Genomic DNA, 284,934 nt, shown 5'->3' with positions numbered 1-284,934 from the left:
TTTTTACCTAACTCTATTTCATGACAGGTCATCAATTCAGCTCTCAGGAACTCATTAAATGTATAACTTATTGTTAAAGAGGGATAATTTACATAGGTCAAGAAAACTTATTTAATGCAAATACAAAATCCTCACCCTGTCCACCCCACCCCAATCCGTGATACCCTATCTTAGATGTATTGCAATCAGTAGGCATCAGCATCAGGGAACAGCTCATCATTTGCATATTTTTGCAAATACTCGAAATTTAGACAATTTCTGAAAACAATTCAGCATGTTAAAGGTTAATATCCCTATGGTCAGATACCATTTTTTTCTGTTTTTTGTACAATTTTGAAGTTTTTTTATTTTGGTGTTTTCAAGGGTTATCAAGGCCTTGGGATACGCTGGTCTGCTCATAAACGCAAAAGCAATGTTGATGCTTAACATAGTGCCTGGAGGGTATATTTTTTCTCCAGTTTGTGGATCTGTATGTCTCATATGAGATTAAAAGTTTTGGTTGTAAGGTAGTCTAACACAAAGTTTTTGTCCAATCAACTAAAAAAAACAAAAACACATGTTTATTTCGATGTCAACTTGTAAAAACGTATTTTAAATAAGACCTAGATTTAACAGTAATTTGACCAAAAGTTTTTGTTTAAGATATGTTGAAGTTTAGGTTTGAGTCCGACAGGGCTATACATATTCGTGTTGTATTTTTTCACATATATTTAAAACAAGAATGATTGGACTTCAAAAACTACCTCGACCAAAAACTTTAACCTGAAGTTGGACAGACGAACGAACTAACGGATGGACGGACGAACGAACAGACAGACGGACGAACAGACGGGCAGACGTATGGACGGATGGACAGACGGACGGACGTATGGACAGACGGACGAACGGACGGACGAACGGACGCACAGACCAGAAAACATAATGCCCCTCTACTATCGTAGGTGGGGCATATAAATTATTGAAATTTAAATGATAATTTATGCATGATAACCATTTCATCTAACCCTTAAGTCACCACCAGCTTTGTCTCTGAATCTTAATTTGAAAACTGTAACTGTAATTACTGAGCTATAATGAAATAATTTATAAGGTATAGTGGATAGAGTGTAATCTTCACCATTTGCCTTTAGACAGGTCTCTAAAACTTCACCGGAATATACTATTATAACAAAATGTTTGATCACTTCAGCTAAGGTTACAGAATTATGTTTTAACCTATTGTTATATTTAAATGACCTTAGCTCACATGTTGATGCTTTCTGAAAAAAATCGCTTTGTCCATGCATCCTTTCCTATGACTGTGTCAAGAAAAGAGATTTCCTGATTATAACTTGAGTATTCCTTCATTGATTTTAATAAAACTTATACAGATGGAAGTTATTTGGATACGGAAATTTTTTGAGAAAATGAAGGTCAAAGGTTAATTTCATTGTTACTATCTTTTTAATTTTTTGTATTCTATTGTTTGTTGAGTTATAGTAAGATCACAATAATAATATTGTTTTTGGTAAGAATCGTCATCACATGTTATTGGATAGCTGATTAAAACACTGATTTCCTAACTGACAGTAAATGTAAGGCATAAATTGACAATTTGAAACTTTAATCAGTTCAATAATACTTCATAAACAGTGTTCCCCGTAGGTCCATTTAGCATGATGGACGTGTGATGGTATCCTATAAATTCATATTTATTATTTTTTGATATAAATGTGAAAATTTTAATTTAGTGAGTATCAAAATAAAAAGAACCCACAATATGATAAAATGATACATATATCTTTTTGCAGATTTCCCTAAATCGCAATAATCAATTTTACATTTTCATTATCTCAATAATAGATACACGAAATAAATTCTGAATTTACAGTATTAACCTCTTGAATGTGATGCTATCTAAAAATGATTTTCCAAAAGACTGTGTTAAGAATGTGATGCTGGTCTAGAAACAAGATGGTATTTCAAAATTCCCCGTGTACCAGGATGCTATAGGAATAATGTATAATGTAGAACCCACAATATGATAAATGATACATATATCTTTTTGCAGATTTCCCTAAATCGCAATAATCAATTTTACATTTTCATTATCTCAATAATAGATACACGAAATAAATTCTGAATTTACAGTATTAACCTCTTGAATGTGATGCTATCTAAAAATGATTTTTCCAAAAGACTGTGTTAAGAATGTGATGCTGGTCTAGAAACAAGATGGTATTTCAAAATTCCCCGTGTACCAGGTTGCTATAGGAATAATGTATAACACTGCAAGTAACCAATAAAATTAATTGTATCGTAGGTTTCTGTCTTGTGTTTCATTGTCTGTATTTAGTCCAGTCATTGTTTTCTCTTTTGCTATAATTTTCATTCCTCTTTATTTCACTAGAAAAAAGAAAGATACAAATGCAGCATTAAGACACAAAAGTCAAAGAAACAAATACTACAATGGCCAAAATGATAATAGTCAAAAAACACTATACAGAAAACTAAAGATTCAGGAATGTAAACAAACCAAAACAAAAGTTAATAATATCAATGGATATTGTATTACCGCCTTTTACTCATCCTTATGTATGATTGTAAATAAGGAAATGTGTGTAGACTAAAGTGTTTAATCACAATTTATATTTAATTTAATTAGGTCATAGATGTAATGGATTTTTTTTCTTCAGCAAATGAAATATCAGAGGAAGCACAAGCTAATTCATCAAAGAAAATAACACTTGCTGAAGCAGACCGTGAAGTTAGCTTGACCTCTGCCTATGTAGAATCCGAGTCCGTTCGCGCCCATTCACGTTCGCACCCTCTCATGTTCGCTCCCTTTCACTTTCGCACCCCACATGTTCGCACCCAAAGTCCGTTCGCACCCTACATGTTCGCGCCCAATTTTAATTGGTTTTGTGTTTAATAACTTTGATATCAAGGTTTGGCAAGTAGGTATTCTTAAAAGTATAATTGATTCCATTGTCTCAAAATAAAGCGAAACAGCATTTTTTATGTGTTGAATAAATCTTAATCATGTTTTTGAGAGTGTATTGTTAAAAAATTAATATTCCTTTCTAATTAAAGTGGGATTCTGTCAACGTTTTATTTTGTATTAAATAAAACTTAATCATGTTTTGTTTAGTGTATTGCCTATAACTTTGTTTCATTGACTTGTTTCAAAATGAAGTGAGATTCTGACTACTTTTGTTTTTGTGCGTTGAATAAATTTTATCATGTTTTGGTTTATATATTAAGTGTATTGCATATTTTATTATGTCATTGTTTCAGATCAAAGGGACCAAGCTGTTAAAAACAATTTTCTTTTGTGTTTTTCATTTAAAATATTCAATCATTTACTCATACCAAGCTATAAATACATTCAGTATTTACATCAAAGCATTTAAAAACAACAATCACGATTTTCCAATTATTCAACTGGAATTTGTATTAAAATTGGGCGCGAACGTGTAGAGTGCGAACGGACCTTGGGTGCGAACATGCGAGGTGCGAACGTGTAGGGTGCGAAAGTATATTGGGCGCGAACGGACCTGATACCGCCTATGTCCATGGCTTGAAGAATTTGTACCTGACACTAGGAGTGAATAGTGAAGAACATCAACTTTCTTTGATTATGATAAGGGCGCTAGAAGATTCGCCTTTTAATTGGACTTGTTACAGCAAACCTGCCATAGGGAATTACACCAACTTTCTTATAGATCATGCCGTATAAAGAGTTTTTGAAAGACTGGTACATAAAGATTTTGAAAACCAGAAATTAATCTATCAGCCAAAAACATTATTCTTGAATGCATGAAAATTGGTACCCGTGAAAATTAATGGTCCCGTAGGGATTTCACTTTCTGTATTATATATATTATATTATATATGTGATATTGTGTTTGTTGAAGACCATTATGCCAAAGTATTTATAGAATGTTCAAATGAAACTGATTTCTTTATTGTTTCAGATTGGAATGTTTTGTTTAAGTTTTGATATAAACTTTCAGGTTTGAATGTAATCTCAAGATAGGTAACAACAATTTTGAAATGTATCACAATCAATTTCCATTATTCTACAACAGCATTTTATATTTATTTATTTATTCATTCTATTTTTATACCTCTATGTTCTTATTCATAGTTGTCCTGAATTTTTTCATGTTCAATACCCACACATGCATTTGTTTATATTACTGAAATTTTATATCAAAAACTTATTATCAAAGATTATCTACTTGTCCAGTTGTAATATTTGTATATATGTCATTCAGGAACTCAATTTTCGGCTCTCCCTTGACACCATTTGCGAGTATGGTCTTGAGGAAACGATGATAGTCCGTCGGACGGGGACGATAAATGGCTGGCCCGTGTTAAGAGAGAGCCACATCTCTTGCACGTTAAAGACACCCTTGTAGATTTCGAAAAAGAGTAGGCTAATGCCACTACAAGGCAGCACTCGCGCCCGCAAAGTGGAAAGGGATTAATATAAGTTGCAAAACTTGTTTCCCAATCCACTATAAATAAATATGTTTAAACTAATTTAATTTGTATTAAAATTTGCATCTTTCAATTGTATCTATGAAACTAGAGGCTCTAAAGAGCCTGTGTCGCTCACCTTGGTCTATGTGCATATTAAACAAAGGACACAAATGGATTCATGACAAAATTGTATTTTGGTGATGGTGATGTGTTTGAAGTTCTTACTTTACTGAACGATTTTGCTTCTTACAATTATATCTATCATGAACTTTGCCCATTAGTAACAGAGAACTATATTTGGTAAAAATTTACATAAATTTACCAAATTAATGAAAATTGTTAAAAATTGACTATAAAGGGCAATAACTCCTTAAGGGGTCAATTGACCATTTAGGTCATGTTGACTTATTTGTAGATCTTACTTTGCTGAACATTATTGCTGTTTACAGTTTATCGCTATCTATAATAGTATTCAAGATAACCAAAAACGGCAAAATTTCTTTAAAAATTACCAATTGGAGGGCAGCAACCCAACAACCAGTTGTCCAATTCATCTGAAAAATTCAGGGCAGATAGATATTGACTTGATTAACAATTTAACTTCTTGTCAGATTTGCTCTAGATGCTTTGGTTTCATAGTTATAAGCAAAAAACTGCATTTTACCCCTATGTTCTATTTTTAGCCGTGGCGGCCATCTTGGTTGAATGGCCAGGTCATCGGACACATTTTTCAAACTAGATACCCCAAAGATGATTGTGGCCTAGTAGTTTCAGTGGAGATTTTGTAAAAGATTACTTAGATTTATGAAAAATGGTTAAAGATTGACTATAAAGGGCAATAACTCCTAAAGGGGTCAACTGACCATTTTGGTCATGTTGACTTATTTGTAGATCTTACTTTGCTGAACATTATTGCTGTTTACAATTTATCTCTATCTGTAATAATATTCAAGATAATAACCAAAAACAGCAAAATTTCCTCAAAATTACCAATTCAGGGGCAGCAACCCAACAACCGATTGACCGATTCATCTCAAAATTTCAGGGCAGATAGTTCTTGACCTGATAAACATTTTTATCCCATGTCAGATTTCCTCAAAATGCTTTGGTTTTTGAGTTATAAGCCAAAAACTGCATTTTACCCCTATGTTCTATTTTTAGCGGTGGCGGCCATCTTGGTTGGTTGACCAGGTCACGCCACACATTTTTTAAACTAGATACCCCAAAGATGATTGTGGCCAAGTAGTTTCAGAGGAGAAGATTTTTGTAAAAGATTACTTTAATTTACGAAAAATGGTTAAAAATTGACTATAAAGGGCAATAACTCCTAAACGGGTCAACTGACCATTTTGGTCATGTTGACTTATTTGTAGATCTTACATTGCTGAACATTATTGCTGTTTACAGTTTATCTCTATCTATAATAATATTCAAGATAATAACCAAAAACAGCAAAATTTCCTCAAAATTACCAATTCAGGGGCAGCAACCCAACAACCGATTGACCGATTCATCTGAAAATTTAATGGCAGATAGATCTTGACCTGATAAACATTTTTATCCCATGTCAGATTTCCTCAAAATGCTTTGGTTTTTGAGTTATAAGCCAAAAACTGCATTTTACCCCTTTGTTCAATTTTTAGCCGTGGCGGCCATCTTGGTTGGTTGACCAGGTCACGCCACACATTTTTTAAACTAGATACCCCAAAGATGATTGTGGCCAAGTTTGGATTAATTTGGCCAAGTAGTTTCAGAGGAGAAGATTTTTGTAAAAGATTACTTTAATTAACGAAAAATGGTTAAAAATTGACTATAAAGGGCAATAACTCCTAAACGGGTCAACTGACCATTTTGGTCATGTTGACTTATTTGTAGATCTTACTTTGCTGAACATTATTGCTGTTTACAGTTTATCTCTAACTATAATAATATTCAAGATAATAACCAAAAACAGCAAAATTTCTTCAAAATTACCAATTCAGGGGCAGCAACCCAACAACCGATTGACCGATTCATCTGAAAATTTCAGGGCAGATAGATCTTGACCTGATAAACATTTTTACCCCCATGTCAGATTTGCTCTAAATGCTTTGGTTTTTGAGTTTTAAGCCAAAAACTGCATTTTACCCCTATGTTCTATTTTTAGCCGTGGCGGCCATCTTGGTTGGTTGACCTGGTCACGCCACACATTTTTTAAACTAGATACCCCAATGATGATTGTGGCCAAGTTTGGTTTGATTTGGCCCAGTAGTTTCAGAGGAGAAGATTTTTGTAAAAGTTAACGACGACGGACGACGACGACGACGGACGACGGACGACGACGGACGACGACGGACGACGGACGACGGACGCCAAGTGATGAGAAAAGCTCACTTGGCCCTTCGGGCCAGGTGAGCTAAAAACAGCTTTATTGTCTGAATCCATGTTGGGATTGTTTTTGTCTTTTTAAACTTCTGAATTTTGAAGGATGGGAATGTGTAAGTTAACCAACCAGCATTAAGAAAACTACTGTTGTTTTTTTTAAATATAACCATGTGTGTGATAATCATTTTGAACTTACCTGAAATATTTTTTGTTAGAATTAAATCCTAGCATTCATAGCATGTTTCATAGAATAAATATACAAATCACATGCTGTTTTATCGAATCAGTTTCCCAAAACAAAACTAAATCATGGCAGATTGTTAGTAAATTACTTAGGCCACACCAATTTAATTTCTTGTTCTACGGATTTTTGGACCCCAAAAATTGGGGCGAGCGAGCGATTTGAAAGTTTTAATAAAAAAATATTTAATTTGCAAATTTTTGAGGCGAAGCTTAAAAAGTAAAGGCGAGCGATTATAATTTTTTTTTGTAAACATAAAATAGTAGGTTTTGACTATATTAAAACTTGATTTATAACTTGTACCTTGACATTCAGTCTTTAATTTATGAAGTATTTTTTCCCTGTTCAACAAGAAATAATTGAATAATTAAATCTGGTATATGTATGTGTGACTGACAATGAGACAATTTTCCATCCAAGTCATAATCAGGTTCAGAACAACCCCTTAATGTTATGAATATCCCTTTTATGAGGGGTCAAAATATTAAAGTTTTAATATTTTTTTTTGTAAAAAAACTTTTACAAAAGGGCTTATATTTTCCCAAAGAACTATAATATTTGGTATTAAATGGTCAAAACATGTCCAAGAATTTCCTAATATTCCTGGACTTTTAACAGTTTAATATTATTCAAAATAAGTGGACCCATCCCTCTTTTAGAAAAGTTGTTTAAAATATAATGTATTTCTCCTCTTTTTGAGTAAAAAATTCTAAGTTGTCAAAGGTTTTGTATAGTAGCACTGTACAAATCCTTTTCTATTTTCTTTTCTACAACAGACTGAACAGTAAACATGGTAAAATGACCCTTCAAGGCCCTTGTCTGAGGAAGGGTTGGTCCAAACCTGATATTAAATAACAAACATAGTTCAAAGTACGGCCTTTTACACAGTGCTTTGATCAAGACCAACCAGCAAGCTATAGGGGACCACAACTTAGTATTGTACACAATTCGAACAGGAAAACCAACGATCTAAATTATATTTTCAAACGGGAAAATACCAATGAACCACATCAACAAACGATAACTGCCGAATGACGGGTCTCTGAATCAACCAGGACAGGTGCACAAACCTGCAGCGGGTATGACCGTCACCATACATTATAATTGCAGTTGAAGGCAAATCCTTCAGAAGTTCTTTGTACTTTATTTTAACAACGAACATTTTTTTATAGGGAATATAAGTTAGGGGGAAAGAAACCAACGTTTTGTTCTGTACTGGTATTTCTATTTATATCGGAGCACTCCCGCTTGGAATAAATCGGTTTCATGCTGAAACAAATACTCTCGCAGATATTTACAGTGTTGTGGGGTGCTGATAGGTTTAAAATCGTTATATAAAGGCTAGACTGATTTTAAAAAACAAATGTTGAGATCTTTATATAATATTTACAAAAAAAAACGGTGCGGGAAATGGACATGATTTCATTTCCGGATGCGGGAAGCGGGAATATAATAAAAATAAAAAAATCTGTTTTGAAAAAAATAGGTGCGGGCGGGTCCGTCGAACAAGGAATCAAATTGGTGTGGCCTTATCATTTTGTTTTATGAATTGTTGAATATAAAAAGTCAAATATTACAATAAATGTTATGTGAAATGATATCGAAAATTTGAGTAGTAATATTGATTCAATATTGTCATGGGATCACAAAAATCTGACAGAAATATAAATATATTTTATTGCATGTATCTTTATTGTGTTATATCCAGGTAGAAATCAATACACTTAAGCTAAAAATAAATCATATATATAACAAACACAAAGAACTAGACATTTATTAATTTATTTATAGTAGAAGGGAGGCAATTCTTTATATTTTTTCACACCTTTTTTTTATTAAGAAATATACAAAACTCATATTATTGAAGAGTTTTAACTTCCTAACTATCATGAAAATTGAAAAATAAAACTCTATTTTGGTGAGTTCATATGTAACAATCATAAACTTCAGAAAAATAATTCACTTGAATAAATTCTACAATTATCAGTACTTAATTGGATAATTGGACTATTTGACTATTTATTCAGGGTACTTATATATCGTGAGATGGCCAAGTTTACATTCTAATGGAACTGCAAGTTCAGACAAGAAAAGTGAATATATAATCCAATCTTAATCTCGGAGTAATCTAGATAGAGTTTCTGTAGTGCATATATTATAATTCATATTGCATATGAACACATGTTTGTTAGCTTTTGACACAACTTCCAACAAAAAATAAGTAGCATCAGATACATGTCTCAATCCTGTAGCACATAACCCAAAATATATTGCATTTAAATTTTGTCAAAATTATGATCAGGCCGATTGTGTAATCAGTCAGAAACTGTTTCAATAGTATAGGAAATTCTTAACTAGGACAACAGCCAATGTGTACATGTTTTATAAGAATGGATAAATTAAGTTTAAGAACATTTTGTCTTTATTTACAAGCCTGGTGTCAGGATTTTAGAGATACTCAATATAATTAACCCTTGGAATTTTATATTATCTTTTTAAGGACATTCTGTTTTCCATATTTTAGTAAGTTTTGTGATATTGTCAACCTAATTATAAGGATAAACAATGGTATAACTGTAATTTTTTCCACAATTTAAAGAATTTCAATATTGACAATATTACCACCTTAACAACAAGGATCAAATAAGACACAAAATAAGTGGATCTTTTCAAAATATCTGTGAGTTTTTTGTCACTATTTTACTTTTCACTGTTTTCAATGTGCTTACATTTGTTACTACTGTATAAAGCCATCAATCGTGTAACTTTTATATTTATGTTATTTATAGTATTGTATCTCACTTTTATGATAGTTTTGTATTGTACCGTTTTTTTACTTTATTATAAATCCATTTTCCTAAAAAAAAATATTTATTTTTTAATTTGTTTGATTGATGCTAATAAAATTTACGGTACCAATTTTCTTGCACTAGATGTGCATTTCGACAATACATATCTCTTCAGTGATGCTCGTGGCCAAAATATTTGAAATCCAAAGCTTATATAAAAGATGAAGAGCTACAATCCAAAAGGTCCAAAAGGTATAGCCAAATCCATGAAAGGAATCAGAGATTTGCATGAGGGAGATACATTCCTAAATTTATAATAATTTCTAATATTTTGTAACAGCAAATTTTAATAACACAAAAAATCCGTATTTTCATGCCCGTACCGAAGTACTGGCTACTGGGCTGGTGATACCTAATGTACTCATTGTTGGATACGGTTATTGAATTACCTAATTAACCCTAACAATGTCTATAGTTTAGCCTTGGGGTTAAATTTGAACATCATACACAAGTTTTAACTTCACTTCAATAATAATGCTTTAAACAAACTTCCAAAACAAGTGACATATTCACTTTATGTGATTGAAAAATAGGCATCCAATAAAACAGTCTCATATTTCCATGTTTACAGTAATGAAACATGTAAACAAAATGAATCAAAATTGAAATATTTTTTCATCTAAACACATAAGAACTTAATTAATTAAATGACCATAGGTAAAACTACTGGTTATAAAAGGTTACAAACCAAATCTTTAAAAAAAACCATTCTGAGAATATTGCATTGCAATATATGTTTCCCTACTGGTAAAAAAATCATTGTTCTGGAACAAAATCCTATATATTACAAATATTAAAACAATGTCTTCAAGTATAAAGAAAAGAAAATTTGGAAATTGGTTATTTGCCTGAATTTTCTGTCTGAAGACCATAACTCTGCATGAAATCAGACTAGAATATAATTCAAACTTGATCTGTAACTTGTCATGGTCAAACAATATACTAAATATCAAATCAATATCTTCAAGCACAAAGAATAACCAGATGCTCCTCAGGGCGTAGCTTTATACGACCGCAGAGGTTGAACCCTGAACAGTTGGGGCAAGTATGGACACAACATTCAAGCTGGAGTCCGCTCTAAATTTGGATTGTGATTAAATAGTTGACACAGCATAGGTTTCTGACACAGAATGAATGTATTCAAATGAACTTAAAATTTTTGTTTTCTCTTAGAGCAATTCACTATGCTGTTGAATATTAATCCTCTCAAAAAAATGTTTGAAGAAATTTTCTTTTTATTTATGAAATTTCAAATGAGAAAAATTGAACCCAATTTTTTAATCACATCCCCCTTTCCCTTATTCCAAAACTAATTTCAATTAAGATATTCTAATGGAGTTTGCAACAATTACTACTCATTTAAATACATCATAAAATATTAAGATGTAAAAAAACTGCTTGTTATCACTGAATGGTAAAGATTATTTAAATTTATCAGTTGGTAGTAAAAAGTGAATATACATTGTATATTGTATATAATGAAGATTTAAGTTGATTCTGGACAAAGAAAGATAACTCCAATTAAAAAAAATTCTTGCAGATATTTCTTGCTTACTTTACTGGACAAAGAAAGATCACTCTTAATTAAAAAAAAATTTGCTATTTCACAATATTGTGAAATAAGATATTTCTTGCCATTGCACAATACTGTGCAATTGAAAAGACTTGCTATTGCACAATACTTAATATAATAATTTTAGATCCTGATTTGGACCAACTTGAAAACTGGGCCCATAATCAAAAATCTAAGTACATGTTTAGATTCAGCATATCAAAGAGGCCCAAGAATTTGATTTTTGTTAAAATCAAACTTAGTTTAATTTTGGACCCTTTGCACTTTAATTTAGACCAATTTTAAAACTGGACCAAAAATTAAGAATCTACATACACAGTTAGATTTGGCATATCAAAGAACCCCAATTATTCAATTTTTGATGAAATCAAACAATGTTTAATTTTGGACCTCGATTTGGGCCAACTTGAAAACTGGGCCAATAATCAAAAATCTAAGTACATTTTTAGATTCAGCATATCAAAGAACCCCAAGGTTTCAATTTTTGTTAAAATCAAACTAAGTTTAATTTTGGACCCTTTGGACCTTAATGTAGACCAATTTGAAAACGGGACCAAAAATTAAGAATCTACATACACAGTTAGATTCGGCATATTAAAGAACCACAATTATTCAATTTTGATGAAATCAAATAAAGTTTAATTTTGGACCCTTTTCCTTAACTGTTGGGACCAAAACTCCCAAAATCAATACCAACCTTCCTTTTATAGTCATAAACCTTGTGTTTAAATTTCATAGATTTCTATTTACTTATACTAACGCTATGGTGCGAAAACCAAGAAAAATGCTTATTTGGGTCCCTTTTTGGCCCCTAATTCCTAAACTGTTGGGACCGAAACTCCCAAAATCAATACCAACCTTCCTTTTGTGGTCATAAACATTGTGTTTAAATTTCAATGATTTCTATTTACTTTAACTAAAGTTATTGTGCGAAAACCAAGAATAATGCTTATTTGGGCCCCTTTTTGGCCCCTAATTCCTAAACTGTTGAAACCAAAACTCCCAAAATCAATCCCATCCTTTCTTTTGAGGTCATAAACCTTGTGTCAAAATTTCATAGATTTCTATTGACTTAAACTAAAGTTATAGTGCGAAAACCAAGAAAATGCTTATTTGGGCCCTTTTTGGCCCCTAATTCCTAAAATATTGGGACCAAAACTCCCAAAATCAATACCAGCCTTCCTTTTATGGTCATAAACCTTGTGTTAAAATTTCATAGATTTCTATTCACTTTTACTAAAGTTAGAGTGCGAAAACTAAAAGTATTCGGACGACGACGCCAACGTGATAGCAATATACGACGAAAATTTTTTCAAAATTTGCGGTCGTATAAAAATGTGTAAAACTGATTTGCTAAAATAACAACAGACAGACAGCAAAAGTCAAATGACAGAAAATGGAAGCCCAAAGTTTCTGTCTAAAAGTTCTTGTAATCACTATAATTCTCTATGTTGATATTGATATGTTATTTTGTGTTTTCTCTGACTGAACAAATTCCCAGTTTCTAAAAGTAAGGAAATTCATATGTACATATGAAACAAGAATCCTGACAGTAATGCAATAGCAATACATAAAATTCCTTGTACTGGAACAACCGTGTAACCTATATAACAAATATCACTTCAATATTTTCAAGCATGACTAATTAAGAATGTGTCCCTAGTACACGGATGCCCCATCCAAATTTTTTTTTTATGTTCAGTGGACTGTGAAAATGGGGTAAAAACTCTTATTTGCCATCAAAATTAGAAAGATCATATCATAAGGAACATGTTAACTAAGTTTCAAGTTGATTGGACTTCAACTTCATCAAAAACTACCTCAACCAAAAGCTTTAACCTGAAGTGGGACTGATGGACGGACAATAGAACGGACAGACGAAACGACGCACAGACTAGAAAACATAATGCCCATAAACGGGGCATAAAAAAGTTTCAAAACTTATGAAGTGAATTTTCAAAGCCCCAGAACCATAACTCTGCACAAAATCATCAGACTAAAACAAAAATCGAAACTTGACCTCTAACGTGCCATGATAAAACTATAATTACCAGTTATCAAATCAATATTTTCAATAATAACCAAAAAAAGAGTGGAAAACTGATTAATTGAGTGAATTTTCTGAGTCCAAGGCCCATGCACAAAATCATTAGACCAGAACAAAATTCGAATTTGATCTGTAACTTGCCATAATAGAACTATAAACCAATTATCAAATCTATATACTGGTATTTAAGCATGACAGAATACAAATGAGGAAAACTTGTCATGAAGTAACAAAACACAAAATACAAAATGTATAAAATCAATATCTTTGTGTTAAAAAAAAGGGTGGAGAACTGATTTGCTGGACCCACTAATGGACGGAGTGCAAACTTAAAAGTCCCCTTCGAAGAATGCTAAAATATTTGACAGCTTTTTACTCACACAAGTATTTTAATTGTACTTTCAACTTTAGGTGTTTGTCACTTGTTAATTTTCAGACTATTGAATACAGCCTTATGTATGTCTATCCCATACTACATGTATAAGCAAGTTTTGGTCTCCTACAACCTGATAAATTACTGAAAGATGTTCTTTTTTAACTTATTTTTGTTCGCATTAAAACAATGAAAAAATGCAAAATCATGTTTGAACTGTTTATTTTCACATTTAACATGTTTAATGTTCAAGTTAATTCAAAATAAAACATATATAAATAATAATCATATTTCAAATCTTTAATATTGAGTTTCTGCAATAAGAATCATGCTTCTAATGCATGTTATTAATAAATTTGCAAAAATACTACAGTATTCTACAACTATTAAAATGTTAAAACATTATGTAATGCATTCAGATTCCTTTTTTAAAAATTAAACCAAAAAGGTAACTCATGACTTTTTTTTTTACATGCACCGTTTTGATTTGGTAGTTCTGAACATGTCTTGTCTTACTTTCATAATCATAAAGTACCTTAAATCTCACATTAAAACAGGGATCCAAAATTCTTTTATCTTAACATACATTGACATAGTGAGTTGTTTTGACATGAATAATGGTAGATTTAAAGCTGACGAGTGGACATTTGTTAAAATGTTAACATTTTGCAAAATATTATAACTTACAATGTAAATCCTTCATTAAAGATTTTTTTTAAAATATTATTCTATTTTATATTGCAAGTACAACAAATCTTGATGCCATAAAGAAATTCCATTAAAATTTGTTACCCAACTATACTTAACTATATTAAATGATCCATATCTTTCTCTTTTAGAGTTTTAAAGTGATTTTACCAATAATGGGCTAAACATATGTAAACTGAGATTTATGATATTAATGTAAATAAACATGAGATCAAGAAACTAACACATGATAACAATGTTATATAAACAAATATATATGTGAAGCTGTCTTTAAATAATGTTTTAAATAATGTTTATGCATCGCAAATGCAATCAACAATAAAGAATAAAACAAAAACAAACAAATATCAAACTAAGCGTGAAATATTCTGTCAAAAACTGATGACTAATGTGGAAAAAATGTACCATTAAGTCTGAAATTTAACAAAATTCCTCAAGATAACTGAACATAAAAACATTTAAGTTATAAAAAACAGGTGCACTAGTCAACAATGACAAAACTAGGTCAGATCCTAGTCAACAATGACAAAAACTAGGTCAGATCCTAGTCAACAATGACAAAACTAGGTCAGATCCTAGTCAACAATGACAAAACTAGGTCAGATCCTAGTCAACAATGACAAACACTAGGTCAGATCCTAGTCAACAATGACAAACACTAGGTCAGATCCTAAATAAAACTGGACTACACTAAACCATGACACTTAAACATGTGATCATATGGTGATAGTTGCGTCAAAAAATTTATAAGCAAAATCTCATGGCACATTTCAATTAATCAATGACCCATCAAGCAAATGATAGACAGATCATAGTAGGGCAAAAGTTATAAAATCATTTTCTTTTAAAAATGTTTTTTTTTTAATGTATAAAAAGTTCATTCAAATAAAATTGCTTTAGCATGGAATAATGTGGCTGTAAAACATGTATTTTAACTGTTATGTCTGAAATTGTATAATTTAAAGCAAAGTTTGTTTCACAAATGTGTATTTATCTCCATTTCATAAAAATTCAGATTTACTTCCCTTGGTTAATCAGACAATACAAAAGAATAAAACAAGTAATGTAGGAAGATTATTGTAAACCAAATAATTTCCGTGAGCGAAATATTTTCGCGACTTTCGTGAGTAGAAAAATAACCCAAATATAAATTGTTGCGAATATGTTAAAACTAGATATTTCCTTATTTATATATTCATCAAGAAAATTTAAGAATCGCGAAATTAAATGGCCTGCCAAATGGTTCAGAAAAGGCTATCAGCGAAAATATGTTTGTTTACGGTAGTTTTCATCCTTTTATTTCAGAAACTATCCATTTTATCTAGTTTAACTGTTCTTATATCTGAAGACATGTTTGCTTTTAAATATATTGAAGTAGATTTCCTTATAAATGTTTATTTTAAAATCAATCTTGAAGAAAACAATTGATGCATTGTCGTAAAGCTATATGCAAGATAAGCTTATTATACCTATTAGAAGAGTCTATGTATCTATATATATGTAGATTATAGCTAAGTGACGTCTACACTGTTATTTAACAGCTGTTCTAAAATTCTAATAAATTGCAAGGTAAATATTTACAGATGTGAAAATATACAAAATTCGTAATCTCTTTGTACAAAAAATTATTTTTTCTGATTGCACTTAAAATATATCATGAAAATGAGGTGACATTATAAATGAACAATGTTTGTTCTGAACAATGGCGTCAGAAAACACATGTGTATACACTAAAATCCAATCCAATGCTATGCAGTCAGAATGTTACATTCATCAAAATTTAGAATGTTTTGATATATAATTACATCTTCTTCACAACAGGAATTTTTTGTTCGTCCATTTTCACAACAATGACAAAAATATCGATACATCATTTGAATTTACCATAATAGCAAACTTCTGATGAACTAGTTTTTCAGGAAGAAATGGACTTTTAGCACTTTCATCCGAGTAGATCGTCCCATTTAGATGGTCCCATTCATAGCACTTTAAATAAGTTATTCAATGATACAATACGACTGATGTGGTTTAATCCTTTCAGACATTTCTCATTCAAATTTCAAGTATCCAACGAAGAACATTTAATGAAAATTTTCTCTCACACCTCATCTGGTAAAATTGTCACTATTAATCTTCTCTCTGGCCAGGAATATGTTTTAGGAAATTCAACCTGTAAACAGAAATATTAACATTATTTTTTGCATTTAATATAAAAAATTTAGAGATGAAAAACTAAAATTAAATTGCATTTTGTATTACAGGAAGAAGTGTATGAATGGAAACTGTCTGCAATTTTTTTGGATCTAGCAATATGAATCTACTACAACCATTTTGTTCTACTTCTTCCTAAACTCAGTTTTAATGAACTGACATGACTTTGTGACATTACTCATTATGCAAAACAAAATATATGCAGTTGTGTTTTTTGCTACCATACCTATCCTTAATTTTCATGCCTAAATGGACATTTTTGGTTATGCATTGTTGAAGTACAGACATTTAAGGTAAAGTCCAGTATGATTCAAGTCTAGAACATAACCCTAAATAGTTTTGGTAAAAAAATTTAAATAGCATAATGATTTAAAAAAACTTCCTAACCTTATTCCCCCCTTTTCAGAACATGTATATTTTTTGTGACATACAGTATCTAGGACTTGTGCTTCTCATATTTCAATGTTCACATGAAGGACTAGGTAATTGAAAACAAATATATGTCTCTTCACATTAGCTATTGAAAGTTCAACCGGTAGATAGCAAAAGTCAGCAAGAAGAATGGCCATATTTACAAAGAATGCTGGTAATTCTGGCAAGTAACTATATGTGATTGCCAAAGAGACAACTATCAATAAAAGTCCAAAGTGTAAAGATGAGTATTTCTGGTAATTGTAAGGCTTACAACAAGGAGCAGAATTTATTCCTGGATTTCAATACCTCCAATCTCCAGTAATAACATTGCATTCTGATTGTTTCATTTAATAGTTACTTTTATTATCAAAATAACTTGTTTGTATCCAGAAAGAATTTTGTTTAAGAAATAATTGATGCAAGCTATACTTTATTGTTGCTTTTAACATGGGTAGGCATTATTTTCATTTTATTTTCTACATAACCAAAAATAATCACGAATATAATGCCTACTCATGTTAAATAAAATTAAGAATGGAAATGGGGAATGTGTCAAAGAGACAACAACCCGACCAAATAAAAAAACAACAGCAGAAGGTCACCAAAACTATAATAAAGTATAGCTTGCATCAATTATATTTATTCTGGTTAGGACAATAAAAGTAATTTCTATTTCCAATGTGTATAAGTGTACAGCGTTTGTGTAGGCTCTTCCATGAACCTCCCTTTTTTGTGTGTAAACAAGTACAAATTTACACCTACATACCTCTTCAGGATTTAACAACTCCTCAATGTCCATGTTCATTTCTTCTATAAAGTCATCTGTTAATAATACCTGAAATACCAAATTGTAAATATGCATTATTTTTTTTTCTTTAATCAAATCATATACTTAAAACATTTTTAACTTTGACCTTTAATGGTTTACTTTTATAAATTATCACTTGGATGGAGAGATGTCTCATTGGCATGTGCACTCATACCACATCTTCTTTTATCTATTATAACATGCACTCTACATTTTCTGTATAATTAAAATAGATGTCAAATATTCAAGAATATAATACTATATTGAACTTTTAATCAGTTTTAATATAACTTCAGTGGTTTTGATTCTCAAATTGCCTATAATTTGATTAGAATGTTTAGTGATTTTGATCAGATTATTATTCATACTTAGAATACAAATCTTGTTGCAGTTTCCTTAAAAGCCTGCATTAATTTGTTCCAGAATAAATAATGAACTATTGTCTAGACTACCATTTGTTTTGGGATTTTTTTATTTTTTTCATGATAAATAACTTATAACTTTTTTTACCAATTGTAGTTTTAGGTCAGCATTTCTGATATTAAACCTAAATTTTTACTGTACAATTTTTCTACATAACCTTGTTTATCTGTTAATAAACATGGTTTCTTCCCCATCTAATTTTCTCAATTCATAAATGAGCCTCTTAGTTTTTGTGTTTGAATTGTTTTACATTTGTTATTTCAGGGCCTTTCATAGGTTGCTGTGTGGTATGGGTTCGCTCATTGTCAAGGGCCTAAAGATGATTTAGTTGCTAACCTTCTACATCATTTAACCTCTTGAGGAGATTTATTTCCTTAGCAATTATACCATGTGTCCTTATTTGGTTAATAAACTCATATATCAGGATTGAAATTTTATATTTGCGTCAGAAGCATGTTTCATCTACTAAAGACTCATCCGTAAACTATATTTGTCCATTCCTTACCTGTAACCATGGTCCATGAGCAGCAAACGGATGGTTTTCATCGGCAATTGAACCGTTAACACTCAATGATACTAATGTAATAGCAGTGTCATTTAAAGCACTCATAAAAGTAAAATGTCTTCCATGCTTTAACCTGCCCCGTAATGCCAAGGGAAGTAATTGGCCTGCTTCAAGGTTAAATTTTAAATGTACTGCATCTAATGATCGAGTGCGTAGTAATTCTGTTGGTCCATCTGAACATGTACTATCAAATGACTGTTTTCTTGACTGACGGCTGAAAATCAGTGTTAAAACTCATATAAACTGAATTTATGTAAGAATTTCAAAACAACAATTTGTTTACACACTTATCTCACAAATGCGCTTGGTGAATACATGTCTCATTGGCAATCCTACTATATCTCCTTATTTTTTTGTAGTTTAAAAGGAAGAAAAAGGCTTTATATCTTGTCACATAATCACATGATCAGAGATATGTTTAAAAAGATACTTGTTCTAAAATCTTTGATCATATATCATGTATACACATAAATACTTTTCTATTATTCATCATCTCAAAACTTCATTAATATGTAATTATGTAATATTGAATTCCCAAAACTAGGTAAAGGCTATGCTTCTAATTTTCTATCAATCTTATTTCAATTTCTAAATAAATATGCTGAGTTGTGTTCTTTTCTGAAAGACATGTATTTAGAAATATTGTTTTAAGGCTTGATTTTTTTCTTAGCAAACTACTTACTCATATTCAAAATTCTCTCTAGAGTCTCTTCTACCAAAGTTACTTGGTCTGGTTAAGCCTTTCTTTAATGTTGCTTTTATTTGTTCTGAATCTATAACATAAATGTTCAGTTTATATATACTGATGAAAATAAAATTTGCAGTTGTAAAATTAATTAAACAATAAACAAAAAATGTTCAACTTAATAGACATTCATTGATTAAAGTCTCTTTTTTTCCATTTTCTGGTACATAGTATTTTACAGAGAGATTTTCAGGTAATTGAAAAAAACATTTGTAAGATTTCTTGTTATAGTTAGTTTAAAATCAATGAGACAACTAACAAACAAAACAGTTTAACTTATAAGATATTTAATGATATATTAAGTGGAGCTTCTTTTTCATTTTCTTGTACATTATATTTCAAATTAATGAAATATTTGTAAGATTTCTTGTTATAGTTTATAACTTATTGATGCTTGTCTGCAAGTAATTTTTTGCCTTATCTTAATTTTATGTAGAAGTTCACTCAAGTAAGTTCTATTGCATTCAAATGCGACATTTTTCAGTGTTGTAGGCTTAACAGTGACTTTAAGTTGAAAAACAGCAATTAAAGATTCAAATGTATTTAACAATAATACAGACAACATTAGTATACTGCTGTTCAAAAGTCATAAATTAATTGAGAGAAAACTAATCCAGGTTACAAACTTAAACCTAGTGCAGAAATTTAAATAAATACACAACATCCTTTCTTTTCCATAACAATCTAAAGACATACCAAAATCTGATATTCTTGTTCTGTCCAGTTCATTACTGTTCCTTCTCTCCTCATGCATGTGGTTATCATCTTCATTGAAGTAATCCTCGGAGCCTTCCCCAGGTTCCTCCCAGGAACATCGACTGTTTACTCCTGACAGGTTGGATCCTTCGGTCTCTATACCCTGGTCCACTCGGTCCTGAAGATGTGGGTCAATCTCAAATATGGTCTCTCCTCTTCTCATATCAGTTATTAACCATGGTCCACCAGCACTGAAATCATTACAAATCAAATTATAGGTCTAAAATTTTAAAACATTAAAACAGTGTGTCTTACAATACTTATATTCTGGTAATTCAACCCAAATCATCTCAATAATAACATTAAATTTGATAAATCTGAAAATCTCAATCCAAATATTCATGTAAAACTGCTTGATAATGATTAAAATCCCAGGCAATATCAACAATTTATAAAAGCCTCATTCATAAAAAGTGATAAACAATGATGTCAAAAACTTGTTTTTAATATTGTTTGGAGGGGGACCTTTAATATATATGTGGGGCCGTTTTTCAATATTTTTAGGTTTATCTTATTTATAAGTTGAGTTTAACAGTAAGGATAAGAATATTGATTTTACCTATATTTATCAAATAGGAAGCTGTCTGAGAATATCATGTGTCCCATAAAACAGCATAACAATTTTTTTTCTTTCATAAAGTGTTAATTTTCATACGTGTGAAAGGAAATAAATAAATATGAATCACTTTAAACATGATATAAAACATGCGACGAAAGACTATATTAACTTCTGTGTAGACCCATCCCAATACTAGTAAGCTAGCATAAAAAGGAGTAGAACCATGACAGATTAAAATAAGCCCTTAAATTTTTAAATATTTCTTAAATTAGGAACTAAATAACAAACTTTTCAAACATTTTGGATTGCAGTTTGCTGCCAAATTTTCCCGGAGCTATTTGGTAAATAAATGTGCATAATCATTGTGCTTACTTTGGAGACTATAATATACTTTAACTAAAAGACTAGTTTTAATTATCATTTTATTTACAGCTTTTGAAATAGATACATTTAAGAACCAAATTTAAAGTTTTTATGGCAAAAGTGTAGATTGTTCTTTCTTCCACACAAATAATCTACAGTTTAAGTATTTCATATCAAATTTACTTAAAGGGAAAATTCAAGATGTTTTACTTATTGTTTAAATATGTTCATTATGACATAATATATATATTCACAAAGTTTTATCACTATATGTGCAGTAATAAAGGAGAAATTCAATAATTAATGAAAAAATATCAACTACTTCCTGTAGGTCGTGACGTTTTCTCCTGATTTTTGCATGACGGGATTTAAAATACAATCATTAAAAGTCTTGGTTTTTAATCATATTTTAACGTAATCGTAAGCGCGCCGATGACTTGTGCTTTATCTAATAACCATCCGATAATAGGAAGATAAAATGCACAGACGTTCAATTGTACACATTCATGAGATAATTTTTCTATGTTAAACGTATATATTCGAATTATATTTGTAGACAACACGAAAAGTTATAAATTTATTTTTAATAAATGCATTTTCGGACTGATTAGGTGAACAAATTAAAGTACAATAATCTGTTAAGACAATATATTGGTGTACTCTTATTGACCTTTTACTATCTCTGCTATGACTAGATTTATACAATGTGTGTATTCACGGTTCTGTGGCAATACTCGTAGATGGCTTGTTGAAAGGTAAATTGTTATTTGCACTTCGGTATTTAACCACGCCTCTATGGCACACCTTGCAAGGTGTGACTGTCTATTCGGATCAATGGATTATAAAACAAGGGAGCCTTCAATACACACATTTAAAATACATATTCAAGTTGGTGACAAATAAAAATTGATCGACGTGCTATTATTTATTTAAATTCAAATAAGTTAATTTACTAAGAAATACACAATTTTCGGTTAAAAACGGGAAACTTAATTCATATGTCAGAATGAAATTATATACACCTTTTGTCTTTGATTTATGTCTCATAAAAAGGGGGAACTTAGAAATTAGAAAAAGCTTTACCAAAGCATTTTTATATGTCTTTATCAGGCGAAAAAATGTACGAGAACACTTACATTTAGGTTTTTGAAAGCCATGTATTAATCAATATCTGAAACTATCTGGAAATAACTCTACCGAAGCGGAATATAATATGTACGAATAAAGAAAAATACTTTTGTACTTAAGAGGTTTAAAAAATTGACAGGAAATTTAAGGATCTTCTTGGAATGGATTCGAAAAATTAGGAATAGATATTCTTTTCAAGTGTGAAAAACGTCAAACAAATTTATTCACAATCGGGATTCTCCTTATTAAAATAATCTTCGTCTCCCAACATATACTACTTAAATAACTATTTGACCAACGATGTTGAAAATTAAAAGACAACGAATTTAATGTATCTTTCCCTATTTTTGAATGTAAAAGCGGACATATATCCGACAAGCAGTTTATTCTTTAAATTGCTGTCATTGAATATCAAGGAAGAAAATAAATCCCGAAATTGATTTGAAACTTTAATACTCAATAGTTCTCCTAGAAAATATTCACATTCCTTGTGGATTATAGTGTACGTCCAGTTGCATATATATCACATGAAAGTCGGAACAATTGTGATGATGACAAATTTTGTCCTTTATTCGAGAACAATCTAATTGATATTTAAATCTGTGATTTTACTATGTTCATAACTTCGATGAACCAAAGCAAGTTATATATCGACCTGTATTTAAATCAAATGTTTCTTTTTTTTTCTTTCTTCTTCTTTTGGTACAAATAGTCTATCGAATTCATTGATTATATACTGTTGGCATACTAGTACTATACGTGGACTAGTCTATTTACAAAACTTTGACCCAAATTTACACAAAATGTATGCTTCTTTCTTATGTTCAATGTATTATACATGTATATTTTGAATTGCGCTATTAGTTCCGTAACTTTCTATCCAGGTGTATAAACGAATCGTCGACAAGTGCGCACAATTTTTTTAAATCAATATGTCTGGTATGTTCCAATCTGTCCTAAACTATTGACAACGAGTACTTTTTACATTTTCCCAAATTAACCCTTGAAATATGTAAATAGATAAATTTTGTATTTCTTCAAATCTTTTTTTTTTACATTATTTATTATTTCTATAAACAATATTCTTTACACCAGAAATGTTATTTAAAAACAAGCGTATTAGTTAAGTAATGACTAATAAATTATATCACTTTCGGACACGCAAGACAGAGATGTATATTATACATGCACCTAATAGTTCAAGAGGGAAGTTATAAGTTATCGGTCAGGTACACTGATCAATACCTACAGAGGTGAAACGATGCATGAACTTGCAAGCCCACCGGACAGGAAATCGATTGAATACCTGGACGTGTCACCTTACACCCCTCACAATACATTTGGGAGTAATACCTTTAGCCGTGCTGTTGATCAGATGAGGGAAGATCCGAATTTATTTGAATAAAGTTTATTACTTTAAAGAATTATGAACGAATTAGGTTTTCAAAAACAATTTCCACGGAACACTTATTTATGATTTGAACTTTAACTTTTTAACTAATTCCAATATTAACTGTTTAAAAATAACAGACTACTAGATATGGTTATTAAAAAAAAAAAATAAGAACATTTTACGTATCAAGTTAGTTATTCAGATAAAACAACCGTACGATTGACAAGATATCGACACGTAATTACGACTACATCGGTTACTGTAGTTTTGTTCCTTTGTGGTTTATAGACATATCGTGACTTTTCATCGTAGAAGATGACAAAATGGCGGACCACAGAGAATTGATACTCAAAATTTAAAATCGATGGGGATCTCTTATTTAGCAGAATAAAACTTTAATATCTATAAATTTGAGCATTTTTATTCAGAATGGACATAATATCAATTTTTGATTTTTTTGCGAAGTTTCCCTTTAAATCTCAACTTAAATAACAACAAATTACACAGCATATTTATTCCATGCTCTATATCATATTCTAACATGACTTACCATGGTATTGATCTAACCAGCTCTATAACACCAGGCCCATTCCAATGCTGAGCTGCCCTTAATTCTTCTTCACATAATCCAATAATCTGAAACAATAACACATGTTTACAGCTTGCTTTATATAAACAAAGTAATGATATGTTTTTCTTTAATGGCTGACTGAATTAAAACATGAATATGTATCTAGGAGCCTGTTATTCAATGGTTGCCATTTGTTGGTTTGGTTCAAATGTGTTTCATGTTATTTTTTATATATTAAGTTGGTTTTTTTGTTTGAATTGTAGAACACTAGCAAGTTTGGACCCTTTATAGCTTTCTGATCATTGTGAGCTAAGTACATGTTGAAGCTCATTCTTTGGCCTATTATGGTTTACTTTTGACAAATTGTGACTTGAATGGAGAGTTTTCTCATTGGCAATCATACCACATTTTCCAATATTTGTTATCATTATGCATTCCTGGTAAATCAAATGCAATATTTCTACAGAAACTAAAAAGTACCAAAACACTTTAAATTCAGTGCAGATTTTACATGTCATGACCAGAAATATGACCGTTTAAGACTTATAAACTTTTACAAACTTATATTTTTTTTATCATAGAATACATGGAATATATTTTGCAATTTGAACCATTTCTATCTTCAACGTTTCTTTCTTATTTTATTCCAGAAAACTCATAATACAATCTACTTACTTGTACAAAATTGACACTACCAAATGGTGTACTAATGGGTAATAACTGTGCATCTTCTGCCATAAGCATGTGTTGTATTCTCGACTCACTTCCGTCCAATGGCATATTCCATGGAACATGGTCACCACTATATAATACATTTTCTGAAAAGCAAATATTCTTTATACAAAATGCATTTATAAATGTGTTATAATTGATAACAATACTTCTACTGATATGATGTTGGTGTGCAAGTGTACATAACATCTTTATCAATTTGTTTTCTGGCAAGTAGTTATTTTTGTTGTTGTGGTGATTTAATTTTTGTCAAAATGGCAGTAAATATAATTACTAGTATTTCTATCTTGACACTCATAATATTTTTTTTTTGAATGTTTCAGTTATTTTACATCATGTATTATAGTAGTATATTTGATAAATGAACAAACAACAATTTTTGTAATTCTTAAAAAGAAATATCCACATTTCTTTTTAATTGTCATATATTTGTTTCATACACTTGTATTTTATAAAGTTATACTTTCAGTATTTTTAAAAGTTTCAATGAAATGTTTCAGAATACAAAGGAACAATGGATATTTTTATCATTCACTAATACATTCTAAAATAGCATTAAATCACAGGTCATAAGTGTTTTCGACGTGGCTCATGAAAAACAACATTTTATGTCTACCATACTCCTGAACATATACATGTATATTCAGTACGTTTGGGATTCTGAAATGAAAAATATCAAACTACCTGTTTGGAACACATATCTAGACAAGGCCTGCATTAAAGTGGCAGGCCATGTTGGTGGGTTTGTTTCACCCTGTTCACGTTTGAGTCGAAAAGTTAATTCAAAACCAAATCCACTTGGTCCTTCGTTACCATTCATTCTAAACTGATGACTGAAAAAGAACAAACAGATACTTTATAATTGATGCTTTTTCTTATATACATTTTTACTTTTATAGTTATTAAAAAATAAAATTTCAGAGAGAAAAAAACTGATCTGTTTCGATCTTCATCTAAGAACTGATACATGTATAAACAATATTGGCACATGTATAAACTATTATCTGAAGTTTTTAAGATTTCATCTGCCATTACTGCTAACAATTGTTTCCAGCAGTTAATTAATTTCAATCTTCAGCATGTCAAGAGAAATGCTTTATAACTTTTATTGTTACAAAAGTACTTGTTTTCCAACCTCATTATATATAAAATGCTTTTTACTGTATTGTACTGTCACATTTTTTTTTATATATTAATTGTTTGACTTAAAAAAAAATTAATGATCATTTCATTTTATAAATTTCACATCAATTTTTATCGTCTGATAAATGTACGAAAGTATCATTAAAATTCATGTGAAAATATCCTAAAAAAAACCAGCAACAATTCCTAACTATTCTGAAAATTTTGTAAATTGATCAAGAAATTCTAAAATTCATAAAATCATAAAGGCTTCTGCCTTCACGTTGTTAATAATATAGATTCATTATAAAATTCATGAAACATGGAGTCAAAATATCCAATACTGTTGCATCAAGATATAAATGATTCTAGAAGGTTCTTCTATATTTACACAGAAAGATTACAGAAAGATTAGAGCATGTTCATCAGTTTATGTCAAAAGAAAATTTCCATGTGTACACAACTCGATCTTTTTATTTCCTTGATGTATTTTCCCCACTGACCAAGAACGTTATTATTCAATCTTAAAGTTTCATGAATGTTCGAGTTTGATTCAGTCTGAAACTTACTCATGTACTCGACCATCTCCATGTAAGTCAGACAGTCCATAACTTATATAATGCCAGTGGGGAGGTATTCCTCGGTTTTCATCACCTGGATTAGAGTACATACTAATATAGTCCAAAGGATCTGGACCTCCAAGCCTGAAATGAGAAAAATGGCATTCATAAATTCACATGTGAAATGTACAAATACTATTATCTGATTATCAAAATTAACACAAATTTATCAGCGATTACATTGTTTTAGATGTTTCAACAATTTCAAATGATCTGAATGTTCGTCAACGGTCGTTCCTAAGAGGGCGCTGGATTGTTATGAGTAATAAATTATATAAGTGTACAAAACAACATGAATAATGTATTCTATTTTTGTTATTCATGTTTGTTTTTAAAACTTTTTAGGTGTTTATATATACACATTTGTAAAACTAAATTTTAAAATTGTATTATACAATCACCCTGTTTATCCATGTTCTTATTATATACATAGACAAATCAAACTTCAAAGTTTGTTACTAATTTCAAAATTAAAAATATAACTGAACCAACTACTTGTGTGGTGATTATGCAGTAGGGTAAAAACGAGTGGATACTGCTAGGTATTTACAGTCATCTTGGACCCAATAAACAGATACTATGTGGTAAAAACATGAGTGTTGTTGTCTTTATTGTCAACATAATTTCAAAATTGTATAAATTTAAAGAAATAATAATACATGTAACAAAAATTTTAAACTATCTTGATGTATTCAGAAAAAGTAAAATAAACAATAGTGACACACAGATATATTTCAAGACAAAGTAGCATTAATTGAATCAAAGTTAACTGAACGCTCAACAGTATAGGCAAATATTCCAAATTAATATAAAATCATTTCCAAATTTAGAAGTGATAAAAAATCCTAGGAATCAGTGGTTGAGTCTGGCTTCTACTATTAATAACAAATATCAGCCGTGTAATTTTTGTAGCACAAAAGTGCTTAAAGTGGTGTTAAACACCTATCATTCACATAAAATAATATTACATGAAAAAAAATCTTAACCGTTTTCCTTATAATACAGCTTATTTCTAAATATATATCTGAACTAGTAAAAGAAACTTACTGGCATCGACAAACTTCTCTCATTTTTGCAATGTGCAGAAATGTCGTCCTCTAACAGACAATATCCAAACAACACTGAATAGTATTGTTTTTCGTCACAATTCAAAAGTATTAATTCCAAATATTTTCACGAATCTATAATCCAGAAATTTATATTCCATGCAACATGTAACCTTACACAACACTGAATCTATTTAATCATTGAACTATCTACCTCGACAGGTGTTTAAATTCTTGCCGATACCTGTGTTTTAAAAAATATTTGTCTCATCTTCCATTTGGAACGTTAATGTTTAAATTAGGTATTTAATATCGTGTAATTCCCCCCACACAATGCCACCACTGTTCACCTCGGCTAGAAATTATTATTGATTTAAAGACTCATGCTGTAATATTTATTTATCCACCTTAAAAGAGCTTAGATAGTTGTCATAGAAACAGTGTACCACCCAAGGTTTCAGTTGATGAGGATCACCCCCTAGTGTTTATTGGTGTCAATAAAATAACTCTCCTAGCGGCAACGCCTGAGACCCCCTGCTATCATGTAAACAAAAGTCTTACGATAGTTTACACTATTTTCAATAGCATGAGTGTTTTTAATGCAATCAAGCGCGACCCTTTAGAAAAACAAACTTTGTGGGATTTAAATCTCTCTGATTCACCTAGTCAATTATATCTCATTCAAATGTATCTTTAATTGGTAAAATTAGAATATAAATTAATAAACACACCAGATATAGAAACCGCATGTGAAGGGAAACTATTTTCATAACAAGACATTGTATTGCTTTATTGAATGACAGAACAATACCTTCAGACAATTTTTCAATTTTATTTCCTACCACATAGTGTCTACAAGTTAATGGTCTACCCTCCTCAATGATATTATGGTTTACATTCCAACTATAAAATTAAACATCTATAGAAACCTACAATTCCATCTCTTTTTAATGTCTTCACATTCTGTCAACAGTCAATTCTTTATCAATTACTTTATTAAAATATTTCAAACATGAAAATGACAGCAGTTTAATATTGAAAAAAAAAAAGTTTGTTTCCTAACATGTAAAGACTTTTAGAAGCTTCAGTTACTTCAAAGTTCTATTAAAGAGAAAAAAGTGTTCACACTAAACTTGAACTCTTCTATTAAGTTACCTGCATATTTTTTTAATTCATTCAATTTTTTATTGATTCTATTAAAATTAATTACCATCTCTAGTGTCCCAAGTAGATAAACACAATTATATCTGAAGAGAGCTTTTTTAGTAAATAATAGTTCATAATTTAATTTTTTCTGAAGTGGTTTTAGGGGGGGGGGAGAGATGCTGTCATTCAAAATCAAAATACTCCCTTTAAAAATTGCAGCAACATCGACCCCCCCTCCTTAAAAGATCTAATCATCCTTTTTTTTAATAAGATAGGTAGGTTAGCTCATCCTTCCTTTTATAAGTTCTCATTCAATTTTTATTTAAGTATAAATTTGCTTTAAACTTGAACTTTGAAACACAGAAGTAATAATTACAACCCTATTTTTTAATGATGGATTCTTAACCTCAAGATTCTTGGGTGTGTGTATTGAAAACCATAACAAATATCGGCATGTGGTATATACCCCATTCTAAATGTCACTGGAGTGATCAGCTGCTGAGATACATGTATTTATACAAACACCAAGCGTGAGATAAAAATCACTATTAAATCAATAGGGTTATACATGAAGGGTTTACAAAACCTGACACAGATAAATAATCTTAAATATCTATGTATTTGTTTAGTTCTCACACAGAAGGTCTCCCAACCTTGATGACAAAATTAAATTTATTTACATCAAAACTATCATTTAACTTAATTGATCCAATTAAAAAGCTTCTATTGAAAAATTGCGACTACGCGGAGGCCACATTGGAGTGATCTTTTATCATCGCAGGGGACATTGGAGTGATAATCTTCTAAACAGAACTGACTGGGAGGTGTCATAAATATTTAATTCTCAGTTTATTTAATATTTAACTTCGGCCTACTATTCAGATACTTCAGCTAATCTTTAAAATGATTTAATAGCAAACTACAATAGAAAAGATTAAACAAAGCTGTCTGATGTAGGACAGTTAGCAAGTACAACTGATATCATTTGTCAAACAATACTTCGAATTCATACCCCAAAATGGGAAGAATGTGAAATTATCAGAATTCAATCAAACATAACATTTGTTTTTAAATAACAAGATAAATGTATTAATAAACAATGTGTCTTTATCCCCAGTGCGCTGATGACACTGTCCAGCATCAATAAGTTTTAATTGGATTTAAAAAATATAATTCTAATTTATAATTCTAAATGTATATGTACTTTTCATTTTAACAATCATGACAGTGAAATTATTAATGGTCATGATGACAAGTTATTTATGTAAGTGTTATATTATTTATATAAACAGATAGGGGTCAGTGGTGGATCCAGGGGTTCCCGGTTGCAAACCCCTTCTTTTGGGAAGATCAATGCATTTGAATGGGGACATATAGTTGGAACCACCTCCCCCTTTGTCCTGGGTTGGGAACCCCCTTTTTTAAAATGGCTGGATCAGCAACTGAGGGTAAAAGTGATTTAAAAACTTAAAGAACTTAATTTGAACTGAATAAAATTCATTGGTTCTACTATTGTCTTTTTTTAAATTAATTAATGGTCATGATGGTTCAGGAAATGAATTGATCCATATCTCTTAATTTAATCAATTTTTTTATTCTCAAATTAATTGCAACAGTTAACGTTCTAATCAACAGCATTCAGCCCTAAAATATAAATATACACAGAAAAAAAGTCCCATAAAATTTAACTGGAGGAAAACTCAATATCAGCATTTTTAAATTCCTATGGAAATCAAAACTGGAATGGGGAGATAACTTCGCAAAACTGAGTCTTTTTGGTCAGTTTTTGGTTGATTTTCTTATATTCATGTGAGGTATTATACTTAGATGGGGTTAAAAGTTAGTATTTGGCTACATCATATAATCTGCTCATCAAATGTAAAAAACATTTTGCACATTTTTCATTAAAAAAATTGCAAATTTGTGACTTTGTGACCATTTTGAATAATAATGTGAAAATTTTGGTATTTTTTTTATCTGTAAATTATATTTGTTCAGCATCTTCCTTGTATTAAGAAACTTTAAACCACAAAAAGAAGAAACTATGCTTCATTATATTTTATCAAATTTGAGATTCTATACCTTGACATGTTGTTAATTTAATAAATGGTCAACTAATGAATTACAAAGTCTAGGATGTACATGTGTAACGGTTTATTTCTTCCTCTGTGATATTTTATCCTGAGGATAATTTGTCACAGTAATTTTTATCCAGACATGGTATTTCACAGGTAATTTTTTTCCAGGGGAGTGAAAATCTATCTGTGTTTTGCCGGATGGTATGTACCGGTATATATTGCCGTAACATATTTCACAGAACCTTGTGAAATAAAGTCCCATTAACTACTATGTAGGTTACTCCCAATCAATATATACCTGACTATAATTATAAAATGTTTCACAAAGGTAGAACACATTTGCATAATTTATCAAAGGGAGGTAATTATGAGCAATTTATAATTTTGAAGATACTAAAATAATATATTTCTGAATCTATTTTATAGTGAAATTTTTCAATGAATCTTATTTTTCATATATTCAGTTATATAAAAAGATGACTTACAACATGATACAATAAGACAGATAACATTTCATAGGTAAATACTATCCAGCTGTTAAAATTGCTTCTGTTCCAATATATTGTTATGCTATGAATTATCTGATTTCCATATAATCAACAACTTCATATTTGTCCTCAGACAAATTAGTTATATCATCATAATCAAATTCTTCCATTACTGTTAACAGTAGTAATGTAACTATATTTCTACCTTTACTTTTTAATTTATATTTGTACTGAGATCTGAAAACAACTCACTTTTACATGTATTTCACTTCCCTTTTTTAATCATAATATTATTTTACAATTACAATCTTTGAAATCACTTTTGTTTTTCTTTCTTATGTTTCATGATAATTTTCTTTTTAAAAAGAATGATATTTACTTGAATATTTCAGGAATTTTTTTCAATGATTATTTGTGAAATTATTTCCCATTATAATACTTTTTTTTTTTAACACTTTAGCTTTAATTCAAATACACTATTATAATTTCGTAGTATTTGTAAAGGATAAGTTTTTTCTAATAACTATTCAATAAGTTAACTACCCAGATAGAATTTCACGGCAAAGGAAAAAATATCCCAGGGCAATACTTTCCTCCGGATAAAAAAATAACAACAACTACTGTGACATTTTTTCCTCCGGATCAAATTTCACCCGGATATAATTTTGCTTTACACATGTAGCTTGATAAAACTTTTAAAGGTATGAAAAACACCTGTAGAGTTATGTGTTATACAAATGTACTCTAAAGTCGGCTAAAATTTAAAGAATCAATTCATTCTGCTGAATATAAGTGGTAAAGTTGTAATTTTGTAACTTTTTTTATTGATATTTCTTTCTTAGTTTTTTTTGCTGAGTTATCTCCCTGTACCAATGTTAATTTCCATATAATAGGAATTTTAAAATCATGATTTTTCAGTCTTTCCCACGTTGTTTTGTTAGACTTTTTTCTGTGTATATTTGGGGTACATTGCTAAAGATTATAACTTAAAACTCTTCTTTTACAATTACTTTAAGGTGTAATAGGTTCAAATTTATGCTAGATTGGCTGGACTATTACAAAAATGTAAAAAAAATCCTTTTTTTATGAATTTAATGGACTCTGCATGTAGGATAGTATGTTAAGAAAAATAAAATATCAGTAGGCCAAATTTGCATAAAATTAATCAAACCTCAATAGGAAAGTGTCAATATATTTTCAATGAATGGGTCTCCCATACTGTACAGGCCCGTAGCCAGGAATTTCCAAAGGGGGGTTCGTTTGACTCACAAACTCGACTTTAACAGTCACAATTCGAACAGAACATCGACTTTAACAGTGCTTATTAGTTTTCAAGGGGGGGTTCGTCCGAACTCCCCGACCCCCCCTGGCTACGGGTATGCTGTACATGTATGCCTGTGCAGCCGGTACAGATACTAAATGAATGGCATTGGTCCCATTTTACAAGTACATATCAAATGAATGGGTCTCCCATATAATGGAAACATTTACATGGATCTTTCATTTTTGGGCCTATGAACCTGCTCAGCCAAAATGTCCAAATTGTTTTACCATGATAACCAAACTCTCTTAATTAAATGTTATATTAATATATTACCATGACATATATTACTGTCAATAACAGGGACTTTTTAATTACATTGTATCCTGTTGTTGGAAAAGGACTGGCAACAGAAATGTTCCTAGGGTCTAGATCTCCATATATTCAAAATGTTATAAATTCTGTACCTATTCGATTGCATTTTCAAGTTGAAGAACTTTCCGGAAAATCTATTGTATGAAAGCATGTACATGTACATGAATAAGCAGTTTTAAAAATTGCTCATAATATGTTATTATTTTTAAAACGTACACATAAAAATAAAAGTGGGTATATATATGGGAAATGAAAATTGAAGACAAAAGATTACTAACAATATCTGCCTTCATTTCTTTTTAATCTGTTAATCATACACAAATTACGTACATTCAGCTTAATGTATCCACTCGGAAAATTGTTAGAAAGAATAAAATGATTTTAAACAATGATATCTGAAACTCTAGTCATACATTTTACACTTCTTTGAAAGAATGCCAAACACTTTCTTTTGAGACCATTGATCAATTCATTTCTGATACAAATGTAGGTAATGGCTATTGAATAAAATCTTGACCCGTAGAAATTCTATACGTTTACTCTATTTTTTAAAATGTATGAACATATGTTCTTATTTTTTCTACTGAAACAAGTACAACTTATATATTTGAAGTATATTAAATGTTACTTCTGTACTGAAATATATGTTGAATACAATTACCTTCATGTACAATGTACATGCAATATTACATTGGTATAGGATGAACCAACCCAGAGCAATTCAGGCAAAAAAAGTGTTAAATGCCCTGCCTCCCTAACCTACTGCTACATGTATAAATGTAATTGTGCATTACACTTTTCATAAAATGCTCATTGTTGAAGGCGGTACAATGACCTACATGTATACATGTAGTTGTTATTTCTATCATTTGATTTGGTCTCTTGTAGAGAGTTGTCTCATTGGCAATCATACCACATCTTTTTTTTTAAATGACTTACAATTTACAATGCATTATTAACTGTATTGTCCAGTTTTTAAGGCTTTCTAGCTCAACTGTGAAGGTTACTTACTTATAAACTTGCTTTCATATTGTATAAATTATGGGTGGGGTGGGGTAAGACAGCTTTAATCCAGTACATATGTACTTCAATTGACCAAATAACACTGTTAATATCTGAATTACACTTGTAATGACTGAATAACACTTGGAATTTCAATATTAGCACATATTGGTGACTTGTGAATATTGATTATTCAATAATAGTATATTATCGATGTATTTTATAACTTATAAATGATTTACAGAAAGCAAATAAGTTCATAAAAAAAAATCAAATTTAGTGAGTACATGGAAATATGGCGACCACAGAAGTCACAACGGCCGCCATGCTCTATGTACACACTTGCTTCAAAATTATCTTTGAGAAATTAGCTGCTTTTTGTATAACACTTCAAGTTATAAATACATCGATAATACATACATGTAATTATTTAATAATCAATGTTCAAAAGTCACCAATTGTTAGATTTGAAATGTAATTTAAATTCCAAATTGTTGGGTTACTTCATTTATTTTTACTGAATTTATTCATTTTATCTATAATACTTGTAGATACTATTTTGGGGGTATTTGCACATACATGTATGAAACTTTGAGCTCATGAACATTGTAATATTTCCCGTTTTTAAGTTTTATGACGTTTTGCTTTTGACGTATGTTACATAGTTTATTTTTTCATTCATTGCAAGTTATTTGATATTCAGAGACACATCATTATTTTATAGAGAGATCATAATCAGTAAGAGATAATTTATGTACATTTTTAAGAACAATATTTATTAAAAGACATGAAAGAAGAAATATTAAGAATTGTAATTTTTTTTATAAATCAACATTCATTCTAATTAACTTTTAAATTGAACAAGTTACTTAGGCCAAAAAAAAATATATGTCTGTTTAAGGTTACTTCATCAAAAATAGGGTAGGTAGGTCGGTATTTCAATTTTAATATTTTTTCCATGATTTTGAGTTGTGCGGTCTGTCTTGCCGTGGTCTGAGTTGTCCATGGGCCGAGTTTACCAGTATTTTTTATCATGTTATTAATTGAAAAAAATGGTGGCAAAATGTTTATTTCATCACATGAGTCGCAAATTTCCTTAAAACAGCTATCATATTCATGATTATGAACATAGGGATGTATCAGGCAACACTATCTTCACTTTTAACATGTATGAGCTCAGTTTATTTTTCTCTTTCTGACAGAAATAAAATGACTTAAGGGTTTGCAAAATAGGGACGGTCGGGAAACCATAAACAGACATATATTTTTGGTGTGAAAGAAAGTGAATCGTATTCATTGTTTGATCACTATAATATTATGCCTTTAGTTTTTTAAGTTATATTTTTATTTACATTGTACAATGTATGTTTACTTGTATTTGTATTTATTGTAGAGAATCGGTTGCAATGATAAAGTAGGCAGTTTATTCAGATTTTTTAAATCAATGAATTTATTTTTGCCTTGATAAACATGTACATTGTCAGACGAGTCTTCATCTTATGTAAAATTATTTCTTTATTTTACAATGTGAACAATGAAATTACCAAACTTGTATATTCCAACATTGTACAAGATATATGTGAAGGGGGATAGGAGGGGTCCTGATCCCAAAATTCAGAGCTTAAAAACAAGAAATCCTGACAACCCGAATTTCGAAAAAAAATGAATTCCCGGATCCCGACAGGATCAATTCCAAAATCATGAGCTTAAAAAATTATACCTGATCCCGGAGTCCCAATAAATGTCCTATCCTCCCTCATATGTGACAGTCATTTGACAGTGCCAGAGCAGTTAACAATAAGATGACGATGATCCTGGGCAACATGATACAACAAAAATAATGTACCTCAAGAAGTGCACGTACATACATGTACATGTCAAATTTAATCTATTATAAAACCTAAATATTCTGGTCTGGTTAACATTCTTGTTTTAAATAACATATGCAAATGACACGTACATTTTTGTACATCTACATATAACATTAAACAGGCCATGATAACTGACATGAATACACCTTATCGCTATTTATCCGCCATTGCTGGATTTCACACAGGTTCCCGTAAAATGTTGACGTCATAAAACAAAATATCTGACGCCACAATGGAAAAGTGATTGTTGTTGACGTCAAAAGTTTAAGCGGCAGGGTCAGCCGGGAATAGCGATAAGGTGTATACACTCTCAGTATGCTAACTTTATTAACATCAAGAATTGGAGATGTATGGCTTGGTTTCAAAAATGACCTTATCACATTAATAGTTACCCTATCGAATGTATGGGTGAAATAACACCAATGTAACTGCATGTACAATGTCATTGTGAATGAAAAGACTAGGTGTGTCGTGTTCTTACCAATATTTGACTAATGCTGTGACTTGGAGAGGATTTGGTTGGTCTTGATACTGTCTTCTACATGCATTATATATTGCTTCTAATCCCGGAGGTGTTATTGGAATAGAGGACTGAGAATAATTTGATGAGTATATGCTTTCTCGGTCTTCCATGTTTTGAAATATTCAATGGCTTTTCTATTCACCTCCCACTCGCCGGAATTTAAGAAAACCTGTCTCTTACGAATAGAACACACAATAAATAAAACAAAAAGATTCCTGAGTTAGAATGTATGCGTATAGTTCATGTTTAACCCATTGCCGATGATAGAAGTCCTTGAAAAATCATGTAATGTGACAAAATTTGTCATTGTTGAACGTCTTGACACAACAACATTCCTGTTTCCGTTTTGAGACCACCCAGAAAACCTCGTGAACTCTCGTATATCTGTTATTTTACAAAGTCAATAAATTGGAGATTAACATACATTTTAATTTTAATTTTTAGCAGCTTCACAATCAACAGTATTTCTAATATAATTTCGCTATTAAATGACACAAAAAAAATTTTTTTTATGGTTTATCTGAGTTACAACAAAAAAATGTTAAGTGATAAAGCACAAGCAAGAACTATTTCAATCCAACCGTGCAAGTTAGGAGAAAATCTATCTCCAAACAATACCTATCAATCTATGAAAATCAAAATGCAGGTCATGGCCTACATTGAAATAAAATCCCCAATCGAAAATTTCATGGTGACGGACGTGTTTTTATATGGTGGTGGAAAATTCTACTTTTACTAGTCAACTTTTATCTACAGACAACAGTTGCAGAATATATTATATGTCATGAGTGACCCTGCATACACCTAAATATTCTTTTCTGAACAACGGTGAAAACGAATTTTACTTTTTATTGAGAACTCTTTACCCAAGAAGAGAAACACATGTGGCAGCCATTTTGAAAATTCAACAAGCTTTTTAAGAAATTTTATGATACATCACTAGCAACCAATACTTATGAACTAATTTCGAAGGAAAGATTAAATATATATTATTTGATTATAACCCTCCTGTATTTTTAACTTTTTATACATTGTGTGAATATTTCCGAGCTGTGAAGGACCGTGTGTAAATAAATATCCTAGCACAGTGATCAACTACAACACGATTTTACTCATTTTAGTATATTATCTGGAATAAACTTGAGTCATAAAATATTTTTAACGCTGTAATAGTGCATCAACAGCAGAAGGCATGGGATATCCAAGCCACGCTGCTTGCTGATGGTACTATTTACATACGAACTCTGAACTTTTTTTATCTTGAAAGTGCGAAACAACTTGGACAAATCATTTATTATTTTTATATAAAAGCTTATAGTAGTGGCACAGCTTACATAGACTATATATACTGCATAGATAATTGCTTAGCTTGTATAAACCAACTACTTATCCACTAACGCACACTAGCAATATACTATAGTATATCAATCATTCATGACCGAGGCAAAATTGATAAAATACCTACAAACTCCACGCAAACCTCTAACTGGTACACAACATTTAACGCCAATCATTATATCTGACAGCAAAGGCTCATACTTAAGAGATCAGGTTGTACATTCACTTGACAAAAATATACACTGGCAGTGTAAATCAGGCACGACTATCCAAGATCAACTGAAGTGGCTTAAAACAAATATAAACAACAAAGTCAAACGAGTCGGCGATATCAGTGTATACATATGGTCAGGTACCTGTAACCTCACTACAAGGGACAAGAATGGTTACATCTCTATAACAACTACAAGTGATGATACAGTTCAACTCATCTTAGACAAATTTCATGAGTGCATTGATATTGTAAAGAAATATCCACATTCAAAGATCACAATACTTGAAATACCACCATATTCCATCATTAAATATAATCAGAAAATAGCCTCAAAGATCAACAATAAAAAACAAAACAACCACAAAGACAGCAATAACAATCATACTGACTTGGTGACACAATCAGATATTATAGATAAATATACAGAGCAAGAAACACAACTTCAACAACAAATAGTCAAAGTCAACGACGGCATTAAATATTTGAATAGTACTCTTGGAACAAAATCTCCCTGCTTCTCAATACATCTACAAAGTAGGCGACAAAGGTCAAGAGGGAAAAGTAAACCGACTGAAAAATACATAAACTACAACTTATATTCTGATGGTATACATCCAAAAAGACTACTCGCTAAAGCCTGGCTTGGTCAAATTTCAGACTTAATACAGAAAGACTGTTGGTATTAATATCATAATTGAAAAGTAGACTATAAAAACAGAAGGCATGGGATATCCAAACCACGCTGTTAAAATATAGTTCTGATTTCAACCAATAGTGAATAAATAATAACCGACACAATATTCTTTAAGCAACTACTCAACTTAAGGTAAATAATATCCTTGATACATCATGACAAGCATTAGCAAACAGGGAATACATACAAGTACCAACATTCGAACTGAAAATTTAAGATACAATGACTTTGAGCTAAATTTAGATAGGGCGATAGCTCGGAAACTTCAAGCTGCAAAGCGCCAAGCAAATATCGTCTATAAATTTACAGGGGGTGGTATTACAGGAGAAGCTGATGCTGTTTCCTTCGAACTATTAAAGAATGCCTTGATATACTACTATCAACAACTCAATAGTGAGAATAACAACATTACTGTAAAAACAGTACAAGACCAGGATAAAAAAGGTCTTGTTATCAGCATGATATTTCGTATGTACATAGACCAAACCCACATCTATACATTGTCAGTATACTACACAACCTGCCGCTTACTAGTCAATGGGAAAGATACAGAGAGGTTCATGAAAACCGACCTACCTAATATACATAATACCATCAAAAATGTAGTCCTAAATGGTAACCGAGTAAATCTTCAAACACTCAATAACCAATTAGAAGAACAATTACAACAACTGTCGAATATGAGGAGCTCACCAACAAACTCCAGTCAGGACTCGAGCATTAATACCGTCCATACTGCTGTCACAATTAAAGATCCTGTAATATCTAAACAAAATAGTGAGACAATTTCTATTATTTGTGTAAAATGCGGACGTAACGTTCAGACAAGAGGGGTTCTTTGTACTACTGGTAAACACTGGATTCACTACAGATGTGACTATTTAAACAAAGATGACATTTACAAAATAGAAAATAGTACTAGTGACAACACCTACACATGTAAAAAATGTACAGAACTATGTGTTAGTAAAAATAGAACACCAAATCTGATGTTAAAGCCACCTCCAGAAATTGAATGTTTACACTCTGCAAGGGACATTCTAAACGAAGAGCTACAATTGGATTGCTGCATATGTAATCTACAGATAGATGGTATTATTATCAACTGTGAAGTATGTACCTTACCCTGTCACCAAATGTGTATTACACGTAACAAAGAGAGCGATGATACAAGCATATGTACCAACTGTATAGGCAATATGGACCAAAGAACTGATTCGCCAAACACCAATGAACAAGATGATGATGATATTAGTACTCCAGCTACTCCGCTAAATACTGATCCTATAAGGAATGATGAAGAAAATACAACTGTGAAAAGTACACACAATATCAGCAACACAGCTGTAACACAGAAAGAGAACATCGTAGATCAAAAGGAAATTAAACAAGCTGAATTGAGGCAAAGAGAGACAAAGTTACGTAAGCGTGAGGAGGAGGTAAAACTTAGAGAAAGAATGCTAGAAGAGACGAAGAATGAAAGAACATGGTTTCAATCTCACATACTAGTACATAAATTAGAAACTAGAATCAAAGAGCTCGAGAGATCAAACGAGATACTACGAAAAGATGTACAATTAATGCATAGAACGGAGAGCAGCAACCCGTCAATAGTACACACTAACCAAGATGATCAACATGCTAGAAGTACACCAATGGATAATAATTACCTATTAAACAACTTGCAAGACAGAGTCTCCAACTTTATCTTACGTCAAATTGATACACAGCTATCCAAAATGGAAGAAAATTTTAACTTTGAAAATGAAAAGCTTGATAAATCACCACCTAAGGCTACACAGGCACCATTATCCGGTCAAAACTATAATGTACATATACCACAGCAAAATATGGCTAAACCATCTGTTCAAATAGATACAGATATGAACTTTGAGGAGCACAACACTCCCATTCTACCTAGAAATGGCCATCTACCACAATATACCCGCCCGTTTGATATTCAAAGACCAGAAACACTTCATATCATAGGACAACCAATATATTTCCAACCACCTCCGAACATCAACCATCCGCCTCCGAACATTAACCATCCTCTAAAGAAACAAAATATACAGCCTCAACCTCCTCAAACCATGACCAACTCTCATGCAAGTCAGGATTACCTTACAACCACTACCAATTCTTTTTTAGAGATGAGTCGCATGGTAAACAGACTGACTTAACCCCTAGTCACCGAGAAAGAAACATAGAGTGCAACAACAACAATCAAGATACTCTAAATATTCTATCGTTCAACTGTAAAAACATTAAAACTACAGGTCAATTCTTTCAAGAAATAGAGAAATCCATAGATATTATATTAATTCAAGAACACTGGCTATTTCATTTCGAACTAGAACAATTAAAAGAACTACACCCAAAATTAGTAGGTGTCGGAAAAGCAGTAGATTCAGATAACCCAATTGCAGCCTCTCATGTGCCTCGTGGATATGGTGGCGTAGCAGTGCTTTGGCAAAAATCAATAGACCGTTATATAAAACCACTGCCTGACGGATCAAGTAGATTACAATGTATCGAATTAGCCATAGATAAACCACAGATAATTATATCAGCATACCTTCCTACAAAATCCTCAAATGATAGCTACGACATATTTTTAGACTGTTTAGACCAGATTTACGAAATTGTACAAAAGTATGGTGGGACCCATGAAATTATAATCGGAGGAGACCTCAATGAAGATCTATACAATCCATCCAACAACAGCAGGCGCAAACATAAACTCAACGATTTAATGATGGAATGTAATCTGAAAACTAACTCTAAAGGCCTCACATTTATAAATGTAAATGGTATTGATACATCTGAAATTGACTATTTTCTATATACTGATCCGAAGTGTGAACCATCGAAAAGACTGATTGATTTACCATCTAATGTATTAGACCATCATCCTATATCAATGAGAATCAAATGTAACATAACTCGAGAACAACAATCAAGGAATTCTGGAAAACAAAAACACAAAATTAGTTGGAATAAGGTAGACAAATCTAGATATGAAGAGACTATCAGTAGAAATATTGGAGATTTTATAGAAAGGTTAAATTCCGATAAGGTTAATTTAGAAGAGATTACCCTTCAAGCAATGGACCTCTTGTCTGATACTGCAAAACAGCTAGCTTGACCAGAAGAAAACGTATGGGAAAAATAAATTAAAACTCAATGTGTGGAACAAAGAAATTTCGGAATCTTTAGAAGCAAATAAATTAGCATATAAAAACTGGAAATCAGCAGGTAGACCCCCAAATATTGATAACTTACTTTTAACGGAAAAGAAAATAGTTATCAAAGGTACCAGGATTATAATTTAGTACGCCAGACGCGCGTTTCGTCTACATAAGACTCATCAGTGACGCTCATATCGAAATAGTTATAAACCAAATAAATACAAAGTTGAAGAGCATTGATAATCCAAAATTCCAAAAAGTTGTGCCAAATACGGCTAAGGTAATCTATGCCTGGGATAAGAAAATCCTTAGTTTTTCGAAAAATTCAAAGTTTTGTAAACAGGAAATTTATAAAAATGACCACATAATTGATATTCATGTCAACACCGAAGTGCTGACTACTGGGCTGGTGATACCCTCGGGGACGAAACGTCCACCAGCAGAGGCATCGACCCAGTGGTGTAAATAGTTATCAAAGGTACCAGGATTATAATTTAGTACGCCAGACGCGCGTTTCGTCTACATAAGACTCATCAGTGACGCTCATATCGAAATAGTTATAAACCAAATAAATAGAAAGTTGAAGAGCATTGATAATCCAAAATTCCAAAAAGTTGTGCCAAATACGGCTAAGGTAATCTATGCCTGGGATTTTGAAGATTTTTGTAAAAGATTATTAAGATTTACGAAAAATGGTTAAAAATTGACTATAAAGGGCAATAACTCCTAAAGAGGTCAACTGACCATTTTGTTCATGTTGACTTATTTATAAATCTTACTTTGTTGAACATTATTGCTGTTTACAGTTTATCTCTATCTATAATAATATTCAAGATAATAACCAATAAGAATGTGTCCAAAGTACACGGATGCCCCACTCACACTATCATTTTCCATTTTCAATGGACCATGAAAATGGGTAAAAAATATAATTAGGCATTACAATTAGAAAGATCTTACATAGAGAACATGTGTACTAAGTTTCAAGTTGATTGGACTTCAACTTCAACAAAAATACCTTGACCAAAAACTTTAACCTGAAACTCGCACTTTTATTTTCTATGTTCAGTGGACCGTGAAATTGGGGTCAAAAGATTAGTTTGGCTTTATGATTAGAAAGATCATATCAAAAGAAACATGTGTACTAAGTTTCAAGTTGATTAAACTTCAGCTTCATCAAAAACTTCCTTGACCAAAAAATTTAACCTGAAGCGGGACAGACGGACGGACGGACGGACGAACGAACGGAAGGACGTACCGACGCACGGACCAAAAAACACAATGCCCCTCTAATATTGTAGGTGGGGCATAAAAAAACAGCAAAATTTCCTTAAAACTACCAATTTAGGGTCAGCAACCCAACAAGGAAATGTCAGATTCGTCTTAAAATTTCAAAGCAGATAGATCTTTACCTGATAAACAATTTTACCGCTGTCAGATTTGTTCAAATGTTTTTTTTGGTTTTGTGAGTTATACTCCTATGTTCTATTTTTGGCCGTTGCGGCCATCTTGTTTGGATGGCCTGGTCACCGGTCACATCTTTCAAACTACATACCCCAAAGATGATTGTGGCCAAGTTTGGATTAATTTGGCCCAGTAGTTTCAGATAAGAAGATTTTTGTAAAAGATTACTAAGATTTACGAAAAGTGGTTAAAAATTGACTCTTAAGGCCAATAACTCCTAAAGGGGTCAACTGACCATTTCGGTCATGTTGACTTATTTGTAAATCTTACTTTGCTGACCATTATAGCTGATAACAGTTTATCTCTTTCTATAATAATATTCAAGATAATAACCAAAAACAGCAAAATTTCCTTAAAATTACTAATTCAGGGGCAGCAGCCCAACAAAGGGATGTCCGATTCATCTGACAATTTCAGAGCAGATAGATGTTGACCAGTTTTGCCCCTTGTCAGATTTGCTCTAAATGCTTTGGTTTTTGAGTTATTAGCCAAAAACTGCATTTTACCCCTATGTTCTATTTTTAGCCATGGCCGCCATCTTGGTTGGTTGGCCGGGTCACTGGACACATTTTTTAAACTAGATACCCCAATGATGATTGAGGCCAAGTTTGGTTTTATTTGGCCCAGTAGTTTCAGAGGAGAAGATTTTTGTAAAAGTTAACGACGACGGACGACAGACGCCGGACGCACAGTGATAGGAAAAGCTAACTCTGCCCTTCGGGCCAGGTGAGCTAAAAAGAAGTATGATTGGCAATGAGACAACTCTCCACAAGAAACCAAATGACACAGAAGTTACTGACAACTATAAGTCATCGTTCGGCCTTCAACAATGAACAAAGCCAGTACCGCATAGTCCGCATTACAAGGCCCGAAATGACAATGTAATACAATTCAAACAAGAAGACTAACAGCCTAATGTATGTACAAAAAATGAACGAAAAGCAAATATGTAACACATAAACAACCGACAACCACTGAATTACAGGTTCCGGACTTGGTACAGGCACATACATACAGAAGACGTAGAAGCGGGACCCCTAACCTTAATTGCACAGTGGTGTAACAGTACAACATAAGAACGAATTATAGAAATCAGTTGAAAAAGGATCAACTCATCATCAAATGGAGACGAATACAAATACTACACAGAGTGGTTGTAACCGGGTACTTGTATACCCCAACAACAAAAGACACTAAGTTCAGATCTGAGAGTACTCGCAGTCACTATATTGCTCTGGCAAAACCAATCACGAATATCATCCCTACCCAAGTTAAAACCACAATAAATTAGAGCTTGCATCAATTATTTCTTAAATAAAACAAGTCATGCATTTGAAGATAACAGCTGCTCCCTGTGCACGTTGGACCGTTTCACGGTAATAATTTTTAAGGTTGAAAGCGCGCGTATATATTAACTTTAATACAATACAATATATACGCGGGGGAAAAAAGTACTCAACTTATATTGAATAATGTTATATAAATGATAGAAATAAAAAAATATTACAAGTATACTACCAATGCTAGTCAACCATAGCAAAGTTAACAAAATTAACAAATGTTTGATCAAATATATAGTTGCAACTTAGACGCGCAGGCAATGCATCTATAAAGATATGTTTCTGATTAAATAAATTGCTTGCTTCTAAAATTTAATGAAAAATTGACTCAGAAGGTAAGTGAAAAAAATATTTGTTGCCATTGAAAATAAGGGAATAATGTAATGACATGTTGAATAAATCAATGTTATGGTTCTAGCTGTCACGGAATGGAAGTTCCTTCATAATATAAGTTCCAAAAGGGAATATTATTTCCACAGGAATAAGTATTAAATAAAATTGAGAATGGAAATGTATCAAACTCGACCATAGAACAGACAACAACCGAAGGTCACGAATATATACAGGTCTTCAATGCAGCGAGAAACGTATTCGTAAATACAGTATATGTTCCCAACGGAATAAATGGTATAGAATATTTGTTCAAACTGGAATAGATAGTATTACCAGAGACATATATACATGTGTATATATGTCTCTGGTATTACCATGTTTATAACACATGTTTCCATTTGAACTTCTATTAGGTAGAACAAATATACGGTTGAAATAGCGGAATATTGTTAAAGGGGAGACGCTAGGTTTTTAATAAATTCGAAGGGCATCGGTGGTTGATCTCCCCTTACATCCACCTCCCCCACACTGAAAAACATTTTCTTATTTTAGAAATGTCTTGTGATTTCTGTTGGATAATAGAAAGACAATAGGGCGAAACCGGGGACCAGAAAAAATAACAACAAATCGGTAATAAGTTTAACCCGGCAAAAGCAAGTTTGAAAGTTTTAACATTTTCAGACAGAATTTTCTTCGATTTTATTGAACAAATCTTATACATGCTCATCGCAATTTCAGTGAAGAATGCTGTCACTATATAAATGATAATACATGCACACAATCGCCACAAGCATAAATTGACTCAAAACAAAACTTGAAGTAATATTTTTCTCGATGTTGCTGAGAAAACAATGCAAAACACGAAAAAGGTGCTTGATTTTATATGTGTATTGCAAAGAGATATTTCACGTTGAGGACATTGGTAGTATGGATGCTTCCAACTGATCTAAGCGACATATATTGCTAAACAAATATTTATCACTAGAACCAAGGATTTGTTACAATACACATCCTTGCTAGAACCAAATTATGCGGTAGAAAAAAAAAACAGATTTTGAGCTCTTAAGTAGCTCATGAAGGCATATTTTTTTTTTATTACATTGTTGTTTTGATAAGTTGAAAAATTGCTTGTATGCTGGTAAACTTAAAAATCATCACTGATGGGCATTGTATCTTAATGTGGTTGATTAACTTGAATATAAAGCTAACCTATAATGGTTTACTTTTTAAATTGTTATTTGGATGGAGAGTTGTCTCATTAGCACTCACACCACATCTTCCTATATCTACTAAATAAATAATGTGTTTTATAAATTCAATTTATTGTTTTCTTATTTTTTTCTTTTGTATTATGTTGAATTACTACCTTTTTAATCTCCTTATATCAACATATCAACGAAATGTACAACGTTTTAAAATATTAGACAATCCGCATTTCAATCATATCCGTCTGGAAATCGGACTCGACCCTGTAATTATTTGTCGCCAACTTCTTCCGAAATTTAGAAATTTATGAATGCACTAATATTATGGACCCTTATTCCGATGTTATTGCAAATCAGCCCGTTGTAATAGACAACGTAAGTCTGTCAGAAACACAACCTTCTATTAGCAAAGACTGCTGTCTACAAATCAAGACTGCATCACCCATTTTACGATGTCATCAACATAAATATGGCCCACATTGATTGACTGTCATGAGTCATAAGATTTTTTTTTCTGCTAAAAACACCTTGAAATATGACAGAATCATTAAATTTATTTCATACGACTTCTAAATACATATGTTGTAGATTATCTGATAGGGAAAGAGGCCCCTATCGCACCCTGAAGAATAAACTGCTTTCATGAATTGCAACAGCAGGCACAGGCCCATATTTAGCCCAGGCTTGTTAAGGTTCATCATAAGGAATTGAAAAATATGGCCGTGTTTACACCTCAAAAATTACTATGAGTACAGACAAACTGGTACATCCAGGAAAGTTTTAAGGCATGGCAGGAACTAGATATATAAAAGTTATATGAAGTCTATGTTTCAGAAAATTAAAAACTTACCTGCATTTTGATGTGCATTTTTTTCCAGTCTGCAGAAGATAGCAAAATAAACAAACACCCGAGTTTCATTTGATACGGTCCACTCAGTTACACAGTTTAAACCTGTTAAATCACCTATTGTTTACAGGTGTCTTATTGTCCATCTATTGTCCATTTAAATCAATACTACTCACAACATTGATTATACGAGGGGAGCTTCTCAATCGTTTTCACTACTTAGTTAATTTTTGCACCTTCTGCAGGAACGAAAAAAAATGGATAGCAAAATCTAGAAAAGTTTATAATTTTCTGAAACATAAAATGCATTTAAAATTTATATATCTAGTTCCTGCCATCCTTTAAAACGGCTGCAGGTGTATTGGTTAGGCTGTACTCAGAGTAAAATTTGGGGTGTAAATACGGCCATTTTAGCCAAAAGGTTATGATGAACATTAATCTTCTAGTTGGCCTACAATAATTCCTTCTAAGAGCTTATAGAATTTATACTTGGCCCATCGCCGTTGTAGAATTGTCGTCAGCTGAAATTCGTAGCGGTTATCGGTAAAAATAATATAAACTATCAACCACGTTCACTCGAGATATAGTTTTTCACATTCCATTCAAAAATCGCAAAAAGAAAAACCATTACTGACCTACCTTTTAAGTGATTGCACTGTAATAATCCTGACCTTACTTCTAGCCCTACACTTATTTCTATTCTAAAAGGTCAAATACAGGCTATTTTTGTAAATGCAACAGATCAAGCGCTTTCAATGCATGTATTTACTGTTCCTTAAACTGAACAAACTACAAATATTGATGAAAAAGCAGAACAGAATTAGTAATGTAACATTAACAGCCTTCAGGCCTGTGATTTCCTACTGATTTGTTATCTTCCTCTCTACCCTAAAGTTCTAGGATATTGGTCAAACTATATTGATATAAGACAAATGTTAGAAGATGTGGTATGAGTGCTAATGAGACAACTCTCCATCCAAGTCATAATTTATAAAAGTAATCCTTTATTAGTGTAAAATCATTCAAATAGGAATACCAACGTTCTAATCTATAACAAAAATAGAAATGAGAAACACTAATGAACCACATGAAAAAATACTGATTACCAAATTCCTGACTTAGGACAGGTTCAAATAATTGCAGTGGGTTTAAACGTTTTAATGGTATCAAACTGTCACTCTTGTATGAAATAATAGTGTAGCATCAGTCACAACATAGAAACACACACTATAAGATATCAATTAAAATGGCTTAACTCAATCAAAAGAGATATTACCACAAGTGAGCATACACTGAATGAATAAATTTGATCTAATGATACAATCTAAATACAAATCCATATTAAGTAAGAAGGGAGGCAGGGCTTATTTCATACACAAGAAAAAAATTTAAAGGTTCAACAAACGAAGAAATTGATGATTACGATGGAAATAAATTCATAAAACACATTTAAACCTAACAAGTTGTTCTTGTTGGCATCTGTTTTTGGAGGATCAATGGAAGTAGTTTCTTAATGCTAATTACAGTATCGAAGACTTGCTTATTTTGATAGGTCACTAGTCTAAACTCCACACATTAAGATAGTCGGTAAGATAAATTCGTTACATAGTGTGCTACTTCACTCTCACCCCATATGGAATTTATTGACCCTATACATGTATATACTGTATTAAGTCACTAGCACACTAAGTAACTAATAATATTTGCCCATGACATTCAGCAGGAATTAAGAACATCGTTTGTTAGACCTGTTGGTCAAATTTATGCATTCTGTTAAAATATTCTTTTTCACTTTTTTGGACTTTTTTAAAGTGTTGTTTGTGCTATAATTAGACCCTCTACCTGTAACCATCATGATGAAGAAATTTGATTAGCATGCACACATATAATTATTGCAGTTTTTATCCAACATGATCATAGGTTTGAACTTTGTTTTCAATTAAGACTTATTTATATTTTTTCCTTTGGGCTTGTATTATATTTGCCATCATGATCAGGTTTATACGATCCATTCATCTTAAAAAAATCAAGAGCCTATCCTTAATTGAGGTAAATTATAATATGGCCTTCCAAATCCGTTTTGATTTTTAAAATCACTGAAGAGACATTAATTGTTGTAATCTGGATATGGTGTACAAATTTTTGCACCTCATGTTGGCGGTATACCATTTTTTCCACAAGTTTATTGTTATCAGCTGTTTGGTATTGAATGAATAAGAATAATCCATTTCGTTATACCTTGTGATCTGTTTATTTGGCAAATTATGCTTTCAACAAATTTGTATCATATATTCTGTTTAAGAAATAGTTCATCCAAATCATGGAAGCCAAAGTGAAAGATTTGTTGGAAATTTACACATGGCCTAGGCAGTGATATTTTAATTTTATCCTGATCATTAGCAAGGAAATAAAATAAACAAATATCACGGCCCAGACCATGTGTAAACTTACAACAAATCTTTGGCTTCCATGAATTATTTCAAAACTACCAGGACAAATACGATCATTAGGAAACTGAAGCTAGGGTGAGTATGCTGGGTATGGCTCTTTGTTTTGACTAGCTGTTAGATAACCTAAAACATTCCAATAAATCTGTAAGTTGCATGAATTATTCTAATGTAATTGCTAGAAAATTCAAAAAATGTGTTGAATTCTTTGAATTCTCAAACCCAACTTTTGTAATTATTAATCTACATTTGTTTCTCGGAAAAAAGAACTGCATTAAATATTGTTTTTAAATTATCATTTTCAGGGGTCTGGTCTTATCAAAGCAGGATTCGCTGGAGATCAAATACCAAAACACCATTTCCCAAATTTGTAAGTATGTCAAAAATGGCTTTAAAATGTGTGTTTTTGATTCTTATCTTTAGTTTTTGTCCAGCCTGTGACTTTAGTTGCAGAAAGCTCGACATAGGGATAGTGATCCAGCGGCAGTGGCTACGGCGGCGGTGTTAGCTCACTTCTTGAAATCTTTATATTTTAGTAGGTCATGTAGGTGGAAGACCTGAAGGCTTCATACTTTGTATATAGATGCCTCATGTTACAAAGTTTCCGTCAGTCACATGGCCAATGTCCTTGACCTCATTTTCATGGATCTACTTGAAAAAAAAGTTAAGATTTTTTGTAATGTTTAATTCGCTCTTATTAGTAGTAACTAGAACACACCCGCGAAATCGCGGGCGTTCAGAGCGTAGTTTAAAGTATGTAAAGTGTTGTTGGAAGAATTTTGTAAAATATTGAATGACTGAAAAATTCAGCAAAAGTATTATAAGTCATAGGTTATTGGGGACAGGAAAATGCTTTTTTTTTTTATCCCTCCTCCTTCATTTCCAATATTCCCATTTTTAGCTCACCTGACCTGAAAGGTCAAGTGAGCTTTTCTCATCACTTGGCGTCCGTCGTCCTGCGTCCGTCGTCCTTCGTCCGTAAACTTTTACAAAAATCTTCTCCTCTGAAACTGCTGGGCCAAATTTAACCAAACTTGGCCACAATCATCCTTGGGGTATCTAGTTTTAAAAATGTGTCCGGTGACCTGGCCATCCAACCAAGATGGCCGCCATGGCTAAAAATAGAACACAGGGGTAAAATGTATATTTTGGCTTATATCTTTGAAACCAAAACATTTAGAGCAAATCTGACATGGGGTAAAATTGTTGATCAGGTCAAGATCTATCTGCCCTGAAATTTTCAGACGAATGGGACAACTTGTTGTTGGGTTGCTGCCTCTGAATTGGTTATTTTAAGGAAATTTTGCATTTTTTGGCTATTATCTTGAATACTATTATAGATAATATTATAGAGATGAACTGTAAACAGCAATAATGTTCAGCAAAGTAAGACCTACAAATAAGTCAACATGACCAAAATTGTCAGTCAACCCCTTAAGGAGTTATTGCCCTTTATAATCAATTTTTAACAACTTTTCGTCATTTTTTGTAACTTGTACAAAAATCTTCTTCTCTGAAACTACATGGCCAAATTTAACCAAACTTGGCCACAATTATCATTGTGGTATACAGTTTAAAAAATGTGTCCGATGACCCTGCCTACCCAACAAAATGGCCGACATGGCTAAAATTAGAACATAGTGGTAAAATGCAGTTTTTGAATTATATCTTTGAAACTAAGACATTTAGGGCAAATCTTTCAAAATTCAAATGTCCATCAGAATAAGATCTTTCCCCTCACAAATTTTCAGATGAATCCAACACTTGTTGTTGGATTGCTGCCCTAAAATTGTTAATTTTAAGGAAATTTTGCAGTTTTTGGTTATTATCTTGAATACTATTATAGATAGAGATAAACTGTAAACAGCAATACTGTTCAGCAAAGTAAGATCTACAAATAAGTCAGCATGATCAAAATTGTTAGAGGACCCCTTTAGGAGTTATTGCCCTTTATAGTCAATATTGAACAACTTTTCGTCATTTTTGTAACTTGTACAAAAATCTTCTTTTCTGAAACTATGGGCCAAATTTAAACAAACTTGGCCACAATCATTACTAGGGTATCTATTTAAAAAAAGTGTCTAATGACCTCACCTACCAACCAAGATGACCGACATCAGTAAATACAGTAACAGGTGAGCGACACAGGCTCTTGAGAGCCTCTAGTTTAGTTTTCTATCAATTTCAATATGAACATACATTCAGTATGTTATGAATATTCAAGTAAGGAGCCTGTAATTCAGTGGTTGTTGTTTGTTTATGTGTTACATATTTGTTTTTCATTCAGTTTTTTTGTACATAAATAAGGCCGCTAGTTTTCTGGTTTGAATATTGTTTTACATTGTCAGTTCAGGGCCTTTTAAAGCTGAGTTTGCGGTATGGGCTTTGCTCGTTGTTGAAGGTCGTACTGTAACCTATAGTTGTTAATATCGGAGTCATATTGGTCTCTTGTGGAGAGTTGTCTCAACATGGTAATCATACCAAATCTTCTTTTTAGCTCACCTGGCCCGAAGGGCCAAGTGAGCTTTTCTCATCACTTTGCGTCCGGCGTCTGTCGTCGTCGTCCGTCGTCGTCCTGCGTCCGGCGTTAACTTTTACAAAAATCTTCTCCTCTGAAACTACTAGGCCAAATTAAACCAAACTTGGCCACAATCATCATTGGGGTATCTAGTTTAAAAATTGTGTCCTGTGACCCGGTCAACCAACCAAGATGGCCGCCATGGCTAAAAATAGAACATAGGGGTAAAATGCAGTTTTTGGCTTATAACTTAAAAACCAAAGCATTTAGAGCAATTCTGACATTGGGTAAAATTGTTTATCAGGTCAAGATCTATCTGCCCTGAAAATTTCAGATGAATCGAACAACCTGTTGTTGGGTTGCTACCCCTAAATTGGTAATTTTAAGGAAATTTTGCTGTTTTTGGTTATTATCTTGAAAAATATTATAGATAGAGATAAACTGTAAACAGCAATAATGTTCAGCAAAATAAGATTTACAAATAAGTCAACATTACTGAAATGGTCAAATGACCCCTTTAGGAGTTATTGCCCTTTATAGTCAATTTTTAACCATTTTTCGTAAATCTTAGTTATCTTTTACAAAAATCTTCTCCTCTGAAACTACTGCGCCATATTAAACCAAACTTGGCCACAATCATCATTGGGGTATCTAGTTTTAAAATTGTGTCCGTTGACCCGGTCAACCTACCAAGATGGCCGCCATGGCTAAAAATAGAACATAGGGGTAAAATGCAGTTTTTGGCTTATAACTCAAAAACCAAAGCATTTAGAGCAATTCTGACATGGGGGTAAAAGTGTTTATCAGGTCAAGATCTATCTGCCCTGAAAATTTCAGATGAATCGAACAACCTGTTGTTGGGTTGCTACCCCTAAATTGGTAATTTTAAGGAAATTTTGCTGTTTTTGGTTATTATCTTGAAAAATATTATAGATAGAGATAAACTGTAAACAGCAATAATGTTCAGCAAAATAAGATTTACAAATAAGTCAACATTACCGAAATGGTCAAATGACCCCTTTAGGAGTTATTGCCCTTTATAGTCAATTTTTAACCATTTTTCGTAAATCTTAGTTATCTTTTACAAAAATCTTCTCCTCTGAAACTACTGCGCCATATTAAACCAAACTTGGCCACAATCATCATTGGGGTATCTAGTTTAAAAATTGTGTCCGTTGACCTGGTCAACCTACCAAGATGGCTGCCATGGCTAAAAATAGAACATGGGATAAAATGCAGTTTTTGGCTTATAACTCAAAAACAAAAGCATTAAGAGCAAAACTGACATGGGTTAAATTGTTTATCAGGTCAAGATCTATCTGCCCTGAAAATTTCAGACGAATCGATAGTCAATTTTTAACAATTTTCATAAAATTTGTAAATTTTTACTAACACTTTTAACTGAAACTACTGGGCCAATCATTATAGATGGGGATATATGTACGCAGCAAGAATGTTCAGTAAAGTTAGATCTACAAACATATCACCATCACCAAAACACAATTTTGTCACGAATCCATCTGTGTCCTTTGTTGAATATTCACATATACAAATGTACCAAGGTGAGCGACACAGGCTCTTTAGAGCCTCTAGTTTTTTGTAATCAATGAATTTTGTAAAAGATTTAATGACTGGAGAATTTCAGAAAAGGTATCAAAAGTTCACATGAATATTTTTAGCGCTTATCTGTTTATTATGAACATTCATTACTATATAAATATAGTGTGTTTACTTTCAATTCTAAGTTTACTAATCGATCCATAGTGGTCATTGATACAGACCCTCTCTATTTGATAAACTGTGTGACTGCCGTGGATAGCACTCACTGCAGATAGAATTCTGAAAATACACTTTTTTCTTTGTATATGTATGTTCAAAGTATACAGAAAAGCGCAAACCGGAAGTCTAATCTGACTTAAAATTTCGTCTGACGGGACAATATCCTGATGTCTTTTTTCTCGTTTTTCTCCAAAAATAACTCAATCTGAATAATCATATGAATGGATGACAAATGGCACTATGCACTGTAGAGGGGGGGCAAGGGGTTTAACTGTTATGCTGTTATGGGGCATTTTAATTCTTTGTTATCTGTTATTCTGAAAATATATTTACTGTTAGCTGTTATTGTCGAATTCTTTGTTAGCTGTTATAGGACTATTTTCTATTTTGTTATCTGTTATTGTGAGAATTTATTTGCTGTTAACTGTTATTGAAAATTTAAATGTTAGCATTTTGACAGCCAATCTTCCGTAGAAATTGAAGATAATTGAAATTTGTAATTTGAATGGATAATAGTCTCATTGGCACGCTTACCACATCTTCTTACAATGTATATCTATTGGGGTCTTTCCACTGGTGATATCGGGTGTCTGTGAACATGTAGCATTTTGTACAAATTATAATTCACTTATTACTTGTGCAATAACTTATAGTATGGATTTTGTTATAAAAAAAGCATTGGTACGTACACCCTATAGATTTTTTTATTCAATGACCACATAATAATCTTTATGTTGTACAGTTTTACACCACTGTCCCTGAGTTAGGGGAGGATTGGACACCAACTAGCATGCTAAAGTTGACACAGTCACATTCTGTATGTGCCTATTTCCAAGTCAGGAGCCTGGATTCAGTGGTTGTAGTTTGTTACTGTTACTGTGTTACTAAGTTTCTCGTTCACAATTTTGTGGAATTAGACAGTTAGTTTTCTCCTTTGAATTGTTTTACATTACTTTAAGTGGTCTGGGCTTGAATTATGGCTTGAGAATTATACAACATCTTTTTCATTTAGCATTTATATTATAAGTGCAACTCCCTCTCTTTTCATTTACATGAAAGAGAACCCTGACTCAATCTTTTTAAAAGCTTTTTAACTGCTTCACATGGCTCAGAAACCATTGATGCAAATACAGATGTGTCTTCAGTTTAATTTTTCGACAAATAACCTTTTTGAAATCCTACAGCTTCTCCAATGCTGTACCCAAATTTTCAATATTCTATAATTTCACATAAGATGCATGATTGGTGTTTCACTTGGTGTCATCCAAATTTTCACTAGGTCCAATTTCTATTATGCTATCATAATTGTCACTTGAGTCAATTTCTATTATCAGAATAACCAATATAGCTGGCATGTATGTTTCAGTTACATGTCCTGTCTCCACTGATCTGGGTATTTTTGTATTTTATAAGTAAGTTTTATCATGAGGTCATTAAATTAAAAAAAAATGTGCATAAATGGTTTTTTTAATACTTGTAAAGTATATATATTACTTTTCAGAAAAAAAATCTAAAAATCAAATTGATAATGAAGTGTCACTGGCTGCACTATTTTCAAAAATTAAATAAAAATACCTAAATCATTAAAAAATGATCCCTTAAATGCCCTAGATTAAAAATATCCCTATATCAAAAACAGAAACTAGTAATTTCATTCAGAAAAATTCAACATGCATACTTTAACTTATTGTACAAGTTACGGGAAAAAATCAAACAAGGCAGAACTGCCTCAACGGCCGAAACGTTTTGTTTACACAAATTACAATTTTCTAGGTCCATACCACAAGTTATATACTAAGATCTTCAAGTCATCTACTGAATTGGTCCTGGACAGATTTATTTTCATATTTCATTTACTGTTATCTGTTATTATCCCTTTTCAATTCCTTGTTATCTGTTTTTCACCAAATCAATTCACTGTTTTGCTGTTATGGGGACCCCCCTTGCCCCCCCTCACTGTACATATAGGAAACAGAGGCGTGTTGATTAATTTATTGTGAAAAGAAGAGAAGCGACACCCAAAATGAGGTCTTCTCGTTTAATAGTATAGATAGGATAACTATATTTGGTATGTGCGTACCTTGCAAGGTCCTCGTGCCTGTCAGACAGTTTTCACTTGACCTCTACCTCATTTCATGGATCAGTGAACAAGGTTAAGTTTTGGTGGTCAAGTCAATAACTCAGATACTATAAGCAATAGGTCTTGTATATTTGGTGTATGGAAGGACTGTAAGGTGTACATGTCCAACTGGCAGGTGTCATCTGACCTTGACATCATTTTCATGGTTCAATGGTTATAGTTAAGTTTTGGTGTTTTGGTCTGTTTTTCTTATACTGTATGCAATAGGTCTACTATATTTGGAGTATGGAATGATTGTAAGGTGTACATGTCCAACTGGCAGGTGTCATCTGACCTTGACCTCATTTTTATGGTTCAGTGGTTATACCGTAGTTAAGATTTTGTGTTTTGGTATATTTTTTTTATACTGTATGCAATAGGTCTACTATATTAGGTGTATGGAATGATTGTAAGGTGTAAATGTCTAGCTGGCAGGTGTCATCTGACATGTCTGACCTTGACCTCATTTTCATGGTTCAATAGTCAAAGTTAATTTTTTGAGTTTTTGTCTTTTTTTCTTGTTCTATATGCAATAGGTCAACTATATTTGGTCTATGGAAATATTTTATGATCTAATTGTCAGTTGCGCACGTTTTATTTGACCATGACCTCCTTTTCATGGTTCATTGCTCATGTTGCTCAGTGTTAAGTTTTTGTGTTTTGGTCTGTTTTTCTTAATCTATAAGCAATAGGTCAACTACATTTGTTGTATGGAAGAATTGTAGGCTGTACATGTCTACCTGGCATTGTCCATCTAACCTTGACCTTATTTGTATATGGTTCATTGGTCAATGTTTAGTTTTCTTGGATAATGTGAAGTTTATGTGACAGTTGTAATAAAGCTTTATATTTAGGACTATCTACAAAATATCAATGATTAGTAAAGAAGGCGAGACATTTCAGCGTGTGCACTCTTGTGTAAAACTGGCCTGGAAAGAAGAATTATCAACTGATTATGTTACTTTAGTATGTTTAGTATTGCATAAGGTAAAAAAATGACAGCTGGTTGATGTATGCTTCTAATTGACAAGGAAAATATATAGACTTTGTTTTGCAGGAAATTTTTGCAAGCGTTTAGTTTTTGTCTTGCTTGTGATGGCAAGACCAATTGATTACTATCTGACAGTGACACTGCATGTATCTGCATGAAGCTTTAAAATATCTTTAACAGTACAAGGCATATTCTCTTGTTTATTTTCTAGTTTGTAATTTGAGTTCATTGGTGATTTGATAAGAAAATGTTTATTATTACAATGTATAAAAAAAGGCCTATTGGCAAATCAGAGGTGACCCAAAACAATAACATGGTATTAGTTTTAAGGTTAGCAGCTGTAGCTAAATATCAAAATGACATCCATTGCTTCATTTCAATTTCTGCTTAGTAATATGACTTATTGAAAGATTTGCTTAACATCAAATACATAGAAATATTAAGCATGTATATTAAAATGTCAATATTTTATGCAGAATTATGACCAGGCCATTCAAAAGTGTAACAACTGTGAAAACACATTTGGTGTACCGTGTAGACACATGCTTGATTAACTATTGTTACATTCCTCAACTGATCAATAAATTGTTTTCAGTTTAATTGTTTTTTTAAATCAATATACTATATCAAAGTGCAGGTGACCACAGCTGTTACTGTAAGATAAGATTGTAGAGCAGAAAAAATGATTTATATTTTAATGTTTTTGTCATATATATGACTATGTCTTCAGAAATCAATATTTAGACTAATATTTGTATTTGTCATCCTAAATGTTAAATTGATTGATTAAATTTCAGTATAGTAACTAGAGGTTTATTTAACACAAACAAATAGTTGCTTGATTTCATGTATTAGTTCCATTGTTTGCAATTTTTTGTTGTAAATTTGACCACATTAGTTATTACTTATATTTTGAAAACTTTGATAGCTTAGATATTCAGAAATAGGCTTGACAACAGGACTGGTTTGCTTTTGATCTGGCTTTCTTATAAAACATGACATCTGGCTTAAAGTTACACAATATAGTCTTGGTTAAAGAATTAACTAGGGAGAATATTTCATTGAGGAACCCCATGCAAGACTCATGAGGGCTACCACTTATGATACATCTGATTTCAGATAAAACTTTGTTAACAGGTACCTATATAGAAAACTATTTTTAGAAGAGAAAACTAAGAGACTTGTAATCTTTTAATAAGTAGATTTTGTTTCATATTTACAGCATAGGTAGACCTAAACATGTTCGTGTTATGGCAGGTGCTCTTGAGGGGGATGTTTTCCTTGGACCTGACGCAGAGGTATGGTTACTGAAAATTCTCAATTTCTTGAGCTTGGGTGCATTTATTAGTTCACCTGTGGGGATAAAAATTTGAGATTAGTTATTGCAATTTCAGGAAATCCAGTATACAAATAATGCAATCAATATTTAGATTCACAGAAATGTGAGAATGAAACACAATACCAACTGATGGATTAAATAAGCAATCACTTGTGTTTGACTAATAAACTGTGTGCTCTTACTTGACTCTTACTTGACTTCCTTTTGCATGCACAGTAAGTGCAATAGAAGGGAGTGGGTCGGAGGGATCCTGATCCTGAAATCCCAGGCTTAAAAACAAGTCCCAAGTTCCAGAATTAAAATAAATCTAAATCCTGTCATACGAAAATTCAAAAAAAGATTTCCCGGATCACGAAATCCTGAGCTTAAAAACACCCAATCCCAGAGTCCCGATAAAGGTCCTATCCCCCCTCATAGAAGTAGTCTCTACTTACTTTCATCTTGAGTCATCTTGACTCTTGGTCTTGAATAAATAAATCCTTGATTTTTGTTTAACAGGAACACAGAGGTCTATTAACAATAAAATATCCTATGGAACATGGTATTGTACAAGATTGGAATGATATGGAAAGAATCTGGCAGTATATATATTCCAAAGACCAACTACAAACATTCTCAGAAGAGGTATGCTGTAATGAAATATATAACATGCAAAAGCACTATTGATACATGTATATCAGGAAGTATCTCAACTGGTTACCATAATCCGCTATACTGGATTTTGAAATGTTATTTAGGAAACAATAGATGGATAGGAATCCCTATTTTTTGGCCTTATTATATGGTGTTAATCTAAAATTTGTATTAATTAAAATTTTGCAGTTGCACTGGCCATAGTTAAATCTTACTTGTACAAAATTTTATACCAATTTGTTAATAGAATGCACGATTTTAAAATAGAATCAGAAACAGAAAGTTTATACAAAATCATTTGAGATTTGTAGATTTAAATTATCGCTTTTCCACTCAGGACACAAAAACAAACATTGTATGAAATCATCTCCGTATTTACTATGTCTCTATTGTTCATGTGAGGAGTAGTTAATGGTATATAATGAATTTCCATAATTTCAGGACATGCACATTTCACATAGCAGTATATATTATTCTTAATCTTAAATTAAAATGTATATAATTTAATTCGCTGGTAGATATGGAAAAATAGACATACATGTAAATGATTTTTTTCAATATTTTTTGCAGCATCCAGTTCTACTGACAGAAGCCCCATTAAATCCTAGAAGAAACAGAGAAAAGGCTGCAGAAATATTCTTTGAAACTTTTAATGTCCCAGCTTTATTTATATCCATGCAAGCAGTTTTAAGTTTGTAAGTGAAAATTTGAAAAAAAGGGTTTCTGAAAAGTGAATATTTCAACATCTTTGAAATATAGATATTTAATGTGGTAATACATATGTAACATTTAAGTTGGGGGGACCAGTTTTAGACTTTTGATATATAATTGGTCATGTTTAAAAATAAAATGATAGGAAGTGTTTGCTAGGACTGTTTCAGAAAATGTTATGTACCCTCCATGGAAGGCATTTTTTAAAAAATTTTATGTGGGTGGTTGTATTTGAAATACCAAAATGCAAAGGGAGTGTTAAATGTTGTTTTCGTTCTATTGAAGCCAAAGGACAAGTGTTTTTCAGTAAAACAACTATTGAACAGTACAGTCTCCAACATTGAGCTAAATATAAAGTGTTTTGTAAGCTGTTAAAGCCTCAGAAAAAAATGTGAAAAATTTAAAATAGAAAATTAAATGCTGTAAAGAAAAAACAATGAACCATGCATGCCAATTTTGAGAGACGTGTTTGTTTTGTGTAATTTATTTTCTAACTGGCATAACAGATATGTAAAAGCTTATTCATATTAGATACCGGTATGTATCTTGAAATGGTATTGATTGAAGATGAATCTAATTTTATTCTGAATTGCAAGGTAAACCAGAATATCAGACAAAATATATTTAGTGATTAGATGATGAACTTTGTAAGCATTTCCTTGATGAACAAACATTATTATGCCCCATTTATGGGCATTATGTTTTCTGGTCTGTACGTCTGTTCATCCTTCCCGCTTCAGGTTAAAGTTTTTGGATCGAGGTATTTTTTTTATGAAGTTGAAATCCAATAAACTTGAGATAATTTTTCTAATTTTAATGCCAAATTAAGAGATTTTCACCCATTTCACGGTCCACTGAACATAGAAAAAGATAGTGGGGATGGGGCATCCGTGTACTGGGGGCACATTCTTGTTTTACATATGTTAACCTAAGTTTGTAATTCTGGCAAGATAGTCCAATCTCTGGCAATTAGCACTCAGTTCTATTCATGGAACAGTTCTGGATTGTTTTGCTGGAAAAATGCTGCAAATGAATTTTAAGCATAACAAGTTCCAAGTCATTATAACAACATCTTTAGAATGTTATCAGATTTGTCTAATGCAGTCATTAATAATTAATCTGATTGGATTAATGAAAATGTTTCAGGTATGCTACAGGAAGAACAACCGGTGCAGTACTAGACTCTGGTGATGGTGTAACACATGCTGTCCCTATATATGAAGGATTTGCTATGCCACATAGTATTATACGGTCAGATATAGCTGGTAGAGATGTCACTAGATATCTCAGATTGTTACTGAGAAAAGAAGGACATAATTTCCACACATCTGCAGAACTAGAAATTGTTAGAACTATTAAACAGGTAAAAATTAAAATAGCTGAAAACACAGCAAGAATAAAGTTGAAACAGTTTTTTGGTATTAGAATATATCTTTGATATATTGTTTTTTTTTAAAATTTATATATACCTTAATACCAGTAGTTGTTCAGTTAATTTCCATCATAGTCATTGACACCCTTATTTTAATATGTGGACTATATGTGACTGTAATTCTTTATACTTTCAGAGAGCCTGTTATTTATCTTTAAATCCATTAAAAGAAGAATCAATGGAAGGAGAAAAATCCCAGTATACATTACCTGATGGCAGTTCTATAGAGGTAACATAATAATAAACATCAGACATTGGATGGGGTTGAGAAAGTTATTGAACAAGACAAATTTTTTCTTGTAGAAAGGTGTAATTGACACAAAATATTTATGTGCTCTCAGCAACACTGAAAGAAAAGGCATTTCAAGGGTGATTTTGGTATTGAAATATGGTAACTTTTGGTCTTTTCAGACAAGCAGTAAATCCCTTGTGAATGTGAAATGTTCGTTTGGCTATGTGGGATGTTTAGATATGCAGTGACTTAAGTCACAGTTAAGTGCAATGCCTCCTGATTAAAGAGTTCCATGCTCTTGCAACAAACTTGTAATGATAAAAAAATGAATGAGTAGATAAGTGGCTTGTTGATAGGCTTTATTTCTGTCCCTTTCTAACATATCCTTATTTTCCAGTGGTAGTACCCATTTCCTGCTAAAAATCCTGGTTGACTCTTTTTATTGTAGGATTTTGAATAATTTGTTCTCATCCTGAACTTGCATTAAATATTTGCCACTGGACATAAAACAAACCATACCAAATTGTAACATTTCTCCCTTGAAAATATCTTTTTGTAAACTTGAATTCCATTCTGAAGTGTACAAAAAGCCAACAGATACACAGCACTTGGATGCTTTTTTCGTCTGATTTTTATCATTCAAACTGATTTTATTTGAAAACGAGTTCATGGACCCCTATTTTTCAAAACAGCAATTTGTTTCATTTTGCAGGGAGATTATGTTACCCAAATTTTATCAAACTGTAAATATAGGACTTTTTTAAATTTTGATAAACATGCAGCTAAAAATTACGTATTTTCCTCAATTCATGAACATTTGATAAATATGAGTTATTTCTGAATAAAAAATGCATAATTTTTAAGGGTACTTATAAATAACAGAAATTACCGATTATTTAACAAAAAACAATTTGTGTTTATCTTTTATAACAAAAAAGTTCTTTCGAAAAACAAATTATGGCCACAAATCTGAATCTTCAGCAAAAATACAAAATTTCGATCTCATTTTACTCAAAAAGTAGCACATGAAGGTAAATTTTTTATAACATATTTGATTTAATCAGGTAAAAAATAGACTATATGCAAATTTTCACGAACTTGTAAATACAGGATCAAAACTGTATCATATGCCCTTAAATACAATACAGTTATCCACTAAATAGTGCAAGAATAGTGGTTACCTGTTCTAAATGGTAAATGACCCCATAAATGTGTCTGTATTTGAAAGTGTTTAGTCATAAAACAACTCTAATAGTTGTGTACTATAAAGTTCAGATATGAAAATGAACATACACTGTAAATTCAGAAATTATTGAGATGTTTTTAGTATTGTGGAAAATGAGACAGTGTTATTTATAATCACAATAATTGAAACTAGCTTTTTGAAATTTATGCCCCATTTATTTATGCCCATTTATGGGCATTATGTTTTATGGTCTGTTTGCCCATCTGTTCGTGCGTTCGTTCATCTGTCTGTGAGTTCGTTCGTCGGTCTGTGCGTTTGTTGGTCTGTCCCGCTTCAGGTTAAAGTTTTTAGTCCAGGTAGTTTTGGAAAAAGTTGAGGTCCAATCAACTTGAAAATTAGTAATCGTGTTCCTTATGATATGATCTTTCTAATTTTAATGCAAATTAGAGATTTTATCCCATTTTCACGGTCCACTGAACATAAAAAATGATAGTCGGTTAAAGAGCTTGTTTTGTCTGTAATTATGTATATATATGTCGTCTCTAAATAAAATTTACTTACTTACTTACTTACTTATAGTGTGGAGGCGGCATCTGTTTCCTTGGGACACATTCTTGTTTTATATAAATCTAACAGGATTTTTCTGAATATCACAAAAATTACAATTTTATTTTAGTATAAATTGTCAAAATCACAATTATAAATGCACGCAATAATTTCTGAATTTACCGTTACATGTATTAATGTAACATGTTGAAATATGACCCATGTATAGTATTAAACAGAGTGATAACAACAGTATAATATAGCATGTATAGGGATCCATAAAAAAGTCATACATTAAAAAAAAAGTATGATCTTATCTTGCACATGAAGCTAGAAAATGTTTTTTTTTTATATTTCAGTTAGGGCCATCTAGATTTAGAGCACCAGAATTACTATTTAGACCTGATTTAATTGGAGAAGAATTTGAAGGAATCCATGAAGTTCTGACATACGCAATACAGAGATCTGACATGGACTTACGGCGAATATTGTACTCAAATATAGTATTATCTGGAGGCTCAACTTTATTTAAAGGTAAGTTTGAATTAGGTGCATTTATGTAAAACATTTCTTCCTGTAATGGACTCATATAACTGTGCCTTTGTAGTGATTACTTTTTTGAAGGCAAAGAAAATACTTTTGTTTAGTTTGTTATAGCTCACCTTTAGTTTAGCACCTTCCTTTAACCATAAAACGAAAGAGCCATATAAAAAGACTTAATGTCCAGTGGTCATTGGAGCATGAAAATTATATGAATGGTTTTTTATTAAAATTCATTTATAATGTTTGGCACCAAGTTGGCATAATATCATTGTCTACTTTGACAATTTGAAACAACATATTGTTATGCTCCATTTATGGGCATTATGTTTTCCGGTGTGTGTGTCTGTTTGTCTGTCTGTCAGTCTGTATCACCTCAGGTCAAAGTTTTTGGTCCATGTAGTTTTTATTGAAGTTAAAGTCTAATCAGCATGAAACTTAGTAAACACGTTCCCTATGAATTTAATGCCAAATTAGAGATTTTATCCCATTGTCATGGTCCACTGAACATAAAAATGATAGTGCTGATGGGGGATCTGTGTACTTTGGACTTGTAGTTTATGGAAGTTCCTGTAAAATAATCCTATTTTGATTCTCATTAACATTCATCCTTATATTAGCTGACTGGAATCTGACTCTCAATCAGTTCATAAATGTTTTTTTTTGTTTTCAAGACATTTCGTTTAAAGTGTTCCTGACAAAATAATTTCAGAAGCATGTGTAAAGGTAATGCACATATTAATCAATATAAGAGTATGTGTGTATTAAATAATATCTGAACTTGGGATAGTTAAAAGTAATGTTTTACTATTATTTTAGGTTTTGGAGATCGTTTGTTGAGTGAAGTAAAGAAAATAACACCAAAAGATATAAAGATTAGGGTGAGTAGATGATTTAGCAGTGTATAGTTCAATTCATTAAAAATTTAAAGGAACTGATTCACTGTAAAAAAAAAATGTATTAAAATCCTTAGACAGTCTGGTCTGAACAAACAAAATTAAATCTTTCACATGACACTCTAGATACGGCTGGATATCAGATGGTTTAGTTTAGTTTAGTTTCTTCAAGTATTCTTCAAAGATCAATAACCAATCATTAACATAAGTTTATTCATTTTCAAACTTCTTGAAGCTATGTTAAACTGAATTCTGTTTTCCTTTTATCCAAGTTTCACTGAAAAATTAAGTACATATGTCTATATTTAAATTATTCTAAGACAACACTAAAACTAATAATGTTTAATATTTTAGATTTCTGCACCACAAGAAAGACTTTATTCAACATGGATAGGGTAAGATAGTTTGATGTTTATGCTTTAATGTTCAGATGGTTTATAGAGGTGGATTAATTGCCTTCAAATGAAGAATTTAAAGAAAAAGGATAGGAAGATTATGCAAATGAAACTGTTATTTAATTTGAATAAATAATTTGATCCTGGTACTGAAGAAAAAATGATATTGGCCTTAATGACATTCTGAATTTACCTCGTTTATGTTGCCTATTTGAAAATAAATGCTTTATTTTTGCAATTCTGGAAAAAAAAGGTTGTTTATGCCCCTGCCATAATCTTTTTCTGTTGTCTGTCTGTTTGTCCATATGTGCTTACTTCTGTTCATATGTATGAAAATTTGTTTCCATTCTCTAACTTTATTTTGCCTCATCAAAATGTTATGAAACTTAAACACAATGTTTATTACCAAAAAACACAGATCAATAGACCACTTTCGAGTTCATCCGTCACCTGAAAAAACTCGTCAATTATACGCGCCTTAATCACCGTCATTTGTGCGTTTAGGGGCGTCGTCACTTCCTTCCAATGTTGAGCGAGTGGTTGGAAAACTATAATTCTATATTGTACGAATTATTCGGCAAATTGAATTCTCAAAATTGACAATCAACACTGCTGTCATTAGGGAATTGTCAGTAAGAACCTACAGAGCAACCATTATTTCTAGTTTATCCTGCACAAAGACGATCACTAAGACGCTTGATGAACGTAAATAGTGCAGGGATACAGGCGAGCCCCTCTATCTGGTAAATGACGTCATAAAGGCGTGCATAATTGACGAGTTTTTGCCGGTGACGGATGAACTCGAAAGTGGTCTATTTGGTGAAATCACTTATATTGCTTTAGATTTATGCCCCTTTACAAATTGAAAAATTGATGAATTTTGCATTTCTGTTCTCTAAGTTTGCTTCGACCAAACATTATAAATCTTATAAACACAAAACTCAGATTATACGGTTCTTGAATTCTGACCTTTACAATGGTGTATGCAAACACAGCATCATCTGTGTATGTTGTTTAGCTTCACTGCGTAAAGTTACTTGTTTTGATTTTGTACATTTTGTATTTCAGGGGATCTATTTTAGCTTCACTGGACACATTTAAGAAGATGTGGGTATCAAAAAGAGAATATAATGAAGATGGATTTAAGGCCATACACAGAAAAACTTTTTAGCTGACTTAGTGATTTAGAATTTTAATTTATCAGTCATGTAAATATTTTACCTTGGTCTCATTTTGGGGCAGAAGAGGAAGTGTATTGCTTCATTGTTACTATTTTTGTAAAATTTAAAGTTTTTTTTCTAGTGGTACACTGTTAAACAATTTAAAAAAAATATTATGCAAGATTGAAAAAGACTAAAACATGAGTTCAATAAATAAGGGAGTTCATAGATTAATTTAACAAAGTGATAAAAACAAATGCAAAATCATGTCTGCCAGTTCATTTTATTTAAAAAAATCCATAATGAAAATCGTCAAAGGAATACGAACTTTAATTGATCATATAATCATTAAAGAGACCAGGTTGTCAATACAAAATTAATTAGAAGCTTAGCTTGAGATTTGTCTTTTTTGGGGAACAAAACTTTGCTGAATGGGGAATGTGTTGTTGTGCATATGAAATGTAAAGTATAGTCATTTCTTATATTTATGATTCTCTGTACTGTAAGCTTCAATATGATAAATATACACACACAAAAAAAAAGTTGTGCCCAAAAATTAGAAAATACTTTGATTTTTAGGCATGTTTAAATAAAAGTTACATAAATTAAAAAAAATGCTTCTAAAACAACTACAGAATATTGCATGATAGGATTATTTAAATATTTTGCTATAAGTCAAACATGTTATGCATGATTTGATTGACATATATGTCCCATATGCACAACATATTTTATATAGTGTATTTTTTCAAAAGTGCTTATATCATAATCTGTGAAAAAAATTTGGATTGCATATATTTTATTGGAGAATAGAATTGTATAAAAGAAAAATGTTTTTGAACAGTTAACAAGTTCAGACATGATCAGCTCTATCTGAAATTCAGAAAATTTCATAAAAATTGTAAGATGTTCTGCTTACTATTCACTAATTGCCTAAAGTTTACAGTAAGAAATTCAAAATGGCTGCTGTCAGAGCAATTCTTAATGAGACCAATGGTTTATTTATGTTTGTCATGGATGAACGCTACATTTATCATGTTATATATGTGCTATTTATGGCAAGGTGTTTTATCATAGTTTTTTTGTAACTTAGCTACCTGATGAAATTAGATGATAACTTTTTAATACTTTATAGCTTATATTCTGTTGATTTATATACTTATACTGCCTTTTCCCCTCACCTTCATGATGTTTAAAGATTTTAACCATATTACTGATTCACAAATGTTAGGATATTCTAGTCTTTTTGTTGGTATGTGTTGCTGATTGTATTTCTGTTTAATGCGCATTTCAATCGTTTATCGAAAGATGTAACAGTATTTTTTGTAAACAATTTTTTTTTGGCTTATCAACCATAAGTTTACAATTTGTCTCTCTTAATGTCAAATGACTTTTGAATTAAAAAAAAAACTTGATACCAAAATTTCAAAGTCAACTCCTAGAGTATTCCAATGTAAATGGTTATTCCTTTAAAATGACAACAAATAATAGATATTTTACAGAAATCAATGTCAGTACTACACAAGGAAAGGAATAATCAATACATTCTCTCTGCAAGAAAATATCTAAGTCAACCAAGAACCTACTCAAATTCATGTTACATGTTGGTATATGCAAATACCTTTTGTTACAGTGCCAGTTATATAATATTTTTGCAAAGGATCAATTAAAATAAGGGATTTTATATGCTATATACACTTTAAGCCTTAAAGCATATTAGTCAAGATTTAAAGAGTGCAAACATGACAAAAGGTTGTAATGTGTGTAAACTATATCTGTATAGCTTTAATGTGCCTTTGATATGACTTCTGTTAGGCTCTGGTTTGCTTACATTCAGTTTTGTAGCATACAATTTAGTTTCGTAAGAAACAACACCCAATTTATTGGGTGAGGTTAAAATACAGGGGGTAAAATGAATACCTAAGTATTCATAGAAGACAAAACCACAAATTTAAATGTTAATTTTATTTTAAAATTTCAATCTTTCAATGAATGTATGCGATGCTTTGGAATATGTGCAGATTTCGTCCTAATTAACAGCAGTTTTCAGGGCCAATCAATTGTACTAATTTTAAAGGGGCCTTCCCATAACAAAAATGTAAACATGCAAGTATAGGATTCTGTCTAATGATTAGGTTAAATAAACCAGTTATGCAGTCATATAAACAGGAAAAGAAAAGGATTTATATAGAAAGATTTTCTTTTCATCAATAATTCTGTGAAGTATTGTAATGAAAAAGGAGTAATATTTAAGAACTACTTGATAAATACTTTATGAGAGTAAACAAAGGTCTTTGGCATACTAAATTTTATTTATCCGCTTTCTTATGATAAGTTAATATACTCCAGCTAGATTTTAAATTTGTTTAGACTTTAAGAGAGACTATAATATATTGTTGGTGGCTGGTTTTGAGATTTTTAAAATTAATGGTGTGTCCTTCTATCTCCTGACAAAAGAGTGTAAAATCTGGGATTAAAGATGAGATGTTTTATCTTAACCCTTTATAGAAATTTATCAAACCTTAACTATCTCTGTAGAGTATAGATATAAAGGAAAAATGGTAACCAATGACGGTTGTGTATATCCTTCATCAAAACCATTATCAAAAAGAGATTATTTATACAATGATTGAATGCTTTTGTTTTATAAATTTGAATATTTCTGTGATAACATAAAGGAAATAGATGACAAAAATAACATATAAATAGACTCAGTTCTGTTTTAAGTCTGTTATCATTATTTCAGTTCTTCTATAGTCAGGATATTTTTAATACAAAAAACGAACAAAGAAAAATAATACATGTAAACGAGAAAAAAAATAGAAAAATTGGTGTGTATAATTGGAACACTCTGTCTTCTCCTCTTAAGCCTATATATTGTAAGAATGATAAGTTATTGAAATAGTGTAGATTGATTAGGGATGCAAAAGAATTATTGAAAGTTTCACGCTTGCCAGTGAACAAATTTAATATTTTGTATATATATGGTGTAGAATCTCCATATAAACTAAATTGTATGTGCAATATTGCATCCATGGGTGAACTGTCATGTCAAATACATCATAATAAAACAAAACCTATAAATATTAAGTGTTTGTTTTTTATTTTAGTATCATAATTGTATTTATACTGCATATATTTCATTTGAATTTGGTTCATACTTCCTTCCTATAACTTTCAAAAGCACAGCAAAGATTGTTGTAAAAAGATGTACAAAAATGTTTGAAGTTATGATGCTGGATTTTTTTTATGTCAGAATGTTAGTATTCTTGTCTTTTTTAAAGTGTTTTTACATGGAAATGGACATTCATTTTCAGCTTACCTGGCACACATATAAGTAAGTAAGTATTTATTAAAGTAACATGTGTGTCATAACATACATGTGTTCATGTACACACATTACAACTTGATATTTACACCTGAACCATAAGACTTATATGTCACTATATGTAAACATGAGCTTCTGTCGTAATTTTTATAATGTAGAAAGACACCAAGAGCATAGGCTTATTCAGGGTGTCCCTCCTTTTTGTGGGATAATTTTGTTGATTTTAAAGGGAATCACTGAAGCATGACTGGAACAGGCCCCCTCTCAGGGAAGTCACTTCTAATAATTTCTGGATCTGCCACTGAAGAGGTAAATAAAGTTCTATGTTAAAGAAATAGCAACACCATATCAAAAGAAAATAAACTATAGACCACACTATAAAGAAACTAAAGATTGATGAAAATGAATCCTTTCCAAATAATGGATGTGAACTTTGGTTCTCCAACAGGAAAAGCAGTTTGTGCTAAACTAGTTGTGCCATTGTTACATGTTAAACCAAGGTAATAACTTCATATTTGTAAGTAGTCATTTCAATCATGCTGTTATTTTATCTTCTGGTTTGAATTATTTTATATTTTGTCATGTCTGATCCTTTATATCTTACTAAAGGATATACATTATATAATGATTTGCTCATTATTGAAGGCTTACAGTGATTTATAATTGATTACTAGGGATATCCACATTTTGTGGATATTTGTCTCATTGGTTATTCATTACATTTCCATACTTTTTTATGACACAAGGAATGAAGGATTATTGTCTATATTCCATATATAGATACTGCGCTGGTTTCCCTCCTTTAAAATGTAAATTAACAAAGTGGCAATGGAAATCAAAGTTTCTTCTTTTTTAGGTGTAAGTTTATTGTATGAGTTGGGCAGATATAGGGTATACTCAGAGGCGGATTTAGGGGGGGGCAGGGGCCCCAGGCCCCCCCCCCCCTTTTTGGAAAAAAAATTGGTTGCTTATAATAGGGAATCACTGAAGCGGGCCCCCACTTATGAAAATTCCTAGATCTGCCACTGATACTTTATTACCATAGTCACCAAACTTTTATTATTGAGTGGAAGGTCACTTATATACATTTGACCAACTATTTTAGTCTATCCATCTGTCAGTAACAAATAGTTTTTGCTCTCGATTCTCGAGAATCGTTATAATTTTAAAGTATACTAGAATTTACCCTCGAAATTGCAGGCATTTAGATCTTGATTGAAAACATGTTAACTTGTGACTGATGCATGCAGGATGAATTTTTGATAAAGATTTTATGCCTGGAGAATTTCAGAAAATGTATCAAAAATCATAGGTACTTTGAAACAGGACAATTTTCTTAAGCCCTCTCATTTTTTTAAACTTTGAAGCTTGCTATGTTTTTATACGACCGCAAAATTTGAAAAAAAATTCGTAGTATATTGCTATCACCTTGGTGTATTCCTCTGCGTCGTCGTCATCGTCGTCGTCGTCCGAATACTTTTAGTATTCGCACTCTAACTTTAGTAAAAGTGAATAGAAATCTAAGAAATTTTGACACAAGGTTTATGACCACAAAAGGAAGGTTGGGATTTGTATTGGGAGTTATGGTTCAAACAATTTAGGAATTAGGGGCCAAAAAAGGGCCCAAATAAGCATTATTCTTGGTTTTTGCACAATAACTTTAGTTTAAGTAAATAGAAATCAATGAAATTTAAACACAAGGCTTATGACCACTAAAGGAAGGTTGGTATTGATTTTGGGAGTTGAGGTCCCAACAGTTTAGGAATAAGGGGCCAAAAAGGGGCCCAATTAAGCATTTTTCTTGGTTTTGGCACCATAACTTTAGTATAAGTAAATACAAATCTATGAAATTTAAACACAAGGTTTATGACCATAAAAGGAAGTTTGGTATTGATTTGGAGAGTTTTGGTCCCAACAGTTTAGGAATAAGGGGTCCAAAGGGTAAACAAATATACTTTTTAGCTCACCTGGCCCGTCGTCCGTCGTCGTCCGTCGTCGTTAACTTTTACAAAAATCTTCTCCTCTGAAACTGCTGGGCCAAATTAATCCAAACTTAGCCATAATCATCATTGGGGTATCTAGTTTAAAAATTGTGTCCGGTGACCCCGCCAACCAACCAAGATGGCCGCCACGGCTAAATATAGAACATAGGGGTAAAATGCAGTTTTTGGCTTATAACTCAAAAACCAAAGCATTAGGAGCAAATCTGATGTGGGGTAAAAATGTTCATCAGGTCAAGATCTAACTGCCCTGAAATTTTCAGATGGATTGGACAAACTGCTGTTAGGTTGCTGCCCCTGAATTAGTCATTTTAAGGAAATTTTGCCGTTTTTTGTTATTATCTTGAATATTATTATAGATAGAGATAAACTGTAAACAGCAATAATGTTCAGCAAAGTAAAATCTACAAATAAGTCAACATAACCAAAATGGTCAGTTGACCACTTTAGGAGTTATTGTCCTTTATAGTCAATTTTTAACCATTTTTCGTAAATCTTGGTAATCTTTTACAAAAATCTTCTCCTCTGAAACTGCTGGGCCAAATTAATCCAAACTTGGCAATAATCATCATTGGGGTATCTAGTTTAAAAATTGTGTCCGATGACCCCGCCAACCAACAAAGATGGCCGCCATGGCTAAAAATAGAACATAGGGGTAAAATGCAGTTTTTTGCTTATAACTCAAAAACCAAAGCATTTAGAGCAAATCTAACAGGGAGTAAAATTGTTTATCAGGTCAAGATCTATTTGCCATGAAATTTTCAGATGGATTGGACAAACTGCTGTTAGGTTGCTGCCCCTGAATTAGTCATTTTAAGGAAATTTTGCCGTTTTTTGTTATTATCTTGAATATTATTATAGATAGAGATAAACTGTAAACAGCAATAATGTTCAGCAAAGTAAAATCTACAAATAAGTCAACATAACCAAAATGGTCAGTTGACCACTTTAGGAGTTATTGTCCTTTATAGTCAATTTTTAACCATTTTTCTTAAATCTTGGTAATCTTTTACAAAAATCTTCTCCTCTGAAACTGCTGGGCCAAATTAATCCAAACTTGGCAATAATCATCATTGGGGTATCTAGTTTAAAAATTGTGTCCGATGACCCCGCCAACCAACAAAGATGGCCGCCATGGCTAAAAATAGAACATAGGGGTAAAATGCAGTTTTTTGCTTATAACTCAAAAACCAAAGCATTTAGAGCAAATCTAACAGGGAGTAAAATTGTTAATCAGGTCAAGATCTATTTGCCATGAAATTTTCAGATGGATTGGACAAACTGCTGTTAGGTTGCTGCCCCTGAATTAGTCATTTTAAGGAAATTTTGCCGTTTTTTGTTATTATCTTGAATATTATTATAGATAGAGATAAACTGTAAAGGGAAACAATGTACAGCAAAGTAACACCTAAAAATAAGTCAACATGACCTAAATGGTCAATTGACCCCATAAGGAGTTATTGCCCTTTATAGTCAATTTTTAACAATTTTCATAAAATTTGTAAATTTTAACTAACATTTTCCACTGAAGCTCTTAGGCCAAGTTCAATATAGATAGAATGATTGTAAGCAGCAATAATGTTCAGAAAAGTAAGATATACAAACACATCACCATCACCAAAACACAATTTTGTCATGAATTCAAATGCGTCCTTTGTTTAATATTCACATAGACCAAGGTGAGCGACACAGGCTCTTTGAAGCCTCTAGTTTGTTTGATTTCATCAAAAAATGAATAATTGGGGTTCTTTGATATGCCGAATCTAACTGTGTATTTAGATTCTTAATTTTTGGTCCTGTTTTCAAATTGGTGTACATTAAGGTCCAAAGGGTCCAAAATTAAACTTAGTTTGATTTTGACAAAAATTGAATCCTTGGTGTTCTTTGATATGCTGAATCCAAACCTGTACTTAGATTTTTGATTATGGGCCCAGTTTTCAAGTTGGTCCAAATCAGGATCCAAAATTATTATATTAAGTATTGTGCAATAGCAAGAAATTTTCAATTGCACAGTACTCAGCAATAACAAGAAATCTTCAATTGCACAGTGCAATAGCAAGAAATTTTCAATTGCACAGTATTGCGCAATAGCAAGAAATCTTCAATTGCACAGTATGCCGCAATAGCAAGACATATCTAATTGCACAATATTGTGCTTTAGCAAGAAATTTCAATTGGAGTTTTCTTTCTTTGTCCAGAATAGTAGTTGAATCGACTTAAATCATTGTTTTATACAATATACAATGTATATTCACTTTTACTACCAACTGATAAATTAAAACAATCGTTACCATTCAGTGATAACAAGCACTTTTTTTATTTTTTTACATTTTAATATTTTATGATGTATTTAAATGAGTAATTATTGTTGCAAACTCCATTAGAAATTTAAATTGAGATTGGTTTTGGAATAAAGGAAAGGGGGATGTGAAAAAAAATGGGGGGGAGGTTCAATAATTCTAATTTGAAATTTCATAAATAATAAGAAAATTTCTTCAAACATTTTTTTTTAGAGGATTAATATTCAACAGCATAGTGAAATGCTCAAAGGCAAAACAAAAATTTTAAGTTCATTAGACCACATTCATTCTGTGTCAGAAACCTATGCTGTGTCAACTATTTAATCACAACCTAAATTTAGAGCTGAATCCAGCTTGAATGTTGTGTCCATACTTGCCCCAACCGTTCAGGGTTCAACCTCTTCTCTTGTATAAAGCTGCGCCCTGCGGAGCATCTTGTTGTTTTCTGTTGAATTCCATGATTTTTGTGTTTCTGTATACTATGGACATACGTATATTTTAAAGTGTCTTTGCTAGCCTATTTTAAAGTGTCTTTGCTAGCCTATTAACTATCAATTCCAAGTTTCTTCTCCACGGCGATCACTACTATATTATATAGAGGAGGGGAGGACAGGGGGGTACCCTTCTCCCTTCTCCCACCCCTCTTCTCCTTTCTCCTACCCACGTTCTCCTTCCTCCCATTAGAATAAAACATCTCCTTTTGAGATATTTTTTCTTGAAATATTAGATAGTTTTTTAAAAGGAGTGATATTTTATTTTTTCTCCTTTCTCCAACTTTTTCTCCTTTCTCCCAGCCTTCCTCTCCTTTCCCTTACCCCCTTTCTCCTTTCTCCCACCCCCTTTCTCCCTGTCTCCCTTACCCCTGTCCTCCCTCTCATAGAGAGTTACTCTCTGTATATTATAGGAGTATAATCATAGTATACATGCAGTAAACGCGAAAATAATTGTCCTGCCCCGAGTATAAATTATGAAACTAATTACCTATGTTTGAAAGTTTAAAACCAGAAGGCTGGTCTATGACTTAAAAGTCAGTTTAATGCTGGAAACAATATCTTGACGCCATTTTTTTTTCGTTTTCTCCCAAAATAACCCAAACTGAATAATCTTATCAATGGATGACTAATGCAACTATGCATGGTACCTAAAGGACACAGAGGCATGATGATTTCTTCATTGTGAAAGGAAGAAAAGCAAAACACAAAATGAGGTCTTTTCATTTAATAGTATAGATTTAATAGTATAATAGATACTTCGACATAGATATTGACCAGCATCAGAGATAATTTATGTACAACTTCCTGGATTGAAGTTCAAGGTCAAAAACTTTGGTTTCAGTTTACAATCCAAATTGCAATGTCCCATAAAAAAGATCGCAGCATTTCAGCTTTATATCTTGAGAACAGTTATTGTATATCAAAGTTTATACTTGACATGTTAAATTTATTAACGAACACCAGAGGGTTTGCCATAATGTATGAACAACTTTCTAGGTTAAAGTTCAAGGTAAAAAAACCTTTGGTTTCAGTTGACTACCCCTTGTCTGATAGTTAAGATCCTGTCAGCTTTATATCTTGAGAACCGTTATGATTTCAAAGTTTATACTTGACATATATATTTACCAACACCAGAGGGCATGTCATAATGCCGGGTAAATACAACTTCCCAGGTCAAAGTTCAAGGTCAAAAACTTTGCCACAGTTTCAGTTTACAACCCCATGTCCTATGGTAAAGAACGTGCCCGCTCTTTATCTTGATAATCATTATGATTGGAAAGTTTATACTTGACATGTATATTAACCAACACAATAGTCCATGTATCATGAGTGTGTATCATAATGTAGGTAAAACTTCTTAGGTCAAAGGTCAAGGTGAAAAACTTTGGTTTCAGTTGACAACCCAATGTCCTATGGTAGAGAACCAGAATTTTTAACACACGCTATCTACAGCGGGGCCCACAGAGAGGACCCTCGTATCAATAATGTCTAGCCTAGGTATCCATATCTAGATGGTCACGTTCACTTGGTACTATATTTTAGTGTTAATATAAATCTCAACTTGTTCAATTCGCTAATATTTATTGTACGTTTGTAACAAAGTATTTGAATTTAACGAAAGTATTATCTTATGCAATCATGTACTTCACATCCTTTTAATGGTAATAAATCTATACCACATTTATATTTTGTAACCGGACCCATACCACCCCCTGGATCCAGCACGGTATGATATGATATTTTTATTCCAATTAAAGGGCCCTGGATGATCAAGAGCATTTAGTAATCTATTGCAATGATTTTTATAATACACGAATTGACCGCATCCTGATTCTTTGGCGATTAATGATACCAATTTGTTGAAGTATGGGTAGATTATTTTTGGCATATTTCCCACCAGAGAAATAATTTGGGTGAAAATACTGGATATTTTTTACAATCTTTCATCCGTCTCTGATCACATGAATTGAATTTCTGGTTTATTATAAACTATAAATTAACAGGTTTGTTTTTCAATTTCGGAACTGACCCTTCAGTTGGGCATACATGCAGATTAAAATGAAATTTTGATTCATGTGTAAATAGCCGATATAAGAAGATGTGGTATGAGTGCCAATGAGTCAACTCTCAATCGAAGTCGCAATTTATAAAAGTAAACCATTATAGGTCAAAGTACGGTATTCAACACGGAGTTTTGGTTTACACCGAACAGCAAGCTATTTAGGGCCCCAAAAAATACTAGAGTAAAACCATGCAAATGGGCAAACCAACGGTCTAATCCATATAAAATACACGAACCGCGAAACACTTGTGAACCACATCAACAAACGACAACTATGGAACATCAGATTCCTGAATTAGGACAGGTGCAAAAAATGCAGTGGGTTTAAACGTTCAAGTTAATGATACCAAACCTTTACCCTTAGTTATCGGAAACAATAGTGGAAAACCCGAACTTAAAAAAAAGGTAAAATCACAAAAAATACTGAACTTAGAGGGAAATCAATTCGAAAAGTTCATAATCACATGGCAAAATCAAATAACAAAACACATCAAAAACGAATGAACAAGAACTGTCATATTCCTGACTAGGTACAGGCATTTTCAAATGTAGAAAATGATGGATTAAACCTGGTCTTATGGTGCTAACCCTCTCACTTTGATGACATTCTCATCAAATTTCGGTATAGAAAGACACACTATAAAATATTAATTGAAATGGCTTACTCACTCAAAAGACATAAGTTACACAGGTGAAAGGGAGAAGGTTTGTATCGATTAAAACGTTTAACGGCCTGCTGCAAATGTTTGCACCTGTCCTAAGTCAGGAATCTGATGTACAGTAGTTGTCGTTTGTTTATGTAATATATACGTATTTCTCGTTTCTCGTTTTTGTCGCAGAAAGCTCGACATAGGGATAGTGATCCGGCGGCGGCTACGGCGGTGTTAACTCACTTCTTAAAAGCTTTATATTTTAGAAGGTGGGAGACCTGAATGCTTCATACTTTGTATATGGATGCCTCATGTTACGAAGTTTCCGTCAGTCACATGTCCAATGTCCTTGACCTCATTTTCATGGTTCAGTGACTACTTGAAAAAAAGTTAAGATTTTTTGTAATGTTAAATTCTCTCTTATTATAAGTAATAGGATAACTATATCTGGTATGTGCATATCTTGCAAGGTCCTCTTGCCTGTCAGACAGTTTTCACTTGACCTCTACCTCATTTTATGGATCAGTGAACAAGGTTAAGTTTTGGTGGTCAAGTCCATATCTGAGGTACTATAAGCAATAGGTCTAGTATATTCGGTGTATGGAAGCACTGTAAGGTGTACATGTCCAACTGGCAGGTGTCATCTGACCTTGACCTCATTTTCGTGGTTCAGTGGTTATAGTTTAGTTTTTGTGTTTTGGTCTGTTTTTCTTATACTGTATGCAATAGGTCTTCTATATTTTGTGTATGGAATGGTTGTAAGGTGTACAGGTCTACCTGGCAGGTGTCATATGACCTTTACCTCATTTTCATGGTTCAGTGGTCAAAGTTAAGTTTTTGAGTTTTGGCCTTTTTTTCTAATACAATATGCAATAGGTCAACCCTATTTCAAGTGTGGTGTATGGAAATATTTCATGATCTACATGTCAGTCGCGCAAATTTTATTTGACCTTGACCTCATTTTTTACGGTTCATTGCTCAGTCTTAAGCTCTTGTGTTTTGGTCTGTTTTTCTTAAACTATAAGAAATGGGTCAATTTTATTTGTTGTATGGAAGAATTGTTAGCTGTACATGCCTACCTGGCATGGTTCATCTGACCTTGACCTCATTCTCATGGTTCAAAGGTCAATGTTTAGTTTTCTTGGTTTATGTTAAGTTTATGTGACAGTTGTAATAAAGCTTTATTATTAGGACTATCAACATAATATCAAAGATTAGGAAAGAAGGCGAGACATTTCAGTGTGTGCACTCTTGTTTTTATATAGATTAGACCGTTGGTTTTCCCGTTTGAATGGTTTTACACTAGTAATGTTGGGGCCCTTTATAGCTTGTTGTTCGGTGTGAGCCAAGGCTCCGTGTTGAAGGCCGTACATTGACCTATAATGGTTTACTTTTTTTTAAATTGATATTTGGATGGAGAGTTGTCTCATTGGCACTCACACCACATCTTCCTATATCTATACACTGAACGAGTGAATTTGATCTATGATGCAATGTTAATACTCAATAAATAATTTAAGGGATAGATACTAGTAGTTAACGTAACCGTATTGTTGTACCGTTGTTAAACAATTTCAGAAATCACTGAAAACAGTAACCTTGATTTTTTTTTTTAAATCCTCCATTTCAATTTTGCAATACTTTTATACACAGGTGAAGCCTATTTTACTATATCAGTGAAGTTAAGGCTAGCCTACTGTAAGTTAAGTCAGACGAAATACTACCATAAATAAGATTCAAAAGACAAATTTGTTAAGAAATGTTTGTGTGAATAAAGGTGCTGTTAATAACGCCATGCTTTCTGAATTAGGCCTGTTAATTTCTACTTTTTGTTGGCCCTTAAAATGCAATGAATTTCTGGTTTCATATTATTAATATGAATAGTGACAGATGCATGTTATAGGGGGAAAATCATGCAGTGAAAACTTAAACCTACCTTCAATATGTTTTTTTTGTAGTAAAATTAAAGTGTCATTAGGTAAACTTGGTTTTAAGCATATTTGGGAAAATCAAAATACCATGAATTAAAGACAAAATTTCCTTTTTCATTACAAAAGAAATACAGAATAGAAGAGGATCTCGTAAAATCCTGGAAACAAATTATATTTAGTGACACTATATATCTGTTTACAAAGTCCCTGCGCTAATGATGATTGTCAGTAAAGACTAGGAACGAAGTTAAAAATAATTTCCGAAATTATACAAAAATCCTTTACTGTCAGTGGCGGAGCCACTGAGGATCCAGAACTAAAAATTTTTTTTTTATCATGGATTGGCTTGGAAAGGGGGAGGGTATTTAATGTTTTAAAGTTTTTAGTTTTTCGACAAACTCCACATGTTTTTATCTTTTTTTATTTTTTATTCCAAATGGCCGCGTTTAAGAATGTTTATAATATGATTTTTTAAGCATTTTTGATGAAGGGAATGTTCTTCTTTTAAACTGCCAGAGCAGTGGAATATAACTCCAAGGTATCAATAACGTTAATAATTTTCTAGGACTTCTTATAATTAATTATTATAAAGGATGATTTTTTTAATCACGATATACAGCTTAATTTCCTCAAGGTTTCAACTATACAAATCCTTGATTTCCTCTAATTTATCATGTAAAATTTTTACATTTTGTCTTTTTCATATTATTTTATTTACGTCTAGGTTCCATATTTTACAGATCTTACTAGTTTTTTTTATCTATTTTATGGTTCCGAGTCAGTTTTGTTTGATCATTTATAGTTTGTTTTCATAAATAACAATAAAACGGAGAATTTACATGTTACTTCCTCAAACACTGTAATTCTATGTTTTTATTGATTTTAATGCATAAAAACGCTTGATAGTACGAATAATATTAAGTAGAATTGAAGCGTCAAAACAACGCTGATTGTAAACACCGGCATGATTCCCTGGCCCCACGTCACCTAGCCGAAAAATAACCTACAATCATGTCAAAACACAGCGAAATGAGAAGAAGAAACAATCCTGACAGAACGCAGGATCCAAAAATTAAAATCAACGATTTTAAGCATAAATCAAAGTCTAAACAGTCTTTTACCAAGCCGTCAAATGTCGCCACAATTTTCCTGATGGTGATCGTTCTTTCTGGTATAGGCTACTGGAGATATCAGACAATGCTTAAAGAAGTGGTCAAAATGCCTCTTGACGTTCGCAAAATAAACAACGACAATTCTACCAGCGCAGCAGTAAATCCCGAGCGTTTCTGGGGCTCGTACAGGCCGAATTTGTATTTTGGAATGAAAACTCGTTCACCACAGTCCCCATTGTTTGGATTTATGTGGTTAACACAGTTTGCCCGTGAAATGCCTCCTCCAGTAAGGCATTGGTGTGACCAAGGAGACAGTCTCCAGAAATATGGATGGTTGAAACATGATGGGGTTAATTTTGGTATACAGGAGTTAGAAGAGAGAACATACAAAATAAGAACTGAGTTTGTAAAAAGACTTGGTGGTCAACATGGTGGTGATTGGACAGCAAGAATATCAGTTACACCAAAGGTATATTGCCCATATTCTATTTCTTGTTTCTTCTTTTTTCAAAGAGGGTATTTAAAAGATAAGATCATGCATTTGATGGTTGTGGATGGCTATGTACATGTCCAGTGTCAAAGAATCCGGGTCCGTACGCCCTAATTCACGTTCGCCCTAGTACCTGTTCGCCCTGATACCTGTTCGCCCAGGGTCCATTCGCCCTGATTTTTATTTTTTACTAATTGTTGTCTAGTGGCATAATTTTAAGTACATGTATTTGAATAATATATGTTGAAGTTTGTTGAAAAAATAATCAAATATTGATATTGCCGCAATCAATTTCATCATTTTCCCTTTGATTGCAGTAGATTACTGGAATATAATGTATTTATCTTTGTTGATATTTGTTAACAAAATAATTGTATTCAGTCATTCACTAATGTATGCAGTATAACTTAGACTAGTCTCAGAGTATTTTAATGAATGAACTTGTAAATCCTTTTTACAGTTCGTACATTTTTTTTAAATTAATTTCAAGCTGAATATATTATCAAAACAAATTTGTTTTTTATATATTATAAATCCATCAAAAGACAGGTATCACAATAAGCAGTGATCCGAATTATTTTGTCATAAAACAATAAATTAATGATCCTTAACAAGCCATAAAGTTACTTTTAGATATTTCCATGTTTCCATAAATTTCAAGAATATATACCATAGAAATATATCTGATTAAGTTTATTCAACTTCAATGCCCTGAATATTAATTATTTTTGGTAGGGCGAACGGACTCTAAGGGCGAACAAACTCAGGGCAAACGGACCCAGGGCGAACATGTTACTAGGGCGAACGGTCCCGATACCAGTGTCAAAGTACAATGTAAAAGTTAAATAGATATAAGGAGATGCGGTACAAAGGTATGAGTGCCAATGAGACAACTCTCCATTCAAGTCACAATTTATAACAGTAAACCATTATCTTGGCTCACACCAAACAGCAGGCTATACAGACACAAAAAAATAATAGTGTAAAACCATTCAAATGCATACATGTATTTACAAATGTAGGAGGCAAATATAAGTTGTACAAATGTAAACTCCCAAGATGTACATGTAGGTTATTTGTGTGCTTTGATGATATCTCAATAAAATGGAGTTTAGGTATGATGTATGTGTTGTTTCATTTTTGGTTCTATAATTTGGACTAATCCCACATTTATTGATATCAGCACTTAACTATAGGTATGACAGCTCAGTGACTGAGCCCATGCCATAGTTTCATGTATAGCATGTCAATTGTAGATTAATGGGATGTGTACAACAATAAACACCAATACATGTACATGTTAAAAATGTATGTTAAATGTAAGTAACTCTTTATAATTTCATGCTTCCGATGCCCTTTTCTGGATCTACATATACCTTTTTCTTGTTTTTCAGGAACACTCAAACCCTAGTATAATTTTATTGTTTTCTTCATATTTTCAAAAATATCACATTTCAGTTGTTTCAGTTTATTTGTTATTATTTAGAAAGTTCCATTAATTGATTCATCTGACAGTTATCATAAAATTGAGAATGGAAATGGGGAATGTGCCAAAGACACAACAACCCTACCATAGAGCAGACAACAGCAGAAGTTCAACAACAGGTCTTCAATGCAAAATTCCCCCTACCAGAGGCGTCCTTCAGCTGGCCCCTAAACAAATATATAAATATACTAGTTCAGTGATATTAAATGCCATACTAAACTCCACATTGTACACAAAAAACTAAAAGTTAAAATAATACAAGACTAACAAAGGCCAGAGCTCGTGATATGGGACAGGTGCAAAACATGTTTGTGAGATCTCAACCCTCCCCCTATAGTACAAAATGTATACCTCTAGCCAATGCAGAAAAGTAAACAAATATCAATCATGTCAATACGTACATTAAAATTCAGTTCAAGAGAAGTCCAAGTCTGACTAGTCTGACATGGTTATATATAAAAAAATTATTGAGACATGTCAAATTTTGAAAATTGTTTTGCATCTGTATATTTTTATTTAATTTGACAAAATTTTTGTTTACATGTTAATTAAATAGGTGAAACAATTGTATACATGTGGTTGGTAAGACCTACATCATGTACATTAAATATAAGGCTTGAAGCACTTGTATTGTATAGTTCCTTGTATTATTTATGTTACATGAGGTTTAAAGGATGTCAAATGGAGATACAGGAAGTTGTTTTTCATGCATGATTATATAGAATAAAACATTGCCTACCCATGCCTTGTAAGATTGGGTAGATACATTTTTTGTACATGTACATTTGTAGGTCAGATTTGATTTCAGTCAACAAGTTTCATACATGCATGTGCTAGATAAGAAAACAATGTTAATAGACATGATAGAGCAGGAAAATATCTTTATTAAAATTTGAAATGATTTATGTAATAATTTTTTTGGGGTACATGTAGGCTGCTTATTATATGGGTAGGTAGACAAAATCAAACAACTTTAATTTTATTTTTGGCCTAAGTGTCATGTATCATCCAGTACTAGTATTCTCACTGACTAGGAAATTTGGAGGACATTTTGATGACTGTTACGATACCAGACTTAAAGTAAAGTGCATGAACTCAAATAATATTACTTATAATTATAATATAAATATGAAGCTTCTTATTTGACTAGCTCAACTTTCTCCAATGGAAGGATCTTTCAAAACACTGGAATAGTCAGGTTAATATAAAATGTACATTGTACATGTACATGATGTAGTACATTTTGTATATGGACATATATATTAACATGCAAACAACTCCTCCTATTCAAATTTCCAAACACAATGAGTATAAGTGTTCTCATGATATGAAAGCCATATATATAGGCTACTGTGTATAAATTTGGTTTGTTCTTTATCTCAGGTCGTATCTAGTTATATTTGTATATTGTGATTGTATGTGTTAAATGATCTCAATCTGCATAGAGGCAGGTTTAAGGGGGACCTTTAAGTTTTGTGGAAAAATTTATGATTGGTTATATAGAGAGGCCCTAAAGCATGAAGAGAGTGGCCCCTCTTAGGTTGCTAGTGGGAAAATTTCTAGATAGACCACTGCTGCCAACATACATTTCAAGTCATGTTGTTAATATTGATTTGTTCCCATTTTTAAATTGTGGCTGGTTTATACATGTAAAAACTTATTTTCCCCTTCACATGCCTAAACTGGAAAACATGAATAAGGAATTCTATATGCATGCAATATATATACATAAAAGATGCATGGAAATTTTGAGATGTTGGTAGGTATGGTTTATCTCTATCTGCTATGCTACTACATTAAATTTGTACTTGTTTTAACATTAAAAAAAGCTCTCAAAAGAACAATTACTCACAGGCCACGGTTTCATACATACATGAATGCATCGTCCTGAATATGCATAAAATATTTGCCACTGGACTTTAAGCAATCAACAAGCAATCAAGCATTAAATGAGTGCACAAGAACTTGACTATTAAATGAATTCAAAATTGACTTATGGTTTGCTTCACCGGTGAGTTCAAAGATACATTAAAATTTCGTGGATTGAAGAAAAATTTTTGTTTTTTTCTTGGATATTGGATTTCGTGGTTTTGGCAATCACTCCAGACAAATAACTTTATATACGTTTAACATTTGAATTCGTTGAACACCTGTACCCATAAAACCTACGAAAATTTGTATTCAACGAATCGATACAATCCTTTAATGAATCCACAGTAGTAGCTGTCAGATTTTCTCTATTTACAGTCTTACTCTTAGGGACAAAATTAACGTTTTCAAACATTGTCACAAATACATACAAACTACAGTTTGTGTTTGATGATTTTTTACTGTTACACTCTTATACGTATATTTAGTTAAAAAAAACTGTTATAGGGTAATTGTTTTTTTTTTTATGATTAATGCTTTTGAATTGGGAAAAAATGGTTGGAACCACCCTTCAAGTTATCCTGGTTTTGATCCCTTTTAAAATTGACCGTATCAGCCCCTGCTAAGAGTTAAGTTATCCTTGGTTTGATCCCTTTTAAAATTAACCGTATCCGCCCTTGCTAAGGGTTCCATATTTGTCTGTTAGTCTGCATATCTTAGTTGATGTAGTATAAATCATATATTTTTCTGATCACGAAAATTTCAATTACTATGTATCATCTTTTTTTTCAGGGATCCGCTAAAGATACAGTCGTTTCCCTTATGTTCTATGTAGCCTTGGATGGACAGGGAACATTACAACAAGATTTAGTTAAAAACCGACTGTCGGCAGTTACTGGATCCTCTGAGGAATTAGGAGACTTCAGTCTTTCGTTTTCAAAACAGAAAGGTCCGAATTCTGCGAAGTATAATCATCTAATTTCTTACGTCTCACGATTAGACAAAATTACCGATTTAGTGAAAAACGCTTTTCAAGTTAAAGCTTGGGACAAAGAGCATACACTACCATTCTTTGCTCTGGGTGGACGACTGGTACCACGAGAGAGTCCAGGCGGTCCGAATATGATGGTCTACCAAGTTACCGTACAGGTCCCGTCTGAAATAGAAATTGTTTTTGAATCTGGTAGCTTTGTAAACCGACCGAATACTTTGTCAGGGGACATCTTTCAGCAGGAATTGACGAAATATTCAACTGCATTCGATAAGAGATTTACTAAAACCTTTGATTTGGAAGAAAAGGGTTACAATTTTGCCGATATTGACTTTGCGAAAGCTGCTATGAGTAATATGATTGGAGGCATAGGGTATTTTTACGGTTCTTCTGTGGTTCAGTCTAGATACAATGACAAGCCAATCGAGTATTGGCCTGCCGCCTTGTATACCGCCGTTCCATCGCGTTCATTCTTCCCTCGGGGATTTTTATGGGATGAAGGATTCCACAATTTATTGATAAGTCGATGGGATAGTACAATATCGAAAGACATCTTGTCACACTGGTTTGATCTCATAAATATAGAAGGGTGGATACCGCGAGAACAGATTTTAGGAGACGAGGCGCGAGCGAGAGTTCCTGTTGAGTTTGTGGTACAACATAACGAAAATGCTAATCCACCGACTCTGTTCCTTCCGCTTCAAAGACTAGTCAGTGAAATGAAAGGAAGTACCGATCCAAAAGACAAGCATTTCTTAGAAAGCATTTTTCCACGTCTAAAAACTTGGTTCGATTGGTACAATTCCACTCAAAGAGGCTCTCAGCCATTGACGTATCGCTGGAGAGGAAGAGACTTCAATCCAAAACATGAACTTAATCCGAAAACGTTAACATCTGGTCTTGATGATTTCCCTCGAGCCTCTCACCCAACAGTCGATGAGAGGCATGTGGATCTTAGGTGTTGGATCGCATTAGCATCCGGGATACTTGCAGACATTGCTGATGCAGTTGGGAAAGACAGTTCCGAATACAAGGCAACTTATGCTGTTCTTTCCGATAGTAAACTTTTACAAACTCTTCATTGGTGGCCACAAAAGCAGCGATTTGCTGATTATGGTTTGCATACTGATAAAATATCACTAGTTAAACCAAAGCCGCCAGCAAATGTTCATCCAAATAATATGCCACCAATGCAGAAAGAGAGAATGGTCAAAGCAGAACCAACATACCAATTTGTTAATGCCTTTGGTTATGTTAGTTTATTTCCATTCCTACTTAAATTTGTAGATCCAAATTCTGTACAATTATTCAAAATTCTAGGAGACTTGAAAAATCCAGATTTATTATGGACCAATTTTGGATTACGATCCCTTGCAAGGACTGCTCCTTTGTACAATAAACATAACACAGAACATGATCCGCCATATTGGAGAGGTGCAATATGGATAAATATGAATTATCTCACATTAGGGGCACTTAACCATTACGCTAAAACGGATGGACAATACCAAAAGCTAGCAAAGGGCATTTATACTGAACTGAGAAATAATGTAGTCAGCAATATTATCAAAGAATACAGAAGGACCGGTTATATTTGGGAACAGTATGATGACAAAAGTGGAAATGGAAAAGGCAGTCATCCTTTCACGGGATGGTCTGCACTTGTAGTGCTAATAATGGCAGAGGAATATTAGCTGTTATTTTAATGATATATTCTAGTCAATTTACAATCTTAAAAACTTGCAACATTTTCTTGTTACAATGGAAATTTGAATGTTATCAATATGCAATAGTTTTGGGACACCAGCAAGCATGGTACTAAGTATTTTAATATGAAAAATTACATTTTTTATAATGTTTTAAATACAGTGTGTTTCTGAGGATTTTCAGCTAAAAATCCATATGCACATACTAGTAGATCTTGAAGTTTGAAATGATTGCTTTATTCGATCTCTGTAGAAGAATTGTGAAAAGCAAAAAACTCAAGTTTGCTCAAAATTGATAAGTGTTACGGGATCTTCACTTAACTCAGGGACCAAGTTGGATGCAAGACATCGTTATATCATCTTCATATTATCATGCCATTGACAGATTCTGTTTCTGTTTTAGCCGTCAAAAGAGACTTTTGTGGACTTCCGAATTAGAAAAACACTTCCAAAACAGAATCCAAAATAGATACTTCATGGTCATAAGGCATCATTTTGAATTCATTTACATTAATTTCATGAGATATGAGCGCCATACATGTGTGAATGTATATTGTATGCTTATGTTTTTTTTAACATGATCTGTTTAGCATATGTGTCGATAAATTCTGAAAGCAAACGAGAAAAGATAAATAGATCAGATATTCTGCAATACTAGTACTAGTACTACTTCTGTTTTTATTTTTTTTTTATTACTGATGAATTTGAATTTAGATTTACCAGCACTGGCTTTTTGACTTTTTAACTTTCACAGGGGTGATGGAGTGTTTCTTAGGTAAAGTCCCAATTATATAAAGTGCTCAGTTAATGATACAGACAAACCTGGCACAATAACAATATGTGTGCGTATAGAGAGACAATTGTGAAGACAGCTTGCTGCTGTGCGGTAAACATGGTATACAGTTTGATATACATTTTGTACTTTAAAAAATATATTGCTTGTTTATGCATGAAATGCATGACAATAAATTTTATTACTCTATATCTTTGTCTCCTTATTGCCGCTTGAATAAACGGTAAGATAAAAAGAATTATGTGACTGATTTCCATATTTTGTGTTCGCCTATGAAAGAAGCAAAATGCGAGACGGGGCCGTTTGAGAAAGCGGAGGTGTACCCTACTGGTATTTGTATAAAGCTTTATGTTACAGAAGCTAGAAAACCTTCATGATTCATACAATGTCACGATGTGAAATTATGCTTTTCTTTTGTAAGATGTACATGTCTTTCTGGCATGATTCATCTGACTGTGATAATATATTCATAGAACATAAATATTAAATGTATCGTTTATGTTTTACTCTAGTAACAGTACAAACTTTATATTACAGACTTTTAGGTGATAAGTAAAACAGGCGGGATATTTCAGCGTGTAGAAACTTTTTTTCGCGTTTTGTCTAATATCTTAAGAACAGTTGATAGGTAGAAACTTAAGAAACAAAAACGATCAGTACGACTATAATTCTACAAATAAGAAATCGCGAAAACCGTCAATCGTCTCTTTATTAGCCGTTTATACCTTGTATCTGGGACATACTATTTTAGTATACTATGCTAGTCCCGATGATGCAGCTTGTACACTATGGGATAGATGCACACACTTTATTAAACAACACAACTTGTCGCAAGACACTATCTGACGAATAAATCGACAAGGCCGAAATCGGCAATATCTCGGAAGACTATGAAAGATGGGACGATTTTTGGGGAGGGGATGGAGGGCTTAAAAATATGGACAGAAACGTTAAACAGAAAATATGATCAACAATACCATATCAACTAAAACAAGAATTTCTTCTTGAATTCTAAGCCTGACAACAATGATAATACATTTATTATGATTTTTTTGTGTACAAAAAATTATTGTTTCGCCTGAAAGGAGTATAAAAAAGCGAGACTAAGGTATACTGTTTTCGGCGGCGGTGGCATCAACAATGTATTCGGTTGTGATTAGGTCTAGTTTATGATGAACCACTTGTTGTAAGTAAATGATATTTGAAATCTGGCATATTTCATTACCATGGAGATTATTTGGTCCTTACCCCTCAGTCATGGTCTATTGACTTTGCCTAGTTAACTTATATTAGTTTGTGGTTATGTCAGTTTGTGGGGAACCACTAATGTTGCAGTTAATGGTATTTTATATGAATAAAATTGAGAATGGAAATTGAAATGTGTCGAAGAGACAAAAAAGAGCAGAAAAAGCCAATATAGAGAGAAAATCCCGCACCCGGAGAAGGCGTGTTTTAAAGAAATATATGTACTAGTTCAGTGATAAAAGACGTCATACTAAACTCCGAAATATATGAAAGAAACTACAAAATTTACACACAGTAAAACTCAGTTTAAAAGAAGGGAGGCGAGGCTTTTTCATACCCGATTAGTAGTGGTGTTACGTCCCTTTATAAAAACAAAACGACACTGAAAAAATTCTTAAAGGTTCCTAAAGACGAAGAAATTGATGAGTAAGATTGAAATAAATTCATAAAACACATTTAAACCTAACACGTTGTTATTGTTTGCATCTGTTTTTGTAGGATCAATGGAAGCAGTTTCTTAGTGCTACCAGTATTGAAGACTTAGCTGCTCATTTTGATAGGTCACTAGTCTAAATTTCACACGTTAAGATAGTCGGAAAGATAAATAAAGGCAACAGTAGTATACCGCTGTTCAAAACTCCTAAATCCATGGACAAAAAAACCAAATCGGGGCACCAAACCAAAACCGAGGGAACGCACCAAATACAAGAGGAGAACAACGACATAACACTAAAATGTAACACACAGAGAAACGGACCGAGCATCAGACAAAATCCCACGAGAATAACGAATATAACATCAAAACTAAATACATGAATTTGGGATAGACAAGTACCGTGACACGTCTTATCGCATTTGTAAATGTATTACATAGACGTTACGCACGGTATTGGTGCCACTTTGCGTTACACGACGTTCCTAATAAAACGACGATTTTGACGTTGTTCCACGGAAAGTTTCAAACGTTGACCTTATATTCTACTCATGTGAAATGCCGCTTAAAGTACAGAGATTTTCGAAGTTGCTTCTTTATATGTTTTTTTTTAAGGCTGTGCAAATAGAAAATTTCATTGACTTTGAACAAATGTTTAAATACATGAACAATTTTAATTTTTGCGAAGAATTATAGATGCAACAATAACCAAAAAATAACAATTTGATGTCTTGTTAAATGATTGAAATATATGAAAAGAGGATGTGGTATGATTTCCAATGGGACAACTCTCTACAAGAGACCGAAATGACACAGAAATTAACAACTATAGGTCACTGTACGGCCTCCAAAAGCAAAGCCCATACCGCATAGTCTGCTATAAAAGGCCCCGAAATGACAACGAAAAACAATTAAGACGAGAAAACTAAATGCCTAATTTTTGTAAAAGAAATGCCGTTGCCAACTTTAAATGATTTAAAGATGGTCGGGGTCTAAACTATTTTTTTAAAAAGAAAATATTTAATAAAATTGAGAATGGAAATAGGGAATGTGTCAAAGAGACAACAACCCGACCATAGAAAAAGAACAGCAGAAGGTCACCAACAGGTCTTCAATGTAGCGAGAAATTCCCGCACCCGGAGGCGTTATGCTTATCATTCGAAAGGAAATAAACCATAGAAATCAATAACATAGATGAATTTGTGCTGGCCCCTAAACAAATATATATTTTGTACTAGTTCAGGGATAATGAAAATTGTATTCATTGATTACAATTTTTAGATCAGGATTGTTTTACCAAATAATTAAGAAAATTCATGTTATGTAGGAATTTACACATTTTGTACATAAATCAGGCCGTTAGTTTTCTCGTTTGAATTGATTTACATTTGTCATTTAAGGGTCTTAATAGCTAACTATTCGGTGCGGGTTTTGCTCATTGTTGATTGCAATAGAGTAACCTATAGACATTATTAATTGGCCTTAATGGAAGTTTGTCTCGTCATACGGCCGCATCTTCTTACTTTATTATGAGGACGGTGATTCTGTATTATTGTGTTTTTGCTTTTGCAAACATATTTTACGAGCTATCCTTTCATCTTATATTTTTTTCACAAATTCAAGCTTCAAAAAAGGGTTGGCGATCAATAATTTTTTTTATAATATTTGAAATTATAGAATTTGGCAAGGTATAGAAAATTCTTACACAGACCAATACCTACCTCACAGATTACCAGCTGGTCGAAATCCAATCTAATTAAAAACCGATCTCTCATGCTCCCGTTTTCTGATATGTCGCGTGGGAGCAATCTAATTAAAAACCGATCTCTCATGCTCCCGTTTTCTGATCTCCCACGCGACATATCAGAAAACGGGAGCATGAGAGATCGGTTTTTAATTAGATTGGTCGAAATCCGATTTTGAATGATACAATTATTTTCATTTTACTAGATGTGTATTTTTTAGTAATTGCTATATGTGCATGTTCAACTACTCTCTATCTCTCTCTCTCTCTTTCGTTCTTTCTCAAATAATTTTAATATACTAGTACATGCCTATTTACCAGGCAATTCTGTTGGAGATTCGAGAAAATAAACTTCATTTTGTCACACTACTTCTAAATATAATAACCCCATTTTTCATACACATTGCTAGGTAGATGTACTCACAGTAGATTAATAAAATTGATCGTTAGCTATACTGAAATTTTATGGCATACGAGTATTTCTCTGATAAAACTTTTTATTAAATGAGTCGATGCAACAAAAGAAAAAATGATTGCACGTTTTACTGAAATGTTCACGACTATGGAGTACTTTTTCTCATGAGATTTATTGTGAGAATTTTCATTCATGTGTATAGCTTCGAATTTTTAAATAGCATTGCTAGGAATTACAGATACTGTCTGGCTGAAGAGGATTATTAAGAAGATCTCACTTTTGTTTGCATTTCCCTTTTCAATGTATCTTGCATGCTTTTATAAAGTGGGGGTGTGGTCATTAGTAAGTTTTCTCTTTGTTATAGCTCCGGGCCTTGTCTTTATGGAGTATCCCATTTAAATATTTTGACATCTTATATCCTTGAAACAATGCAGATTTCAATTTTAATGCATATTAAACGAGAACTTTATTTTATATAGATCAGACCATTTCATTTAAATATGTTATGCCAAATAGGCAAGAAAAGTCGTATACCAGTTTAAATTACGGTTACGGGGACATTTCATTGGACATCTTAGATCGTTTCGGATTTTCTACCTGCAATTCAAACAAAAGTACATATCAGATCATTTTAAAGGAAATGAAATGTATTTTCCATTCATATCAGTCAACAGGTCATAAAAATTAGAGATATAGTAGAATTTCGTTTGATAAAAAGCCTCTGAATTATTCTTTGTGTTATTCTGTCCATCGGGACATTTTATTGGACACGGGAAAAATGACGATGTTTTTAAAATAAGACCACAGTTACATAATGATGACTTCAGATAGCTTCTTCGGAACATGTATAATTTTTCTGATATTATTAAAATCCATTTTCGTATGTTATTTATTATAAAATTGAAGACGGAAAGTTTTCTTACGGGTTGAGCAGCAAATTGGGACATTTTTTCTCTTTTTTGTTTAAACTTTTCTGACGATCTTTCTACTCTTATAGTTAAAAACGTCTATTACGTCATTTAACGTTAAATGTATACAATATAGTTGTAAAATTTTAAACCATTCTACATACTAATGAATCCGCACTGGGCTTTCAAAGACACACATAAAACAAAATTGTAACAGCGGGACACCTTTAAAATGACGTTGTAGACATCGAAATGAGCAATTTTTTACATTAAAAAATAGACAAAGCATAAATTCATCTATGTTATTGATTTCTATGGTTTATTTCCTTTCGAATGATATGCATAACATGGCTATTTATTGTAAAGGATAAGAGCTTGAATTTGAATATCGTGCGCAACGTCATAGTGTGCTAGTGACGTAATACGGTATATAAGGGGATTCGAGCTTCGCTCTCACTCCATATGGAATCTACTGACCCCCTATATACTGTGTTAGGTCACTAGCACACTATGCATCCAATAGTATCAGCATTCGCACACCTCATTTCGTTGGTTTTTTTTGCATCATCAGTTCATAGACAGGATATTTGCAAGACTTACATATTGCTATTTGAAATTCAACATTTGCATTATCGAAATAACAAATAGGCAAGTCGTATGTCTGTGTCAACAGATAAAAAAAAATTGTTATAACTCAAATATATGATATTATTTCACAGGCGTCTAGAGGTTCTCATAACATCAATGAATTAATCCGTGAAGGATCCTTTTATAAAATAATAATTATAGTATATTGTATGGAACGCCATAGCTGTCTTATGATTCTTTTTTATTTTAATAAGGTGGGGTTTTATTATACGAAGGTGCTTTCCATTATACGAAGGTGTTTTTCTATTATACGAAGGTGATTTTTTATTATACGAAGGTGGTTTTCTATTATACGATGGTGGTTTTCTATTATACGAAGGAGGTTTTCTATTATACGTTTGTGGTTTTCTATTATACGAAGGAGGTTTTTTATTATACGAAGGTGGTTTTCTATTATACGTTGGTGGTTTTCTATTATACGAAGGAGGTTTTTAATTACCCGGTATACGAAGGTGGTTTTCTATTATACGTTGGTGGTTTTCTATTATACGAAGGAGGTTTTCTATTATACGATCACAGGCACTTGTCTCAGAATTTTTTTTCCTATATAGGAAAAAAATATTCTGAGACAAGTGCCTGTGGTAATATGACCTAAATTTTAAATGTAAAATAAACAGAAAATACGTTTCTCTTTCCAATTTCACTCGCCCATGCACCCCACCTTTGTTTTCATCTACTCACAACTGTATTAATTCTTAAGATACGTCCATCTAAATGAAGTCTGATTGATCCCTAGACTTGCTTCAATTCCCTTTCTATTATTTTTCTCTCACTAATTTATATGTTTACTGATAAGTGCTAGCCTACTGATTGCCCCTTCCTCCTGCAGATGTCAGTATAATTGTAATCTCCTAGTTATAGCAGTAAAACTATTAAAGGGGCAAAATTGAAAAAAAGAAATAAAAACATAATTAGGAAGGGACATGTAGCAAGTCTAATTGATCCCCAGCTAATCCATGTTTTAAAACAAACGCAAATAGGATCCATATTAAATTTTATCAAAATAAAATCACTTTATAGGAATAGATATTCAAAAAGTAGTTATAAACTCCACTAAATAATTCAAATCATATTCATGTTATTCGGATATTCTTAGATACATTTCTTTTTTTTTTAGCAGAAATTACCAAAAATTGTTTTAACTTTCTTTCTGACTTTAAATAACTGATTAAAGATTTACGTTGTACACAAAATATGATGATTTTTTTTATGTCCCAGCTTAGATAAAAATTAAAAAAGGAATATGAAATCTTTCTTTTTTTTCCCTATTTTGAAACTACGATGTTTGTACAAATTTGTCGTAATTTAAAGGCAAATTCACCCTTGAATTGGACAAAGTATTGTGTTTTTAGTCTCGCTACACACGGTGAGATTTTTTTTTTATTTAATAGAATAACGCCCCTTTCAAAATCACAGGCACTTGTCTCCGAATACATTAAGGTATATATATAGAATTTTTTTTTCTGAGATAAGTGTCTGTGTTCAAAATCTATGCCGGAACCGCCCCTATAGGTATCCAAAATTGATTTGAACTAGTGTAGTATATATCTGAGGTAGTTAATGCACACCTCAGTCGCATTAGACCAAAAAAAATAAATGAAAACATCAGCATGAAAACGTTAAATTTATAGTGAATATATAATGCGAAGGCATATATTATAGGACCAAAACAGTCGCCTGAAAAAGGAAATTAAAAATTCGGAAATTTGGTCCGAATGCAACCTTTATTTAGAAAACACGGAAGTTTGGTGGCTACTTTCACTTTCGTTTTGTTGCTTATCACAGTTGTACTTTTTCTTGTTTTTTACTGAGACTGAGTACTGAGAAGGTAACTGACATTAAAAAAAAGTATTGTTAACGCAAGAGTAAACAGACTGTTATTCTTATATTTGCTTGTCAGTCTGTTATAAAAACACATTCGTTTTTCTTTAAATAAAACGTTTGAACGTTCTAACAGTCTAATCCAGGCTTTCAAACAGAGACATTTAAATACAGTATAGAGGGGGAGGACAGGGGGGTACCCTTCTCCCTTCTCCCACCCCTCTTCTCCTTTCTTCTGCCCCTCTTCTCCTTATTTTTTTTTTTTTAATTTACCGGAAAAAAGAGAGATATTTTATTTTTTTATATTTGATTTTTTTCTCCAATTTCTCCTTTCTCCCAGCCTTCCTCTCCTTTCTCCTACCCCCTTTCTCCCTGTCTCCCTTACCCATGTCCCCCCCTCAGTATACATGTTTCTGATTCAAATTATAGTTACACTTACTTTACAAATCCTTGGTTTAACAAAAAGTATACATATATGCTGTCAAAAATAGTATTATAATTAATACTATTGATCTATGTTTTTGTTTTTCTTTCAATGCTACATGTTTGTAGTGTAACTGTTTATTGACTATCGTTTTGTAATTTTAATATGCCTGTGTGTTTGTTTTTTTGTTGTGTATTTTAGTAACAATCCTATTGTTTGGATTTCAAACTAATAAAATTCTTATTCTTATTCTTATTCTTATTCTTATAGTTTATTGGCCAAAATTTTGTATTTCTTCATTTTAATTCTTCTTAAGGGCATACGATACAGTTTTGATTCTGTATTTACAAGTTCATGAAAATTTGCATATAGGCTATTGTTTACCTGATTAAATCAAATATGTAATAAAAAATATACCTTTATGTGCTACTTTTTGAGTAAAATGAGGTCGAAATTTTGTATATTTGCTCAAAATTCAGATTTATGGCCTTAATTTCTTTGTCGAAAGAATGACATAACTTTTTTGTTATAAAAGATAAACACAAATTGTTTTTTGTTAAATAATTGTTAATTTCTGTTTTTTTTATAAGTATCCTAAAAAATATGCATTTGTTTATTCAGAAATAACTCATATTTATCAAATGTTCATGAATTGAGGAAAAAACGTAATTTTTTACTGCATGTTTATCAAAATTAAAAAAAAAAACTCTATTTACAGTTTTATAAAATTTGGGTCACATAATCTCCCTGCAAAATGAAACAAATTGCCGTTTTGAAAAATAGGGGTCCATGTACTCGTTTTCAAATTAAATCAGTTTGAATGATAAAAATCAGTCGAAAAATGCATCTTTTCCCGATATGTCACAGTTTGACGTCGCTAAAATAACATTTTACCTTAGCAACGTCATTACCTCCCCTGTAACTGTATCGTATGCCCTTAAGGTAAGGTTTACATTGTAATCGGTCCAAGAAATTGGTACAAACACAATTAAATATTACAGACAATCTTCTGTCTTCTGTAAGTTCTGAAATTTAAGGTATTTGGAATGAGGGATTGGATATTTATAGTCATCTTCATGTACATGTTCTCAATCATGTGATTCAAATAAAGCATTTAATACTGATATGTAGTTTTCTGTTAAGATATATTATTGTACAAAATGACTTCATGTTTAATATTAAAAATGTGGCAAACTGTATCATGTACATGTATGACAGGTTTAATTTGTATGTGTGTTTTTATTGTTTCCATTTTCGACATAAGAAAAGCCTGTTCCAAGTGAAGAATATAACAATTTTTATCCATTGCATTGGTTAGATGTGTAAAAGATGAGCTTTTGACTTTGACATTTCATATTAAGAGTGCTTTCCGATTTCAATTTCCCTTTCAGTTTAATAATTTAGTTATTTTACTTTTTTCTACCTGTCTGCCAGATTTTCTTTTGCTATGCAGCAGTTTTCAAGCCATGTCATGAATAAAATTGATTTTTTAACAATAATTTTGCTGTGAGAAAATGTGTTAAAATAGCAGCTGATTTAAATTAAGTGGGTAAAGTTGGTACAATGTATTTCTATTCTTAAGGCAATTCTTAATATTTACCAGAGAGAACAGTATAAGGTCATTTGTCTTGCAGTAATGGTGTAATAGACATAATAATTACAAACTTATAAGGGGTCATTTTCATTGTCACATCTCACCTTTATAGTGTTTTTTAAATGTATTTTGTGGGGTCACAACTAAATACTATTAATGTTTGAGTTGTCTACAAGTTTAGGAAGGTTTTCTTTTAAAACATCAAATTCTTTTTCTTTTTTCTTTTCAAGCCAACATCATGATTATATTTATTATTATATTGTAATCTAACACTATATCCGTACATTCAGTCACATTTTAATTTCATAACATTTGTACCAAGAAATAAGACACAAAATATGGTAAATTGAGATAAAGTTTAACAGATTGTTTTATCTTAGACTAAATATCAAGACTGAGTCTATCTGAGTGTATTTTTTTTTTATTTTAATCTACTTGATTCAATATGGATCTAACAGTTTTATAAATTACTATAGGGTCAATGCATATATACTAGCACTATTTCACACTTTTTATTTAATGTCACAGATCCTTGATACAAAAGTTTATCAGAATGAGATGGGTATAGGGTAAATAGTATGAAGCATATTTTAATATATGGTAACTAGTGATTATTTATGCTACCCACTCATGATGATGCATGCATAGATAATATTTTAATATATACATGTATGACTGCACATATATGATTGATTATTAAAGTAGATATAGACAGCATAAAAGTTTTACATTTTATAAGTTTGATGGTTGGTATGTTAGGCATGAATAAGAAAAAAAAAAGGAATCTTGGTTGAAATGTAAATTCTTGGTTTTCCTATACCACAAAATCCATTGAAACTTGTATATTTATACCCAATGAGTATTCAGTACATGTGGACTAAAGGTTGCTTTTTTATTTTCTGTTTTTTCTTCTTATCTCAGTTGAAAAGAAATGTCTGATGAAGAAAAGAAGAAAACAGTACTTGTAACAGGTAAGTTTGTACTTTTTAAATGCTTTTCAACTTCAGTTATAAATTAAGCTTGAAAAATTCCACCACATCTGTTAATCCTATAGTGTCAGACTATCAGCAAAATATGTAAAAAATAAACAGATTATTGAATGCTAATAAACTATTATTGTGTTACATTTGATGGGAATTTCCCTTAAAAGTCAATACTGTGCTCTCCATAAATGATTACCTCATTAGTTCCATATGGAAAATCACCCAGTTATTTCCCCTTTTGAAAGTGTTATTTGTTAAATTTGTTAGAGTTATCTCCCATCTTTGCTTCTGTAGTGATATAATTTGATAATTTTATTTCCTAATATATCTTCCATTTTAGTTTTAGGTTCTTGTATAAAAAAAACAGTCTGATAGAACTGTACAGTTAGTCAAATAAAAAGTTTTTTTTAATTTTAGATTCAAAAACTGATCATTGTCATATTAATATAATTATATCAAGGAAAGGTACAGTTTAATGCTGTAACATTGGCACTGTTAATGTTATCATATCAAATGGAAGTGTTTCTCATCTGGAATAGGATGCTTTTCCCCATTTAAATTTCTGTTGTAGTTCTTGCTTGTGACAGGTAAATTTCTACTCTTTGTAGTATTTCTATTTGTATCCATCTGGTAATTAAGCCTTTTTCAACTGATTTTTTTAGTTGGTTCATATGTTATACTGTTACACCACTGTCCTAGGTTAGAGGAGGGTATGGATCCCGCTATTAACATGGTTAACCGTGCCACATTCTGTATGTATGTCTGTCCAAAGTCAGGAGCCTGTAATTCAGTGGTTGACAACTTGTCATTTGTTGATGTGTTATATATTTGTTTTTGGTTAATTTTTTATAAATAATTAAGGCAGTTAGTTTTTTTAGTTTCAATTGTTTTACAATTTGTCATTTCGGGGCCTTTTATAGCTGAATATGAGGCATGGGCTTTGCTCATTGTTGAAGGCCTCATGGTTACTTTTAGTTGTTTTTAAATTTCTGTTTTATTTGGTCATTGGCAATCATGCCACATCTTCTTTTTTTATATATCCATTTAAAAGTGTTTGCTTTGTCATAATCTTTCAAGACTGATCCCGGCTATAACTGCCAAGCAATGCCACACACTGTTAGAATCAGTTGGAATGACTTTTGTTTTGTTGAAACTAACAGAGCAATCACCCATGTATATTTGTTAAGGATTGATTATGACAGACTTTGTGTTATTTCTTTGATTTTTCTGCATTCCTAAAATAGTCGTATCCCATGTAAATTTATGATATCTGTTTCTTACTCTAAATTTGCATTAATATTATAGAGCAAAATTTACAAACATGTCCATGTCAGGCCTAATTTTATAGTTCAGAACTTGATATCAACTTTTGATGAAGTTACCTCCCATTTAAGTTGTATCAATATTGTTTTTGCCATAAAACTGTCTCCCTTTGAAAAAAATGTTATCTACATTTCTTTAGAATTATCTTCATTTAATTTTTTTCACCAATCAGAGATCTGCCAGAGTGTTTTTTTTTCATGGTATATTGTTTTTTTCATGGTATATATTTATTGTGTATCTTCCATGTGGAAATTCATAGTGATATCACTTCTCACAGGCACTTGTCTCAATTTTTTCCCCCTATATACAACATATTAAGGTATATATGAATTTTTTTTTTGAGACAAGTGCCTGTGTCACTTCTCCATAAATGTTAGGTATCCCTTTTACAATAACTGGAAATGTCATTTTGTTAACTTCTTTACAAGTTCAAATTATCTGGTTCTGTAGTGATAAAGAACCCGAAAGAGCTATAATCATTGTAAACTGTTTTTAGTATGAAGTCTTACAATTTGTTCTATACACTTTTGTCACAGGCCCCCAAAAAAATTAAGGTATATAGGGAGAAAAAAGTTTGAGACAAGTGCCTGTGACTTTTTAATGACATATTTGAGTTTTTGTTAATAGTGTTTAACATTTTTAATCTGCCACATTCTGTTATGCCTGTCCCAAGTCAGGAGCCTGTAAATCAGTGGTTGTTGTTTATTGCTGTATATTATATTTGTTTTTGTTTATTGTTTTGTGCATACATCTGGCCGTAAGATTTCTCAGTTGAATCATAGATGTAATACCCATTATTGGGTATTACATCTATGGTTAAATTGTTTTACATTTGACATTTGGACACCTTTTATAGCCGATAATGCAGTATGCAGTATGGGTTTTTCTCACTGTTGAAAGCCTTAGTGACCTGTTGTTGTCAACCTCCAAGTAAATTGGTCTATTGTGGAGAGTTGTCTCATTGGCAATCAATCAACATCTTCTGATTTCTATATTTCTACAGTATAAAGTTGTAATTTTTCTAAGTGTTATAAACATTTTAAACTCATGATAAAGGCAAAGATAAAGAAAAAATAAAAAGGAGGGCTCAGGGAGTTCAAGCTGGAAAAAAAGGGACACTTTTGCCTAGTCTACTTAAAATAATGTTGTTACAAGATATTATCCCCAGCAGATTTACTTAGTGGGGAGACATAACTCCTCAGGTTGCAGAAGTCATAGTATTTTGTCATGTTCATAAATTGGCATGGTTGTCAATTCTTTTAGACATACGAATTTTGAATTTGTTAATTGTAGGAGACTCAGAGTTGTTGAGACCATATATGTAGGACTCAAATCTATGATGGGTTCAAATCTATGGAAGATTCCTAATGAAATTGTAATAATTTATTTCTCAATTTTGTTTTTCTTAAAAAATCGCAATAATAAATTTGCACAATATTTTCTTAATTTACAGTAGGGTCAATTTTATGGCTGTGAAAGGCAAATACATTTTTTTGTACCTTAAATTTCAAATATTCTCCATCTCATCTTTCTATGAATAAGAACTTTTGTGTTGTTCACACATTGTTGTCAATATAATGGAATTTTATTCGACTGTCAGTTAAGAGGTTTAGCTAGCTATACAATTAGGTTAATCCACCATGTTCTGCATTATAAATGCCTGTACCAAATCCGGTCACGGAATATGACAGTTGTTATCCATTCGTTTGATGTGCTAGAGCTTTTGATTTTGCCATTTGATTATGGACTTTCTGTTAGAATTTTCCTTGCAGTTAAGTATTTTTTTTTAATTTTACTTTTTAAGACTCGAAGGATCAGAGGTTGAAATGTGACATGCCTTTTGATGTGATAATATTTGAAATCATGTTAAAAATATTTGCAAAGCAAGATTCAAATTCACAAAAAAAAATTATTCTCTTTCTGAATATATGTGTTGGTATTGTTGGTTTTGTTGTATGTCAAACATTCATATATTCATTATCAGAGACATATAATACATTATGTATTATATGTCTCTGTCATTATCAATGAAAGGGAGTATTAATAATATAAACTTAAACAAACATTTTTAAAGTGTACCTTTTATATATATATTTATAAATTAAGAATTATAACTTATTATCAAGTCATATTAGCATTTCTAAAATAAAATTACAATTGATCTTTAGTATATTGAATTTTCATTATTTTTAACAATCTTTTCTTTTGAGTCTATTAAATAAATTTTATAGTTCCTTCTGGTTGTATTTCGAAGTCGCTTTTGAGATTGGGTTATTTTTCAATATAAACCACAAATCACTAAAATGATATTTAAAAAAATATAAGTCAAGTCTTACGATCCACCTGAGACTACTATAACATATAGTGTTATAGTAGTCTCAGGATCCACCAAGGAATATAATGGCTCAAATGTAACAGTTCATGGTTACTTCATATATATTTGCTTCCTGTGTTGTGAGTTGCTTTTAGTTCTACTTCATCCTATATACAGTTGTCCTGTTAGAGTGCAGTGACGGCAAGAGAATACGGATGTTGTATTCAATTGTTCTTAGTGTGGTGACAAGTCATCAAATCACCCGCACTGTCTAGATTGTGAAATGTTTGTGTTTTAATATCAATTATAATTACATTGTCTCTTGGTGTTGTCATGATACTAATTGGTCTTAGTGGTTTATTCTGGCAGTCAGGATTCTACTTCGTCAAAATTATCTCCCCATTACGCCAGTTCATTTTCACAATCGTAGAAAGGGAAGCCATTGTGGGTATGACGCGCTGCCAATTTTGCTCTTGGAAACCGATAAATTTATCAACATTGCACCAATACGATCTTTATATGTCAGTTTTATTTTGAAATACAAATGTATCAACTAATCTGACAGTTAATGATCTTATCTGCATTTATTCATCTTAAAACTATTGTAAAATCGGTTGTTAGGCGGAATTTTCAAAAGATCAGAAAAAAAATAAAAAAATCTAATTAAACCGTCATTGGGAGTCAGTCATGTATCAGTTAGGAAATTGATGAGGACACAAATAGTTTTATATATAACTTTTAATTGTGTGAAATAATGCACCAAATCATGCAGGATTGATGATTGTATCAGTTTTTGAAAGTGTACCAAAATATGGTGGGCTAAAAAGGATAGGATCCTTCCATATGAGCCCCACAACGATCTTACAGGTATCTTACAGGTAAATATTTCGTGGAATGGCAGACTAGATCATTTTGGTCTTTTGTGGATAGTTGTCTCATTGAAAATCATACCACATCTTTTTTACAGATGTTTTTAGTGGTTGAAGACTATAAACCCTGGTTATCACACACACAAACATTATAATTTTTCGAAGATATGCATTTTAATCATCCAACTTGAAAGACTGTCGTCAAGTATACTCTTAGTAAAATATTAGCCTTTCGAACACACCTACTTTGTTTTTGTGATTCATTAGATAGGTCTTTCACTTGACCCATATATTTCATCTTTAAGTGCTGTGATTTTTTTAATGTTATAAAGTCAACCTATAGCTTTGATATATAAAAATGATAGAATCTGAAGCGAGACGCTGCATTAAATATTCTCGCTTTGTGCGATATAAAGACAAAATATTCAACTCAAACACTCCCTAACATAAAAAGGTGCACTCTATTCTCTCATTTCGATACATTTGGAATTTTTTCTTGAGTAATATAATGGAAGGGCAGACACGAAAATTACTGAACTAATAGGTTTATATGTTTTCCGTCCGTGGTATTTTTTTTTGTAAAAATCGGAGGTTGTGCATTTTCTACATCCAACTTGAAAGATACCCATGTCGTCGACTTAATATCTAATTGTTCTGCTTAACAATGTACTAGATAAATTGAAAATTTATGCAAATGGTGTTTTTAAAATAAAACACTTCGTTATTAAGAAGAAAATTGTTATTTTATTTGTTTGTATAAACTTTTAAAAACTTTGTCACTAAAGTAAACATTACAGTAAGCATTTATCGCCTTCTCTAAGAAAGAGCTTAGATTCTTTTGTTCTATTTCAACCGGGTTTCCACCCAGTCAGGATTCTACTTCGCCAAAATTATCTCCCCCTTACGCCAGTTCATTTTCACAATCGTAGAAACGGAAGCCATTGTAGGGATTCCAATTTTCCTCTTGGAAACCGATAAATTTATCCACATTGCACCATTACGATCATTATATGTCAGTTGTTTTTTTTAAAGACAAATGTATCAACTAGCTAATGTGCGTCAGTTAATAATCTTGTCTGCATTGATTCAACTTAAAACTATTGTGTGATCGGTTGTCAGGTGGAATTTTCGAAAATTCATAAACATTAAAAAAAAATTCTAATTAAATATTTCGTGGAAGGGCAGACTAGATTTTTTTAGTGTATGGAGACTAGTCACATAATGGAAGGGCAGACACGAAAATTACTGAACTAATAGATTGATATGTTTTCCGTCCGTGGTAATTTTTTAAAAAAAATCGGGAGATTATGCATTTTCTTCATCCAACTTGAAAGATACCAATGTCGTCGACTTGATATCTAATTGTTCTGCTTAACTATGTACTAGATGAATTGAAAACTTATGCAAATGGTGTTTTTAAAATAAAACACCTCGTAATTGAGAAGAAAGTTGCAATTTTGTTTGTCTCTATTAACTTTTAAAAATTGTGTCACTATAGTTAACAATACAGTAGACATTTATCGCCTTCTCTAACAAACGGCTTCGATTCTTTTGTTCTATTTCAACCGGGTTTTCGACTGCTAGGGGAGAACATGTGCGTAAATAACAAATAATTTTCTGCATAAAAAAGTCAAATTCCCCCCCCTCGCTCCGCTCGGTGAAACATCCACATCAATTCAACCCTGGCTACGCACTTTTCCTACTTTATTACCACTGTTATAAATTGTGGATGGCAGTTGTGGTCAATTCATTTACAATCTCAGTCAGTTTAACAGTTTATCAATAGTCATGAATATTCAGTTGTTGTAGTTTGGATCCACGCGCGTCTAGAGTAAATACAAAATTTAAATCTGGTATCTATTATGGAACGCAGGAACCACATAAATGAGATAATCACACTTTATCGGGGATAATGCTAGATTATCGGTCGACCATTATAGATGTACGGCGAAAAGTATACTTTACGGTGGTAAATGCATTTACGAAATTATCGTCGACAATCTCAGTATCGATCATAAAAGAAAAACAGTCGACAATTTATAATAAAGGAACGCAGGAACCACATTATTGGATAAAAACAGTTTAACCGCGATTCGTAAATGCATTTACGCCCTGTTTTAGATAGCAATTCATATGTACCCAATCACAATAGGTTATCGACAATGCTAATTAATTGCGTCCAATCATATCCATGGACTCAAATGACAACACATTTAAGTCAAATCGATCGTCTAGCTAGATTTAAACAACCGACAATTAATAGTATTTTAAAAGATTTAAACACTGTTTATCTGTCAAAATTGAGACGAAATTAATTACATGCAAGTTCCATAATCTATGATCAATTCATAAATATTTCTTCCCATGCCGTGGACACACCAGTTTGATTTGTTTCATTTATATACATATCAACACTAAGTTCAATGGAATGGCGGTCAACACTTTGCAACTCTCCAACATTAGACTGAGTGATCTCCCCAGGTATGAATTTAGGAATAGAGTCGTAAGTTGTTGTGGTTGGTGCTATATGGACTGTGACTTTTTCTATCTTTATGATTTTCTGGAAAAAATCTGTGGCATCTTTAATGTTTATGAAATCCTTGACTTCCTCTGTTCGGTTTTCAACTTCTTTGATTGATTCAATGGTTGCTGAAAGATCATGTTCAATGGATTGTAGAACTTGTTTACTAGTACTGTCTAATTCCCTTTCTAGCTTTTCAAAGTGATTGTCAATTAATTTTTTCAAACTTTTTTTATGATTAAGAATATCTTGCCTAATTTTCATTTGTTTTGAGTTTTCTGCTGTTTTAAGCTTCTCCAACTGATCTTTTCTAGTGGTCATGCTTGCTTTCGTGTCATTAAATTGACTTTGTCCTTTCGTAGTTATCTTTATCTTCATTTCGTATGCTTCACTTATTTCAATTAAATCGTTTGCATGTTTCTTATGAACTTTTGAAACACGTCAAGTTGGACAAACGAGACTGTCACATTTTTTGCAGAAAAGACAGGAAAATTGTCCAGGATGTTCATCACATTTAATGTTGGTAAAATTCAATTCATCATTGTAATGTCCAACATCTTTGATATCCACGATCTTATGATCCTTTGCATTTCTGAATTTCGGGTGTATTTTATCACGACAGTTATTACACATTAAAAGATAACACTCTATACATTTCCATTTGATGACTTTGTCAGTTTCACACAGTTGACAATTGATATGTATTTGTCCTTTTTGGATGGACTTAGAAAACGCCATTTTGAATGTCTGCCTTAGTTTACTTCCTTCTTTGCAATAATCTGATTTGGAATAATCAATGAATTTAAATGTTATCTACTGTCTGTATAAAATAAAATTGATAACTATGTCAATAGATTGTTTATCAGGTTGTTTTTTTTAACTTATTCGATGACATAACATTGAAGTTAAAGTACTGAATTGAATGGCAACAGTGCGGTATCTTACGTTTAATTCAAGATATAGATTTTCGACATGCTGCTTAAAGGGCCAAGTGAAATATTCTTATCACTCGTAGTCGTCGTCGTTAACTATTTTTACATTTTGAACTTCTTCTAGAGAATCAGTGAATGGAATGGAACCAAACATGGCACGAATGTTCCTTATGGGGTGCTGACCAAGTGTTCTGTCTTTGAAGTCGATCCAATATCCAAGATTGGCGCTAGCGGTGGAATTCGTTTAACTCAGGACCCTTTTAGAAATACATACAAATGTCTTCTTTTAGAGAACCAGTGAATGAAATATAAACCAAACATGGCATGCATGTCTTTATGAGGTGCTGATCGAGTGTTGTCACTTTGAAGCTGATCCATTATCCAAGATGGCTGTCAGCGGGGGACTTAGTTTAATTAACATAGGATCCTATGGGAAATACATACATACTTAATAGGATGAAACCAAACATGGCATAAATGTTTCTTATGCGGTGCTGAAGAATTGATGCTTCTTTCTTGCTAATTTATTGTTCACGATGGACAACAGGATTTTTGTATTAAATTAATTTTTTTATGTGTCTAATTTTCAACCTTTGGCCTCAATCATTATTTGGTTATTTGTTTTGATTTTATCTATTTTACATGATTTCAAACCAAAGTAGATCAGGTGAGCGACACATGCTCTTGAAAGCCTCTATTTATTTTTAGAGTGGAGGTATTTCTCACTTTATTTAATTGTTCAAAGCCGGAAATAACTAGTACACTACTGTAGTTGCATCGTTTTTTATTAGAAAAACATGACTGTATAAGCCTTAAATTTTAGGTTTTATTGTATTACTTTACATTGATGTTGGGATAGTTACATTATTCTTTTTTTATTGTATGAAAGGAATTAAGGATTTAATTAACTAAGTTTGAGATGAAAGGTAAATTATTGAAAAAAGAACACCATTCAAATTCTTTAAAAGTAAAACTAACTAATAAAACCTACTTGTAATAGCATAAGACTTAGTGAGGTTAGTGTTTTTATATTTCAAAGATAACAGACGAGTAAGGATACAACATTTTCACTTCCCTTATTTACCAAGTCAGACTTATATTTCATTCTTTCTGCAACTATATCCATAAAATTGAGAATAGAATCTTAACCCGTTATGACCCACTAAGATCCTCATTTTCTTGTTACTTAACTGCAGTCTTCCATTATTAGAAAATGTATTCTACTTATTTGCATCCTACTAATTGTATGAGGCATATGGTACAAAACATACAAGAATCAAATTAATTTGAGTAAATATGAGTCTATGATCCAAAATAATCTGCACAGATCAATTCATAGCTTTATAAAGATTTATTATTTTAAATAGAGCCAATACCAGATGAGTATTTATTATCTGAATAACTAAACTGTTTGCAAAAAGTAAGAATATGCTAAAGGGGCAGTCACCAAAAGGTAAAAAGATGGTTCAAAAGAAAAAAGTGAAGGCGAATGAGTAACAAACAAGCAATAGTTTAAAAGGACTAGTAGTAGAAAGTAACAATGCAGCAACAAGAACATTAACAAAAGTACTAAGGATGAGCTCAAATGCTCCTTTAGAAAGACAGGTCTGATGAACTAGTTGTGCATGCTATGTTGCTTAGGACAGTTAATAATATGTCCAACTAGATACTAGGTGAAAAAAGGAGCTAAAATGTTGACTTTTGTTGTGGAATTTTGTTCATCTTTTGAACAATAAATATAGATACTTTTATCAAAATAATTTTTGAAAATTCTAGGTTTTGGACCATTTGGAGAGCACACTGTAAATGCCAGCTGGGTTGCAGTCCAGGAATTAGCAAAAAAATCTATACCTGGTGTTAATATAGTAATACATGAAATTCCTGTTGCATATGAAACAGTCAAGAAACAAGTCCCACAACTCTGGGAGGAAGTCAATCCACAGGTAAGTTTAGTTATTTGAAATGCATCTTCAATGTTCAATAATTACGATCCGGAGGAGGTGACTGGATCGTATCCCTTGGATAGGTTATAATTAACAGATGAAAAGATTGTACATAGGTGTCAACTTTGGAACCAAAATAAATTTGAGAACTCTTGCTAGTCTTGGGAACATATTACATTTTTTGTAAAGGGAAATTTACCATACGACTTTTTCATATTGATTTTTTTTCTTGTGCAGCTTAGCTACTAATGCGCTTTACCGTTATCTTTTTTGACAATAACAAATGAATTCATATTTTAATAAAGTTAAAACAACATTTCTGGTAGCCTGGCCTTCCATATAGTGTGAGCATACACAAAAAACTTTGTGAACTTTTACTGAAAAAACACTTCTTGAGTTAAATAGATATACCATAGTTATGTTCTTGTAAATATTGTATTTTATACAGTTATAGTTTTCTTATATCTTTAATGTAACTGCTAGCATTTGAATAGAGAAAAATAGTGTAGTTCAAATATAAAAGAAGTAAAAGCATATTGAGACTATATCAACATGCAACAAAGGCTTCTTTTTTTTTATCCTATAAATAAGACAGGGGACATTATTTGGGGCAACTATGTGTTTTATGTTTGCTATTCACTACAAAATCATTAATAAACAGTTGGTTTTATCCCGAAATTGCACAAATTGTAAGCCTTATTTTACTTCCTTTAGCTGGTCGTACTTCAACAAGTACCAGAATGCACTATCTAGTGCTGGAAATCCTACCGATTATATACTCTGCAGTAATAGCAAAATAGTATACTAGTACTTGTACTAGGTTTATATTACATTATCAATTAATTTATGCTTAATTTCAAATAGCTTGTAATTCATGTTGGTGTTTCTAAAGAAGCCAATGCTATAACACTAGAACAACAGGCTCACAATGATGGCTATAAACGACTAGATGTCCTTAACACTTGTCCATCAAATAATTGTTGTGTGGAAGGAGCTGATACATGTTTAGTGTCCAGTATAAATATGGAAAAGGTTTGCAGTGACGTGAACAGTTCAGGGTTAAAGGTCAACGCAGTTGTATCACATGATCCCGGAAGGTAAGAACGATTTGATCTTATCGTTTAAAAAAATAAATTGAGGAAAATGTCAATGATAAAGAATCCCAACAACATATAAAATATCTTGACAAAACAATAATCTGCAATGTGTCATCACAACTTGCTACTTATATCGGAACTGACAAGAAATAACAGTTTTTTTTTTTAAGGTGGTATGGGTGTCTTTCGCCATCTTGGATTGTAAAAAACAGAGAATCTAAGGTCCATATTTTCTATCAAATTAGCAAAATTTGATGCAAGAATGCTGATATTTCATGTGTTTTTACATTTGAAAGATCCAATTTATAAGAATATAACTTATAAATATAAATATATGTACAAGTGTAGATTATTTTTGGTTGTTTTTAAATATTTTGAAATTGTCATTTTAAGGGGAGGTAACTCTAAAACAGTGCATTTTCTGTTGGATTGTTCATGGAATTTTTCTACTTTGTATTTTAGCCGGAAAAAACGCACGGTGACCCTATCTTTTCTTTTGATATTATCAAAGCATTGTTTGAAAGCTATATTTTCCTAATTTATTTTACAATTCTATCATTTCGTTTAGTTTCTATTCACAAAATAGTGTTTTTTCCTGTATAATCCATACAAAATTTGTCATTTTGTCACGACCCGTAGCTTGAAAAAATGCACGGTGACCTATCATTTTAATAATATTTTTTAACATGTATCAATAGATACTACATTTTGGCAAAGTATGAACAAATTCTATCATTTTTATTTTAGACTCCTATACCACCTTAAATAAAACAATTACAGTTTAAATCACACATTATAGCCTCAAAGAGGGGCGAAAGATATAACAGGGACAGTCAAACTCATAGATTAAAAATAAACTTACAACGCCATGGGTAAAAAAAAAATAATTAAAAGACAAACCAACAAATGATAGTACACAAGACACAACATAAAAAAATAAAGACAAAGCAACAGGAACCCCATCAAAAACATTTCTTTGTTAATTGGTTTCTTTTTTATTCTGATTTTTTTTCTGTTTTCAGATATTTATGTGATTTTTCCTACTTTGTGTCTCTACATATAGACAGATCAAAATCAGCATTTGTACATGTTCCGCCACTAGGAAAACCATATACTGGACTAGAATTAGCAGATGGACTAGAACAAGTTATACTGAGCATGCTCAGCCAAATTTAATGTTGATTTCATATTGCAATCTTATTAACTAATATATGTACCAATAAACACATTCTTTATACAGCACTTTAAGTTTGAAAATCAAAAATGTTAACGGATTATAAATCTTTCAAATACAATGGCATCATGATGTATTTTTTTAATATTATTTTGTATCATAATATTATTTTTATCTTGCAACAATCAAATCTTTTAAAATGTCAAATTGATTAAACTATCCCAGTCTATGAGTAAATGTTCAGTGATTATCACAACAAGGAGTTGTTTTAGTACTGAGTTAAATGGAAGTATTTTTTTCAATACATTTTATTAACTTAAAAGTGGGAAAGAAATTGTCATAGTAATAGTAATATGATGAAAAACAAATAGTTCCTCATCATGCCCCACTCAACCATAAACGAATTCATAATATGAATAATAAATATATTTAAGCTTAATGTATGCTACACACATAAGGAATTTCATTCATTTCAACTCTTCGTGCATTTGTTTAAAAAATATTGACAATTCTTGTTTCCCCCTAAATACATGTTTCCTTTGTAAAAAGATATATAGATCTATAAAATTCTTTTGTTCAATAAATAAAGGCAACAGTAGTATACCGCTGTTCAAAATTCATAAATCGACAGAGAAAATAATAAATCCGTGTTAAAAACTAAAACTTAGGGAAACGTATCAAATATAAGAGAAGTACGACACAACAGAGACACAACATCGAAAGGTAACACACACAGAAACGAAATATAATGTAACAATGTTCATTTTCCTGACTTGGTACAGGGCATTTTATGAAAAAATGGTGGGTTGAACCTGGTTTTGAGGCATGCCAAACCTCCCGATTTAATGGCAGTGTTAATTATAACATTAAAATGACAACATTACACGACAGGGTTACAATAAATAAACAGATGAATGGGAGAAAATATAGTACAGGGAAAGACACGAATAATAGCCATCTAAAGGTAATAGTTTAAGAAATATTGTTATACACCAGACACGCGCTACGTCCACACAAAACTATGCTCAGATGTAATATATAATATTATTACACTTAATCAAATAGACTTCATTAATATACCCTGGCAAGTTTTGTTGTTATCATGTCATAAAGTAAGCTTGGAAGTCGTATAGTATCAGGCTGTGAGCAAAGGCATGTAAAAATAGAAAGGTTGCTATGCACAGTATTACCAATAACTATGAAAGTGACACAAGATCTGTAACATTCATGTTAATAATCAGATTGTTATAAAATCACCACTGGCTATTCTTATCTCTTTTAATGTTGTACATTTGATAGGAATCCTCTTGGCTGTCAATACTCCATAACACATGACGTCATTATTGTAGTTCCAGATTGTAGCTTTTAGATTTAAAAAACACTTATGGTCTTGTTAAATTAAGGAAATGTGCATTTTGTGCTGTACAATTGGCACCGTTAATGTTATATATCCAATGAAAGTGTTTCCCATCTGAATAACGATGCTTAGCCCTCATATAAATGGTTCATTATCTGTATGTATTTCGTTGAGTAGCAGCGAAAATACATGCAGAGTTTCATATAAGTTCAAATGAAATTTGATCTCTAATTTGAGTATTGCCAATGTTGTGCATTTGTCATAAATTTTCCCCCTTTTCAAGTTAGATACATCTGTGTAGCTTTTAGGATATTTTTCATTTTAGTGTTTCTGTATTTGTTTCATTAATATGAGCCCTGACATAACTTCTTCATTTTATGTGTTAATTGTGTATCTATTGAGATCCCCTATCCATAAATTTGTAGTATCTGTTTTCTATAACTCTTAATATATAACTGTTAACAAAAATACTGAACTTCCAGGAAAATTAAATCCGAAAGTCCCTAATCACAAGGCAAAATTAAATGACAAAACACATAAAAAACGAACGAACAACAGCTGTCATATTCCTGACTTGGTACAGTAATTTTTAAATGTGGAAAATGGTGGTTTGAACCATGTATAAAATCGCTAAACCTCTCACTTTGTACGACAGTCTCATCAAATTCCGTTATATTTACAACGTATTAAAGGTCTTTGTCATTCTTCAGGAAATTGAGTTTGATTGATTTAAGACTAGTAAAGTCTAACACTGGTTAAAGACTTGTCGGTCGCCTGAGAGACTCTTCTAAAACTCGTAGAGCTTAACATTGTATTAACATTTGTCTCACTTTTGCGAAACCATATAATGAACTTGAGATTAGTTATTCTTGGGATTTTCCCCCAAAAGAAGTTTACCCCAAATCATTCTTTTATTCATATTATAATATCTTACTTGTGTTGCCAGTAGGTCTTATATTTTTATCGTTTTTGTTGTAAAGAGAAAAGGTGTTTTATTGGTTGATGGAATAAACAGAATAATATAATTCTTTAAGAAATATGTTAAATCTCAGCAATATCTTTATTGGTAGTGCACGAGATATTATACTCAATTCAATTGCATGACCAAATCATAGACCTTAAAATTAAATTTGCTAATTTTGCACTAAACAAACTGGCTATGCAAACTTTAAGAATGGTAGGAACAGGAAAAAATGTCTCTATGCCTTTTGGAATGATTCCATGTGATTATAGCATTTAAAAAAACTTTGCTCAGCATTATTTAGTGCAAATCAAAATTTCATGTCATAGCAAATTTAAATGTTTTAGTTCTGAATACATGTGTTGTTTATTGTTGCTTGTTGTAAGTGATAGCTAGGGAATTAAAAATTAAAGATTGAAAATAGTATATTGTATTAAGAGTTGCATGTACTATTGGTTACAAGCAGCATTTTTAACATAACATAACAAGACAATAATAATCAAAACCAAGGAGTAAACAAAGACTCAAAAAAGCAAAGGACATTTACATCAACAAATAAGAAACAATACGATGTTACAATAAAAGAATGCTCAGAAGCTATTTATAAAATGAAACTTAATAAATCTCCTGGATTAGACGGTTTAACAGTTGAATTTTATAGAAAATTTTTGGATAAATTGAAGTTCATAGTAGTAAATATTCTAAATAGTGGATATAAAGATCAAACACTTACATACTCACAGCGTACAAGTGTAATAACTCTATTATTCAAAAAAGGTGATCCATTTTCACTAAATAATTATCGTCCTATTTCTCTTTTAAATATAGACATGAAACTTCTTTCGTATGCTCTAGCACAATGATTGAAAAAAATCTTGCCAAAACTTGTTAAAGAAGACCAAACTGGATATGTAAAGAATAGATTTATTGGTTTTAATCTTAGACAGATACAAGATATCATTGATTTCACTGATTTATACAAAATTGAGGGGGCTACAGTCTTTGTTGATTTTTCTAAAGCGTTTGACTCTCTAGAATGGAATTTTATGTTTTCACTTTTAAAACATTTTGGATTTAATGATTCTTTTATAAGATGGGTTAAGACTTTATATAGCGATATTCAAACATGTGTTATGAATAATGGTTGGATATCTGATGTCTTTAAAAACACGAGGGGTATTCGCCAAGGATGTCCTTTATCTGCTTTATTATTTGTTTTATCTGTGGAAATTATGGCTTCAAGATTAAGAAGCAATACTGATTTAAAGGTATAAAAATCAAATTAGATTACAAAAGTCATAGTATAAAAATTTCGCAACTAGCAGATGATACTACTTTATTTTGTTGTTTTAAATATGACGTTCAAGTAGCTATGAATGAAATATTTGGTTCTTATTCAGGATTGAAATTAAATAGAAATAAAACAGAGTAGGAAAGCTTAAATCATGTAAAGACAAAATTGAGGGAATCAACTGGAGTAATGGACCAGTTAAAACTCTTGGCATATACTTTGGGCATTGTAGGGAGGAATGTGAAAAATTAAATTGGGAAAATAAAATAGAAAAGGTGAATAAATTATTTTGTTCTTGGCAAAAAAGAAATCTTACTATTTTGGAAAAAAAAATTGATAATCAAAACACTGATTGTGCCCATTTTTACTTTTGTCGGATCTGCCTGCATAGTTCCAGAGAAATATTTAAAAGAAATAGAAAAAAGTTGTTTTAAATTTGTTTTGGATAATAAACCAGATAAAGTAAAAAGAAATTCAATTATTGGTCCATATGAAAAGGGGGGATTGAATATGATAGATATAAGGAGTTATTTCACTGCTTTTAAAGCTAGTTGGGTAAAAAGATTAGTAAATGATTGTGAAGGAGGTTGGAAAATTATACCTCAGCACTATTTTTATAATTTTGGGTCAAATTGGTTAGTGTTTCAGAAAAACAGTGGGGATAAGCCAGACGAAAGCATTGAACACATACCAGATTTTTTATAAAGATATCATAAAATGTTGGAAATTAACTGGTGGAGGTCTAACAAAAAACCCAGATACATTTACAGATATAAGAAAACAAATATTATGGAACAATAAATTTATTAAATTTGAAAATAAAGCTATATTTTCCAAAAAGCGATCTTATTTATGTAAATGATATCATAGATGAAAAAGGCTGTATTTCTCAAGACATCATTTTAAATAAACTAAATAATAAATCAAACTGGATAGCTGAAATAAATTTAGTAAAGAAATCAATACCAAAAGATTGGGCAGTAATTTTAAAATCGGAAAACTCTGTAAAAAGTATTGTTATTATAAAAAGAAACCAATTTATATTGGAAGGTTTACTTATAAAATTAGAATCACTATCGAATAAACTTTTATACAAGTCTCTTATAAATAAAAAAATTGAACCAGCTATTGGACCAAACAAGTGGCTACGTATATTTAATATAGATGATGTGTTATATCAAAACAATTTAAACAATTTTTTATTCAGATATTTAAAAGTAAATAAACTTAAAATGTTCAGATTGAAATTAATACAACATATTCTACCTACAAAGAAACTTTTATGCAGGTGGAAAATTGTAACCAATATCTCTTGTAATTGTGTACACAAGAAGAGGATTATGATCACTTCTTTATACTGTGTCCGTATTTAAAACTTTTTTTGGAATACAATAGATCAAGATTTAAAGAACAGTAAAATAATGTTTAAGATAAAACTAAGACACTTGGTATTTGGATATAAAACTTCTGACGAAGAGTATTTTGACTTTAGTTATTTTTTAACAATTGTTGGTTTTTCAATTTACAAAGTCTATTACATATCTGATCAAAAGACGAAAAATGTCAATGTTTTCTCAATTTTTCTCGATGAGTTCAATAGAAGAGTATGTTTGAAAATTAAAAGTAATTTTTTAGCAACTATTAGAAAGCATATGAATAGTCATACTAAGTGATATTATTTAATATATATTTGATAAACAAATGTAATATGTATTTTACAACTATTCACTACCCTGAGTGATTAGTCGATTGTAACAAGGAACATCAGGAGGAGCTTGGACTCCTGAAGGATATTGTAACAAGCCAATATTTGAAATAAATATTTAATTATGTTGTTAAAAAGAAAAAACACCAATACGAACTCCACTAAAAACCGGACTGAAATCAGGTGCTCCGGAAGGGTAAGCATTTCCTGCACCGTGTACGGTACCCGTCGTGTTATTTATTTGTTCAGTTCGGTAATGATGGAAGGTTATTATGACTGATATGAATATCGAATGATTTCTGACACACTTTTGTCATGATGGCCAATCAGCTCGTGATGGCGACCGTAAAATTTCTTGAGTGATGACCTTAATTTAATTGATTCATAGCCCTGTTTTAGCAACTTTTGAGAAAGCAGTATTCCTCGTTCAACAAAATCAACGTACTTTGAGCTAGATCTAGAATATCAATTGAGACACATATACTCCATATGCGGGTGCTGCTGGGATGTTACACAGAAATGGAAAGTTGACTACATGTATAAGAAAATTAAAATCATCGCGTTTGTCATAAATTTTGGTATTCAACCTACCATCAGTAGTCATTTCGAGAAAAAGGTTGATGTACTAAAAACTTGAGATAAGGGTTCTAAACAAACAACTTTCTTTTTTTGTGCTATAAAAAACATTTCCGGAAATTGTAATAATTTGACTGGCATTTATGTCATCTGTCCACCAATCCCACATTCATAAATACACGCTTTAATTTCAGAATTTATAGTATAATTATTTTTCTGTACTAAATTTTTGAACTTCTTACTTTATTTTTTTTACTTTGTTTATATACGAGCATCACCGCTGTGTCTTTTGTAGTCGAAACTCTAGTCTGGCTCAAACACAAAATTTCAATCTTTGAGCTATGAACAGTTAATTCGACATTCTTTACTTTTTGGTTTCCAAATATTGTTCACATTTATATCTGATTATATTTCAATGTAACCTTAATCGTCAGATAATATATGAAAATAAACCCAAAATAACTACACTAAAACAATATTTAAATATAAGTTGAACTTTTTTCTGTTGATTATACCAAGAAACTAAATGAATCAAATGTCATATTTCAACACTCTGTTATGGTCACTTCATGTATCTTTGCTTCCTTTGTTGTACTGCCTTTAGTTCTGCCACATCCTATATATAGATGTCCTGTTGGTGTGAAGGCAAGAGTACAGGGATAAAGTATTACATTGTTATCACTGTGATAAGCCATTAGATGACCATTATGGTCAAGAATATGTAATGAATGTGTATCCTTGTCAGGTACTATGACATCGTCTTTTGGTGTTGTCACTATACTGACTGGTCTGAATTGTATTTCCTTGTTTATATGGGCATGTCCTGTATATGTATTGATTATATCCCCTCCCTGTCCTAGCACCACCACTCTGCCACTATCACTACTAGGATGGCAATCTGCCACATGTATATTACCATTTCTTGTACTTGTTATAACCTTTGGGTAATTAAATACAGGTTGATTTAGTTGGTCATGTTCGTACACAGTCTCGTGTTTTCCATTTGCATTCATCACAAACACAGCTCTTCTTCTTAGTTTCTCACTATAACCTCCCACAACTACTTTATTTCCACTTGTAATGTGAATGGCAGTAGAAAGAAAAGGGTTTACATCATAAACAGTTTCAGTAAGTTTACCAGTGGACATATTCAGTTGCTGTAGTTTGGATCCACCAGTTGACAAAAGGACATCATCTGATTGAAGTATTGCCATGCCATACACTTCTGTCTTTACACATGATAATAATTTCAATTTATTTCCATCAAGTTTAACTCTATTCACTTTGTTGTCGATATCACAAGCTATCCACATTGCCATATCCTTATTTGAACCAGGACATAGATATGTTACTACTGATAGATCAGTTTGAAAGGTTTTATTAATAACCGTATTAACACGTCGCTCCGTTGATGGTTTGACATCACTTTGTAATACTCCAACATTAGACTGCATGATCTCCCCTGCTATGAATTTAGGAATAGAATCGTAAGTGTTTGTGGTTTGTATTGTAGGAACAGCAAAGGACTTTTCTTCCAACTTTCTGATATTCTTGAAAAATTCAGAAGCATCAGTAATGCATATATAATTTTTGAGCTCACCGTTTTTGTTTTCAACCTCTTCAATGGACCCAACTATTAAGGAAAGGTGGTGTTCAATGTGTTGCAGAACACTTTTACTAGTCCTGTCTAATTCCCTTTCTAACTGTTCAAAGTGATTGTCAATTATTGTTTTCAAAGTTTTCTGGTGAGAAAAAATATCTTGCCTAACTTTCACGTGCTTTGAGTTTTCTGTTGTTTTAAGTCGGCTCAACTGATCCTTTTCGGTAGTTATGCTTGCTTTGCCATTTTCTAATTGATTTTGTCCTTTCTTTAATATGTCTATTTTCATTTCATATGCTTCACTAATTTCAATCAAATCGTTTGCATGTTTCTTATGAACCTTTGACACACACGTTGGGCAAACAAGACTGTCACACTTCTTGCAGAAAAGACAGGAAAATTGTTCGGCATGGTCACTACATTTAATGTTAGTAAACTCCATCTCTGCATTTTGAAGTCCAACATCTTGAATGTCTACGATCTTATGACCATTTGCATTTTTGAACTTCGGATGTATTATATCACGGCAGTTATTGCACATTAAAAGATTACATTCTATACATTTCCATCTGATTACCTTTTCAGTTTCACACAGTTGACAATTAATAGGTATTTGTCCCTTTTGGATGGACTTTGAAGACGCCATTATTAATGTCTGGCGTATTGTACTGCCTTCTTTGTATTACCTATTTTAATTGAGATTAACCAATGAATTTAAATGTTTTCTAACTACCATCTTTATATTTACTTGATGAATGTGTGAATAGATTGTATAACCATTTCTAAACCTATATAATGACATACCCTTGATTTTAAAGTACTTCCTTGGTGTTAAAGAACTTATTTGAATAAAAAAAACTTGACATTTTATGTTTTGCTTTTAAACATGCAGATTTTGTTTTAGAGTGGAACGAATTCTCCCTTTTAAAAAACTAAAAACTTTGTTTATTTGTTTAAAGCTGTAAATAATGTACTATCTTATAACGAAACATAATATTATGTCCAAGTGTATAGAAAGGTGCGTTATTGTCATGTTAAAAATATGACTGTATTAGGCTTGAAATTGAGGTCCTTGTATTTCTGAATGCAAACCTCCATTGACAATGGGCTAACTACATGTTTCATTTGGTTCATTGTTATAAAGGGATTTATAATTCATCGCTCTAGTTTAAGATAAATGGTTTATTATTAAATGGAACCTTTTTCAAAATTGTTATAAAGCCAAACAAGACTATGCTGTATCACATATCCAATAACAAAACAAATTCATAGCTGTTTGAAACTTAAATGTTGTGTCCATAATTGCTTAACTGCTCAGGGTTCGATCTCTGCACGAAAAAGACGGTTTGCTGTCTCTCTTAATAGCCTCTTGTTTATCATACATCAACAATACGGCACCGAATCGTTGTGTAACTACTAAAATTGTCAAATTGGTTCCGGAGGAAGAAAAGCCTTAGTTTTTCAAAAATTAATTAAAACATTTAATTTATAATCATAAACATAGCAATGATAACTCAAGTCAACACAGAAGTGCTGACTACTGGGCTGGTGATACCCTTGGGGAAATAAATCTCCACCAGCAGTGGCATCAGCTCAGTGGTTGCAAATAAACTCATCAAAGACATCACACTATAATGTATAAAAGGCTGGTTTAATTTTGGCCCTGAATGCTCTTCAACTTTGTACTTTATTTGGCCTTTTTAACTTTTTTGGATTCGAGCGTCACTGATGAGTCTTTTGTAGACGAAACATGCGTCTGCTGTATATTAAATTTAGTCCTGGTATCTATGATGAGTTTATTTACATGTTGATCTAGAAATGGCTGGGTTAATTTTGTTGATGGGTTATTGCTGCTTTGAAGTACATCCTACATCTTTCTTTTTTGCATAGATATACATTTTAAATTATTTGATGGGAAATGAATTTGTAATTTGTAGCTGGAGATGCCTTGTCTTGTAAAAATACCTTGTTCTTGTAATTTTCAATGTCCACCTTGTGTATTGTTTTGAACTGTTCACATTACACTTCCCTACATATAGATCTCGGAAGTGCAAAGGCCAGAAACACTGAAGATCTACTTTGTATCGGGCATAATGGAAAGTGGAAATGGAGACAATTTTTTTTTTTTTTTTTAGATATTGGCCCTCACAATAAAATTGTAGTTGAAGGTATATGCTGAATGAAATAAATGTAATAATCTCTCCTTGTTATAAGGATAAAGAATTTCACATTGTATACCATCTGTATACCTTCCCGTGGAATCTGTCAAATGATTTAGGAGCAGATCAAAATCATCTAATGAACTTTAATAATCAATTATTTTAATTACTGCATGTTCAAAGATTTTGCTTCATGTACATTTTCATGTTCAATTGCACAAAAAACACAAAATAAATATTTCAAATATATTTTATTAAAAAAAAAAGAAGCAACAGAAGTAAAGAAAGATAGCTTTTTTTGTGTAAAACAAATAGATTACATATAAAGTAACAAAATAATTCCTCCCTACTTTCACATTAGGAGTTTTAACATTTAAAATAAGTTTAAAAATTTCCAAAACAATGAGTTGATGTTTTGTGGTCATCACAACAAGGAGTGATAAAGAAAAGGAGTAATCCTATATTTTAGGAGTACTCAATGAAATCGAAGTAATTTTTCAATGCATATTATAACTAAAATATGAAAAAGATATTGTCACAGAAATATTCATATGATGTGAATAAAAAACAAATAGTTCCTCTTCATGTGCAATGTAACCAAAAATAGAAAGTATGAACAACAAATCTGTCCTTAAAAAATTAAGTGCAAGATTATTTTATTTTACTGATTCAAATATTTTTCAAAGTGAATGGGTTTCATGTGTTCACATTAACCATAATGAATACAACTTCAAATTGTCTTCATGATATCCCAATTTCTTAATAAAAATTTTCAATTGTTTGTCTTAAAAACACTCATTAATTCTCAACTTCAAAATGATGGTTATTTAACGTATAACATGAATATGACATGACATTCTAGGTCATCTGAACTGCTGCCTGACTAGAAATTGTATGTACAATATATTTCATGATTATCAGATCATTAAAATCTATTTGCTTAAGTACTAAAATACAATATCAGTAACCTACCCTTGCCAACTGATGAGCCCAGGTAATAAATAGTAGATATCTAATTACCTCCTCATCACGAGATGCTGGTAGATCACTGACTTTAGTTTTTTATGATGTCTAAAAGCTAAAGGTTAATTGCATAAAATGTGTACTGAATATAAGAAAACAAAGAAATGTGTCAATTTGTGTAAATATTTCAATAGTATTTTGAAGAATATGTTTCATACAAGGTTTAGTTCTTTAATTTTAATATAAATCGTTTTGTGGACTTCTTTAGTTTTTTTCTTTGAAAACAGATTAATTATATATAGATTCATAAATCCTTTTGTTCTTTAATTTTATTACACTTGATTAATAGATTTCATTTTTTACAATAGTCAGTAGACAAGCATTTTTTTGTTAACTAAATAAAATTGTAAGTTCTAAGGGCTATTTTTTTAGTTAAAACTATACAACTATTATGTAGACTTTCCTCAAGTTATCTGTATTTGACATTTTATCTCCATGTTGTAAGTTAAATGAATTCAAAATTATGTAAACAAATGTATAAATACATTTCATAAATATATCCATGCTGAATATTGTTATTGACAAATCTTTTTGAGTGCAATACAGTGCTAAACAGTTATAACTTTATAGTATTAATTTTTTTATCACTAGCTATGTGAGCAATTATACATAAAAATCTTCTTTTTCTAGATGCTTTGTTTTATATTTTCATTTTTAAACAGTAATATGCCATTTTGTAAAGCTTCGAACAAACAATGATCAATGGTAATTGAATGAATAAGCTTTTTGAAAATTGTGAACTTCACATAAAAATTGTACCTTTTATTTATTATATGAACGTTTGAAAAATATCTTTGGTGGTGATGTCTTGATGCGTACAATAGTTGTTTATGACAAAAAAGTAAACAAACAAAATATAAAGAAGTAAAGTTTATGAACAGTCGTAAATCGAAAGTCTTTCATCAACTGATAATATCTCCCAAAATATATGTACTTGTATATATATAACACAATTATAACCCATTATGATATAGAATAAAGAATTGAAGGACACCCCATCCAGACCAACATACAGAATAACTTGATTGTATTGATCTATATAAACAAGATTAGTGTGTTTCATATGATCAATGTTATATCAAATTCTTTAATATATATTTCAGAACAAAGTAAGTTAGAAGAAAGACTTTTTAAACCAATGTTGCACCGCATCAGCAATAATAAAATATATTAAAATAGAGACTTTGAATAGCCATGGAAACAGTCATGGATAAATATGAACACAGAGTAGAAAGAATGTGATCTTTGGCAATACATAAAACAAAGATGATATGTGATTCAACAACAAAAACACAATGAGGTTTACCTAGACACAAAAAATATGTTGACTGTCGTTTAAATAAGTTAATAAAGACGTTATACAAGATACTTATTAACTTGATTATACAGTGAAACTATTTAAAACCAAAACCTGTGTGAACTGCAAACTTGTCTATACTGAACTCTTACTCAAGAAGTGTAGTTTATTTTCTGTAGAAATTATACTTATTTAACTAAAGTACACAAATCTCAGGTTTCTCCAAATATGAAGCATACTCAATATTTTCAAATTTTCAATTGACAAAAGTAAAATGTTGATGTCCAAATACCAAAACAGATTAATTTGCCAATGCCATCATTTCCATTAGAGCAAAAATTGTGGTCCTTTAAGAATAAATCCCTGCTAAAAATAAACTTTAATCCAACAAATTTATAATCCTCACCAAGTCCTCAGTATTTAGGTGGTTTTTGGTTAGTGACAGGTTTCACTTTTCTTCCCAAGAATATTCAAATGTACCTTTTTATAGAATATTCCTTTAAAATCGCTTCTATTGTCGCTGGGATTAATGAGGAAAGCCTATGATGATCAGATTCCAACATATTATGTTTAATAGGCAGGGAATTCACATCAATATTGGCAGACAGTTGTCTCCCTTCATGTGGAAATTAATTTAAAGCTTTTGAATATAAATAAAATCTAGAAAATGTAGAACTTTTAGTAAAATGGTCCTTCAAAAAAAATAACATTAAATCCCATGATCCCATGTTGATGAGGGGTAGACACATCATTTGTCTTGTGACCATATAAATCAGCTGCACATAAATTGTTAATCGGAACACAGGAAATTTAAAATTTGTATTAAATAAAAATATTTGTTTACAAATAAATACTACTACACATAGTTAAGATGGACAGGCATAAACACATCAGAAACTTTATAAATGACTTGAAATCACAATGAATAAGACAGAATATTCTTTTAAATACCAAACTAATTTTTCTATTTATCTTTTCTTCCCTCTGCTAACTAGTTTAAAATCTCCAACAAGAATCTAAAAGTTACAATTGTATGATCGTGGTGTTGTCATAACCACTACTTTAATTATCTTTTAATTTAAATTAAATTGGTCTTCAACTCTTTTTCTAAGTTGAGCAAGTTGAATAATAGGACTCCATGTATCCTCCTAAATTTTTTTACTTAATTCATAAATTGTTTCAAAACACTAGTGACAGTAAAATAATGAGATTGAAATTTCCAAACTGAGTCAGTCGGTCTTAACTCAGCTCAATAGAATACCTGTTATTCAATCATGAACAAAACTTACTCTTTCAATTATCTGTGGGAATTAGGAGCGAAAAGCACATAGAGATGCATATAAATGATAATTTTCAATGCATTTTTAAATGCAGTGTAAATTGTTCAAATCTTATACCAAGTACGAGCAGATGTAAGATTAAGATTCTAATCCTTTATATGAAGAGGTCACAGATAAAACATGACAATTTCAATTAAAACAATAAATCTATTTAATTTGGATTTCTCAAAGTAAATGATAGAAAGAACATAAATATAACTTCTTTTAAAATCAATAGAACAAAAATAATTGAATACAATAATATTTTTTTACAAAGGTAGACATGAAAATAAAAATCCATTTACAATGCATAGAAATTTCATTTACAAAATACATTAAAATGTTTTATGGGTAAATATATCTGTATTATTATCAACTGTATCCAGCTGTTCGGTTGTCATCCCTCTGTATAATACCATTGATCAATACAAAACAATTAAAACCTCCTTAAGACTATTACAGAAACAGTTTGATATTATGTTTCTAAAAATAAATATTCTATACATATACATAATATATCAACACTTTTCACATTATATACATATATATATAAATATTGGACTTATTTGTGAAAAATTAATCTGACCATGAATTTATAAAACTAGAGAGCTCAGCAGCTACATACATTTACATACATATATATAAATAACAATGACTTTATAACAACTGTAACAACATGTATAAAATATACAATCTTTAATATCACAATGGGTTAGCTCCCCTGACAGGAAATGGGACAATTACACAACCAATCATATTCAATACACGTAAAACGAATTCCAATTGCATTGATTTATAGCATAATCAATATTCTAACTTAAATATTTTATAATCTTGTTGCATCATGTAGGATATACCATGATTGATTAATACATCATTAATGATGTAAGTAAAAACAGACTTATTGTTTGTATTTGTATGTTTTCTTTGGTATTTTTTTAAGGAATGAGAATAGCCTCTTTCTTCTGTCAAATACCAGTAAATTTTCTTTTTCTTTTTAGCACAACTTTTGTCATCAGAGGGCAAATCTAAACCCCAACTATATCAATGAAGTGAAATTACCAAAACTAATGTATGCCTTTTTCAAGCTGTTTCAAAGACATTTCTGATGTTGTTGCTTTTATTTTCCTTCAGACAGTTAAGACCCTCTTTTTAAATTTCCCTTTCCCCTTAAGAAAACAGTTTTTAGAGAGTGCAGGATGAAACATACAGAATTTATTTTGCTAAGAGGAAAACATTTCTTTTTTTAATAAGATATCATCAGAAGAATAAATACAGAGAAAGGTACTTCTGTAATATATCTGACAATAATGGACAACAGAAGTAGTAAGTGTCAATTTGAAGTGGCTAACACCTTTAGTTCAAAAAGTTCAAATATTTAGCTTTCAGTATTATTATTTTCCAACTACATTTACAAAAACCAAGAAATATTCCACCAAAGGAAAAGATGACAATTTTTTAAAAAGGAAAACGAAATGGAAAACAAATTCACAATGTAACATGTAATATCTTACTGTAAAATGCACTCAGTGGCATCTACCTATTATATGAACATAACAAGATGCAACAATCAACATCAAATACAAAAATAATGACTACATGAACATGAATTAATGATCAATGTGATTACAATGTCTCACAAATATGATCATAACTTTTCAGAAAATAAAACATGTTTATCATGATCATGATGTTCATGATTACTATGATTATCATGAAGTATTGAGCTGGTCTCTTTCCTGGGACTACTTTGAATTGTATTAGAGTTTCTAATGATTTTCTGATCATTATTTTGGTTAATTTTTTTCACATTCGTTAATGTCACATTTTCTGGATCTTTTTGTCTCATGTTTGTTCCACTTGTAATTAATTCTCCAAAACCTTGAGAATGTGAAAATGCATAACCAGAACGCAGAGAACGTGTACTCCTTCTCATTGTTGATGCTCTCCTTAAATGGAGATCTTTAGATCTGGACTTGGACGCAGTCATTCTCTGCTTTAATCTAATACGATCAGAAAGTGTCGGCTTTATATCCACCATATAATATCTATAAGCCACAACTGGCATTAGTAATACAACATTTGTTAATAACAAACAAAACCAGAAATTAGGTGATCCAAAAACATGGTATGCAGCGCCTTGATAGACGTAGTTGAACACTGGGGCATAGAAAGCTAAGATGAAACAGTAGTAAAAGATACAGCTTCCCCAGACCACAACATGAGTAAATCCTGTCCAGTAGGATGTATCCATTCCACACTGAAATATAATTAAACGTTATATTAATAATTGTACTGATTGATTTTCTTATTAATTATATTTACACAGGTACCATTATTTTTAAGCCTCAACGCATTGTTTTCTCTTTGTGATCGTATGTAACAAGTTGATATCTGATATATCACAATAAACAACAAAGTTTTACAAGATGGGGCATCAAGTGTGTTACAAAAAAGAGGAAAAAATGTATAAAATAATACAATAAGGAAGGCTTTAGTCTGTCATGAACAATTTTCCTCTTTGTTCAAAGCCTTATATTTTTCATGTTCATATATTGACTTGTTGACTAATTTAAAATATGTACCAACTTCCAACATTAATCATATTTCATTTTACTTCCCTTGAAGAAATTATTCAAGCCATATGTACATAAAAGGAAAAATTTCAAACCTAACTATAGTGTTTCTTCAACTTATGCCCCTTGGTCTCTTATCCACTCTTTAAAAAATATAAATAACAAGTAAACTGCTCACTGATGATACCCCCGCCGCAAGTGGATAATATTAATAGTGTAAAAATATGCAAGTGTTCGGTAAACAGGAAGTTGTCGAGTGATGAATCTGAAAACGCATCACACGGTATAGCTGACTTATATAAATCCTGAAACAAAATTTCAGAAATCCTTGTATTGTATTTCCTGAGAAAAATGTGACGAAATTTTCAACTTGGCTATCATGTGTAAAATCGTACAAGTGTTTGGTAAACAGGAAGTTGTCAAGTGATCAATCTGAAAACGCATCACACGATATAGCTGACTTAGATTAACCCTGAAACCAAATTACAGAAATCCTTGTATTGTAGTTCCTGAGAAAAATGTGACGAAAATTTTCAACTTGGCTATCATGTGTAAAATCATACAAGTGTTTGGTAAACAGGAAGTTGTCAAGTGATCAATCTAAAAACGCATCACACGGTATAGCTGACTTAGATAAACCCTGAAACCAAATTTCAGAAATCCTTGTATTGTAGTTCCTGAGAAAAATGTGACGAAAATTTTCAACTTGGCTATCATGTGTAAAATCATACAAGTGTTCGGTAAACAGGAAGTTGTCAAGTGATCAATCTGAAAACGCATCACACGGTATAGCTGACTTAGAAACCCTGAAACCAAATTTCAGAAATCCTTGTATTGTAGTTCCTGAGAAAAATGTGACGAAAATTTTCAACTTGGCTATCATGTGTAAAATCATACAAGTGTTCGGTAAACAGGAAGTTGGCATGTTATCAATCTGAAAACACATCACACGGTATAGCTGACTTAGATAAACCCTGAAACCAAATTTCAGAAATCCTTGTATTGTAGTTCCTGAGAAAAATGTGACGAAAATTTTCAACTTGGCTATCATGTGTAAAATCATACAAGTGTTTGGTAAACAGGAAGTTGTCAAGTGATCAATCTGAAAACGCATCACACGGTATAGCTGACTTAGATAAACCCTGAAACCAAATTTCAGAAATCCTTGTATTGTAGTTCCTGAGAAAATGTGACGAAAGTTTCATGGGACGGACTTACTGACTGACAGACGGACAGACAGAGGTAAAACAGTATACCCCCCCTTTTTTTAAGCGGGGGTATAAAAATATAGTTACCCTAAGATTGACAGCTACAACTAAAATACTGGCTACAACAACTCCAAATGATTGAGAATCTGCTAGATCTGTTCCTGAGCTACCAAGACCATCATGGAAGGCACCATAAGGTATAAAGAATAAAACTAAAGATGTTATAAACCCCTCGGCAATACTCCAAGCAAATACTTTCTTATTGAACAATGAGTCTGCTATACCTGGTGCATACAACTTGGGATAACGAAGGGAATAGTATTCATTCACATCCTACAAATAAAATATATCATAAAAGTATACAAATGAAATATCAAATACATTGTAATAAAGTATACAAATGAAATTCATTGACATTGTCATAAAGTATACACATGAAATACATTGTTATAAAGTATATGCATTTAATACATTGTTATAAAGTGTACCCATGAAATATGTTGTCATAAAGTATACACTACACATTACATACAGTATACACATGAAATACATTGTCACAAAGTATACAAATGAAATACATTGTCATAAAGTAGACACTGTCACACATAAAATACATTATCATTGTTATAAAGTATACACATGCATATTTCAACCAATCATCTTGCAAATGTAGGATTTCATTTCAGTTTTCTTGAGAGCCTTAAAGAAATATGTACAGGTATCACAACTGAAATTGCTCATATAGAACTTATTTTTTTAATGCATGTTCAGGCTTGTTTGACCTACAACAGTCTGTGCCTTTTTTCCAATCTATCAAGATCATTTCCCAATATACCAATGACAATAATTCCTGTTCTTGGATTATGATAAAAGTAAAAATCTTGATCTCAATTTTTCACCAATAACAGCATATTAAAATATGAAAAGCATTGCTTGAACAGTTCCAAAGTTATTACACAGAAACTGTTGGCTGTCAATTGCCACCAGCCTGCAATAATTCAACAAATGGATATTAATGTTATATTGTCGGGTTGTTGTCTCTTTGACACATTCCCCATTTCCATTCTCAATTTTATTAAACCTTTGTATGGTAACTGTAGACTGCTTACATTTGTTTTATATAACACATAAATGATCTATTTCAGTTGGTGATGGCTAACACATGCAAGGTACATGGTCATGCTCTGATATTTGTTTTGTCTGTTTTTTTTAAAGACACATATATATTTCATATGGAATTTAAAATCTGTTGTCTTTAATGTCTTTTCCTCAAATATAATAAAGGTACTATTACAATGTATATCGGCGTGAGCCAATGCTCCGTGTTGAAGGCCATACTTTTACCTTTAATGATTTACTTTTACAAATAGTGACTGGGATGAAGGGTTCTCATTGGCACTTATACCACATCTTCTTATTTAAATGTATTTCTTACCTGATCAAATACTCCCATCATCAAAACAGGAAGTGAGGTATACATTACATTGTAAAAAGTGATGAAGTATGGATCAAATAATGTCTGGAAAATATTATTGTATATTTAATCAAAAGTTTTAGACAACAAGCATTTGTTTTGACTTTTTAAAGAGGGTTCAAAATCATACATAGAAATGTTAACCAATGCAATAATTAGTTTTGAACTTCTTATCTATTCAAGGAAATTACCAGGTATATATATAATTATTTATATACAAAGTTCTATAGTTTTAACTGCGCTGTAGCAAATCTGAGACTGGTTTATGTACATTATAAAGCCTATGTTACTTTACAACAAGTCATTTTCATTAAACATCAGAAAAAGAGGTAATTTTTTACATTTTGATGATACATTTTATCACACATATTTTAAACTAAATAATCCAATGATGATTGTGGACAAGTTTGTTTAAATTTTGGTAAAATAGTTTCAAAGGAGAAGAATTTTGAAAAAGTCACTACACATGGCATTTTCAGACCATGACTTACACTTATATATGAGTTATTTTACATTCCTTTGTTATACTGTATAAACATTAATTTTCGTGGGGTCCAAATTTCGTGGTTTTGTATCCAAAAGTAAGTTCGTGGGGATTAATTTTATGGATTTCAAGTTTAGAAAACAATTATATAAATGACACTTTATAATTGACAATACTTAATAAAACTGATCTGAACTTTCGCTGTTGGGAAAACTCAATGATTGCATTTCATAGTAACAGTGAACACGAATCAAGTGCTGTACCCTGCACATGTTAATTTTATTTACACACCTTTGGTGTTTTATTCAATGACAATGATTGTGTAATAAATGTATTATGACTTGAGGGCATTACAGACACATTGGACTGTTAAATGGCATTGATTGACAGTTCTTGATGATTATTAATTATTGTTCAAACAAAGGATTAGGATTATCGTCTGACTTAAAGAAAACCTTCGAATATTGATGTCTAATCAATTAACCTATTTATTTCATTGTATGCATTTATGTTCATCAATTATATAATGTCAATAAGATTTAGTCAGATCATAAAATAATGTAAATCTACAGTTAAATTTTCGTTGGGTTTTAATTTCGTGGATAATTCTTATCCACGAAATAAACGAAATTAAATCCCCCACGAAAATTTCTGCTTTTACAGTATGTTTCAGCTTTTGATTTTGCCGTTTGATATTAGGGATTTTACAGTTTGAATTTTCCTTGGAGTTCGGTATTTTGGGTTTTATACTTTTTGTCCTACTGTACTTAAAAATAAAGCCTTACCTGAGCTGAGAATCCACAGTAGAATGCATACCAGAAATGACACAATGTGAATGCAAAGTTTTTGTAGAAAAAGTATTTAAGAAATTTGCACATTCTAAAGTAACTCCATCGTCCATGTACTAACAACAAGCGTTCTAAGTATCTAAACTGACAGATTGAATAGTCACTGGCCAGAACAGCTTGCATTCCTTCCTGACCACTAATTCCAACTCCTATATGTGCAGCTAAAAATAGAAATAATATATGTTATGGTTGCAGGGGTGAACAAAATGGTCAGTTATTCATACATAAACATTGAACAGTGAAAAACAAAAAAGATCACAATCAAAGAATGCAAGAGTTTTTATTTCTATAATCAAGTATGATAAATTGCACAAATAAGTGTAGGTTTTCACACTTTTAACTGATTGTGAATATTTATGAAATACCATAATATGTAACATCATCATATCATACAGTATACTTCGTTATAACATTATTTTATCAAGGACAGATACTTTACCATAGTTTCTGTACTTATAAGCAACAATAACAATGTACAACAATTTTGTGTCCAAATACTACCAGTAGACCTTAAATTCAAAATAACTTACTTTTAATCATACTGACATCGTTGGCCCCATCACCAATAGCTAAAGTTATAGATTTTTTGTTCCTTTTAACGAGATCAACAACCATAGCTTTCTGTAAAGGTGTAACTCTACAACATATCACAGCTTTACATGAACAGCCTAGTTCTAACAATAATAATTCCATATCTCGGTGCAAAGCATGTATCTGAAAATACAAAAGGACATTTCTTATCAGTTTTCAGCTTCTAAAAATACCATTGAAATTAGGTTGTCTGATTAAACACTACTCTCACTAGTTTGCACTTTTAGTCACTTGATCTCACAAAAAGATTAAAAAAAATTATTTGTAATAAACAACCTTAACTGACAGCTATTGCTCACTGATGAAACCCAATCTGTTACAAACAAGATGGTGAGTGAATGATGTGAAAATGCATCGCACAATATGGAATGCTAACATGAAGCGTGATACCATATTTCTCGAAGCTCTGAAAAGAAGTTTGTGTGAAAAATGTGATAAAATTATCATTAGATTGTCAAAAGGATGACAGATGGAAGACAGTATACATAAAGTCCTAAGAAAGAGGATGGGTGAGGAGTATAATAGTTGATTGGTATACATATATTTAATAAAGTTATGTTGATAACATTAACCAGATGCTCCGCAGGGCGCAGCTTTATACGACTGCAGAGGTTGAACCCTGAACATTTGGGGCAAGTATGGACACAACATTCAAGCTGGATTCAGCTCTAAATTTGGATTATGATTAAATAGTTGACACAGCATAGGTTTCTGACACAGAATGAATGTGGTCTAATGAACTTAAAAAAAAAATTTTGCCTTTGAGCAATTCACTATGCTGTTGAATATTAATCATCTCAAAAAAATGTTTGAAGAAATTTTCTTTTTATTTATGAAATCTGAAATGAAAAAAAATGACCCCCCAATTTTTTTTTCACATCCCCCTTTCCCTTATTTCAAAACTGATCTCAATTCAAATTTCTAATGAAGTTTGCAACAATAACTACTCATTTAAATACATCATAAAATATTAAAATGTAAAAAAAGTACTTGTTATCACTGAATGGTAAAGATTATTTTAATCTATCAGTTAGTAGTAAAAGTGAATATACATTGTATATTGTATAAAATAATGATTTAAGTTGATTCAACTACTATTCTGGACAAAGAAAGATAACTCCAATTGAAATCCAATTGGAATTTCTTGCTATTGCACAATATTGTGCAATTAGATATTTCTTGCTATTGTGCAATACTGTGCAATTGAAAATATTTGCTATTGCACAATACTGTGCAATTGAAGATTTCTTGCTATTGATGAATACTGTGCAATTGAAAATTTCTTGCTATTGCACAATACTTAATATAATAATTTTGGATCCTGATTTGGACAAACTTGAAAACTGGGCCCATAATCAAAAATCTAAGTACATGTTTAGATTCAGCATATCAAAGAGGCCCAAGAATTCAATTTTTGTTAAAATCAATCTTAGTTTAATTTTGGACCCTTTGGACTTTAATGTAGACCAATTTTAAAACGGGACCAAAAATTAAGAATCTACATACACAGTTAGATTTGGCATATCAAAGAACCCCAATTATTCAATTTTTGATGAAATCAAACAAAGTTTAATTTTGGACCCTGATTTGGACCAACTTGAAAACTGGGCCAATAATAAAAAATCTAAATACATTCTTAGATTCAGCATATCAAAGAACCCCAAGGATTCAATTTTTGTTAAAATCAAACTAAGTTTAATTTTGGACCCTTTGGACCTTAATGTAGACCAATTTGAAAACGGGACCAAAAATTAAGAATCTACATACACAGTTAGATTCGGCATATCAAAGAACCCCAATTATTCAATTTTTGATGAAATCAAACAAAGTTTAATTTTGGACCCTTTGGGCCCTTTATTCCTAAACTGTTGGGACCAAAACTCCCAAAATCAATACCAACCTTCCTTTTATGGTCAAAAACCTTGTGTTTAAATTTCATAGATATCTATTTTCTTATACTAAAGTTATGGTGCGAAAACCAAGAAAAATGCTTATTTGGGTCCCTTTTTGGCCCCTAATTCCTAAACTGTTGGGACCTAAACTCCCAAAATCAATACCAACCTTCCTTTTGTGGTCATAAGCATTGTGTTTAAATTTCATTGATTTCTATTTACTTAAACTTAAGTTATTGTGCGAAAACCAAGAATAATGCTTATTTGGGCCCTTTTTTGGCCCCTAATTCCTAAACTGTTGGAACTAAAACTCCCAAAATCAATCCAACCAAGAAAATGCTTATTTGGGCCCTTTTGGCCCCTAATTCCTAAAATATTGGGACCAACACTCCCAAAATCAATCCCAACCTTCCTTTTGTGGTCATAAACCTTGTGTTAAAATTTCATAGATTTCTATTCACTTTTACTAAAGTTAGAGTGCGAAAACTAAAAGTATTTGGACGACAACGACGATGACGCCGACGACGACGCCAACGTGATAGCAATATACGACGAAAATTTTTTCAAATTTTGCGGTCGTACAAAAAGGAAATTTAAGTATCCACTATGCTATATAAAACAAATTCATTTGTCTGGTATTTGTATATACAAAGAATATATATTTTATGTCAATTTTTATTTAGTATGTTTTAATTTTTACCAAACTATGTCCATTTATAACCAAAGCGAATTCATCAGAGTGAGGCAGGTCAGGACTAATGTCTGCTGCTTTTTGTCCATTATAACAAACTCCCCCATTGGAAAAAGCCACTCCTACTTCCTCTTCTTTCTGGGTTTTATTTTCATGTTTGATCTTTTTTATATTTTGTAGTGCATCTTTCATTTGTTTGTCAACTGATTCATAAGTTTCCCCATCAACGATAAAAATCTCCTCCATTTCATCTGTGATCAGCTGACATGAATAACCAATGTTAATTGCAGTTTCTGAAACAAATAAACAATCAACTGAGTCAAGACATAGGTAACCAATGTTTATTACAGCTAATTTAAATGAGCAAGTAACCAGTTATCAGTTACTGTTATTTGTATTTATTTTTTATGATGATATATTTTTATCTGTCTACTTGAGTTGAATATGGTATGACAACATGAACAAAGATTGGAACAGAAAATGATAACTCAGTTAAGTCAACAGAAATGATTTATTCTACTATTTCAAAATGTAAATTTAGCTTAGAAAGGCTGATAATACATTTTTACTTAAGAGAAAAGATCAGTAAAACAAAAGTAGGGCTATATTTCAAATACCTGCTATGGAAACAACCAAATAATAGCTCATAAACCTGTTCCTTTAAAACTTACATTCAACCTTAATAATAATTTAAAGTCACCTTATTTCCCATGCTTACCTTGTTTATCACCTGTAAGCACCCAGATTTTAATCCCTGCTAGAGCCAGGTTAGCTATTGCATCTGGTACCCCATCCTGTAGCTTATCTTCTATAGCTGTTGCACCTATCAATACCAGATTTTTCTCAATTTCTTCATAAACTTCATGTAACTTGTCATCTCTGTCGTCCATAGCAGTGCTGAAATACAAATACATTCATTTAGTAATTCATTCACCAACTCAATCTTAAGGCAATGTAACTTCAATGAATAACATATTTACTCAAAGGCTTGCTTTTTTTTAACAGTCATTTCTTTTGAACAGGCCCATACATTTCTTGATCCAAGACATTTCCCAAATACCGCAATAGATAGTATAGTAAGTAAGTAAGTAAATTGTTTATTATAGTGACATGTGTAAGTCAGCATAAATATATAAATTTGTACAAAATATATTTACATATATAATACACCCGGCCCAATGGACCAATAAGTCACCTTTTACTTTTAGTTCAATATAAATGTTCTAATATCACGTGTCAATTGCCAATTTAAATTTAAATACAGATAATTATAGATTAAGAATTAACGATTGTAAAAGTTCATGTAATGATAAATTCATCTAAAGTTTGTAAAAAAGTTTAAGAATGTTAACTAGAGTAAACTGTTTGTTTTCTACGGAAAAGTGACGCTGCTAAGTATTTAGCTATTTTCCTTGGATGGTTCACCATTAGAAATGTTAATTTTCCCTGGTCATCTAGTTGCGTATAGTCAGGCACCATTAATATCTTGCTAAAAACAGTTTGTCTGATATCATTATAAAATGTGCAGTTTATAAGAAAATGTAGCTCACTTTCAACATTTTGAGAGTTACAAAAACGACATAGTCTGTTTTCTACTGGTTCCCCAATATATCTACCAGTCTCAATTCTGATCGGTAATATCCCGCATCTAAACTGGGCTAGCACAGATCGCTCGTGTTTCGTAAGATTTAGTTTTACATAGTGCTCTAGTTCGAAGTTTGTTTTAAAGTTTAAGTAAGATCGTAGCTTTGGCTTATTTATCAAGGACTCTCTCCAGATATCACTGTAATGAGTTCGTACAATTTGTTCAAAAGATTTTAAATCCACCATTGTTCTACTTTCATAATAATGTAACATATTAAGTTCCGTGAAAATATCTTTAGTGTCACTACACCAATTGTTTGTGCAACGATCATAATCCATATTGAACACCACTTTCGTTAATCGGTCGTCTTCAAACGATAATAGCCTATTCCAGTAGCGAATAATGTTTACCCAATGCCGAAACTGACTTGGTATCCATCCAGTATCCCCGTACAGTGCTAGAATTGGTGCAAATCTGTGAACGCCTAAGTAATATCGAATTGCTCTGTTCTGTACGTTGTCTATTGATTGGAACTTCCTATTTCCCCATATTCCAGATGCGTAGTCGAGGATTGGAGTAACACAGGAATTAAAAAGTTTTTCATAAGACTGAAAACCAAAATTCTTTAAACTATGGATTTTCGAGATAATTTTACCTAAGGCTCTTCCTGCACCTTTAGCCAAAGTCTCTGCATGTAAATTAAAGTTACCTTTACAGTTAAAAGTTACACCTAAGTATTTATAATCGTCCACTGTTTTTAACGCATTATTGCCGATTGAAAAGTTAAATTCACTCTGCTTTTTACGTCCTTTACGAAAGTGCACGCACTTAGATTTGTCCGTGTTGATCAGAACCCTCCAACGTTTACACCAGCTATGAATCACATTAGTATATATAGTTTATTTTCCATAGAGAACTTTTTACTGGAATAGAAAGCTGTTGTTATGTGTGCCTGAGGACACCAATGCCCTTGCTCAAGGTTTACAATTTTCCAAGATAAATAGGGGCTATCTCTAGAAGGGTAAATGACTACTTCCCAAATTTGAGCTCTATCTGTGAGTTTTGGTTCTAAGCAATTTGTATAATTCTCTTTTTTTTTTTATATATATACTAAAAAAATAACTTTGAATACCTTGCAGCATGGTGTTTCTTCTTCCAATCAGCATAAACATTATCAGGAATATCTTTGACTGCCAAACATAAAGTTCTCAGTCCTTCTGATGCATACTCCTGTGGAAATATGTGGTTTAAATCAATAACAGTTTAAATGCAATATTTGAACAATATTTTAATTGGACTTTTGAAATAAAAGAGTCATTTTAATAGTAGATTCAACATTATTATGGGTAATGAAGACTGTATAGCAATTTAATTAACCACAAAATCTTTTTTCAGTTGGTACAATGATTAAATGTTGTGTCCATTGAAATAACTTTAGTTCTAGTTGACACATTACACAAGGAAACTTTTATACGTTGTTCCTTATCATAAAAGGAAGATTAGTATGACAGTTGTGGCTTGATAAACTGTTGTCATAACAAATGGCCTACAGGGGATAAAAAATGTCCATTCATTTTTTTTGTTTTTGGTTTCTTATAAAAAAATAATCATGTAATAACTCAACACATTTGAGCTAGCTTTTCCAGTTTTCAACATACAGGACTGAATTTTTTTAAATTTGATGAAATACTGATGGCTAAAAGCTTGACAACTGAGATTCACTAAAATCGTAACTTAAACACTCAATTGGGATTTAATGTAATGATGTTTGCACTGACTCCTCCGAAAAAAATCCATAAATTGTGATGTTTATGCTTTTGTGTAGGGTCAGATATCACAAATAAAAGTCAATTTATACTAAATTGTTTTTATAAAATGGTAACAAACTTACATTTAGATGGTGTAATGTCAATTCCTTTAGATCTGCACATTTTGGATCCATCCTTTCTAAAACAAGAGAATCTGCTCCTTTACACCATAGCTGTATTTTACCTTCTCTTCTTACTATAACCTGTTAATGGAAAAACCAAACTGTGTGATAGAAATTACATAATAATAGTAAGAATGATGCCAGACATCATATGTGTTCAGTTGCTATGCTCAGTGCTTTAACGGGCGTATGACATTTGCGCCGATTTTGAAAATTTTTATTCTTTTATTTGCGCCGATTTTATATTTGCTCCTAATTAGATTTACAGGTAAGTTAAAACTTGTACATGTACTGTGCTATACCATTGGTAAAATCTGGTTATAATTGTTTTTCATCCATGTTTAAGTTAATTTTGATTCATATTGTTCAGGAACTTCGTTGTAACTTGATGGACATATTGCACACTGAAACGGACCGAGGAGTCAATTCTTTAATCATCGAGGACCATACATATCGGAAGGTCAGTGTTCTGAAACATAACTACATATCTTATTAATGTACCATAAAATCGTGTAAAGCCAGAGTTATCACGGATTCTATTGTCAAAACACAGATCGAGCATAACCATGTTTCAGATGTCCTAAAGACAGATGCTAAAGAACTACGGATACGGTCAACGAGGAAAAAAGTCTGGAGATTTATCTTGTAGGCCTTCTTCCACCTCCCAGTGGTGAGCAGGGGACAACAGTTATATACATGTTGTGATTGACAATTCATTACATTTGTACAAGTGGCAAATGGAAGAGTTCTATAATGATAAATGAAAAATAACATGACTTGGATGGAGAGTTCTCTCATTGACACTCATATCACATCTTCTTATATCTGTTCACCTGTAATTTACCTGTAATAAAATCAGCGCAAACAAAAACAAAAATCAGCGCAAATGAAATAAAAAATCGGCGCAAATGAAATGCATATCGGCGCAAATGCAAAACGCTGGCTTTAACATTTCAAACTAATATACAAAGGTCAATATATTTTCTGCAGAAATTACATTTCCAAGGGACATAACTCATGTAAAAATAGTTGACCCACACTGATTTCATACTCATCCAAGATATTGGTCATATATCCTTTGATATTAATTTCATAAACAAGAATGTGCACAAAATTGTACAAATGTGAAAGCTTACTGGACCAGACAGACATCCAGTATTTCTTTATCTCCATCACCAACTTGCATTGAGATAATTAAGGAGCATAACTGTTGAAAGGTAAGCGCCAAAAAAGTAAAAGAATTACTTACAGACATTCTTTTTCTGACATTGTTGAAGTCAAGAATACTCAACAATTCATATACTCTCTGTTCACCTTGGATCTCTACTGTTATAGTTGTTGGTGTTCTAGACTGTAAATAAAAAATTTAAAATCATTGAGCCTTATGAAATTTAAAGTAAACACATTCAGTATTAATTAATAGAAGTTGCATAAGATATAACCCTAAGTAAAAAAAAAAAAAATTAAAGCAGAGATACAATTTTAATCACTAGCTACTTTACTTTATAGTGATATAATTTGGTATATAAGGTATAAAGCAAAGATTTGGGACTTTTAGCATTTCTGTTTGAAAAAAAAAATGTGACTAGAAGACTTCTTTTACACATTTAACACTGTCCATTTAGATGTCCATGTTTACTTTGGAGGTGGCTTTTTCCATTTTCAAAGTGATACCCCTTGGCAGCCCAGAATTCAAAATGTAACACAACTACATTTAATAAGTAAAGCAAACCTTGAAAACATATCCAAAGTTTCTAGCTGCTGACACAAGTGCACCTTCATCAGGAGACTGAGCTTGATATTCTAGTTTGTCTGAAATAATAATAATTCAAATAACATAAAACAGTGTAAAATGCAGAAAGTGCAAATAATTAATGTAAGTTATAGATGATTGTTGATCATCTCCACCAGATTATTTTCAGCTTGAGCCGGTACAGCAAAAGTGAAAAAAGAAATCGAAAATGACCAATGATAATCCTTTTATCGCTATTTTACCTTTGCTGAGATTGTCAATTTCATGTCAATTTCATTTACAATGCCACATGACCCCTTAATTTTCTAGGGATAATTTTGCATATTATACATTATGTATAATCTAATTTATACATTATTTTTTGTTCTAAAGAAGTTTGGGATTTAAACATTCCAAAAATAATAACAATAAATTAATGAAATAGAAAAAAATGTAAAATATAATAAAGGAGTAGGGGCAATAAGGCCCTTATTTGGCCCAAAAATTACTGCAAATTTAAAAGTTATCATACATATTTTTAAATTACTGAAATCATGACTAAGGTATAAGGTACTAAGATAAACCAAAACAAATCTAACATCGAACAAGTTACCATGGCAACGAATCATGACCTAATTTGCATATTTTGTAAAATTTCATGATTTTCCTTGTTTTTTCATCAAATTTTTTTTTTGTTCTAAAGAAGTTTGGGATTTTAACATTCCAAAAATAATAACAATAAATTAATGAAATAGAAAAAAATGTAAAATATAATAAAGGAGTAGGGGCAATAAGGCCCTTATTTGGCCCAAAAATTACTGCAAATTAAAAAGTTATCATACATATTTTTAAATTACTGAAATCATGACTAAGGTATAAGGTACTAAGATAAACCAAAACAAATCTAACATCGAACAAGTTACCATGGCAACGAATCATGACCTAATTTGCATATTTTGTAAAATTTCATGATTTTCCTTGTTTTTTCATCAAATTTTAAGTATATTTTAGATTGAAAAAGTATGTGCCCACCCAAGAAACAACTTTGTATTTGGTGAGATTATGCCAATAGTTATAATAAAGCTTCTTTTAAATTATTTTGTTGTTTCTCGGCTGCACAGGATGTTTCCTCAAAGGAAATAATGATAGAAAACTGCATAAATTCTATATTTTTCATCATTTTTGTGAAAACAATACATATTATGACGTTATTGTGACGTCAACAGATAAAAATCTTTCTGTTTTTAAATTATATTTCTTGACCCTATGCATTTCTAAACATTATGTGCCAATTTGAAATGGTTATCAAACCTTTTATTTTCTAGGGCCAAAACTAGGCCTTAATGCCCTTACTCCTTTACCTACAGTACGGGTAGGGACTTATTTTTATGGATGTCTTAATCCGTCTAGTCGGATATGAATAATCGGACATTTTTATGGTAGGTAGTATGGTCATTAATCAACAGGTCCAGGTGTAATTGGCAATATATTTGTCCTTTCATCTTAATCCGTGCTGCTAGAATTACGGTTCACTGATTTCAGAATCAGGTTACCTGTAATTTTAACCTCTCAGTCACTTTATTGATTACATCGTTTTTGACATAAAATATTTTTACAGGTGAAGTACTGGAGAAAACTGTTTTAATAAAAATAGCCTATTTTTTTAATTATGGTTTTTATATTTCAACTGCTATTTATTTTCTAATTTGTTCCTCAAAATTATTTTTGTTCTATGTTCCTTGTTGTTTGTTTTTTTGTGTATCTTTTTCTTATTTGTTTGCATAAAATTTCAAAAATATTTTTACATGTATTCTATTTCGTGAAGCTTACGGTTATTTTTGTTTTACTCGTAAATCCATTGATTAGCAGAATGCTGTCTCAAGGGTTAGTTTGACGCGGCCACATGCAAAATATTTCTATAATATGTATTTAATATTCAGTCTGTGTTGGGTCAGTTCCGAGATAAAATAAAAAAAATATAATTACAGTGAGCAATACTTGTTTATTATTTAGAAGCTTGCTGATTCTTTGTAGTTTTTACTTTATACTGTAAACAATTTATTGTCCGAAACTTCAAAGGTGGAGATGTATAACTAAGATAGAACGCAAATAATAACACTAGAAGAAGATATTGATTCTTCCCGGACTTAAGTTTATTTTAAGATTTACGTGTTTGTTCATTATGCTAAATTTATATAATTGATCTGCATTTGGGGGTAGGGGGTAAATAGGGTCCGGATCTCGAATCCCGGGCTTAAAAACACGAAGTCCCAAGGTCCCGAATTTAAATAAATCAAAATCCCGACATCGCGAAAAAAAAAGAATTCCCAGATTCCGAAAGTGTTAATCCCGAAATTAAATTTGCCGTGAAAAGATAATTCCATGATACACATATTAGTGATCAACAGCGTGTATACGTGGTTGAACTTTAACTTGACTCCACTCACAATATTATTGAATGCTAATAAAAGATATTAAAGATCGATTTTGTCCACTGCACGAGATTTTTATATGGCGGGAAATGTCGTAACAGTAAACTCAGGTGACCTTACTGACGACCGTGGGAAAATCCATTCATGATTAAATTTGATGTGGAATGATTGACAGTATTGTGCGTTAGTTTTGAGGCTCTTGATCGATTGACCAGAATAGAAATTTAATCGATTTACATACATGTAAAATCAAAACAAGATTTAGTCTTCTTTAACTATTTTTTGTTTTATTTTTATCAGTCATTTCCCGGATTCCCATTTAAATAATCTACTTTGGAGAACTCCTTTAAACTTCGGAAATAATACAACATCGATTTAAAAATTCTTACAGACTGCGAGAGCTATAGAATGACTAGAAGTACGACGAAAAAGTAAAGACAGCTGATCATGACTAGTACGATTAGCCTTCAACCCCATTTGGGTATAAATGTGCATTTATTCAATAAGCTATATAAGGTTAATTTTTGATTTTCGTGTATCGATTCGTAAAATATATTTTTAATAAAAACACCGGCGATTTTCATAAAATAGTCGAGACATGAAAATAGAAAGGCAATATCTCGAGTGTCAACAATTTTTTGTAAAATAAAAAATAGGAATCGAAATATGATCACGGCGTTATAAATATTGTATTTACAGAACCAATTGTTTGACTTTCAAAGAGATAAACGGGAAATATGTCAAAATAGAAAGCACGAGTGATCTGTCTGACCAAAACGTTTTACTTGCGAGAAATGATTGACAGGTGTGAATTGACGTAGCAACTCCGACGGGGAAAGTTGTATGAAAAGGAAAATAACTTTATTCACAATGCCTATACATATTTTATAAATATGATATGTTGGCCTTATACTTAGAATTGTGTTTCTAATAATAACATATCAAGGAACAGGACGTTAAAAGGGGGAAATAATATAACCATCAACGAAAACTTGTATAATTTACGGGATTGATGTCTCAACAATTTGATTTAAACTTCGATTGAAAACAGTCTTGGTTGTTATTAGGCTTATCATTTTGAATTAGATGAAATATTTACGGTTTACAAATACAAATGCAAATACGAAATAGTTTATTGGCACAAAACTATTATAACAATTGGCAACACAATATATTGTTAAAAATCGTCTTTATTTCATTTTCAAATTATAAAAAAAAAAATCACACATTCATGATATTTAATTTTAATTTTAAATATTTAATTTTTATTTTAAATTCTTTTATTTAATTTTAATTTCAATTCTTTCTCTTTGAATACAAAACAATATTTTACATTTATCTATTCTCCATACATACAAATATATATCTGTACAGGTAAAATTTAATTCTAATCAAGCTGGTACAGATTGATTTACGACCTTCCACTTGGATATTGCACAGCAGGTGTTTATTACACTGGGACAATTGTCCGACCAGTCTGACATCTAGACGGATTAAGGCTTCCATAAAAATAAGTCCCTTCCTGTACTGTATGCCAAAAAATTAAGAATCTTAAAATACCTGACAATTGAAATAGTGTTAATGGTAATATACATAAACTGAAAATCTCTAATATATTGTGAGTCCAATATCTTACCATCTTTAGTTTCAGGCATCACAGTATGACATAAGGCTAACAGTGTAAAGAACTGTTCCACTTTAAAATCTTTTTCTCTCATTTTCTCTATCAGCTGTCTATCGTAAAACTCAAAGTTTGGCTCTGCATAGGGATTGCTGGATAGGTCAACTTTAGGTGTATTCTGAAAAATATTAACAATCAGAATTTCAGTTTTAATATATTGAACTTGAATCATATTTAAGGGAAAAGGTAATTTAAAAAAGTAAGCTTCACGGTTCATAACTTTTCACTTAGAAAAATTATATTTAGAAGTTCTGTATAAAAACTCCAATCCCCTCCTAGTCTCAATGGTAATCTAGTGACATTAGACAAGCACAAAACATTGTGTGAGAAAATACTATTGAAATTTCTGAAGAAGATCCAAAAATATCAGTGTATAAAAAATTGTGGCTTGTCTATCTTATTTGAAAAAGGAATAATATTGTAGAAAACTATATCTGATTACATGCAAGATTAAATATTTCTTGACAAGTTTTTTTCATAAATTTGACTGAGGACATGCAGCATTTTTATTGTAGCTTGTCTATCCAATAGAACTTGGTAAACCATAAGATTTCATACCAAGTTGACTGTGGTATCTTTTGTCTAGTTAAGATATTACTGGGTCATCCTCATCCACAAGTTTTGAGTTCATTTTTTAATCCATTTTAATATTAGAACTTAGAAGTGTAATTAATAAATCTATATCATTATGCCCCTTTTGTAATGATGTTGCAGTGAAAATGTGGAGAAAGCCTGAAATTCCCCTCAATTAATATTATTAACTGTAACATGTTCTGAAAACTCTATTCCAAAGTTTGAAAATCATTACATGAAATGGCATTATACAAAAGGCCATATATCACACTGAAATCTTACATTCATCCTTACTTTCAAAAGAACAGTTAACTCACCTTACAAATTGTATATACGTTGAAGGAAAAGCTTTTATGTATAAATATTTGGCTTAGTATTATTTATACAAACAATGTACATGAAATATGTGTATCAATTGCATATTAGGTAGTCGTTTAGATATACAATATATTTAAGTGTATGTACAAATTATAATAAGAACATGTTTTCTGAAAATATAATTCTCCATGCCTATAACATAACAAAAGGAACGATAACATACATTTGGATATTTCTGTGTGGCTAACTATGATTGCAATTTCTTAACTTGTTTTTTTTGTTGTTGTTTTTGCTTTTCAACTCCCACAAGATAGAAATAAATTTATTTTTTTGTGTTTCTACACATTTGTTAAAATTGTTGAAAATTGCCACTATACAAAAATATCCATGTAACAGTAAATAATTAATTTCAATTCATTAAAAAAGTAAACAATTGTCAATCAAAATAATTATGAAACTTTAAACAAAGCTGAAGAAGGCTGAACATGATTTCTGCATCATGTCTGGATACTTACTTCTGCTATTTCTATTATTAAGTTGATATCAGCCTACATATTTCAAAGAGATTTATCAAATTTTTGATAATGTAATTTTTTTCAAATTTTGTTTCGTACTTTTAAAATAGATGTCAACTTTCAAACCTCCAAAGTTGGAGATCTCCTTCTTGCACACTTTAAATATATTAATGAAATTTTTGTTTGTCATTCTTTTTTTGAAATTTTGTTTCATACTTACTGTGGATTCATTTTTTTTTCGTTGGATACCAATTTTTTGTGGTTTTCTTGGGTACAGGTGAAACATGAATTGAAATGTTAAAAAAATAACATATATTTAATAGGCTTTGTATACAGAGATGAGCAAAACTACCAAATCAAATATTCACGAATATGCAAGAAGTCAGCAATCCACTAAAATTGATACCGACAATAATTAATAAATCCACAGTAAAAATAAGTCAACTTTCAAACCTTCTAAGTTGGAGATCTCCTTCCAATGAAACAATCAGATTTTAGATTAAGAATGATATTCAGGAGTAAGATTAGTCTGGTCTGCTCAATGTTAATAGTGTATTATGTACCGGTAACTACTTTTTCTGTGAATCTGTTATTCAGTGAAATTGTAAAATTAATCAACAAAAAAAGAATGGTCATGAACATCACCTAGGTTTTTATGCATATCACTGACATGGATTTTTTATAAAAATAACAAAATGACAATAACTTTTGATTGTGGTGTTAAAATTCATTCATTTATCACTTTACTAGCTTCCAAAATCTTATGTATTTTATTTTAACAAAGGTGTAAGCAATAAAATATGGTTATGTTTTTACAGCATAAACCCTATATGTTAACCGATCTTCTCGTGAAATGTAATTAATTAAATTCCTTTAGGTCTAAAGTGAGCTGTGTTCCAAGTTAAAATAGTATAAATCTTTGGTAAAGGGAGCCAAATTAGATCCAGCTATACTAAGGGATCCAAAAAAAATAGAAAAAGGTTTGAACTTAGAATATGTTAAATTGAACTAATGAGTCAAAAGACACATGGTTAAAATATAACAACAAATACTGTAAACTCACAATAATTATTATTTAAACATAAAAAGGATGTTTCTTGTTACTATATGTACTCAGGATTAGTAAAGGTTACAACATTTTGTAGTATTAATGTGCAAACCTAACTAATCTTACCCTACAAGCTGCCTACAAAATGATACATTTCTTTCAATGAACGAGACAAACAAAGTTCTGTAAACAATACTTTATAAAAGAGTTTGATAATGACTTTCAGATGTTTACTATTTTCTTGGTACATCTCAATAGTTTCTATACTGAACATGAGATTACGAATGCAGAAGTGTATTTAGATTTCAAAAAGGGGAAATGTATAAGGTATTTTTAAGAATGGCAATCACAAGGGGTTTGGTGTATGATTTCAGAAATATTTCTAATTTTGATTCTAAAGCAGCATATTACCTCAGTAATGACGATAGAATTACCAAACTCATCAAAAGCATCTCCATATGATTTACCAGCTATTGAACATTTCTTAAACTCCATGATATTCTACAAACAGAAGTAAAACTTGTAAAACTTTAAAGTAATTGCAATGGCATTATAACACAAAATAGTACTTAAGTTAGAAAGACATTGAAATATCTGTCAGACTGGTAAAAAACTATTCAAGTTCATCCCATTCAAAGTTGTTTTGGTCTTACAATTTTTAATAGTAAGCTATTTATTTTCTCCCCTTTTTTGTACTTGAAAGGGTGTAATGATCTGACATTAATTATTTTAATACTTTACAGGCTAACAAGACATATCAGCAGGGGTCAAAATTAGCACTGGTTCAGTGGTCCCAGATCAGTAGAATTTGCGACAGACCATTAGATTGTGTCAGCTAGTGGTCTGGCAGACCAGTTGAAATTTGTCGATAAAAATCACTGATTGCTTCGCAATCTCGGTTTGTTTACAAAACAATTTACCTGCAACATCAAATACGGGGAATACTAAGAATAACAGTTGATAAAGTTGTCATATGCATGTCATTTTATAATTTTGCAGGACAAGTACATTTTTAGTCCACTGGTCCGGCTGAACAGTACACAAAAAAAGCTTAAATTTGACTCCTGCATATCAGTCTATTAAACTGAAAGAAATTGAGATTTAAACATTTTTCTAGTTTTGTTTATTTAAATTCACTTTGTTGACAACTGTATTTACCTGAGTTAAAGTCCCAGTCTTATCGGAGAATATGTATTCTATCTGACCTAATTCTTCATTCAAAGTTGTTGTCCGTGCTTTGGCAGCGGTCTTGACTTTGTCATAGTACATCTTTACATCCCAATTTATCCACATGCTATTCACTAATCTTATTATCTCTACGCTGAAATATCAATAAATGTATCTATTAAAATGGTGCATGTCCTATAATTATAGTTTTATGCAGGGGTTAATGTAAGTTTTTACAGACTTTAGAAATACGAATTGAATAATGCTGTAGTATGAATTGTGAAAGACTTACTACAACTTATTATCCTACTACTGGAACATTCACAGCTTACTGATATCACTGCATAAGCGTGAATTGAAGGTCACAGTGACCAAACTTTGAAAACAGTATTTCTTTATATACTATATGCAAAAATACACAGAGTTTAATGGCCGTTTCAGGTCAAATATATGTAAATTTTCATATCTTTAGAACATCACAAATGACTGTTCTGTTCTTATAAACTGACATGTGTATAAAATTCTACTTATGAATTGATAGAACTTAATAAACTTTTTAAGAATTTTAGAATTGTATTTTTTTGGAAATTTCAGCTGCTTTAATTTATATCTAACTTGCAAACAATATTCTGGAAATTCTCATACACCCAATAGCTAAAATCTTGCCTTAGAATATTTAATATTTTCCCACTTACCTGACATACAAAGATATAGGCACAACTGTATTCAAAATAATGATGTAAGAAAAGAAGACTAAGAGTGCAGTGACAGTGGCTCCCTCTTGTTTGCTGCCATCTTTATCAGGGGATCCTGGGATATAACTATCCCATGGTAGAAAGACCTGAAAGTCATTTCCTTTTAATGTCTCCCATATACCACAGGCTGCTGTCATTACCAAACAACAGGTCAATAGAAACAGAAAGATCTGAAAGAAGAAATACATTTCCAAAGTCAAGTAAGATTACTAGGTTAAGATATATTGTCAATAAACAATTATTATAAAACCTTGAGCATGTAAAGCACTTCTCATTTTATTTCCCTTATTAGTTTTAAAAGAGAAGAAACTTCTACCTCTGATTCCAAAGAAATTGAGTGATGTTGTAGAATTGACTGTCTTTATGGAAGTGTAAATGCTTTATATAATTATTTCCAATGTTGGCATTTGAAAAAAAACAAAAAAACTCAGTATTATATATATTACACCATATTTTTGATGTACTATAGATTTCTATTTTATTTTGATTTATTCAGATAAAACAGTTCTTATAAAGTTAAACAGTTAGGGATTTAACAGTGCAGTCTGATTGGAAAAGTGCAGCAAACATTATTAATTTTTTTTTAACTGTCTCGAATTGATAAATATCATATCACACTCGATGCAGTGTAGAATCTATATATAACAGTTAACTTTTAATAACAACCTACCCCAATAATTAAAACATTCATTAATCTGTCAATATTGGTCCTTTTGAATATGGCTTTTCCACTATTCTGCATCAACTTTGTGTCCCTGCCAGCAAAGATGACTAAACCATAACACCATTTAGTATTACGTAACACACATCCACGTAACAATATCTTCTCATTATCAATGGAGTAGGTATTGTTCTTATAAGTCATCTTTCCTTCAAACTTACTCAAGTTGTTGTTAGGAGCTTCACATACTATATCAGCTAAAATATAATAAGAATGGTGATTAGGACTTGCTGACCATTTAAAGAAAAAACTTGAAGTTTATGATTACAGATGCCAACAACTCACATGGCCAGGTGAGATAAAAAAAAAATTTGAGTTGTTTTCATATATAAATATCATTCTAGTCAACTGAAATACCAAAAAAAAAATATAATAATATTAATACTTGTTTAAATGCACCATTATGGCATAAGATTTCTCATTTTCCATTTAAAATATGTAAAACCTACTTTGTAAACTCAGCAAATATTGAAGTGCAAACTGTTACAATTTCAGGAAGAACAAAATTATCCACATTGTTCATGAATTTTTAAAATTCCAGAATTAAAAAAATTATCAATTAATCAACGTTTTGTATGAACACGTAAAAGAAAAGCTTTCCCCTTTCTGTGCAAAAATGATCTATGTTATTGTTAATGTACATTGTAGTTATTAAACATGTAGATAGTCTGGTATTGAGTTTGTTTGACCTCAATAACCTTTTCCAACCTTCATAAAAATTTACGAAATTTTGGCAGAAGCTTGTTTAGGCTTATGAAATTATATCTGAAGCGAAATATTGAAATTTGCTTTTTTTTCATTCTTCATTCTAAAGATAGATTTTTTTCCAGTTAACATTAACAGAAAGCCTGGGATAAAATGTTTTTATATGATGAATTTGTAAATCTTTATGGATTGTTATAAAACTTGGACAGAAGATATTCTTCAAGATCAAGAAATAGCAATTGACAAAGAAAGTTTGATTTAAGCACAGGGGCTTGTTACAATTGCCGGGTTTACTATCCATACGCACCCAGGGGTTCGTATGGATAGTAAACCCAGCAATTGTAACAAGCCCCTGTGATTTAAGGATGTTTTTTCTGACATTTCAGTCTCCTTGAAATCTTATTCTGGAATTATTTCCAAAACATGTCATACAAGTGGAAAATATCAATGAATTTTAAAAATATTATAATCAAACATAACATAAAGGGCTGTAGCAAAAAAAAAGAGGTGCACCACCATATGATATTTTTCTTCACCAATTATTTTTTAGTCTTATAAACCCAAAAATCAGGATAAGAAAAAAATTTATATCTAGAAATATTTGGCTCCTCAGAGACAGGGATGTACATCTTGAAACAAAATAATCTCTATTTTACAGGAAAGGTGACTTACTTTTGCAGCAGGATTTACAAATTTAGCAGCCATTGCAGGCAACACATAGAATCCGTAATGAATTTTTACCATGTCAAGCATATATCACTTTGAAGGAACCCCTTTAAATGCCCTTTTTTTAAATTAATGTGGTATTTATCTATATATGCACAATTAATTGACATGGTCACATAATTCAAAGATAAAAAGCCCTAATGACAGGAAATAGGCTACTTGTATGGATGTAAAGCATGTATTTACCATCAAAGTTTGACAGTTTTTGTATATCATCTTCTAGATCTGATGTTTCTGGAATGGCCTGTCTTACTTTCAGATTTGTTTCTCTGAAAAAAAATAAGAAAAAAATTGATAACCAGATGCTCCGCAGGGCGTAGCTTTATACGACCGCAGAGGTTGAACCCTGAACGGTTGGGGCAAGTATGGACACAACATTCAAGCTGGATTCCGCTCTAAATTTGGATTGTGATTAAATAGTTGACACAGCATAGGTTTCTGACACAATGAATATATTCAAATGAACTTAAAATTTTTGTTTTCTCTTAGAGCAATTCACTATGCTGTTGAATATTAATCCTCTCAAAAAAATGTTTGAAGAAATTTTCTTTTTATTTATGAAATTTCAAATGAGAAAAATTGAACCCAATTTTTTAATCACATCCCCCTTTCCCTTATTCCAAAACTAATTTCAATTAAAATATTCTAATGGAGTTTGCAACAATTACTACTCATTTAAATACAGTCGACTCTCGTTATCTCGAAGTCGGCCGGACCGGAGAAATATTTCGAGATTTACATAGTTCGACTCAAACGAAAACCGGAAGTTTGACTGAACAAGGGACACAACTCTTGCCTAGCATGGTAAAGCTAAAATAAATCCGGGTGAATATGGGAAGGGGATCGATATTCTGGTATCAGATCGATGTATTTGTATGTCATGGTCTTTAGTTATTATAATAACATTGTTTTACTTATTCAATTGTTTCAGTTACAATTGTTTCCTATGGCTTTTATCCGAGAGAGTAATTTCCAATCGATAGTTTCGTAATTTAGGTCGTTTAAAGTTGACAAAATTGTTTATTCTCGGATACAAAAGACTTTAGAAAATTTAGATTCCTCTTCGTTTTGTTTTATCTCACTCTTTCTTTTAATAAAAGAAAATACAACAAGATTAAGGACGCCGATTGAGTAGTTTTTAGGTGATCAACAACGGAAGTCATAATCCTTACTTTATACACACCCAAGCTCATTAGTGTAAATCACAATTAATTGTTTTGTAAACATTTTAAACACTTTTTTATGAACATAAACAATGTATCACTAATTATTTATAAAAGTTCTATAAAAGATAATCTTAGGTAAACACTCGTGGAAATAGCATGTCATAAATCAATACAGTGGTCAGTGACTGGAAATTTAATTACACGTGTATTGTCAGATTAACTCTTCAATCCATTTAAATGCCGGAGGTCATGTTTTGACATAATGTGTTTTAGTTCGAGATAAATAATGAAATTTGAATGCTTTTGTTAACCTTGGGATCGTAAATTTAGTTCGACTCAACCGAAATTTCGACACATCCAATTTCGACTCATCAGGAGTCGAATTACATACATTTATATGGAACAAAGTTCGGGACCACGTGAAAACTTCGACTCATCCGAAATTTCGAGTCAACCGAGTTCGAGACAACGAGAGTTAACTGTACATCATAAAATATTAAGATGTAAAAAAACTGCTTGTAATCACTGAATGGTAAAGATTATTTAAATTCATCAGTTGGTAGTAAAAAGTGAATATACATTGTATATTGTATATAACAAAGATTTAAGTTGATTCTGGACAAAGAAAGATAACTCCAATTAAAAAAATTTTTTGCAGATATTTCTTGCTTACTATACTGGACAAAGAAAGATAACTCTTAATTAAAAAAAATTTGCTATTTCACAATTTTGTGTAATTAGATATTTCTTGCCATTGCACAATACTGTGCAATTGAAAAGACTTGCTATTGCACAATACTTAATATAATAATTTTAGATCCTGATTTGGACCAACTTGAAAACTGGGCCCATAATCAAAAATCTAAGTACATGTTTATATTCAGCATATCAAAGAGGCCCAAGAATTTAATTTTTGTTAAAATAAAACTTAGTTTAATTTTGGACCCTTTGCACTTTAATTTAGACCAATTTTAAAACTGGACCAAAAATTAAGAATCTACATACACAGTTAGATTTGGCATATCAAACAACACTAATTATTCAATTTTTGATGAAATCAAACAATGTTTAATTTTGGACCTCGATTTGGGCCAACTTGTTAACTGGGCCAATAATCAAAAATCTAAATACATTTTTAGATTCAGCATTTCAAAGAACCCCAAGGTTTCAATTTTTGTTAAAATCAAACTAAGTTTAATTTTGGACCCTTTGGACCTTAATGTAGACCAATTTGAAAACGGGACCAAAAATTAAGAATCTACATACACAGTTAGATTCGGCATATTAAAGAACCCCAATTATTCAATTTTGATGAAATCAAACAAAGTTTAATTTTGGACCCTTTGGGCCCCTTTTTCCTTAACTGTTGAGACCAAAACTCCCAAAATCAATACCAACCTTCCTTTTATAGTCATAAACCTTGTGTTTAAATTTCATAGATTTCTATTTACTTATACTAACGGTATGGTGCGAAAACCAAGAAAAATGCTTATTTGGGTCCCTTTTTGGCCCCTAATTCCTAAACTGTTGGGACCGAAACTCCCAAAATCAATACCAACCTTCCTTTTGTGGTCATAAACATTGTGTTTAAATTTCATTGATTTCTATTTACTTTAACTAAAGTTATTGTGCGAAAACCAAGAATAATTCTTATTTGGGCCCTTTTTTGGCCCCTAATTCCTAAACTGTTGAAACCAAAACTCCCAAAATCAATCCCAACCTTTCTTTTGTGGTCATAAACCTTGTGTCAAAATTTCATAGATTTCTATTAACTTAAACTAAAGTTATAGTGCGAAAACAAAGAAAATGCTTATTTAGGCCCTTTTTGGCCCCTAATTCCTAAAATGTTGGGACCAAAACTACCAAAATCAATACCAGCCTTCCTTTTATGGTCATAAACCTTGTGTTAAAATTTCATAGATTTCTATTCACTTTTACTAAAGTTAGAGTGCGAAAACTAAAAGTATTCGGACGACGACGACGACGACGACGCCAACGTGATAGCAATATACGACGAAAATTTTTTCAAAATTTGCGGTCGTATAAAAACTGGAAATTCAGTGATTACACAAATTCATATTCACATTTACATACAAATATATATCTAAAACAATCTAAAGATGCTAAATATTTTAGGTAATTCCTGTAAAATATTTGGCTTCCAGTGAAAAATATTACAGAGACCCCTGATCTATTACAAAGACAGCTACAGAACTCTTACAGAACATTTTCTTTCACTAAATTATGAATAATAACAATTACGCTTGGGATGTATCTTGCCACAGCTTTGAGATGTCTTTATTGGTTGCAAAAATTTCTACCGGATAGGTTTCGCAAACACAAAAACAAGTATTTCAAATTTAAATTGCATTATTTTATCGCAGCATTTTCTGAAATATTAATTATAAACCTCACATTTTTCTCCATTCTTCAACAATTGCAATAATATATGGACACAAAAAATTACGAATTTGCAGCCACAAATTTTTATCAGAAATGCACAAAATTTAAAAGATATAATTTGAAAGAAAGTTATTAAAAGTATAATAGGACTTACAAATTTGGTTTAATGAGACTATATAGCTGGTACAAATATATTATAAAATCTCTGATTAAAAGGGACTTATTGACTTGATAAAAATTGTCAATTGACATACCCATCAAGTTCAGCAGTTTCTATGTAACATAAACTATGAGGTTCACTGGTAGACAAAAGAAACAGGTCAGCCTACAATATAATGTCATACATTTTATACTATCATACATGTATTGCAATATGAGTTATATAAAAAAAAAAACACAGATGGATGGATGATGTTTTTTTCACAATTTTTTAATTTGGCGCATACCTTTCTTTTCCAGAATGAAAAATGTTGGAATATGAATCCTTTTTTGTACTACCCCATAATATGCCAGATTTTTAATATGTTAGTTCCCAGGTAACAATTGGCAGAATAACATGTTATTCTGCTAGAAGCCAAAGGTTTATATGCTAATGGCTTGATATGATATTATTTATAAGATGCATTTCTGTATTAAAGTCTATTTTTTGGAGATATTACCTATATCCTTTTTTTAAATCCACAAATGTATTATTATTAACAATTGACAAAGAATTTCAATGAAATCTCATGCCCTTTCAGTGAGTCGTGAACTTTAGCTCTATTCTGAAAGCCTCACTTAACTTCAAGAAGAAATATAGGAATTAAAAGTTTCTTTACTTTACTATGTTATTAGTGTGTGTAGGCAGTTTGTGTTAAATATTTATATACCATGTTCTATGTTTTCTATCAATAATTTTATAACACTTTATATTTTTTTGTAAAAACTGAATATTATCAAATATCTTACTGCAACAAACTGATTATTTTCCATCTTGACAATATCCCCAACAACAACTTTATGCCATTTTTCATCCAGTGGTTGTCCATCCCGCAGAACATGAGACAACCTGTTGTTGACCTGGTTATCGCTACTATGTCGTCTCTGTCAAATGTAGCCAAAAATATGTTATACATCAATAAATTTGTCAAGCATGAAAGGAATTTTATACATCTTGGAGACAATGATAATTAAAAGAGAAAAAATTGTCCAGAAAGTTTTTTTCATTTCTAAATTTCATTTAAAGAACAGAATTTTTATGATCCCAGATATTAATTAGCTAAGTTACATTTTTACTTTGCTTTGACAGGGATAAATATCATTTGGCAAGGAAAATCACTTTATCAAAATTTCAAAAAATTATTTATAGAAACAACTTTCCAAAGTATGATTTCAAATTTTCAAAGGCAAATTAATAAATACAAATCTTTGATGACCAACAATAATTGGATATAAAGTTAGTGTTAATTCTGTCATAGTAGAATTTTTGATATAAATACACAAACTTAAAAAAATGTAAAAATACATTTTTGAAAACAAGTTACAATCAGACCTTATCCTCCTACAGGCTTTACCATATATTAAAAACTTTCTTAAAGAAATGTATATATACATGTGCCTCTTGCATTCTAAAGTATTGTCATTTGAATTTACAGGTACTAAAATGGTTTTCATTTCCTCATTTTATATCTTAGAAAACATTCAAAACCTTTCCAAATATTATGAAAATCTGTGACAAGCTACTGCTTACTTAATCTTCTATTAAAGTTTGCAATAGAGTATCCTATAAAGATGCTGTGTTTTCACATCTGACATATACCATGTTTACGTAACAATGCATATAATAATGAAAAGAAATAAATTTTCCCAATAATAGAAATACAACATTGTAACAAAAAATCAATCAATCAATAAAAGTCTATAAACAGTATCTAAAATATGAAAAAATAACAGTATGAAACAAGACAAAGGCTCCAGAAATTAAAACATAAGTTGACCACCCACAACACATGAAACAGCTGTTAAACACTGACTCACAAAGGAAAATATTGAATCATATAAAATAAGTACGAAAAATCTTAACGTTTTACAAATGTCAAAGGTTGTGAAAGTTAATATGTATGGAAAAATTCATATTTCATTCGTTCAATAAAACTGTATTTATTCACCAAAATTGATTATTTTTTAAACATTATTGCTGTGGTTTTTCGTTCAGTTCAAGATACTTGTAAACAATTGTTATCCTGAGAGTCACTAAGGTGTAACATGTAACTAAGATAAACTTTTTTTACTTTTAAAACCTCTTTCTTTTAAACTGGGCCTATACTCTCACTTATTTAAAAATGAAATTCAAACTTTCAACACCTGAATCACTGTTAGTTTTTTTTTTTAAAATACTGTAAAATTAAGGCCATGAAGTAGAGATTTCTTTTGATCAACTGATTTAATGACTTAATGTATTAAAGACTAAAAGATATATGAAGCCATATTAATGGAAGAACATTATATTTTCTGCAATTGCAGATCTAGACCCAAAGTTCATAGAAACTCATGTTTATTTTTTTACTTTTATTTAGTTGGAAACATAACAGTTAATGTTAACAACTACTACTCCAAAAACCTACCAAACCATGCAAAGAAATCAAACATTACAATCGTTCAGAAAAACCTCTGTAAAAAATCTATTTCATATACATTACACAAATTTTAATTTCAATGCATGCATATAGGGGGGAAAATAAAAAATCACGAATTTCAACATGCTGAATTCCATACAAAACACATTTTAATATTATCAGCTACAACTCATGCTCTACGATGATGCCAACTCACAAAATCGTCATTTATATCTTTAACTGCCGAGACACAAAGTACTGCCATCAGCGGTATTAATGTTGTTAGTGGGGTCAACGAAGAGATCCATGGGATCAGCTGTTTAATATAGACGAGACATAAATATGTTAGTGACAGAAACAGAGGAGTTAAACAAACCACAGGGATCATCCTGCAAAACTGCATTCAATGTCATTCCTCGACTGCATCAGAGCTGAAAGTGCAATGAAAGCTGAAAGTAAGCTAAAGCTGAAATTAAGCTGAAAGTAAGCTAAAGCTGTAATTAGCTGAAAGTAAGCTAAAGCTGAAAGTAAGCTGAAAGTAGGCTGAAAGTACGCTAAAAGTAAGCTGAAAGCTAAGGAGTTGATATGAGTATGACCTATGTCACTTTCATAACATTTCAAAATGCAATAATAAAAAAAAAATATACATATATACAGAAGGATATATGTTTATTTTAAAAAAGAATATAATTTCAGTATTTTTTTAAGTGATGTGAAGAAATACAAAAGTGTATGAAATACAAGAGAAGAATTTTGAATAAAAGTGAACATTTGTAAACAAAAGAAGTGCAATATGTTAGTCACACTTATTGCAAGAAAGAATATGTTAGTTGCTAAAACATACCCATTGCAAGAAAGAATATGTTAGTTGCTAAAACATAGCCATTGCAAGAAAGAATATGTTAGCTGCAAAAAGTGTATATTCTGTGAAGAAACATTACTAATAAAAGCTTCAAGCAGTGAAAGAAGGGAATACCTAACTTCAATAAAGTAATCCTACATAATATCATGAGCATAACGTTATAAATTAGCCTAGTTATCAATTTAATTGATTCTATATGTCAAAAGCACTATTCTTTTTCAAATTGACTAAATACATGTAATTTCACAATGAGAATAGTTTTACCTTTTTGTTATTACATTTCATAAAAGAACTTTGAGATATTCCCTTCTTTTGTTAAGCAGAGCAAACCAATGTCACCAGGTGACCAAGATGTGTAGTCATGGTTACAGGTGAACTTACAAAGTCATCAACAGCATCTTTGATTGCTGTTACTCCTAAGACAAAAGCCAAAGGAACAAGGGTTGAGTACCAGGGCAGTGAACTTACAGCTGGAATGACCTGAAATCACCAATTCAATAAAAAACAATGAACAAAAATATCAGATTTAATAAATGCAGCATACAAATAATGTTACCAAGCTTAAAATATGACTTTTCATTTTTCGCAAAACCTATTGCAATGATAACAACATCTTATATTCAAATTCAATGATACTGAATGTGTGCAATAAATACTTGAAACTTAATTCATTGAGACATGAAATGAGGTCAAATATGAAGCTATTGAAGAACATAAATTGCATGCCAGACCAAAACTTCAGACATTCAGGCAATTGCATACAATATATTGTGAATAGCTCTTCTATGCCTTTGAAATATAATCTTTAAACATGTGGCCTTTGTTGCCACTTTCAAAGTGACTGCCCCAGTAGAATATCTTGCAGAAACGATACAAATCATGTGGGCTGGATGAGAATCTATATATGGGACTAGATATGAAATATTAAACGTGAAAAGTAATTTAAACTTTAATAATTACAATCTATTTTTGTTAATGTTTACTGAATAATATATTCAAATCAATATGTCATACAAACATATACACAAGAATGAAAATTCCATTTAAATTTAAAAGTATGGTGTTTAAAACATTCTATTCATCTCAAGATGTACATGATAAATAAAATATAAGCACACTTAAAATCTGTAATTCATATATTTCCTAGAAGAATTAGGTATATATTTTTTCAATAGTCTCTGCTATTATATTTGTCATATATTTCTAGCTAAAATGGTGTGTTTAGAGCTCAACATTTGGTACAGACACTTGCAAGTTATATATTGTTGAAGAGTGTGTGACTTTTTGTATTGTTTTGTCTTTGGGTAGCTTAGCTGTCTCATTGACATATATACTAAACACCTCCTTAACAAAAATACTCATCACTTAACAGAAAGCTAAAAGAATTGTCTGAATATCAGCTCCCTTCTTAAAATCGAGAATTCTTGCAGTTTTTCTTATTGGGAAATAAGAAGTTATTATGGTAATACCTATTTGTTGTTATTTTGTCTAAATATTAGAAAATCGTGTTGATATCCTAATTTTCAAAATGAAAAATGAATTTACAAAAACTTAATTCCGTAAAGAATTACATTTTATCTCTCTAAATGATATCTAAAATTGTGTGCTACAGATTGTGGAATGGGGCTTCAATAATTTTTCAATTTCTAGTTAAGATTCAGCTGTCTGAAATCAAGTCATGCCATTTGTTCCTTGTTCAAAAACTTCTACCTTTTTACCATCATCTGATTTACTGAACTGCACAAATAAACTAGAAAAGAAGACCTAGTATATATATATTTGTTTAGGGGCCATCTGAAGGATGCCTCTGAGTGCAGGAATGGTGGGAATTGCTCGCTGCATTGAAGACCGGTTGGTGATCTTCTACTGTTTTCTGCCCAATGGTTGGGTTGTTGTCTCTTAGACACAATTTTTCTATTTTTTCTCAATTTTTTCTAATATATATATCACGAGTTTAAACGATTACCCTTAAATCATTAAAAGTCAGGACAAATAAATGTTCTCAAGTAATATGGTATTGTTGATAGAAGTAGGACGAGGATATTTAACAAATGAAGAAATGTGCTATGTCTCTTAGCAGAAGTTTAAGTTTTATTCTGAACCTTTTCTAAACCAATCACTTTAAGTTAACAGCAGCAACATATGTTTTACATACCTGTAACACTAAGAGACAAAGAAAGTATGTGTTAGCCAATCTCCGAAACTGTTCCAATAGATTCTTCGGCAGGAAGGTAAGGAGTGTATACTTGGATGTACAGATATAATTGTTCTGAAAGTAAATAATGTTAATTTTTCTTTTAATTTTGGTTCATTTGTGAGTTGAAGGTTACATCCACCTATCTGAACAAGTAAACATTATAATTTAGTAGCAAGCTGAAGCCCCCTTTCTGGTGTTGGACATTCTTCCCTGGTTGAATACCTATTGGTGGCTCTCTGAGCTGCTCTTTGCCTTTGGTCAGATTGTTGTGTCTTTGACACATTCTTTATTTCCAATTTCACTTCTAATAAATAAATTATATATTTAAAAATGGACCACTTGATAGACTAGGATGTATATTTGGCATTTGGCATATCTTTGAATTTATAAAAATCCAAGCCACTTCTACAATTTTAAGTTCATCTGATCATTTTACAAGCATTTTATATTTGCAAAACTTCCTCTCTTTGGAATACCTTGTCTGATCCTTGAAACACAACTGAGTTTATATTTCAGTTTATATTTTGACCAATTTTAGTAATTAGAATTTGCCTGGTTATCAATCATGCAACTCAGCACACAGAATAAAAAGTAAACACTTATATATAAGTAGATATAAATTCAGTAACTTTGTAATATATGTATCAAACAAACACACATGTTTATTCCACATTTTATCTAATAGCTTAATATATGGTCATAAAAACATTTAGGACACACAGCACATGTTTCTTTTCTCTAAGTTTAATAAATTCATACTCAAGGAATTAGTTCAAAGGCAAAAAATTAACTGAAAACCATAGATATGGAATATGTTTGGGCTTGATTAGACATTGACTAGCAATCCCTACCAAGATAGCTTAATTTGAAGAATAGAAGATCAAAACTGATTAAGAAGGGGAATAGGTAAAGCAAATGCAACTCTATACATCTCTGCATATCAAATTTGCTTTTTGTTCATTATATTTTACAATAATCAGGCTGTTAATTTTTCTAGTTAAAACTGTTTTTCATTTGTCATTTTAAAGCTGACTGTGCGATATGGGTTATACTCATTGCTATAGACTGTGCAGTATGAGTTTAACTCATTGTTGTTTGCTATAGTTGATAACTTCAGTGTCATTTGGTCTCTTTAGTCTTGTGAAAAGTTGTCTCATTGGCAATCATGTGACATCTTCTTATTTTCAACCATAGTTAATTTCTATGTATGATTTAAATGAGATCTATATGAAGAATATATAATTGATTTAAACAGCAATACAATTATAAAACGCCACACAAAACAATTTACCTCTCTACCTTTGGTATTCTACAATGGACATGTCATTACCATATTTTAAGTTTTTAAGCCAACAAATCTAGCTATGAGATGTTGAATAGTTGTGAATACATTTGAAAAATTACCTTTGTAGCAAAAATTGATAGGATATTGCTCTTTGACATCACAATTAGCACCCTAATACTTAATTCAATTATGAATAATCCAATCTACTCCTTTTCCTAAAGTTTTTAGTTTACTTTTCAGGACTATTGCCATAGATCTGTGATAAGTGCATTATAAGAGCACTAGCTTATTTTTTTTTTTTAAATCATTACCATTCCTCTGAATGGCAAAAGGCACATATATATCAGAATATATTTTATTTTTTCAAAAATTTATATTTAAAAATTCATTAAAAACCAACTACTAGTAGCCTCTAAAGTAAAGAGAACCATTTCAAATACATTTAAATATAGAAAAAGAGGCATATGGTATTCCACAATAAAGCAGCCTTTAACTTTTGGAAGGCTTCCATTACCATCTGGAGAGCTAAAGCCTTAATGTTAATGTTTCTTTACTTACTGCATATTCATATACGGCATTCTCTGATGGACTGTTGGCTTTAATTATTCTTTCTAATTCTGCAAAAATAAAAACACACAGAGAAATCACAATACAGTGGTACAAGTGCTAGGAAGGTCTTATTCTAGAAAACAAACTGACGCTTTGTGCTGGCTTTAGTCAATTGCACAGGGGGTAATTTCCAATATGAATAGTCAGACATGCTGCTGGAATAGGTCAATTGTTTTAAAGTCAAATATATTATTGTTTTTTTTTCAAAAAGGTTAAATGTCAACATGTCTTGTTTTAATCTTTTGATAAGATATCTGATTAAATGTACACCACTTCTTATATCTAAACCATTCATGTGAGTCACCCTTTTTGGTAAACATCTTTATCTGATGAACCTTTAATTGACCACAAATTAAATAATACTGTTACAAATTAAGATGACAAAGATTGTATATTTTGTTACTGTGCTTATCCAGTGACCTTTGGGGTATCACATTAGCAAAGACCAAAACAGTTTACCAAATTGCAGTCAGATTTCTACTCCAACTAACTGATCAACTGGTAAAATATTTTAGCAGATTGCTCAAGTGAAATGTTGTTAGTATGAAGTGAGTGCTGTAAAATAAAAAGTTATACTTACCATCCAGATCCAGTCAGTTGATATCTTTGTCAATCATTTCTAACACAAATAATATCTTACTATAGTATGAGTCACTGAATAAAATGGTCTAATTTTAACATGGAAACTTCTATCATAAATAAATATTATAAATGAATAGTTCAAAACATTGTTTTGTAGGTGTATATTCTATAGCTTTGTCTTCTAAGATGAAGTTATTGTGCAATTGTGATTCGAATAACATTTTGTATACAAATTACTGATCTGCTGGCAATAAAGGGAAATAATTTACATTACAAATAATCAGCAAAATTTTGTTCTGTCTGACAAATATCAAATTTCCCCATTTAATTTGTTGTAACATTATTTCTGTTATTATTTAACTTTTATCCTCTGTTCTAAAACGAACAATGAAACTTATTTAATGATGAAAGATGATTAACAGCTGTTTTGCAAAATGTTGAATTGTTCAAAGTATAAAGGATTGTCTACCAAGGAGTACAAGATATCTTATAAGCAGTATTTTGCAAAACCTTTCTAATTTGTGTTTTACATGCCCTTCAATTTCATACTAATTTTGCATTTCATTTTTTTTTATGAATCTTTTGTAGGCAAAATCATAAGCCTCGTATCATTGATTAAATTTTATGTGTACATTTGAACTCAATATAAATTATTTCCCTTTAATGACAGCAGATCAGTAATTTGCATAGAAAATGTTATTCGAATCACAATTGCACAATAACTTCATCTTAGAAGACAAAGCTATAAAATATACACCTACAAAACAATGTTTTGAACTATTCATTTATAATATTTATTTATGATAGAAGTTTCCATGTTAAAATTAGACCATTTTATTCAGTGACTCATACTATAGTAAGATATTATTTTTGTTAAAAAAGATTGACAAAGGTATCAACTAACTGATTCTGGATGGTAAGTATAACTTTTTTTATTTTACAGCACTCACTTCAAACTAACAACATTTCACTTGAGCAATCTGCTAAAATATTTTACCAGTTGATCAGTTAGTTGGAGTAGAAATCTGACTGCAATTTGGTAAACTGTTTTGGTCTTTGCAAATGTGATACCCCAAAGGTCACTGGATAAGCACTGTAAAACTGAGATACATGTGAATGGTTTTATATGATTTTGTTTTTAAATAAATACAAAGTATATGGGTTGGGATTTTCAAGACTACATGTACCTTGACCAAAAACTTTAATCTGAAGCAAGACAGACTGACTGATGAATACACAGACAGAAAATATAATGCACATATCTAAATGGGGCATAAAAACAACATAGAAAACTAAAGACTGAGCATCACAAATCCAACCAAAAACTGGGGGTGATCTTAAGTGTTTAAGCAGGGTGGGTAGATCCTGCTCCACATGTGACACCTGTTATGTTCCCAAACCTGTTATAAAGTCTAATTTGGTATGTCACATTCGAGAAAAGGGGGAAGAATTCTAATTATGACATTAGGATCATATCTGCTTTCATTTGAATAACAGATATTCCATAAAGGTACAGATACAGCAACAATAGCATCATTGTATCCTATATTATTGAACAAACTATCAAATCAAATCAAATGATAAACATCATAAAGTAAATTGAGACAATAGTCTGTGTCATATAATATTGTGATAATACACTGATTAATTATTGGTTTAATGCAAATAAACTGTGAACAGCTGTCAATATAAAGGAATAATTATAATAATTTATAGTCATTTATACTTCCCTTAGAGGCTAAATAAAAATCTTCATTGTCAATATTTTAAGAAAAATTAATAATAATGTCTTCGAGGAATGGGATTGTCTTATAATAGCCTGTGTCATCTGTTTACAGTCAGAAACTACTGTAATGCACTTGTTTTAATCTCAAATTATTAATGTTATTGTCATGTCAAAGGTTTATGCCAATTGGGCTGGTAATTGGAATAAAACATCCAGCTGAAGAACGCTTTTGGGTGCGGGAGTTTATCACTGCATTGAAGACCCATTGGTGTCCTTTAGGCTGTCACTGTCTGCTCTATGTTGTTGTCTCTTTGACAGAATCCCCATTTCCATTCTCCATTTTGTCAATTGAATAACTTCAATATTGTGTTTAGAAAACAATTATAGTTAAGTATTCCATCTACGCTGTAGATCAGGATATAATACAAAACAATGATAATTCATTCCAAAGAGCCAGGTCATTGTAATTATAATATATAATATGTCTAGGTTAGTCTATAGAAAGATATATACTATGAAATTAGAGTGAGGCTACAATGTAGTTTTTTAAGTCTGGTCATAAATAGAATGCTTTAAATGATCTTAAAACTTATTGGTACCTCAAGATTGACCTTACATTGGTGTCATTTACTCTCATCTAAAAAGATCACCCAGCAATCTTAAGATCTCTTAAGTTTTGTTGGTCATTGCAATGAGGCATTATTGTTTTCTGCATATCTATCTATGTCTTTTTCAGGGCTCTTTATAGCTTGCTGTTCAGTGTGAGCCTAGGCTCCCTGTTGAAGGCCGTACCTTAATCTCTTATGGTTTACTTTTATTAATTGTTACTTGGATGGAGAGTTGTCTCATCATGTCCTCTTATATCGACTTGTAGTTTCTTACACATTTATGTAATGACTTATTTCTCAAAATGACCTAAATATTGAATGCTAAAGTACTAATCATGTATTTTTGCTGAACGACATGAACACGAAAAACTTGACATAATGTCTTTCCCTGTACGGTAGTACCGTGTAATACTACACTCCAATCAATAGATCTACTGTCTGTTTTAACTAAACCCTTTTTTAATTCTAAACCTTTTCCAAGAAGTATAATCACTATTTGCCATGCAATTTTTTGCCCATCAAAATCAGTAACAAGATATAAATAAATAACATGTTTGTTTACTTCTTTTCTTTACTAAGAAAAACCACAGATTCAACTCTATCATTATAAATTTCTCATGTAACAGTTAATAATCAAATTTTAACTGAAATGCGAATTACTTATTCATAAAATAGTATTTTGTAACTGGAAAATGAAAATCTCAAGGGAACACTCCAAATAAACAGAAACTATATTGCATTCCATGTATAATTTATATTATTTGATAAAGACCATGATTTATTTGTTTATTGTATATATATAACTTAATCAGCTGTCATAAACTATATTGGTGGTGTAATTAGGTTTGGACAACAAGCTACTGAATTATTTAAAACCTCATGTCTAACATGTCTAAGAAAAGATTCTGAACAGGATAGATATCTGTTTAACTGTTATATTTCTGGATTTCTTAGGATGTTAAATTCTAGAAGGTTTTAAAGACAACGAAAATTGTCTGGTAAAAGGATGTTTTCACTATATACACCATTGCCATTTTAGAAGCCAAATGAATAAGGGATCTATACAATTGGAGAAAGAAAGTTTGTCCATAGGACACAATGTCAAGGTTGAACAAATTTGTTTGTTAACTGAATTATGAAATCAGGATAAAAGCTATAGCTTTGCATAAAATCTTACAAGTTTTAAACATGTGAACTTATTTTCAAGTTAAACCAAAATTTTTAGCCTGAAAATCAATGGTGAGTGTGGTGTCACACGGCACATGTCAACGATCGGTGTTCAATTAAAAATAGAAGAACTTGATAATAACACAAAATAAGTACTACCAGTGGCAGATCCAGGGGTTGGAACCCCCCCTTTTTTGGCCGATCAATGCATTTGAATGGAGGCATATAGTTGGAATCCCCCTTTGTCCTGGGTTGAGAACTCCCTTTTTAAAAATGGCTGGATCCGCCCCTGACTACAGCTTTACTGAACCGTTTGTTGAAATGTAACCTGGACATATTATAAGTCCAACTGTTTTTATATATGTAGAGTCATTTTAAATTAGTGTTTACAAGTGCTCTGCTCCTTTTTTTCATTAAATAATAAGATCAATAAACATATATCATTTCCAAAGAAACAGTGACACAACAATGAATTGTTACCATATATAGCTGTTAGCTACATGAAATATAGCTGTTTGCTACATGAAATATGAACATAAACAGAATTTTCAAGAAACCTTAATAAAAAATGTATTTGATAGTTGTTTATGTCAGAATTGTGAATTTCTGATATATTATAGAAGGCTTTAATGAAAACCAAACCTGATGTCATGAATTGTAGGAAAGTTTTGTTGACAATCATATCACTAGTACTTCCTTTTATATTGTTTGTATCAATACAATGTATGAGAAAAAAATTCAAATTCCAGTGCATCAGAGATTTATTTTGGTAGGGGATGACAGTGACAGTACCAGTGTGGCTTCCGTTCCATACATCAATCTATACAAGTCATCAAGCTTAAATTTCTGGGGAGGTGCACTTTTTTTTTTAAAGTCATCTATAGTTCTTATTGGAGGCAATATGAGTAAATATATATTTATATATGCTGTGATTGTTTTCACCTATGTTTTACCTTACTATAGTATTGATTGATTGATTGATGTTTGACACCACTTTCAGCACTACTGTGCTATTTTGTGACAGTCAGATTTGATTGGTGGAGGAAGCCACTATACCCGGAGAGAGCCACAACCTGCAGTAGGAAAACTGAGAAACCTTGTCAATAAAGATTGGAGTCCATAGAACCTGATTTTCTTTAAGTTCATCATCCAAAATGGCATAAAAAATTGTGTTTATGAGGATGATGGGCCAGAAACAGAGTTTAAAGAGTTAGAACTTTAAAAAACATCAAACATAACAATATATATAAAGAAAAATGAAAGGCATCAAGAAGATAACAAAACTTATATAAATGTAATTTTAATGTCACTGGTAGAATCTAATGTAAACCACTTTGATAAAGCTAAAGAATTTATTTCAATGGAGCAATTCTGATATCAGCATTAACATTTGTTTTAAAAAGTCTCTAAAATGATCCAAATAAGCTAATAAATGACCTTTTACAAGAAAATCAACAGAATGTATAGTGTGCCTCACTGACACTGCTTTAAATCATGCATGTAAAGTATTATAATTTTCAAATATCTTTAGCTATTAAATTCTTGATTTACAATTATTTCTATTGTACAAAACATGTTGTCTTTCCTTTTTGTACCTCTGTAAGCCAATCAAAGTTATTCAATCAACAAGTGAACATAATCTTAAGTTAAAACTTGGGCTATCAGAAAATGATTAAGAAAAAGAGTCATGCAAATTCCACAGAAAATTTTGTGAAATAATCTAAAAAGTGTAATTAAACTAAAAAGTTAAAAGTAAAATTTTACTAGTTATAAAACAATAGTCACAATATAGATGATATTGGTCGTTTAGTTATTTACAGGTAGACATTTTCTATGAAACAAAATTTTCTAGTACAATTGGTCCATTCTTTTTTTTATTTTCATTGATGACAGCTGTCAATGACTATAAGTATTTTTAACAAAGGCAGCTGCAGAATCAAATGATTTCATGAGGAAATCATGTAAAAACACGAATAATAATATTTCACCTGATTAATTTTGATCTGATAGGTTTTAAGATATGGCTTTGCAACAACCTGAATGAACTTGGATCACTTGCAGGACCCAGGACAATAGGGGTTCCAACTATATGTCCCCATTCAAAGGCATTGATCGACCAAAAAAAAAGGGTGGTCCCCTCCCCCTCCCTGGATCCACCAATGCATGTATAAGATCAGATATTTTCAGTTATTTAAACAGGCACTCTCCATACCCGTAGCCAGGGGGGTTCGGGGGGTTCGGACGACCCCCCCCCCTTGAAAACAAATAAGCACTGTTAAAGTCAATGTTCTGTCCGAATTGTGACTGTTAAAGTCGAGTTTGTGAGTCCAACGAACCCCCCTTTGGAAATTCCTGGCTACGGGCCTGCTCTCAGTTTGTTTTCCTAGGAAATTACTTAGTAACCTTCCCTTTCTAAAGATATATATATCCTGTACACCATTGTCTTTTGTCAAAGTAAACAACTAAATATATATATTTATATAGTAAATAGTCTATTAACCAAACCTTCCATCAAGTCTGTGACTGCAGACTTGTAATATATAAATTACTTCCAGACAAGCAGAAATAATTGAAAGTGTTTACGTCCTTAACAAAACAAGGGAAAAACCATTTTGCAACTTCGTTTATGGAAAAAATAACTGATTTATCATAACAAAATTCATCTGTGATAAGAGTCAACCAAAAATGATCTGTATTATTCATTCAAGCTGGTGGTCCAATGTTAATAAAAGACATGGGAAAAACAAATAGTGAATGACCAGATCTTAATTGACCATCAGCAGACCACAGGTTAAAGTTGTACAGTATATGATTACCATATTTATTCAATGTCAATGTCTGGGTAACTGGTTTACTCCTGTAATATTGACAGATCCAACATAATCTAGATAATGGATAATGTTAAAAAAAACCTAAAACTTAACAGGGGCCAATTGGGGAGGGGTGAATCGGATCCCAGATCCTGCTTATTGTTTTGTCAGAATCCTGTATCGGACTTATCATTGTCATACTAGAGCTTGTAATTTAAAGTGTCCCACCCAACTTTGTTTCCCATTTTCACATGACACGCTTAAAAAAACCTTTTATTTTTAGTAACTGCATGCAATAGTGTCAGTCAGTTCAACACCTCTGAATTTCACCTAAACGGAGGCTTGAAGACTTGCAATTAAAGAATTTATCAAGAGTATTCTTTACAGTCACTGATTTAGACTTTTCAAATGATAGGAGTTCCATTATGAAATTGTGGTCAATTCATATTGTAAACAACTTTTTTTATTTTATTCAATAATGATTGCATGTCTCAATCAATGATTTTTTTGTGAGGATTCATATATGACAATTGATCTCTCATTTTATTTGACAATTTTAGCTGAATATTTTAACCTGTTTCTGGTCAGTAAACAACCAATCCCCTAATCTTGTTAACTTGCTATTTTTATTTGTTTTGATCTGTAGCTACAAGATGCCAATTAGATATAGTCTTGCTGAACTTCTTCATTCAGTAAATTGAGAAATCCTAATGTCAATACCACCTCCAAATTCATACTTAGTAAAAAGTACAAGTACCTCATGTCCATAAAAACTGACATTAAATGACAAATATCATAAACAAATAAAATCTACTAGTATATAATGGTCTGAAATACAATCGTTGAGTAAAAATATTGACATCACTTTAACGTTTATATGATGATTTTATTTACATTTTATAAAAAAATCAATGGATACAACACAAGTACACTTTTTCGTTTGTAGGGGTTTTTCTCTGCTACATTAAGCAATCAATTTTTTCAGACGACAAGCTGCCAGATTTCTTAATGTCTTTATAAATGAGTTATATCGATATACAAAACTAATAAAGGGCTTTACTTATATCCTTGGAAACTTCTCAGAAACATAATAACATTATACAAGTGCAAAACAAGACAAAGAATAAAGATTTCCAATTTTGAACTTGAACTACATTTTATATTATGTGAATCAAATTCTGTTAAAATTATCATATTATGTATATAATTTAATTAAGAAAAAAGTTCATAATTTTCTTTTTGCCTTATGATCATACTAAGTAAAGAGTGAACATTCTTTAAAAAAAAAATCACTACAACACAAATTTATTGTTTCTTTTTGTTTTGGTAGCATAAAAGTTTGCTTTTTTGTGGTGTAGTTGTAAAAGCTTAAATAGAATCCAAGGTTTTGCAAAGTAATAAAAGTATTTAATTTGTACTTTCATTAGAAATGACTAAAGACACAAAATGGGTAATCAGAAATATAACTTGAAGAAAAATGTACAGTTCATGATTTTTAGTTTTTATTACAGCTCTTATAACTACTTGCATGACAGAGTGCTGATTCTAATTTTAACACAGTTTTTAAAAAGAAATTTCTTCACTTGAACCATTGGCCTTGAGAAGAACTATCTATTGGCTTTGATAAGGATTTGCCATACTTTTTTTCACAAAATCACAGGAATCTTTTCTTCAAATATCTGTTTCATTCTAATGAGCATCTCATAAATTAACACAAATATGTAACACACAATCAAATTATCTTTCATTCTCTGTTAAATACAGTCTAGGGAAATGAACGAAGAACTGCATAAATTGCAATCTTTGTCAAATAAAATCGGAAATGCATACCTTTAAATTTCATGTACATTTCATATTATTTCAATCAAGATTACTGAAGCAACAGCACTATATAAATTATTTTAAACAACATCTTCTAGTTCACTATGCTTGTCTGAAAATTTTCTTAGCAACTATTGTAAAGATGTCATTAAAGCATTCTGCCATTGTTTGTCAATTAGTGCTGATTTTACAATAAGCTTGAAACACTCAATCAATAGACAATACAATTACGACAAAGGGATGGAACTTAACAGTTTCAATTTCGAGGAAAATTGGGCTCTTAAGAATCATTAAGAAGATTAATGGTATATGTCAAAGAGACAGCAACCTAAAAAATAAAAAATTACCCATATTAAATTTTAAAAGACAGTCTTGAATTTTTCATACTCTGTATCTCTGCATCACAAAAAGAACATTTTTTTCTTAGTCAGCTTGGCTATTATTAAATTGACTTAGAGCACTTTATCAATCAATGAAAGTAATTATTTCGTTGATGAAAAAATGCAACCCAAAAAAGTTGAACAAAATACCAAATACCCGTCAATTCTGTCAATCAAAAATTAATACAAGACTCGTTAACAACAATTTTTATAATGGAAAATTCATTTTATTTTTGAGGATTGAACATAAGCAAAATAACACCCAAAATGAACATAAATTTCTGCGTCATTTTTGTCTCTTGTGGAGAATTGTCTCATTGGCAATCATACCACATCCTCTATTTTATATGAACAATATATACATAATGTCATCTTAGATACAGTAGTTTTATGACAAACTGTTTTATCTACCTAGAATAAAGTAAATAAGCTGTTGACACAGAGATATGTCTCCCCTGTGTGTGTATGATGTGATTGTTGAAACTTATTCTGTCTATGGACACACTGAAAGGAAGGCATACAAGTCAAAACTCAAGTTAAGACAGCTATAACAGTATACTTCTTTAAGTGACATGATACTTTAAAATTGCCTAATTAGCAGAGGAAAAGTTTAAATCTGCAGTAAATTGCTCCCCACATTCTTAAAATTGCTGTAAATTTATTTCACAAATTGACAATTGTCAATTAACTTATATTAATTTACAACCATTTGTTTACTATTTACATTGTATTTCATTTGGGTCATAAAATATTTGATGTTATTAAATAACACAGAATCACTTAACTTCACATTAAGCCAAGCAGACAAAAATAATAAATTGTCATGATAAAGCTTCTGTATCTGAAATGACACTAGTAAGATAAATGACAGTTAATAAGGGCTTATTTTGGCCATCTTAATTAATTGACTGAAAATGAAAATAACAAGTTGAACTGTAGGCTACTGCCCTCTCATGAAACCTCAGCTTTATTTCTTCTGTATTGACTGAAAACAGGAAGTTAAATGTGAAAACACATCGAATATAGTTTAACAGACATGTCTTGTCGGTCCTGTGCTTTTTTAGAACTGAATATGTTGACAAGAAAACTAAGTGACTCTTCCTTACAATACTCAAAATACTTTCAATGAAAGAAAGAAGCAGTCACCAATTTCAGATTTAAGAGAATTACTGATTCCAAAGAATCCTAACACTAGAAAACTAAATGTTATGGAGTCTGAAATCTTTACAGAAAACACAGTATCAGTGCTAGTACAATAAACATGTCTACAGACATTTGCATTATATAATTATATGTATTGTATCTCCTGTACCACAGAATAGATATAAGAATATTTAGTATGGGTGCTACTGAGACAACTCTTCAATCTCAATCCAAGTCACAATTTGTAAAAGTAAACCATTAGCTATAGGTCAAAGTATGGTCTTAACATGGAGCCTTGGCTCACACTGTACAGCAAGCTTTAAAGGGCCCCAAAAATGACTAGTGTAAAACCATTTAAACGGGAAAAACAGCTGTCTTATCTATATAAACACTGAGAAAAATGCGACTGAGTAATGAAATAAAGTTCAACAACATTTTCCTGAACCAGACTGTTACGCTCCCTTAATCAATGATTGATTGACCCAGAAGTTTTTGCTGGCTTCTTAACGTAATTAAGCACTGTAAATTTGTATTGATATTTATATTAATGTTTCTATAAGGGGGTTAACCATAATACTACAACATTTCAACAAAGGATTAAACAGGATTCCATATATATGCAGATGTTTGTCTGTAAATAAAAGTACACATCTATCTCCTTTACGAGTCTAAATGTCTTAGCATCTGTTCTTAAATTGTTATCTTGCAGTGATTGTTCAACAGATTTTGTTTTAACTACTAAAATTTGATTTGGATGTAAAATATTTGGTAGTTTTTTTTAATGAAACTTGTCAAAACTCAATGCAGATCAGAGCTTTAATTTCAGTGTAATTGGCCAATTGTCAGAGACCAACAATATATGAGGTCAAATTTGATTAAACAACTGTAAAATGAACTTTTGAGTGGATTTCACCTTTGGAATGTGGGTTGGATGGGGATCAACAAGAAGACATTATTATAAAAGTGCTACATTTGTACTATACTATACCTGGAGGTTTCTCTTTACCAAAAGGCCACATGGTATTTAATCTACAAGATGTTTTATCTGGAAAAGAAAAAGAAAAAAATGTTTTTAATTTCACATTGTCAATATGTTTCAATTGATTTATAACTGTACAAGAAATAATTTCTTTATATGAAAAATATGTTTACCTAGTAATTTGATCAAAATGATAAATCAAAACAAATGTTAAAATAAGTGTATACCCCAGGTCTATTTTTTCACATCTGTTCGTAAGATATCAAAGACATATTTGTTTGTATAATAAATAATAAACAATGAACAATATATTATATTTTAAGATTTGTGTTTAGCTTACCATCTCTAGTTTTGTGGTAAATTGATATGATGCTATACATTTCATTATAAACCAGTATTTTAAGTGTACCAATGAGTGTTACTTTTATAAGTAAAAAAGGCTGATAAAATTATGACAATTAGTACAATGCCAAAAAATACCTTTTTTTTAAAGTCAATCCTCTGTTGACATGGTGATGTGCACATAAACATTCCCAAACATACTCGATGTCATAACAGTTTGTTTTCAAATATCTTTTACCATGTTTAATACAATACTTCCTTAACTTCGATTAAAATAAGCAGATGAAACTCAAGACATAAAAATCTTGTCCTATTCTTGAAACATGGACTGTTTGCACCAAATTTAAAACTGAATCAAATACATTGCACTATTCAATTAAGTTTCAGTTTATCTATAGGTTATAAATCAATAAACTTTATAATGCTTATCATCTTACAGGAAGCCACAATATCTTTAACTATAAAAGTACTTAAAATAAACCATTGTAAATTACTTCCTCATTCTGTGTTTAATTTCTACCAAAGAATTTTATCTACAGGTGACTGCTAGTTTGTTTTAAACAGCAACAAGGAATAAAGATTAAGCAAAGTGCTTCAATACAAAATCAGTCTTACTGGAGTGGAGAGATTCTCCTTAAAACAGATTGTGTGTGATAAATAAGCATGTTTGAATAAAGATCACTTAAATTTCTTTACAGTTTTAAGGAGAAAAAGTTAATCAAACAAAATCACCAGTATTCACCTACGACTTTTCTCAGGAAAAGTTTTTTTTTTTATAAATCATCATGCATATTTGCATGCTGTACTTGTAAAATGTTTTCTGTAAGATTTTATCATTATCTTACAGTGTGATTGTTTTTTTTTTAGCTATCTTCAAGATTCAAAGTGGGCTCATATCTTTAATATTTTTTTCAATTTTAAAATAAAAACGTTTATCGAATAATTAAAATAGAAAAATTGACATCCAAATGAAAAACAAGAATGTGCCCCATCCGCACCATCATTTTCTATATTCGTTGGACAGTGAAAATGGGGTAAAAACTGTACTTTGGCATTACAATTAGAAAGATCATACAATAGGGAACATGTGTACTAAGTTTCAAGTTGATTGGACTTCAACTTCATCAAAAGCTACCTCAACCAAAAACTTGAACCTGAAGCAGGACAGACAGATGGACGGACAGATGAACAAAGAGAAGATGGACCAGAAAACATAATGCCCATAAAATGGGGCATAAACAGATAAAACCCCACATTACCGGTACATTCATGTGCTTCTTTGAAGCAAGAACATTGACAGAGTTTGGCATGTGTGGACACAGTTGCTGCTTTTATTATGTTTTGTGTTACTGTAAAGTCAGCAATGAAATACTGGATGAATGGACAAAAATAAGAGATTAATTATGGCGAATAAAATTTTGCAACCAGATATACAATGAGCGAATCTGATATCAGAATGCATGTATTATCATTGTTTTTATTGTGATCTCAGCTATTTGCATCATTGGCATTAAAATAATATTGATTTCTTTTTAATTTACAGTAGCTTATTGTTTTAGTCATTGGGGAAATTTCATTCATATCTTTTAATTTATTCAAAACTAGGCCAAGTATAATTTAGAGCTTTCATACACATCTGTTTATTGTTGATGTTTTCCTCTTAATTTCTTCTTTTTTTAGTGTGGCTTGGGTTTCTGTCTCATATCTATAATCATAAAAAACGACTAACTTCCTTCCAGTTTGAAGTGAACATTAAAATATTCATTTAAACCAAAATTCTGTAACTTTTTTTAGTGGCATGATCTAATTTCAGGACAGTTTATTTCTCTTTCAATACTATCCTCAATAAATTAAGTTTGTGCCATCACCATTTACATATATAGGTTAAAAACCTCAAAGCAAACAATGTGTACATTTTTTCCATACAAATATCATATGTTAAGTATATCAAATTGAATGGTCACTGAAGTCAAAGCAAACATTCATTCAGGCCACATTCATTTCATCTAATAATGACCATATCAAACAAAACAAACGATCTACATTTGATCAGTCTCCACTAGTGATAACTACATATTTTTCGTATTTATCCCGACAATTTGATCGAACAATACACCAGGGATTACCTATATATCTAGTGCTTAGCAATATCTGCGTACAAACAAGTGATTAATTTATCATAGGAACAATCAATGAATCAATCACACACATTAAGCACTTACCTTCAAACTGTTGCCTTCATCTTAACATCCTGAAAAAGACAAATGTTTGTCATCAAATATATGGAAATTGTGTATAGTTGAGCACAAGTCATATTTCGTATAATAACACTACATCCAGTGAACTTTAATGTTCAACAGACTTTATACATCTATGATTATTGATGTTGAGTCCTTAAATTATCAATTATGAATTATTGCTATTCCATGTGTGATATTGAGATATAACAAGACTGAAAAACAATAAAACTTTCAAACAATGCACAAACCATTTTCTCCTGTAAAAAATTTGGATTTTTTTTATAATCAAAAATGTTTGACATTGTATATTATACCTTTAGGATGAAAATGCTTTCCTATCCCCTCCCCCTTTTTCCCTAATCTAATACATTGTTTACTGAAGCTTTGCATTTCATTTTCACTTTGCTTTCATATCAGGATTGGCATTATCAAAATGTAAAGATACTATAAAACAAAATCTGACACATGATGCTGGACCACTCCCACTAACCTAATAAGTCCATGGAACCATGAAATAAGGGTGAAAATCTGAATTTGTCATATAACTCACAAGGAGCATGTGTACAATTACATGTTGATGTGACCAAATTTTCCTCAACTACTTTAACCCAATATTTGAACCAGATATGGAACAGACCAGAAAACAAATAGTATGGCCGTCTAGTCTCTACAATTGTAGTTGGGGAATTAAAATTCAAAGAACTGAAACACAAAATAAAACCTATGCATTGTTAAGCCTGCATAATTATATTATTTACAATCAAAACTGTTCCTCTTGCATTTAGTGATCATTCATGATTTTTTCTTTACATCCATAACATGAATGTATTTTTTTCAGCCTACTTGAGATCAGAGATTGATTCTTTCCAACAAAAATCTATACCAGTTTTTAAACCTCATTCGTCATTGATTTAAATCATTGTTAATATGCAAGGATTTGCTTATATGTCTACAATTTTCTTATAAAATATTTACAACAAGTCTGTTTTTCATGACCTAATATCACTTTCACCTGTTTATTGAGCTGGATAAAGATTTAATCATATTTACACAGATTCACCACAGTCAATCAAAGATTTACAGAAGTCAAACATCATTAATCTTTATAAAATACTACCCCTTAACCGTTTCCTCCATTGAACTTTTTTTTTTGGCATACTTGATTCGCATAGGATTTTTTTGATAAAATGCTAAACTTATGCTTTAAAGTATTAAGGCATTGCGAAAAACAACTATTTCATCAAATAAATTTAAGTTGGATATTCCTATGATATTCCTTTTCATATTGGATACAAACTTTATTAAGTCAACTGCAGACACTTTGTAGTCAAAGTGTTTCAACTGAGGTACTACACAGGCGTCAAAAGGCGTCATTATGGAGTAAGGGGGGTGGCGTCAAAAGGCGTCATTATGGAGTAAAGGGTTAAATGAATCTGAATAAGTTATAACACTTAATATTCAATCACAAAATGAGTCAATTGGGATATAATTGAGTATGTCCATCCATCAGCAAAGGACAAATATTCAAGGCATTTCCATACACCTATTCAGTTGAGTGCTAATGCCAATACATGTACCTTATTTCATCAAAAGAATAGAACATAAACTTCATTGCCTTTGCTCAGAGATCACATAAGCACACAAATCAACTTGGCCTAAAATGCTTAGAACTTGACATGGACATTTAACTAAATATAGGTCAATAAAGCATGAATAGTAGGTCAAAGTGAATAACTCTGAATTTGGAAGGCAATCTGTTATCCTTAAGAAACTTTAGGAATTTTTAAAAGTGTGATTTTAGATTGTAGCAGCGGAGCCAAATGTTACTTAAACTAAAACCATCCATTAGTTCTAGCTAACTCAACAAAAAAGGTCTACTTAAATTTCTATTCTTGATCCATTATACAAGTGTGCAGTTTTTGTGTTTAAAATTACTACTTGTACCAAGATTCTGGCTTTAATTTAACTACAGGTGAGACAAAACTGTGAATATGTCAAATAATTCAAATTTAAATTACAGTTCTCTATGCTTATGTAAATTATGTACATTGTTTATTTAAGGTTGTTTAAAAAATAAAGCAACCTTAATCCTGCCAACCTAAATAAAGGGAGATATTGTGTAGGTGGCAATATTATATTGTCTGATGGCCGATCATCTTACATTTTTGTAGTAGATATAATAAAATCAACCAAGTAATAAATTAAAGAATGGAAAATGTGTAAAAGGTTCTGTAGAACTATATGTTTCTCCAGCTATTGCTGTTGTCAGAGTAAACATATAATGTTGATCATAAGAAAAAAAAAAACATTTATCAGAAAAATACAGAAAATATTGTTTCTTACAGTACTAGTATTCTCCCTCGACACCATTTGCCAGTATGGTCTTGAGGAAACGATGATAGTCCGTCGGAAGGGGACGATAAATGGCTGACCCGTGTTAAGAAAGAGCAATATCTCTTGCACGTTAAAGACATCCTTATAAAAAAGAAGATGTGGTATGAATGCCAATGAGACAACTATCTACAAAAGACCAAAGTGACAAAAACATTAACAATTATAGGTCACCGTACGGCCTTCAACAATGAGCAAAGCCCATACCGCATAGTCAGCTATAGAAGGCCCCGATATGACAATGTAAAACAATTCAAACGAGAAAACTAACCTGGGACACTGGTATAACAGTACAACATAAGAACGAACTATAAAAATCAGTTGATAAAGGCTTAACTCACTAAATGGACAAAAAATACTAGTGGACGTGGCAGGGTACTTATAAATCCTGACTAGATTTCTAAAAGAATAGGCTAATGCCGCTACAAGGCAGCACTCGCACCCGCAAAGTGGAAAGGGATTTATATAAGTTGCAAAACTTGTTTCCCAATCCACTATAAATAAATATATTTAAATTAAACTAAAACTAAACTAGTATTTTAATAAGTGTGACACTATGATAGTTGCAATGATTACACACTGATTTGAATTTCAACTTTTATTATTTGACTGTTTCTGAGGTCAAAGCATTGTTAAGGATTGTCAAATGTGAAGGTTCTGAATGATCAAATGCATGCACAACACGAGAAGCCATCAAAGTAAGGTTGTGAACCTTATTTTATATATACAAATGTATAAGCTGCTGTCTAATCCATATCACATATATATCAAATATCTCCTTATTTCATCTTCTATGTTCATGTTTCACCAAAAAATATTCTTATGTAAACCAATTGTCTGACAAGTGGTCATTTTTCATCCTAATTTTTATTGATATATGACCTATTTTAGAGAAATGGACAGATGTTAAAAAACAAAATGTTCAGGTATTTCACGAAATGTACTTCGTGTATTATTTCGTGAAGTTCATCTGAACAGGTGTGGCTGGACTATCTATACTGATACTGTATCAAAGATATTGTACCTACGTTATAAAGACAGTGATATTATGAAAAAGAAGATGTGGTATGATTGCCAATGAGACAAAAATCCACAAAATACCAAAATGACACAAACATTAACAACTGTAGGTCACCGTACGGCCTTCAACAATGAGAAAAGCCCATACCTTTGTCTTTCTAATCATCTTATACATGTATATATCCCCATACAAATCTACATGTTCAGTGGCACATTCATAGAATCTTTATGTTTGTAAATAAGTTAAATTTGACCCCCGCCTTTATTTTTCTCGAAAAAAAAATCAGAACAAGGGAAATGTTAGAGTGATGAATTTCCTGATTTATACATACTTATTTACATATTTTTTTAACAGGTTTACAGCTGTCAGTTTTGACATAAATTGAAATTCTAATTATGTACAAACAATTTCCTAAACTTTAAAATATAAGTAAATGAAAGGTCAAACAAATTTTCTCAATACAAAATTAAATGCAGTTCAAAATAACAACCTTAAAAAGAAGTAGAAATTAAAAAAAATATATCAACCTATTTTTGTAATGAGAGGATGAAAAGGTTGGTGTTGAAAGCAAACAGGCAGGTGAAGACCAAACAAAAAGTAATCTATTTGATGAAAAATCACAATAAAATGAAAAGTTAAAGCATTACAAAACTACATGAAAAATTGTTTACAAATAACATATTTGCTGCTGAAACATTGCATTTTCCAGGGACTAACAAACTGTGTAAGTCCAAAAGGAAAATATTGGTGAAAGAATTGATCAAAAATTTACTTACATATGTAAATTTCTTAATAGTGACAAATTAGGAAGAGAGGAGAGGTATATTAAGTTTCATTTTGTAACATGTAGTTTAAACTTTTGTAAAAATATTTTTAAATTATTGTCAAATTGAGCTTAAAATTTAGACACTTAAAAGTTACAGAATGGAACCTAATGTTCTAGACTTTGATTTTAGGACAAAAAAACTTTAATTTCTATATTATTTTTTTTGTAGATTATAAACATTGCCTTACATGGTCTTACACTGAGTGGTAGGATAACAAAACAGCAGCATTTCCTTAGTTATTTTAAAAAAAATTCTATAATGAAACTTCCACAAGAACAAATGTTTTAAACAAAACAGATGTGAGAAATCCTTTGATTTTTTTTTTTAAATTTGATAACCACCTAGGAAAAAATTTCATAAATACTCCTTTTTAAAAAAGGTAAAAAGTAAAAAAAAAGGTAATGTTTTAACCTACCAGTAAATATCACATGATGTCAATATTGTTAGATCATTTTTACATCCTTAACTTTAACAAAACAATATGCAATAAACAGGTATTGACTGCTACAAACAGGTATTGGATGCAAAATATTAATTTCATAACGAAACCTATTAAAATATAAAGACAAAATAAAATCACTATGGCAACTGAAATAATTGACAATGTTTTCTGTTTCATCAAATCAATTTTACAACCTATTTTCATCATTTGAATGACAGGATGAAAAGAAATATGAGCATTTAAACTCATATCTAATCGGATTATAATACATGTATATTATAAGCAAAAGTTCAAACATGCAAACATTATGATTATCACAATATTTGCCTGTTTTATAATCTTTTAATCAAAATGATCCTCTATTTTCTCTAATAAATAAGGAAGATTTTACTTATATATTCATGTTAAAAAAAGTGCAGTATTTGAAGAACAATGCAGAGCGCTAAATTGTAACTTTTACATGTATGTGGCATATTTTTTTAAAAGATGTAACAAAATCCTCTCTAAAAAGAAATCTTGAGACAATGAATAAGTTTATGGAGTGTTTGCGCTCAAACCAATAATCATGTATCAATAGACCACTTTCAAGTTCATCTGTCACCGGCAAAAACTCGTCAATTATACACGCCTTTATGACGTCATTTACCAGATAGAGGGGCTTGCCTGTATCCCTGCACTATTTACGTTCATCAAGCGTCTTAGTGATCGTCTATGTGCAGGATAAACTAGAAATAATGGTGGCTCTGTAGGTACTTACTGACATTTCCCTAATGACAGCAGTGTTGATTGTCAATTTTGAGAATTCAATTTGCCGAATAATTCGTACAATATAGAATTATAGTTTTCCAACCACTCGCTCAACATTGGAAGGAAGTGATGACGGCCCTTAACGCACAAATGGCGATGATAAAGGCGCTTATAATTGACGAGTTTTTTCCGGGGACGGATGAACTCGAAAGTGGTCTATTGTATAAATTCACAAATTCCAAGCTTTGACAAAGTATTTACTTTGACCATTTGACAAAAATATATAAATTTCAAAAAAATTGAACCAACCATTTTATCAGAAAAATTACACTGGTTATATAGCAGTTTGACAAACACTAATTTTGATCGTTGAGAAGCTTAATATTCTCTTAATAAAGCAACGTAATCAAAACGTTCAGCTGATTTTACAGAGTTATCTCCCGGTAGTGTTAGGTACCACCTTAACTGGCCATATAGTTAAGAAGTGCTAGCTCTTCAGCTCATAATCGTATATGATCATTTACAAAGTCACCCAAGAAACAAGTTCAAAGTTTTTCGTCTAAGCATGTGTTAAAAACCTCAATCATATGAGATATGCATGTACTAATTCAATAGAGTGCTTTCTGATCAAAATCTAATAAGGTATCTATCATCTTCGCTAGCCAAGGGTTACGATCCACTCACTTTCTCTTCAACAAACCGGAGTGGATCGTAACCCTTGGCTAGCAAAGATGGGTATCTATATATACATCTAGAAATTAACCTATATGTATGAAACAAGTTCCCAGTATTTATCTATAAACAATGTAAATGTAACTTATGACCTACTGATACAGATCCTGCATGCAATAATAAACGTATACTGATACATGTATATTAGACATTATTGTTAATTACATTATGACATCAAATACTAATCTAATAAACTTGTATGTTGCAATAACATAACAAAACGTGTGTTATTTGTATTCATTGACAAGTAAATATAGGGCTGGTGATCATGAGAGTCAGTAACTAGACTGTTCGACAACCATGATGTTCAAGTATTCTCAAACATGTCTGAGATGCTTCTTAAAAATTCTGCATGAGTAATTTTGTCCAAAATAACAAGCAAATATAAAAAAAGCAAAAAACCCAGGGATATGTGCTTATTCATGTAAGACATTCTTTCCCATCTTATACTTTTACGTTTCTTAATCAGTGAAGTGAATTGTTCTGTCATTTTTTAAAACTTTGACATATAGCTATATATATTTGAAATTTACATCAATTTAAAATGAATATTATTGATCTAAGTTTCAGGTTGATGTGATTATAACTGTCATATAAAACTTTAAGAAAAAACTTACAAACAATGAACATCTCAGTTATTACTCAATATTGATAATCATACTTTTTACAAAGAGAGCGATGACTTTTATGTACATACCTGTATAAAGGTCGAATTCTAATTATTTCAAAGGTCAGGATCAGTTTTAAAATGTCTCACTTAGAAATGTTAAGAGTATTAAACTGTGTGTCAATACATTTTCCAGTGACAATATACACAAAGTGTACATAAATTATGATATATATTTATACACTCTTTTTACTCTAAAGGTTGTAAAATTTTAGGTAAATTAATTTAAATTTGGATTGGATGTTTCACCTGTAGAATAGCTATCCCTATTTTTTTGTAAAGAAACTCCATAAAATGATGTTATATAATAAATCTTAACATCATGTACCCACCCTAGGGTGTAAGTTCATTTTTATCAGTCAAATAATATCTATTCAAACATTTGTCAAAGCACACGGGAAAATACACCTTACTGATACATTTTTAAAACCAGATGCTCCGCAGGGCGTAGCTTTATACGACCGCAGAGGTTGAACCCTGAATGGTTGGGGCAAGTATGGACACAACATTCAAGCTGGATTCCGCTCTAAATTTGGATTGTGATTAAATAGTTGACACAGCATAGGTTTCTGACACAGAATGAATGTATTCAAATGAACTTAAAATTTTTGTTTTCTCTTAGAGCAATTCACTATGCTGTTGAATATTAATCCTCTCAAAAAAATGTTGAAGAAATTTTCTTTTTATTTATGAAATTTCAAATGAGAAAAATTGAACCCAATTTTTTAATCACATCCCCCTTTCCCTTATTCCAAAACTAATTTCAATTAAAATATTCTAATGGAGTTTGCAACAATTACTACTCATTTAAATACATCATAAAATATTAAGATGTAAAAAAACTGCTTGTTATCACTGAATGGTAAAGATTATTTAAATTTATCAGTTGGTAGTAAAAAGTGAATATACATTGTATATTGTATATAACAAAGATTTAAGTTGATTCTGGACAAAGAAAGATAACTCCAATTAAAAAAAATTCTTGCAGATATTTCTTGCTTACTATACTGGACAAAGAAAGATAACTCTTAATTAAAAAAAAAATTGCTATTTCACAATATTGTGAAATTAGATATTTCTTGCCATTGCACAATACTGTGCAATTGAAAAGACTTGCTATTGCACAATACTTAATATAATAATTTTAGATCCTGATTTGGACCAACTTGAAAACTGGGCCCATAATCAAAAATCTAAGTACCTGTTTAGATTCAGCATATCAAAGAGGCCCAAGAATTTAATTTTTGTTAAAATCAAACTAAGTTTAATTTTGGACCCTTTGCACTTTAATTTAGACCAATTTTAAAACTGGACCAAAAATTAAGAATCTACATACACAGTTAGATTTGGCATATCAAAGAACCCCAATTTTTCAATTTTTGATGAAATCAAACAATGTTTAATTTTGGACCTCGATTTGGGCCAACTTGAAAACTGGGCCAATAATCAAAAATCTAAGTACATTTTTAGATTCAGCATATCAAAGAACCCAAAGGTTTCAATTTTTGTTAAAATCAAACTAAGTTTAATTTTGGACCCTTTGGACCTTAATGTAGACCAATTTGAAAACGGGACCAAAAATTAAGAATCTACATACACAGTTAGATTCGGCATATTAAAGAACCCCAATTATTCAATTTTGATGAAATCAAACAAAAATTAATTTTGGACCCTTTGGGCCCCTTTTTCCTTAACTGTTGGGACCAAAACTCCCAAAATCAATACCAACCTTCCTTTAATAGTCATAAACCTTGTGTTTAAATTTCATAGATTTCTATTTACTTATACTAACGCTATGGTGCGAAAACCAAGAAAAATGCTTATTTGGGTCCCTTTTTGGCCCCTAATTCCTAAACTGTTGGGACCGAAACGCCCAAAATCAATACCAACCTTCCTTTTGTGGTCATAAACATTGTGTTTAAATTTCATTGATTTCTATTTACTTTAACTAAAGTTATTGTGCGAAAACCAAGAATAATGCTTATTTGGGCCCTTTTTTGGCCCCTAATTCCTAAACTGTTGAAACCAAAACTCCCAAAATCAATCCCAACCTTTCTTTTGTGGTCATAAACCTTGTGTCAAAATTTCATAGATTTCTATTAACTTAAACTAAAGTTATAGTGCGAAAACCAAGAAAATGCTTATTTGGGCCCTTTTTGGCCCCTAATTCCTAAAATGTTGGGACCAAAACTCCCAAAATCAATACCAGCCTTCCTTTTTTGGTCATAAACCTTGTGTTAAAATTTCATAGATTTCTATTCACTTTTACTAAAGTTAGAGTGCGAAAACTAAAAGTATTCGGACGACGACGACGACGACGCCAACGTGATAGCAATATACGACGAAAATTTTTTCAAAATTTGCGGTCGTATAAAAACCAGGACAATTTTGAAAATATCCAGTGAACTGACTACATTGGGCGTGTTTTTAAAAGTGATCTTACATCTCCTGGGTCATGTGAAAACTTATAAATAATAGTCTACATTTTTGAACCAATTTCTACATTTTAGCAGTTATTTTTCAATAAACCATATTTGTAAAGAATTGTGCATCTGACATTAATTTATGATTTTTTTTATGATTGAAAATAATGGAATTCTTTTTTAAACCATTTCCAACATAAAATTATGTTTTTTTTAAATTAAAAATGATGCAAGCCTATCTAAGAATTGTGACACAACAGTCACTTATCTAAACTGTTGTACAAATGTACATGTATATATATTTTTATGCAAGGTAATCTCAATCAAGGATGGTGTATCATTACATCTTGGTCTCCATCAAGTCAGAAAAAGTGCCAACATTGACACATGTACCCCCCAAAACAGACATCTTAGTGCAAATGAACTAAAAGGGAAAAAATACCCACCACAACTTTTGATCAATGATAATTCTATAAAATACAGAAAAATGTACATTACAAAAGACAAGTCTTACCTTTAAATGTAAAAGTTTACGGTATATAGATCGACACAGATATTGACCCAAGAATGAATTCTCTCAAGTTGTCATAATAGTTGTAAATAGCACATAGTAATTCAACTCATGTCGTGTACAAATTCAAAAGCATGCTATTCTTCTGCTTTAACAATCGATAAATTTAAAATTAAGTACAAAAATCATCCTTTTCAATAACACATGTTGTAAGTAATGAGATCTAATACTAGACTCGATACATGGATAAGTCATTTAAAAAATAAAAAATCATTGGAGAATAATTATGTACATATATGTACAATTGAAATTTAATCAATAAAAGAATTAGACTGATTTGACTGAGAACTTATAAAGCATTCATTTGTACAGTTATAAATATGTACGTACTATTATTTCATAACTTTTAAATGAATACATGCACAAGTAAATCAACAGTGCACAATATTAAGTTTGGTATATATACAGGTATTGTTATTTAGATTTAAAAAAAAAAGTAAACCATGATCAAATTAAGTACATGGGTTCACAACGAACGTTAACTCACAGGGATTGATGGGAACAAATGAAACAGGATATGAAATATGATCCTTCTCAACAAATGTATGGTTTACCCCATATCATTATCAAAAACACAAAAACAGTAAACAAATTTAGTAATAATCATTTAGTAAATGTACTTCATGCATTTAAAAGAATTTGGAACAGCAAAATAAGCATGATACTGTTCAGGGCAGATCCAGCCATTTCAAAAATTGGGGGTTCTCAACCCAGCACAAAAGGTTTCGGGGGAGGGGTTCCAACTATATGTCTCCAATCAAATGCATTGAAAAGTCTCCATTCAAATGCATTGAAAAAAAAGGGCGATTCCAACCCCCCAGAACCCCTACCTGGATCTGTCACTGCTGTTTGCTACAGAATCCTTGCTCTATTTTTTAAAACTATATAGGTCGATGTTAAAGTAGGCATCTGGGATAAGCAAATTATGGATATTAAACAAAGAAAAGAATAACAACTAAATAGTATTATCAAATATCATGGATTTATACTATAATAATCACATACGTCAATGGTGAATCATGACATAGACTCATAGTAACATATCACCCATCCTTTTGAACACAAATAAAATTGACATCTAGTAATAGGCCTATTTAATAACTATATATATGTATCTTATAACAGGTGATGTCCTGTATGCAAATTTTAACATATTTTTTTCTGTGTTCTTTACATTGAAAAATTAAAAAAAAAGACATTATTTTATTAAAACGATTTCTATTAATATATGAAATTTCAATTTGTGTATTAAATGCCTAGGTTGTTACTTGTAAGGATTTTCTCCGGAATTTAATCCGGAACACTTAAAATCTAATTGGGTACTGACCTATCAGAAAGTAATCATAGTACTGTAATTACCAAAAAATCACTAAGAAAATTTGCAAGAGTAATAAAAAATAAAAAAATTCTTAGTTCAAGGGCTATAACTCTACCAAATATCAGTTAACTGGAATGAAGGTGTAAAGGGCTATAACTCTACAAAATATCAGTCAACTGGAATAAAGGTGTAAAGGGCTATAACTCTACAAAATATCAGTCAACTGGAATGAAAGTGTAAAGGGCTATAACTCTACCAAATACCAGTCAACTGGAATGAAGGTGTAAAGGGCTATAACTCTACCAAATATCAGTCAACTGGAATGAAGGTATTAAGGGCTATAACTCTACCAAATATCAGTCAACTGGAATGAAGGTGTAAAGGGCTATAACTCTACCAAATATCAGCCAACTTGAATGAAGGTGTTCTATTAATTTCAATACCCCAACTACAAGTTTATTACAAACTGACAATTTTAACAAGTCAATGAAAATTTAAACCAAGAGTGCTAAATATTTCTAATAAATATATGCTATGATCAGACAGTGCTCAAAATTTTTATATACCTATATACATATATCAGTATGTATTTCCACAGAATTTAAAATTCAAGCATTATGTATACTAGTACTTACATTTTCTCAAGAAAGTAAATTCACGCATTGACAAAATGTTTACATATAAAATTATCCAATTTTCTTGTGTGTCAAATTACTATTGAAATGACCCTATACGTCATTATATATATAAAGCACAATAATGAATGTTTCATAGTAAGACGCCCTAGACGTCACACAACCCAATAACGAATGTTTCATAGTAAGATGAATGTAGCAAGCTGTCGCTGTATTTTTTCGTATCATTTAAAATCGGTAACACTTTACATTGATTGGGCTTTAATATAAGTATGATAAATGTTTTAGAACAGAAAAATCTACTTTATTTCATTATACACATACATGTATGCATGTACAAATAAGTTTCAGTGTGAGCAGGTCACAGTAGAAATAAATTGAAACAATTGTAACACATGCAATTTGAACAGATCTTCAACATAATATTCATAAAGATAGCTTTTCCTTCATTATTACAAATTTTTATACAACAATTTTTACAGCAATGGTACGTGTATAGATACATTGTATCAATATTTACTTTTAATTTAAAGTTTTCATTTCCTACTATGGTACAATTAAACTTGGATACAGCCCTTTGTTCTCAGCATCAACAGAAAAAATGGGAAAAGTTCTATAGAAATATTAAGAATCTGGTATAAGATAACAATTATGCAGACACGAACATCAACTAGACAGCAAGCCAACAAAGACACAAATCTAGAAATGTCATCTTAAGGTCAATGTAAGGACTTAACTCAAAAATAATAACAAATATCCAAAATGTATACATATTAAAAAAAAACTGACTGTGCGAGGGCTGTATAGCCAGTCAAGGTCGTTAAAAACTTCCATTTGTCATATAAAAATCCACCCAAGTCCATATACAGTTTGAAAAAAGTTATCAGAGACTCACAACTAAAAAATAACTTTCAACACAATATTTCAAGAACAACATAAATTTATATGAAGAATGACATATTAGGTTAAAATGGAAAATTAATATTTTTTGGGATACAAGTAGATATCAAATATACAGGCAGTGTACACAATTTTCTAGCAATAATCTGTTCATTACATTCAAGGTTGAGTATCAATAAAAAATATATCCAAAAGTTATATAGACAAAAAATGGTAACACTTGTCACTTCATACTTATTTTATGTCCATCTGTAAAGATGTGGTGGGGTGGGGTGGGGGTGGGGGGGGGGGGGGATAACTTAAGATGTAATCTATAATGACCTCTAGATGATTAAATGCATGTTTATGATACAATCTGTATCAAATCTAGACCAATATCAGCCCTCAGGACTTTGAGTCTGTGGTAGATGTGGTTTGCTATGTCAATTCATTCATATCTTTCTGTGTATTTTACTTTATCATATATTTAGTACAAAATACAGCTATTTTGTATATCTAATAAAGGTTCTTTTTTCCAGTCTGTATCATCTACCCTGTATCGCATACCCCGTATCGCATGGCTAAACCCGTATCGCATACCCCGCATCGCATGGTAAAACCAGTATCGCATGCCTTTTTTTTTTTTTTTTTAAACTAAAGTCATTTTTTTTTGTTTTTTTTTGCTTAAGAATTTTTTTTCTAAAAATAGGTCAATTTTTTGAATGACGTCATTGTTTGGTCTGTAACGTCACGAACATCAAAGTTTTCATATTGTATGTGACGTCACAAACATCAAGTTTTTACAACAAATTTTTTGGCACACTAAATGCAACTATAAAAAAAAGAAAACACTCAAAATTATACAATAATAAATCAAAATATGTTAAAAAAAAAACAGATTGTAAGGTAACCTAGGTGCTTCGTATAAATAATTGAGCAGTTATTTTAAAGCTTTGAAACGAGACAAAAGCAGAACTGAAGGTAACCCAGTGCTATGGATCAGAAAACAGTTCATATAATATAAAACTCTTCTGTTGAAATATATGATAAAGCGTATAATACATGGCAAAATCCGTATCACATGCCGTATCACCCTCGACCAATATCATCCCTCGGGCCTAAGGGCCCTCGGACTGATATTGATGTCACGGGATGATACAACATATGATACGGATTTTGCCATGTATTATTCTCTATATATTACATCATTTACATGTATTACTTAGAAACAAAATGAGAGTAACATGTAAAAAAGAAAAGAATAGAAATTTTTAAACATACCACTTAATACAGAATTTTATCCAACAAAAAGTCCACACATTACCAATATTGTTTAGAATAGTCATTTAAGAAGCTTAACAAGATGTCACCATCTAAACATGACCCTAAACCTATACATGTATTAACTTCTAAACTTCTATCATTGTCTATGGTTTCTCCCGTTATTATATCAAAGTATCATTTACAAGATCAATATTGAGACTGGAGATATGATCTATTCCTGTCTATTTACATACAAATATAAACTACTTGTAATCAAATGCTAAGTTAAATCATTTATAAGATTTCCAAATTCTTTCTAAGATTTTCAAAACTAGTATCATATATGAAGCTGGTAGTTTTCGACAGATAACATTTTGACATGATTTTGTACAAGTTTTTTTTTCATTATAATTAAATTCTAAGGACATACATGTATTCAGAATACCTCTGTCCTCAACTCTTTATTTAAAATTGATAATAACAAATGTAGGCTAGGTCATAATGATCTTAAAGCAACTATTGTGTTGCCTGGCATTAATTCTAAACACAGCTTTCATGGAATACCTACACAGAATGTTTATTTTTTAAGCAGTAACTGAAAAGAATCACACGACAGTCAAGGAAAACACGTTACAGATTATTGCAAGAAACTTTTAACCATAAGGCATCTAGCTCTGCATACAAGAAATAGATAAGTCAGTTACATGTAGCTCTTCTACCTTTTGGAAAATAAGCATCGATCCCTATGTCTCTCTGTCAGAGACCAATAAAACTTTTGTGGTTAGAATGAAATATACAGTTAAAGATTACACAGATTGTGTTTTCCGCTTTAAATCCCTACTTAACATATTCATTAGAGTTTAGCACTGAGAAATTACTCATCTAACAATATGTTGCCTTAACATACATTTACATTTTTACATATTACTTCATCTGAAATAAATGTGGAAAAATTTCAATATGGCTATATTTTCATTGGTAATTCACAAATCATTATTTCAGTTTTCTCTAATTCACAGTGGTGGATCCAGAAATTTTCATAAGTGTGGGCCCACTGGCTTCTAAAGAGGGGGCTCGATTTCATCAGGATCAGTGATTCCCTATATATAAAGCAACCAATTTTTTTCTCAAAGGGCCTAGGGGGTTCCCGGGCCACCTGGGCCCTCCCCCATTAATCTGCCTCGGATTCATGCTTGTTAATTACATGTATTACCTTCATATTTCATTCTCAATTTTATTATAATGCATTTCAATCAGATTTGTCCTACCTGTACCGGTAATTGATAAAATTCTTTTAAAACACAGATTGTTAGATGGGTTAGAGAAAAAAATTCTAACACATACATGTATTTTAAAATATCAAATCCACTCAGTTCTAGTCATGCTAGTGTTTGTCATTTGGTAGTTGTACATGTATTTTCAAAAGCATGGAAACCTTGCATTTTAAATCTTGTAAATTTAATCCAGGATGCATACAAGTGTTATGAATTTTGTTATAAACTGAGTTGAAGTATTATATACCATGTATACTGTACATGTATATAACTACAACATGTACAAAATGTGTCTTTTATAAACATGTACCAGCAGAAAGAGAGAAGTTCTTTTCAATGAAATAATACAATATCATTGTATGTAACCTTTATCATGTTTATAGCTTGCTGTTTGGTGTGAGCCAAAGCTCTGTGTTCATGGTGTTGAAGAACATATTTTGACCTATAATGATTTACTTTCACAAATAGCAACTTGGATAGAGAGTTGTCTCATAGGCATATATATACCATATCTTCTATAATATATCTATGTAGTAACTATCCAGTCTAATTGAAATAGACAACTTATAACAAAATGCACAAAAGGAAAGTGTCGTACATAATTCAACATGTTAAAAGCTTACTTACATATAGGAAGATGTGGTGTGAGTGCCAATGAGACAACTCTCCATCCAAATATAACAATTTATAAAAGTACATAAACCACTATAGGTCAATGTACGGCCTTCAACAAGGAGCCTTGGCTCACACCGAACAACAAGCTATAAATATGATTATTAAATAGGGGTTTAGGAACAATACAAAACACCCGTGGTTGTAACATTGAATGACTGTATGTTTGTACCGGCACTAGCATGTATATATATATATACACAATGTCTCCATTCAAGGCATCAGCAACAGGAAGTACTCACTATTTTGATCCTTTAATCATTACAATTAAAGCACCATCCAGTATATATTTCAATAAAGATACATGTAATCTTGACCACAGCTACATACATTCAAAATTTAAAAAAATCCTTTTCTGAATACACCTTATCACTTAGTCTATTCCCAGTATCTGCCGAACCGTAGATCTTTGGTCCTTATGTTATAGTCCGCAAATCTATAATACATGTACTAAAATAACGATGTCCAATTTGTCAGCCGTCATCACGTAAAAACGATGAATCAAAGAATTCAACTTTATAAATAACTAATATAGTATAAAGGTGTAGATTAAAAACTACAACACTCCAGGCCCTTTTGTTTTCCACGTAATTAATATTGCCAATAAATAAGAAGTTCCGGGTCGAGTCCGATACCGATACCAATAGTATTTTTACCTGTTACCTATTACCTTATCTGTACGTTCCACATCTGACAGGCGCACGACCAAACGGTGTATTCAATACTTATACTAAAATAAGGCTTGGGCATAGTTATATACTTTAATTCAGTCACTGACCCGCGATATCACGGGTGTGTTCTAGAATCAGGTAACACTGTACACATTTATTATTATCCATTGATCAGACAGGTTTCTGTTAACTATCTGTCTGTCAGGAGACTTTTCATCTACATTTTATACAACAACAACATGGGTCACCTAGTGCCCTGCTTTTGATAAGTTGGGCATATTTTGAGAATGTAATTTTATGATACATTAATCATTGTATCTATATTTATTATTTATCTATATAAATTTGTTCCGAATTTAAAGATGGTGATTACTGAAGCATTTCTGTCATCAACAACCATAATACTTTTTAATAGGCTTAAACAGTTAAAAATGGGTTTTTACCGGTGAAAAAAGGTTTAATTGATAGTGCATTAATTAAAAAGTGTATTTTAAATTAAAGTTACCAATTTGAAAAGAATCGGTCCGTCTAATTAACCTAGAAATATTTCAAAATCATTTCTTAGTTATCTACTTAGTTTAGTTTTTGTGTAAAGTGTTTCTGTTTACATTTTAATGTATGACAAATTTCTAAAATTTTATTGATTTCCCGATATCTTCGCCTAGTTTCTACATCTGTATTCGAAGCTTATTGATATATCAATCTTTAAAAGGTAATAACTGTATTTCTTTTGATTTAAACTTACCTTACAAAGTAAAATAATAACCTTTAGATCTGATTTACATGATTTGTCTGATCGATGATCATAGTTACACATACGCAGGAAGCCATATTGAAAATAAATGAGGTCACAAGGGTCAATTTCTATCACTTTTACTAAAACGAGTTATCGCTCTTTGGTCGTAATAAAACTTATCAATTAAAAAAAAACGACGAGAATCTGACGCCCAGCATTAACTAAATGAATATATTAATTAATTGTATATCAAATCAGTAACTATAGTGTGATTTGAGGCACACGGTTCACGTTTAGCCAAATATGGCCTTGAAATTCAACTTTTTACAGCCTCGCTTCAAATTTAGTGATAAAAATATGAAAACTTTCAGACTAAATAAAAAAAAAGCGGTTACACAGTTATGCTTTTAAAATTCGGTTTTTACTGAAAATACATTAACATTTAATTGATATATTTGTTTTTATATAGGGTCTATGCACAGTTTTTTTTCTTCTTCTAACTATTCTTTTCATATTTTTATCACTAAAATCCTAGCGACTGTGCATAGACCTACAATATAAAAAAGCTATAATTTCAAGTCTAATGTATTTTCAGTAAATAAAGGCAACAGTAGTATACCGCTGTTCAAATTCATAAATCGATAGAGAAAAAACAAAACAAATCTGGGTTATAAACTAAAACTGAAGGAAACATATCAAATACTTACTTCGTAGTAAAAACTTTTATAAGTTTTTAAAAGCATAATTGCCAGTCAGTATAACTGGAGAGGGCGATTTTCTAAAGTCCATGCAGAAGAGCACAATTTTCATAACTAAATCATCTGTCTCGTCCGGGTACTCTGTGTTACAAGGCACTGCGTTAATAAATTATAATTTATAATTAAAGAAGTACCTGCCTCGCTCAACCGCAAAGTTAGGTCTACTTTGATCAGAATTTCAAGGGTTACTATTTAAGGAAAAGTCAAAGATAGCATACATGTAGATAAGGCTAAAGATTGGTGTAACCTCTTGAAGTCGGACTGGTTACATATGATATCATTATGCCTGACTGAAACATGTCAGCAATGCACTTCTCACTGTTGACATATAGCCTCATCTTGCTGTCGGATGGACACATGCCTATGAGTCTTTTGTAGACGAAACGCGCGTCTGGCGTATACACTAAATTTAGTCCTGATATCTATGATGAGTTTATTCATATGTCCGCATGTTTAATTTATGCCTGAAACTGTCCAAAAGAGTATCGCTTTCAAAATAAACTTAAAAAGAACGCCGGAAAACACTTAAAAAACTTAACATGGAACATGAAGTTAGAACACCTTCAGTTGAAACTCAACTAAGACTTATCTCAGGTTCTCATGAAGGGTAAGCAGATCCTGTTCCGCATGGTACCAATCGTGTTGCTCATACTAGTACAAATTCGGTGTTAAGTCTAATTCAGCGATGTCACATTCGAGGAAAAAAGTAACATATTGTAGTGAAAAACCGTTTGTAAAATATACAAGAACCGCTCCTATCACGTTTGTTCGTCGAGATATGTCTGTTAGTCAATATACTGGCCATCTCTAACATATATAAACAATGATATTACCAAAAAAGTCAAATAACAAAAAAATCGAACTCAGGAAAATACTAAACGGAAATTTCCAAACAAATCCAAAAACCAACAGCTCAAAGACATCAAACGAATTGATTACATCTGTCATACTCCTGACTAGGTACAGACATTTACAAAACGGTGGATTAAATCTGGGTCTATAGCTAGCTAAAGCTCTTGCTTGTCACATAAAATTCCGTTATATTGACAACGAAATAAGAACAAAACACACAGACGTAATAGGTAAACATGTCAAAAATAGGGATACAGCAGTCAACATTGTGTTATAATCTTAATCACTACAAAAACAGGCAAATATACCAACAAAGACAAAGTAAAAGGCATATAGACAAAGCACATAAGAAAAAACGAAAGACAATAATACAAAAAAATAATTACCATAGCACAACAGCACAATGACGGTATCAGGGGATGTATCAGAACATAGCTTCTGTTCATCAAATGGAAACTATCAAAATAGGCTAAACAGTAAAAATTATGATTTACAAAGACAAGTAAAAGAATACAACATGCATAACACGTTACTAAGATGATAAACAACGGAAGCACCTTATACTTGTTTGTCGGAAAATAAGTCATGTTACTTTATGCGTAGTAACAAACGAGTCGGAAGTATAACACGATCCCTCTATCAATTTTAACTGCGTATACATTTCAAATTGTAAACAATTCATTATATTCATATTTGAAAGAAGTTTATTAGTGGTAAGTTTAATCTTGTAAAATGTATATTGATGAATTAATTCAAAAACGTATAATTATTTAAGTAAATAGGATATTAATACTTCTAATTTTTTCATCTTACCATTTTTTTTTCAGAAAATTTAGTTATATCAATTTGCTATATGAATAAACAAACATTAAAGCATGGTTTGGTACAAACTAGCTATATATAAAAAATTATATCTATGTTATTGCAAATGAACTTGGAGTGCAGACAACTCATTTAAAGATTAATCATGCAATGCTGTTCTATCTTACAGAATAACCATAGTTTACGGCCAAACGTTTTCCCGACCCGCTTGCGAAGATGACGCGACCATTTGGCCTAATCATTATTGGGGTCCGTAAATTAGGTAAGTATATATTTTAAGCAATTTTTATAGAAATGTTCGGACCTTTTTACAGTTTAAGTCATCTTCTCTCACCAAGGTTTTCTACCCACTCTCTGGAGAGGCGAGGAACGAATCGTAATACATGGCTAGCGAATACGAGTTTAACTAAACTATGATCAAACGTATCATTTTTGAAAAAAATAACTGAAATCGTCCAATCTATTATTATAGATCGTCGATTGTTGAACAGTCATTTTAGATGTAATCAAATCAAAACGTTACCACATGATAGTAATAGTATGCTCTCATCTTTACAACATATGATGATGTTTGACCTTTGAAAGTCTTATAATTGACTTGTCAATGAATGCACAACATGATAGTTTTTCAAATTTAAACTTATTGCATTTTATATGCTCTGAAAGATCGGCCCATTCACACACAGTCTATTAAGTAACATCCTAAAACACTGAGTTTCAATGGTTTGAAACTAAAACACTTCAAAAATAATATGCCAAATTAAGACTTATCCTATACAGTAGTATCTTTTACAAAAAAAGTAAAATAACAAAATACGGAACTTCAGGAAAATTCGAAACACATAGAAAACACCTGTATTTAATCTGACATTTGCTATATAAAAAATGGTGGATAAAACAACTTTTAAAAGCGTATTTTATAGTTGCCGTCAACTTTGAGCACGCCGTCCAAACATCCTGCTCGAAACATGAAATTCAACATTTTGATTGGTTGATACTTTTAGTATGAGTACAAAAAATTGACTTGAAAGTTTTATGACATCAAGGCCTGGTTTTTACATGGTGGGCGTTTCGTGTACATAAAAAAAATATTACCCTATCGACACGCCTGGTCTTGCTATGTTTTCATTTCATTCGTTTTTCTGTTTTTTGTTGTTGTTGTCTTGGTTTGTTAAGTTTAAATATAATTACCAGCTTTTAACATAGTTAAGCTACTGTTGCCACTTAATTTCACGAGTCTTTTTCATAGTTGGCTTTAAGTCATCTTTATAACTCCCCAAGATAATATCAATACATTTGTTTAAAAGGAGATTTCTTGTTTTGTGTGGAATATTGTTCGGTAATGTCTTTTTCATGGGCTATTACACGAAAGGCTTGGCATAGATTACCTTAGCCGTATTTGGCACAACTTTTCGGAATTTTGGATCCTCAATGCTCTTCAACTTTATATTTGTTTGGATTTTTAATATTTCGATATGAGCGTCACTCATGAGTCTTATGTAGACGAAACGCGCGTCTGGCGTACTAAATTATAATCCTGGTACCTTTGATAACTATTTGCAACATATTGCATGGTTGTTGATATTTTATGTCGCAGTTACATTTCCCTTTTCAAGTACTCATCTTAATATTTTTTTTTTTGGCTAGTTCCACTGAAGGAATCTAAAATCAATGTGACAGTTCATGGTTTTATAGCCAATGTAGAATGCCAACTGCTATACCAGAATGAAACTACAGAACCCATACAAACCAGTTTTGTTTTTCCTATGGATGATATGTCAGCTGTATACAAGTTTGAAGCTGACATTAATGGAAAGCACATCATCGCAGAGTGTCAGGAAAAGGAAGAGGTGATGTACTCCCTGGTGGAAATTTAACATGACAGTAAATTTCTAGCAATTAATAGTGTCACAAATTTATAGAAAAATTTACCGTAAAAGGATATGGTTTCATGTAATCTGCCGACAAACTATGACTAAAATAGTCAACCTTTTAGTTTTTTGTCATCCTTGAGACCGTTAACAATAACTTATCTGTCTGTCTATCTGTTTGTATACAGACTACTTTGCAATTAAATTATAACATGTAAAAAAAATCGAAAACATCTCACGCGTTCATACAAAATAAAATGATCCAATTTTTGGCACCCAATGCGCCTTCCACAATTCCCGACTTTGATAAACATATGCTATTTTCAGGCCAGAAGAACTTACAATGACGCAATTTCTCATGGACACACCGCAATGTTACTGGAGGAGGAATATACAGCCGGTGACATATTTGAATGTAAACTAGGCAATCTGCCAGGAGGAGAGATAGCCATATTAACTATGAGTTACGCTGTAGAATTATCATATCAGCCAGGTGGTACAGTAAGGTTCACACTTCCCACAGTTCTTAATCCTAGATACATGCCAGGTGAGACAAAAATACACTTTTGTTGTGTTTTGTCGTTTCTTCAAATTGTTTTTATTGACAATAACCAAAGAAGGGTTGCTTAAATCCCCCTTTTTTAATACTTGTTGGACCTTCCTCCCTTTGACCAATCCAATTTAATACGATATAGAACTCTGCTTTCGCCATACTTCATCTCGTATAAAGTAAAACGAAATCAAAGTTCTATAATTTGTTAACTAGATTTTCCTATTGATAACACACGTTATGTTTGAAATCTTCATTTGACGAATCGCTTAATTTAAATATAAAGAAGGCGATAATTAAGTATTAATTTGTTTAGGACAGACCAAAATTTTTCATCACCTTTAGGTTTCAGTGAAGTCACGATTTCTTAAGCTGTCGATTGTATTTTCTTCATTTTCTTTTATTTTTCTCTGAAAGTCCAATGATTTTTTTTAACTTGTTATGTTGTTTATTTTCTTCACCCGCAGTTGAGGCCGTCGTTGGTGGACGTACCACAAGAAGCCAGCCAGCTGGGGAAATTGACATCAAATCGCCCTGTATTCTGACGTTTAAAAGCACCATCACAGGACGGTATAGAATAAAGTCTGTATCTAGTTCAAAAGATAATCTGAATGTAACCTACAACAAATACAGGACATCAGCTGATGTGAGTAGCATATCTCATCTATGAGAGCAAATAAATTAAAAGGAACTTCAGACAAAGCTCTGATTCAAGTCGGGAATATGACAGTTGAAATCCATTTATTTGAGATTTTGATTTCGCCTTTTGATTACGGAAAGTCCGTTTTGAATTTTTCTAGGAGTTCAATATTTTTGTTATATTACGTTTGCCTTACACGACTCTAGCTACTAGTTAACCTTTTTTGTCCTTTTTTGGTTTATACGCTCTTCATTTTTTAATATGGTTGATTTTTCTAATATTTTGGCCTAGATCATCATTGACACAATACAGTTGTTAATAAATTAAACGATATTGTATGTAACATGACTCAGTTATGCGGTAAAACAATTAATTTTCTAACAATAGTGGCATAATTATTTGCTAACTTGAAGAAATTAAACAATCATGCTTTTATTTTATAATTTCTAAACAAATCCAATATAGAAAACAGGAAAAAAGTCACATTGATTAAGACTTGTGTCTCGGTTTGATGATATAAATAGGAATTTATATTTGAGAAACACAACAGCGTATGGATGGAACGTTGAAAGTTTAAGTGACTGCCTTAACAAATTCCAGGTAAAAAACTGAAGTGTCGGATTCAAACTCTAATATATTAGCTGCTGATGTTGCACTAGCATATCTTGCTTCAGTTGTCTTCTATCCTCCCTGATATAATGTATCCATCACATCTCGTTTTCTTCACATCTCAAATAATAACAATTGTGCTGGACAGGGGATTTAAAGTAAAAAGATTACGAAAGAACATACAACCATATAAGACAATAATAATGTCTACAATCATTTGTATAACACACAACTGATACATTTATTGATATCTTTCAGATTCACCTAGTAAGTTCCTTCAACTTTTACCATGACTTAACTTTTGACATCCATTATGAAGATCCATATAAACCCGAGGTTCTAATTGAATATGGAGATCCATATGGAGGTATATACTTAACATCATTTATTGACTAGGTCAAGTTGAGAGAACCTGATATGCTGTATAATAAATCTATATTTCTGTTTCATTTAGAATCATATTCAAAACAGTGTGGTCCTGGCCATTGATTGACGACCTAAATTATCCCATTGACTGGGACAGATTAGGTGAACGTTTGTCTGTAACGACCATTGCTCACTTCTTACTTATTATAGAATTTAAACTGTGGGGTCACCAAAGGTTCTTAACGCCTTTAATAATAAAATAATTCGAAAAATTATTCAGGAATAACCTTTATGTTTTGATTTATATTATTAATATAAATCAACACATCGTATTATTCCGGATTCGTTTTTCGAATTGCTTTATTTAGGTGTTGAGAACATTTGGTGACCCCACAGATTCAGTGTCTTTAACAAGTACATAGTGAGCAGTGATTGTTACTGACAAACGTTCACCTAATCTGTCCCAGTCTATGGGATAATTTAGGTCGTCAATCAATGGCCAGGACCACACTGTTTTGAATATGATTCTATTCGAACTTTTTAGATTTTTATATGTTTCTTTTGCATAACGCTTTACGATTGGAAAAACCAGTTTATTCAAGCTTAAAGAACTTGAAACAATGAAATTGTTTATCACTTTTTCTCTTTTTCCATGCATGTGTTTTTTTTTCAGCCATCAATATTATATGCTGGTATAAGTGGTTAGTTAGGTAGACAAATCGAGTTTGCGTAGGTCTATTTGTATTTGTATTTTAGACGGTATGCTGAAAGAAGATTTATTAATGGTTAATTTCCTGCCACAGTTTCCAAGTATAGAGTCATCTTTAAACCGTAAACAAGAGTTTATATTTGTAATAGATCGATCAGGTACGTGACTTCATAACTGTCATTCTGTTTTATGATGATATGCAAAACTATTAGCATGAGACTAGAGACCAGTAAGAACAGAATAAGAATATTTATTGTTTAATTTAAGGGTCTTTGATAGACAGAATGACATTCAAACACAAAACACTACACTATGGTTTTATAAAACAAAAATCTTCATTTGATATAAATCATTTTAGTTTTAGTCAGTATTCAGGACTTCGGTGTTGACATGAATATCAATTATATAGTAATTTTTATAAATTTCCTGTTACAAAACTTTTTCGAAAAACTAAGGACTTTCTTATCCCAGGAAGAGATTACCTTAACCGTATTTAGCACATTTTTTGGTGGATTAAATTTTGGGTCCCCAATGCTCTTCAAGTTTGTACTTGTTTGTCTTTATAAGTTTTTTGATCTGAGCGTCACTGATGAGACTTATGTGGACGAAACGCGCGTCTATCGTATTAAATTATAATCCTGGTACTTTTGATAACTATTTACAACAGTGGGTATATGCCACTGCTAGTGGACGTTTTGTCCCCTAGGGTATCACCAGCCCGGTAGTCAGCACTTCGGTAATGTGATTAACGCATAACAACAATACTTTTTGAGCCTTTATAATGGATATAGGACATATGCTAAGCAGCATATGGGACTTTAAAGATCAATATAGCATATGTATTCATTGACCCTTTTAGATGTGTTAGTTCCAATTGTACAAATGAGCACTCAGGATTGACACACTCGGAAAGAGTATTTGGGACTCTTTTTTGTATCCAATTAGTGGATTTAGGATCACAATATTTCGTGCCTTTGGAGGGAGAGTGTTATAGACAAGGATCAGATCACAAGCAATAATGTTGAAAGCCGGAATTTATATGATTGGGGAACTAGCAAATGTATGGTCAGAAGGTTTAGACTTCATGTCGTCAATATTGAGAGCATACAACACCTGTATGTAACTGAAAACAAACAGTTGTTCTTGTATTGATATAGGTATGCAAAATGATAATTACAAAATGATATTTGACATTTTATTAGGGTCTATAAGTTACGTTTTGAATTTTCCTCGGAGTTCAGAATTTTTGTGTTTTTTCTTTATATAACAAGGGGAAAACAAAAGCCATGCTTGTAAGCACGTATATCCCCACACACAAGTGTAACTATTAACAAGAATGTGTACACACTATTTTAGGTAGTATGCATGGTGACAGAATAGCAAAATCCAAAGAAACTCTACTACTGTTATTGAAAAGCGTACCAATGGATTGTCTCTTTAATGTGGTGTCATTCGGAAGTGACCACACTTTCTTATTTAAAAAGTTAGTATGCATTTAAATAAAGACACCAGTAGTATATCCGTGTTCAAAAATCATAAATCGAGTGAGAGAAAACTAAAACCGAGGGTAACACAGCAAGTATAAGAGGAAAACAAGAACACAAGAAGTGTAGCAATAACAAACGCCAACAGACATAGAAACGAACTATATCATATTAACTGCCATAATTCTAACTTGGTACAGGACATTTGAGGAATAAATTAACCAGGTTTAACCTGGTTTATTGTCTAGCCAAACGTCCCGATTTCCGTCATACTATAGGTTCTAAGTGGAAATATACGTTGACAAATCATCCCCATAAACACGCTTATTAGCAAAAAAAGAACTTTCAAAGAAAAAGAAAAGGAAAGATATAGTCAAAACCAGTCCAGATAAAGTGTTTAATGTTATGAATCATCGTATGTCATCTCATAGCCTATTCATGCTAAGGTTTTGGTGTAGAAAGTTCCAAAATGTAACTTCAAGTGTTTTGATTCTTATACACCCGTAGTTATGTTTTTCAAATATTCCGCTTTGAGGTTTCATTTTGAAGGTAAATCCAGAAAAACTCTTTCGACGTATGCAATCTATAAAGTGTTGTATTCGTTTTCGTCTCTGGTGTAAACTATTTTTCTATTACTTTTACTGTTGATACATAACTGTCAGTGTTTACAAAAGTTTAATGACGGTCCTTTATATTATTTAAAACAAATGTTTTTGCACAGGAGTGAAGAGTATAATGAGAAAAATCTTAATGCTGCTTTGGCTCTCCAGAGGCGTTTAGATGCAAATATGGGTGGGACAGAAATTTTACGTCCACTTACGCAGATATATCAACAAAAGGCTAAAAGTGCATACCCAAGACAGGTATTTATATAAAAATCCAGAACTGACATTCTATTTCTAAAATTCCCCAATCCGAATATGAAATTCCGTTTTGACATTTATCGGTTCATATTTGAAATTTCTAACCAAATTTACATTTATCACATCAAAATATGACACTTTTTCATTTTAAGTTGGAATTTCTCAAATCATAGATAATTTTTCCAAGATCCAAACGTTGCAATCTGCCCTAAAAAGAAAATTCTAGTTGGAATTAAAGCGTAAGTTTGGAAGAGAGAAATGTCAAGTTAGTAGTGCGAAATATCAAGCTAGGAAGTGAAAATCCTATCAACAGAATTTTCTGTTTCTTATTTACGATTATAAAAAAGGTTTATAACTTTAAAACTGTTTTTGAAGGCTATTTTCATTTGCTTTATTTTTTTGAATGAAAGGGATCATTCAAACCAATGCTATTTTAAGAGGCTAGATTATTATTCGTAATGACTGTGTTTTACATTGTAATTTAAAGCAAATAGTACCAATAAGTCCACTAATAAAACCGATTATTCCAGCAGATCTGATTAGCTTAAATACCCCCAAAATAACGCAACTCGAAACAACCTGGATTTTGACATTATTATGCATAATATATTTCAGATATTCCTTTTAACAGACGGCGAAGTACAAAATACAAATGAAGTTATATCTCTAGTCAAGCAAAATGCTGCTAATACTAGGTAAATAATGCACGGTTAAACAACAACTTTATTCCTCCTTATTTAGAAATTTTGAAGTAACGCGCAGTATGTTACTTTGAACTTCTCGTGTGTAGGATATTTGATTCCGCGGTTTTGACAATCTCTGTATACAAAGCCTATTGAAAATATGTTGTTTGTTGTTGAACATTTAAATTCGTGGTTCATCTGTCCCCACGAAACAAACGAACATTTGTATCCAACGAATAAAAATGAATCCATAGTATAACATTTTCCTTTTTATTTTTATAGAGTGTTCACCTTTGGAATAGGAGAAGGTGTGTCGACAAGCCTTATCAAAGGCGTGGCCAATGCATCCAATGGGAAAGCGACTTTCATTAGAGACAAAGACAATATGCAAGCAAAGGTATTTCCTTCAAACATCTTTTTTTATGAAGGGAGAGCATATGGAAAATGTATACATGTACAATGAGATAATAATGATAGAGAAAACGAAACTGAAGAACACATTGTACACTTTTATTTTCTTCACAGTTTTAAATTTTGTATTAAAGTCAACATTGATATAAATCAAATGAATCATGAATAAAATGCATTGTGATAAGAAAATAAACACATATATTAGTTTATAATACTTCATTGAACTACTGATATGTTAATTTGATAGTCTCTAAAATAATTGCTTTTTGGAACCAAACTAATATACCTAAACCGTATAACCTCTTTTGTTGTGCATATAAGAGTATATAGAAAACCATTGGTAGATGCCATTAGTAATACAATTTTGTGAACACCAGAAGATAGACAAAAACAAATGTGAAAATAAGTCTTGATGATAAAAATTACTGTGATATCATAATCAAGATTTGTCAGAATTAAGGAAAATATTAGCTGCTTACAATAGATATAGGAAGTCAAGATGTGGTGTGAGTGCCAATGAGACAACTCTCCATCCAAATAACAATTTAAAAAAGTAAACCATTATAGGTCAATGTACGGCCTTCAACATTTTGAACATTTTGGCTAAATTAACAATGATCATAAGCATAGTCCAAAATGATGTGTTCATAAGGCAACATTAGTTTAATCCGTACATTGATTAGCATGCCAATTTAAGGTAACACACAGACAATGAGGAAATCGTATGAATTACAAAATGAGCCTGACCGGTTAAAAGACACGAAACGAACATCATGAATTATAAAATCATAATTTACTTGATGTTTCATTTATAACAAAAAAGTATTTGCTTGGAAGATTTTGCCTTTTTTTCAATAAGGTAATGTCAGTTATGAAATGGTCAATGGATGATTGTTTCTGTAATGGTAAAGTTGAATGGCACTTACCACCTGGGTACAAAGTAACTACTATACCAACACAGCCACCAAACGTCTTCAGAGGAGAGAAATTAGTATTATTTGCATTGCTGAGCTCTCACGACAAAGAGGTATCATTCTATTTTTACTCTATAAGTAGATATATTATTTTTTTAGAATTTCTTTCTAATGACTAAGTTTACCCTGTTAACACGATATTATGTAATTTCAAATATTTATTGTCATATTAACTATATAAACATTAAGTTTGTGACAAGTACAAATAAGTAGATAATATAACAAAATTCACATTGATACATATGTAAGACTCAAGTCTATGGAGGGTTCCAAAGCTATGGCAGATTGCTAATCAACTCAAATATATGGCAGGTTTTTGTTTTCTCCAAATCTATGGCAGATCTAACATATAACGTCACAATTATATAACGCCATATTACATCGTCGCCGCCGCAAACGATGGCGGATCCCATATATTTGAACACCATTCTAGATGATAACCATTTGACGATGGTTTACATAAAGGAGTGACCCATTATCTAGTAAAGGAACACAATGTTCTGTACCGGTCGAAGTCCGCAATGAACAAGGACACCGCGCTTTTTTCAGTAACTGATATTTCAGAAACGGAGTTATTATAGTAAACATTTTACTGTTTACGGTTGGCAAAGCTTATAAAGTGAAACATGAAATTAACAGATACATAAAATAAAAAATACGATGAATAACATATTTTTTGAACATTCAAACTGTTCATTCTTATCTATTCCCCTTTTCATGCCCCACCAACGATAGTAGAGGCGCATTATATTTTCTGGTCTGTGGCTCCGTTCGTTCGTCTGTGCGTCCGTTCGTCCGTCTGTGCTTTCGTTCAGGTTAAAGTTTTTGGTCAAGGTAGTTTTTGATGAAGCTAATGTCCAATCAACTTGAAACTTAGTACACTTGTTGCTTATGATATGATCTTTCTAATTTTAAAGCCAAATTAGACTTTTGACTTCAATTTCACGGTCCATTGAACATAGAAAATGAAAGTGGGAGTTTCAGGTTAAAGTTTTTGGTCAAGGTAGTTTTTGATGAAATTGAAGTCCAATCAACTTGAAACTTACTACATATGTTCCCTATAGTATAATCCGTCTAATTTTAATGCCAAATTAGATTATTAGCCAATTTCACGGTCCATGGAACATGCAAAAGGATAGTGCGAGTGGGGCATCCGTGTACTTTGGACACATTCTTGTTTTATTTATAAAAAATTCACCTTCTTGTTTGTTAAGGGACTTAAAGTTCATTACTAGTTGGTTAAATGAATGCACAGATAAGAAAATGTTTATTTTTACAAGGCACATCATTTCAATCTTGAAGTCTGTATGTATGTTATGAATTCATCATTTAGGTTTTTTTGCCGCCATGATTTTGTGGACCAGTATTTACTGTTTATTTCACAAATGTTTATAGACATGCTTCCGTTGTCGTACATGTTCACTTGTTTAAATAATGCAAGTTAATAGTCGTATGTGTACTGCATTATTTTCCTTAGACTTGTATGCAATAAAAATCCGCCAAAGATTAGGAAATTACAAAACTTGCCATAGATTAGGATTATAAAAAATCTGCCATAGATTTGGGATGGCATGACGTCACAGATCCATAGATTATGAATCTGCCATAGATTTGGAACCCACCATATATTTGAGTCCTACATATATACACAATCATTTGGTTACAGTAATTATTTCAGTGTCCTATGTCCTCATTTCTAAAGACGTTTTGATGTAGGACCCCAATTTATAAACTTTTAATGGTGTTGATGAATTGAGTATAAAAATACCTTTTTCTTATCAAACAAATCTTTAAAAGAAAAGTTTAGTTCCAAATTGTCAAAAACGTTCCCTATTTGAAAACGACTTTTTTGATATTTGGATAAAGAAAATCTATTTGATATTTTGTTCCAATTATTTCTCTGTAATACAATAGTACATGTTTCTGTGTTTTATACCGGAAATTAAAAATGTGGCATGGTACCCAACCTCAGTGGGTTTACCATCCAATCTAAGTTTCAGATGTCTTGTCTTTTTTTGTTGAAAATAATCAGTTTTGCATTATTTAATTTGCTTTCTCATGTAAGGGTGATAGTTTTGTTAAATATACAGACTAGTACGCAAATAAAAAATAATTGCACATTATAATGGTAAAATAAACTGCTTTATTATAAACGTACACTTTTGAAAATGAAGATATAGGTGTATAATTCGATGATTTCGAAAGAAATTCAAATATTAAAACTATTAACAACAAATAAATTGCACATCAAACTGAACGAAAAATTATTCCTGTAGCATAATTTAGGGGACATATATGTAAAGTATAAGCTAATGTTGTTGCAGAGAACAACGTTAGGTTCTGTGAATTTAAGAGGAGATATTGGAGGGAAAACTATATCGCACAGTATGGAAATTGATGTCAAACAAACGGCACATATTGATCTTCCGCTACATCGGGTTGCTGCTAAACACCAGATAAAGGAATTGGAATTAAATGATAAAGGTAACTATTTTCAATTTACCTTAATACTATTTCTTATACCACTACCTTTTCAAATTACTTATCAGGTATCTTATAGGACTGTGGTTCCGGTATAACATACAACAAATGTATACACACACAGCTTTAATGTGTAATACCCTACAATCACGACAAACTATGTCAAATAATTTTCACAAAGTGCGCCATAAATGAAATCCAAAGACTATGTTCATTTCTAAAATAATAAAAAAACATTTCTTATATATTTTGACTTTTTTTCAACTGTAAAACGAGGCATTATACAAACGTGACTAAATTTACCTGCAAAAGAGAAACCGACATCAAAATGGAGAAATGAAAGCAACGCGAAAAACGAGTAAAAGATACACGAATGTCTACATATAGGACACGAAAGACTAAAAAACATGGATGTCTACATAGGACACGAAAGACTAAGAAACACGAACTTGACCAATAACTGGGATATCGGATGATCCAAGTAAATAAATAAAAAGTCTAAGCGGCATGAAATATAAGGGGAAATTATATTTTATACATGTAGTCCGTTATACAAAGAAGAACAATAATCCTATTACATTTGATATTTTGTTTTATGACAATTGCATTGTTTATGTAGATGGTTCCAATAAGTGGCTCATTGTATTAGTAAGTAAAGCTGCTAATGTTGTGTCTAAGTATACATCATTTATCGGCGTCGACAGGGAAACAAGAGTTCCATTAGAATCAGTGAGTACCACACATTTAAAAAAATTATACATAAAAAAATATGCATTTGCTTATTACATGTGACGTTTTCAATTACTCGTAATAATCATAGTAATAATTTCAAATGTTTACAGTACTTTACTTAAATAAGTTTTAATAATATTTTTAAACGTTTTGCTAAGCATCGAAAAAACGACATACTGACAATGTAAATCAAATTGACAGATATTCGTATATTATAACAAAAAATGACTATTAACTTAAACCGTTTAGTAACATTTAACATAGTAATATTTATACTTCAGGAAACACGATCTTTTATCCAGAATATGCATATGATTATATTTTGAGATACATTTAAAAAAGAAACGTCATCATGAATTTTAACATGACATCAACCAAGAAATATGAATTTATCTGAAGATTTGTTTTCATTTTTAGGCTGCTATTTTATTTATATATGATATATTCCAGACATCTTATTCTATTAATTCTGTTATCATTTGATTAATTAGTTTTTCAATTTACCAGCCACCTGAACCACTGATTGAAAATCCATTTTACAATATGTACATACCATCGTATGGTACCGGTCGACCACCTCCATTTCCAATGTCATCACCTTTACAACCACCTGCATTCAATTCTCCACCACCAGGCCGTTCAGGAACACCGCCACCACCTCCACCACCAGGCCTTTCAGGAACACCGCCACCACCTCCACCACTTAGCGGAAATGTACGAGCGTATGGTTCAGGACCACCGCCTCCACCTCCACCACCTGGCGGACATCTGCCGTCGTATGGTTCAGGACCACCGCCTCCACCACCTGGCGGACATCTGCCGACGTATGGTTCAGGACCACCGCCTCCGCCTCCACCACCTGGCGGACATCTGCCGTCGTATGGTGGAGGACCACCGCCTCCACCTCCACCACCTGGCGGACATCTGCCGTCGTATGGTGGAGGACCACCGCCTCCACCTCCACCTCCACCACCTGGCGGACATCTGCCGTCGTATGGTGGAGGACCACCGCCTCCACCTCCACCACCTTGCGGACATCTGCCGTCGTATGGTGGAGGACCACCGCCTCCACCTCCACCACCTGGCGGACATCTGCCGTCGTATGGTGGAGGACCACCGCCTCCACCTCCACCACCTGGCGGACAGCTACCGTCGTATGGTGGAGGACCACCACCACCACCTCCACCATCTGTAGGCTATAATTCAAATTTGCCACCTGCACCGCCTCCATCAAGAGCACCTCCTGGCGCGAGTATGCCGCCATCTAGATCAGGACCACCACCAGCAGCACCACCAACAAGGTATATTATAATACAAACAAGGTTTTAAATAAAATGTAATTAAGCTAAAACATATGGTTGACTTGATAACATATTTGAAAAAAACCAATATCCTTTGTTTTATCCATCATTATTTCTTTTTCATGAAATAAAGCTCAGATGGAGGCAACATATCTAGCGAAATGGACGATATGATGTTGCTGGTTTCGTTACAAAATTTCAACGGATCCTGGTCATCCTCCCTAGAGATTGGGAACATAACGTTGCTGAAAATTAATTTACTTGACAACGAGCAATATGCGGTAAACCTTTTATGAAATAAGATTAATTTATTTGCGATTTCATAATATCTATATAAAATGAAGAACAAAATGAAAAAAATAAAAAGTCTGTATGTTATTTCAATGCTGAATTTCATATATCTTCATCTTACCGGGTATTTTAATTAATCATCGTACAATTCTCTACAATTTGTATATTGTAATGAGTTCTCTACAACTTATATAATGTAATGACTTCATTACAATTTGTTCATTGTATAATGTAACGAATTCTGTACAATTTGAATAATGTAATGAATTCTGTACAATGTGTATAATGTAATGAGTTCTCTACAATTTGTATAATGTTATGAATTCTCCAAATTTGTATTCTGTAATGAATTCTCTACAATTGGTATAATGTAATGAATTCTCTACAATTTGTATAATGTAATGCTGTCTGGATAAGAAATGCCAAAATGAGGATGTACTATGAATTCATTAAAAAATATTGTACAATTTTTTGTTGAATTGGTGGATAAAGATTAACCACGAATTTAAGTGTTCAACGAAAAACAAAGTTTACATACGCTTGAGAGAAAAGTTTCGCAAAACCACAAAACCCAAAATTCACTAAAGTACAAATTTTCCTCAGGCGACGAAAATTGCTACCCTCGAAAATGAATTAATCCATTATACATACTTCACACAAAAGTTCAAACTTTGAATTTTTATTCTAAGGGGAGAAAACATACGTATATACAATAAGTTATAACCTTGATGGTTGGATTTATTGAACGAGTCACAATTGACAACTTACTTTTCAATACTCATTGTGTATATAGTCTGAGACATTTAAAATTGAAATTGTAGGAAAATGTTTGGTGCACCGCTATTGTAATTAAGTTCTTACAAAAGTTTTATCCAGACCTTCGAGATATCTGGGATATGATTCAGATGAAAGCACTGCAGTGGATCAAGTCACAACTCAGAGCCGACCAGACAGTTGACCAACTCTTTCAAGATGTCGATGATGCTTGTGTTGTTTAATATTGCAAAAAATGAGACAAGGCATTCATATGTTCACCATAGCAGCTCTGTATATAAAAATGCAATTCAAACCTGAGGATCATTTAGTTTATACGTTTTTAATGTATTATAGGACTTAAATTGTTAAGCTTCATTTCAATTTAAATATGCATTTATTATTAACTGTGATTTACATATTTATTAATATATTATAAAATATGCTTTAAATGAATCTTCAAATATGTCAATACTGTTTTCTTTTTATTAATGCTAATGGACTATAATCTGATTCATAAATTTAAAAAAATAAAGTGAGAATGAATAAGAAGAAATGATTTACGAAATCTGTATTATAAGTATTTGAATTGTATTTTTGCAATAAAATGTATTTGAAGGATAGGACTTTTAAATTTATATATTTTTTTCTTCGTGTTCTGGATTAACCTTCATCAGGAGCGCTAAAATCAAAACATTACGGTCAACTAATATACCCGAGGAGCATTACTTGTCTTTTTGTTAAAAGTAGGGAACACATTTGAATAATCTATAATCCGCAGGTATCAACAGTTATGTACTATTTGTTTTCATTAATTTGACTATAATTGGTTATTGGTCATATGAAGTTCTGACTTAATTTATGGAGAATACACTTACGATAAGAGGAAAAAAATTATGTTTATTGAACATCGTTCCGAATAGCTGAAATAAAAGCAACAGTAGCATGCCACTGTTTAAAGGTCATAAATCGATTGAAAGAAAGTAAATTAGGGTTACAAACTAAAACCAGAGACATATGTGTATATATGTCTCTGCTAAAACCAAGGGAAACACGCAAATCATAATAGAGAAAGAACAAACAAAAAACTGAAGTGCAACAAAAACAAACGACAATGCACCATACATAGAAACTGACTATTAGAAAACAGCTGTAATGTTATATTGACTTGGTACAGGACATGAAAAAAAATGCTGAATTGAACCGGGTTTTGTAAATATATAAAAACTTTCCACGTGATCAGAGAACATTCAAAGAACAATGATATTCTTATGTAAAGGACAATTGTTTTCATATGTTTATTTATATCAATTAAGTCATATGCTGCATATCCTTGCATGCATTTACTATCAAACAAACAGGTAAGTTGCAAATATAGGTGTACAAAGTTTTGAAAGTTTGTGGAAATATCAATTTCTTCGATCAGACTCTTAAGGGGTTTGGAAGTATGTTTTTTTTTCTGTTCGGTAATAGAGATTTTAAAACTGTAAGGAAAGAAACGTCTTATTTGTAAGATTTACAAGTATAAAATGGTTTACATTTTTACTAAGAGCAAAGCAAGTTTATAAATTAGACAAACATATGTTTTATGCATAAAAAAAGATACATCTAAGGATGAAACATTCTTGTCAGTAAAAGGCAACATAACTGTGAATCATTGCCGCTATTGTTTATATTTTTAAACACAATCCTATTCACCGGACAGGAGGGATAGTACATTATTCTGGTTTAATATGAATGCTATGAAATTTTCAACTTTAAATTGAAGGCAACAGTAGTAAACCGATGATCAAAACTCATAAATCGACCAAAAAACAAATCCGGGCCACAAACCAAAACCGAGGGAAACGCATTTAATATAAGAGGAGAACGACAAAAAAACGTTAATCAAAGGGTTGTAAGGATGTTGCTGTTTCATCATTTGTTTACGTGGGAAATAATTCCATGCTGTAGCGCACTAGATAGCAAAGGAAATATCTTTGTTCCGGGATCAGAACTTCAAATGTTCTATCTATCCAAGCACATTTGATCGTAAAATACACGAGGAAGATGGAAATGGTTTTACGAATGCAATGTGTTCAACAAAAAATGAACAAACCTATCAATTGTCAATCAATTTTTTGTTTACAATACTACCCTATGGAATACACATGAACTTACTTTATTTTTTAAACGGAACATGACATAGTGAATTCAAAACTTCAAGAACAATGATTAAAGTTATACGAAGGAGAATGTATGCATTGGAAAGCTATTGCGTTTTTTTATTTACAATTATACATTTGCATTTCACTTATTTGATAATTGATCAGATTATTATTAAAGACACATTGGTAAAAATCAACCGAATATTTGAAAATTATAAATTAATATTAAATAATAAAATAAGTAAAACTTGATAACACAGAATAATATAAAATAAGAAACGATCAATAGAAAGTTTAAACCTTGTTATTGTTTTACGGAATTCAAGCCTTGTCACCGGTTTCTCCGCAGGCTTATCTGAATTAGACAATGACACTGTTATTATTGTATTTTGTTTTACATTTTATATACCGATGATCTCGTTGTTGGTATCAGTACAATGTTATGGAGGTAAGAAGTATTTTTCTTTTGAGAATCATTAGAGGCAAGTACATAAGTAAACGACAATCTGTTACAAGCACGCATGCTATTTACCATTAAAAAGGTGGCTAACTAGACTACACGAAATACTAGAATATACCATTCAAAAATAAATTTAAATATGGTCCGTGTCATTTATCTTAGTATAAAACGAGGACTAAAACAAATAAATATCTACCTTTGGATCAGATGAATAACAATCAAACTCGAAAACACATGTTTGGCAAAAATTTAGCCATTTTATTGACATGCAAAGAAAAGGAAATCAAAATCATTTAAAACTATGCAACTTGATCGTAGACTTTAGTTTTCTATTTCGTGTTTTGTGTACTATATTTGTCTGTTTTTATTTTTGACTGTCACACTAATATATTTCTCTCCTTTTTTTTTTTATCCTTTATAATAATTTTGCAAAGTGGTCCATTACATAATACGATAATACATGTATCTAAAAAAAGAAAAAAAACTTATTATTTTTCTACCAGTCAATTATTCCCTTTGCTGTCACTATGCATGTCAACAATACAAAGAGAACCTCCGCTGCCATATTCAGCTTTGTCACCACCAGGAACCAAACCACAAGAGTTACAATCAATAAATGGTCATGTACCGATGGCAACGCCATTGTCATGTTCACCTCAAATACAACCACCGACACCACAGTTAACCTTGCTAGATTACTTTTATCGAAGACCAAAAATACCCGAGTTAGATACTTTTATTTGTTGTATGAAATAAACTCGTCATATATACCAGGACTAAATTTAGTATATACGCCAGACGCGCGTTTCCTCTACAAAAGACTCATCAGTGACGCTCGAATCCAAAAAGGTTTAAAACGCCAAATAAAGTACGAAGTTAAAGAGCATTGAGGACCAAAATTCCTAAAAGTTTTGCCAAAAACAGCTAATATAACCTATGCCTGAGGTAGACAAACCATAGTATTTAAAAAAAAATAATTTGCAAACAGTAAATTTACAAATATAACCATATCAATGACAATTCATGTCAGCACAAAAAGTGCTGACTGCTGAACGTGTGATACCCTCGGGGAAATAAATCTCCACCAGCAGTGGCATCGACCCAGTGGTTGTAAATTAACTCATCATAGATACCAGGACTTAATTTAGTATATACGCCAGACGCGCGTTTCGTCTACAAAAGACTCATCAGTGACGCTCGAATCCAACAAAGTTTAAAAGGCAAAATAAAGTACCAAGTTGAAGAGCAATGAGGACCAAAATTCCTAAAAGTTTGGCCAAAAACAGCTGAGGTAATCTATGCCTGAGGTAAAATAGCCTTTTTATTTAAAAAAAAAAATACAAAAATTTGCAAACAGTAAATTTATAAATATAACCATATTTCTAAAGTGAACATTGATTGGTTAAATATTTCTCAGTGATGTCCTGTGTTTAAATTTGTTTGTTAGCTTTTTGGTCATGAATGTTTGTCTCTAATATTTAATTAACTGTGCATTTGTATTCAGATATCACAGATCAAATTTATTCGTTCATTGTGTAATCATACTTTTTTATGATTGAGTTAAGTCTGCCAATTGATATTTTATCGTATGTTTTTCTATGTTGTGATGTTATGCTATTGTTTCAGGAAAAAGGGAGAAGGTTTGGATCCATTAAAACGTTTAATCCCGCTGCAAATGTTTGCACCTGTCCTAAGTCAGGAATCTGATGTACAGTAGTTGTCGTTTGTTTATGTAATATATACGTGTTTCTCGTTTCTCGTTTTGTTTATATAGATTAGACCGTTGGTTTTCCCGTTTGAATGGTTTTACACTAGTAATTTTGGGGCCCTTTATAGCTTGTTGTTCGGTGTCAGCCAAGGCTCCGTGTTGAAGGCCGTACTTTAACCTATAATGGTTTACTTTTTAAATTGTTATTTGGATGGAGAGTTGTCTCATTGGCACTCACACCACATCTTCCTATATCTATATATTAATGACAATTCATGTCAGCACAAAAAGTGCTGACTACTGAGCTTGTGATACCCTCGGGGAAATAAATCTCCACCAGCAGTGGCATCGACCAGGTGGTTGTAAATAAACTCATCATAGATACCAGGACTAAATTTAGAATATACGCCAGACAGATTTGTATCTGTTCTATATCTGGTCACAAGACATTTATTAAATACTCGTTGTATATCAAATGCGTAAATCAGTGTATGTTTATAAACAAACAAGTTATACAAAAAGGAAGTTATATAGATATAGGAAGATGTGGTGTGAGTGCCAATGAGACAACTCTCCATCCAAATAACAATTTAAAATTAAACCATTATAGGTTAAAGTACGGCCTTCAACACGGAGCCTTGGCTCACACTGAACAACAAGCTATAAAGGGCCCCAAAATTACTAGTGTAAAACCATTCAAACGGGAAATCTATATATATATTCATATTTATAATATTTTCTATATATAAACATGAACGCACTTAAGGTTAGGTTTTGAGTTAATTAAAATACCGAGTCGGTAAGAAAGAACGGTTTAATATCACATTATTAATATACCATGATTAAATGTATAATAAGCAGTCTAAAAGTGTACAACACCAGACAAAAATAGTAAAATGATAAACAAATATGTCGGATAAATGATATCATTCATTAGTACGATTTCAAATGATTCTTATCTTGACATGTGGAAGTCAACTGAAATATAAAATCTTGACCGTTATACAGATCATTACGAATCGATACGCTTGTATTTTTTTTTATTTTAATGTTTGGATGGAGAATTAAATTCCTTTAAACTATGAGAGTCCTGTTTTGACACCTTACTTATAGTAAACAAGTGATGATAGGGACCTATCCAAGATTATTTATATATATTTATGTGAACTGTATCAATTTTTCTACGAGACTGTTATATCATGATCAGTCAAAAGAAATCCATAAGATATAACTGTTCGTAATGAAGCTAAAGTTTAGACTCTGCATCTATCATATACATGGCTTTCTATCAGATCAGCGCCTGATTCGAATCAGGAAGTGGAACCATACGTCAGAACAAACCCGGCGTCGGCGTTAACTAATACTTTAATTTTAGAAAGTGAAAGACATGGATGCTTCATACATTTTATATAGATGCCTTATGTTACGAAGTGTCCGTCTGTCACATACCCACTGTCCTTGATCTCGTTTCCATGGTTCAGTGACTACAAGAAAAAACAGTTAAGATTTGTTGTAATGTATTTCTCTCGTATTATCAGTGATAGGATAACTATATTTCTATGTGCGTTTCTTGCAATGTTCTTATGTTCGTCAGATATTTTTCACTTGACCTTAATCTCATTTCATGGATCAGTGAACCAGGTTGTCATAAGTTTTGGTGCTCCATATCTTAGATACTATAAGCAATAGGTCTAAATTATTTTGTTTATGAAGGATTGTAAGGTGTACATATCCAATACTGGTAGGTATGTGTCATCTGATCTTGACCTCTTTTTTTGTGGTTCAGAGGTTAAATTTAAGTTTTTGTGTTTTGGTTTGTTTTTCTCATACTGCATGCAATAGGTATACTATAGTTTATATATGGAATGATTGTAAGATTAACATGTCCAAATGACAGTGTCATCTTAACTTGATCTCATTTTCATGTTTCAGTGGACAAAAATAAGGTTTGGAGTGTTGATCTTGTTTTGTACTAATACTTTATGCAATAGGTCAACTAATGTTGGTGTATGGAAATATTTTATAATGAACATGTCAGTCTTGCTCGATGTATTTGACCTTGACATCATTTTCTCGATTTATTGCTCAGTGTTAAGTTTTCGTGTTTTGGTCTGTTTTTCTTACACTATAAGTAATAGGCCAACTCTATTAGTTGTACTAAAGAATTTGTAGTTGTTACATTCCATGTCTGCCTGGCATGGTTCATTTGACCTTGATTTATTGGTCAATGTTTTTTTTGTGTTTAGTCTGGCTCCAAGAAATTATAACCATGATAAACAATAGGTCAACTATATTTAGTGTATTGGATGATTATAAGGTGTACATGTATTCCTTACGTTTATATAACCTTGACCTCATTTTCTTGGGTCATATTTAGTTTATGTGATAGTTGTAGTCATACTGTATGTATAGGACTATCAACATAATATCAATGGTAAGGAAAGAAAGCGAACCATTTCAGTGTATGCACTCTTTTTTTTTAAATTGACGAGGAACAGAATTTACTGATAAAGTAAGGACCACACAGTTATTATTTGCTGTTGTCCTTTTATGATTTCTGCTTCCTTTTCTTTTTTTCTCCCCGATTGTTATTCTAGTGATCTTTTATATTTGATTGTTCATATCTGTATGATCTATCAATACTTATTGTGTACTCTTTTTTCTGGATTTTCTTTTCTTAATAGAGAATAAGTTTCGGATGATTAGTTCTGCATATATATATATATATGTCGCACAAAATACTATTTCCAACAAATTCAACTACTTTATACCCACAATGTTGTGAGTGTAGTATTGACGCTTGTATTCGACTTATTTATTGGTATACATTCATAGATTTTAGATAATTTGATCACTCCCTCTGGCCTCTTTCAAAGAAGATAATATCATACAAGTATTCTACCATACCTATTGTAACTATAATTAAAACACAATTGAATATTTCCTTAATTGTGTTTTTCGAGAACCTGAATTATTCTCATTTCCCTATTTTCCAAAAATTAATTTCAAGGAAATTACGATGCGGAATTTAATTAAACAACAATTATCAATATTCATTATAGATTACGTCTAAATGCTGTAATATATGTCCTTGTTTTCAATATTTTATCAAAACATATATTGATTATAATGGCTGTTCTTTGATTGCATTTACGACTGTAGGAAAACGAGTATTCTAAAATGGACGATACTTCAGATGCGCAACTGAAGCCTTCATCAATACCACCACCGCCACCTTTGCCTCAAGCGTCAGCGTTACCACCTCTGTCAGAGTTAGGAGTAGATTATCAGATAATGTTTAAAAAACCCTCATCACATGTTTCTGAGATTCAAAAGTTGGAAGCAATCCCTTGGTGAGTAAACATTATAGTGATGTATTAATTTTCAGGTCGACTTATGATTTGTAAACGACATGCAATATATCTTCTTTAATAGGTATCTTAAAAAAAAAACTACATCGTGATCAAATCTTACTTGATGTAAAATAGATACAAGAGACAGTGTTTAATTTAAAATTAATCTTTTAACACTGTTTAATGTTCTATATGAATATAAATATTGAAGCGTAGCGAGATATGCCAAAGCGACATTCAAATTCATTAGTTGAAAAGAAATTGACAACATAGAAAATTAAAAACTAGAAGGAAACAATATTCGGTTGTGATGGTAGTTGTGTTAAATTTTCTTAAGTGCCTCTCTAAAAGAAATAAGATCATGGTCGGAAAAAGATATTGAATGAAGTAAGAAAAATGCAATCTTATTGATTTTAGCAATGACAAAGAAGAAATTGGTAATCGCTCCAACGATTTAAATGTGGACACCGACGACGACGACAACGACACCGCCGATGAGGATGACAATGTTAAGTCCCTGTTATCCCTTTATCATGATGGGCACTGGAGTCGGCAGCAATCAGAAGATATTTGTAACATTCTATGGATAAACGAAAGGGAGCTTAAAAACATAGATTATAGGGTAATTTAGTAACGGTACTTTTGATAACTATTTACACCACTGGGTCGATGCCACTGCTGGTGGACGTTTCGTCCCCGAGGGTATCACCAGCCCAGTAGTCAGCACTTCGGTGTTGACATGAATATCAATTATATGGTCATTTTTATAAATTTTCTGTTTACAAAACTTTGAATTTTTCGAAAAACTAAGGATTTTCTTACCCCAGGAGTAGATTACCTTAGCCGTATTTGGCACAACTTTTTGGGAATTTTGGGTCCTCAATGCTCTTCAACTTTGTATTTATTTGGCTTTTTAACTATTTTGATCTGAGCGTCACTAATGAGTCTTATGTAGACGAAACGCGCGTCTGGCGTATAAAATTATAACCCTGGTACTTTTGATAACTATTTACACCACTGGGTCGATGCCACTGCTGGTGGACGTTTCGTCCCCGAGGGTATCACCAGCCCAGTAGTCAGCACTTCGGTGTTGACATGAATATCAATTATATGGTCATTTTTATAAATTTTCTGTTTACAAAATTTAAAATTTTTCGAAAAACTACGGATTTTCTTACCCCAGGAGTAGATTACCTTAGCCGTATTTGGCACAACTTTTTTGGAATTTTAGGTCCTCAATGCTCTTCAACTTTGTATTTATTTGGCTTTTTAACTATTTTGATCCGAGCGTCACTAATGAGTCTTATGTAGACGAAACGCGCGTCTGGCGTATAAAATTATAATCCTGGTACTTTTGATAACTATTAGTAAACAAATAAACAGAAATTAAAGGTCAATGTGACTTAGACTGTAGTCCTTTAAAAATAATAGAAAATATATGTGTCGAAACGACACGAATGTTTCCGTCTCAAAAAGTTGAAAAATCTGCAATTCTTATAACACATGTGCACACAAAAATGATAGTAGTCTCACATATAAAAACAATCAGCTCAAAATCCGCAGGCGTATAGAACAAAAGTCTGTACAACTGTAATTTTCAACAATTTATCAAAGTTGTAAACCTTTAGTTTTGGCAAAATTCAGCAGAGTGGAACTAAACTTAAACTTGATATGTAACTCATTGTGGCAAACTCGCATACAAAAAATCTGTCCAATATCTAAAGGTCTTTAGAAAAAAATCCATATAACTGTGATTTTTAACAGTTTATCAAAGTCCAAAGCCCTTAATTTCGGCAAATATTAGACGACCGGAACAGACTTATACTTGATCTGTTATGAGAACTCATCAATCGTTACTTACATATAAAAAAACAGCCCAATATCTGAAAAAAAAGTCCATATAACTGTGAATTCAACAATTTATCGAAGTCCAAAGCCCGTAATTTCGGCAAACATTAGCGGAGTGGAACGAAACTTAAACATGATCTGTAATTTATCATGGGTAACTCACATACCAAAAATCAGCCAAATTTCTGACAGCGTGTAGAAAAAAGTCCGTATATATGTGCTTTTCTACAATTTATCAACGTTCAAAGCCCGTAATTTCGGCAAAAATTAGCGGAGCGGAACGAAACGTAAACTTGATCTGTGACACACCATGGTTCATTCACATATAAAAAATCAGCCCAATATCTGAAGGCGTTTAAAAACTCTCCGTATAATGGTTTGTTGCTGAATGACAGACAAGGGTAAAACTATATGGCATCGACAACTTTGTTGCGGGGCCATAAATTAATTTAGAGGTACTAGTAAAAGGTTCAGGGCAATCAAATCGCATGTCAATAATTAACAGTGTCAAACAATTTACAAATACACAATACATATATCAAGTACAATGCCAGTATGCACGGAACCTAAGTTATATGGTTCGCTACTGACCCCCCTACGGATCCATAGAGGGTTAGTAAAATTCATAGGGGGTGAGGCCGAATTATTTGATGTTTCAAGACTAATAATTGAAAACTGAAGGACAAGTTGAATTAAAAGGTAGAATCATAAAAATACTGAAATCAGAGGAAAATCAATTCGGAAGTCTATAATCACATGACAAAATCAAATAACAATACACATCAAAAACGAATGGACAAGAACTGTCATATTCCTGACTTGGTACAGGCATTTTCAAATGTAGAAAATGGTGGATTAAACCTGCATGTTTTATAGCGCTAACCCTCTCACTTTGATGACAGTCTCATCAAGTTCCGTAAATTACACTAAACGGAACCGTCATTTGAAAAAAAAAAACTTATCTTGGTTGAAATCTGCAGGAGAAGATGATAAGTTAAAATAGGTATCTTGTCAGTATTGAATACAGCCTACCGTCTACCCGCTCAACAAACCACATTAAATCCGCCTGACTTCACCATACTATATATGCATTAGACTGTGTTACACATATTGTAATCCAGCCAAAAGCACAAGTACAATATGCATACATAAACTTGAATGTGATTAGTCCGTTAGAATTATTTCCTTGGTTTATAATTCCATAGATCAAGATGCCGGAACTATTTCGCCATCTTGTTAACACTTAATTGATTTTTTTGATAAATAACTGAAATATGTATGGGATTCATGCAAGGTCGAATCTATGAAAGAGGAAAAAATGTATTTAGAGTTCAAAATTGTAAGAATCATACACATTTTTCTCTCGAGGTTATTGATGTGAAACTGGACCGATGTAGAAATATCTGACTAGAAACAAAAATGTGTTCAGAACTAAAAAAAGATTTCCTGATACCGTATTAAAGAAAAGGGTCACAGCTACTTAAAGTTCCGTTTGAATATTTCATGGAGAAAAAAACCCAAGGGAAAACACGTCATCGAAAAGACTTAAAAATCAGAAGAAAAAAACCCAATCTCAAATAAAGTACTAGATACTAAAAGAAAAAGTCTAGCCAAGGATAAAACCGAAAAATAACCTGTTAGAATCAACTTTTTCTATATTTTTGTAAAAAATCTAACGCAAAAGAATATGTATATATATCGATGCATTGCAAGTGTAAACAAAAGCAAGTGGTTTTTAAAGTAAAAATTTATATTTATCATTATCAGGAAAATGTCTGGTGTACAGCACACGTGATTAATTATCTGAATAACAGTGACCTGTCTTCTTATGAGGAGAAATGGAGGGAAGTAGAAGCTGAATCAACACAATGGCTTATATCCCAGCTTCATGAGCGACAAAGTATTGAAATGCTGTTCAGAGAAATTGGACTTCCAAAATCTGATAAAAAACAAGAGGATAAAGAATTTAGGAAACTACGATTGAAACATTTGTGTGACATCTTGTGACATATTGTAGTATAACATTCTGTCAAACAATGTGTTTGTTTGTTGTAAACAAAGATGAAATATTGAAATATGAATACACAATCTTCTGCTTTGTCACCTGGTAAAAAGTTATTTTATAATATGCTGATTTATGATTCGATGAATATTGATTTCATCGCAAAAATCATTAATAAATAATAAGCATAGGAGATGATAACAATAGGAAAAACCTTTTGATTTTGTCCTGTATTTTCTTTTCTTTCAAGCCACTTATTTCTAAAATGTCGGTTTTGTTTCACTACTTATATAAAATTTTATATGTATATGATACAAAACTGTTAATTGCACTTTTTATGTTACAAGAAAGCAATTATTACTAATGCATTTTTCATATGGTACCAGTGGTACTTCATATTATGTTTCTTGAAGACGACACGGACTCGAAGTAAGGGAGAAATTCCTGCTACTAAAAATATCAGCGTTGTATATCAGCTATACTAAAATAGATATATATATATCGTATTTTCATGTGTGTCGGATTTCCTTCAGGCACTTTTCAAAACAAAAAGATCAAAGAAGCAAGATAATTTAATTTCACCTTCAGATAATTTGATGATGTTTGTTCCATTAACAATGCAAACATTTCTGATTTGGTTCCATTAATATGTCCATCAGAACTAAAAATTAAAGACACAACACAGTCACACGGCTTCCTCATAAACTTAAACTTACACCTTGAATTTGACATAAGCGGTCATCTCAGTACCAGAATGTAATCATGACAAATGAGAAGAATTTTGAAATTATCAATCCTCATCAACACCATAGTAGCAGAAAAATCTACCATTAAATTTTCTACAGAAGAAATTGTCTGTACCAAGTCAGATATATGACAGTTGTTATCCGTTTGTTTGATAAATGTTTGAGATTTTGATTTTGCTATTTGCTTAAGGACTTTTCGTTTAGAAAAGTCCTCGGAGTTCGTTATTTTTGTTACTTTACTTTTGTTTAATTGATTTTACCGTTAGTTTTCCTGTTTTGATTGTTTTGCACTAGTAATTTTGGGACCTTTATAGCTTCCTGTTTAATGTGAACGAAGACTATACGTGCTTTGACCTATAAGGGGTTACTTTTTACACTTTGCGGCTTGGGTGTAGAGATGTCTTGTTGACACTCATACCACGTCTTCTGTTTTCATTTACTATCTGTTCACAGGATTGATTGGCTGATTGTTGGTTGTATTCCCCTCCTGCAGACTAATATGTACATTATTGTACCTATTCATTTAGATTTATGGCTCATGTCCAAATCTAAAAAAGTGACTGAATATTTTATTTAAAAATTGTTTGCAGAACCCTTACATCATTATTTAAGGTATCCCCTCTCTTACCAATGTTATATCAATCAAAAATATTTGCGGTTCATACTTCGTACAAGAGAGATGTTTAGATAGCTATACAACTATGTTTAATCCACAATTTTTTACAAAAGGAAGTACCTGTGCATATGTTTTCAATTCGTTAGATATGTTAAGCTTTTAATTTTGACATTTGATAAGGGTCTTTCCGTTTTGAATTTTCCTAGTTAGTTTCGTTAATAAAAAGGTCCCGAAGAAACAACGATTTTCATACACGTTGTTACATTGGAAGCTCTTCAATTATCACGTTTCAACCATGAAGCTCTCAACAAAATATTTTCTGACTGAAAAACAAACACGAAATTAATATTAATGTGTCCTTTTTTCAAATGTATTTTTTTACCTTCCTTCTGAATCGAATTTAAAAGTAAATGTACTAGTATTCAAAACATAAATTTCAACACCTTTTAAAGGGGAATAGTCGGTGTCTTATGTTTTTTTTTTGTTTTATTTTATATAAAAGCCAAATAACTTTTTCTTGTACCGTTGGTTTTTGTTTGAATTGTTAATACTAGTAATTTTGGGACCCTTTATAACTTTCTGTTTGTTGAGAACCAAGGTTCCATGTTGACTTTAATTGTCTACTATTTGCAAATTGTGACCTGGATGGAGAATTCTTTCATTGACACTGAAACTACATCTTCCTGTTTTTTATTTTATAGTGAGATAAATGTTTTGAAAGCAATTCCCAGTGTCAAAATGTAGAACCGTCAACTGATGCCAGGAAAGAAGAGGTCACGTACCATTTGGTGCTTGGCTTCATAATGAAACATTGGAATAAAAATAAATCATTCGGCCTTTGAACGGATAAAACAATAGACCGTCATGTGCTGTATCGAAACGTGACTTCCGATTTTTTTGTTTATTTCTTTATCCACGACATTATGATTTCATTTTCCATAATATCAGACAGCTATAACTGCTACACCATTTGCACAAAAGGTAAGCTAACACAACCTATGATATCTAATACAACTCTATATAAGAATCGGACGTTGGTATCTTTCGTCCCTCTTTCACAAATCTTTTTGCACATTTCACAAATAAGCAAACTTAGAATGCTCTATAGTTGTGAAAATTATCTTGTGGCATCGGTTTTTTTTTTTATATATTTTAGCTAAATGTTTCTTTTGTTTTAGCTTTTATTCAAGTTATGGTCCCTTTTATCAACTTTAAGGACATGGCATATGTTGATGTAACTCCTAATGTTTGTTTTGGTACATTCTTATTGCTTTATGTATACACAATCACTAAAGTTATAAATGTCTATGGTTGACTCAAAACTTGGTAGACCAGTTTTATGCTGCATCAAACTTTGCATGGGGTATGTAGATGAAAAGTCTTGTCACTTGCAATACATATTTTTTTAAATCATCATGTCCCGGACTTAAATAATGGTCGATCTCTGCTTGGTTATTTGAAGTATGTTATGTATAAGAACACTTAATATTGACTAATTTCAATGCAAAAGTGTTCATGTCATGCATCTTGTCGAGCTTTATGTCAACCTTCTTAATTTCCCACTGTTGGACTTCCTGTTGTGTAATTCTTACAGCATGAAAGTATTACAAGTACTATGTGTTTTTTGGCATAACTTTTATGAATTTTGGTCCTCAATGCTCTTCAACTTTGAACTTTATTTGGCCTTTTTAACTTTTTGGGATTCGAGCGTCACTGATGAGTTTTTATTAGACGTAACTCGCGTCTAGCGTATATACTCAATTTAGTCCTGGTATCTATGATGGGTTTATTTACTTCAAGTTATTTAGCATAATTTGCCAATTCTTTTATTTTTGCATAACACTACATGATAATTTTAATAATGTGTATAAGCTTCCTTCTTACTTAAAACAATACCAAATACTTCCTGTTTATTATGAGTTTTAGCTTATTACGTTTGATGACCAGTTTCATTGTAGCAAAGCAGTTTGAAATGGTTATAATTTTAATCACTGGTGAATTATTTTTGTTCAGAAATTTTTTTTCATCATGTTTTTCCATGGAAGTCTAGTATAATGGAAGGGGTGTCTAAACTTAAAACTAGATGTGTCAAAGCGACACGAATGGCCCCGTCCCAAAAAGTTTTAAAAATCTGCAATTTCAAAAACACATGTGAACACAAAATCTGTATAACTGTGATTTTCAATAAGTCCAAAGCCCGTAATTTCAGCAAAAATTAGAGGAGCGGAACGAAAATAAACTTGATTTGTAACTCATCATGAGTAACTCACTACGTACAAAAAATCAGCCATATATCTGAAAGCGTTTAGAAAAAATGTCTGTATAATTGTGATTTTCAACAATTTATCAAGGTCAAAAGCCTGTAATTAAAGCAAAAACTAGCGGAGCGGAACGAAACTTAAACTTGATCTGTAACTCATCATTGTTAACTCATATACCAAAAATCATCAGCCCAATATCTGAAGGTGTTTAGAAAAAAGTCCGTATAACTGTGATTTTCAGCAATTTCTCAGGGTCCAAAGCCTGTAATTAAAGCAAAAATCAGCGGAGCGGAACGAAACTTAAACTTGATCTGTAACTCATCATGGTTAACTCACATACCAAAAATCAGTCCAATATCTGAAGGCGTTTAGAACAAAAACTCTGTATAATGGTTTGTTGTGAAATGACGGAATGACGGAATGTCGGAATTACGGAATTACGGAATTACAGAATTACGGAATTACGGAATTTCGGAATTTCGGAATTTCGGAATTTCGGACAAGGGTAAAACTATATGGCACCGACAACTTGGTTTCGGGGCCATACAATTAAACAATCAAATCATATTCTTGTTGGCTTTAATTGGTCAAAATATGTTTTTCTCTCGTAATATTGATTTATTTATTATAATTACACCTTGCAAAACATCTGTTTCTTAGCTCTGAAGTATTCTTACGTTGGTTCGATCCAAAACAAGCGATTCGGTTGATGTAAAGTCTTCATATGTGATTATAACCTTTATTCTATAAGTTTAATTTCTCTTGATAATTTTCATATACATCACTAGTGTTTTCACTTTTTAATTGACAGGATGTATTTCAACAACAAACCTACGTCGACGGACCATCCAGTTAGTTTGAACTGGTGTAGTAAATGTATGTCTCAACCTGTTACTTTGTCAAGCCAAATTTGCGAGAATCATCTAGGTTCCAGTTTTGATGCGCTTTCTTTAAGCCAGGATAATGCGCAAGACTTACCAAAGCCCGATTTCGAATACCTGGCAAAATTCAACGTCGAATCAGAACTCTGCTTCGATACAACACCAGACCAAAAAGATGACATCAAACTTACAACCACTGAATTTTCTGACATAGTCTGCACTGATGACGATCATCTCATTTTATGCAGTTCTGGATCAAGAGTTATTCAGAATAGACGAGCGAGAAACAGTGAAACTCGATTCAGTCAAAAGCTTTTAAAATATAGCGAGAAAGGTAAATATGTTAGCCAGTGTCAGTTAGATGGACCACCACGAAAGATTTGTCTATTACAATCTGGAAAAGAGGCCGTAGTGACACTTGGACAAAAAATCCAATTCGTTAGTCTACCGGATATGAGTCCGATGAAATCGGTGGTGATCGGATCCGATTGTACCGGAGTTGCTTTGGTTAATAGAATGATTTACGTCGGCGATTCTTCAAAAATTCACGTGCTTGATCAGATAGGTCGTTATTACAGAACAATTGATTTCCCTTGCACTCCAAACAACATATGTCGAAATTTAGATGGGCGATTATATTGTACAACCGGAAGCGCTTTATGGTGCATAACACCGGAAGGGAGCTTAGTCTTCTCCTACAACGCGTCTGACCTTGGTCCAGCAAATGCTGTAGCATCTGATAGTAAAGGAAACATCTATGTTGGTGGATCAGAACTTCAGATGTTCCATCCCTACAGAGCAAAAGTTGAACGCATTCTTCTCAAAGAAGATGGACATGGCACGATTAAGGCGTTATGCTTCAATAACGACTACACAAAAATGTTTATTTCAAACAATGAAGGAAAATCAATTTCCGTATACACTTGTAAATAAAAATAAATGACCCAGGAAACATGAACAATTAAATTCTTCCTGCTGTTGGTTTAGAAACATTATATAGCAGTATATGGGACTCATTTTCATGTGTCTTTTTTTTTTATCAGTAAGCATATAAAATAGTACCAATGAAATAATTTTAACTAACAGTTATTTCACAGTTCATGTAAATAAATATAGTTTCTTGAGATATGTTATTTGGACATGCTGTCTCCAACGTCATGCTAATAAGTTGCCACATCTTCTAATTTTGTATATATATGCATTGATTATAATAAATAAACTTTTATCGTTCTTTTGTTTTAGCTGTAGATCAGTCCAAATAAAGAAACTACTGTGTTTTTTTCTTTAATTTTGAAACATACAAAAATGTCACCTTATTCGGTAAATTTGATCACTGCTGAGTGTTGCATTCGACGTAGAATAGGCGCACCTCTCCAGAGAACTCGACAAGACTTGCAATATTGATAGGCTTTTTAATTTTACTCATACTGATATTATGTGTGTGTGTCCTTACGCCTTTCGTTTATCATTGTCGTTTTAATTTTAAAAGTTAATTTCCGCTTTTCACATGAAGAGTTTGGTATCTTGTCTTGCAAATTTTCATCATGTTTCATGCTTCTCATGCATTTTATTCTAATTGAATTATGTGTTAATATCTATGAAATAGGGTCTGCAAAGTTATTCATTATTCAAATATACTGCGACCAATTCAGGATCATACCCGTCTTCCATAATTTTACTTTATCTTACAAAATGAGTTAAAGTGATTGTTTAACCTTGTGGTATTTGAAGCGTTAAACTAGATGCTCTAAAGAGCCTGTGTCGCTCACCTTGGTCTTTGTGCATATTAAACAAAGGACACAGATGGATTCATCACAAAATTGTGTGTTGGTGTTAGTAATGTGTTTGTAGATCTTAAGGTGCGTTTACACGGTACGATTTTCCATCCGATTTTCCATCCGATTTTATACCGACGCTCAGGTAAATCGTATAGCGTTCTGTTTACACGATACGTTTTTCCATCCGATTTTGAACAGATTCGAACAAGTGCGTTTTGCTTGATAATTGAACAAATATCATGTCGAGTATCATAAAAATAAAACGGAATAAGTTATTCTGGATAAAACATTTTTCTTCGTTTATTTATTAATTTCTAATGGCATATAAAATGCTATTCTTCCGACATTATGACGTTTTGATTCGTGGAAGACCATCAATTGCATGTTTTTGGCAATATTTATGGAAGCTTGAAACAGTTACGAAGAAGCGTTCTGTATTTTTATGCCCTCCTACGATAGTAGAGGGGCATTATGTTTTCTGGTCTGTGCGTCCGTTCGTCCGTTCGTCCGTCCGTTCGTCCGTCTGTCCCGCTTCAGGTTAAAGTTTTTGGTCAAGGTAGTTTTTGATGAAGTTGAAGTCCAATCGACTTCAAACTTAGTACACATGTTCCCTATGATATGATCATTCTAATTTAATGCCAAATTAGAGTTTTTACCCCAATTTCACGGTCCACTGAACATGGAAAATGATAGTGCGAGTGGGGCATTCGTGTACTGAGGACACATTCTTGTTAGACTTATAATCGTAGACCTCTATGGTGTACCAAGAAAAAATCTATATAACCCCAAATCCCAAACAATAAACATACAACTTGAATATTTTATCTTGTAAGTATACGTATATATAGGGAAGGACAAAAAAATTGCGAAAGCAAATTTACAGATCTAACATTGTTGGGTTATATCTGTAAATTTGTTTTCGCCGGGATTCGAACCAATGCTATATATGTTTACTTTCCATATCGGATGTAATTACGTGGCGCATTCTTTTCTGATCAGTTTTTTTATACGCCCGTCAAAATTTTGACGGGACGTATTATGCATGTATACAAATGTCCGGCGTAAACAATGGCATGACAACGACTCATTCAAATTTCATGAAATTTAACATAACGGTTGTTTCTTATGATGGTCAACCGATACTTCTTTGTAACTAAAACAGGGTTGTGTTTTTTCACATGTCACGCCGTATCTCAGAAACGATTTATGATTATTGCTGTTAGGTAAAGATTCAAAATTTTATTTTGAGTTATTGAGTATTTTCTCCAAAATATACCATGGCCAGGACCTGACAGTTTTTAGCAGTGTACAAATGAAAATCGTCCAAAAACTGCGCTTGCTGTCATTTTGAGGGATCATGCAACATTTCACCCTTTACCCATAAACAACATAGGTTCTCAATTACTAAAAAAAGTTCTAAAAGATAATTTCAAATCAGAGTAAACATATTAACCTCCTTATATACAGTCGAATTTGTCTAAAGGTAACACAAAGCTGGTTCTTAAAACGTTTGTATCAGGGAAAACATTTTTCTTTGACTTTTGAAGTATGTAGGGGAAACGGATTTCCTAACCATTCACATATTATATTCCGTATTTCTGATTTTTTGTTCCATAACGTAAATTATACGACTTTTTTATGACTACGTGAACTTGTGCCATTTATTTTTGCTGGTCTTTAGGAAGACAATTTACAATTGTGCAGTGAACGAAGGAACTTATACATAACCTTATAATTCTGTTTGGAAACAGAAATAAATTCCCAATAAATAAATATACATGTATGAATATACATGTAATATATGTCATGTACATGATTGAATTTTGTAGATATAACTACCGCACAGAAAAAGTATCATAGATTTCGAGGCTTTCATGCTTTCATATTCCAGGTTTTGAATTCTACCCTTGTTGAAAACCTGTGGAGACCTATACAGTTCCTTAAAACATCAATTATTTTTTTGTAAATTGAGTGCCGTCTCCCTGAACATGCTAACACTTAAGTCATATCTTTTCATTTTCATATTTTTCCCCTGTTTGTCTCTGATGTCTTGATTGTTGGAACGATTAGTGGTATCTAACAATATTTACGAAAACTTTCTGAGAATTATGAATATTACGCCTCTGTCAGATATGGATAATTACCAATGACAAGATGAAATGCCGTACATCACATCTTATAGAGGTTTAAATTTCAAATATTCGTCAATAACTTCAAATATAGAGCAATTTTGTCTTCAACATTTCAAATGTTAATGGGTACATTTGTATTTTTTACTTCGATTCGTAGGAAATTTATTTCATTTGTTTCTGTGACAAAGTACAAGCATGTTGGTATTGGAACAATGTATGATTGACATATAATCCCGGGGACATATTACACAGATAGGTATGAAAAAATGAAAAAGAAAAGATATGGGGTATTTTGTATCAGACGAAAGAAAAACTATTACAGTGTTGAATCCCGATGAAGAAAATTAAATGATGTCACTTCTGAAATAAGTTTGTTGATAACGTAACTTATTCTGACGGTAAAGAAACGCGAATTCGATCACTTCTCTGTTACGGGCTGTACAATAAAACTGAAATATATTTAGTTGATATGTTTGCAAAATTCTTAATTGCAACGTGGTTAGAAATTATTGTAACATGCTATGAATTATGAAAATATTTTTTCAATATGTCTTAGAAACATGCACACTTTTGTTATCAATGGCACGTTACATTGTGATAATAGACCAATAAATTTCAATTGGGAAGGATTTTTATGCAATATGTAGGTATGTACCTTTCTCTTAAAGACATACTTTGTTTATTGGAACATACAAAAAAAAATATGATATTCGTCACCAAGGGTATTTGAATCGCAGTGGCAGCATATACGATTTTCTCTTGGTGTATTTTTCCACCGACCAACTTCGATAGGGATTTTGATATTTGAACATCTAAATTTACTATAGATGTATCTATCTGCCACTTTAAGATTGAGTAAATATGACTCTAAACAAAACATTGTTTTGTATGAAGCATAAAACACACCTCTAGATCATGAGTTTGTCATATCTATCTGCCACTTTAAGATTGAGTAAATATGACTCTAAACAAAACATTGTTTTGTATGAAGCATAAAACACACCTCTAGATCATGAGTTTGTCATATCAGCAGATAGACCCTGTCCGAATTGGTCAACCAACCTCTGTTTTATTTCTTTTTTAATATCCGAACTTTTGATATCACCCTGCGCATTCCAGACAAAAGAAAATCCTGTATTATCGAAAATTTGTTTCAAGAAAGATAACCATTTAAATGAGTATTGGCCTGAGTTATGTAATTTATACATTAACTGATACAAAATCCCATATAATTTGTTACTACCGCTTTGCACTAGCCTTGACCAAAAGCATGGGAATTTAGTTTTGATATTAATTTTTAATGGAAATCTGCCAGTTTCCCCATAGACCATATAGTTTGGTGTTTTTGATCTAACATTCAAGACTCTTTTTAGGAAACCCAAGTGCACCTTTTCAATCATGTCAACATTTTCATGACTCATTTCCGACCCATGAAAGTAAAATTGGAGCGACCATACAATCAAATAGACGAAACTGTAAATCTGAAGGGATGTTTACATTTCTTAACTTATAGTATAATGCATACAATGCTTTTTGTGATTGTTCAACAAGTTTTTTCTTTGATAAATTAGAATTACAATTGTATTTTATTAATAACACCAGGTACTTAATATAATTGTCGGTGAGCTGTAACTCCTCGCCCCTTAGCATGAATCTCATATTTCTTTTACGTTTCGCCTTCTCAAACACAATTACTTTTGTTATATCAATGTTTACACTTAGTTTCCAGTCAGTACAGTATTCATCAAACTTGTTTAACATTATTTGTAAATCGTTAGCTGATTCTGCCAATAATATTGTATCATCGGCATATAATAACAAGAAAATTCGAATATAAATGCCTAGTTCATTTAGACAGTATTCATTTACCTTTTTTAAACCTGTTATATCATGCTGAATAAAATAGCTTTCAAGATCATTAAGAAAAAGTGAAAAAAAAAGGTGATAAGTTTTCACCTTGCCTAACTCCAACTTCGCACTGAAAGAAATTTGAACAACTCGAGTTATGTCTTACACATGATTTGTCATTAGAATAGAGGTTATAAATAGAGTTGAATATTTTGTCTGTTATGTTACTAGAAATTAGCTTTTGCCACAGTCCTACCCTCCATACTGTATCAAAGGCTTTCTTGAAATCTACAAATGTACAGAATAAACGTTTTCTAGAGAGTAAATAAAGTTGAATCAAACAGTATAAACTAAATATATTATCAAGTGTGGAGTACCCTTTCCTAAAATCCGCTTGGCATTTTGAGAGTTATTCAACTTCTTGTGCAAACTTGTCTAGTCTTTTATTCAGTATACTAGCTGTAAATACTTTACCTAAACATGATACCAGTTTATTTCATATCGGTTAAGAATAAGCTTCTTTTATTGGATAAAAAGAGGCCACATGACATTCATTATTCCTCAGTAATAAATTCATTAACAGAACAAAACGGACCAGAAAACCGGTCGTTAACAAACTTTAACATGATAATGACCGGTGGGGCGTGGTTTCCGTCTGATAATGACCGTTGGAGCGTGATTTCGCTGTTAATGACCGATGTGGCGTGGTTTCTCTTTTTAGAAATGAGATATCCCTTTAAAAAAACATTTTCCTGTTTTCAATATTATATTTAAGTTGTTGAATTGTTTATTATATGTTTTCGTTAATTATAAAATTTAGAAAACTTGATTAAGTATTTATCAACTAAAAATTGCACTAAAATTAATGGCAGTTTTACTACGACTGGTCTTCACTCCTTGCCATAAAAATAATACAACTAAGCGAGTTTGCTTTAGGCATTTTTAAATTATGCGAATTTTCCAAAACATGGTTTCTCAATGAAATAAACATAATAGTTCTTGAAAAACTTGTCATTATCGTGATACATGGACTGCTGGTAGGAAAGTGATAGTGACTGCGGCACAGTCATTATCACTATCTTAGTCAATACCACTGTCCTGTGGGCACGATAATGACCAGTTTTTCATGAACTATTATATAAGTAATACCTCGATACGAGTCTGGATCGTTCAGAGCTCCCTTATTCTTATAAATGGAATTATTTTTCCCATTGACCAAATTTCGGGTAAAATTCCTTTGTTCGAATACAAAATTAAACAATTTGCCGTAAAGAGGTAAACATACAGACATGGAATTTTTAATAAACTCGTTTCTTATTCCATCATATCCAGATTTCTTCCTCTGTAATAGGCCCATTTAAAATTTCGTCGAACTCATTTAACTCTAGGTTTGGTAGTTGAAACTCTTCCTCTTCATTTGCCACACTTTCGTTAAGCTTCGTAAAATGTGCGTACATTTTTTCTGGTGAAATGGGTGATGATTCAAAATTTTATTTTAGAGTTATATTGAGTTTTTTGTTGTAAAAGTTTGTTTTTTTTCACATGTCGTGCCGTATGTTAGAAACTATTTATGATTATTGCATAAAAATTCACACACAAGACGACTGGCGCTGTTTATTTTTTATGTTTTGAAAAAGTGCTCATGCATTTTAACTAGGAGTTGTTACAGTAAGCGATAAAACAAAAAATGCTTTCGTCTTGCAAAATATGTCACATCACTCGCACTGATGTCTTTTCTTACTATCAAATAACATTAAAGTTTGAAATATAGTGAATAAAAGGAGATATGACTGTATACTTTACAAGACAGCAACCCGACGACAAAAATATCAAAAAAAGAAAATTATAAGCCTAAATAAGAATTATTTCCCATGGAAGAACTATCAGCCTACTGTAATTATATTTAATTCACTGGTAATTTATTAACGGCAAAATGACCTATAAAGGCCAACATACCGGTTTCCAAAAAATGTGTCTGTACAATATATTTATGTCAAGTTGCCGGGACTTTATTCATTATAAATTGTGTTTTAGCTGAATGCACTGGCGCAGACATTATGTTGTAAGGCTGTCGCTTCTTTTATCTGTTTACGCAGTGGATGCGAAAATGAGAAAGTTGTCGTTTACATGAGGCACCGACTACTGTATGTAATTGAAAAAATATCTATTTACTCCCAATAAACTGTTTGTCCAGAACCCCTTTGTTAAAATAATTGAATGGTCAGTCACTTATTGTCTTTGCACTACACATAACGTCATAACGTTGAATATCTGCAATGACGTCATTCCGTTCAAGATTTCATTAACGCAAACAGCAAGAAGAAAAGAGCAATCAGATGTTTTTCTAAATTTATTTTTCTTTGAGTAATTTTTCTTTTGTGTGTTGCTATTATAGTATCAGAATAGCAGGAAATCGTACAGATTTGTCGTTTCTCCGTTCACACGATGCGATTTTGAACCGATTTGTCGGATGAAAATAGGGTACCAACCGATTTGGAAACGACTTTTTGATCAACAAAACGACATCCGATTTTAGTGTTTACACGGTGCGATTTTTGACGAAACGACATCACAGGTAAAAAGTCGGATGGAAATCGGATGGAAAATCGTACCGTGTAAACGCACCTTTACTTTACTGGAAAATCTTGTATGGTAATTGGTAAAATCGAATTTGATTTATCGTACGCAGTTTGACGGACGCATAGATCAACAGACAGACGCGTTTATGGACAGACGGACGAACGAACATTCATTGATTACCATATTACAAGAAAGATATTAAAAGAAAAATGAAATTAAAATATGGGGTCACCGTTCATTTAAGCTCACAGTCTGCCTCCGAAAGAACTGAAGCATACATTTTTGTTAATGTCTTTATTTTCTGTTGATATAATAGGAGAAATAAAGGTAATATCGAAATAAAAAAAGAACGAAATTACAGAAATCGCGAAAATTTTACAATTATTTAGTTTATGTAAAGCTTATTTGAAATAATAATAAAAAAATATAGGTCACCGATGAGCTGAAAAAGATATTTCAATTTTCATGCCCAAATTCTTTTTTGCATCAAAGGGAGATAATTTGAAGCTTTTTAAAATAAGAACGTATCCTGATCAAACCAAATACAACTAATATACTCATGTTCTCTTCATTCGTATTTTTTGGTCAACAATACTCTTTAACACAGTAATATATTTGGCCTTGTCAACTTTTTTTCTATTTGAGCGGCACTGTTGAGTTGTTATTGGCGTATACATGTTAAGCCTTGTATCTATAATAATTTTATTTCATATGTCATGTTTAACAATTGATGACATGAGATTAATACCCTAACATCATGCATAAGAATTAATGCGAATAAAAATAAGATTAAAGAAAATGCGTAATGATAAATGTATCAATATTGACTATCAGCGCATATCAACAAAAAGTGATCTTGTAGGAACACCGTCATCAAGCGGGCCTCGAATAATCGAACTGTTTAATAAAACGTGTTGCTTTATTTTCCCCTCCATGACGGGTTTCAATTTTTCTGAATCATGAAAGCCAATATAATCATGGCTATAGCAAAACGAATCCAATCAGAGCAAATGGTTGTTTAGTTTTTTTTCAAGATGGCGCTACATGTATTAATTCTTCAATGAGTGGAAACTACCGGTATTTATATGTCGACAAATTAATCTTCACTTCTTCTTTCTATCCTTTGTCTTCTTCTGGCGCCTTGGAATTGTACTTTTAACGCTACCAAATTTACCAGAATTTTTTTCTATAAAAAGATAATATGTGATTTAACATATGGGCTTTAAATAACGCGTGTTCATTTCTAATAATAAACAATAGTGCTTCCAAAATCAATGTTCATTATGATACACTTTTTTGTGTATAGAAAGAGCCAATAAAAAATTAAAATACTTGTAATTAAAATATTATAGAAAAAAATATCACAACAGCAGCACTTTCATTAAGGAACATATCGTCAATATGTATGGCTGGATGGCAAGTATTTTTAACATTATAAAAGTGGACTAGTATTATGTTATTTACCTCTGTAAAATGTGTCGTCATGTGATAAACCTTTAGCAGTTGCTAAATTTTTTTCGGCTACTAGTTTTTTCTGCAAAGAAGAATATAAAGATATAAAGGGAGAACTGATAGGTAATTCAAACAGCGATCCTGCAATATAGTAAGTAGGTTAACAAAAATAACAGATAATAATATCTACAGAATATCAGACATGAATTGCAAATCTTAAACACAACTTAAACGCTTTTTTCCATATGGTAAGTCCGAAAATGTGTCTGATGATAAAAAATATCATTCCGAAATTAAGCACTTTTGAAAAGTTTTCCTAAACAGTTTTTTGCCTTGTTTTGTCCAAAATAAACAATAGCTTAAGCGTCTTTTATATATATATTTTTTTAAATCTTGACGAATCAATTGTTTTTAATTTTGTTTTGTGGTTTGAACCTGGTTTAATTTTTAATTTTTATTCGACAACAAATTGCACTTTCTTCTGTTAACAATATACCTCACTAGTCCAGCATACCAGAAACCCAGGGTTGTTTTTTGATAAGCATCATTATATTAAATCAACACTAGTTTTATAATCCAACAGCTAAGTTATAAAATTATCAGCAAGGAAATAATAAACATGTTAATATAAGCGAGACTTATTTGTTCGAATCAATTTTTACAGAACTAAAAACACTGATCTCCTGATATATATATCTACAGGTGACAAAGACTTCAATATCTGATAAAAGTTCAAATTAAACATACAATGTACAAGCAAACACAGGATTAAGAAGAAAATCACCAACAAACAACCCCCCCCCCCCTTTACCACTAAAGTTGCAGCATACCTAATGACTATTTTTCATGATTTGTACCTTATTTCATATGACGACTTATTTTTTTTATCTATTTACTTATTTTTTTAATCAATTAATAGATAACAACGCTAGGTCACACCATCACCACAACAAAGCATATCAATATACAATACCCATTTCTGAGATGCTTGTGCTCCATACAGAACCTAAAGCGAAGAAATAAAAACAGTTATGAGTTTTTCTAAAATGAAATATCTTTCAATCCAAAATATCAAAATTCAGTTTAAAAGAAATTATAATTCAAATCCGTTCTGTGAGACGGATAACAGCCATGGGGAAAGAACTGATTCCACAAATGTTTTAATTCGTGTTGATCGTGTTGTTTTGTGTTTTCTTCGTTTTACATTTGTACATTGTGTTTTCAGGCCCTTTCTGAACTATGAATTTTGTATTTGAATGCGTCTTACTTTTTTTATCAAAAGTTGCCGATATCTCTGTTACAAAAGGATATAGAAACGGCACGTTATTCTATGAGCGCTCAACACTCCCTTAACATGAAACACTTAGTGTTACAGCACAACAAACTTTTAGAAACCAGTTAAAACTACTTGACTCATCACATCGACAAGAAGAACACAAAACAAAACAATAAAAAACCAAAGCGCTGATCTGATAGTACTTTGTCTAGCAGTTACTGCTTAATTTCGAGTAATTTCAACTTACAAATGATAAGAATTCTTTATGCAGAACAGGAAAAAAATCAAATCATTAGGTTCTAATGTAACAAGAATATTTTTTTGTCTTTTTCATACCTACTTAAGTAAGACATTGTTTTTACAAATTATGTGCAATGTACGCTTACAAATACTTTTGCATGATAGTTGAAGTCACAATTTATTTTAACATAATAGTATTTTACTTACTCTATCAAGTGCGATTTGGTGATCACTAGTAGTAGCTTGGTTTTGTTGTTTTTCAGTACTTGAGGATCCACATCCCATAGCTTGGTAGGTTTAATACATTGTAATGGCAGTGCACAAAGATGTATATAGTTGAAATGAGAGAAACCCACTGTAAAATTAGTAATGCTGCAAAGTACTGTTGTCGAAAAGTGTTATTTGATATTCGCACCACTGATGAATGAAAAAGTACTAAAAAGTTTATTACATGTAAAATATATAAGAATATTGTGTATCTGTTTTCAAAACTTGAGTTGCCATTCCCCATAAAAAAGTAAACGACACATTTCTAATCTGTATAACCGTGTATATGTTCATGGTCGTAAACTTTATATATATTTGGCTTTCTCTAAATTATAACCGATCTATCTTCTTCCCAATGTGTGGGTTCGTTTGATTTTTTATTTCGTCAATGGTCAACATTCAATTATCGAGTCATATTTTCTTGCTTTCCTCTGAATCTTTTATTCTCGTGTGTGATAGTTGAACAGTAGACACAAACACGGTGTTGAACATCATATTTTTTTGTAAGTTAGTTACCATGGTTAGATTATTTCAATGTGATAAGTAATGCATTGTTTCGTTTTAAAGTAAAGTATATTCTATACATACCGTGTGGTTCTAAATTTTATATTCTCTTAGGTTTTGGAATAACTTATTCAAACTGTGCTTCTCTGCTAGTGTTCACGTTATAAGAGCTTTAACTAAATTACTCATAAATTTAAAAATAAGTAGTGAAAATCTAGGTCGAATTAATTAAACAGATACGATTACTTCTATTATGATTTGATCAATCGCAACCAAGCGTAATAATTCTTTTATTATAAAATTGAAACATATGCCTGTTTAAAGACAAACATTCAAATTGCAAATCTATTTAAAGTAAGAAAAACCATTCACTTGAACTATATGGCTTAAACAGACAAATATTAGAATATGTGTATTGAGGGTTTTGATTAAATTATAAGCAATGCAATTGAGATGTTATTTTGTATGCATCTATATTTCTTTCACCGGATTTATCTTTGACGCCAATATATTTGGCAATTCTGACAAATATTTACATTTCAAATGTGTTTGACGACTAAAAGTTCTCGGAATAAAGCTTTCATTTTGGTTCTAAATGATTACAATTATCAGAAATAGAGTTACCTTCTAAGTTATCTGTAGACTAGTTCTAGTTATCCACGTTTCATTGTGCATTACACCGTGCATTATCCCGTATATACTGTTTAGATGTATGATACGAAATGTGTTCATGGACTTTTCCCGATTAATATTGAATACTTTGAAGAATATTTCAAACCGCCATCAAACTACTGTAACACACAAAACTATGATAGATAGATTAATATACATATTGAAACAACTACAACAAAACAGCAATTATCTGGGAGAGGATGACATATTATATTAGTTGTAATTGGCTTTAAACTATCTTTCAGTAACTGCGAGTACTCTTTTATCGGTGCTTCGATTTTTTTTTTTAATTTAGTTGTGTTTATGCTCCATTCCGATAAAATTATTCAGCCATTTTCACCAGATTTCTACAATTTGTTCTTGTGATGTGGTGTTACACAACTGTCCTTCCCTATTTTTTATGTTCCTGTCTTAAGTTAGGAGGAGCCTCTCGTTCATTATGTTTGACTTTGGTAAATATCTGTTATGTTTTTCTATTTCTTAAATTGTATTGTTACACATCATGCCGTTAGTTTTTCTTTATTATGTCCACGTTAATTGAACTCGGATAGTGGTCTCATTGGTTATTTTACCACATCTATTTATATTTAATTCTAATGATGGTAATGAAAATAATAAGGAAGAAGATTAAAGAGACAAAGGAGGATTCTATTTTGACGTACAGGACATCAACAACATGAAACTGTTCAAGATATATACGAAATGTTTATGTAACTAATATTAACTAAACTAAAGGTGAACATTAGCTTTATTATAAACATTTGAAACAATGATACGAAACTTTACAATACATTAAATGATGCATACACATTTAAACATCCAAAAGTATCATAGAAAAAAGCAAGACAATGTTTAGAGGTAATTTAGTCATGATAATTACAAAATCAAATAACGAAACAATAGTTGTTCATTATTTTTTTCTTAAAAAATACATTTATCGAAACTCATTACAAACTACTGTCATCCAACTATTTCCATGGTCCATAAGTTGGTCTAGCTTGTATGGTTCGTATAACAGTCTTTTCTGAAATAGATAATACAGAGTTCTAGTTATGAAGTCTTTATAAACCTATTTATAGTTTCTTATCACTTTTTTCATATAGTAAGAGTATCATGTAAAATCTTTTAACAACTTATGATTTTTTCAATGTCAAAGCCTGATTTCCTGAATGGAGGCTAGATTCTGACAAAGACGATAATGAAAGTAAGAGTTGAAAACATCCCTTCAAAAGGTTAACGCCATAATGATTTTGTTAGGTGGTGGTTATGGAGTATCTGTGTTACAGTTTTTTAAATGATACTTATAGATTATTTCTATCCTAAGGAATAGATAGCTTAATATTCATTTAGATTGTATTTTATTTGTAACAGTTTCGATTCGAACGCCTCTAAGATGAGTTTTATGCAGACGAATCATGCGCCTGGCGACGTGAAAAGATACGCCTTACATTTTTGTTGAGTTGTTAAAATGACAACTGATATGTTCCACTTGTCGTAGCAGAATTTATTTTTTGCACAAGAGTATCTTCCCGGTTTATGACTGTTACCAATTTTTACCAGTCATGAGCATTATGAAGGATATAGTAAGTGGAGCAAGAGTTGCTTATCCTACCGGATCACATGAGTTCGCCCGAATTTTTTTTTTATCGATTTCATGTTGCTTAAGCTTCAAACTTTATGTATGCTCATATTCAAACGATGGTAATGCTCATAACCTTTTTTCTCCACATAATTAATCTCCTTTATGCCACACCTTGTCCGTTATAACGGTGACTGCCTATTTTCTGTTTTCAATGACTATATGTTGAAATTGTCTTTTAAGTTTATGTCTTATTGTGTTTCTCATTGAGTTATAACCATTAACATTTCCAAGTTTAGAATATTTGCAGGTAACAGTGATATTTAAATGTTTATGATAAAACACAAACTTATATAGTTTTGGAAATACTATCTATTTTGCTTGAATATCTTTTATTATTGTATATGCACAGAAAATGGTCATTCAAATTATATATCTATAACAATAAATTAATAGATGTTAATCAAATCTGCCAATTAAGTAGATTGTCCCCTCATTGTAATAAGATTGATAAAATTTCAGGGGTAACATTTCTAAAGTAAGTTGTGAAAATCTTCCGGATTTTTGAAACAAGAAAGCAGGTAAGACACCTTCTTTCTTTTCAAAGTATGAGTCATTCACCCGCTGGTAATATTGACCTATTTAGCGTGTTTTAATTCATTTACACCAATCAAAGATCTTTTATATATCAAACAGTATTAAACTTTAAAAAGGAAAGTAAAAAGCCTAATCTTATTGTTATTTGTTGTTCGTACCGTTTTGAAAACTATACCTCTTCTGATTATCAAACCGTCTATAATCCAAGTTTTGTATAGCTACAGCTTTCTTCTAAAAGTACATGAAAATAAAATTAATATATAATAAAATGAAAAAAAGACTGTTGTACAGGAGATATATTATTTGCATGTTTGTTTAAAATTAAAATTATGACATGTACAATAATTTCAATATTGATAGAATCATACTTTTCTATTTGTGTTAACTGTGTTTAGTGATCCTGTGATATCATCATGTTCGCAGCGGGTGTCACGCCAACACACAAAAACGACTATGGAAATTACTTGAATGCTAAAAGGAAGTAGTATACTCCACTCGACATACACAAAAGCTCATTGGTGCTAAGATTCAAAGAAATAAAAAAAAATATCCATCAAGGCCCTCGTTTCGTCTAAAAAAAACTCACCAATAACGCTCAAATTACAAAAGTGTTTAAAAAAGTCAAATAGATAACGAAGTTGAAGAGAATTTAGGATAACAAAATAAACATATTTAAACAAGTCATAATCGACAATTCTTTTTCCATGTCAATCAATAGTTTGGTTGTCTGAAGACCGACTTCATTGTTCTTCTGAGTTGCGACATAAACATGTACTATCATTCAACCTAAATTGATTGTTATAATTAATCTTGTTCTAGAGTCGATTTCAGTCTCAATCGTCCTCATATCCTGCTGGAGTAGTTTTAGCATTGGAATCACAGTCACCTCTATTTTAATACTTCGTATAAGGCCGTGTTCACACCAAACGTCGTATACAGTAAACATGTACATTTGGTTTAATGTAATGTATACTAGTTTCACATTAAATTTGTTCACATCTATACACCTTCTTTAGCTACCTGGACATGAGATTTGTTCACACTTGTAAACTATATGTCATTTAAATGTTCATTACGTAGAACCGAATTCAATTTTTCGAACAACTATTCTAGCAGTTAGGGAACGACCATTTGACATTAAAAAAGGGTGGGTGGGTGGATTTTGCAAAAATTTAATTAAAGAAAAGCCAGTCATTCAGATGATTAAGATGAACAAATATTCTGAATCCAAAGACTCAGAACCTCTTCCCTCCCTTTTAAAAAAAAATTAAAGTGGTTGCGTCTTTAAGAAAGCCATTTTGCATGATTTGCAGTAGTTTAAAGATGTCTCAATTACGCATTAAAAACGTAGGTTCACCATCAGGGTGCTTACAGACGAAGAAAAATAATTGGGATGTTAAGGATCACTACATTTCTATCTTTTCTGTTTGTTTCAAGTGGTTTTTTTCTTTCTCCAAGGAGTATTTGACAAATTTGATTACCAACATCGAAAAAAAAAACCGTAATATGACGTTTGCGCGAAAAAATTTCTGGCTCACATAAATAAACAAAATACTCCCCCCTTTTCCCCTTTTAAGTTAAGTGGTTGCTTCTTTATAAAAGCCATGTTGATGATTTGCAGTAGTTTAAAATATTTAAGATGTCTCGATTAAGCAGAAGAAAACGTAGGCTGCAGCAGCGTGCTTGCAGGCGAAGAAGAAAGATTGATATATAAGGGTTCACTATATTTCTATCTTTTCTGTTTGATTCAAATATTATTTCTTCTCCAAGGAGTATTCAACAAAGGGATCGGCAAATGCTTCCTTTTAGTTTGAAGTGTAATTTAAGTGTAAACGGATCCGAGATACTAGACAAGCAAAACATTTACCCCACACTTTTTAAGTAATACATTTATGAGTGAATCGTTGTTTGAGTAGAGACCAGGGGCAAATATTTCTGTGCAAGTCAAGTTGATTCGGAAAGACCTTATTTTTCAAATGAATTATGTGTTCGGCAATGATGCTGGTTTGAGTCTTGATAAGGGCTTTAAAAAGCTACGTTAAGTTTTTTTTTCCAAAAACAAATAAATATATCAAGTTTGGACAAATATTTTTGTAAAGAACTTTATTAATAATTGTTATAAATATCAATATTAATTCAAAAATTGTTTCTTCCTTAAATATACACGGTGAAACTAATGTTTTAAATACATAGTTTTGTGTACACTTAATCTACGCAAGGCCTCCATCGAGTATCGACTGCATTTAGACAAAACATGATTTACACTACATGTAAACATTAGGCCGTGTTCACATTGACCTAAATTCGGTGTTGTGTTAGTGTAACTCACACGTAAACTAAACACAATTGCGTTCCCATTGATAAACTCAATGTTTACATGTAGTTGAAATCATTTTTTACCTACACACAGTCAATAGTCAATGTAGGCCTTGTGTAGGTTAAGTGTACACAAAACTAGGCATTTCGGGCATTAGTTTAATCGTGTATATATTTAAGGAGGAAACTATTTTTGAGTAAAATTGATATTTTTGATAATTATTAGTTGTCTAAATTTTACAGATTTTTTTTTGTTAAAAAAAATTAACGTACTTTGTTAACCCCTAATCAAGACTCAAAGCAGCATCATTGCCGAACCCATAAGGCAGCAACCAATTGATTTTCGGGGGGGGGGGGGTATTATAGTTGAGTATAACACATAAAGGCAATTGGGTGGGGGTGGTGAGCTATGGATTTTGTTTAGGAAACAAAAAATGTTTCCATTTTTGGCCCTGAATTATTTTTTTTTTCACCATCAGCTGCCACTATATATAATGCTAAAATTTATTTCGAATTGTCACCAAAATTTGTCCTGAAAAAAAATCAATAGCTCGCGCCCCCCTCCCCCTCCACAAAAAATGAAGTAAATAGTTGCTGCCTAATTCACTTGAAAAGGTTTTCCCGAATCGACTTGACGTACACAGAAATATTCGCCACTGGTCTTTACTCAAAAAACGATTCACGCATAAATGCATGACTAACAAAAGTGTGAGGTAAATGATATGTTTGTCTAGTTTCTCAGAACCGTTAAATAACACGTAAAATAAATTAAAAAAAAGTTTCCCTATTCCTTTACCAAATACTCTTTGGAGAAGAAATACCATTTGAAACAAACAGAAAAGATAAAAATGTAGTGATCCCTAATATCTCAATCCTTTTTTTCGGCTGTAAGCACGCTGTTGCAGTTAACGTTTTCTAATGCGTTATCGAGACATCTCTAGTATATTCAAACTACTGCAAATTATAAAACTGGCTTTCATAAAGTAGCAACCACTTAACTTAAAAAAAGGGGGAGGGTTATTTTTTTATCTGAGTCAGATTTTTTTTTCGCGCGTACGTTTTTATTCCTTTTTTTTCGATGCTGGTGATCAAATACTTATTTTTTTCAATATTTAACACTATAATGTATGGGAAACTCTTGATTAAGAATATATTTTTTTATCATCTGTATGACCATTTTTTTTTTTTTATCAAATTGGGGATCGGAATATTTCCATTCCCCCCCCCCCCTTTTGAAGACTAATGGTTGTTCCCTTACCGCTAGAAAAATTTTCCAAAAATTTTGAATTCATTTCTACGTAATGAACATTGAAATGACATATATTTTACAAGTTGGAACAAATCTTAGGTACAGGTAGCTAAACAAGGTGTTTAGATGTGAACAAATGTAATGTGAAACAAGTGTACACTACACTAAACTAACTGTAAACATGTTTTCTCTACACGGCGTTTGTGAAAAAAACAAAAAACAACCAAAATAGTTTCAACAAAGAAATTAAAATATTTATACCAGATATCTTATCATTATTTGTGCATTTGCTTTAAAAATGAAAAGACCATTTTTTTGACAGATATATATACTGTTTCTGACAGTTTTTAGCAAACTTATTCTAACGAGAAAATAACATACCCATCTTTGTGATACCCTTGATCCATACAGCGCCTGAAAAATTATGAGATTTTATAACTGAAAAAAAAGGATAATATCAGTATAGCATAATTGACTCTGTTTGTGTGACAAAAGGTCAGCTATTTGAAAAGGAGTCACTCAGTTAGCATAAAGTTTATTCAAGACAGCTTACTATTTGTAAAAACACTTCTTAATAGGACGTTTGTTATTATACCAAGATTATGCATCAAACCATCATTATAACGTATGTCATCAAGTTATATGTCTAAACATCCTTCAGAAACTAGTAAGTGTAAATTCAAATACAAAGCAGTTTCTGTAGTGTCCTCAAATTCTCGACTACGAAGGAAGCAGACCATAATATGTACATATAAAGAGTCTTGAGTCGTTGAAAAAAAAGAGTCTTTGAATTTTAACATCATTCAAATAAAAATACATTAATTCTATTGAAGCTCAAGGGCATGACTAACATTTTTAAATTTTTGGTTCATGCAAATAATAATGTCAAACCTATCTTTCAAAGACCAGGTTAAGTTAAAAATAACCAGTACTGGTTAATAGTATTTATTTCATTTCTTTACCATTTGCAAAATAAAAATTACATTACCCGTTCTAATGCAAACTGATCAATAGATTTCCTCCTTCGTTTATAATTAGTTGAAGTAGATTTTGAACAGCTACATCCCATAATCTGGTTTGGTCATTTAGTTTGTCTTAAATTCTTGCTCATTACCATTTCTATTTACAAAAAAGAAAAGTTTACATACTTAGCCAATTTGAAATTGAAATTAAGACAACAACAACACAACAAAAAACAACATTGAATAGCAATCAGATGGAAAAAAAATAATATGGTGAGAGTTCTGTTTTATGCAACCAAGTAGTGTGTGCTTTATCTAAGAAAACAAAATCGAGGCAACTGTCGTTATTTATGTTTCTTGTCTATTCAGTAATGTGTGGTCCATATCAAATTAGGATCAAATCTTATTAAATAACTAGCCTATCATAAAAGTTCTGTATACTAACAGCAATATGTCAATATTTTTTATCTTTTATTATTTGTTTTTGTGAAATGTTCTCATATCATAAAATTTCCCTTTTGGACAAAAAAAAATAGAAGAAGAATGAGTGTCAGTGAGATAACTATCTATCTACATCAAAATCACTATATGTCAGCATACGGCCGTCACCAAGGATCATAGACCATACAGTCTAATATACAAATTATGAAATAAGACCCTGGAATAAATAAAATGGGACTTATTTGAAAGGAAGAACCAACCATCTGCGCTATTACATTTTGAGGGTGTACAGTTATGGAACACATATGGCAGACTGCAACCACTGACATATTCATTAGCGCTCAAATTTCCGCTTCTGGACAAGTGATAAGTGATGTTACAGCATAACGTACGATCACAATATTAAAATCATTATGAAGGTCATGACTCTCGTATTTGACTGCAAAACATATTGGCCTAGGATGAACTTATGATTTGATTTTTGATTTTTGGTGTTTAAACGCCACTTTTAAGCACCGCATTTAGGCTATTTCATGGCGGCCAGTTTTTTTGGTGGAGGAAGTGTATCTATTGAAGATTTAGCTTTAATCATACTACACAGGCAAATTTCACTCACAGCAATTTCACGTGAATTTTGATTCATGGAATCTCACATGAAATTCACACAATTTCACCTCAAATGAGCTTATACGTGAAACTCACGTTAAATCAGTTTTTGTGAGTTTCACGTGATCCTCAGTTGAAACTCATGTGAATTTCACATGAAAATCACGTATTTTTTTTTCATGTGAGATTCACATGAATTTTTAAAATAGAGATATTCAAATAACATCTAAATTTTCAAATTTAATCAAAATCATAAAAAATATAAACAAAAATTGTTGTAAATTTCACGTGAAATTCATGTAAAAAATCACATCAGATTCATATGAATCTCAATTTACGTGAAATTCACATGAACATTTTCACGTGAGTTTCATGTATAGGCTCGATTAAGGTGAATCTCACGTGAAGTTTTTAGTGAATTTCATGTGAGATTCATGTGAAATTCATGTGAACAAATTTTGCCTGTGTTGGTAGAAATCTATATCATATTTTGTAATTTACATGTTTTACTACTGTTTGCCATTTTTGATTTAGTTATTTAGTCTTAAATATTTTTTACAACTTACACGCAAGAGAGAAAACATAATTGGTAATTCCAGAATGAGTTAAATTAATATCCTTCAACTTATAAAATTTGACATGTATAATAATACATGTTATGCTTTAACACATATAAACTAATAATACAATCCGGATTACATTTAATTAAAGCGGGTGCAAAGAAAGGTCATTAGACTAAATTTCATGCATTTTTAATTACAATTAAATTAACCAGGTGAATTAAAAGTTCACAAGTCTTTTGTGTAATAATATTGTTGATCATTATTTTTGCTTCACTGATTGTATTCTAAAAAGGAAATGAAATCTATAACATTTTAAATATAAACTATAACCTAATATATACAGTAAATAGTTATCAAAGGTACCAGGATTATAATTTAGTACGCCATATTGTAAAAAACATATGGAATACATTGTGCAACGAAAGGATTTTTTCACAATATTTTCGGAAGAATGTGTAATTATAAGACAGTGATCTTTATTTTGTGAAACATAAACATATCGTTTTCACAACAACATGTAAGACCACAATAAGAAACGAGTTGATCACATCTTTCGATCAAACTGACTTTTGTGTTACGGTCAAACCACTAAATAATCATGTTATATGAATTGAAAATTATATGATATCGATTTTTTTTGGGCATTATGTTTTCTGGTCTGTATGTCCGTCCGTTCGTCCGTCCGTCTGTCTCACATCAGGTTAAAGTTTAACGTCGAGGTAGTTTTTGATGAATTTGAAGTCTTATCAACTTGAAACTTAGTAACATGTTCCCTTTGATATGTTCTTTCTAATATTAATGCCATATTAGAGATGTTTTTCCATTTTAGGTCCACTAAACAAAGAAAATTATAGTGCAGATGGGGCATATGTGTACTTGGGACACCTTCTTGTTTTACAATATGTTACCAATGAACATTGTCATTTTTAATAGACACGGATTAATAATAATACTTCTTGTTTTCAACTCCTTATATGTCAATAGTATTTTTTATCGTCTATACGACGTATGTCGGTATTTTGTACATTCAACATTCATGTATCATTTTTTTTTTATCTTTGATGTTTTTGTTATGGAGTCAGTCGGATAATGTGGTACGTCTGATCGTTTGTAGTCCAAATAATCATGAAATAGTTTTTCCAATACCATCATTGTCATGAACACTGTTTGGACTGATATTGTATAAATATAAAGAGATTACATGTCCGTAAAGTAAGTACTTCATTGTTGTTGTCATATAAACGAGATGCTTGGCTAGATATAAAATAAGGTCCAACCCACCTTTGTTTTCGTAAACTCTCCTGAACAGTTATTATCAAATATTACTTTATATGCTTGTGTCTGTTTATGTTTAGGTCAGTGTTTCTTTTGGTCCGTGGTTTTCTTCTTATAGATGATGTGTTGCCCTCGGTTTTAGTTTGTAATCCGGATTTATTTTCTCTCAATCGATTTATGACTTTTGAACACAGGTAAACTACTCTTGTCTTTATGTTTAATTGTGATTTGTGCACTTTTTAGAAATAGAATAAAGCTTTAACAAAGAATGTAACAGATTGGTGCAACATAATTGTTATAGGGTCTTCAGCGTTAGTTTGGACGTTCATGGGCGTTAAACCTACATATGTTTATTAATAAGAATAACTTCCTAGTATTGTTCTTCTGGTACACTTTTACATTATATTTCATGTGATAGATGTTGGATGAGTTTAACTTTATGTTGAAAATCTAATACGATACTCTGTGATTGCATTCAATATCGTAGCTGATACGTGGGGCTATGGGATTACTTAACGTGTACATTTAGCTATTTTATCCTCGAAATAGATCTATATAGTATTAAAATATATGCTGTCTACAGAATACAAAAAGGGAATCGGAAAGGTCCTAATTGATGACGTCGACTTGATATAATAGCTACGTACCATATAATTCAACATAGACTTTATACTAGATGTTACAATTTTGAACGCAGACCTGCTAATACAAACCATCTGTGTCTTCAGAAAATAGAACAGTGAGAATTAAAAAAGCAGCGTTTGTAAATAAAGAAAATAAAGAAACCAGAAAATGTTTCGAAAGCACGAAATGTATAACATGCTATTTTCATTGGAGCACCTGGGATCACCCCTAGTTTTATAGGGGGTTCGTGTTACTTATTATTTAGTTTCTATTTTGTGTAATGTGTGCTTTTGTTTGTCTGTTTGTCTTTTAAATTTTTAGCCATAGCGTTGTCAGTTTATTTTCGATTGATGATTTTGACTGTCCCTCTGGTATCTTTCGTCCCTCTTTCATTGACCAGAACTGTGTGTTTACCATTACCGGTGGACTGTTAGTCTCAGAGGGGGCAATTAGCTAAGTGTTTTGGTACTAGCTCGATTCATGACAGAGTATTACTCTTCTTAAATTCCGGTTGATAAATATGAAAATGATAATGCAAGTAAGATTTCAATTCCCTAATGAAAAGTTGATAATAGCAGAAATTGCCATACTTTTTATATCTCTTTTTGTCACATACAGGTGCCCCCTTAATGATATGATTGCAAACAGCATTTTCACAATTGACGGACTTCATATCCAGGTATGATATCATAACAAAAAAACTACTACAACGGAGATATATGGAAAAACACACGATGGAAATTGACAATATATAAGTTTTTAGGACTCCATCATGACTTGTCAGGGTTGTCCTTGTATATGTATCAACTAATCTACTTTGTTCCATGGTCTTATATATAGAGATTCCAACATAGTCGTGTGGAAGGATATTATTAATTACATAGTGTGTTAGTGACCTAATATGATATATACAGGGTCAGTAAATTCCATATGGGGTGATAGCGAAGCTCGAACCCAATATTGAATTTACTTACCCTGTATATATCATATTAGGTCACTAGCACACTATGTAACGAATTTATCTTACCGACTATCTTTATTGGAAGAATTTGGAATTTTATTGTTGAAAAAATGATAAAAATATTGAAGTATAACCATAGAAATCACTAAAAGTTTTTAGAAAATATAAGAATACAAGTAGTCTTCCTTACAGTATAAAGTATTACCATTATTAAAAATTAAAAGGATTTTTTTTCTGCATTGATTCGAAAATGCCAGGTATTAATATTGCCAAAATTGCAACTCGAATTTACAACTTGACAGTTATATTTGAATACAAAATGTCTAGGAAGCACGATTCATGCAATTGTCGATCTTACATTAATGTAGGTCATGTGATATTTGCAAAGATAAATGTACGCATGTTATCATGAAACTACAAAATAGCTTTGAAAGATTACTGACATGTCTTAATTTATGATTTTTACATATACCTAATCTGTGATTGTTTGTATTCCATTTTACCCTTTTGTCTAAAATTATACTATACCATTAGTCATCTCTTTAAATAATTTAGTTCACAATACCAAGTTCTGTATACCCTGTATATTCACCATTCGTTTGAAATTATAAATGTTTTGAATAAACATTGAACGCCAAAATGTCTTCCTATGTGACGTTTACATTTTTATGACGCAAGACACTCAAAGCAATGCATGTGGTTTTTTTTAATTTGAGATATGTAGTTATTCGTTTGATGTGTTTTGTCATATGATTTTGACATTTGATAAGGGACTTTCCGATTTAATTTTCCTCGGAGTTCAGTATTTTTGTGATTTTACTTTTTTCTGATGAACAGTTGTATCATTATCAATTTTAGCATGTATCCAAAAGAAAACGGTTAAATTTGTATTTTTTTTCTTCAGAAATCTCTTTTATACACGTTGGTTATATTTTTTACATACATTGAACATTAGCCGTTAAAATATGTTTTAAATTTTAATAGAAATTTCTCAAAAATATTCGACTTCTTATATATACATAATGAACGACACATATCAATATTTCTCTTTTAAGTATCATATATATGACCACAATTACCCTGTGATTTTTGCGGTCTGTCATTGTTGTCAATACACACTTAGTCGGTATGTCTATTTTAAAAACGTCATGTTAGATTGCATAACACTCTAGGAATAAAACTTCTACTATTTAAGTATCTTCCACTCATGTCCACGTTGTTAATAACAAAACAACTTTTGGACGGATTTCACATTAATTGTATTTGTTCTATGAATCTTATAAGGTTTTCAAGGCACTACACGTTAGTGCATTTTGTCTGTATGACTAACACGACCTTTTGGTAGTACATTCATAGATATCAAAACTGTGTGTTTGTCATTGTTACTTTTTTGGACATTCCTTTCATTTGTTTTATCATTTATACCAATTGTTTTAATTTTCTTTTTCATAAGATAAATTAAAGTCAAGACAAGCCCTACCCCTACAACAGACACAGTCACCCCAATTCCTGCCTGTACTCCCTCACTTATGTGGTTAGATTTGTTGGCGTCCACTTTTATTGATTCAGTAGTTTTGGTACTTGGTGTTTTCTTTGTAACTTGTTTTATATTTGATGTAGATCGTTGGTTTGTAGATTTTATGTCAAATTTAAAATTAGTAGTTTTCTTTAATTCCAGTGTAGGTTTCTTCTTCGTCACATGTTTACTTGATATTGTAAATATTGTTGACGGTGAAATTGATTTAGTGGATGCAGAAGCTTTGTTGGTAACGTTCCACATATGCGTCTGCTGTACATTAGTCTGTATCGGCATATGTTTTGTTGATGTTGTAAATAATATTGACGGTGACATTGATTCAGTGGATGAAGATGATTTATTTGTGAAGTTCCACTTCGGTGACATATGCGTCTGCTGTACATTAGTCTGTATCGGCATATGTTTTGTTGATATTGTAAATAATGTTGACGGTGACATTGATTCAGTGGATGAAGACGATTTATTTGTGAAGTTCCACTTCGGTGACATATGCGTCTGCTGTACATTAGTCTGTATCGGCATATGTTTTGTTGATGTTGTAAATAATATTGACGGTGACATTGATTCAGTGGATGAAGACGATTTATTTGTGAAGTTCCACTTGGGTGACATATGTGTCTGCTGTACATTAGTCTGTATCGGCATATGTTTTGTTGATGTTGTAAATAATATTGACGGTGACATTGATTCAGTGGATGAAGACGATTTATTTGTGAAGTTCCACTTCGGTGACATATGCGTCTGCTGTACATTAGTCTGTATCGGCATATGTTTTGTTGATGTTGTAAATAATATTGACGGTGACATTGATTCAGTGGATGAAGACGATTTATTTGTAAAGTTCCACTTCGGTGACATATGTGTCTGCTGTACATTAGTCTGTATCGGCATATGTTTTGTTGATGTTGTAAATAATATTGACGGTGACATTGATTCAGTGGATGCAGAAAATTTATTGGTGGAGTTCCATTTTGGTGAAATATATGTCGACTGTACATTTGTCTGTCTTGCCATATCCTTGTTTGATATGTATGTTCCTGCTTCAGTTGTGTGATCAGTATTTTGAATTTTGAATCTTGACGTCCGCAATGCTTCAAGAGTTGTTGACTTTGTTTCAAATGCAAAAGCTGGTGTTGTAACTGAAATAAGATTAATGTTAATACATTTAGTTTTAAATCATCATTATGACTGTAATATATCGATTGATTGAGTGTTGGTTCCTAAGCGTCCAGTTTAAAGATATCAAATTCCTAAAAATTAGATATAGGAAGATGTGGTGTGAGTGCCAATGAGACAACTCTCCATCCAAATAACAATTTAAAAAGTAAACCATTATAGGTTAAAGTACGGCCTTCAACACGGAGCCTTGGCTCACACCGAACAACAAGCTATAAAGGGCCACAAAATTACTAGTGTAAAACCATTCAAACGGGAAAACCAACGGTCTAATCTATATAAACAAAACGAGAAACGAGAAACACGTATATATTACATAAACAAACGACAACTACTGTACATCAGATTCCTGACTTAGGACAGGTGCAAACATTTGCAGCGGGATTAAACGTTTTAATGGATTCAAACCTTCTCCCTTTTTCTGAAACAATAGCATAACATCACAACATAGAAAAACATACGATAAAATATCAATTGGTAGACTTAACTCAATCAAAAAACGTATGATTACACAATGAACGAATAAATTTGATCTGTGATATCTGAATACAAATGCAGAACATTATTATCGAACATAAAGAAAAAGAACATAAATCGGTAGTGATTGGGCCAATAATGATGCATAAAATCACTAAGAGAAACTATTTAGACTTAAAGAAGACTAAACAGAAAACGAATCTCTTTCTGATGGAGCAAACAAATAACGCGTTTCAACTGCATATTATAATTAGATTGATTTTGTCTCTACCGATTCTGCTCAATAGAATTATGTAGGAGAAAGGAGCTTGTCCTTTTAAGTTACTGCATTATATCTACATGTCCGTATACATTTTCATTGTTGAATGCAGTGAGGTGGCACTTCATTTGAACTACGGTGGTTAGTTGTCTCATTTTATGAATGAACTGATTCATGTGTCGTGTAAGATGTGAATGCAGTATATGTCAGCAGATTAATTTTCGTGATTTACAATTTAAACTTTTCTTAATTTTAAAAATACAGAGACGTGGTATGATTACTAATGAGACAATTCTCGACAAGAGACCAAATGATACAGATCAATACATTGAATTTTGGTGTTACTTTGTAACATTTAAATATAAAACATGCTGCTAACTTAAAATTTGAATGAACTGTAACCGAGAACGAAGGATGCCTTCACTGGGATTAATACAAAAATTAGACAGATTGAAAAAGTACGAACATTGTAAGCAAAATGTTACTTCGGAGATGGACAAACAACTCAATTGACAAAAAGAAGACATACAATAGTCCACAGAACACTTTTACGAAAAACTATACTATAATTCTCCAGATAGGAAAACATTTCACATTCCTGTCTCACAGTGTTCCTATGATAACATGTATATGCATGTGTAACTAGCAGCTGACTTAGGTACATTTTGACATTTTGTAATAACGCCATTTTTATTGAAACTGATTTTTTGCCTCTCTTTTAGTTTTATCATTTGCAATAATGTCTGTCTTTATATTTTCGTTATATAATTAAAAATATGTGTTTTTTTCATGAATAAGATAACATATACAAGTAATAAACATTCTTAACGTATCATTTTAATGCATATGGGATGTGCTCCTTAAACTATGTGTTTAAACTGATAGCTTCATATTTTATCGCTGTAATCGGGAATATGTGACTTGTTTATAATAACACATTTTAACCTTCATGTTCATATATAAAAAAAAGTTATTTTCAATATCTGGTTTTAAATTTCTTACTTTGAGTTGATACTGAAATGGTTGATGAAAGTTGATGTTCATTAGACGAAGTATGTGTCCCAGTAGGATTCCAATTTGTGGATATATGTGTTTGCTGTGCCGTTGTTTGTGTGGTTATCTGTTCGGTCGTTTTTTCTGTAATCAGTTTTGTGGCTTGAGTTATAGTAGTTTTTAATCTTGGTGTCGTTATCCAACCAGTAACTTTGGTTGTAGGTGAAGTAAGATTTGTAACGCTAGTGGAACTGGATGTGGATGCTGAAATATATAAAGTTTAACAAAGTATAAGCTCGTCATAGATGTCAGTCTATATACTTTGTAACTCAGATGGGCGTTTCGTCTACATGAGTCTCAGTGACGATCGAATAAAAAAAGTTAAAAAGGCCAAATAAAGAACCATGTTGAAGAGCTTTAATGAGGACACAAACTTCCAAATCGGTCTTGCTAAACTCAGCTAATGTAATTTAGTATTTGAAAAAAAATCAAAGTTTTGTAAACACTTGATCTAAAGTAATGTCCATTTAAATGATACATTATATCAAGACAAAGTGCTGATTACAGGTCTGGAGAATCCATCGTGCAAAAAACTTCAAACAAGAAACTAACGGCCGGATCTATTTATTAATGATCATCTAAAACAAATATTGTATACATCAATACATGACAATCATTGAACTACAGGCTACTAATTCGGGACAGATATAGTTCAACTGTGTTGGGTGTTTGGATCTTACCTGTATCAAAACTCTACCCAAACTGTAAATGTTGAATAACAGAACAATAAATGAACACACAAAAGTATCAACAAATAGGCTCAACTCATAAGGTTGATATACAACTCAAAAAAAGTGCTTCGGAGACATAGTACATATTTGAGAGTACGTATATTTACTGAAAGCTATTTAAAAGCCAATTAGTATTTTATTTATTTTTTGCGACATAGCTGTTTACCTGAACAAAGTAAATCAAAACGTTCACAATTGCATCTATTTCATTTAAGGAGGCTCGCGGCTATAAAAAAAATCAGAAAAAAAATACTTTTTTCATTACAATTTTTATTTATTACTTTATTAGTCGTTACTTAATCATATGGAACAAAAATCAATCATAAAAATCAATTCGTTTTGGCCCCAGATGACTTTCAAGATGTACATATCATTGAAAAAGCTCCAAGTTATCTCCCTTTGGTTCAAAGAGGGACGAAAGATACCAAAGGGACAGTCAAACTCGTAAATCTAAAACAAACTGACAACGCCATGGCTAAAAATGAAAAAGACAAAACAGAAAAACAATAGTACACATGACACAACAAAGAAAACTAAAGAATAAACAACACGAACCCCACCAAAAACCAGGGGTGATCTCAGGTGCTCCGGAAGGGTAAGCAGATCCTGCTCCACATGCGGCACCCGTCGTGTTGCTTATGTGATTACAAATCCGGTAAATAGTCTAATTCGGTAGGTCAAATTCATGAAAGGGAAGGGGATTGTAGTTACGACGTAAGGAACATATCCGATATCATTTGTGAAACGGTTATTCCATAATGGTCAACCAACTCGTGATGGCGTCCTTAAAATTTACGAAAGGATGATTTCAACTTCACCATTTGGAACTCTTGGTTTAATAGCTTCTTTGTGAGCAGTAACCCTCTATCAAGAAAATCATGATAGGAAATGCAAGCACGGGAATATCGTATCAATTGGGAGATATATATCCCGTATGCAGGTGCTGCTGAATGTGTATGCAGGTGCTGCTGGAATGTTGCTACTTAGAAATGGAAAGTTCACAATTAGAAAGCTGAAATCATCTCTTTTGTCGTAAAGTTTTGTCTTCAACCGACCCTCATTGTCAATTTCTAGATGTAAGTCAAGATATGAAGCCGACTTAACTGTATTTGTAGTATCCTTTATCTCCAATTCGATGGGATAGATGCGATCCACATAGTCACCAAATTTTGAATTGTTTAATGAAAGAACGTCATCTATGTAGCGGAAAGTAGAGTTAAAGGATATTGCTAACTTCTTATCTTTCTTCCTAAGAAGTTCCTGCATGAAGTCAGCCTCATAATAATAAAGAAACAAGTCAGCAAGTAGAGGGGCACAGTTTGTTCCCATTGGGATGCCAACAGTCTGTTGAAAAACACGCCATCCGAACGTAACAAATATGTTGTCAATCAAGAAATCAAGCATCTTGATAATATCGGTTTCAGAGAATTTTTTGTTTGAATCAGAATGATTATTTACAAAGTAGGATTTATCCCTCCCTAAGACAAGATACTTGTATCTACGTTGGCCATTCTTTTTTATGAAGCAAAGTAATACCAACTCTTTTAATTTGTCATTTAGTTTGGAATATGGAATACTTGTGTAAAGAGTAGAAAAGTCAAATGTTTTAATACTGTTACAAGATGAAAGAGAGTTAGATTGTATGTACTCTAAAAGATCTTTGGAACTTTTAAGTATCCACATCTGATTCACGCCACCTCTAGAATAGGCAGTTTCACAATAACTTTGAAGCCCGTCTTTGATTGCTGACAAAATTGATAATAATAATTTAGAAAGGGGTTTCGTGGAGCACATGGAAGACCCAGCAATATACCGTTGTTTGTAAGGACACTTATGTAGTTTAGGTATCCAATACAGTGATGGAAGATCCAGTTCTTCATCTTTGGTTGAAACACCAAAGGAACAAAGAACAGACCTATGATTATCCAGGATTTCCTCTTTGGTAAGTGTCGTGAGGGTATATGTTGGGTTTCCAAGTGAATTGTCTATACCTAATTCGTTTATCACGCAATTAATGTAATGACTTTTACAGACAAAAACGATGTTATTTTGGGCTTTTCTGCGGGGACAACAACATATTTATCATGGAGGTCAGATAGGTGTTTAGCAACATTTGGATCTTTGAAGATTGACGTAGCATGGGCATTGATGGACCCATTCAGTTTCTTAATTCTGATTTGTATTAACGACCTCACTGCCTTAATCCATTCGGATAGAGTGTCTACGTCTTCCTTCTCGCGCTTAGCCCATTGCCTGGCATAATCCTCGACTGAATCCATCAAAATTTTAAAATTGTATTTCCAATTGATGGATTTAGGCTCACGATATTTCCGACCTTTCGATAACACGTTTCGTAGAGAAGTGTTATTAACAACGTTAAGGTCACCGGTAATAACGTGGCCAGCAGGATTATATGTGAATTGGGAACTAGCACAAGTGCAATCAGGAGGTTTAGACTTGAAGTCGTCAATATCGAGATCCTGCAAAACGCGGTTGTTATTGAAAATTTTAGTTGCAATAGGTTTGGTATAGGTATAAGAAATTATTGGTACAGACTGGTCTTTGAAATAAGGAGGTATTTATGATTGAACTAATTTATGATGAAGGATATTGCCTAGGTTGACGCCATCGAGACCTTTGTTGGCAAAGGAAAGATTTAGAAAATATCTTTTCTCTTTTTCATCTTTTCCAATGCGAACTGAATTTCTTGGCATTAACATTTACATATCTTTTTTTAACTCATCGGTAACCCATATGTTTTATTATCATTTTCAAACAAGCTTTACTTAAACTAAACTATTGTAAAAATGGGGTGATTTCTGAAATCTAGTTCTTTTTTGTTTCGACATTAGCTTTTTTTCTCCTATTAAAAAAACAGAAAATATTTTTTTTTACAGAAATGTATGCATCTTTCGAAGGCAAGATTGTGAGCTTGAATGAACGGTGGCCCCATTATTTTATTTTATTTTTCTATTAAGTATAAGATAATGTGTTTTTTTTAGAGAAAACTATAATGAAATTGTATATTAGAAAAAGTGGGTGGTTTATACCCGCGAGCCTCCTTACGAATTTTAAGAAGGCGCAGATTGACCGGAGGGGAAAACATTTACATGTATCCAAAGTCAACTACCATGAGCACCTGAAGATTAAATTTAAATGAACATGTGGTAGAGTAAACTTGTATTTTTGGCAATTTAACTCTTACATTCTGCTCTCACTAAATGGAATAACAATCAGCTAAATATTAAATCGTTGCATGTAAACGACAATCATCACATTAAATTTCTCTTTCAAATACAGTTTAAGTATCTTTTGTTTTAAGAATTCATGTCCGGAAAACAATCATCGACATATAACTTTTTTCTTTTCAGCAATACAAAAATAGACGTTTATCAAAGATACAAGGCATGTTATTTAGCAAACGTTTCGTTTGTTTAAACTCTATATAGGCAGTCTAATAAAGCAGTTGGGAGGCAATTTCAATAACACGCAAAGTTGAAGAGCATTGAAAACGAAAAAGTCTATCAGAAATCTAGATATGGTTATTTATGACTTGAGTAGAATCGTAAGAGATTCGAATGCTTTAGCCACATTAGCAGAGCTAAATTTTTCATTTCAACAATGACAACGATAAGCTTAGTAATCTTTTTCGATAATACGATATAATTCAGGATTGGCACATTTGTATGCTCTCTACTATTAGATATGCAGTACAGTGATTCACAACATAAATTCAGTTCATATGGTGAAAATTAATTAGGTCATTGTAACACCCCTGTTAGTGCACTGTCGGTTTTTCTGTTATCATTGATTCAGTGAAAAGTAAAATCACAAAAATACTGAACTCAGAGGAAAATCAATTTGGGATGTCCATAATCACATGGCAAAATCAAATAACAAAACGCATCAAAAACGAATGGACAAGAACTGTCACCTTCCTGACTTGGTACAGGCATTTTCAAATGTAGAAAATAGTGGATTTTCATTTGGTAGAGTTTAGTATCTTGTTTTCTTAATATGTTTTATTTTGTTCGTACTCATAGAGTATGTTTTCAACCAGGCAAATAAAGTGTTGTTGACAGAGGTTTATTACATCACTCGTGGTTGGAATTTTTTGTCTATCAAAAGTATTATTATGTAGATTTTTGTGTTAATGTCAGCTTTATTAGCATGGTCAAATGATTTTTCTTTGTTTGAAACTATACAGTAAAGCAGTAGCACAATTGACACTGTGATGAAAATTACTTGACAATAAACAAAACCTAAAATGCATCTTTAAAGCTGATCAGTTTAAGGTAGCACGATTTTATAGCTCCAACTCCCAAGTTTTAAAATGCTGTAACTTTCTTAATAATGCTTAACAATTTATAAAAGTGGTAGTTTTGGATAGCTAACAGATTACTCATTCAAATTAATGCAATGTTAGTATGATGCAACAATTAAGTAACCAATTATAATGTTAACTGTGTCTGAAATATTTTTCACCAAATTTCAACTTTCAAATGAAATAAGCTTCTGCATAGGTATCCCTAGCGGGTTGATTTTATTATATGTTCCTATTGACATTATATACAAAAGGGTGTCTCAAATTTCATGTAGAACGTATAGAACAAATTTTACACCTTATTAAACATAATCTTCTTTTATGTGGTTAGGATGTTTACACTAATTAGATATTTATGAGAGAATGGAATACCATATAGACAATCTGAGAAACCATTTTGAAGTCCATGATGTGTTGATTAAGATTTCGTTAAAATTTTCCATAGTTAAAGAGATGAAAGAGCTAAATTCATTCAAGTGAACTTACTCAGATTTTGCCACTAATTACATAATAATTGATTATATAAATAAAGGCAACATTAGTATACCGCTGTTCAAAACTCATAAATCTATGGACAAAAAACTAAATCGGAGTAAGAAACTAAAACTGAGAGAAACGTATTAAATATAAGATGAGAACAGCAACACAACATTAAAATGTAACATAATTATATAATGATCGCATAATAAAAGTATTGCATTCATTTGAATGATTTATCTTTTATCTATCTATCTATACCTCTTTTATTATTTTATATGCATTCATTAGCTAGTTACAGCATTTCAAAGGTTATTGATTGGAAGTAAAAACAATCTTTGTATTGTCCTACCTTAGGAGTGTTTAAAATCATTTCATTAGTATAAACTGCTCTCAAGATTTTTATACAGCATACACAGAACCGAGGTTATGATCATACTTTGAAGCATTATATTAACAGTTCATACTTCACAGAATATATATACGGTACACATATTCTTGTAAAAGGCTCTTAACGTATTTTATCTTTAATATGTTATTACAAAAAAATGTTTTACAACGAACTGATCTTTGAAAGACTTTCAATGTTCTGATGTCAATCCGAAACATTCAGCCAGAAATTTGTATTTTCTCTCTAAGGGCATGTTACAGATTTCTGCTAACAATTGATTCAGTGTTCGAAGGGATATGTCATGGAAGTAAAATACTACGGTATAACAGGATTGCTGCATAACATATGTGGTTAACTAATACCTCATGCGTAGCATGTTTTCATTATATCTCTTAGTTTCACACATGTGTAACGAAATAATTATACTATAACAATCTCAAGAAAAGATATCGTAATATATATGGTTTTAAGCCATTCAATAGTAAATACGTATGCTCTGTTTGTTTCGACTTACATTCTGATTTTCCATAAATGTTGATGTCATCAATGCCAACGTAAGAAATTGATGAGTTTTTGTATGCTGAAAACAAAATCTAAAAAAAAAAGGCGAAGAGTTAAAATTGTTTCAAAAGATATATACTAAAGGAAATATTTTACAACAATCTTGTATAAAGATATATTTGCATGGAAAACAATAACTGTCTTTTGCAAAAATCATTATATAAGGGTAGTGCAATCTCTGGGAGAGGACACAGTCTGTATATTTAACTATTTAGATATTAAAATTTGGAGATTTAAAAAACAGTACAATCATTTTGAATCTTATTACAAAGGTCATCAACTAGTTAGAAAGCTACATGGCAAATCGCAAATGCATATTTTGCAAGTTTACGATAAAGTTTTTTTAATTGAATTACTATTATTGACAATTCGTCCTTATAAAATTTTTGTTTTAGTGATAATTTATTTTACCAATAGCGTTTCATCTGAATTCAAAACGATAGGGAACGTTAACAGAAATTTTCCAAAAAAATAATGTTCTGACCGTTCAAAAGACTACAAAAATCATAAACAACTAACTTTTAAAACGAAAACAAATTATCAAAAACAACAGATCGTCCAAACAGCCTGACAAAACAATTCCTTATCGATCAAAACAAATAACGTGCTGTAAAATATCAGTACCATTTCAATTCATAAAACAGAATAAATCGCAGTTACTTGCCTTGTATCTGTCATTGCGATTGATAACCAGTGATTTTGTATTCCATTTACCATAGTTAATCATTCCACTTTTCTGCCAGATTGTCTCAACTTGCCCCCCAGAAGGTTCTATTTCAACTTTGATACCTGAGGTTGCTCCTGGCAAACTGTACAAAAATTCCAAACATACTGAGGTGCGATTTATTTCTGGGGTTTTAAGTATTCCTTCACCATGTCGTACTGCGTATGTCGTAAGGTTCAATGTAAGATAATAACCTAAAAATGTATTAAACATGTTTTTAAAAATCCTTAAAACCATACTTCTTTATTCAAAATTTCCTACAACCTACATTGAACAGACATACACAAATGACTTGTTTAAACTCTGCATATAGAAAAAAACAAAAAAAAGAATATGAATGTATGTTTTAAAATTAAAAATGCATACCGTACTTTTTTGTGTGGCACAACTGTTTGGTTCTGCTCTTCAGCATCGTAAATCAATTGGCTTTTGAAATTTTTTATCAGAGTATAAATTAAGTCATTATTTTTCTAATTTACATACTTTTAAAACATCCGATTACACATAAAATTAAGGCACTAGTTATTGGTTTAAAAAATAAAAACATCAACAGTATTTTCGTTATTGTAATTGATTATGGTAAAGTATCATTTCAATTGTGTCATTTTGTATGGATTTGTATATTCATTTCTATTGTGCAGTAAAACACGATAAACTGTGCACTTGTTATATTTGTTATTCTCATCAGATGTTGTCTAATGCTTAGTTCGTTTCTGTGTGTGTTACATTTTAATGGTGTGTCGTTGTTCTCTTATATTTAAGGCGTTTTCCTCAGATTCAGTTTGTAACCCGGATTTGTTTTGTTCTATCGATTTATGAGTTTTGAACAGCGGTATACTACTGTTGCCTTTATTTAGGTCTATCATTATGAAATCAAGTTTGTAAGGAAAATGTCATGTCCTCAATTGACATAATTTACTATTTGTAGTTACTTGACCTATTTTAGCGTTCTGTACTGCGTATGAAATAAACTACGCCAGATACAATCAAGACAAATAGTTTTGTAAGATATCTATCTCATTCCACCAAAACAAAACAAACAAATACTTTCATCAACTAAAACCGTTTTTGATCAATTTTGTCGTAAAGATCATGAACCGTAATTTTGACAAAATATTTAAAATTTTAAAACAAGAAATATTTATTTTATTATTTCATTTCATACACCAATTCCAATTTGTTGACAATCATATAGAATAATAAGTAATTTCCTGATATTTTTGCCCTAAAAAAACCAAAATAATTGACATCTGAAGGAATTTTACGACTTCATTAATTCACCTGAAATAATTCTTATAAAGTTTGGGGGGAAGTATTGTAACATCAAATGATGTATCAATATCTTTACACATAATGATAGTTAAGTACCTGCTAACGCATTTTTCCTTTCTGGAATTCTTGCAATCCAACTTCCACCTGGCCCTTTCTCCCTTTGCCAATGTATAGGAGAATTTATCGTTGTAAAATTACAAAAATCAATTGTAAAGTCACATGATAATTCATTTAACAAACTAAAATATTCTGATGGACAGGACGACGTTTTGTTGAAGACTATTGCAGGTAAAGTTTGTGTTGTCGGTCTTAATGTAGTAGTCACTGCTCTTGTTGTACTTTTAAACTCTTGAACGTCACCTAAATGTAATATATAAGTTTGTATGTTATTTTAGAATTGTCCGCAAACATTTAGAAAATGTTTCATATATTACATAGGCATATGAGTAAAATGCGGGTATATTGAAATATAATTTTAAAATAAAAGAAAACTATGTTCTACAAATCAACAAACGGTTTCCTTTAAATCAATGTCTACATATCTCTATTGATAATGTATTGGTATTCTGAATTAATTTATTGGTAATGGTTATCTGACATTGTAGTAAAATATTTGAATACTGTCTTGCTAAACAAGAACAGCAATGGATTGATAAATGCTAAATAAGTTACAATCATCTAACTTGTGACAGACACACATACAAAAAGAAGATGTGGTATGATTGCCAATAAGACAACTATCAATAAAAGACCAAAATGACATTAAGAACTATAGGTCATCGTACGGCCTTCAACAATGAGCAAAGCCCATACCGCATAGTCAGCTATAAAAGGCCCCAATAAGACAATGTAAAACAATTCAAAGGAGAAAACTAACGGCCATATTTATGTAAATAAATGAACGAAAAACATTGCGATCTTAAACATGATAATGAATACTCAACCCTTCTCTATATAAACAAACAGAGAAACAAAAAAAAAAACAACGTATTAATATGAGAATACTCGTAGTTGTTGCGAGACATTCCAAATTAGATATTAGATGTTTTCTAAAACTAAACACCATCAGTACTCATTTAAAGGATTTAGTGTTAAGATTTTTTTTTTAAATGTCAAAAGCCGTCAACACTGATTCATATATAACCGACCAAACGATGTCGTTGTTTGCAACGTTTATTTTTTATAACTGTTGTATTTTCATTTTTTTGTGTTCTAGAGCCTACTAATTCGTATGTTTACGTCATTGTTGTTCTGTCTGTCGGAGAATAATTGTCTTATTGCCAGTGATTCCTGATCTCCTTAAGTTTATAAAGTATGTGTAATTCAAATATGATGGATTCTCAAATGAATAATTACCCGGCAAAAACAAATATTTTTAGCTCTCAGTAAATAAAAAAGGAAAAGTAATAAGACAATTACATGCATGTGTTCAATACTGTTGGTCGGAAATTATTATTCATATTTTCAATATAAATTTTTAAAATTTTAAGCAAATTTGCAAAATATATGCATATTTAGATTTCTATTATTTTCTTAGTATCAAATTTTAAAAGTACAAGCAATGTTTTTAGATCTATATTAAATGTTATTTCATATCAGTTGAGAATAAGATTCTCTTATTGGATAAAAAGGGGTCACATGACATTTATTAATCTTCAGTAATAAATTCCATCGGTCATTAACAGAACAATTCGGACCAGAAAACCGGTCGTTAATGAACTTTTATATGATATGGACCGATGGGGCGTGGTTTACGTCTTATAATGACCGTTTGGGCGTGGTTTCCATTTGATAATGACTGTTGGGACGTGGATTCTCTGTTAGTGACCGATGGGGCGTGGTTTCTCTGTTTAGAAAGATGTACCTTTTATAAAACATGTTCCTGTTTTTAACATTACTTTAAGTTGTTGAATTGTTTATTACATTTTTTCGTTAATTGTGAAATTAAAGAGAACTTAATTAAGAATTTATATACTGAACAGTTCCACTAAAATAAATGGCAGTATTACTACGACTGGTCTTCACTCTTTGCTATAGAAATCGTACAACTACTTGAGTTCGCTTTAGTCGTTTTGAATTTATGAGAATTTTCCAAAACATGGTTTCTCAATGAAATAAACATAATAGTTCTTATAACTGCAAAGAATAATTGTTCGTTCGATTGCGTAAGCGGTATATACAATAATTATCTATAACGACTGAAGATTTTCCGAAAGACACAAGGCATCTTATGGTGAACAAAAAAAAAAACACACACACAAATACATAGCGACGCCTATCGTGTTTGAAACAACGAAATATAATAAACAACATACATATTATGTGTATTTCACGTTTGTACAGTGTGATTGCAATATTTGCACGATCTTAAATACGTAGCGAGAATCATATCTATACTGAAAACTCTACAAATAGTGTTAATGCTACTTTTCCATAATGGCGTTATGCGTATTATATATAAGACACTTTCAAAATATATAAACTTTAAATATTGTACTTACATATTCCCTCAACTAAGTGAACATCATCTAAAGTGACCACGCAACCTGGTTCTCCTGAATAATAGCCTTCTATGACAATCTGTAATGAAAGAGAAAATTGTCCTTGTGATCATAAACCTCCATACTCTAAAGCATCTTTGAATTTCAAAAGTTTGCGTTTGATCGTTCCTGACAAAGATAAATTCAAAAAAGCTATTTACAAGCAAGAAATATTTTAACTGTTCTTTTTGTTTTGATGACAGAAAATAGCAATGGATATATCGTCCATTTCGATACGAAAAACAACTTCAAAGAGAAAGAAAAGTAAGTTAAAATAAAATACCAAAACGCGCTGTTAAGCGTATAGAGATAAAGGAAGATGTGGTGTGAGTGCCAATGAGACAACTCTCAATCCAAATAACGATTTAAAAAGTAAACCATTATAGGTTAAAGTACGGCCTTCAACACGGAGCCTTGGCTCACACCGAACAACAAGCTATAAAGGGCCCCAAAATAACTAGTGTAAAACCATTCAAACGGGAAAACCAACGGTCTAATCTATATAAACAAAACGAGAAACGAGAAACACGTATATATTACATAAACAAACGACAACTACTGTACATCAGATTCCTGACTTAGGACAGGTGCAAACATTTGCAGCGGGATTAAACGTTATAGGTATGTTTTGTGATCTTATAGTGGTTCAAAAAATAAAACGATGAACGGTTTGTTCTGCATTTTCAACATTGTAATATAATAATTATTTTAAAATGATTATATTTATAATAATAATGAAAAAAGGGTAAAAAAAATTAAGTTATTATAATAATGATCCATATGTGAATATATGCTTGTGTTTTAAATACCTTCCGTGGTTCAAATGACGGTAAAAATTGGACAAAAGTTGACTTCCAGTGAGGTCCATGGTAGCCCGACAGTTGTTTCATAAGTGTAGCATTACCAGTTGTGGAACCTGTCTGAAATATCTGTATAACGCCACTGGTGTGGCTAGGAAGACTATAGGCTAAAGTTAGACAAACCATTTTCTGACTACTAATTGAAGGTAAATACAAACTAGCTCTGTCCGCAATCAAAGCTCTCTTGTTGTCAATAGTCAGTGACAAAAATGAACCTACAACGTTGTGAAAGATAATTATAATTTGTTGTTTTAACATACAAAAAGAATATTATTTTAACATGGAAGAGGAAGATTTATTAAGGTTGGTGAAATGTGGAAGACGTATTTTTAAGCTGATTTCGATACATGATCACAAGAATACATTATTTTCCAATACAACATCCTTAAAATAAAGATTTTAGTTATTTCAAGGTTCTCATGTCTTGTCAGTTTATATCAAAACAGTGCATTGATATCATTTTGGTGCAATGGAGTGTTTTTATTGTGTCGCTAGTGTTATAAATCCTTTGTCTTTAATATGGACAGTGGCGGATTTTAAAGTTTCAGTTAAGCAAAACGTGTGAATTGAACATTTCACATTTTTACTATTAATACTGTAAATAAGGGGAAGGATTATTGTTTTTATGTGTATCATATTTGTTCGTCGCTAATTTATTATACAAATAAGGCCGTTAAGTTTCTCGTTTGAATTGTTTTACATTGTCATATCGGGGCCTTTTATAGCTTACTATGCGGTATAGGCTTTGCTCCTTGTTAAAGGCCGTACGGTGAACTATACTTGTTTTAAATGTATGAGTCATTTTGGTTTCTTGTGGATAGATGTCTCATTTGCAATCATACCACATCTTCATTTTTATATTTAACGAAATAAAACATACGCATCAAAAGGGTGTTCATGTTAAAAATGTATGAATTTACAACACTGCTCTGTTTCTATAAAAAAAAATGAAAACAACACGTTTAATAATTTCATGCGTCCGACGCGCTTTTCTAAATTTGCCTTCATCAGGAACAGCATTTGATAACCGAGGATGTATAAGTACCGAAACCGTTGAAGAGCTATATGACGAAAATACCTTAAATAGCCAAATTCATCTTAAGTCAACTTTACATGAAGGATTTGAAACCTCAGTTTCTTAATAATTTCAAAATTTATAAAAAGAAAATTTAAGAAAGGTTTGTTAAATCATGTCAGTATCAAAGTACATGTATGCATAAACCATGTTTATAGAAGCTTCAAATAACGTTATTTTTTTTAATTCATCAAATATTTTTTATCTAAATACTTACAATCAGTTAAAAAAGAGAAATTATCGTGATATCGTAATAGGGTATCTTCTAAGTTGTTATTCGTTTCTATGTGTTCTCAATAAAAGTCATATTACAGATTTTCATGCTTTTTTATAATTCAGATGGATTTCAATGAATGTTTTTGCATAACATAAAACGCACTGATAATTTAGAAATAAATAGTTCAAAGGTACCAGGATTATAACAGTTGTAAAAATATATTTCAGATGTAAATAAGAGAACAACAATTTACCTTATTTTTTTGTGCCAATCAATTCACTGAAACTTGTTTCGATAACTTTTAAGCAAATTTCATATTTCTAAAAATTCGTTCATATAGTAGTTTCAAAAGGTTAATGTAGATATGTATAGTGATTCAAATCCCTAGGTACCGATTTGAAAGTCAACCGGTTTGAAAAAAGATACAGGTAATAAAAAGAGGAGTAGATCAACAGGAACAGGATCTCGTTTCATTCCCATATGAATGCAAATTGTCTATCTAAAATCCATCGACCGAACAAAATAGATATGTTTACTTTATAAAATTAATACCATGCTTTACGTGTAATTATAAATATTTTTCTTGTGACCATTCGAGGCGCTTTTCTGGATTTACAGTTATATGTAGTTACCTGAGCCTGTTGTATTATCACCACGCAAAAACGTAAAATTCCCAAGGGATTCTGTTCCGTTTTTTCGTGTCCATGAAGCTGAGGAAAAAATACTGTTCTCAGTTTTAAATCCACATAATCCATCTTCGAAATTGCAATTAATTGGAAGTGCAGCTATTTGAATGGTTGTCGGTGGTGAAGTTGTTGTTGTCCGTTGTAAAGATTGAGGGGCTGTAAAATTAAACGTTAACCAATTTAAAAGTAAACATTTCATTCATCGTTTATGATCTTAATAAAAACATGTATATACAAGTTGCAAGTTATGGTGTTTGTGTGGATTGGCAAAGTATAGAAGAATTCAATAACCTCGAACACAATTATTATGATTATAAAATTTAGAATGACACATGAAAGATGTTGGTCATTACTATTTACATTTCCAGAGCACTTGAGACTTACCACTGGTTTTTTGGGGTTCATTTTGCTCAGTATTAAATTGTAATGCAGTGTTTCTAAAACTGTTGTTTTATTATTTCTTTGTTTGCCATGGTTTTGTCGTGTCTGTTCGTTGTCTGTATTATATTTATTCGGATCCATCATATTTATTCAAAATCATATTTATTTATCTTTGATATTTTAGAACTGTTTTTCATATTTCGTTTACCTTTCCTTAATGTTATATCGTCTACTGCCAGATCGCCTCCAAAATGATATTTCGCTGTTGCCTCAATTTCTATCTACAAATAAGCCAATATATTACTATATTTCGAACAGTTAAGCATCCCATGGGACTTTTTTAGATTTATTTGAAATCATATTTTATCAAATACAAAGATTAGAAAGCTATATGTCTGACCAACATCTTGCTGAGCAGATTCGTTACAAAAATTACATGAACATAATAGTTCACTGTAATACTATGAGCAATTCAAATTTTGGCCTTATATGCGATTAACACGTCCTTAACATTCATGGTTTTACTTCACTTGCTATTTTTCAACTTGAAACCTCAATCCCGATTGTGAATTTCATAAATATGTAAATTTGAAAACAGGATCAAAACTAGTATATTTAACATATTAAAGGTGTAAACGTCAAACATGAATGAATTGTTATCGGTACTTTCTAGTGCTCGATAAGAACAGGTTAACCCTTTTTCACACTGACCAGGTCATTGTGTATAATCGTGCCAATATACTGTTGATAGCAATATCGGATGATCATTTTATCTGCAAATACTGTTATTGTTACTATTAAATTCATTGTGATTGCTCGGGGTTTAAAGGGGGAAACAGAAACAAAATAGTACTTGACTCATGTTAAGATATTAGTATATTACATAAAGAAAATCACAAATTGTAAAGTTATTATTCATTTTTTGTTTATATAAAGACGACAGACGTATACCGCTGTTTGAAATTCATCAATTGATTGAGAGAAAACAAATCAGGGTTATAAACTAAAACTGAGGGAAACACATCAAATATAAGAGTAAAACAACCAAACAACAGAAACACTATAGTGCCAAAAAAAAAAACCAAAAAAAACCAACAACCCACTGCAACACGCACAGAAACTAACTATAAGATAACAATTATATATGATAGTCTTCTTCCTAAATATGACGTGTATATACTTCTTGTCGTAGTCTGGATAAATCCTTCTTGAAGAGCTGAGGTCAGCACATGTTAGTATGATATTTAGTACAATTAACTTTAATCAAACATCCAATTTATAAAATATTCATTCAATCTGTTTGAAAAAATCTCTTTTCGGTTATTTTGGGGGTGGACGTACATGTACTTACCTTACAACATTATTCTATTAAAATTGTATAAATATATGTTCAGCTGATTAGACATGTAAAGGCTATTTTTTATTTGATAGATTAAACCTTTTGATGGAGAAATGAATAATCCAATACAAGTTTTGAAAATTTGTCTCCTGTATGCAACAAATTTGTTTATTTGATAAGACTGTGTTCAAAGTGAGAGGGTTAGCGCTATAAAACCAGGTTTAATCCACCATTTTCTACATTTGAAAATGCCTGTACCAAGTCTGGAATATATAAATTTTTGTCCATTTGTTTTTGATGCGTTTTATTATTTGACTTTGCTATGTGATTATGGACTTTCCGAATTGATTTTTCTCTAAGTTCAGTATTTTTGTGATTTTACTTTTTATTGTGAATTCTGTACAATTCCATTTGTTTGAATGCCTCTATTTTTGCTAATGAGGGACAGAAAAGGCAGAATTTTCAGGGGAAGATTATCACAAACTTAAAAGTCGGAAGTAAAATATAAAAATAATGATCAGAGGAAAATTAAAAAAACCCACCTTAATTGGAGAGAGACTGCAAAAATCATGGCATAACGAAGTACTACTAAAACTCTGAACAGCGTAAAAACTAAATACTAAGCAAGATAAAGGCCTTGAAACTCAGCAATGCCTTGTCCCAGTTTTTCTAACCATGTGTAAATATGTGTGGTCTCTTACAAAAAATACATATCATTTACAAACATTGATAAGATTCGACGAACTTTCATATTCACTGGATTAATAAGAGTTTTCAATTTATATCTTAATGGACACGTAAGGGGTTTGACCTTTATTTCATACAATACAAATCCATGTGTTTTGATACATTAGGTACCATATTACAATAGCATTTTGATTCATGCTCAAAACCATCCTCCTCCAAATCATATTTTAACAAGGGAAAAAATCAATCACTCCAGTCAGGCAAAATTTTTGGATCCAAAAGTAAAAATATTCCTTCGTTATTATTGTAAATTAATTCTTAAATATTCTGAATAATTCTAATATATTTATGTATAGTATATCTTATCAGTTAGCGTGTTTCATTATAATATCACTTGTATCTTACCTGAGAAGACCCAGGACTTAAAGGTATTGTTGCAAGTAACCACTCTGGACTCTGGCGTCCATTTTTCTGCCATAATATCTGGCGAGTACTTTTACTGACTAAGTAAACTTTCAAATTACCGATCCCATTTCCATTCATATGATACCAAAAGGAAAGGATACTGTTTTCAGTCAAATTGAAGATAGGACTCTGTATCACTGCTGAACAAGAGGAGTTGCGTGAACGGCGACCATAAATCAAAGCATAAGAGCCATTGGACGCTACAAAGTATTAAGCAAAAACTCATAAAAGATTCCACGTTATAATTTTATTCGCCAATCGCGTGTTTTATCTACAAAATATTTAACAGTGATGCTAGAATCAAAAAACGAAAAACGTCAAAAATAGAGTGCGAAGTTGAAGTACATTGCGGATTAAAATCCCAATTTTGCCAAACATAAAACTAGTATATCAATGATACTTATTACAATCCTGAATTAAAATGTATGCGATGATGCTTCTTAAATTATAATCTATGTTTATTTATTCCGTCAATTTATTTCATCGCACAGATATTTGTTCATTTTTTAATGCATTACATTATATGTTATATATAACACACAATTGCACCTTAAAACAGGTAAAGGTTATATTGTTACGTTTTTAAATAATAGTAAATTGCATTAATATGTGTGTCAAGTATGATAATTATTTATTTATCTCTCTTTTGATAATCAAATTAATCAGCAATGAAAATATACTTACACCTAGTGGTATGATCTACTATCGGACCAGATGTTTTATCCCCTGTTTTGCCGTTACCAATCGTCCAATTGAAACAACTGTTTGCCTTATTACGCCATTCGCACAAACCATTATCAAAATTACAATCTATTATTGCTGCAGATTTCTCTGAAAACACTTCAAGCAAACAAATACTTAAAATATTTATACGAAAGCATTAAAAAAAAAATGTATTTGAAGATTAGACATAAGAGAGAATAATAAATTGAACTATTTTGAAAAGAAAGATACCAAAGGGGAACAACTGAAATTGAACCAAAACTAAAAATCTACAATGAAATCTATGACCAAAACTCAGACAATTACGAAATTCCTTCGTGACCATACGCTTCTTAATTGTAAGCATATGTTGTTCTGTAATATTATTAACTACATCGGTTGTGTTATGCCTTGCCTTGAACTAGCCTGGAATGGGGACAGGAACTATATCGCTTATCCTAATTAATTTAGCTCAAATTAAAAAAAAACTCGCACAGTAAGATTGGGATTAGTAGTGTGACAGATGGATTAACCAAATGTCTTGACAGACAGTAAACACAATCTGTTTCGTTTGATCGTATTATCTCTACTCAATATATTTACATATGACATAACAATAGAACAACGTTAACAAAATATATGGCGACGTTAACAATGTGAATGAAAACGGCGTTAAAAGTAGTGATTACGTTTTACGCGAAAGTTACACTGTGTTTTAATCACCGACAAGTAGAGCTGCCAATATAATATTTGAAGAAATATTCTTACATGATTAAGGTCTATATCTGTTTGTATACGGATATGATATCACCTTACTTATGTATATTTATCAACTTAAGGCAAATCTAGATACGACCCCTTGAGACACCGAACCAGGCACTGACAATATACATATATTGACTTATTTTCCTTTAATGTCAATCCTTAGGTTAAATGTCAATCAACGGGCAAGTCCATCTTCAAGAATCAAGAGTTATCTTTCATTATTATTTGCACGGATAATTTTGATATCTCTTGATAACAAATTTAAGTGATCTTTGTAGATAAATATTGCTGGACACCATTTAATGATAACACTTTAATACTTTTATGTCACTCAATAATGAGAGATGTCCAATCTTTAATTTTTCATTAAGAATAATCTAGAAAGTTACAGATGCCAGTATGTCATATTTTAAGTGAAAACAGTCGTTTTCGTCTCCTCTACCAAACAAAAGTTCAGTGATTGTCATCATTAACAAAACATTGAGTTGATTTTTTTCTCTTTTATTGCATATTAATTACGTGTTAATTTTCATTTTAATACGTGTTTGGTTAGTCTTTAACTTTTATATGTAGTGCTCTGTCGACTTGTTTGTCTTTTGGCCTTTGTTGCAAAATTATCATTATCTCCCATACTTATAAGTTTAAATGTTCCCTTGGTATCTTCGGATTATTTCAAGTACCAATTGGAATGCAAAAGCTTAATTGCTACTGAAGAACTCACAGATAACTGATGAAGTTTTAAATCAAATATAACAGGTCGTAATTAAAACTGGTGTATTCACACCCTTTTCTTGTAATCAAAAATGATTGATCAATAAAATTGAGAATGGAAATGGGGAATGTATCAAAGAGACAACAATCCATCGAAAAAGCAAATAAACAAAATTTTTCAAGTAAACGATAAATGATTTCTATTTTCTCATTGTAAATGATATCAGATGATATTGAAAACAATTAAGGGATAAAAATACAAAAATGTAGCTTCACCTGTGACAATAAAAATAAATCCAAAGTTAATTAAATTTATCCTGTTCATTGCTCCCAATACGGACAAATACACTAAGGCTACAAATACAACGGAGTTTAATCCGTAATGATGTTGATAACCTTTATTTAGAGATAATATTTGAAATTATTTGTACAACTGCTCACCAATCAACCTCTCCTTCGATTATGAACTGTACGTTAATGTAAATCATCAACCAAATACTGAAATTCTCGATTAACGTCTGTCTAAGCTGTTTATCAATTACAAATATGAAAACCAAACACATTGGGATATAATACGAATTCGACATTTAGCTTGTATGTAGTTGAAATTCTATTTAAAAGGTCATAAAACGTTTAATCCCGCTGCAAATGTTTGCACCTGTCCTAAGTCAGGAATCTGATGTACAGTAGTTGTCGTTTGTTTATGTAATATATACGTGTTTCTCGTTTCTCGTTTTGTTTATATAGATTAGACCGTTGGTTTTCCCGTTTGAATGGTTTTACACTAGTAATTTTGGGGCCCTTTATAGCTTGTTGTTCGGTGTGAGCCAAGGCTCCGTGTTGAAGGCCGTACTTTAACCTATAATGGTTTACTTTTAAAATTGTCATTTGGATGGAGAGTTGTCTCATTGGCACTCACACCACACCTTCCTATATCTATACACTGCTCCATCGTATGACATCTATGTATCCCAGTTGATACGCTACACTCATTCATGTTTAAAATATACAAATTTTATGAGTAGGATTATTCTCCTTATAGAAAAATGCTTTCAAACAGATGTAAGAGAATGAAGCACAAATATAAACACTATCTATGTTTGAAAGTCACCATTTCGGATTGGTTATATATCGCAGATCACTAGTGATATTTTTTTGCAGTAATATATTTTAAAGAACAAATTCAGTCTTATTCATGAAACCACCGATTGTACCCGATAGTGACTAGATGTGGATTCACATGTCGGACTCGCATGCAATAGATTATTACCTTTAATGACAACAAACACGGTCATGCATACTTTGGTATTGTTGAGAAACTTATGTTGTTGTTTTTTTCGTCGTTATGCACACTGACAAATGAAAGCCGCAGATGTAATATGTCATGAACAATTTGTATGTAGCCGCTTACTCTTGTGGTCTTCGTGTTCCTTTATGATCAGGTTTAGTGTAGTGTTAAATAGATTTAAAGCCATATCTTTTGTATTACACGAAACCAGAACAGGCAAAACATTTCAGTTGAAATCTTCAACATTAACATATTTCTTTCAAATTTACAAACAAACATGTCAGAGTTGAAAAATAAACACCTAGGACTATGAAAGCAACTATAACAAATAAAGCCAATAGAAGTATACCGCTGTTCAAAAGTCATAAATCGATTGAAAGACAAATCCGGGTTACGAACTAAATAAAACTTGAGTGAAACACATCAACTATAAGAAGAAAACAACGAAATTACAGAACACAACAAAAACAAACAACAATGCATCATTCATAGCAACGATCTGTTAGATAGCAACTGCCATATTCCTGACTTGGAAAAAGGCATTTAAAAAAATTGGTGGGTTGAACCTGATTTTGTGCTAGCCAAACCTCCACGCTTAATGCGAATGATAAAAATACTGCTAAAATGACAGGATAACATGACAGGAAAAGAGTAAAAATAAATTCAAAAACAACAAAAAACACTAATGGGGACCACTATCTTACAACGGCTAATGTTTTATTACCATAATTTACTCCATTTTTATAATTTAACTAGATATGTTAGAAATATTTTGGAGTGAATCGAACCAAAAAATACATAAATAAATAATATTATAGTATTTCTACATATTTACCACTGAATAACAACGAATAACTGAGATGATGTTTGATAGTTAATTGATTTACGAAGTGTGTGTCTGTTACACAAAATGATCAACACTTTAAAATGTAAACACATGTAAGTTTCTAAAAATTCTTATAGTATAGTTTAAAAGACGTTACACCCCAGCTCTATTGTTATACTTCATAGTTTCTATTTTTGAAACACGTGTAAATTGAATAGATCTATTGTTACGAATAACAATGGATTTTGACCACAGGCTGTGAGAAGCGGGGTTTCTGGAAACCCCTGCTTCTACACCCCGCAAACAAAGTCCATTGTTATTCGTAACAATAGAAATTTCTTATTCCTTAAATAGCATGAACACAAGAAATTACTTACAGTGTTCACTACAAATTGTTTCAAGATATTAAAAAAAAACATTTAAGGAAATTCCAATAGGGAAAAAAAATTAAGCATTATTTATTTTAAATTAGAAAAATCCTTAATTACTCCTTTGCTGAAAGTAGTATTTTTTTTTATCCCAGTCATATGTTTCTATTATAAAAAAAAAAGGGGGGGATTTTAACTCTCGACAACACCCCCCCCCCCCCCCCGTTATCCAGTGGCCGATCCGGGGTAGGGGTTCCGCAGGTTGGACCAGATTTAAAAGATCAATGTATTTGACTTATTTGAACCCCCGCCCCTTTCTTTTGAGGTGGGAACCCCAGCTGGATCAGCCCCTCTTCCGCAAAAGAGAGAGTTACGAAATATTAAATCTGTATCTTTGTATGCTGAGCGTGCCTGGAAGTCGGATTTCTATTGCAGACACAACACACTTTTCCCTTAGTAGGTCTGAATATGAATGTTAATTCATTCTCGAGAAGAGGGGGGGGGGCTTTTTTTCCCATAAAACCGTAAGATAGAAAATATAGTTATGATTACCTTTATTAGACTGATACAGGTAAGTACTTTGGGTTATAATATTGCCTTTATCTTTTAAATTTGTCTCATCTACCAAATCCAACGCTTGCTAAGAAATGTCGTCCGTCTCATAACCTTCCATATTGAGAACTGCATATAAGGAGCATGACGTATTTTTTTTGTTTTTAATATGAATACACGATACGGTCAACCTTGACCTGCTAATCCATATCAACCCAAGGATTTATTTGGAATATGCAAAACAACCTTGACATTGGTAAAACATACTCACTTGTCAAAGTGTGAACGAAGATAACAAAAAAAGGTTACTAGTGGGTTTTCATGTAATAACAAACAAATCTTATAAATTATAGTTTGATATTGTCAATAAAATATATGCTATCGGGTTTTTTTCATTTGATAATCAATGTTAACAATATAGAGTTTAAAATGGGGTGTAAGTTAGTTATACACCTCGGGATACGGCATGTCTGGATAAGAAACCCCTACGGCCTCCGGCCGACGGGGTTTCATATCCAGACATACCTTTCCCTCGGTGTATAACTATTACATACACAATTCCTTTTATCGATAAAAACGTTTTAATTACGAAAAAATAACAAATAACAGCAGTAACATTTCAGACAATACACAAAATAAATAAACGATTTAAGCAAACAAAACACAAAACACACACAAAGATAAATGTATTGTGTACAAATTTAAGAAATCGTTAATCAACAGAAACAATTTATCAATAAATATGAATGTATGTACATGATGACTAAATGGGGACCACTTTCTTACAACATACACACAGTTTACGTTTTATTACCAAAATTCATATCATTTTTATAAATTAACTAGATATGTAAGAAATATTTTGGAGTGAATCGAACTCATTTGAGATCTTACTCTTGTTTAGAAATTTGAATATACACTAACAATCAGAGGAATAGTATAAAGATTTTCCCTTCCGGAGCATCTGGGATCTCCCCGCTTTTTGTCGGGGTCGATTTCAATTCAACAATGACAGACGATTTTCTAGTGAATCGAATTACTTAAAAAACTGAAACATGAAAAGATCAATAACCGCTGACCTGACAGTTGTTTCTGAGGTTCTATTTAATTTGTTAACAATACGTTTAAGATCAGTTTAATCAAACCGAGACAATAATATTGTAGGATTAAAGTCGCATTTATATTGCAACTGGAATTTCAAATATATATTTCCTCATCCCAGTCTAATAAGTTTTGCACAATAAAATCAGCAAAATAAACGCGTTTCCGTGAGATAATTGGTGTTTTAAATTTATATATTCTACGTAGCTGGCGGTTTTTGCGAAATGATAAATTGTAATAGCATCTATTTTACAATTAATGTAAGCATAACGTATCAAACCCTATAACACGTCATTGTTAAATGTATTCTTCACTGTCTGTTTTCTTATTATGCTCACGTTGTTTCATACAAAATGGACGGATTTCAAGTTAATCACACTGTATTTGTTCTATTCATTCACTGCTTACATAAAGGTTCAGTTGATGTCCATGCAGTTTGATTGTTTGCCTGACTAACGACATTTTCTATAACAGATTTTGTGTCACCATTTATGTAAGTTTCCGTCTTCGTATATTTGCTTTCCAATTGAATTTCATTTTTATTCAATTTAATTCCTTGATCTATCGTGCTTATTTTCTTCTTCATTATAAAAAGAACAGCTACCACAAGCCCTACACCTAACAAAGCGACAGTTATACCGATGCCTGCTTGTGCACCCTTACTTATATATTCAGATTTGTCAGCTTCAGATTTTGTCGCTTTATTCTTTTTGGTGGTAAAGGTCTTCTTTGTTACTTGAATAATATATGGTGTAGTACTATGTTCTGTTGTCTTACTATCATGTTTATTCAAAGTAGTTTTCTTTGCATCTGTAGTAGTTTTCTTCTTCGTCACATGCTTACTTGACGTTGGATATGATGTAAATGGAGTATTCTTCTCGGTATGGGACGAAGTTGTTGAGAAATGTGGTTGCTGTACAGTTGTTTGTTTGGATGTTGTCTTTATTTCTAGGGCTGTTGTTTGACCAGTATGAGAAGTTTTTAAATTTGATATTGTAGTAGGGGTGGTTGACTTTGATACAGCTGCATTAGTGCTTACTGAACTTGATGTAGATACTGAAATAAAATTATATTATATATATATTTTAGTTTGAAATTCTCCTTTCAACAACAAAAGAATTTTCAGACGACAAAATCCGAAAGCGACAATTACAAATTAATAACGACCAACAAAGAAGAAACAATATACAGTACGAATCTGGCGTACACAATTATAATTCTGTCACCTTTGATAACTAACATACTAAACTGATATAATATGCGAGGACTGTTAATTTCTACTTTGGTTATTTTATTCCCCGTTGTTCCATTGTGAAATCATTTAGAAAATAGTTGGTAGGTTTAACTTAGTTTTACTTAGTTATCATTCTCAGGTCGAAGTGATCATATTTTGTCCCTTTTGTCTAAATAATTATTTTCAAGTTACTTGTTTCGAGCGCTCCTTTTGAATGTCAATCTAGAATACCTCTTCGAACCCACCACATTTGTTATGTGACTGTCGTACAAGTTAGAGAGGTAGGTAGCTATGAAACTAGGTTCAATCCACCAATTTCTACTTAATAGAGTGCATTTACCAAGTCAGGAATATTATAGTTGTTTCCCATTTGTCGAATATGTCTGAGCTTTTCATTTTGTCATTTGACAAAGGACAATCCGATTAAAGTTTTTAGTTCGATGTTTGTGTCACTATCTCACATGATACAGGCTTATTTACAAAGTTATTCGTTCGATTAAATAAACTGCTGCAACTGGCTTGTGAAGAAAACGACTTTGTACGTGTACGTGCACGTTGACGATCGACAACTTGTTGATTGATACAATATATCAGTGTTAAAACTCACTAGGGATATATTTCATAGACTTAGATCTTTTAAAATAGATATTGTGGTGTAATAGTCTAGAGTCGTCTGATCTTATCATTTATCAATTCTTATTAACAATAATGCGTGTTGTTTCGACTAAAGAGTGATACATGCATAGCAGGAAACGATTCCCCTGTTGACGCTTCCGGTCTCGCACTGTTATTTTGCTTACAATTTTAATTTTCAACTGCATTTTTCGATTAATAAGATTAGAACATCAATAAACCAATGTTGTCCTTTATGTGTTCGACTAGTGAAGCTCAATTTCGAATTCATTATGTTCTCCAACATTTTACTTTAAATATTCGAAAATTTTAGTCTTTTTGTACTACCAAATGACCAAAATGTCTTTAAATTGCAGTTTGAAATAATTTCTTCAAACTCATCATCAAGTAAAAACTGTAGGCAATTTTCTAGTAAAAGGTTGTAAGTTAGAAGCACATAATGTACTGAAGAAAGTATGACCTGGAGTATTGTGAAGGTACTTAGACATTCTGGTGAGTATAGCTATATGGTTCAGATAAATCTATCGTGCTAATTATTCTTCGTTTAAAAAAGTAGCTTCCACGACCCCAGATAGTTAATGATTTTGTTGTAACATGTTTATTTTCTACTCTTGAACGTTGATTTATTGTTTTTAACTGTCATGTTTATAGAGATGCATTTTGATATTTTCAGTTGGATACTTACTAGGCGTTGATTGTATGGTAGATAGTGATAATGGATGTTCACTTGATGACGTTTTGTTCTCTGTAAATTTCAGATCTGTTGAGATATGTGTCTGTTGTACAGTTGTCGGTATCGATAAATGTGTTGTTGTTCTCTCTGTTTGTAGTCTTGTTGTAGCAGTCTTCAACTCTGTATTTTTAGTGGAAGCTGAAGTAAAGTTTCTGATAAATGCGGTATTGGTGACAGAACCTGATGTAGTTACTTAGTATAATTGGTTGAATGCGCACATAATTGATTTTATATGTTTATCAAATAATCCATACTGAACTTGCTTACAAAATATTTTAAATGAAAATAATAGAATGATACACATGAACAACTAAAATCTCGAACGAGCCATCATCGCTCATATATCGTTTTTGTATATAAAGTTAATGAAGTGCAATAAGGTTATTTTAAACAAATTACAGTCAAATAAGAAACGATTGCAAATACTGGCAATAACTCCTATCAGAAGTTGACTGAAGACTTTGTCGACATTGATTGAATTGCAATTTATGTCGTGCTAACTATTTTACTATTGATAGTTTCTCTCTGTTTACTTTAGTTTCCACAAAAACAAGCACAAACATGTCGATTGACGATTTCAGCCATGTAAATTCATCTTAAACTCTTGTCATGCTGTTCGTTTTATTTATACTATGAACATTGTATATTTATTGTAATTTTTGCATTTACAAAAACACAAAGAGGAGAAACAATTATCGTCCAAAGAAATAACTCGTATAAGAAGTCAACCGTTTATTAAACCATATGGAATATTTTCTCCCTTTTGTTCTATTGATCATTTTTGGTTATTTTTTTATTTTCTCTATCTACTAGTATTGGTTTAGAAAAGATCTGTTTCGTGATCATAGAATAACTATTTAACATCTTAAGGAAGGTACTTACTTAACGTTGATTGTAATATAGACGATGCAATTGTGTGTCCAGTGGATGACACTTTGGTTAAATCCAAATCTGTTGAGGTATGTGTCTGCTGTAAAGTTGTCGGTATCGACACATGTTTTGTTGATCTTTTGGTTAATAACACTCCTGTAGTAGTAATCAATCCTGCATCCTTAGTTGAAGGTGAGGTAAGATTTGTAATATAATCAGTATCGGTTACGGCACTTGATGTAGTAACTGAAGTAAATTTGTAAAATGCATTTTTTAATTAATATCTTTATATTGTACAATACTAATTCAACCAACAATCATATTTTATGACACATACATTTTAGAAAATGAAACATAAAAAAGAAAAATAACTGAACAACAAAAAAATGTCGTGATAATATTTAGAAGCATACGAACAGCGAGCATTTGAAAAAAAAAAAAAAAATTGAGGAGCTGATCGTTTTGCCATTGATAATGCCTTTCCAAATACTTTCCTTAAAACAAAATTGTAAATCTTGTCATGTTGATCATTTAAGCTATTTGTAGCTTCTTTCCGCAAAAGTATTCACAATTTTCACAAAAACGAGTTAAACAAATTATCAAAGGACAATAACTCGATTAGGAAGTGAACTACTGACTTGAACCCGTTCTTGTTGATTATTTCTTTTGGTTATAAAATGTTCCCTCCATTTTCTATAGTTTCATAAACGTTAAAAATGGCCAATTACAAGCTATTCTTTCTATAACGATTCGGCTGACAATTTCTCTTATGGTCACTGTCTTCTCAGTGTCTACTTTGCATTCAGAAAACAAAATGACAGATATCTCTATTCTACGAAAGTATTTCAAAAAGATAATTCCTGAGAGTTTCCACCCTTTTAAGCATAATGCAGATTCTGTCCTGCAGTTCTTTTTGGGTTGTTTGCTTTTGATTAAATATACTTTCCGCACGATAAAAAAAAATACTACAAAAACGCTCAAATACATGTAAATGTAACCACTCCTTCTACGGAGATGTCATCTAAATCTGTTTATTTGAAGTGTTCTATCTATCAGTTTTGGTAAATATATTTTCTGTCTACAACCATTATTGTTTTATTCACACCAAATTGAAGTGTTGACTAACCGGTACAAATTGGTTCAATTATTGTTGATCCTGAGTGTCGTTTTTGGTAATCAAAGTTTTCGTGTTAACGTCTTGTCGCATTGTCAGCTTACGAAATATTTATTCTATACATATTTTTTTTCGAAACAGTGTCTCAAATTTTTTGTCAGTTTAAGAAATATATATTATATCTATAAACAATCTTTCAAAACTATGTCTCAGATTTTTCATATAAGGACCAGTTGAAACATAAATTTAATTTGAAAATAAATGTCTTGCATTAGGAAATCTTTTAAATATAGGAAACAAAAAAAATAATATGATTGAATCATGTCTAAGAAATAAGTACCTTCTCTGCACCTTAATCGAAACAGATGATAAAGATACAGCATTTCAATGAATAATCATTAATAATTATAACAACTTGCCGACAATTCCACTACCGTTGTGTACTGCGGAATACAGTAAGTGTGAAAAAGGAGTGAGAAATCCATTTACTCGAGCCTTTCTTTATAATGTTTCGTATATAAGCACGGCAACTTCACATAACGACAAACAGACTCATCAAAACTGATCATTCAAGATATATCTGTATTTTTTGTAAGCTTGGCCAACGTGAAACGTAGAATTTACTATCCCAACTTGAGTTTAATTTTTAGATTATAGAGCTGTTAATTCATGTGTTATTTTGGTCTCTTGTGGATAGTTGTCTCATTGGAAATCATACTACATCTTCTCTTTTATATTAACTAATGAAATTTGAAGCTGAAACCGGTTCTGTGTCTACAATTTTCAATGTGAAGAGACAGTTTAAGATCATAGGAAATTGTTAGTAAAATTTTAGTTTAAAAAGTTTAAAAAGACGTTGAGGTACATTATAATTTAATTCTTGGTTTCTGAACCATCGGTGATATATTTCGCTCTGGGTTAGATTTAAATAGTATTATATTTATCACACGGTTATATTTAACAAAATATCAAACTAGTGACAAGCGGGTCCCGCAATGTAAGCCCGACTTTGGCTTTACTTTTTGACCCTTTTTGTTTATTAATGTACTAGTTCCTTCTCTAAATGTGATTTGAAGTTTATGATTTCAAATATTTTGGAATCGAGCACCCCTTATGAAACTGTCATCGTCGACATGCACATTTGATGTAGAAAAATAGCATCGTTATTGAATTGTTGTATATGCACGTTCTCATTTATGTTCCTTCAGGTTGTAGACTCACCATCTGAATTTCCATAAATATGGATGTCATCAATTCCTACGTAAGACATTGATGTCTTCTTGCTTGCAGAAAATAAAATCTGTAAAAGAGAAAAACAATTTTAAAATACTTTTTGGTAGTGATAAACTATTGCAAATATTGTAAAACAATTGTTATGACAGGACAATATATTTGTGGTAAGGGCAACTTCGTTATTTATTACGCTTTTTGTCTGTATGTTTGTTTGTATTTATTATTCAATCAAACACACACAGAAAAACAGTTTTAGCTTGATTTCATATGAGGTGAGGTAGTATCCTATACGTTTTTGCAACGTCTTATAGTTAGCGGTATCTTATATAGAGTGTTGTCATTATTAAACTATAATAGCGTACTCAACATTGAAAAAAAGAATTCAATTTAGGTGATATAGTTTATATTTTGGTAATATGCAGATGAAAAAAAACCACATAAAATGAATAGCATTGATTGCTTGGGTTTTTCCTGTAACAGTAAACTGATATGCAGCTGATAATTTTTTATTTTTTTTTAATATTAAACATATTTTATTAACAATCACCTGTTACATCAACCCTCAGTTGCCCAAGGAAACAACTAAGGGGGCCCCAATTTTTACAGACTCATTTGTCGAGGGAAAAGCAAATGAGAAAAAAAAACTCCCACTATAAATTATTAACATCCACCTTTATAAATATTATCCATCCTTGTACAAATGTACATGTACCTGCAATCATTATCGATCTATATATATGTCTATACCTCTCATATGATAATTTATTTTTAATTCTAACACTGTCAATAAAATCATCATCTTTATAATTAAACAAAATAAGCGTATTGTGAATTGTTGACTTTAGCTAAATATGTTACTTTAATTTATACGATGAAATTACTTTTTTCACAAACAGAAAATTGTGAGATATTTTTTGTCTATTGCATTTTCACCGTTGTAGATTGTACATATTTAAGATCCCACTTTTAAATAAATATAGTATTAGTAATTTAAGGACGTTCTCATTGACTATCGATTAAGAAGTAACTCATAAAAGAAATAATCTATGGGGAACACCATTTCAAAAATGCTCAGTGATGTATAATAAGGTCAAGAAGGAATTGAAACTCAAGTATAATCCAGAAAATATTTCTTTTTTGTTTCTATTTTCAAGATTCATTCAAATAAGGCAAGATACTAAAATAATCAATCAGAAACTATTTGTTTCAAACAGACGGAATTGCGGCCGTACAAAGCTATAACCACATGCTCACATGATTATCATATCATTTTTCTTGTAGCATACTTACTACATATAAAATAATACAGCAGATCGTCCGTTGTAAATAATTTGTCGTTTTTCTACCCTAACGTACTAACGAATACCAAAGATATGTAAATTAAATTAAAACCAATTGTTCTCTGAACAGTTGAAGGTCTTGCCATCCTATAATGTGGAAAAAATGTTTTTGAAATGTCGCTTTTAATGCAAAATGATAGCTTAGTGTAAACTGATTTTAAAAATACATGGTTTCTATACACTTTATTTTAAAATAAAGGTAGATAATTTGTTACTTTTGGTTTGAAAAATGTCACTTTCAGTATCATCTGATTTTTCTTGAAACTGATACCAAAAATATATAAATTTATATACTTTCATATTAAATAAGTACGACTAATAGCAACTTCCGGTTTACACAAGATCATTTCCGGTTGTTTTTTTCAAGGACATATGACTAGCTAACTAATGCAAAAGTCCCATAGCCTAATTTTGTATACGTTTGAAGTAAAAATAAAAGAGGTCAAAATCAAGAACGTCAAAATTGTGTGCATCATTAAAACATTTAATCCCGCTGCAAATGTTTCCACCTGTCAGGAATCTGATGTACAGTAGTTGTCGTATTTTTATGTAATTCATACGTATTTTTATACAGAGTAGACCGTTAAATTTTACCTTTGGAATAGTTTAACACTAATAATTTATTAGGGTCCTTTATAGCTTGCTGTTTGGTGTGAGCAAAAGTTATGTGTTGAAGGACGTACCTTGACCTATATTGGTTTACTTTTATAAAGTGTTATTTGAAAGGAGAGTTGTCTCATTGGCACTAGTACCACATCTTCCTATATATATTGATTTTTAAGGTCATAAACCTAGGACTTCTAATCAAAAGATCAAAGGTGCTTATTTTATATGGTCATATCATCATTCGCAACATATCATATATAAGAGGAGACAAAACTGCCATTTAATGTCAATGTACCCTTTTAATCAAAAGTGATGTGTTACGAAATATCGCACCTATATGTAACAATTAAGCAAAATATGTTGTTTATAGAACTTTGATTTTGATCTAATTTTCTTTTAATTGGACCAAAGACCTCAAATCAAAAGACCCTAGGTCTCTATCAGTAATGGGTTACCAGTTACAATGATATTTCACATATTTTATATAAAGAAGGAGAAATAACATATGGAGGCTCCGAACTGCCTTGGTCAAAATTGTTCTTTACGTTCTGATGATATAACGACCAAACTGATGAAATAATTTTGTCGCAATCTTTGACGGTTGCGAAGGAGAAGCGCACACAACGAAACATTGGTTAAAGGTTAAAATAAAATATCGGTTTTATAACCAAAATTTTAAGAACTTGCCTTAAACTTGTCGTCACAGTTGATAGCCAATGCTTGTTTACTCCATTTGCCAGCGTTTATATGTCCAGCTTTATTCCAGATTGTCAGAACACCTCCCCAAGAAGTTTCAATTTCAACTTTTATACCTGAAGAACTTCCTGGCATACTGTACCAGAATTCTACACATACTGAATTATGATTTATTGCTGGAGTTTTGAGTATTCCTTCACCATGCCGTACAAAGTATGTTGACATATTCAATGTGAGATAGTACCCTATAAAATATCATAGATGTACTATAAAATATCCTTATCTGCAAAATATTTTACTGTAATATAAAAGTGTAATCCGTTATTTGAAACTAAACACATATAAGTATCATCATACCCAAGCGTTTTAAATACAAGGTTAGCGATCGTGTACGACAAAAAATTGTATAGTTTGAAAATAAATGCATTATTTTCAAATTAACGAGCATGATGCATTTTTCTTGCAGGAAGCGCTAAAGAGATCATATTTAGGAAGCACAAACTTTCGAGGACATTGCCCCTATAAAATATCCCATGCATACAGATATGAGTATATAATATATTAATATTATATGAAAAATTCTATAGTGACAATGTTGTTTAAGCGATTTTCTATTTATTAATTAATTTTAAACTTATTAAAACACTTAGGTTCAAATTGACCCAATAAAAATAATTTATCCACTTATTCTGTAAGCCGACAGATAGACTAAATTTAAATTTCGAAACGATTTCTAACAAG

The 284,934-nt window shown here is 31.6% G+C and overlaps 9 protein-coding genes across 18 annotated transcripts; 6 read left to right on the top strand and 3 right to left on the bottom strand.

Moving 5' to 3' along the window:
* Positions 1 to 16,142: 16,142 nt before the first annotated feature.
* On the bottom strand, positions 16,143 to 37,176 carry LOC134716038 (suppressor of fused homolog). 2 transcript variants are annotated; one of them, XM_063578719.1, is made up of 10 exons: positions 36,781 to 37,176; positions 26,982 to 27,116; positions 25,975 to 26,123; positions 25,234 to 25,376; positions 24,538 to 24,623; positions 20,485 to 20,735; positions 19,726 to 19,816; positions 18,984 to 19,257; positions 18,014 to 18,082; positions 16,143 to 16,792 (listed from the first exon to the last, which is right to left on the bottom strand). In XM_063578719.1, exons 1-10 carry the CDS (start codon positions 36,930 to 36,932, stop codon positions 16,721 to 16,723), a joined length of 1,422 nt encoding a protein of 473 aa, XP_063434789.1. In that variant the 5' UTR covers positions 36,933 to 37,176; the 3' UTR covers positions 16,143 to 16,720. The 2 variants fall into 2 exon arrangements, with proteins under 2 accessions (XP_063434789.1, XP_063434790.1); XM_063578720.1 differs by lacking the exon at positions 36,781 to 37,176 and adding an exon at positions 28,080 to 28,447.
* A 9,681-nt stretch (positions 37,177 to 46,857) lies between these two features.
* LOC134716036 (alpha-centractin) lies at positions 46,858 to 69,462 on the top strand. Its single transcript, XM_063578718.1, has 11 exons — positions 46,858 to 46,976; positions 50,201 to 50,265; positions 58,525 to 58,600; positions 59,140 to 59,265; positions 59,845 to 59,969; positions 61,132 to 61,348; positions 61,554 to 61,646; positions 63,741 to 63,915; positions 64,741 to 64,802; positions 65,172 to 65,212; positions 66,281 to 69,462. The coding sequence occupies exons 1-11, from the start codon at positions 46,926 to 46,928 to the stop codon at positions 66,381 to 66,383; spliced, it is 1,134 nt and encodes a 377-aa protein (XP_063434788.1). The 5' UTR covers positions 46,858 to 46,925; the 3' UTR covers positions 66,384 to 69,462.
* A 10,586-nt stretch (positions 69,463 to 80,048) lies between these two features.
* On the top strand, positions 80,049 to 87,773 carry LOC134716035 (mannosyl-oligosaccharide glucosidase-like). The gene is made up of 2 exons (XM_063578717.1): positions 80,049 to 80,718; positions 84,887 to 87,773. Exons 1-2 carry the CDS (start codon positions 80,149 to 80,151, stop codon positions 86,777 to 86,779), a joined length of 2,463 nt encoding a protein of 820 aa, XP_063434787.1. The 5' UTR covers positions 80,049 to 80,148; the 3' UTR covers positions 86,780 to 87,773.
* A 6,942-nt stretch (positions 87,774 to 94,715) lies between these two features.
* Positions 94,716 to 110,033, top strand: LOC134716034 (pyroglutamyl-peptidase 1-like). Of its 2 annotated transcripts, none has more exons than XM_063578715.1 (5): positions 94,716 to 94,805; positions 97,738 to 97,787; positions 107,535 to 107,701; positions 108,566 to 108,798; positions 109,821 to 110,033. In XM_063578715.1, exons 2-5 carry the CDS (start codon positions 97,748 to 97,750, stop codon positions 109,972 to 109,974), a joined length of 594 nt encoding a protein of 197 aa, XP_063434785.1. In that variant the 5' UTR covers positions 94,716 to 94,805; positions 97,738 to 97,747; the 3' UTR covers positions 109,975 to 110,033. The 2 variants fall into 2 exon arrangements, with proteins under 2 accessions (XP_063434785.1, XP_063434786.1); XM_063578716.1 differs by lacking the exon at positions 94,716 to 94,805 and adding an exon at positions 97,541 to 97,562.
* Positions 110,034 to 116,407: 6,374 nt separating this feature from the next.
* On the bottom strand, positions 116,408 to 118,108 carry LOC134716821 (uncharacterized). Its single transcript, XM_063579830.1, has one exon. The coding sequence runs from the start codon at positions 118,106 to 118,108 to the stop codon at positions 116,408 to 116,410; it is 1,701 nt and encodes a 566-aa protein (XP_063435900.1).
* Positions 118,109 to 119,853: 1,745 nt separating this feature from the next.
* LOC134716033 (phospholipid-transporting ATPase ID-like) lies at positions 119,854 to 191,202 on the bottom strand. 4 transcript variants are annotated; one of them, XM_063578711.1, is made up of 25 exons: positions 191,105 to 191,202; positions 173,809 to 173,837; positions 171,254 to 171,310; positions 159,978 to 160,036; positions 158,093 to 158,206; positions 156,319 to 156,417; positions 153,430 to 153,564; positions 152,736 to 152,806; positions 149,099 to 149,181; positions 147,431 to 147,678; positions 146,701 to 146,930; positions 145,997 to 146,159; positions 145,250 to 145,339; positions 142,340 to 142,502; positions 138,272 to 138,351; positions 137,789 to 137,890; positions 136,501 to 136,620; positions 135,742 to 135,839; positions 133,743 to 133,921; positions 133,034 to 133,317; positions 130,381 to 130,564; positions 129,788 to 130,011; positions 128,480 to 128,563; positions 127,132 to 127,377; positions 119,854 to 125,520 (listed from the first exon to the last, which is right to left on the bottom strand). In XM_063578711.1, the coding sequence occupies exons 3-25, from the start codon at positions 171,282 to 171,284 to the stop codon at positions 124,909 to 124,911; spliced, it is 3,699 nt and encodes a 1,232-aa protein (XP_063434781.1). In that variant the 5' UTR covers positions 171,285 to 171,310; positions 173,809 to 173,837; positions 191,105 to 191,202; the 3' UTR covers positions 119,854 to 124,908. The 4 variants fall into 4 exon arrangements, with proteins under 4 accessions (XP_063434781.1, XP_063434782.1, XP_063434783.1 ...); XM_063578712.1 differs by having other exon boundaries at positions 191,126 to 191,188; XM_063578713.1 differs by lacking the exon at positions 191,105 to 191,202 and adding an exon at positions 183,591 to 183,734.
* A 2,106-nt stretch (positions 191,203 to 193,308) lies between these two features.
* On the top strand, positions 193,309 to 208,866 carry LOC134716032 (von Willebrand factor A domain-containing protein 5A-like). Of its 5 annotated transcripts, none has more exons than XM_063578706.1 (18): positions 193,366 to 193,418; positions 193,697 to 193,789; positions 195,175 to 195,377; positions 195,726 to 195,945; positions 196,416 to 196,594; positions 197,456 to 197,564; positions 198,320 to 198,430; positions 199,629 to 199,755; positions 200,478 to 200,619; positions 201,235 to 201,314; positions 201,585 to 201,699; positions 202,573 to 202,740; positions 205,012 to 205,171; positions 205,788 to 205,897; positions 206,408 to 206,558; positions 206,595 to 207,201; positions 207,335 to 207,482; positions 208,314 to 208,866. In XM_063578706.1, the coding sequence occupies exons 2-18, from the start codon at positions 193,744 to 193,746 to the stop codon at positions 208,488 to 208,490; spliced, it is 2,853 nt and encodes a 950-aa protein (XP_063434776.1). In that variant the 5' UTR covers positions 193,366 to 193,418; positions 193,697 to 193,743; the 3' UTR covers positions 208,491 to 208,866. The 5 variants fall into 5 exon arrangements, with proteins under 5 accessions (XP_063434775.1, XP_063434776.1, XP_063434777.1 ...); XM_063578707.1 differs by having other exon boundaries at positions 193,367 to 193,418; positions 206,408 to 206,696; positions 206,859 to 207,201; XM_063578705.1 differs by having other exon boundaries at positions 193,309 to 193,418; positions 206,408 to 207,201.
* Positions 208,867 to 215,458: 6,592 nt separating this feature from the next.
* On the top strand, positions 215,459 to 220,306 carry LOC134714210 (uncharacterized). The gene is made up of 3 exons (XM_063575450.1): positions 215,459 to 215,913; positions 216,331 to 216,535; positions 219,529 to 220,306. Exons 1-3 carry the CDS (start codon positions 215,741 to 215,743, stop codon positions 219,766 to 219,768), a joined length of 618 nt encoding a protein of 205 aa, XP_063431520.1. The 5' UTR covers positions 215,459 to 215,740; the 3' UTR covers positions 219,769 to 220,306.
* Positions 220,307 to 221,975: 1,669 nt separating this feature from the next.
* LOC134716031 (uncharacterized) lies at positions 221,976 to 225,376 on the top strand. Its single transcript, XM_063578703.1, has 2 exons — positions 221,976 to 222,106; positions 224,198 to 225,376. Exon 2 carries the CDS (start codon positions 224,199 to 224,201, stop codon positions 225,198 to 225,200), a length of 1,002 nt encoding a protein of 333 aa, XP_063434773.1. The 5' UTR covers positions 221,976 to 222,106; position 224,198; the 3' UTR covers positions 225,201 to 225,376.
* Positions 225,377 to 284,934: the final 59,558 nt, after the last annotated feature.

The sequence above is a fragment of the Mytilus trossulus genome, chromosome 4, assembly GCF_036588685.1.
Source record: "Mytilus trossulus isolate FHL-02 chromosome 4, PNRI_Mtr1.1.1.hap1, whole genome shotgun sequence".
NCBI lineage: Eukaryota > Metazoa > Mollusca > Bivalvia > Mytilida > Mytilidae > Mytilus > Mytilus trossulus.
The sequence above is the reverse complement of the archived record's forward strand: the minus strand, read 5'-3'. Positions and strand labels throughout refer to the sequence as shown.

Coding starts and splice junctions, on each gene's coding strand:
- LOC134716033 (XM_063578711.1), bottom strand. CDS start 171,284: ATGTGGCCTTTTGGTAAAGAGAAACCTCCAG. Junction 146,931..147,430: donor TGAATGTTTTAATTATTGGG/GTAGGTTGTTAT, acceptor TTCTTCTTTCAG/ATCTTTCTGTTTCTATTGAC. Junction 127,378..128,479: donor TGATGGGAGTATTTGATCAG/GTAAGAAATACA, acceptor TTTTATTTGTAG/GATGTGAATGAATACTATTC.
- LOC134716036 (XM_063578718.1), top strand. CDS start 46,926: ATGGACCCTTATTCCGATGTTATTGCAAATCAGCCCGTTGTAATAGAC. Junction 61,349..61,553: donor TTGTTAGAACTATTAAACAG/GTAAAAATTAAA, acceptor TTATACTTTCAG/AGAGCCTGTTATTTATCTTT. Junction 63,916..64,740: donor AGGCTCAACTTTATTTAAAG/GTAAGTTTGAAT, acceptor CTATTATTTTAG/GTTTTGGAGATCGTTTGTTG.
- LOC134716034 (XM_063578715.1), top strand. CDS start 97,748: ATGTCTGATGAAGAAAAGAAGAAAACAGTACTTGTAACAG. Junction 97,788..107,534: donor GAAAACAGTACTTGTAACAG/GTAAGTTTGTAC, acceptor TGAAAATTCTAG/GTTTTGGACCATTTGGAGAG. Junction 107,702..108,565: donor GGGAGGAAGTCAATCCACAG/GTAAGTTTAGTT, acceptor AATTTCAAATAG/CTTGTAATTCATGTTGGTGT.
- LOC134714210 (XM_063575450.1), top strand. CDS start 215,741: ATGGACGATACTTCAGATGCGCAACTGAAGCCTTCATCAATACCACCA. Junction 215,914..216,330: donor AAGTTGGAAGCAATCCCTTG/GTGAGTAAACAT, acceptor TATTGATTTTAG/CAATGACAAAGAAGAAATTG. Junction 216,536..219,528: donor TTAAAAACATAGATTATAGG/GTAATTTAGTAA, acceptor TATCATTATCAG/GAAAATGTCTGGTGTACAGC.
- LOC134716821 (XM_063579830.1), bottom strand. CDS start 118,108: ATGGCGTCTTCAAAGTCCATCCAAAAGGGACAAATACCTATTAATTGT.
- LOC134716035 (XM_063578717.1), top strand. CDS start 80,149: ATGTCAAAACACAGCGAAATGAGAAGAAGAAACAATCCTGACAGAACG. Junction 80,719..84,886: donor GAATATCAGTTACACCAAAG/GTATATTGCCCA, acceptor CTTTTTTTTCAG/GGATCCGCTAAAGATACAGT.
- LOC134716032 (XM_063578705.1), top strand. CDS start 193,744: ATGACGCGACCATTTGGCCTAATCATTATTGGGGTCCGTAAATTAG. Junction 200,620..201,234: donor AAAGTGCATACCCAAGACAG/GTATTTATATAA, acceptor AATATATTTCAG/ATATTCCTTTTAACAGACGG. Junction 201,315..201,584: donor CAAAATGCTGCTAATACTAG/GTAAATAATGCA, acceptor TTATTTTTATAG/AGTGTTCACCTTTGGAATAG.
- LOC134716031 (XM_063578703.1), top strand. CDS start 224,199: ATGTATTTCAACAACAAACCTACGTCGACGGACCATCCAGTTAGTTTG.
- LOC134716038 (XM_063578719.1), bottom strand. CDS start 36,932: ATGGAAGACCGAGAAAGCATATACTCATCAAATTATTCTCAGTCCTCT. Junction 19,817..20,484: donor AACAAGAATATCAGATTTTG/GTATGTCTTTAG, acceptor TTTATGTTATAG/ATTCAGAACAAATAAAAGCA. Junction 19,258..19,725: donor AGAGAGAATTTTGAATATGA/GTAAGTAGTTTG, acceptor ACTGATTTTCAG/CCGTCAGTCAAGAAAACAGT.